We start from the raw sequence: 288,358 nt of genomic DNA, 5'->3' as shown, positions 1-288,358 counted from the left end.
ATATCAGATAAAGGGCTAGTGTCCAGAATCTATAAAGAACTTAGCAAACTCAACACCCAAAGAACAAATAATCCAATCAAGAAATGGGCAGAAGACATGAACAGACACTTCTGCAAAGAAGACATCCAGATGGCCAACAGACACATGAAAAAGTGCTCCATATCACTCGGCATCAGGGAAATACAAATCAAAACCACAATGAGATACCACCTCACACCAGTCAGAATGGCTAAAATTAACAAGTCAGGAAATGACAGATGCTGGCGAGGATGCGGAGAAAGGGGAACCCTCCTACACTGTTGATGGGAATGCAAGCTGATGCAACCACTCTGGAAAACAGCATGGAGGTTCCTCAAAATGTTGAAAATAGAACTACCCTATGACCCAGCAATTGCACTGCTGGGTATTTACCCTAAAGATACAAACGTAGTGATCCGAAGGGGCACGTGCACCTGAATGTTTATAGCAGCAATGTCTACAATAGCCAAACTATGGAAAGAACCTAGATGTCCATCAACAGACGAATGGATAAAGAAGATGTGGTATATATACACAATGGAATACTATGCAGCCATCAAAAGAAATGAAATCTTGCCATTTGCGATGACGTGGATGGAACTAGAGGGTATCATGCTTAGCGAAATAAGTCAATCGGAGAAAGACAACTATCATATGATCTCCCTGATATGAGGGAGAGGAAATGCAACATGGGGTGTTAAGGGGGTAGGAGAAGAGTAAATGAAGCAAGATGGGATTGGGAGGGAGATAAACCATAAGTGACTCTTAATCTCACAAAACAAACTGAGGGTTGCTGGGGGGAGGGGGGTTGGGGAGGTGGGGTTATGGACATTGGGGAGGGTATGTGCTATGGTGAGTGCTGTGAAGTGTATAAACCTGGCGATTCACAGACCTGTACCCCTGGGGAAAAAAATATATGTTTATAATAAATAAAATTAAAAAAAAGATGTTTACAGTCCACTTGACAGAAACTGCTTTAAAAGATAGGGTATTCATAGAAACTTTGCAGCACAATAAGACCACCAGATCAGGAGATGATTGCCATTGAAAAAAAAATCTGTTACTCACAGTTCCCAAGCAGAAGAGGACACACAGTGCATGAAGGTCCACGCCAGGAAGCATTAGGGGGGAGGCAGGGAGATGGAGGACTGTGGGGCAAGAGGTTTTGGTGCAGTTCTTATGGGGAGAAACAGGTGACGCTGGGTTAGCAGCTGTAGTCTGAATCATTTTAGCATATCTAAGACCTAGGAGCTCTCTCTCCCCATTTGTCTCATTCCTGGCCCAGCGTAGAGGTAGACAATGCAGTCAGAGTGTAAAAGCCCAAGGAAGGAAGTGGTTCAAGGGGTGGCTCTGAATTGGTTGGTTTATATCTGAAAAGTACTGTTGCAGGCGAGTTGTTTACCACTTCTAGGAATTGGTTAAACCTAGGGAGGCGGTCTCTCCAGGGTCAGCAAAGCCCCGGATGTCAAAGCACTAGGATACAGGGAAAACAAAAACAAAAACAAAACAAACAAAAAAACAAAAAACGGTGAATACAGAAACAACCCAAAACTTGGTAAACATTAACAACACCGTTTACCACTAATATGTGTATCAAATACCAAAAGAATGGAGGAATTTGGAGAGAGTTCTCAACCTTGACCAATACATTGGAATCGCCCAGAGAGTAAGTACTACTCAAATCCCTATCCCAGATTCTGACTTAATTTGTCTTGGGTGCATCAGAGCCTTGGGAATTTTAAGAGTTCTCCGGGTGACTTTAATTAATGTATAATCTAAGTTAAAAACCACTAATTCAGAGCAAGTGTGAACAGGACAGGTGGAGGCAATTGTATTTGGACCTTTAATACCCTAAAGCTGGCCAGTTTATGCCTTATCTTTTGCTGTAGAGAGGAGGGAAAAGAGAGAAGGAAAATAAAAGAGAATAATGGATTTAACATATATTGACTAACGGTTACATGGCAGGTCCATTTCAGTAACTTCAAATACACTATCTAATTTTCTTCTTAAAAGCATAAAAGAAAAGGAAAAATTCTTCCATTTTACTGAAAGGAAACTGAAACCCAGAGTAAAGGATTTGCCTATAATCCACAGATAATATGTTGATAAGTACATATTTCTTCTCTTCCAAATTCGATTTTTTTTTTGAAGAGGAAAGACTGTTTTCTCCCCAAGTAACCAATATTTTTTTCCTATCTGATAAACCAAACATAATGTTTTCTTTTGTATCCAATTTTGAATACTTCTTAGCTTGACTAAATACCAATTCGTTATTATCTCAGAGAAATCTGTGAACCTTGACACAATCAATTTTTATAATCTCTTACTGTCTAGCATCTCATTTTCAGCTAGGTTTTACCCCACTCAGATTCCGACGGTTATGGCTGGCCTCGGAATAATAGTAGACGCAGAGTACTGGGGTTATTCTAACCACGGGACGCCGATAGTTTATCGGTAATGATTGGGTTGAGGGATGGTCACGTGACATAAGCTGAGCCAATCAGAGTGCTTCCACAGAGACTCCAAGCGTAGGCACTAGAGTGTGTGCTTATTCGTTGAGGACTGTAGTCTGTAAGCACAGACGCCAGACCTTCTTGATATCCTGTCTCAGGCTTGAGAGAATGAGGCCAACAGGAAGAGAAACGAAAAAACAAATAGATGTTTGGATAGATCCAAGAGATGGATAAGCTGCTATTATTGTTTGAGCTTCTGGATTTAATCAGGCTTAAATGCAAACATCTCCACCCATGGACTTAACAATTGTATGAGCCAATAAATTTCCCTTTTACTTAAGATGTTTTGAATTGCTTTTCTGCCATTTGCAACTGTTACTTACAGAGTCAGATGTTTCCAGAAAAGTGCACATAGGCACAGGCCTACCCAATTTAATGGAAGATACTTACTGAATGAAGTTAAGAAGAGTGAACTAGAGTGTTCTTTTCTTCTCATATGGACAACCAGGTTTTGCAGGTTCTCCAGATCAAAGTGTAATATAAGTCGTTACAGCAAGTTCAAAATCAATGATATATTATTTTTGCAGGTTCTCCAGATGAAAGTGTAATATAAGTCCATACAGCAGGTTCAAAATCAATGATATATTATTTTGGAATGAGCCTTTAGAAAAGAAGACCTGAGATCCCAGTGACAAATCAGTTAAAATCGATGACTAATCATCTGCTGTGTGTCAGGGAGTATGAATTGTACAGGGAGGCTCCAGAGGTGAAGAGGACATGGTCACTATTCTCAAGAAGCTCACTACTTGTGGGAAAAATATGGGCCCAACAAAACCAGTGCTGTAAGGTAATGAATATATGGTACGTTGCCAAATAAGCAGTATGAAAATATTTTAGAGCTACGTATGTTCAAAGGAATGAGCAATAGCTTTAGGATGGAGGCAGGCAGGAACACTCCTTTTTTTTTTTTTTTTTTTTTTTTTTTTAAGAGGCCGTATAAGGCGACCTTGCCTTGCAGAATGGGAAGATTTAGGAGAGAGATTATCTTTGCCTACAAAGAGAAAATTCCATGTAACATACTTGGGCTCTATCCGCAGAATCTAATACTAGATTTTATTAGTTCAAGAATCTAATACTAGACCAAAGGAAGTAGAATTTAATGTAGCATAAAAAACATCTCTCTGCTTCTACCCCATACCATTATTTCTTGGTTCTTATTCTCCAAATTGGAAAAAAAAAAAAAATCCCAGCTGTATTAAAAATATAAGGTACATAATGATCCAGACAGTCATGATTCTTGCCTCTTAGGGGTTTTAATGTATCCAGAAATTTCGGGAAAGTAGAAAAGTCATGTTTTGAGCAATACCTATAGGACAGGACACCTGATTCAGGTTACAGAAAGTCAGAGTAGGATGCTTAGAAAAAGTAGCATCTAAACTAAAGTTTTACTGAAGGCCAAATAGGAGTTAGCAAAGATGCTGAAATGAGAAAAAAGTGTGACATATACATTGTGAATTGAAGGATTTTCAAAGTGGTGATAACAAGGTATCTGCAAGAGGTAATGAATGATTTTAACCCTGTAGAAGAAATAAAAGGCTTAGGGCTGCTGTTGTTCAAGAGCATGGGCCTTTGGGGTCCCCAGACACACTTCCAGGGAATCTGTGAAGTCAAATAATTTTTATAATAATGCTAGTACATCATTTGCCTATAAAAGCTCATTTTGTCATGAGTGTATAATGGAGTTTTCTAATATATATTTGGCAGATCTACATAAAAGAATGAACCAATATGTTCCAAGTAACAAGTCATGATGTTATAAAAATCATGATTGTAAAAAAATATATACTCAAGGTGCAAAACAGGCCAATGTAACAGGCTACAAAAAAATTAAAAATATGGCTTCTGATTCTGTATGACAATTGACCTTTAAGAAACTCCCACTTTTCGAGTTTTGAAAGGATAGTATGATAGCCATAATGATCTAAAATGGCTATTAAAATACTCCTTCCAACTGTATGTGTGAGACCAGATTTTCTTCATAGATGTCAACCAAAATAACAGATCACAACAGATTGAATGAAGAAACAGATACGACAGTCTAGCTCACTTTTGTTAAACCAGACCTTTAAAAGACGTTCAAAGTATAAAACAATTCTACTCTTACAAGTAATCTTTTTGGTTTTTTTTGGGGGGGGGGCGAGGGATATAGTTGTTTTGCATAAGAAAATATTTATTACAGTTATTTTTTAAGTAAATTAAATATTTCAATTTTTTCGGTTCTAATTTCTAATATAGTTAATATAGATAGATATAACCCACATAAGTCCTTTAGGCCCTCATAATTTTTAAGAGTATAATGAGATTCTGGGGCTAAAAGTTTGAGAATGAGAGCCCCAGAGAGTGTCACAAGGATTCTGTTTCATGTCTCTTTGGGATCTCTTCTTGACCCTGTGTGATTGATGTGCTCTCAGGAACCCATCAATAAATGTTGAGTCACTTCACTTCCATTTCACTCACTGTTTCTAACTGCCCATTGTTGTAAGCCTGAATGAATAAATGGATCTTGTTTTCACATCACTACCAGCTTCTATTTGTCCTGCCTGAATCCTCATTTCCCATTGATAATGCGTCAGGAGTAATAGCCGCTATTATGACAATTTAAGAGAATCATGTAAAAATCAATAAATGAGATCAGATTCAAAAATGCATCTATATCTCTGCAGAGCACTCTGTCTTGATAAAAGCTGAAATTAACTGGGGAGACAGTGCTGTTTCCCTGTGGTTTTGAGGGTTTTACATTATAAGAAGCAAGACTAAGAACATAAAAACCCTGGAATAAAGGTAGCAAAAGTTATGACTTGTTCTCCAACTCTGAACCAAATACTTGTGGAAAAGATTATAATGAATAATACCTTATCTTTAGGGAGAAAAAATGTCTGATTTCTTTCTCTGCTTTGAAGCCTCTGATGATTTCTGGCTGTTTGCCCCACATTTTGATCTTTGGATAAGGATGGTGTCCTCCGGGCTCCTTTCCTTCTGAGGTCCACCAGGAATGTCTGTCTGAAGGCTTTTACTGGGATTTTATATACACTTGGCAGGTAAATGATTTCAGAAAAAGTGTAAGCCTCCACTCACATGTAAGCTCTGCGAGCCTCTGCAGAAGGATGGACTGGACATGGAATCGAGTGGCACCAGGGGCAAGAAATGACATTTACAGGAAGGACTCAGTGCAGGCTCTGCCCCTCACCTCCCTCCTGGACCATGCAGGCAGGTTCCAGCTGCCGCTCAGTGGGTTGGTTCAAAGGCAGCATTAGGCTGCCCTTTGGAAAGGGCACTGTCCTCTCTTGGCAACCGAATTGAGATGACCTCATTCTTTTCAGTTACAAATTTTGGCGGGTTTGATTCCATGTTATCTGTCAGAGGACGTCGTTCCTTTCAGGTCCAAATCTAGCTTCTGCCAAATTTTGATGCAACAGAAGTCTTTCTTGTTTCTTTTCAAATAGTATGTTTTTAAGGCATGCTCATTTCAGATCGAATTAAAGTCAAGCTTAGTAGCAAAAAAATGTTTGTTCTTCTTAGAATTTGTCAAAATCCTTTAAAGTGACACATACAGTAATCTTCCAAAAATTCTCCTTTCCTGCTCGCTTTTATTTATAAAAAATGGTATGTTTGTATCACTGTCATATATTAATTTTTCATTTTTTCCAAGCTCTTTTTTAAATGTATTTTTTTAAAATGCAATAAGGATGGTTAGTCAATCCTTTAACAGCTGAAAAAAATTATGCACAATTATATATGAAATACATGAGTGCCCTCTCTTGTCCACTTCAAAGTAAAACACTTTTAGTAATCAAAGAATTTTCTTTCTGTAGTGGCAGGAAACAAAGTCAGCCCCCTGAATATAAGCTAAGTTATTTGTCTTCCTTTTTTGAAAATCCGATCTATAAATGCATGACATCTTCCACGAAGAAGAGTGAAACATATTTGAAGAAAATGAATTTTAAAGTAAACACAACATTTTTTTTTATGAGAAGTTAAAATGCTAGCCTTTATTAGACAACACTGGCACCAGTTTTCATTTTTCTTTCTTAAGTCTCAGGGGCTATACTGAATTCAAGTTAACCTGGCTTTTAAAACGAGTTTAATTTTGGGGGCACCTGGGTGGCTCAGTGGGTTAAGGCCTCTGTCTTCAGCTCGGGTCGTGGTCCCAGGGTCCTGGGATAAAGCCTCATATCGCGCTCTCTGCTCAGCATGGAGCCTGCTTCCTCCTCTCTCTGCCTGCCTCTCTGCCTACTTGTGATTTCTGTCTGTCAAATAAATAAACAAAATCTTTAAAGAAAAAAAAAACGAGTTTAATTTTCCTTTTGACTGAAACGATTGCACAGTAAGTAGTTCTAATTTCCCAGGATGTTAAACCTATAAACAGTCATATTCTGATTTTCACTTTTTTTTTTTTTTTAACAACCGAAGTAAAGCAACAAATAAACTGGTTGTTTGGAGCCAGTTATTTTTTTATATTGCTGCTTAGTCATTAAGCTGCACAAAAAGACATGCTATGGTGCTATTACTTTTGAGAGAATATTTACTTCCATTGCCATAGCCCTATTGTCTTGCCCAAGAAGTCAGTGAAGTGGACAAAACGTACATAGGTCTTTGTGCCTGGTATGGAAGGCCGACTTGGGGTAGAGATTTCAGGATAAAAGGATCTTAGACCAGAAGAAACTCAATGACCAGGACTAACATTCATTCTACACTCAGTGAGGGTAATGAGGAATGCTCTTCTGCACTTTCAAGAATGAAGTCATTTCAACGGCAGTTCCTTGGAAGTTTTGAGTAAGTGAAAAGAACATTGGGTGCTAGCTTAGTTGCCTCCTAGAGCCTCAGATGAAATAGTTTTCACCATAAATTCTTTACATCCTATGAAACACATTTCCTGAAGGCATGAAGGGAAGTTGTATTTATTGGAGAGGTTTTCTGAAAGTGAAGCACAGCTTTCTAAATCTAAGAATCTAGACCCCTCTCAACTCCCACCCCCACCCACTGGTTTTACACTCTCTTCAACTATGCCCATTGCCAAATGAAGTATCGTAGTGCTACTACCACCGTGAATGTTGTGATGACTTCCAACACGTTACAGAAAATCCTGCTGAGGATCAGATCTCCTTACACTGCATTGAAGAAGAGAGTCCTTCAGGAGCTGGCCATAGTAGCCATTGACGAGGTCCAGGATCACATATTCAAAGATGTCAGGACGTTCATTTCCTTCTAGAATATGCTGCTAGTGGTGTTACCTGAGTCATTTCAATATTCCACTTCAAAGAGAAAGCCTGCCAACTATGGTAAGAGTGAGATCACCAGTAGGAGAGGTGAGCCTTCTATTGTGCCATTATCAGGAAAATACACATAATGACGAGGGTTATTTTCACAACTACCCTGGAAAGCAGAATCCGTTATCATCGCCATTTTACCCAGGTTGTTAAGTAAGTTCATCAGTGCATATGGCGAACTCCACTGGATGGAGCTAGGGTTTGACCTCAGCGGTCCAGTTCAGTGTCTTTGCCATACCCCAGCTCATCTCACCGCACCGGAGCTACCCTTTCAGGGCTCTGTCCAAACACCACATCCTCACAGGAGCTTTCTCCATTCTCTTAGCTGAGCATCATCTCTCTCTTCTGAGCTCTCATAACACTATCCTTGATCTTCCTCTAATGCCAACTTGCATCTGGTGGTTTTCCTGTTTATCCGTTTATGTCTTTGCTCTCCAATTAAATTGTAAGATCATCAGGACAGTACCCAAATGTAATTCATTTTTGTACGAAAACACGCTTATAAATTGGGTTGGTAATTCACCAAACAGCATTTTAAATAAAGCTATTGGACTGATAAGCTCTCATCAGTGTATCCATTCATTTTACTCACATTTATTAAGATCGAGTGATATGGCAGACCTGTTTCTAAGGGGTTACAGTGATTAATCAAATTACAGAAGAACTTTTATGATATAACTCATGGATTAACTGTTCCAAGATTTCAAGTCACAGGTCTTCCATTAATGCACCTTTTTAATTAATGGTTAGTTATTAATAGAAAGGCAGTTTACTGATCGATCTTACAACATTATTGATAGAGTAACTCAGAGATTATCTATTTTATGTAGGGAGGTTTGTGGGGAGCATTTCAATATAAAATTTATAGGCAGTATATACAGAAAAAGTTAACAAATCATTTCTACAATAGCAATGGACCAATAGTGCAAATAATATAGAATTATCTGATGTTAGTGTATGGATAACCACTTGGAAATGAGCTTCAGATGATATTGTAAAAAATTGGCAGGAAGCATGCAGAAATCTGGATCTCTTAAGAAAAAATGAACCAGGATCCAGTTCTGTTTCATTCATCCAGTAGATCAAATATCCTCCTCCACGGGTTCAATCTGACTGGGAATTTAACATTATTCCTCTCTGGGTGAAGCTTCCCCCCATCATCACCAAAGAACTCTCTTCAAGGTGCTATCCAGACCTGATACTGTTTATCAGATAAAATTAAACCAAATAGTCTCAAGTTGTTTTGAGTGTTGACAGATGAGATTTGGAAAATGACAATCTGGGGTCAATGAGAAATTGGTTTTGTTGAGTTGATTATGACTGTGTGTGGTATACATTTTGATTTCTTCTGCTTGGCCCATCTCAATGGATAACTTCTAGCAAATTCAAATTTGCAAAACAAAATAATCTGACAACTTGTAAGGGTGGGAAAGGATGTTGGTTCATTTCCCTAAAGACTTATCTCATAGAGAAGCCATATATTATATGAAAAAGAAATATAATTCAACATTTCTCTGCCAGAAAAGGCAGCCAAATTTTTTTTATATTGTTCTGGGAAGAAAATGATCTTTCTGCAATTTCCATTTACTCCTTCCCTACCAAGCCTAGAACTTGACTCTTTAGGAGATGGCGATGGTATTGCAACATTTTCGGGAAGTGAAACTTTAAAGTACAAAGAAGTTTTATTGCGCAACCCCCCAGCCTCCCTCCTTTTTCTCAGTGGAGATCCATTGTTGTCTTTAGCTTCTCTGCTCTGGGTTTTGGCTTCCTGGTTACCTACATCCTCTGTTTCTGTCTTGTCTGACCCTTCACCGCAACACTGTGGTGTTCACCGTAATAACAGGTGGGCCAAAATGAGCTCATGCTGATTAACATAGAGCATGCAATTTCATAGGAATTTTATTATAATTGAGCAATAATTCTTGGATACCTACTTTTAAAATTTATCTGGAAAGCAAATTAGAGTATTTCCCTAAGGCTTCCAATGACATTATATGTTTTTCGGGATTCTTTTTCATGCTGGTACTCTAAGCTAATGAGCTCAATAGTCTTCATAAGAAAAAAAGATGGAAGAGGCAGAAGTGCTTAAAAGTTATTTTTAGTCCAAATTTGGGTTTATCACTGTAGCATTGTGTCCTTATTGTGCTACCTTAGGGCATCCAAAATAATCAGAGTGGAATGGATAGGAAACTAAATTGAGAACCAATAATCTGCTAAATACCTCCATTATTTTACCCCACCCCAACCCTCTTTCTATATTTCTTTCTATATTACAGGAAGGGTAAACAGTGAGTTCTCCCATTCAGGGCTTACTGTAGAATTACTTTCTTGTTCATTCTGTCCCGGATAGCTTGCAAATGGGGATGGCTATTGGGAAAGGTCTCAGGCTGGAGAGGTGAAAAAGAAATATTTATTTGCTCCTGTACATATATTAAAATATGCTTTACACATATCCTCTCATTCGATGCTCATAACTAAGCCATGAGTCAGTTAATACTGCCTCTTATATATGAGCAAACCGAGTTTTCCAGAGGACAATGCATTCCAATCTACTGTTAATAATTTTTATCTGTTTAAATGCTACAATTCCAAGCAGAGATTTATGCAATAGAAACAGTTTGCTTCTCCATTCTTCCCTCTCCTCTGTTGCTCTCCCACATGCATGCAAAGACACACTTGTGTTCGTGCATATGCTTAGAAAATTATAGACCTATATCCACAAGGCTCAGGAAAGCCTACCATCCTGAAATGGGAGCACAGTGAAGCATTTCAATTTGTAATCCTGAATAGAGTAGATGAACTCTCAATGTGATTAACGATTAGCTGCCCCAAATGGTATTTCTTCACCTCCCCCCACTCTAGGTGATGTCCCGTTGTTCCTCACGTTCCATGGAGCCATCCCTACCCTGTCTCATACCACCAGTTCTTCGAATGTGTTGTCCCAGCCAGGTTTGATGGTTTTCCTATGGCTTCTAATAATAAGTCAAGTCGAGCAGCCCTGGCCTTGGGGAAATGACTGGTAACTCCCTCCACACAGTATTAGCTCCATCGATGACAGAACAGAACATTTCCTTTCTTTTCTTTGTTCATTTTGTTGCTTCTCCAGCAATCCAATGAGCTCCTTCTTTCCTAAATCACTTTCTGCTCAGCCACTTATCAACGTTGTCTCTTTCAAATGGCATAGATCAAACAACACTAGATTGTTGTCAAGAGACAAAAAAGTTAAATCACTTGGGGAGAAGGTAAAAATAGCTCTAACTAAATCTCTGATGGACTTTGGAGAAAACTAAAATATGCTCATTTTTCTTTCAAATTGACTGGCTGTCTTCATTCTTTGTTCCTAGCATGACAATAAAGTGCATTATTGTTATTATTGTTATTGTTATTGTTATTACTGTTAATCAATAGCATGGTGGTGCTTAGATAAAACAGGGCAACTTTCGTCAAACTTTACCCCTTCTGGACGAAGACAAACAAAACAGCATGCTTTGTCAGTATGGATTTTTTTTCCACCAAGATAGTCCTCAGCTCTGTTCTATATAAATGTTATTAAACTCCACATTAAACAGCATGTGTGTGTGGGTACTGTGCCCAGAAGTGCTTGACAGCTAATGAATAAACATATAGTTTATTTCTAGCAAGTCTTTTTTAAGGTCTTTTTTGGCAAAAAGACCCATTTATTTTGTTTAAAAAAACACATATGCTCACATGGAAACGCAAGTAAACCAGGCAGAGTGTCACTCCAATTCTTGAATCTATAAGTAAGTCTGATCATTTTGCCTGAAGAATGTCAGGGGGACTAAGTCCTATTCAGTTCAGAGAAAATGCTGTTACCCCACTTCCTGTTCCAATCCCACCATTCAAGAGCCTGGTGTCACTTACCCATCTCAGGCACTCTCCAGAGTGCCTATCTCTTTTTCAAAACATAAGGACTTGTGAATACAAAGTTCAAAGGGCTTTCCAAAGCAGAGTCAATTTAGCCCTTATTTGGAAAAAGAAACACAGTTAAAAAAAAAAAAAATCTAACAAAGACAGCAGGTATACCTAATACAGAGCTTGGAGCTAGAATTTTCATCCCTTCTCTATGTGTGTAGGTATCTGTATTTGTATTACTTGTTGGCTTACCTTATTTTACTGCTTCATGAAACATATATGTGCCTAGATTGAAGAGTTTACCTTCTTTTAGCATGGTGGTGAAATAAAGGATTACTTTTTTTTTCTATCTCACTGCTACTGAATTTATTCTCCACATTTCCCTAATTTATATGGGGGGGGGAGTCTTAGGCAGTTGATAGCCAAAGATATTAGCACAGAAAACTACTTAATCTAAGTGTACAACATGAAGTTTATGCATTCGAATCGTGTATGGGGAGCTAATAAAACTCAAACGGCAAGTGTGATATAAATTTACATCTATGCAGAATTCTTTTTTTTTTTTTTTTTTTCTATGCAGAATTCTTAAAAACCAAGAATACTTCTAACCACACCATCGTGTGTCCTGGTATACCAAAATGAGAGGAACTATTTTGGTAACAACTGCTTTTATGGATGGCTGAAACTTACATCACCCACCAAGTACAATGCAGCATTTGAGAGCCAAATCCCTGAAATGATGAGGACCTGCTCCGAAGGAAATCCAGGGCGGTCATGGCTGGTGACCGTTCCGTGGACAATGTCCTGGGCTCATCTTTGCATCATCCCTTGGCACTGGACCTGTGATTAACAACCGGTCAGCCTGGGGCCTGTGTGCCTCTTAATGAACTCTGAGCTTTAGAACAAAGCTATCATTCTAAGGAGTAGTTTAGTGTGTTGTAATGAACTGAAGGAAGGCAGAAAGTAAAGGCAGGGAGACACAGGCACTCTGCTGGAAAGCACGGTCATTAAAAATAATGAGCAGTCTTTCACTTCCTTCTTTTTATTAACTTTCTGCAAAGGACAACCCAACATTTTATTATTTAGCACAGTCTCCACTTTTACAAATATCCGTTAGCAGATGGCTAAGAATGTTTCCACAACATGGTCCATAACACTTAGAACCACCCTGGAAAACACTCAGGGTCTTTTCCTTTCCATTTTTTGTCCTGTACATCTTAGAATTGGCCTTTCCAATAACTCCCTCAAAGCTAACCCAAAATTTGCCATCGTCTCTACTTCTAAAAAAACCCACAAAGGTAGCATTTAGAGGGAGAGTTGAAAACAGGGAGCAAGGACAAAGAAAAGGACTTCAAATGCTCATCCTAAAATACTATTCGTTCCAAACTTCTCCTCTCCTTGCCCCTGCAGTGCTCATTTATGTCTAGGAATCTCTAGGATGGTGTTGACACTTAATTGCTGGCACCGTTTTGTATTCAGAATTTTGATAGGAGAACAGAAGGCTGAATGAAGCGGATGGTTGGTAAAAGGCCAGAATTTTAGTCTGGAAGAGATTTCTAGAATGAATTATGAAGCTAACTGCTCTGACTTAGTACTTTGTTCCCTTGGAGAACTGCTGCCTTAGTGCCAAATAGCAGAGCTGAACTCTGATCTTTTTCCCTTGTAGTTAATAACTTAAGCCAAGCTTGTGATCAAAGGGAAGGAAGCCCAACAGCTGAGACCCAGGGAAATTGTTGGCTTGACCAGAAGTCTCTGTGACTTGTGGATCCAAGTGACCCAAGGTTTCTATTAAGCAGAGAGTGAGAGAGGAAGTAGTATTTGAATACCTATTATGTGTCAGACACGTGCAGGCGCTTTACTTACGCTATTTCATTTAGCCCGCACACTCACCCCAAGGAATCGGCTCTTTTTTCCATGAGTGATATATAAAAAAGTTAGGATTCACCCATCCATCCGTCCATCTGTCCATCCATCCATCCATCCAACAAATATTTATTGCAGAATATAACCATGTTCTAGGCATCATGCTGGATGCTGGGGATACAATGATAAATGAGACACAGTGCTTGCCTTCACTGAGCTCACAATTTAATGGAGATGAAGAATAGTGTGTAAATATTCAGAAGCCTGATAAGCATTACAGAAGGGGCAGCAGGTACTTGAGCAGGTATAGAGAGTAGAGGATTTACTCAACTATTCAACATAGGATTATTGGAAGGCCATGAAAAGCACTGACATCAAAGTTTACTGAAAATGTTTATCTTGCTCTTCTGACGATCTATATATGTGTTAATACATAGACACGTGACTATTAAATTCCATGTGATGGAGAGACTGAGTTTTTCATTTTATCTAATTTTAATTAATTTAATATTTAATTCTAATAGTGATAAAGGATTGGTAGCTACCATATTTGACAGCATAGAATTCCCAGGGGGCTGAGAGTATTCTGAAACTTGTCTCCTCTACCATTGTCTTTGGAGAGATTTTGGTATGAATCAGTCTAGGAAGCCTAAGGAATTTGTTTCTGTTGTAGTTATATTGAGACCCTTTCCAATTTACAGGAGCCTTCTATTTCTGGGGTGGCCCCGAGGAAGATATACAGCAGCTCTAGGAAACCAACTCCGATACAGATTCCAATTAGATTCAACCCCAAACAAACCTGGATGAGTTCTTACACCAAAGTATTCTACTGGGGTTAGCCAATTTAGAAATAATTCTGCATTGGGTCATTTAAAGCAAGAGCAGAGTCCCAGGTTACCCTGCAACCCAACAGATATGGTGGGTGTCCCAAGCTCTGCTTTAGTCTCAGTTAGAGGGAGAGATGAAAAGGCTGATCAACCCCTGGTTATCTCAGTGACGTAGAAGGGAAGAGGATTTAAGTCTTCTGCAAGGTCAAGACCAATAATTATAGGAAATACCACACACGTGCACAAAAACGTAAACACAGGCACATATATACTCACAGGCAGGCACATATACACACTGGCCTTTGGGTGTTGGTGTCTTTCTCAGAGTTGGTGCCGTATGCCGGACACGGTCATTTCGTTGAGAGCGCTAACAGGAACTCATGTGAAAGGGTGCCTTAAACCTAAATAGAAATGCAACTGACAATGCTTTAGATCCTTTTGCCAAAGCACCTAACTTATTATCTGAGCTTACTTTAGGTTAAAAAGATGCTATCTATCAAGCAATAAATTACTGACTTAAGCTCCCGTATTGGACCAGGCTTTTGGCTTCAGAGACATATTCTCTTAGCCCCAGACTACTTTTCAGAATAAACTACTGTCAGATATACTTCATATTGCCTCTTGGATGGGAAGAACTATTTGTCTTTCTCTACCGAATGCTATCTTCCCAGCCAGCCACTTGACCTCACACTCCCCACCACCCCCACCAACCATGAGATGATGCACCACGCTTCTGACGTTACTGCACCTTAGTACTCACTCAGGCCGTGACCGACAGACTACTGCCTCGGGCTTGCCATGCAATCTGGCAGCCACACCAAGAAGCAACAGGAATCAAGTCACAATTATCTCTTACTTTATTCTTACAGAAAGGAAAGGAGTCAGACCATTAAAAATATGATACATATTGTATTTTCGTAGGCTTGCTAGTTGCCAATTATCATCTCAGAAATTGGTCTTACGCAAGATCTCTTCAGCAGTAAATTGGCTTGGTGCATGACTGACCTCAGATTATTTCACGAGATTGTAGCAATAAAAGCTTCCATTTATTGAAAGCCAATAATGTGCTAAGATGTTTATTACACACATTCATCATCATATTCAGTTTTACAACAACCCGTAAAATAGGAACAATTATTCCAGTTTTTCAGGTGAAGGAATACCACATCCATGAGCCAACACAACTTGTGTAAGGTCACACAGTTTGGAAGTCACAAACCCATCCACTCCTGTCTAACTCTGTGCTCTTCCATTCCATCAGCCTCTTTTCCTATGAGTAAGGTCCTTGGGAGGAGAGAGGTAGAAATGAAAGGGACAGAGAGGAGGGGAAGGATGCCAAGTTAGCTCATTTCTTCAAGTTAGTAGAAAGTGATAAAATGGGTGTCTTTCAATATATGTCTTTTACCTTCGCCTAGCGCAAAGATGCCACCTGGAGTTTGGTTTCAGCAACTGGGTAGGACATTGGCTGTTCACAGAGACTGGAAAACTCGGAGGAAGCAAATGGTGTAAGGGATAAAATGAGTTCTATTTAATTTCCAGAAGGCATCACTGTAAAGCTTACTTTTACCTTTACCAGGTAGACCGAGACAAGATCTTAACTCTGGTGATTTTATATGAAGATTTTTTTTTTTTAAAGATTTTATTTATTGATTTGACAGAGAGAGATCACAAGTAGACAGAGAGGCAGGCAGAGAGAGAGAGAGAGAAGCAGGCTCCCCGCTGAGCAGAGAGCCCGATGCGGGACTCGATCCCAGGACCCTGAGATCATGACCTGAGCCGAAGGCAGCGGCTTAACCCACTGAGCCACCCAGGCGCCCCTTATATGAAGACTTTATACATTTAGTGAATCAATCAGATATTTCTATTTGAACCCCCCCCAAATACAAGAAATGTTTATAATTACTTTTATAATTAGCTCTATTTTGAAGCTTACCAAAAGGTACAAACTTCCAGTTACAAATAAATAAGTCATTGGGATGTAATGTCCACCATTGTGTCTATAGTTTATAATACTGTACTGCATAAGCAAAAGTTGGTAAAAGTGATGCCTGGGTGGTTCAGTCAGTTATGATTGTGGTTCAGCTCAGGTCATGATCCCAGAGCCCTGAGATCAAGTCCCGAATCGGGCTTCCTGCTTAGCCGGGAACATGCTTCTCCCTCTGCCCACCATTCTCCCTGCTTGTGCTCTCTCTCTCCCTCTCTTTCTTTCTTTCTTTCTCCCTCTCTCTGACAAATAAATAAATAAAATATTTAAAAAATATATATAAAAGTTGCTAAGAAGGTAAATTTTAAAAGTCTTTATCACAGGAAAAAGAATTTGCAACTATGTAAAGTGACAAATGTTAACTAGACTTGTGGTGATCTTTCACAATATATATAAATATCAAATCTTTCTGTTGTACACCTGAAACTAATAAATTGTTACATGACAATTATAAGACAATTAAAAGACTAGCCCTATTTTACCAATTTTAATAAAGGAAACAAATCTTTGGAAATGTCGTTTTCACTTTTTCAGACTCTCTAGAGTATTTTTAATACTCAACAGAATTCCTGAACTTTTTTTTTAAGATTTATTTATTTATCTGAGAGAGAGGGTATACACATACCTGTGCGAGTGGCAAGAGGAGGTGGGGGTGGGGAAGGAGAGCAGAAGGGAAAGAATCTCAAATAGACTGCCCACTGAGAACTGAGCCCAACTCGCAGGACCCTGAGATCATGACCTGAGCCAAAATCAAGAGCTGGACATTTAACTGACTGAAACACCCAGGCACTCCTGTGAACATGTTTTTAAGAGAAAATTTGTGTTCAATCAAAATTCAGTTTTTTCATTGGATCTACTCAAAAAGTTACATAAAAGGGGTGCCTCGGTGGCTCAGTGGGTTAAGCCTCTGCCTTCAGCTCAGGTCATGATCTCAAGGTCCTGGGATCGAGTCCGGCATCAGGCTCTCTGCTCAGCGGGGAGCCTGCTTCCTCCTCTCTCTGCCTCCCTCTCTGCTTACTTGTGATCTCTGTCTGTCAAATAAATAAATAAAACCTTAAGAAAAAAAGGCACATAAAAGTTCTCAAGAAAATTATTTTTCTTAATGGACCTGTATTCTTTAGACTCAAAGAAGATTATGAATTAGTAAAAACCTTTCATTTAAAAATACAATGACTTATAAATAGTGATTCTAATAGTGAAAGGAGTAGAGTATGCAAATTACCAGAAAAATCTCCTACTGACAAACTATGCAAATGAAATATCAGGTGAATGGATATATTCTTTTGTGTCATTAGTCAGTTGATTAAACTGTCTTAAAATGCAAACTGACCCCACCTTTCAAGCCTCCAAAGAATCATTTATGTTGTCAACGATGTAGCCAAGACAATAAATGCATCTTCTGTGTGTTTCCTTTTAAAAGCCGGAAGGCTTCTAGTTATCCTTGGGAAGACCCCATACTAGAGCTTATCTATAATAGTATTTATAATAATAGCATTAGAATCCCAAAGCCAAACCTGGGGAGAGTGAGCGGCTCACCATGCAGTGCGACCATAGATGAGTTTTCCAGACTATAGTTCTGAGGGCGAAGACCTGTAGGAACAGAAAGGGAAGGATCTCAAGCATTGTTTGTTTTCTTTTTTAACTTGGCTTTTCTACAGTCCTTCTTCTAAGATGCCATTTGTACATACAAATCACTTCAGTTTATTTTTAAAACCCACACAGGGAGATACTATTTTGTTGTGGTTACATCCTAGTCCGTAGAGGCCCAAAGCCTCCCATTGTGAGAGGAAATGAAGCCTGGCTGAGTCTTTAAGAGGCCGGGATATACATGTGGCTCCTTTCATCTCAGGCTTGTAATTGCTGTGATTCAGCCCCAAGCCTATTTCCAAACGTAGCCTATTGAGAAAATCCTCAGTATCTCACCCAAGGTATATTAAAGAAGTTTGGTCCCACAAATGAAGCAAAGATTGCTTTTACGTTAATAAGCTAAAGGACCAAGTCACTTCCCTCCCTCATCTGAAGCCATCAGTTGTCCCAGTAAGCTGTGTTGCTGAAGTCATGCTCTCACTTGGAGAGCCAAGGCACTTTGATAAAACACAACAGGACATCAAGACAGATCAGATCCCAAAGCTTCCAAACGAAAAAAAAAATTTTTTTTGAAGGTGCATGTACCTGGAGAAGGTTGCATTGTAGATTATGATCTCTCAGCAGTTCCCGTGTGCGTGCCTGTGTTGGCCCAGAATGCCCTTCCCACAATCCTAGCACTTGCCTGATAAGGAAATGCTTTTCTACAAGCATTGGACGAAGAGTATCCTCAAATTTGAACCCCCTCTCCCAAAGGGTAAAGGACTGCCTTCCTTCTCACCACCGTTGTAGCAAGTGATTGTTAATGGGTGTGTTACTGTTTTGCATCCTGGCCTCCAGATCAAATGAGACCATAAATTCCCCAAGGGCCTTGGCGTTCTTGCCCCCTTTGCATCCCTTGTGCACAGCACGTGCTAGCCCTGAAAAGCTCTGTCACGAACTGAGGAAGCATGGTCTGACCAAGTATTGAAATTTAGACACAGAGAACTAAGTCGTTCCAATGCTGATTCTAATGTCTTTGAGTGATGATCCATTTTCAGACAACACTGTCCAGGGAGTACAGATATGTCTGCCCCGAATGGGACATTTAACCACTTCAAGAACTGCAGATAGATGTTCCTTAGAAACAGAAGAGGAAACTGACAGCTAAAGAAAATGAACTGAAGAAGGAGGGAATGATATTATTAGTCAAAAAAAGAGTAATGTGAAAAAACATTTTAAAGATTTTATTTTTTTTGAGAGAGAAATAGTATAAGTGGGTGGGAGGGGACAGAATGAGAGAGAAGCAGACTCCTGCTGAGCAGGGAGCCTGACACAGGGCTTGATCCCAGGACCCTGGGATCATGATCTGAGTTAAAGACAGATGCTTAACCAGCTGAGTCACCTGGTGCCTCTAATGTAAAAAATCTTTATAAACTAAGAATATCTGACAAGGCTAGCAGATTTCCCCACCTTCCTTTATTCCTGTTTTGGTGACTGCACCAGCAGATTGCCTAGAAAACAATGTTTTGGGTTATTTGGGAGAGACTATTACATCTTTCTTTGTAGAAATATATTTTGGGAACCTACGTGGGACATTGCTACCCTCGTACCATGTTCTCTTTAATGCCTATACTTTCCTGTAAATAAACATATTTAACAACTGGAAATAAGATAAATAAAATTGCACAATTATTATTTCTCTTGTTAGCTTTATGCCTTCCAGTCCCTACATAATATGGATCTTAATGGTAGACTGCTATGATTTTTTACCCAAACTCATGAATTTGTTTATTGGTCCCATAAGGATAACAGATTTTGATGAAGAGAGAGAAAATTACAAACAACAACAAATACAATTAAGAGATACTCACTTAAGAAGCTACAATAAAACACAAGATTCCAACTGTGGGTTCCAAATTTTCAGGAAATGGGTAAAATAAAGCACAAATCAGAAGTTATTTGAATTGCCATTCATCTTTTGGTCTGGGTTGTCCCACAAATGAATCCAATTATTGTAAATAATTTTAAAGTCTTCTGTGCATTTTACAAAAGGAAAATCTCCTTTGATAAAAAAGAATGTTTTTGATTACTTCACCTAGATTGTCCTACAACTGACTGGCAGTTTAGAATTTGTTTATACATCATTGTCCAAGTTAGCCTTCTAAGAAATGTTAGATACAAATATTAATAAACTGAGTTCTTCCTAAACATAAAAACCCATTGTTTACCATGGTTCTTTAATCTCTGTTGGTATTTTTGAGAACTTACATAAAAAAGTGTAAGACCAAAACAAACTACTAAATATCTCCAATGATTTTTTTTTTAAAGATTTTATTTATTTATTTGACAGACGGACATCACAAGTAGGCAGAGAAGCAGGCAGAGAGAGGAGGAAGCAGTCTCCCTGTTGAGCAGAGAGCCTGATGCAGGGCTCGATCCCAGCACCCTGGGACCATGACCCAAGCTGAAGGCACAGGCTTTAACCCACTGAGCCACCCAGGTGTCCCTCCAATGATTTTTAAGAGATAAAGCTTCCTTGGTTAGATTTGTTTTTCTCCCCTTTATTATCAGTGAAATCATTCCATGCATTGAATTTGCCACTAAATTTTCTCACTTTACTGTGTTGGGAGACTATAAACCTGACAAATGAGAGTTGATTATTATCCTTTATGGTGCTAAGAATTCCTTTTAGACCTAAGACGTTGTCTAATTGACCAAAGTCACAGAACTAGTCATTTCTGAAGATAAGAGTCATCCCAAGGCCATCTTAACCCAATGCTGCAGGACTGGGTACTCCACACGTGACTGAATGACAGGCTATCCAAAAAATGCTGTGTGGAAAAGGAAAGGATTTGAAGGCTGTCAAGCTTCAACAAACTAATAACCCAGAATTTTGGCACACATCAATGTTTGAAGCAAAAGTTCTTCAGGAGAGATGTGCCAATGCTCATTTCTTTAAACTCTTAGGTGAAAAATAACCATCTTGGACTTGTTTGAGAGTTAACAAATGAGAAATCAAGTATGACCTATTTTGAGCTTCAGACACACTTTTAAGTGGAAAATTCAGAAGTCATTTAGAAAGACAACCTACACACCGGTATGATCATGGGCTCTGGAGTCCGACCATCCTAGGATGAGTCTTGCCTCTTGCTTTATTAGACTCTCTTCTTAGGTCTCCTCATCTTCAAAGGACTGCTATAAAAATTGAAAGAAGTAACACACGTAAAGTGCTGGATGCAGTGCCTGGCAGAAAACTCTCCAACCCTCCCCCAAACCTCCCATCAGTTAGCTGTTTGACGTTGGGCAAGTCCCATACTTCTTTACGCCTCAATTTCAATTCTTACGTAAAAATAGGAAATACAATAAAAATTTTAAGGGTTTGTTATAAGGGTTAGGAAACATACAAATTTCTGACATTTAGGAGGGGCTTAATAAATGGTAATTGTGATTAGTATTAAGTCTCAATTACGTAACATATAGTATATATATGTGTACAGTGCGTCATGTTTAAATTTTACTCTACAATTTTTAAAAGAGCTCTTGCAAAGCTGAAGTGCAGCAGGGAAAAGTGAACTTGTACCTCTGCAGTGCTGATGTGTATTTGAATGAGGAAACTAGTTAAATAAATCCTGCTCTTTTAATTTTATTTTGTTCAGAAGCAGTCAAAGTACAGTCCTAGCCTAGGAGTTGTTTTTGAAGGTCACTCAGCCAAACGATTTCTTTAAAAGCGTCTTCAAAAATTCCACATTATAGAAAAGGCACAAACCCCTCCTTTTGAGTTCTGAGTTAGTCAAGCAGAATACTTTATAATTAAAAAAGTAATTTTCCATATCTGTGTACATTGGATGTTCCTTTTGATTCTTTTGAATTCCTCTACTTGATTTTTGGCCCTTGGAACTATAGTTCAATGGTGGAATGATTCATGATTTTACTCCAATAAGGGATGACTTCTTGAAGTCTTTCTTACCTTTTCTTAGTTTTACTCCTGCTCAATGCAATAGAGTTTGGTGATAAGCACCACCTGAGCATGATAAACTATTGTTTTTAAAGATTTTACTTTGTTGAAGACTATAGAAAAACAATAAAAATTTGACTTATAAACATAAAATTACCACCTATATTCTCCCCAAACTTAAGCAAACAAAACATGCAAACTGCAAGCTACTGTGGTTTCATTGTGAGCCCCTATGTAGACATAAGAAGCTATAGCATATCCAGACCCTTCATCTTTGTCCCAGAAGAGTGACACCAGTGTACAAAGTCCCCAGATCTATTTGGATTGGGGCTTCACTGATGGGTTTGAGTCACATGCTCATCCCTGAATTTGTGTTAGAAGGATGGCCTTTCTTGATTGCTTTAGGCCTAAGTTACAATCTCTCCCTTAACTGGTAAATGGGGTTCATCAAACCACGTAGTCAGAGAGGGGACAAGAGTTGGATCCCTAAGCCAAAATCACAGGTGACTGCCAGAGGAGTCAGCAATCAATGCCTACCATTAGACATTCATTCTATTTATAGAATCAGTTCAAGTTTCTCTCCCAAGACAAGAAGTTTAGTTCCTGAGGGCAGGGTTCCCATCCCAGTCCTTGACACACAATACGCATCAAAGGACTGCATTCCTGCAAGCTTTATTCCCCTTTGGTTTCTTCTCAGCATAGGTGACAAACTAATCTTGTAAGGGTAAGATCTTTTCAGTCTTACTGTCTTTCCAGTTCACAACAAGTAAAAGCCAAACTGACTGCAAATGATCCAAAGGACACCACACTCAGGTCTCTCCATTACTTCTCTGCCCTCCTCTCCTATCTCTTATCTGCGCTCTGCTCTAGCCAGTCTGGCCCCTCCATGGCTCCTCCAAAAGGCCAGCTTCCGGTTTCCTTCTGTCTGGACTGTTCTTTCCTCAGATAGGCATGAGGCTCATTCCTTCTCAAATTCCCTTCAGTTAACCCTTTCCTGGCCAGACCAGACTTGTTCATAAACTTGTCCATAAACTCCCATTCCTTCTTCCCTGCTGCATTTTTCTCCAGAGCCTTTATCACCGCCTGAAACACCTACATTATTTATTATTTTTGTTGTTGTTCCCGTCACTAGGATATAAGTGCTATGAGGTCAGGGGTTTCAGAGATTGTACTTCATGACTCTATCCATTGAGTAGATATCCACTGAATGAACGGACAACGTTCACTCATCCCATGGCGCTCCATGCTGTGGGAAAAGTGAGGCACTCCTATCCTGTACTTCAAGAACACTTTCCCCATCACTCTGGTCTCCATAACGTGGATGCTCTTACCCTCACTCACTTGTATTTCCCTAATGCCTAGCATAGAGGACATGACCAATAGGTAAGTGAATAAAGTTGCATGAATAACGAATGTTTTGAACGTGGCACTGACAGTGAACGCGCAGAGAGATTCGGGAAATCTTACATCATGCTGAATTGTCAGTTATCCCAGAAGAGAATAGTAAATTCACATGAAAGCAAATTTTGTCATATGACTGGGCTATTATATCATCCCTCTCATGAGCAGTTAGGTATAGGCCTTGATGAACCTACTCTAAATCAAACCAAAGACTCACACTTTTTCTAGCCATTCATGTTTCCTGTTTTTCTTCCAACACACACACACACACACACACACACACACCCTGAGACAGTTTGTCATCTAATACAGCATATTACAGCAATACATTCATTAAAATGAGTACAGTGACAGGAACTATAAAACGTCTAAGTTTCTGTTGCTTTCACAAAGTGTTCTGAGGAGCAGAATAAGAGGTAGAAGTCTGATCTAACATGAGAGAAAGTGGAAGGGAGGAGGGAAAGGCCCAGAGGCAATGTAGCTACATAGACTCACACTTTGGCGCAGTAAACCAGGCTGGCCTCCAGCATGACTCAGTTTGAAGCCCCCTCAGAAGACTTGGCTGACATTACTTCCTGCCCCAGTCAGACTTGGCTCAAGAACTGGAACAGGCCAAAACCTGCTAAAGAGCCCATTAGTAGATCCAACAGGAACTGGGAGCAGGGAAAAAGGAAATAAGGCAAGAACTGAAACCTTCTGTTAAAACAACAACAATTCCCCATAAATGTCATCTTTTAACAACAGAGCTCACATTGAAGACTTGTGAAAGGCCTGAAGTTCTAAAAAGGATGATTTGTGCTCGACACTCTTCCATACCCAATATACCCAATATAAACCCAGGTTAATGTTAAATTTTGAACAATTATAAACCTGAAAGTCCTAGAACATCAAAAGTTCCCCAAAACACAGGGTCCAAAATAATCTGACACAGTTATTCTAGTGCACCAAGACTAATTATGAGTAGTATAAGATATCTTGTTTGGACATTTGACTACATTTCTAGAGAAACAAATACATCTACAAATGTCCAATGAATTGGGACAGAGGCCAGTGGAATTGCACTGAGAAACAAATGTAGATCACTCAGAACATCAGCTTTCAGTCCTGTTTTTAAGACCTTCTAGGTAAACATTGACTTTTTAAAAATTGCAGTGCTATCATCCTAGAGTATTGGGAAACTTTTTGATTTTCTTGGATGATAATACTATCACTATACATCAAAAAAGACATCCTGAGATAGTGAAGATAATTCATTTAATCCTCATGACAGCTCTATAGTGGAGGAGTGTTAACGTTATCCCCACATACACAGCTGAGCAAACAGAGGCACAGGGGATGTAAGTAGCTGTCCTCACACAGCCAGCAACCTACAGAGCCAGGACTGAAACCCACTCTTTCTGGCTCCTAAGATCACAACATCAACCATCCCACTGCCCATCTTCTCAGTGAATAACAGCCATTTTTAGTCATCACTGAATCCTTCTAGTGTGCAGATTAAGAGATTCTTAAATCGAAAAGCCGAAGATGCTGCTTAGGCATTCAAGGTATATCCTTCACCTTTTGAAAGGAGCTGAATCTCAGTAAGTCACTGCCTTGCTGGAAGCATGCTGGGCCACCTGTAGGTCCTTCTCACATTCCCATTCTGCGATGATGTGCTACTTTTTGGTTGTTCTTGGCCTTGGCTCTTATTCATAGTTCACACCATTATATCTGTTCTATTTAGCTCTTGGATCTTTCTCTCATATCAGAAAAATGACTTTGCCTCACCTGTATAATGTGACTTTTCTCTCAGAATATGCTTAGGGTCTTCTTCCCTCTGTTCTGCAGCTGGGATAAGACAATCTGGAGACATAGACTCAGAGTATTGACAATTCCATAAACCAATACACAATATGCTAGAGTGTCTTACAGACACATTTTTCCCCTGGGCTGTGACCAAGAATATTTAAGTTTAGGAACATTCCAAATGAAGATTTTATAATAGTTTCTCAAAATGACTGAACTCATCCTTAGGCTCTTCTCAAATCTTCTGAAAAAGTGACAATTCTGTGCCAGCTATCCTTTCGCTGTTTAAGCTTAGCTGACTTGTAGACTAGAGATTTATGCAGATGCCACTGTCCTACCTCATTCTAAACCAGTCAGTGACTTACTGGGGGAGATTAAATAGCCACCATTGTCAGCTTTCTTTATGTCCCAGCTATGATTTTTACGAGTGGCAATGATAAGAGTTACAAAAAGGAGCCCGGATATCTCTCTCAATAGTCTCTGTCCAGACTTAGCTAAAACTTAACAGACAATTATGATTTTGATTTTGGAATTAATTCAACAAATATCTGTTAAGCATAAATCATATACAAAGTAAGGTAGTAGGCTGTGAAAATATAAGAACAAACAACAACAACAATAATAATAATGGTTACTATTTTTATTTCTTATTATGCTAAGCTCTGTGCTGAGCACTAATAATTTATTTCATTTGATTCCCATAATATTATAATTATATTATGATGATCCTATTACTTCATTCTATAATGAGGAAACTGAGGCACAGTAAAATAGCTTACCCAAAGTCACACAGCTAATACGTGAAGGAGCTAGAAGATTCTCTCCCCCGGCCCCTCCCCCCACTCATGCACGCTGTCTCTCTCTTTCTCTCTCATATGCATGCTTTCTATCTCTCAAATAAATAAATAACTCTTAAAAGTAATAAAAGCAAATAAAAAATAAAGATCCCTCTCTGGTAGACACTCTTAATCTCCATCAGCGTGGGTGGGGTTGGCGGGTTCTGCTCCACAATGTCCAGAGTTCAGCTAAGCTAGTGGAGTAGCTCCACACTGAGCAGCATGGGAGCCATTGCTCCCTGGTTATCATAAGGCAGCAGAACTGATAGAAGCATCTGATCCATGACTATGTGACCTTGGATCTTTTATTATAAATTACGTTGACTAAGGCCACAGAGTGAAGGAAACAATAGCTGTTGTTTGTTGTTCATTTACCATGGTAGATGCTGTAGTGTAGCATCACACACTACTTCCCCTCACACCAACGTGTTAACCATTGGAGCTTCCCACTGGACTGTCATCATCCTGACTGAAAAAGTTTCCCTAGGAGACAGGTGGCTATGGACTACGGGGCATTTTTGTCCATGACTGGTAATGTTTTTATTTCTTTTCAGTTATTGGAGCTGTTGCCTAGGGAGTTAAAGCCTAGAATCATGCATGGCCAGATACTAAAGAATCTTCTTGCAGGCCATACTGAAGAGTTTAAGATTTATATTTCATATCATTTTATTCCAAATGCTGGGCACCCTAACACAGTTTCTTCCCAAGGGCTAGCCACACATTTATTTAACATTTGATAAAGTCTCTCTCTCTCCTTGACCAAACTTGAGTCATATTCCTCAGAGTCCCTTTTTGATTAGGTCTGAAGGCTACGCTCTGTCTTTGGCTGACTTAGGCCAGTCTTAGCAAGAATCCTACTGGGTCAGTTTAATGATATCTAATCACTTTGGGTTACCTTCAGCAAGAATCCTGTCCTGCCAGGTGACCCCTTAGCTTTGGTATTCCCTCTTAGTTATTTTCTATCCACTGTCTCCTACCCCATACTTTGGTTATAAATCTCTACTTATCCTTGTCATATTCAGGGTTAAACCCAATCTCTCTTCCCTAATACAAAACTCCCTTGACAAAAATATTTCCTACCATCTTTAGCAAATATCATGAACATTTTTTTTGTTAACACTTTTTAATGCCTCTCTTCTGTTTCATTAAAAATATCTTTTTGAATCAACTACTTTTTGTAAATTTTTGATTAATTGTGACAGCTGTGCCATGTGTTTCTGCAGAATTTTAAGCTTCATACCATTACCTTTCCAAATGTTCTCAGAACCAAAAGAAGTTGATTTTTAAAAATACGAACTCAGTAGAATTATATCTAGCAAAGCTGCTTGGAATATTTTATAAATAATGGTCTGAAACCTGTCAAGTCCCAGAATTAAGCTTGCAAATAAACTCATAATGATTGTCAGTTTTCTTTGATAAAGAAGTTATACCCAACAGTATAAAATAGATTTGGTCTGCAAGTAAGCTCAAAGTCAAATAAAAGAGCTGAGCATCTTTAATTTGGAAAAGAAATATTAGGGCTGTGATCAACTTGTAAACTTACGCCATTTTTCCTAAACATGACATTGTTGTTAAAGTAGTTTTAAAATCTTTTTAAGAAATGTTCACATAATAAAGTCATTGTTTTGAAAACTGCATTTCAATCCAGAAAGTGAGACTTATTATAATCATACCAAAAAATAATATTTCCTTTCACTAGAATGAATTTTCATGTTTTCTTCTTACTGTCTGAAAATACATGTTGGTGGGTTATAAACGGATGGACCAAACCCAGGGAAGGGAGAAGACCAGTGGATTGTTAACATTCCACTTTCCTGCCTTAATCTCCTTAATAGGATTGTTCAGATCACTCATACAAGGGTCCTAAGCCACATTAAAATTACTACCTGGGGGGCATTTCTAACTACTAATGAGATAAACAGGATGCGTTGGTTGTCATTCTAAAAGGCTTGCATGACTCAGCTAGGGCCTCCAGCAATAAGTTTACCAAACTGTTTTTAGACTTCAGGATCCTCTTCCACCTTCTCCTCCTCTTTTTCTTCAAGAACTTTAAGCATAGGAGCAGACTCATTCCATAGGAAATCTACCTAAAGTCTACTTTTAACCCTGGCATGAGGTTGACAGATCCCTCTTGCAAGGATATTATTTAATGGGTAATTCCAACTTTTACTATAGCGAGTGTGAGTAGACTTTCTCCAGGTGAGCAGAGGATGAAGAAAAAAAGTTCTAAAAGATTTTGTTGTGTAAATTCCTGAAACTATGATTTGATTTTCTATAATTATGAAAAAAATCAATCATCAAATATAAGTAATAAATAACCACCCGTGTACCCACAACTGACATTTATCCAATATTGGCATTTTTGCCTTAATCTTTCAAAATCTTTTTTTAAATAAAATATTTCAGATTGTTAAAGCTTACAGTGTACCCTTTCCTCAGTTTACTTTCTTTCCTTCCCAGATGTAGCCACTATCTTAAATTTGTAGCTAATTATGCCCATAAATATTTTATGCTTTCATCACAAATGATATATTCATTAACAATATGTTGTATCTTTTGTATGTTTTAAAAAATTCTATTCTGCATATGTAATCTTTGTATACTTAAAATTACATGTCATATATATAATTTCAGTCAGTATGTTTTTAATGTTCCATATTGTTTCATACCAATTTCCCCGTGCTGATGGACATTTAGGTAGTTTCCAAATTATTCCTATTATACTAATTTGACTTTGATGCTTTCAAGTTGAACACAAACAATTTCTCAGAACACCAACATCAAACATGACCATTCCATGATGGTGATGGATCAGAACACAAACTAGCAGTGCTTACTATGTAATCATGTTTGAATATGGACAAAAACATGAACACTGGTCCACAAAAATGACCAAACATCCCTCTCCAGCTAATATGACTGAAAGCTGCTTCTTTACCAATTACATCTTTAGACTCATTCTAGGCCTCTCTCCCTCTAAATAAGATTTAATAAAATACGTGATCATTCATTTGTCCCACTTCTATATAACTCAGAGTGAAGGCACACTTCTTAAGCCCTCTCCCAAACAACCTAAAACAAGGCTAACTTCCTAAGTACTTTCTAGCCCCTCTTACTTGAGCACTTCCCTGTTCCCCAATGTGAGCATCATCTTTCATGAAACAAGTAAGAAGCACAAATTGTTCAAACTTAGGTATGTATGTTCCTGGTGGCCTGTGGCTGGAGAGCATGGACACTAATGAGGCTGAACATCTTTTCACACTTACGTTGGTCAGAATATCCATCAGAGGTGTGAGTTGATTTTGACTCCAAGATAATCAGAGAGGCCAAAGCCTCTCTAGGGTCTCCTTTTGTTCTGTGCTTTTTTTTTTTTTTTTTTTTTCCAAATTGTCTGTTTATGCCCTTTGACCATTTTTCTATTGCCTTATTTTTTCATTTTATTATATATTTATAGTCCCTTATATTTTCTAGATATAAAACCTTCATCGATTGTACTGAAAATAAATATCTTTATTTAGTCATCCTTATTGATTTTTTAATGGTGTATGATCTTTGTGAGCCAAGAAATTCTTCCTTATATAAAGATCATAAATATATTCTATTTTTCTTCTATTTCTAATACTTAAGTTTTGCCTTTTTTCAGTTTCACTATTATACTGTACTACAATTTGTATTTGTGTATGGTAAAAGTAGTAATATGATTTCATTTTTTCCCAATCTGATAACCAAACTATTCTTTTTAAGTAGGCTCCACAATGAGGGGCCCAAACTCACGACCCTGAGATCAAGAGCTGAGCTGATATCAAGAGTCAGATGATTAACCAACTGTGCCACCCAGGTGCCCTGAACGACAAACTATTCAATAAAATATATTGGATAGTCTTTCCTTTCTCCATCCCTATACCTGACACTTGCCAAGTTTCTAAAGATGGGTAAATCTTGTTCTTGAGTCTATCCTGTCCTATCATTTAGTTTATTAATATACATTAATTTATACTGTTTTCATTATCATTGTGCCCTATCCTTTTCCTTCACAACACCTATAATTTGTAATTAAATGTTTATGTCTTGGGGCGCCTGGGTGGCTCAGTAGGTTAAGCCGCTGCCTTCGGCTCGGGTCATGATCTCAGGATCCTGGGATCGAGCCCCGCATCGGGCTCTCTGCTCAGCAGGGAGCCTGCTTCCTCCTCTCTCTCTGTCTGCCTCTCTGCCTGCTTGTGATCTCTCTCTGTCAGATAAATAAATAAAATCTTTAAAAAAAAAATAAAAATAAAAAAATGTTTATGTCTAATGTCTAACTTCCTCATTAGACAGTAAGTTCCACATAGTAGACTCTGTTTTGCACAGTACTCAACACAGAGTAGAGACTCAATATATATTTGTTGAGTAAATGGATAAATGAGCAAAAGAACAAATTAATATTAGAATAAAGCCATAATAAGAAGCCAAGTGATCTCACCTTTATCTGCCTGTGGCCTTCTGCATGGCCAGTTCTCAACTCTTCTAATTTGGGCAGATTATTGGGGTTCTACAGATATCTTCTTAATTTACTTCTTTTTGTTTTTGCTGTTCCTCAGAAAGAAGAGTTCCAAATTTGTTCTTATTGCTTCATTTTTATTTCATCCCACCTGTATTTTTCAAACAGAGATACTTAAATTTTCATGCAGGTGAAGATTTTCTCATTTTTTCTCTCATGCTCTTCAAAGTTTCCCCCAGTATTTGCAACAATTTCTTCCTTTATATCATCATAATAACCTTTATAGTAATACAGTGAGTACCATGGGCCAGAGTCTGCTCCATATATACTCTAAGTATATTAGCTCATCTAACCCTTACAATATACCATGGGGTATGTTCTCTTATTATAAATGTTTAAAGAGGAGGGAACTAAGACACAGAGAATTGAAGTAGTTTACCTAAGGTAACCAAGCTACTGCATGGTTAAAACAAGATGTAAATCCAGGCAGTTTGGATGGGGGGAAGGAGAGAATTTAAAGTCTGTGTTTGTAACTTATTTTATATAGACATTGCTGATTCTATATTTTGAAATGTATTTCTGATCATATTATTTTTATGAAGGTAATTTATTAATTACATAAGGGGGGTACTCAGGGGATGGTTCTTGCTTCATTCCTGGAAACTATGGAGCTGGCCTCCCCAAGCCTGCACAGTCATGGGCTTAAAATCCTACAGGAAGAACCATCCTCCCTCTTTCAGAATCTCTATATTAACAGTATCACACAAACACATGCACGGATATACATTACCTTTTCTTCTCTTCTCTGAATTACCTGTTTCCTCTGGAGTCAGATGTCCTCAAGTGTTCAACTGACAAGCTTCCTTTTCCATTGCCTGGGCTGGAAGCTGGCAGGTGCAATCAGGAAAGGAGTCAGCAACCACCACTAACCCCCTTAACTTGCCCTCCCCTGTATAGGTTTTCATCTCTTTTAGAGGATATTTTTTAGGCTGCTGTTAAGGTCTTTGCAGGCATTAGATTTGGAGTTGGAGTTTGTAGATTTAGTTTGTATTTAGTAATATCCTGTTTTCCAACAAATGTTAATAAGGATGTGGAGAAAGAGGAACCCTCTTACACTGTTGGTGGGAATGCAAGCTGGTACAGTCACTCTGGAAAATTGTATCTTGAGGTTCCTCAAGAACTTAAAAATAGAGCTAACCTATGACCCAGCAATTGCACTACTAAGTATTTATCCCAATGATACAAATACAGTAATCCAAAGGAGCACCTGCACCCCAGTGTTCATAGCAGCAATGTCCACGATATCCAAATTGTGGAAAGAGCTGAGATGTCCATCAACAGATGAATAGATAAAGAAGTTGTAGTAGAGATATATAGTGGAATATTATTCAGCCATCAGAAAGGGGGAACACTAACCATTTATATTGATATGGTTGGAACTAGAGGATATTATGCTGAGCAAAATAAGTGAATCAGGAAAGACAATTATCATATGGTTTCACTCATATGTGGAATATAAGAAACAGGGCAGAGGACTGTAGGGGAATGAAGGGAAAACATAATGGGAAATCATCAAAGAGGGAGAAAAACCATGAGAGACACTTAACTACAGGAAACAAACTGAGGGTTGCTGGAAGGGGGGTGGGTAGGGGCATAGGTTAACTGGGTGATGAGCATTAAGGAGGGCACGTGATGTGATGAGCACCGGGTGTTATACGCAACCGATAATTTATTGAATACTACATCTGAAACTGATGGTGTATAAGTTGGCTAATTGAATTTAAATTTTAAAAAAGAAAAATAAATAATATCTTGTTTTCAAGCATACAGTCCCTTAATCAATTTATAGCTTCTCTTTCCTCCCATCAATGTCCCAAACAGAAACGGTGGAGGTTCTATCACGAAGAGTGAGTTCCCACTTGTTTATGCTTCAGAAAGTTCTGAATGTCACACCTTTCTTTCAGTTGGGCCACTGATATCCCTGTGTTGTTATAGATTTATTTTCTTAAGTGCATCTTTACTGTACTTTAATGAGGTTGAGGGGCTTGGTAAATTAAACACATATGCTCTATCTGCCATCTTCAACTGGTGATCAGAATAGAAATAACTTATAAAATCCTTGAGAAAGATCTCAAATTTTCTTAGATGTGTCACTTGATTTTTACAAGTATAGAAAAATTAATTTATACATGAATACCCTAAACAAAATAGAGCTATCTACTATAACATAACTAGAAGTATGCCAAAGATCACAAACTAGGTAATGTTTTGCAGGAGTTTTTTGTGACTTCCCACTTGCTTCTAAAACATTCTGCCACTTGCTTTCATTTGCTCATTTTATTTTGGAATTAATTCTCCAGGGTAGTGTGAGTTCTTTTTTTTTTTTTTCCAGAAAAAGTGAAACAAAGAATAAAATATTTTTCTAAAAATATACTAAGACAGCAGCGTATATTTTTAAAAATCTGTCCACAGCCTTCAACATAACTAGTTTGATCTATCAACCTCAAGGCAAAGTACAGGAAATTATTTTTAATGTTTTTTCACTGGTTATGAAAGTAGTTCATGTTCATTATAGAAAATTGGTGAATATATACAAGCAAAAAAATAAAAATATCTCCTAATCCTAGCATTAGAATGAAGAATTTCTTGAATCTCTGCTTGACCTGTGACTTCTCAGTATGTTTAATATTGATACCAATAAATGTATCAAACATTTTTCTCATCTGGTCTTGCTAATAATCAGTAAGTTACTTTCTCATAATCATACAGAAAGCTGCCCAAATGAAGACTTTAGAATTACTTTTCTTTTTCCAAAGCATAAGTTAGGCTCTAAAAGATTTGAAGAATACTTTTTTTTTAAACATTCTCTCTCTGTCTCTGTCTCTCGATCAAAATAGGGATTCTTCAGTCATTTGGTACTGACTCTAAAAGTCAGCAAGTCCAAACCTGGTTTGTCTATATTTTTCCTCTTTTTGTTTGTGAAAGTAAGATTTGAAAAATGCATGTGGGTTTTGAAACTCCTGCTGCGCCAGCCACGATTTCCCATAAAAGGGGGAACATTTATTTGTGTATATGAAGTCCTGGACAGCAGTACTTGGTCAGACGTGAGACAGATGTATGTGTGCACAGCTGTTTGTGTTTAAGGACAGAATACAGACATAAATAAGGTTAGATATCCTTGGTTTGATGCTAGAATATTTTCATACACCATATTCAAAGGAATATCTGTCATAACTGAAAACAAGGGGAAATTTATCAGAAACAGAGCACAGACCCTTTCCCTAGAGCCAGGATAAACAAAACCAATATGGGCCTATCAAGCTAAGGTCCTGTAAAATAAACTTCATTGTACAAAAGAAAACCACCTTTTTTATTCATAAAAATATTGTCAGATATTAAAGTCAGATAGGACTGTCTTCTATGAAATGAAAGAGTAGAGCTAGATTTTTCTGGCTCGTCGGTCAGTATCAGCATTGCCATTATGTTTAAAGCTACTAACTCTAGAAAAGAATGCTTTGTGAAAGAGGGCTGTTGCTGTTTTTGCCAGTAAGCTTCTTTTCCTGAGATAGACTAGCAATATTTTTCTTTTCTATGAAAAAAAAAAGTGTATTTTGAAACAAAACTGCCACTTCTATGGTATATTTCAATGCAAAATGATTCTCAGAATGATGTTTTTCTCTGCATGATACAAAAGGCACAGCATACAAATGACAAATCTGAGACCTGAGGTCACAGAGATTTTTAGAGAGCCTTAGAATTTGTCTTATAGCTATGATGACCCAGAAATTTGAGGCGTGCCTCAGGAAAAAAAAAAAAAAAAGGATAAGGGAGAATTTTGTTAATTGCTTTATTTATTTAAATTCTTTTTGGCCTAATCTAATTAAGAAAAATCATTCACATGACATCCTAGCTGGATAAAATAACTTATTTGTCAAGCAAAATTTATTCAAATGAGTTTTTCTAATGGATGGTCTAAATAATACTCATTCTCACACTATATCTGCCAAGATTTTCATATCTCAAACCCTCCTTTTCCTCTCCCCAGGTTTTCCCTCCAGAAAAATCCCATTAAAACTTCAGAGCAGGCCTTCAAAGTAACTATACACTTTGTTTAGAAGGTACTCTTGTTTTGATGAAAATCCTAAAACAATTCCTTTAAAGGGCTTGTTTAAAAGAATCCAAGACACAGAGATATCCATAAGACTGAAATGCTATACTTTATTTACATAAGTTTGGACTTTGAAGAAGTGTTTTGTTTTGTTTTCTTGTCAACCCAATAAATCATATTGAGAATCATGGGTGACTTACAATGTTCAAGAACCAAAGAAGACAACTTAGTCTGTCCTTTTAACCTCACTCTGATAACTTGGCCATTATTAGTTTAAGTCTTATGATGAAAACAGAGGACTAAGAAAATAGAACTTGCTGTAGCAATCTTTTCCTGGACAATTAAGGCATTCCACACAGCGTCTAAAAGTAGATACTTGCTAAACTGTTATAGGCCTTCAAAAATAGTTAAAATCCCTTTGAGACATATCTATATCACTTGTATAACATAATTTTTAGAAGTACATATTTTGTGCTATTATATGTACAGAAAAATGCGACGGAAAAACAATGAAAAGGGAACAAAATTATGGAGCAATGAAAAGTCCCCCCCCCCCATAAACTTGAAACTAATACATGAAGCAATGTTAGAAAGAAGTTTATATTATAAAATAAGATGTGCTTTTTACTGCCAGAGATACATGGTAGCATCAAAATTTGGAGGGGAAAAAGATTACCCTAAAGACTTAAATATTTCCAAGAGGAAGCTTTTAAATTATATTTTGTAAGATCTTCTTTAGAGTGTATGTTCATTTTCTGATTTGATCATTTTATTCTCTTGTTACTCAGAGTATTGTGTCAATAAAGACTGAAAGCTGCTAGCAGAGAAAGAAAATTTGCAAATTTATAAGGTCAAACACTATTTCAAGTCAAAAGAAAAATCATGCCATCTATGGTGGTGCAAAGGATTTTTCTGACACGTGCTTGGTGCCATGCCCGCCAGCATAACACTGACAACACCTGATGACAATGGCTTATTTGCTTGTCTGTCCTTACCCCACTTCCTTTGTACTATGAGCTCCACAAAGAAAGACAAGGCCATATCTCGTTATTCTTTTCATCCACACACTTGGACAATGTTGGTTTTGCAGATGAAAGAACCAGTTCTCCCACAGGGAAAATAAGAACAGTATGTCACATTCCATCTGCTGGTGTCCCCACTTCTGAGTTTCCAGGTGGAGCCTCCTTCGTATCATTGGAGCATCATCACTCCATCTCGCTTCCACGGACATGTGTCAGAAATAGACCCTCTTCTTCAATCCCTCTCCCCATGAGCCCATGTCAACACACACGTGCACACATGCACATACACACAGACACCATTTACTCTAAGATTCCTGAGTCATCTGGCAGAATAACTAGATTAGGCTTTGATTTCTCCCCACTGGGCCTGAGCAGCCTCTCTGAAGCCCACCCATTGGTGCATTTGACTCTATAGAGTTTTTGTCAAGTGGCTATTTCCCTGCCATGACCCATCAGTGGCTTGCCTATCCAGCTCCTGGCCAATGACATGTGAGTGTGGTAGAAAAGAGCGACCAAGAGCTGTATCCACCTCATTTTAAATGAACTATCCCCAACATACAGAAAATTATGATATAATGAATATCTGTGTGTAATCACCACCAGTCCTATTAAATTTCAATACTTTGCCATATTTTCTTCAGATCTCTTTCTTTTTTAAAACACAGAATAGATATGGGTAAGCTCATCATGCCACCTGCCTAGAATCCATCTCAACCCCCCACCCATGACATATATGAAGGTCAACACTAATCCACATTTGGTGTATATTATTCCCTTGCATGGCTTTGTACGTTTACTAGAACTGAATGCATCTGTAAACATTGTATAGCACTGACTTGTTTGTTTTATACAAATATATGTTTTATATTTTACATTGAATTCTACTTTTCTTTCAACATGGTATGTTTGTGATTTATAGATGTTGATTTTGACTTATCTCTATGTTTTTACTCAGAAGTATATAAATAATTTAGAACCTAAAATGTGTACTTTATAATGTTTATGCATTCTCGAAGGAATACATTCATTTAAAATAACTAAAATCTTTTTCCAAAATATTACATATAACTTCAAAAGTACTCCTTGTTGCAAAACTGCCAAAATAAACTTCATGTTTGTCCATTTTGCTAGTAGACAAACAATTATTTTGTAGGCAATTTCCCCAAGAATGAACAAACAAGTTGACATATGACACCGAATGCTATACTTATTCCTTACTTGGTGTCTTTTTAAAATTTAATTTAATTTATTTCATTTTATTTTTTCTATTCTATTCTCTTCTTTTATTTTATTTGAGAGAGAGAACATGAGCTGGAGGTAAGTACAGAAGGAGAAGGAGAATCGGACTCCTCACTGAACAGGGACCCCCATGGGGAGCTCGATCCCATGACCTTGAGATCATGACCTGAACTGAAGGCAGAGGCTTAACCAACTGAGCCACATGTCGTTCCTTACTTGTAAGATACCAAGATTCTAGATAACTGCCAATACTCATCAGAATAATTCAGCATAAAGTGTTTTCTTGAACAAAAATATTTTTTAAGCAAACAGGAATAAGAAAAACTAAATATATGCACATATATCTATCCTGTCAATATTTGGAGTGAAATCCATTGACAATATTGATTATTGAAATGCTATTTGATACGCAGAAAAATATAATTATCTTCCCTCAATCTATGTGAAAGAGTAAGTCTAGTATTATTTTTTTTACAAAAAAGGAGTACACTGCTTAGATTTCTGAAATCAGTTGTAAAACTTAGTAACCACAAGGGAGAGCCTTGAATGAAAAATCCATGGATTCACAGTTTTGTTCTTAAATTAGTGATGCAGTGATCGTAAAGAACCAAACATACGAAGGAAGTAGTGGACAGAAGACAGAATGTTGAATCACCTGTTCTATATGTTCCATTCACACATTGTCTGAAAATTTACATGTTGTCAATTTTCAACCAATAGTTTTTCTTAACTTGACTTAAAAGTTCACTTTGACTTGTAATATATTATTAGCCTTGGCAATAACAATAAAATGTCCATCTTATTGAGCTTTTAATATATTCCAGACAGTATGTATGGTGTGCATTATATACACATAGTGTGTTATATGTAGAAATATAGTGTTATATATTAAATATTGCATAATTTTCTTCATAATTCAATAAGAAAGGTTTTTGTGGGATTTTTTGGTTTGGTTTTTTATTTTTGTTGTTGTTGTTGTTGCATCATTTTATGGTTTGGGAAGCTGAAATTTAGAAAGGTGAAGAAAGGGGAACCGGGGTGGCTCAGTTGGTTGGGCATCTGCCTTCAGCTCAGTTCATGTCTGGGGATAGAGCCCCACAGTGGGCTCGCTGCTCAGCTTTTCCTTCTCCCCTCTGCTCATGCTTTCTCTCTCTTGCTATCTCATTCCTCTCCTAAATTAATAAAATCTTTAAAAAAAAAAAAGGTGAAGAACATAATAGTAAGCATGTGTAATTCCACCTACTTTGAGAATCCTGGGTCCTTCTCCTTTCTACATGAGTTTTTTGGCAATTGATTTATCAATTTCTTCAAAAATGACTGTTAGGACTTTAAATAGGAATGCATTGAATCTATAGATTACTTTAAGGAAGATTGCCAAGTTAACAAAATTGAATCTTCCATTTCATAAAAATGGTCTTGCAATTCATGAAACAATCCCTCCATTTATTTAGGTCTTTATTTTATAAAGTTTATTTTTCAGTCCAGAGTTTCCATTTGGGTTTTTTTATGGTTTCCTTTTTTTTTTTTTTTTTTTCAACAGGATTTCCATTTCTCCATTGAGACTTTCATCCATTGAAAACATGTTTCTTTTTGTTTGTTTGTTGTTGTTGTTGTTTACTTTATTGAGGACAGTTATATCACTTTTTAAAACCTTGTCCGATAGTTCTAACATTTCGTTCAAATACCCTCAGACTAATTTTTTTTTCCTTTTGAAAATGTGTTTCTTTTTCTTGCTCTTGCATATTTTGGGTAATCTTGGATTTATCTGGATATTAATAATTGTAAATTGTGGAGATTCTGGATTGTTTTCTCTAATGAGCATTGCTTCTTCTGTTTTAGCAAGTAATTTTCTCCATTGGGCTTGAACTTCAAACTCTTCGGATTTCTTGACTGGCCCCTCCAGTCCGGTTTAGACTGCTTTTAGGTGTGCTGCTTTGAGTGCACTTCATGCATATATGATTCAGCAGGGCAGAAATTTGAGCAGACATAATTTGGGGATCCCATTTTTGGGAATCCACTTGTGTGGATCAAATTTTATGGATGCATGCTTCTAATTCAGCTGACAAGGTCTAGGTCTTTCCATGTGGATCCCCACCCCTCTCCCTGTATGCCCTGGATGGCACTTAGTCCTGGGTAAGAGCTATCTTAAAGAGAGTGCCCTGTGTTCCCTCCCTGAAGCAGGATTCTCCACCAGGTCTGTCTTCTGCTTACTGCCCAGTACCTCTAGGTAATTATTTTATGTGTTATTTCCAGATGTTATTATTACTTCCTATAGATTTTTCTTTTCTGGTGGAATTTTAGTCCATCATTTCAAGAAATAAAACTCCCTACCTAAAAACTGATATTCTGAACTACAAAGATATTATTGAATTTATGAATTCAACTTGGACATATTTGAAATATTGTCTTTACCCCAGTAGAAACAACTCCTTTAATCACTGGTGAGCCCAACATGACTAGACACTCTCAATTATTCAGTGTTGGTCATTCATGAACATATAGATTCCAATAATTCTCCGTTTCCTTTATACCATAGTCTTTCCTTTTCACTAAAGCCATTGACCTACAACATCAAATAGTAAAGTTGGAAGCAATAAACTCCTGGTCATTGCTTTCAATAAAAACAAATAGGAGAGATATTGGCCAGTTTTGACTATAGTGAGATTTAAGAAATTCCACAGGACCTGTTTTCCCACACTACCCTTGATCCTTGTCCCTGTTAAGTGTACAGCCTGCTCTCCCAAGTATCTACTTAAAATTAATTTTAATCTTTTTTTTAATTTGGTGGATTCACCAAATCACTCAATGCATATTTATTTTCTCAACTTTCACTTTTTCCCAGTTGTATTTTTCTCTGCCATTTATCTCTATTTTCTAAGCTTACTTCACTTTTAATGTACCACACACCAAGCTTGTAGCCTACCCCTGATAAAGCTTTTTAATTGAACAGTCCTTGTATTCTTCTTTCATTCTCAAATCCCTATAGGCTTGTGGCAGAGATAGGTTACAAAAACCTAAATTTCTTTCCTTCTTGACATCATCCATTTTCTCCCAACTAACTTAGAGTAGTTCTTGAAATAGTGTAAATATTTTCTTGAGATTTTATCCTAATACCCCAGTCAGTGAGACATCAGTGGTAAAACAAAACAAAAAAACCAAAACCAAAACAAAACAAAACAAACAAACACCAGCAGGGACATGTCACAGGGAATTTTCTACACAACTTAATGACTAAAGGGAATCTTTATTTAATTAAAATTTTATATCTGTCCTATTTCCGCTCATAAACAACACTGAATTTCTCAAGGCCCTTATTTGCATTTTCCATTTCCTTTACGTTAATGATGTCTTGAATTCTTGGCTAGACCTCATCAGAAAAGTCATTTTCCCTTGAGTATGAGTAGCAAATGAAGCATACCTCTTAGACATACTCTACATTTCCCAAAAGCTTCGGAATAAAGGAGTCATTGCCAGGGCCATCATCAGGGGATTTTCAAAACCCCATAGGTCTAGACATCTAATCAGAGAAGTCAGAGAAGACAAATAACCTGTCAATAATTATGTTTTTAAATGTTTTTTTTTTTTTTACATGTAGGTTAAAAGAAAGATCACTTGCAGTTGTATATGAATCAAAAATAGTTCTGCAGTCATACTCCATGTGAGACACTGTTTAAGCACTTTACCAGTATTAGCTCAAATGTGGTGCATTCTATTATTATCCTCATTCTGTTATAGTTCAAAAACTTGTATAATATCATACACCTAGATTTGGCAAAGCTGGGGTTTGAATCTTGGTATTTGCCTTTAGACGCTCTGTCTTTATACACTACACAACACCATGCTATCTTAGTTGGTGTCATTTATGTCCTAATGAAGAAGGACATATTCTTGTATCTAACAATACATGAAATAAAGATGCCAAGATAAAGTAAGGTACTCAAAAAATCTTGGACTATATACTTAAGTGTAAATGAATGGTAATACAGAATACGGAAAGAGGTAATGTAAGTATCAGATTGCACCACATGAAATGGCCATTTTTATATCTCGAACTGTGCGTATCAACCATTTCAAATGGTTCAATTAAGTATTAAATCAGGACACTTGAAATAGATATTCAAAGGAAAAAATGTAATAATAGTTTGGAATTTAAAACATTAACTGTTTTAGTATGATCTGGGAGTTAGTGAGATGTGACTGGGTGAGATGGCAGAAGTGAATTATTTTTAAAGGTCTTCCCTGTCAACAACAAGGCACAGGGAAGTAAAACTGTGCTCAGGTTTTAGCTTAGGGAGGAGACACATAGCTGAGAACAAGAACGCCTTAGTGTGATAGGCACTGAGTTAGTATCTTATTTTTGCAGAAAAGGGGAGAAATATGTGTTTGATTACAAGCATCAAAAAAGGAAGGGTGTTTCTGAGGAACTGACCTTCACTGCAGGCATGTAGCCAGAGTCTGGAGAACAGGCAGGTCAGGAAGGATGGTGGGTGTTCAGGACCCCACCCTTTGCAAAGCCCGTTGGGAATGGCAAAAAGGAATTTCTCACACCTGGTCAGAGCCTCATTCTCTGTGGGTGGTATCATCCACAGCTGTACATAATCTAAATATGCTAGTGTCTTTTATGAGCTGCCTCTGGTGGAACACAATGACATAAAAAAATTGTGACCTAAAGAAATTGCCCTACTTTGAACTCTAGGCAAAGCTGTAAACATTGCTGACATTTCTTGATGTCAATTAGATTGTATTTTCTAGCATTCTTTTTTAATTGGTTTTGACTGGACTGAGACATACTGATGACTACAGTATTCTTAGTAATTACATCTACAACGTTCCAAAAGTCTTCAAGAAAACAGAGCACACTACTAAAACTGCTTGAGATAAAAATTTAAATATGACTTTAAAGTGTATGAACATGAATAGTTAGAAGAGAATTTGAAGTAAAATCCAAAGAACTGTATTTGTCTCTAATGTCCATTTGATTTCCCTTATCTATTGAACAGGATGCTGAGTTATCATGTATTCTATGCTTGTGCAGTGTTTGGAGTGCCCTTGAAGAGTTGGAATTTCCTTTTTACTTTTTGTACTGAATTTGTGCTTAATGGCAACAACACACTTAGACTCAACTCCAGGATTACTGAAGAGGGAAATGGAGAATTCAAAAATAGTAAAAATATTTGTCAGAGAGAGAGAGAGGACAAGCAGGGGGAGTAGCAGGCAAAGGGACAAACAGACTTCCTACTGAACATGGAGCCCAATGTGGGACTCGATCCCAAGACTCTGGGATCACCACCCGAGCCGAAGGCAAATGCCTAACTGACTTAGCCAACCGGGCATCCCAGGAAAATACTAATTTGAACACACTGTTTGATATGTTTATTCTAGCATGGTATACCAAATTTAATGAAAAGAGAAGGAAGTATATTAATAAACTCATATTAAAACAGAGTAAACAAGAAAGTTACTTGAATTAGGAGTACTAATATGATTTACGAACTTCTGGGAAAGGGGGACTAATTGAAATATGCCATAGGCTACAAGTCCATGAGGATGCCTGAAAAAGACAAAAAATATAAAGTATGTTAGAAAAAAGGTCATACCTACTGATTGGAGTCAAGTGGTCAGTGATCAATTTCCACTAAAAATGGAGCAGATTCAGAGAAGGTAAATCATTCCATTAATGACAATGATCAAATATAGTTAACCCTTGAACAACATGGGAATTGAGGCACCAACCTCCAACACAGCCAAAAATCTGGATATAATTTTGACTCTCCAAAATCTTTTTTTTTTAAGATTTTATTTATTTATTTGACAGAAAGAGAGAGAGACAGTGAGAGAGGGAACACAAGCAGGAGGAGAAGGAGAGGGAGAAGCAGGCATCCCACTCAGCAGAGAGCCTGATGTGGGGCTCAATCCCAGGACCCTGGGACCATGACCTGAGCCAAAGGCAGACGCTTAATGACATACCCACCCAGGAGCCCCTACTCCCCAAAATCTTTATTACTAATAGCCTACTATTAACTAGAAGCCTTACTGATAACAGAAGTGATTCACACATATATCTATCATATACCGTATCCTTATAATAAAGCAAGCTAGAGAAAAAAATGTTAAGAAACCATAAGGAAGAAAAAGTACATTTATAGTACTGTACAGTATTATTGAAAAAAAAATCCATAAATAAGGGGACCTGTGCAGTTCAAACCCATGATGTTCGAGGGTCAACTGCACTTTGATACATTTAAGTGATAAATTATACTCTCTTCCTTATACTCTGGCTGTGTTGTTAAAAGTATTAAGGAAATGACCCAAAAAAGAAAGAAAGAAGAAGGAAAGGAAAAGATGAGGTCTGTTGAGTTAACACAGATGGAAATTTAGGTACTGGAATGGAGAGCAGCAGTTGACTGCAGACAATCTGAAGCCTGAATCCACTGAGGAATGTTCTGGGTTTTAGGGAAATTGATCTTTCTTTTACCCAGGATCTCAGTAAACCTTCTGGAATGTGCTAGAATTGTTCACATCAGCCACTTGCTTCTCAAGAGCAGGCCAGTCTTCAGAAAAGTCAGATGTGAGGGAGATCAAGAAATAAAGCCTTTCGTGAGAATTACAAAAGAAGCTCCTCTGTCTAGTGGAATCCTCATTCCTTGTCAGTGATATTCACATTCCACATCCTTTGTCATTAAAAACATTTCGCATCTTCTGTCTGTATCTTTCCATCAGTAACACCCATCACCTCATTGTAACAAACATGATACGTTTAATGACAAGCAGAGTGGATGCCAGAATTAAATTCTAAATTAGCAAGTGAAAAAAAATGTTTGAATAGCTAAGTCAAATACACAGCAACATAAAGAGGGCAAAAATAAAATCATATACATTATTTGTATTGGGGAGGAAGATCTTTCTCTGCCATAAGGTCCTTCTAGCTGGACTTAGAATCAAATTGACATGAAAGAGATAAACAGGAGAAAATGAAATTTAATAGGCTAATGCTCCAGGACTCCACACAGACATGAGATTCCAAAGACAATGAGGCAACATGAAGCTTATATGGGCTATGGAGAGGCGCAGGGCTTGCGGATTCAAAGGGGAGAATGGCCATTAGCTGGAAGGTAAAAGGAGGTGTTTGGAAGAACAAAGGTTATCCTCTTATGCTGATAAATCCCTTAGGTAGAGGGGACCTCTTCCTGGTATAGGCTCTTGTTTCCCATATACATTTAGGCCTTGAGGAAGAGGCAGAGAACTTTTCCTGCATTTGCTGGGTTTTTATTACTTTTAACTCAAAATAATCATAGTGCCAAACTGGCACATTCTGAGTGTCTCATCCTGCAACCCCTCAACTGAAATAACTGTACTGATATAAATGAAAACTCAATTGTTTTGCTACAAAGGAAACTTAGATGAAATCAAAATAGTAGAGATTTTACAGATCACAAATCATAAATGTACTAATCATGAGTCAATAAGATATAAAAAGGTAATGGGGAAACTTATTTACATAGAACTAGCTGGAAAGTAAGAATTACCTTTTTAAAGAAACTTTAAATCACAAACTAAACACTAAAATTTCAAAGCTAGATAGAGTAAAAAAAGTAACATCATACCAAAATATAAGGTATAGCTAAAGCAGAAATACTTTCAAATATAAAGAAGTTACACAGTGTAAAATTAGAAAAAGACCACCAAAATTAACCAAAAGAAAATACATAAACAAAGTTAACTTAAAAAGTTGGAAAAGCAGAAATAGAAAACAAAATATTTAAGAAAGTATAGATTCACCCAAATTACATTATTTGAAAAGGCCAATAAGAAAACATTTCCTAGGAAGATTGATTAAGGGAAAAATACAGAAAGAAAAATGATACAAAGTTTAGAAATGAGAAAAGATATCATGCAGTTGGTAACATAAGAATTAAAAAAGAGGGGCACCTGGGTGGCTCAGTGGGTTAAAGCCTCTGCCTTCGGCTCAGTTCATGATCCCAAGGTCCTGGAATCAAGCCCCACATGGGGCTCTCTGCTTAGCGGGGAGCCTGCTTCCTCCTCTCTCTCTCTGCCTGCCTCTCTGCCTACTTGTGATCTCTGTCTGTCAAATAAATAAATAAAATCTTAAAAAAAAAAAAAGAATTAAAAAAGAATGCTGTCTGCAAATTATGATAGGCATTTTCAAGACCCAGAGGAAACTGATTTCTTTGCAAAAGATAAAAATTGACCCAAGAAGGAGTAGAATGCTTATATAAACTGATTATAAGAGAAGGGATTTAGAATGTGTGGTAGATTCCTCACGTACCTAACATCCACACCCTGGTCATTGTGAATTTTTTCACCTTTTGACTTTAGGTTTGGCAACAAGACTTTCTTTAACCACTAACATGCGGGTAAAAGGAAAACATGGCACTCTGAGCCTAGCCCTTCAGAGGCTGGAGGTGTTTCTGCTCTCTCTCTATTTGCCTCTGACACAGCCACAAAAAGAATATGGCCTCGCCAGCCATGTCTCTAGAGAGGATGTGAAGGACACATGAGACAGGGTAGCCAGCCAAACCCAGTAGACAGCAGTGATCTCCAACCCATGTGTAGATGAATAAGCAAGATCAGCTGGGCTAAGCAGCGCCGCCTCATATGACGTGCAGATCTCTGAGAATAAAACACCGTGACGTGGAGGGAGGAGTCAAGATGGCGGAGAAGTAGCAGGCTGAGACTACTTCAGGTAGCAGCAGATCAGCTAGATAGCTTATCTAAAGATTGCAAACACCTACAAATCCAACCGGAGATCGAAGAGAAGAAGAACAGCAATTCTAGAAACAGAAAATCAACCACTTTCTGAAAGGTAGGACTGACAGAGAAGTGAATCCAAAGCGACGGGAAGATAGACCGCGGGGGGAGGGGCCGGCTCCCGGCAAGCAGCGGAGCAACGGAGCACAAAATCGGGACTTTTAAAAGTCTGTTCCGCTGAGGGACATCGCTCCAGAGGCTTAACCGGGGTGAAGCACACACGGGGTCAGCGTGGCCTCAGGTCCCGCAGGGTCACAGAAGGATCGGGGGTGTCTGAGTGTCGCAGAGCTTACAGGTATTAGAACGGGGAAGCTGGCTACAGAGACAGAGCCGAGGAGTGACTCTCAGCTCGGGGTTACCTTGAACCGGTCGCAGGCTCGGTCAGCTCGGAGCACGGCCGGAGGCCAGGGTGACGGGAGCAGTTGGGCGCTGTTCTCTAAGGGCGCACTGAGGGGTGGGGCCCCAGACTCTCGGCTCCTCTGGGCCAGAGACTGGGAGGCCGCCATCTTCATTCCTGTCCTCCGGAACTCTACAGAGAGCGCTCAGGGAACAAAAGCTCCCGAAAGCAAACCCGAGCGGATTACTCAGCCAGGCCCTTGGTAAGGGCGGTGCAACTCCGCCTGGGGCAAAGACACTTGAGAATCACTACAACAGGCCCCTCCCCCAGAAGATCCACAAGAAACCCAGCCAGGACCAAGTTCACCTACCAAGGAGTGCAGTTTCAATACCAAGGAGAGCAGCGGAATTCCAGAGGAGGAGAAAGCAAAGCACGGAACTCATGGCTTTCTCCCCATGATTCTTTAGCCTTGCAGTTATTTTTTTTTTTTTCTTTTTCAATTTTTTTTTCTTCTTCTGCTAAATTTTTTTAACTTCTACCCTTTTCTCTTTTAACGTTTTTTAGCTACTTTATCTAATATATATATTTTTTTCCTTTTTATATTTTTTCATTATTGGTTTTCTTTTTTTATTTCTTTTTTCTTTTTTCTTTTTTTCTTTCTGAACCTCTTTATATCCCTTTCCCCCTCCCTCACGATTTGGGATCTCTTCTGATTTGGCTAAAGCATATTTTCCTGGGGTTGTTGCCACCCTTTTAGTATTTTACTTGTTCCTTCATATACTCTTATCTGGACAAAATGACAAGGCAGAAAAATTCACCACAAAAAAAGGAACAAGAGGCAGTACCAAAGGCTAGGGACCTAATCAATACAGACATTGGTAATATGTCAGATCTAGAGTTCAGAATGACGATTCTCAAGGTTCTAGTCGGGCTCGAAAAAGGCATGGAAGATATTAGAGAAACCCTCTCGGGAGATATAAAAGCCCTTTCTGGAGAAATAAAAGAACTAACATCTAACCAAGTTGAAATAAAAAAAGCTATTAATGAGGTGCAATCAAAAATGGAGGTTCTCACTGCTAGGATAAATGAGGCAGAAGAAAGAATTAGCGATATAGAAGACCAAATGACAGAGAATAAAGAAGCTGAGCAAAAGAGGGACAAACAGCTACTGGACCACGAGGGCAGAATTTGAGAGATAAGTGACACCATAAGACGAAACAACATTAGAATAATTGGGATTCCAGAAGAAGAAGAAAGAGAGAGGGGAGCAGAAGGTATATTGGAGAGAATTATTGGAGAGAATTTCCCCAATATGGCTAAGGGAACAAGCATCAAAATCCAAGAGGTTCAGAGAACCCCCCTCAAATTCAATAAGAATAGGTCCACACCCCGTCACCTAATAGTAAAATTTACAAGTCTTAGTGACAAAGAGAAAATCCGGAAAGCAGCCCGGGAAAAGATGTCTGTAACATACAATGGTAAAAATATTAGATTGGCAGCAGACTTATCCACAGAGACCTGGCAGGCCAGAAAGAGCAGGCATGATATATTCAGAGCACTAAACGAGAAAAACATGCAGCCAAGAATACTATATCCAGCTAGGCTATCATTGAAAATAGAAGGAGAGATTAAAAGCTTCCAGGACAAACAAAAACTGAAAGAATTTGCAAACACCAAACCAGCTCTACAGGAAATATTGAAAGGGGTCCTCTAAGCAAAGAGAGAGCCTAAAAGTAGTAGATCAGAAAGGAACAGAAACAATATACAGTAACAGTCACCTTACAGGCAATACAATGGCACTAAATTCATATCTCTCAATAGTTACCCTGAATGTTAATGGGCTAAATGCCCCAATCAAAAGACACAGGGTATCAGAATGGATAAAAAAACAAAACCCATCTATATGTTGCCTACAAGAAACTCATTTGAAACCCGAAGACACCTTCAGATTTAAAGTGAGGGGGTGGAAAACAATTTACCATGCTAACGGACATCAGAAGAAAGCAGGAGTGGCAATCCTTATATCAGATCAATTAGATTTTAAGCCAAAGACTATAATAAGAGATGAGGAAGGAAACTATATCATACTCAAAGGATCTGTCCAACAAGAAGATCTAACAATTGTAAATATCTATGCCCTAACGTGGGAGCAGCCAACTATATAAACCAATTAATAACAAAATCAAAGAAACACATCAACAATAATACAATAATAGTAGGGGACTTTAACACTCCCCTCACTGAAATGGACAGATCATCCAAGGAAAAGATCAACAAGGAAATAAAGGCCTTCAATGACACACTGGACCAGATGGATATCACAGATATATTCAGAACATTTCATCCCAAAGCAACAGAATACACATTCTTCTCTAGTGCACATGGAACATTCTCCAGAATAGATCACATCCTCGGTCCTAAATCAGGTCTCAACCGGTATCAAAAGATTGGGATCATTCCCTGCATACTTTTAGACCACAATGCTCTGAAGCTAGGACTCAATCACAAGAGGAAATTTGGAAAGAACACAAATACATGGAGACTAAACAGCATCCTTCTAAAGAATGAAAGGGTCAACCAGGAAATTAAAGAAGAATTGAAAAAATTCATGGAAACAAATGATAATGAAAACACAACAGTTCAAAATCTGTGGGACACAACAAAGGCAGTCCTGAGAGGAAAATATATAGCGGTACAAGCCTTTCTCAAGAAACAAGAAAGGTCTCAGGTACACAACCTAACCCTATACCTAAAGGAGCAGGAGAAAGAACAAGAAAGAAAGCCTAAACCCAGCAGGAGAAGAGAAATCACAAAGATCAGAGCAGAAATCAATGAAATAGAAACCAAAAGAACAGCAGAACAAATCAACGAAACTAGGAGCTGGTTCTTTGAAAGAATTAATAAGATTGATAAACCCCTGGCCAGACTTCTCAAAAAGAAAAGAGAAAGGACCCAAATAAATAAAATCATGAATGAAAGAGGAGAGATCACACTAACACCAAAGAAATACAGACAATTATAAGAACATACTATGAGCAACTCTATGCCAACAAATTTGACAATCTGGAAGAAATGGATGCATTTCTAGAGACATATAAACTACCACAACTGAACCAGGAAGAAATAGAAAGCCTGAACAGACCCATAACCAGTAAGGAGATTGAAACAGTCATCAAAAATCTCCAAACAAACAAAAGCCCAGGGCCAGACGGCTTCCCGGGGGAATTCTACCAAACATTTAAAGAAGAACTAATTCCTATTCTCCCGAAACTGTTCCAAAAAATAGAAATGGAAGGAAAACTTCCAAACTCATTTTATGAGGCCAGCATCTCCTTGATCCCAAAACCAGACAAGGATCCCATCAAAAAAGAGAACTCCAGACCAATATCCTTGATGAACACAGATGCAAAAATTCTCACCAAAATACTAGCCAATAGGATTCAACAGTACATTAAAAGGATTATTCACCACGACCAAGTGGGATTTATTCCAGGGCTGCAAGGTAGGTTCAACATCCGCAAATCAATCAATGTGATACAACACATTAATAAAAGAAAGAACAAGAACCATATGATACTCTCCATAGATGCTGAAAAAGCATTTGACAAAGTACAGCATCCCTTCCTGATCAAAACTCTTCAAAGTGTAGGGATAGAGGGCATATACCTCAATATTATCAAAGCCATCTACGAAAAACCCACCGCAAATATCATTCTCAATGGAGAAAAACTGAAAGCATTTCCGCTAAGGTCAGGAACTCGGCAGGGATGTCCGTTATCACCACTGCTACTCAACATAGTACTAGAAGTCCTAGCCTCATCAATCAGACAACAAAAAGAAATTAAAGGCATCCAAATCAGCAAAGAAGAAGTCAAACTATCACTCTTCGCAGATGATATGATACTATATGTGGAAAACCCAAAAGACTCCACTCCCAAACTGCTAGAACTTGTACAGGAATTCAGTAAAGTGTCAGGACATAAAATCAATGCACAGAAACCAGTTGCATTTCTCTACACCAACAAAAAGACAGAAGAAAGAGAAATTAAGGAGCCAATCCCATTTACAATTGCACCCAAAACTATAAGATACCTAGGAATAAACCTAACCAAAGAGACTAAGAATCTATACACAGAAAACTATAAAGTACTCATGAAAGAAATTGAGGAAGACACAAAGAAATGGAAAAATGTTCCATGCTCCTGGCTTGGAAGAATAAATATTGTGAAAATGTCTATGCTACCTAAAGCAATCTACACATTTAATGCAATTCCTATCAAAGTATCATCCATTTTTTGCAAAGAAATGGAACAAATAATCCTAAAATTTATATGGAACCAGAAAAGACCGCGAATAGCCAAAGGAATATTGAAAAAGAAAGCCAAAGTTGGTGGCATCACAATTCCAGACTTCAAGCTCTACTACAAAGCTGTCATCATCAAGACAGCATGGTACTAGCACAGAAACAGACACATAGATCAATGGAACAGAATAGAGAGCCCAGAAATAGACCCTCAACTCTATGGTCAACTAATCTTCGACAAAGCAGGAAAGAATGTCCAATGTAAAAAAGACAGCCTCTTCAATAAATGGTGTTGGGAAAATTGGACAGCCACATGCAGAAAAATGAAATTGGATCATTTCCTTACACCACACACGAAAATAGACTCAAAATGGATGAAGGACCTCAATGTGAGAAAGGAATCCATCAGAATCCTTGAGGAGAACACAGGCAGCAACCTCTTCGACCTCAGCCACAGCAACATCTTCCTAGGAACATCGCCAAAGGCAAGGGAAGCAAGGGCAAAAATGGACTATTGGGATTTCATCAAGATCAAAAGCTTTTGCACAGCAAAGGAAACAGTTCACAAAACCAAAAGACAACTGACAGAATGGGAGAAGATATTTGCAAACGACATATCAGATAAAGGGCTAGTGTCCAGAATCTATAAAGAACTTAGCAAACTCAACACCCAAAGAACAAATAATCCAATCAAGAAATGGGCAGAAGACATGAACAGACATTTCTGCAAAGAAGACATCCAGATGGCCAACAGACACATGAAAAAGTGCTCCATATCACTTGGCATCAGGGAAATACAAATCAAAACCACAATGAGATACCACCTCACACCAGTCAGAATGGCTAAAATTAACAAGGCAGGAAACGACAGATGCTGGCGAGGATGTGGAGAAAGAGGAACCCTCCTACACTCTTGGTGGGAATGCAAGCTGGTGCAACCACTCTGGAAAACAGCATGGAGGTTCCTCAAAATGTTGAAAATAGAACTACCCTATGACCCAGCAATTGCACTACTGGGTATTTACCCTAAAGATACAAACGTAGTGATCCGAAGGGGCACGTGCACCCAAATGTTTATAGCAGCAATGTCTACAATAGCCAAACTATGGAAAGAACCTAGATGTCCATCAACAGACGAATGGATAAAGAAGATGTGGTATATATACACAATGGAATACTATGCAGCTATCAAAAGAAATGAAATCTTGCCATTTGCGATGACGTGGATGGAACTAGAGGGTATCATGCTTAGCGAAGTAAGTCAATCGGAGAAAGACAACTATCATATGATCTCCCTGATATGAGGGAGAGGAGATGCAGCATGGGGGTTAAGAGGGTAGAATAGTAAATGAAGCAAGATGGGATTGGGAGGGAGATAAACCATAAGTGACTCTTAATCTCACAAAACAAACTGAGGGTTGCTGGGGGGAGGGGAGTTTGGGGGGTTTATTATGGCCATCGGGGAGGGTATGTGCTATGGTGAGTGCTGTGAAGTGTGTAAACCTGGCGATTCACAGACTTGTACCCCTGGGGAAAAAATATATCATATGTTTATAAAAAATAAAATTAAAAATAAAGTACTCATCTAAAAAAAAAACCAAACAAACAAACAAAAAAAAAACACCATGAAGTTTCCAAGTGTAGGCTTTGTGCGCTCTGCGAGCATTGCTGAGTGAAAGTGAACAGGTACCAGTGCTATGGAAGTTCTTTCATCATAAAGGGCTCAAGTACAATGTTTCACAGAGGATTTTCCCTAATCTTAGATACAGATCATTTCAGGATAAATTGGATCTTTCCTAGAACATAGTGAAAGAATGTAAAGCTTCTTAGTTCATTTTATCAAACCAGACACCTTAATACCAAAAACTGCTATAGTAACAAGGAAAGAGGAAAAAAGAAAGAGGCAGGGCACCTGGGTGGCTCAGTGGGTTGGGCCACTGCCTTTGGCTGGGGTCATGCTTTCAGGGTCCTGGGATTGGGTCCCGCATCCAGTTCTCTGCTTAGCAGGGAGCCTGCTTCCCTCCCTCTCTTTCTCTGCCTGCCTCTCTGCCTGCTTGGGATCTCTGTCAAATGAATAAATAAAATCTTTAAAAAAAAAAAAAAAAAGAGGCAGACTGAAAGAGAAGAGGGGGAGGGAGGAGGGACAGAGAGATAAAGAGAGAAAAGGGGAGAGAGAAAAAACTATAAGCCAATTTAATTTTCTAATACACAGCACAATTTATAAATACAATATTCGTTTTAAAAAATCTGATTAGTAACTGAAAAAATTAACATATTATGATGAAGAACAATTAAGGAATATAACATTAGTTCTATTTTTTTTCTCTTCTCTTGGTATAACAATCCTATGTTTATTAAGACTGACGTTGTCCCACAGCTTTTGAATGCTCGGTTCTCTTTGTTTCAATCTTTTGTCTTTGTGTTTCAGTTTGGACAATATCTTTTAACCTGTCTTCAAGTTCACTAATGCTTTCCTTAGCTTGTTGAGTGTCCTGATAGGCCATAACAAAGGCATTCTCCCTTTCTGTTACCATCCCTGTTACCCCTAGCACTTCTACTTGATTTTATCTTGAGAAATGTATCATGTGTACTTGAAAAACAATGTGATTATGTTTTACATGTGTGCTAATTAAATCTTCATACCTTCTATATCCAACTGAGAAAGATGAGTTAAAGTCTCCCATAAGATTGTAAGTTTGTGTTATTCGTATTTTGAACCTATGCTCTTGGATACATACAGATTTATGATTGTGGTATCTTTCTGCTGGAAGCTATCATTATGAAATGTTCCTCTTAATCTCTAATAATGCTTTGTGCCTTCAAGTCTACATTTTCTCTGTAAGTATAGACACACCAGCTTTCTTTGGTTCTTATTTGTATAATATTGTTTTTTCCCATCATTTTCTTCTTGAGCTTTTTTTGTACACTTATATTTAAGAGGTCTCTTGTAAGTTGCCAGTAATTATCTTTTGGTTCTCTATCCAGTCTGACAGTCTTTTTCTATTTTTTTTTTTTAAGTACTCTCTATACCCAGTGTGGGGCTTGAACTCATGCCCCCAAGATCAACTGTCTCATACTCTACCAACTGAGCCAATCAGGAACCCCATGTCAATCTTATACTTTTTACTCAAGCTATTTAATCCCTTTGCTGGTGAACACATAGATCTTCAGGGAAAGCCTTGTTGGCCTGCCACAGGGAGCATTATCAGCAGAGAGCCTCCTGCCATCAGCTCCCTCAGTGCCAGCCTCAGCTGCAGAGAAGCACTTGCCCCGAGTCCTTTTGCTCTTTCTAGTGCCACGTGCGTCTGGTGATTGAGCAAGTTCTAAAGGCTGGGGCCATTTCAATCTGACACTAGACAGGTCTGTTGGCAATATCTGCTCCAGCGCCCCCTGCCAGTTGTCAGAGAATTTGGTGGGTCTGAATTTTATTCATCCTCTCCCCTTGCCCTATTCACCTACCTGTGAGTCTCCCCTGTTCTTAAGCCATGGCCTGTGATGGAAACTTGACAGATATCTGTCACCTCAACCCTGTCTGTTGGAGATAGAGCTCTCTTCTTCAGAGTTTCTAACCTCTGCGCAAAGGAGCTCAAATCTGTCAAATTTCTTGAAAGGGAAGGACTATGGAATGCTTTGAGATGGGTCTGTGTTTCCTAAGAACTACAAACTAGAGTACAGTTATTCTACCTACAAAGCTTGCATACCTAACTCCTGGCCTCCTGCACACAGCAGAATTCTGCAAATCTGTGGTGGGGGGAAAAACAGTGAATGTGAATCATCACATCAGACCCCTAAACCAGTACACGTTTTGCTGATTTCTATTCTCCGAGCAGAGATTCTTTCTGCTTAGATAAGCCCAAAGTTGGCCTATGCCCATACTCAGAACCAGCAAAATCTCCAAGCAGGAAAAAAAGAAAATAGTGAGGGATCATCTGCTTACCTGAGGAAGACTCTTTCTCTTTGGAATTCCAGTTGTTCGAATAATCTGTACTTATACAGCTGTCTGATGACTTTAAAAATAGGATTTTTTTCCATTTTATTTTATTTCTTTTCAGTGTTCCAGAATTCATTGTTTATGCACCACCCCCAGTGCTCCATGCAATACGTGCCCTCCATAATACCCACCACCAGGCTCACCCAACCTCCCACCCCCCTTCCCTCCCAAACTCTCAGTTTGTTTCTCAGAGTCCACAGTCTCTCATGGTTCCTCTCCCCCTCCAATTTCCCCCAACTCACTTCTCCTCTCCATCACCCCATGTCCTCCATGTTATTCCTTATGCTCCACAAGTAAGTGAAACCATATGATAATTGACTCTCTCTGCTTGACTTATTTCACTCAGCATAATCTCCTCCAATCTCATTCAGGTTGATACAAAAGTTGGGTATTCATCCTTTTCTGATGGAAGCATAATACCCCATTGTATATATGGACCACATCTTCTTTATCCATTTGTCTGTTGAAGGGCATCTTGGCTTTTTCCACAGTTTGCCGACTGTGGCCATTGCTGCTATGAACATTGGGGTACAGAGGGACCTTCTTTTCACTATATCAGTATCTTGGGCTAAATACCCAGTAGTGCAATTGCAGGGTCATAGGGTAGCTCTATTTTTAATTTCTTAAGGAATCTCTACACTGTTTTCCAAAGTGGCTGCACCAACTTGCATTCCCAGCAACAGTGTAAGAGGGTTCCCCTTTCTCCACATCCTCTCCAACACTTGTTATTTACTGTCTTGTTAATTTTGGCCATTCTAACTGGTGTAAGGTGGTATCTCAATGTGGTTTTGATTTGAATCTCCCTGATGACTAATGATGATGAAAAATTATCCAGCTTCTCTAGTTGTTACAGTGGGACTGTCAGTTTGCTGCGACCTCCTAGAGCCTACTCAAATTGGAAGTCCCAGTTACTGATCAATCTTAGTATCATCATCTTCCTTCTCGATCCATTCCACTGCCAAGTCTCATTGGGTCTTTATCCAAGGTTGCTTGAATCTCGTCCTGTCTTTTTCTTTCTGTGGCCACCACTTTAGTTTGGTCTTTCCTGGATGGTTACCAATGACACCAGTTTCTCCTACATGCCTCACTAGACTCTTTGTACATAAGCATTGTTCAATACAGATTTAATGATTTTGATTTCCAGATAGAATTTTGCCCTAAGATCTCTCTTGTTTTATCATTCCTATTGCTCATGCTTCACTCAAACCAGACTACTTAGAGTTCCACTACCATGCTCCACAAACTACCACTGTTTGCTCTTTGTCTGAGTTACTTTCTCTACTTGGTGAGTTATTTTTTTTTTAAGATTTTATTTATTTATTTGACAGACAGAGATCACAAGTAGGCAGAGAGGCAAGCAAAAAGAGAGGGGGAAGCAGGCTCCCCGTCAAGCAGAGAGCCAGATGTGGAGCTCGATCCCAGGATCCTGGGATCATGACCTGAGCTGAAGGCAGAGGCTTTAACCCATTGAGCCACCCAGGTGCTCCCTTGGTGAGTTATTTTTAACCATTTCCCCTCTAAACATCTGCTTATAGAAATCCTCCCTGTGATTCAAGTCACTGTTTTAATGCTGCTTCACCCATGAAATCTTCATTTATGCACCAACAAGTTCTCCTGATTTTGTCTTCCTATAAATCTTCCTTTTATCTAGTTTTAACTTGTTTCCCGGTGCTTACTCAATCTATCCTACCTTATATTTGTGTATCTCCATGACTAAAATGTAAAATTTCAAGGTTAGGGACATATTTGTACTATGTTTTATAAAATGCATATTAATTAAGCACATTTTGCATAATGAAGAATAACTAACATTTGTAAAGGAAAAAGAGAGTCTCACGGGTGATCAGAAATAAGTTGGTGTCTAATCACATAGAGAGATTTTCTGATGTGGGAGCCCATTCCCCGCCTTTTTTCACTTTGTTTTTCACCGTTATCTGTGATACGGGGTGTGAGAAATATTCAGATTATTGGCAGTGGATGCTTGGACCAAGGTAAACCTGCTTGACTTTCCTTTTAGCTTGACCACCTTCAAACCATTGTTGGAGAGAAGCATGCTTTGGAACAAGTACAAAATATTGGTCTAAGCAGCATAATATGTTTGTCTTAATTTAAAAGTCAAAGTTGAAAAATTCAGTATTTGTCCGTAAAGTGCTTTCAGCACCTCAGAGGAGTAACATAATCCAAATACAAAGTGCCATTATGTTGTTATCTTCAGCTTTCCAGTTTATGAGGTCATGCCTATTACTCATGAAGTTGGATACTTCACATTTCTACAAATCCTTCCCAGAAATAGTCCCACCCTACATAAAACTGCTAAAAGTGAAGATCCTTAGTTTTAAAGTAAAAATAAATAAATGATGAAACCCAGTAAAATGACCCATTAAACTCTACTCGGAACAAAGGAACATCAATGAGAAACTTTATAAATGAAGCAGAGAAACACTTACTTGTGCATCAGCTGAACTCCTTTGTCTATCGCCTGCAGAGTATCAACTGTCATGTTCTCTAAAACCGTGAGTTATGAGTTGCCAGCAAGTGCTTATCATTGCCCGTCATCAGCCAATGTGGATTTGGACTTGGGGGAAATAAGCACAAGGATCTCAAGCTTGAAATGATTAATAACATCGTTGAGAAAGATTACAAAAGGAGAATTCTTTCCTATCATTGCATAATTTGGTATAAGCTATGTTGGTTGTGTCTACATAAGAAAAAATAAAACTACTTAATTCAGTAACTTGGTTTAAAAATAGACAAATAAAGAGATAATAGAAGCTATGCAGCCTATATTTAATAATGTAAATCATGTAAATAAAACAAGATATATGTTCCATATTTTGTATAATTTTAAACCAATTTCCTTTAGCTCTAAACTCCAGGATTAAATGGAAAAGCAGCTGAGGGTGAACGGAAGGGTCAAGAGTGTGGACTTCAAAACATGATGGCCTCGGTTCAAGTTCCCAGCTCAACAATTAGTTATGCAGCTTCAGCAAGTTGATTAGAATCAAGGTTTCTATTTACTGCTTACCTTGATTGGGGTGTTGGTTACTGGGTGTAAACATTTATTAAAACCCATTTAACTGAACACTTAAGATCTGTGGATTTTATCTAATACAAATTTTATCTCAATTTAAAAAAAGTTAAAATTCAGCATTCCTGTAGGAAGGGAAAAATCATAATAGTTATTACACATTTGTTGTATAGATTAAATAAGATAATGCATATAAAATGCCCCCAAAATCATAACTAGTATCATTTGAATAAGTGATCAAAATTTTGCAAGGTAAATATTCCCTTTTTTCCACTTTAAACAAATGAGGAGACAGTCTCAGAAATGTGTGCTACCTTGCCAAAGATTTGAAGTTGAGCTTTAAATCCTGATCTGTTAAATGCCAAAGTCTTCTTCAGTCTAAAGGAAAATTAGGATGGGCTTTTTAAAGGAAGTTGGGCTGGAATGAATGAACAGTTTAGTGCAGATCCTATTCTTTCCTTGTAGCTTTCAAATGATTCAAATGTTTTAGTTAGGAATATTCTGTTCACAGAAAATTCAAATTTGAAAGTTTGCAATTGAAACCTTATAACAGGGTATAATAGGGAGGGATGGTTACATTATGGAAGATGGAAACTTCCACCTTGCTTTCTGTTAGCTGCTAAGGGAATATTTTGTTGTTTCAAATATGTTTAGACTGGTGATTTTCAGATTGACAGACTAATGGATGATATTACAAAACAGATAAAGATACTTTGTGGATGTCTTCTTTCAGCATGGTGAAATATACACAAACAGGGAATTGGCTGCAAACATGTTGCTTTTATGGTTTGAATAAAAAGAGAACCACCATGAACTATTATATTATTTGCCTAGGGAAACCTATTTCCAAGTGATATTTGTAGGTTATGAAATATTCACCTAAATTGTGCCTGTATCAAATATTTCTATAAAAAATGTTACACATTTCTGCTAAATCACAATTGAATTTAGTTCCACTTTTTAGCTGATTACCTTTTGCCATATGAATGTGATCTGGAGAATTAAATAAATTTTAAACAAATCATCAGCTTTGATTCAATGTAAATATTATAAATTCATTCATATCTTACAATTCATTCTGATTTTTGAAATTCTGACTTTTTAAAAATGATTTTATTTATTTATTTAAGAGAGAGAGAGAGATCACAAGTAGGCAGAGAGGCAGGCACAGAGAGGGGTAAGCAGGCTCCCTGCTGAGCAGAGAGCCTGATGTGGGGCTCAATCTCAGGACCTTGAGATCATGACCTGAGCCGAAGGCAGAGGCTTAACCCACTGAGCCACCCAGGCGCCCCAAAATTCTGACATTTTAAAGAAATTATGTAAACAGTTTGACTATCTTTTGGAACCTCATGTAAAATACTTAAGTATCAGCATCTTCATATTAAAAAAGTCAATGTGTTTCTTTTATTCACTCATTAAAGTAAGCTAGCAACCACATTCAGAAAAAAAAAAAATGCACTAAGTGTGGTTGGTGTACAAAGGCATCCTTAAAGAACTTTGAGTTTAGCAAAGGGAAATAGAGTTTATCCTGAAGTGACTATAATAAAAATCAGCACTGAGGACATCATTTAACCCAAGAGCAGTGGGAGCAAAGCAAGAAAGATATTTCTGAAAAATATTTTTCAGATTTGTTCTATATAAAATTCAAGTTTGAAAATCTTATATTTAATAAGGTAAGGATATAGATTTGACAAAGGGTAATTCAGTGAGAGGAACTAAAATAAGAAGAGACACAAGAATACAAGAGCAGAGACTTGAGAGCAGGAAGATTAATAGAATTGGTCTACATAGTTCAGGTAGCAGAGAAACCGGAGTTAAGTATTAGGATGGTTGCAAACAGATTGTGAAGGTCTGAGAATGCTAAAATACGCAGGCTGGACTTTTGTTCCCCAGCCTGTGAAATCCTGGCGTTATCTTTGTTACATTCTCAGAGTGTGGTCTAGGGAACACTGGGGGCCTGCGCGAGACTTTCAGAGAATCTACATGTCAAAATTATTTTCATTACAATACTGGGACTTTAATAGCCATTGTTACTCTCATCAGCTCACAAGTTTACTGTGGAGTTTTCCACAATGTGTGACATCACAAAAGATTGAATGCAGAAGTAGATATAGGATCTAGGTGTCTTTTCTTAAGCCAGACATTAAGGAGATTTATAAAAACATAAACACATACCATTCTTCCCAATAATAACATTTTTGGAGAATATAGTTATTTTTCATAAAAACATTATTTATATTAACATGTAATGGTTTATTATAATTGACAATATATTTTAAGTTGTCACTTTTACTAATTATATATATAATTATATGTATTTAATATATATTATATATTATATTATAATCATAATATATATACTTATGTTATAATTGTATTATATTATTATATATAATTATATATACATATATATACACATACACACACACACACACACATATATCAGTAGATATATTGGTATCATATATGTCAGAAGATATAAACCCACTTAAAACAACACTGTTTGGGGTCTTCTCTAATCTTTAAGATTTTAAAGAGATCAACCCAAAAGGTATGAGAACCATTGCTCCAATGGTAATTTGACTTTGCTATAGACTCAATTGTGACCCCTAGTGGATACATCCAGCAATTGTGAGATAAATGGACTGATTCAATCACCAAAATAAAGGTCATCATTCGGAATTCCACTGCCAATTTTTCCTGAGACTTCATTCAAACTCTTCTATCAGGGGTGCCAAATCCAGTTTCAGCTAGATTGGCCAAGGCCAGGATCTCCCAAGATGCTTCAGGATCACCTGTGGAGCAGGCTTCAGAGGAGGAATCTTGGGTCTACCCCAGGACTCCCAACCAGCTCTTGGGGTAGACCCCCTCTGTGTTCTATCAAGAGTTCCATATGTTCTTATGAACACTGCTGCTTAAGATTCTCATTTTACTATATTTGTGGTGTACTTAAATTTACAAAGAGGCATCATAAAATGGTCATTAAAACTCATATGATATCAGACATTTCCACTCAGAATGTCAGTTGCCACAGACTTAGGTGTTTTTGCCACCAGTAGGTAACTTGTCAGGCAAAAATTGAAAACCTTGAAGTTTATGGGGCTTGTTCAGGGAATAACGAAGTGCCCGTGCTGAGACCTTAATTCATCAAACACCACTCTGCCCTCATGGAGCAGGAAGTGTGGGTTAAACCTGAACATGTAAGATTTGCTTGTGAAAGGGAATCACCAGAGACTGCAAAAGCTAAAATATTACAACTGACCATTGACAGAAGAAGTTTACTGACTCCTGTTCCAGATCAGTGCTTTTTAAACTCAAAAAATTAATCTTCCAGGGATCTTGTTAAAATGCAGATTCGAGGGGCTCCTGGCTGGCTCAGTAGATTAAGCACCAAACTGACTCTTGGTTTTGGCTCAGGTCATGATCTCAGGGTCCTGAAATGGAGCTCCAGCTGGTCAGGTTCTGAGCGCAACAGGGAGTCTGTTTGAAGATTCTTACCTTCTGCTCCTCCTCCCACTCATATGTGCATGTAATTCAACCCCCCTCCCAATATATCTTTAAAAAAAACCCCACAGATTCAGATTCAGTGGGTCTCGTGTCAAGATTCTTATTTCTAATTAGCTCTTAGGAGATGCCGCTGACTTAATGGTCACAACAGAAACGGTTTGAAATGCAGAACCTCGGACCCCACTGCAGTCCCACTAAACCGGAAGCTGCATTTCACCAGGATTCACAGATGATTTTCATGCTCATCAATGATTACACCAGAAGCACTGGGGAGCTTCAAAACAAAACAAAACAAAAAACAAACAAAAACCAAAAAATGCATGGCTTTTGACTTCAGACAAAAATGAATTGGAAACTCAGTCTCCCTTACTAGGTGTGGGATTATCAGCATGCAATTTCAAGCCCACCAAGCCTCCTTTTCTTCATCTTTAAAGTGGGGACAAAAATACTTTCTCCATCCACTTTCTAACTGTCGGGAAAATCAAATGAGATCACAGAAACAATTTAGAAATAATAGCTAACACGTATTGAGGATTTACTCCATGTGAAACCATAATGGTGAATAATTTACAAACAAATAGGGGTTCTGAGAGGTGAAACAACTTGTTCAAATTCACATAACAAGCTAGAGAAGGGCAGAACTGGTGTTCAGTCCCCGCCAATAGGTGCCTGCTCCTACACGCCTTATAATCATAACTGTGCCACCTTGAGGGTCTTCCAGCCCTATTCAAGTACCTGTGTCAATGACTTGTCTTCTTTTTTTGCAAACATAGTCCACATCTCGCTGCATAAGTGAAATATATAATCTGGGCCACTAGGCAAAATGCTACAAACTTGACTACACACACTTGACCTTCCCCCAAAGTCAAAAAGTGGTGGAGTAAGTCAAAACTTGTCCTAACCCATGTTCAAACAACTTTGTTTAATTAAGTTCAAGCTTCCAGAAAACCAGGAATGGTCAACTCTTATGATGACTAAATCATATATTGAAGGAGATAGCAGTGTGCAAGTACCTCAATTATGTAGTTTCCTTGTCTTTAAAATCATCTTAGAGTATTCTCGGGACAGTTTTGGCACCAAAGCCTCCATCTGCTTATAATTTCCCGAGTGTTTTCATGGCTTTTTCAGTCCTTGCTGTTTGCTCAGCAGGAAGTCAAATTGCATGAATCATTTTCATCAGGCAGTCCCCATCTCTGCAACTCACTTTCATTTTTCCTTCCTGCCCTTCCTAGAGGGTCACAGCCCTGGAAACTTTCTTTGAAAGAACATTTTATAAAAGATGCAACAGCATCCTCTACTGACAATGGTTCAAAGTGTCAACAAGGGGCACTAACTCACTTTAGTATTTGAGTGTAGTTTGGATCATTCTTTTTTAGTGTGTTTATTGGTTTTTATTTTCTTATTTTATGGGGTTTTGGATTGAAAATGAAATTTTGGTATTTAATCTTTTGAACCACTTTACTGAGGTATGACTTACATACGAAAAGTTGTATCTATTCAATGTATGCAACTTGATTAGTTTGGAGATAAGTATACATCCAAGAGACCATCACCACAGTCTATACCATAAATATACCCACCACACCCAAAAGTCTCCTTCTGTCTTATTTATTATTATTATTGTCATTATTGATAGGACTACTTAACATAATATCTGCCCTCCTAGGAAATTTTTAAGTGCACAATATTGTTTTTTTTAATATTGTATTTATTTATTTGACAGAGAGAGATATCACAAGTAGGCGGAGAGGCAGGCAGAGAGAGAGGTGGGGTGGCAGGCTCCCTGCTGAGCAGAGAGCCCGACGTGGGGCTCGATCCCAGGACCCTGAGATCATGACCTGAGCCGAAGGCAGAGGCTTAACCCACTGAGCCACCCAGGGGCCCCTAAGTGCACAATATTGTTAACTATGGGCTCAATGCTGTATAAATAAATCCCTAGGATTTAGTCATCCTGCATACCTAAAACTTTGTACCCTTTGTACCCCATTCCGCCCCCCTAGCCCTTGGTAATCACCAGTTTACTCTCTGCTTCTATGACTACTTTAGATTCCTCATATAAGTAGCATCACGTAGTGTTTGTTTTGTATCTGGCTAATATCACTTCACACAATGCCCTCCAGGTTTATCCATATTGTTGCAAGTAGCATGATGTCCTTCTTTTTCAAGATTGAATAATATTCCATTGTATTATATACCACATCTTTTTTTTCCATTTATCTGTCAATGTATGTTGGGGTTGCTTCTATATCTTAACTACTATGAGTAACGTTGCAGTGAACCAGATGGCCTCACTGGTGAATTCTACTAAACATTTAAAGAATTAATGCCCATCGTTCTCATACTCTTCAAAAAAAAAAAAAAAAAAGAGGAAACATTTCTAAACTCATTTTATGAAGCCAGTATCACCCTGCTATCAAACCCAGAAAAAGACACCACAAAAACATTGCAGGCAAATATCCTTGATGAACATGGATGCAAAATTCCTTAGGAAAATATTAGCTAATCAAATTTAACAGCCCATTAAGAGGACCAGACACCATTATCAAGTGGGATTTACTGCTGGGATGCAAGAATAGTTCAATGTGCACAAATCGGTCTGATACACCACAGTAACAGAAAGGTTAAAAATCACTTGATCATTTCAATAGATGCAGAAAAAGCACCTGGCAAAATTTAATAACCTTTCATGATGCAAATGCTTAACAAATTGGGTATAGAAGGAACATATCTCAACACAATAAAATCTGCATATGACAAACCCACAAATAACATCATACTCAAAGGTAAACACTGAAAACTTTTCTTCCAAGATCTGAAATGAGGCAAGGATGCCCACTCTCATCACTTCTATTCAGCATAGTACTAGAGGTCTTAGCAATTGTCAAGAAAATAAAAGATATCCAAATTGGAAAGGAAGAAGTAAAAGTATCCATTTGAAAATGACATTTTAGGGGTGCCTGGGTGGCTCAGTGGGTTAAAACCTCTGCCTTTGGCTCAGGTCATGATCCCAGGGTCCTGGGATCGAGCCCCACATCGGGCTCTCTGCTTAGCAGGGAGCCTGCTTCCTCCTCTCTCTCTCTGCCTGCCTCTCTGCCTGCTTGTGATCTCTGTCTGTCAAATAAATAAATAAAATCTTAAAAAAAAAAAAAAGACGAAAAGTAGTTCTATTGCTATAGACCAACAACAAACGATCTGAAAAGGAGAGTGCTTTTGAGCAGTGAAATGTAACGGTTTTCAGCAGAATAGCATACCGATGGTTTTAAAAAACACACAGTTCTCTCCAGATGGCATAGTCTTGCTCCAGAACCTCAGGGTGTTGCACTGTGATTCTTCCACTAAGTCTTGTTACATAATTCACATATATTCCCCCACCACTACAGAGTCTGTCGGATCACATGGCCCAAGTGGCACTGTTACCTGCCCAGCTTTCTCTACTCTGGGATCCATTTGGAGAACTCAGACAGCCACAGAACCTAGTGTAAGGGCCAAAGTAAACTCACATAGCCCCTACAGCATAGTAAGTATGTAAGCAGTGTTTCTTGAATGGGAGAATCATTGAATAAATGACATGTTTTCAGAGTGGAATTCTTAGGTCTACTTTTGACCTAAGTCAAAAGTATATAGTTTAGACATTTATAGTTTAGACATTTCCAGACTTCCTTAATAAGGTGCGTTAGAATAGAATCTCAATAAAATAGAGCTCTGTCATCGCAAATATAACACAATAAAGAGAAACTATTTTTTTTTAAAGATTTTATTTATTTATTTGACAGACAGAGATCACAAGCAGGCAGAGAGGCAGACAGAGAGAAGAGGGAAGAAGGTTCCCCGGTGAGCAGAGAGCCCGATGTGGGGCTCGATCCCAGGACCCTGGGATCATGACCTGAGCTGAAGGCAGAGGTCTTAACCCACTGAGCCACCCAGGCGCCCCAATAAAGAGAAACTATTTGTAACCTTCTTGATAACAGTAGTAATAGTATAACCATTATTGTAACACTTTATGAAGAACATTTATATTGAGTTTACATTTGATACACATCCTCAAATGTAGCTATAGAAAAGCTATCTTTGGAACTGACAAGTGGCAGTGGGTATGTCTGTCTAACAATCTTCAATTGGATATCGTGTTTTTTATTTTTATTTTATTTTCTAATTTTTTAAAAAGATTTTATTTATTTGACAGAGATCCCAAGTAGGCAGAGAGGCAGGCAGAGAGAGAGAGAGAGAAGAGGAAGCAGACCCCCCCACCAAGCAGAGAGCCCAATGCAGGGCTCCATCCCAGGACCCCGAGTAAACGACTTGAGCCAAAGGCAGAGGCTTAACCCACTGAGCCACCCAGGTGCCCCTCATGTTTTTTTATTTTTAAATAAGACTCATGTATTTTTAACTTCGCTGCAATCTTTCAGAGACTCAGGCCTTTTATCTTGCCTAACTGTGAAACTCCTATCTCTATCCTCAAATTTTATTTAAGAAAAAATATAAAAGACTCAAGAAAACCATGATGACCAAGAAAATATATTTAATTATTTTGGTGGATTGTGATTTGACATAAGCGTAGAATTAGAAACAGAGCTGTCTCTCTCTCAACGCTGTTCAGAGAACTACCTCTAGCAACACTGGACACAGATTGATACTAAGTAGGCCTGTGTAGTAATCATTTTGTGTTTTGTCCCTCCTTGCTTCAGAAACTGGTTCTGATTTATTCAAGACAAAGGAAAGTGTATCTGGTTGAAGCCAAGAAAAAGGGCCAAAATCATTCTAATAGTTGGTGTATTGAAAACTCACTGATGTAATAGCAGAGCCCTGGTCTCCTCAGCTTGCTCTACTGATACAGGGTGCTCCCACAAGAGCTCCCACTGCTGCTTCTGGGCCTTGATGATAGCCATTGCTAATATCTCCATTTGTTACTACTCTGGATTCTGCACTGCCTCTATTTCCTGGAGTCACTAACTTCTGACTAAAATCAGAGATGGTGCTGCTTCTGATTGGTACAGTAAGTCATATGACTGAGTCTTAGCTGCAAGAAAGGTCAGGAAAGAAAATATCTGATATTCTCAGTTCTACAGAGGGAAACATTGTCCACCTGATAAAATGGGTGCATTCATGGAACACAGAAATGTTAGTTTAGAGGCTGTGCACCAAAATAAATGATGACTGCCCCCAGAGTCTATCTCCAGGGAGATTTTAAGGTAAACTATCTCTTGCCACCTCCTGACGGCACATGGGAGAAGAATGAGGCACAGACAAGTCAGCTGCAAGAGAAAGGGAGCAGGGGGTGACAGTAGAAAAGACTGTCACCCCAAACAACTTCTCGGTCCCATATTTATTAGAAAGTGGGTAATGACTGACAAAGAAGCTAGAGTAGGTTACACATTGATCATGAGTCTTGTAGATACGTAAGAAGAAAGGCAAAATGTCTGGTCACGTATATATGACCTACAGTGAGCAAGCTCGAACGAAAGGATTGTCTGACTCACTGCTGGTGCTCTCTGGGGAAGGGGAGATAATGGAGAAATGAAGCAGGCGGTGTTCCATCCTGAGTGGGCTGGGCATCCCCAGTGGCTCGGCTTCAAGGACGTCTATTGTCCTCTCCCCCAGAGGCCTCTTGCCAGTGCATGTTTTTCTTGAGGCTATATCTAAGCATGCTTGGTAACTAGTATACTTTCTCATAGGTTATATTTTAAGCAGTACGTTGTTCTGAGGGACAGTTACAATCTTTATTCTAGATTCTGTGCAACTTTTCTTTTTAGTTTCTTCCTCTCAGATCTCACCCAAAATCCCAAGTCTAGGATTTGCCCTCCTTATACTCCAAAGACACAATGCTTTATATATACATACATATATATACATACATATATATACACATATACATATATATATTATATATAGTATTATATATAGAACAATATATAGTAGTATGTGTGTGTATATATATACATATGTATATATATGTGTGTGTGTATATACATATATGTATATATGTAATATGTATGTAATATGTAATATGTAATATTAATATATATGTATATATACACACACACATATATATACATATGTATATATATACACACATACTACTATATATTGTTCTATATATAATACTATATATAATATATATTACATATAATATATATTTTACAGTGAATCCTAAATAAAAAAGGAAGCAGAAGGAAACACAGGCAAAAATACCTCTACTACTTACCTTATTAGAAGGTTCTGAAAATCTATGTACCAAATTACATACTGCATGATGGCAGAAACTGTGTCTACTTGCATAACCATTCTTAGCATAGTGTCTGGGCAGAGCTGGTTTCTATAAATATATGCATAATGGCTTCGGGAAATTTTTCTCTCCCTAATTAGACCACAAAGCTAGGCTCTGGAAAATTCAGTTCTTCCTGGCTAGCTACACCTTATTCAGAGACAGCAGAGAGGTATCCCATTATATGGCAAATGTGATAAATTGGTAGTGGTTACTCATGGAACTATACCAAGGAGAATTTTGAGGATACATCTGGACTGATTAGTAGAAATGTCTTGAATGATTAATGCTCACTCGGTGTACCCAATGGAAGAATCCTGGCACACTTCCTGGTATCTGCCATCTCTGGCATAGATATAGAGATTATTATTTTATATTTTATTAGTTCAAAGAAAAATAGGGTTTCTTCAAAAGACTCCTTTTATAAAATGATGGAAAACAGAACCAAAAGGAAAAATGAATACTAACATGGGATAGATAAGTGTCTCCCTCTAAAAGTAGTCTTTATGCTAATGTAAAAGAAGTTGACTACCTTCTGGCTTAGCTGGCACTTTAACAGGCATCATCCTGAGATCATCCTTTTCTGTCATCCAGGTTGGATGAAGCTGCTGAGAAATCACTCAGCATTACCTTCTAAGATGGTGTTATAATAGGTCACACCATTGCATTCATTATGTGGTATGTTGAAAGGGAATAGAAATCAGACAAGGGAAAAGAATAGATGAATAGGAGAAAGCGTAGAGTCAGAAGGGACAGAAATGGCAAGTGCTAAGTGAGACCAATCTACTCTACAAACTGGACTGTGGTAATTATTTCCAAAGTGAGGGGTGATGCCTAATTTAGAAACAACATATGAAGAAAAAAAAAAAGCCTCTCCACTACCCTGAGGCCTGAGGTTACCGAAGAAGGACACCTACCACCTCCCTACACATGTTTGCATATGAGCTGCGTCTGATCACAGAGATACAGAGAGAGAGGAACCCATTGTTGCACACACCCTGACATACACACCCATTGTTTCAAGCCCTTCATTCTCAGGCAAAGCAATTTCCAGGAGATTTAAAAAACCAGTTTATTTCTCCTTTTGGGAAATAGACATTAAAGAGCAGGATAATTAAAAAAAAAAAAAACATTGCTTTTGAATTACAAAGCTAGTGTGCATGTTCAGGGAAAGGCACAGACTCAGAAAAGACCTGAGAAGACTTTAAATTTATACCCAGGATGATCACTGGCACAGAGACAGCCTAGGTCAATCAAAATCAAAACAGAAAAAAATAAATAACAAACCCTGGGTAAAGAGGAGAATTTGATCACTAGAATTATCACATAATTTGAATGCCTAGTTTTCAACAACAACAAAAAAGTCATAAGACATACAAAAAGACATACAAAAAACATAGGATGGTATGGACCATTCAAAGGAAAAAAATAAACCCATGAAATTGCCCCTGAAAAAGACCAGATGGTAGACCTACTAGATAAAGACTTTAGAATAGTTCTCTTAAAAATGCTCAAAGAGGGGTACCTGGGTGGTTCAGTGGGTTAAATGTCTTTTTTGGCTCAGGTCAGGATCCTGGGGTCCTGCGATCAAGCCCCATGTCCCTGCTCAGTGGGGAGCTTGCTTCTCCCTCACCTGCTGTAACTACACCCTGGTTGTGCTCTCTCTTTCTCTGTCAAATAAATAAATAAAATATTCAGAAAAAAAACCTGCTCAAAGAACTAAAGGATGGGGGTGCCTGGGTGGCTCAGTGGGTTAAAGCCTCTGCCTCCAGCTTAGGTCATGATCCCAGCATCCTGGGATCGAGCCCCACATCGGGCTTTCTGCTCAGCAGGGAGCCTGCTTCGTCCTCTCTCTCTGCCTGCTTCTCTGCCTACTTGTGATCTCCATCTGCCAAATAAATAAATAAAATCTTAAAGAAAAAAAAGAACTAAAGGATGACACAAAGTCAAGAAAACAAAGTATAAACAAAGTGGAAATATTATTAAAGAGAAAACCTGAAAATAAATAAAAAAGAAATTCTAGAACTGAAAAATACTATTTATGAAACCACAGTTCATTGGAGGGATTCAATGGTAGGTTTGACTAGGTAGAAGAATCTATGAACTTGGAGACAGGACAATTAAAATTGAGTCTGAAAAACAAAACAAAACAAAAAAGAGACAAAAAACGTTAATGGAGCCTAAAAGACCTGTGGGATGCCATCAAGTGGACCAACATATAGATTGTGGAATCCCAGAAGGAGAAGAGAAAATGGCAGAGAAATAAGAGCCAGAAAAATTCCCAAATTTGATGAAAGGCATTAAAAAAACAAGAAGCTCAATAAACTCCCAGGTGAATTAAAATGATCCACACTGACATGCATTATAATCAAACTGTTCAAAGCTAAACTCAAAGAGGTAATATCAAAAGTGGAAGAGAGAAGCAATTCATAATGTACAATAATCCTCAATAAGATTATGAGCAGATTTCTCATCAGAAGCTTTGGAAGCCAGAGGCAATGGGCTGATGTATTCAAAGTGCTAAAAGAAAAAAGACCTGTCAGCCAAGAAGTTTACATCTGGCAAAAACTATCTTTTTTTTTTTTTAATCATTTTTTTAATTTATTTTCAACATAACAGTATTCATTGTTTTTGTACCACACCCAGTACTCCATGCAATCTGTGCCCTCTCTAATACCCACCACCTGGTTCCCCCAACCTCCCACCCCCTCACCTCTTCAAACCCTTCAGATTGTTTTTCAGAGTCCATAGTGTCTCATTGTTCACCTCCCCTTCCAATTTCCCCCAGCTCCCTTCTCCTAACTCCCCATGTCCTCCATGCTATTTGTTATGCTCCACAAATAAGTGAAACCGTATGATAATTGACTCTTTCTGCTTGACTTATTTCACTCAGCATAATCTCTTCCAGTCCCGTCCATGTTGCTACAAAAGTTGGGTATTCATCCTTTCTGATGGAGGCATAATACTCCATAGTATATATGGACCACATCTTCCTTATCCATTCATCTGTTGAAGGGCATCTTGGTTCTTTCCACAGTTTGGCAACCGTGGCCATTGCTGCTATAAACATTAGGGTACAGATGGCCTTTCTTTTCACTAGCCATCAGGGAGATTCAAATTAAAACCACATTGAGATATCACCTTACACCAGTCAGAATGGCCAAAATTAGCAAAAACTATCTTCTAAAGTAAGGGAGATTAAGACATTCCCAGATAAATGAAAGCTGAGGGAGCTTGCTACCATTAGACCTGCCTGCAAAAAAACAAACAAAACAAAACAAGACAAAAAACTAACAGGACCCCTAAAGGTTGAAATAAAGATACTAGCTAGTAATTCAAAGCCATAAGAAGTGATAAAGATCTCAGTAAATGTAAATAAATGATATATTATAAAAGCTAGTATTATTGTAAGAATGGTTTGTAACTCCACTTAGTTTCTGCATGATTTAAGGACCTACCACATAAAAACTAATTATCAGGTCATGTTTCAAGACACACAATGTAAAAAAAAAAAAAAAAAAAAAAAAAAAAAAGACACACAATGTAAAGATATAATTTTTTGACCTCAGTAACTGAAAGTAGTGGGAAGGAGCTATAAAAGAACAGGTTTTTGTATGTTATTTGAAGTTAAGTATAATTCAAATTAGAGTGTTATAACTTTAGGATGTTAAATTTAATCTTCACAGTAACTTCAAATAAAATAGTTATAGAATACCGCAGAAGAAAATGAGAAGAATTAAAATGTTCACTACAAAAAAAAAAAAAAAAAAATCAACTGAATACAAAATACAACAGTAACACAGGAAATTAGGGACAAAAATGCTATGAGGTATATAGAAAAAATAACAAATAAAAGAAGTCCTTATCAGTAATTACTCTAAATGTAAGTAAATTAAACTCTCCAGTCAAAAGACTGAGATTGGAAGAATAGATAAAAAATATGTTATCTTGTTTTCACGTCAACTACTATCTATAGGAGAATCACTTAAGCTCCAAAAACACCAATAGGTTGAAAGTGAAGTGATGGAAAACGATATTTCATGGAAACAGTAATTAAAAAAAGAATAGAAGAGACTATACTAATATCAGACAAAATGAATTTTTAAATAAAAAGTATACGAGACCAAAAATGACAAAAATAATAATAAGAGTTTCAACAGCAAGACATAATAATTAGAAACATTTATGCACCTAATAACAGACCATTGATATACATAAAGCACATACTGGCAAAATTGAAAGGAAAAATAAGCATTTCTACAATAATAGCTGGAGATTTTAATACTCCACTCTCAATAATGGATAGAAAAACCAGACAAAAGACACTTGAGGACCAACTAGATATAACAGACATACATGGAACACACTACCTAACAACAGAATATACATTCTTCTCAAGTGCACATGGGACACTTCCTAGCAAAGACAATGTGTTAGGCCACAGACTTAGTCTTACTATGTTTTAGAAGACATATACCACACAGAATGTCTTCTCTGACTACAATGAGATGGAGTTAGAAATCAAAAACAGAGATAAACTGGAAAACACAAATTTGTGGAAATTAAACAATATACTCTTAAACAACCAATGGAGAAAAGAAGAAATCACAAGAAAAATTAGAAAATAATTTGAGATAAATGAAAATGAAAATAGGACATGCCAGAATTTATGGGACATAGCAAAAGTAGTGTTAAGAGGGAAATTTACACTTGAAAAAGTTACATTAAAAAAGAATATCAAGAATTTATCTTTACAATTTACAAAACTAGAAAAAGTACAAACTAAAATTAAAACTAGCAGGAGGAATGAAATAAAGATCAGAGAACGAATACATAAAATAGGTAATAGAAAAACAGGGAAAAATCAATGAAGCAAAAGTTGCTTCTTCAAAAATGTCAATGAAATTGAAAACCTTTAGCCAGATTAATGGAAAAAAAAAGAGAAAGACTCAAATTACTAAGATCAGAAATGAAAATGGAGACATTACTACCATTCTGTAGAAATAAAAAGGATTATAAGAGAAAAATATGAACAACTGTGTGCCAACAAATTGGATAACCTAGATGAAGCGAACAAATTCTTAGAAACACAAAATCTTATCAAGATAGAGTCACAAAGATATAGAAAACCTGATTAGACTTAAAACTAACAAGTAGATTGAATCAGTAATCAAACACAACTCAACAAGGAAAAGTCCCAGACCTGAGGACTTCTCTTGTGAATTCCACCAAACATTGAAAGAAGAACTAACACCAATCCTTCTCAAACTTTCCCCAAAAAATTGAGGAGGAGAGAGCACTTCCTGACTCTAATTCCCCCTTTGAAGCCAACACTGCTCTGATACTGAAGCCAAACAATAATGCTACAAGAAAACTATAAACCAATAGCTTATGGACACTGATGCAGCCTTTTTGATAAGGGACAAATATCCAGAATATAGAGAATTCCTACAATTCATCAACAACAAAAAGCAAACAACCTAATTAAAATATGGGCAAAGCACTTGAATAGACATTTCTCCAAAGAAGATATACAAATGACCAATAATCACACAAAAATATTCAAAATTACTAATCATTAGGGAAAAACAAATCAAAACCACAAAGAAAAACCACCATAGTCTATGGCTACTATCAAAAATAAATAAATGTTGATAAAGAGATATTGGATCCCTTTTGCACTGTTGGTGGGATTATGAAATGGTACAACCACTATGGAAAAGAGTATGGTGGGTCCTCAAAAACTTAAACACAGAACTACCGTATGAGCCATCAGTTACCCTTCTAGGTATACACTCAAAAGAAATGAAAGCGGGGTCTCAAAAAATATTTGTACACCCATATCCATAGCAGCATTACTCACAGCAGCTAAAACATGGAAGTAACCCAAGTGTCCATCAACAGATGAATGGATAAGCACAATGTGGTATATTCATGAAATGAAATATTATTAGCCTTAAAAAGGGAAGGATATTCTGACATGTGCTACAATGTGGATGAAACTTGAATAGGGCATTATTAATTAACAGAGAGTGTTTCTGCTTTATCTGATGGAAAGCTGTGAAGATGGATGGTTGCACAAATATGAATATCCTGAATACTACTAAACTGTATATTTTTAAACAATTTTTTTTAGATTTTATTTATTTATTTGACAGAGATCACAAGTAGGCAGAGAAGCAGGCAGAGAGAGGAAGGGAAGTAGGCTCCCCACTGAGAAGAGAGCCTCATGTGGGGCTCGATCCCAGGACCTGAGCCGAAGGCAGAGGCTTTAACCCACTGAGCCACCCAGGCGCCCCTAAACTGTATATATATTTTTTTTAAATGGCAAAGGTGGATGCTTGGGTGGCTCAGTTGGTTAAGCAACTGCCTTTGGTGGCTCAGGTCATGATCCTGGGAGTCCCGGGATTGAGTCCTGCATCGGGCTCCCCGCTCTGCAGGGAGTCTGCTTCTTCCTCTGACCTTTTCCCCTCTCATGCTCTCACTTTCTTTCTCTCTCTCAAATAAATAAACACAGTCTTTTAAAAAAAATATTTAAGGTGGTAAATATTATGTGTATTTTACCAAACAAAAATCTAAAGAAAAAAAAAACAATTTAAGTGCGTGACCTAGTAATATTTTACAGATTAATATTTTCAGCAAAAAAGAGAAAAATACTATTACTATCTCAAATTTGTAGCTACAACCATGAAATTTGGAAAGATTGAGTGATTTTTCCCAATGTCACAGAGCATACATAACCAGAGCTGGAGTTTGACCGCCCCCCACCCCACCCCCAGAGTTGCCTTCTAGTGACTATAGTACTTTCAGAGCTATCTTCTCTATTTAAAATGAGAGGGTGAAGCTAATTTAGTACATTCTACTATTTAAAACACATTCACAAACAATAGCTCACTTGATCTCATAATCTTTATGTTAGGAGAACAAGCAAGGCAATTTTTTTTCTATCCATTTTACAATTCATGATATAGAGGTTTGTTATCACATGCTTTGTTAGGAGATCCCACCCCTAGAAATGAGCAGAGCATATCAAAAACGTAGGTCTTCACCATGAAACACTCGGTGTTAAACTGTGAAAGGAGTTTATCTTTGTTTTGTTTGCTAATTTGAACATTTTCTGTATAATAAAAGTGGAAGAGTAGAGAGGTGATTACCCTTTCACAGAAATGTGTGTTTTACTTACATTAAATACTAAATAGCTTTATCTATATAACAAAGAATAACTACCTACTAATGTACCAGACACAAATTATACATATAAACTTTTGGAGCTGAAAAGCACCTTAGAATTTATTTATTTCAAACCCCTCACTTTACAGCTGACCAAACAGGCCTAAAGTTTAATGTTGCATTATTTACTAATATTATAGTCTAGAAAGCTGGGATATCCCCCAACCTTTGATCCCATTTCAAGTCTCCTCTGTTTAGATCATAAAGATTCTAAAAAAAAAAAAAAATTGCATTCAAAAACAAGTTCTTTATTTGCTCTTAGAGGCCAAGGAAGATTTTATGTCATTAAGAATGTTGTCAGATTAAAGTAGCGAAAAGAATATATGCACATTAATATAACAAAGATATAGATATGATATGGATAGAGGTATCACTGTTAAATTGTATTAGGAATAACTCAAAGACAGTTTGCCTAGTGCATAGCAAGGATTTGCTCCTCAAGCTCTCCAGAAAATTGCAGGGGAATATCCATTTGACATTTTTTCTTTTTTCCACCGAGAAATAGTTAAAAGTGGCCAGCAGATGCCACTGTTGTCAGTTGTAAATAATTTTTAACATTTCAAATAAAGGAGATGAGTCATTTACAGAAAAAAAGAAATAGGTTAAGTAACAAAAAGAAGCATGTTATCTTACAAAAAAACAAGTGACAAAAGTAATGCATATGGAATCTTTTTGTTTACCTTTAGTAAACACTTGGCAACTAAAAGACATGAACTAAACTATTAGAAAAAAATTAAGGAAAATAGTCAGTCTTCTTTGTTTGAAAAAAAAATGCTTATGCTTAAAAATTAGAAGTTACTGGGATGACCCATGTTGACTAATAACTATATCTAAGAGCAGAGATATACTGTATCCTGATGAGGGACAACAAAGAAATGTAAAATTAAAAAAAAAAAAAAAAGAACTGCTGTTACTTTGCATCGTAAAACAGTTTTGTATTTTTCAAACCTACACTCAATTGTAAATGAGTTGTTACTGCAAATTTATTATTATGTTACTATCTTCTATATCCACCACTGTTTGTAGGTACTAAGTCTTTTTAAAATAATTTAAAACATGTAAATTAAGGTAGACCTACATAGTTTATTCCTTGAGGAAAAAGTATTCATGGTGGCCAATGTTTACTTTTAGAATGATCTCACAAATTTCACAGTGGAGCCTGATTAAGCTCTCTAGGAATAACTGTATTTTCCTGAACATATTCTTGGGACGCCTTTTCATCATTATTTTAAAATATCAATCACACTAAATATCTGTAAATTATGATTCATATAGATTTTCTCATATAATTTCAGATGAAATTGAATTCTTGAGTATTTTAATTTATTCACAGTGAAATATCAAATCTATGCTGTAAAGTCAACACTCTGATAGTTGCTAAAAGTATTCAAAATAGAGCAAAGATAGTTTCTGTCCTTAAGCAAATAATAAGGTGGAGCGAAAGAAAGGCTTTGTGTTTGGACAGATCTGCACTTTGCTAAAGTTTTGGTCATCATATGAAATGATCTGTAAAATGGTGATGTTGCATACAGTTGTTGTAAAGACTGAATTAGGTAAGGCTGTAAAGTGTCTCTCAATATCTGGCACAAAATAGTAGATAAATAAGTGCTCATTTTTACTCAAATAAAATTGGAGAATGGGTAGGATGAGTGGTCAAAACCTTAATCATATACAAAGTAGCAAATAATAAGGGAGAAAAGGGAAAGAATATATGCAAAATTAAAATAAAAATATTCCAGGAACACCTGGGTAGTCAGTCAGCTAAGCATCCGAATCTTAGTTTCAGCTCAGGTTGTGATCTCAGTGTGAGGCCAAGCCCTGAGTTGGGCTCCGTGCTCAGCTGGGGGTGGGTATAGTCTAAGACTCCCTCTCCCTCTGCCCTACCCCCGCCACAGTCTAACTCTGTTTTTCCTCTAAGTAAATAGGTAAATATTAATAAAATAAAGTAAAATAAATATTCCAGAGAGAATAGTCCAGGAACTTTTATGGAGAAGGTCACATTGAGCTCATACTTGAGAGAAAATCAAGCAGTTCAAGGGCAAAATAACATGAGATAACTTTATTTAAGATAAAGAGTAGAATATGAGAGAAGAACCAATGAAGCATGGCACTCAACCCAATCATCATTCCTATTAGCAGATCCAAAATAGTGTATTTTAAAGTCTGTTTAGAAATCAAGTGGTGAAATTTCTGAATTTCATAACTATATGGTGGTTATTTTAGAGATTACCTGGTTTCTCAACAAATACCTACTATAGTATTATGAAATAAAAAGTCATGAGATACTCAATCTACTCTCAACTTACCAAGAATAAATAATATTGTGTATATGTCTGTGTGTATATATTAAAAAAGGAAGAATGATGGAGCAAATGTGGCAAAATGTTAAAAATAAGTGAATCCAGTTAAAAGACATATGGGAAGTATTTGTGCTTTTCTTGCATTTGTACATTTTAAATTATGTCAACATTTATAGTTTATAAATTTATAGTTTAAAACTATGAAGATGAATTAAAGACATTCAGGTAAATGAAAGCTAACTTTGTGCCAGCCAACTCAAACTCTAAGAAATTGTGGAGAACTTTCTTCAAGCTGGAGAGAAATTATAATAGAAAGGAACTCACATCTATATGAAAGATAAAGAGCAGGAAGTAATAAGTATGTGGATATATATGAAGATAATTTTATAATATTTATTTTAAAGGATACTTGGCTAAAACAAAATTTTATATAAAAATGTATTTTTGGGGGGAGGAGTGAAGATGGCGGAGAAGTAGCAGGCTGAAACTACTTCAGGTAGCGGGAGATCAGCTAGATAGCTTATATAAAGATTGCAAACACCTACAAATCTAAGCTCGGGGTTACCTTGAACCGGTCGCAGTCTCGGTGAGCTCGGAGCGCGGCCGGAGGCCAGGGCGACGGGAGTAATTGGGCACTATTCTCTGAGGGTGCACTGAGGAGTGGGGCCCCGGGCTCTCAGCTCCTCCAGGCCGGAGACTGGGAGGCAGCCATTTTCATTCCCATCCTCCAGAACTCTACGGAAAGCGCTCAGGGAACAAAAGCTCCTAAAAGCAAACCGGAGCGGATTACTCAGCCCAGCCCATGGTAAGTGTGGTGCAATTCTGCCTGGGGCAAAGACACTTGAGAATCATGACAACAGGCCCCTCCCCCAGAAGATCAACAAGAAATCCAGCCAGGACCAAGTTCACCTACCAAGGAGTGCAGTTTCAATAACAAGGAGAGCAGCGGAATTCCAGAGGAGAAGAAAGCAAAGCACGGAACTCATGGGTTTCTCCCCATGATTCTTTAGCCTTGCAGTTAATTTAATTTTTTTCTTTTTCAATTTTTTTTTTCTCTTCTTATGCTATTTTTTTTAACTTTTACCCTTTTCTTTTTTAATGTTTTTTAACTAGTTTATCTAATATATATATTTTTTTCCTTTTTATATTTTTTCTTTATTCATTTTCTTTTTTTAATTGTTTCTTTTCTTTTCTTTTCTTTTTTCTTTCTGAACCTCTTTTTTATCCCCTTTTCTCCCCCCTCACGATTTGGGATCTCTTCTGATTTGGTTAAAGCATATTTTCCTGGGGTTGTTGCCATCCTTTTAGTATTTTACTTGCTCCTTCATATACTCTTATCTGGACAAAATGACAAGAAAGAAAAATTCACCACAAAAAAAAGAACAAGAGGCACTACCGAAGGCTAGGGTCCTAATCAATACAGACATTGATAATATGTCAGATCTAGAGTTCAGAATGAGGATTCTCAAGGTTGTAGCCGGGCTCGAAAAAGGCATGGAAGATATTAGAGAAACCCTCTCGGGAGATATAAAAGCCGTTTCTGGAGAAATAAAAGAACTAAAATGTAACCAAGTTGAAATAAAAAAAGCTATTAATGAGGTGCAATCAAAAATGGAGGCTCTCACTGCTAGGATAAATGAGGCAGAAGAAAGAATTAGCGATATAGAAGACCAAATGACAGAGAATAAAGAAGCTGAGCAAAAGAGGGACAAACAGCTACTGGACCACGAGGGGAGAAATCGAGAGATAAGTGACACCATAAGACGAAACAACATTCGAAGAATTGGGAATCCCGAAGAAGAAGAAAGAGAGAGGGGAGCAGAAGGTATATTGGAGAGAATTTCCCCAATATGGCAAAGGGAACAAGCATCAAAATCCAGGAGGTGCAGAGAACTCCCCTCAAAATCATTAAGAATAGGTCCACACCCTGTCAACTAATAGTAAAATTTACAAGACTTAGTGACAAAGAGAAAATCCGGAAAGCAGCCCGGGAAAAGAAGTCTGTAACATACAATGGTAATTAGATTGGCAGCAGACTTATCCACAGAGACCTGGCAGGCCAAAAGAGCTGGCATGATATATTCAGAGAACTCAAAGAGAAAAACATGCAGCCAAGAATACTATATCCAGCTAGGCTATCATTGAAAATAGAAGGAGAGATTAAAAGCTTCCAGGACAAACAAACACTGAAAGAATTTGCAAATACCAAACCAGCTCTACAGGAAATATTGAAAGGGATCCTCTAAGCAAAGAGAAAGCCTAAAAGTAGTAGATCAGAAAGGAACAGAGACAATATACAGTAACAGTCACCTTACAGGCAATACATTGGCACTAAATTCATATCTCTCAATAGTTACCCTGAATGTTAATGGGCTAAATGCCCCAATCAAAAGACACAGGGTATCAGAATGGATAAAAAAACAAAACCCATGTATATGTTGCCTACAAGAAACTCATTTTAAACCCAAAGACACCTCCAGATTTAAAGTGAGGGGGTGGAAAACAATTTACCATGCTAATGGACATCAGAAGAAAGCAGGAGTGGCAATCCTTATATCAGATCAATTAGATTTTAAGCCAAAGACTATAATAAGTGATGAGGAAGGACACTATATCATACTCAAAGGATCTGTCCAACAAGAAGATCTAACCATTTTAAATATCTATGCCCTTAACGTGGGAGCAGCCAACTATATAAACCAATTAATAACAAAATCAAAGAAACACATCAACAATAATACAATAATAGTAGGGGACTTTAACACTCCCCTCACTGAAATGGACAGATCATCCAAGCAAAAGATCAACAAGGAAATAAAGGCCTTAAATGACACTGGACCAGATGGACATCAGAGATGTATTCAGAACATTTCATCCCAAAGCAACAGAATACACATTCTTCTCTAGTGCACATGGAACATTCTCCAGAATAGATCACATCCTCGGTCCTAAATCAGGTCTCAACCGGTATCAAAAGATTGGGATCATTCCCTGCATACTTTTAGACCACAATGCTCTGAAGCTAGGACTCAATCACAAGAGGAAATTTGGAAAGAACACAAATACATGGAGACTAAACAGCATCCTTCTAAAGAATGAAAGGGTCAACCAGGAAATTAAAGAAGAATTGAAAAAATTCATGGAAACAAATGATAATGAAAACACAACAGTTCAAAATCTGTGGGACACAACAAAGGCAGTCCTGAGAGGAAAATATATAGCGGTACAAGCCTTTCTCAAGAAACAAGAAAGGTCTCAGGTACACAACCTAACCCTACACCTAAAGGAGCTGGAGGAAGAACAAGAAAGAAACCCTAAACCCAGCAGGAGAAGAGAAATCATAAAGATCAGAGCAGAAATCAATGAAATAGAAACCAAAAAACCAATAGAACATATCTACGAAACTAGGAGCTGGTTCTTTGAAAGAATTAATAAGATTAAAAACCCCTGGCCAGACTTCTCAAAAAGAAAAGAGAAAGGACCCAAATAAATAAAATCATGAATGAAAGAGGAGAGATCACAACTAACACCAAAGAAATACAGACAATTATAAGAACATATTATGAGCAACTCTATGCCAACAAATTTGACAATCTGGAAGAAATGGATGCATTCCTAGAGACATATAAACTACCACAACTGAACCAGGAAGAAATAGAAAGCCTGAACAGACCCATAACCAGTAAGGAGATTGAAACAGTCATCAAAAATATCCAAATAAACAAAAGCCCAGGGCCAGACGGCTTCCCGGGGAAATTCTACCAAACATTTAAGGAAGAACTAATTCCTATTCTCCTGAAACTGTTCCAAAAAATAGAAATGGAAGGAAAACTTCCAAACTCATTTTATGAGGCCAGCATCACCTTGATCCCCAAACCAGACAAGGATCCCGTCAAAAAAGAGAACTCCAGACCAATATCCTTGATGAACACAGATGCAAAAATTCTCACCAAAATACTAGCCAATAGGATTCAACAGTACATTAAAAGGATTATTCACCACGACCAAGTGGGATTTATTCCAGGGCTGCAAGGTTGGTTCAACATCCACAAATCAATCAATGTGATACAACACATTAATAAAAGAAAGAACAAGAACCATATGATACTCTCCATAGATGCTGAAAAAGCATTTGACAAAGTACAGCATCTCTTCCTGATCAAAACTCTTCAAAGTGTAGGGATACAGGGCACATACCTCAATATTATCAAAGCCATCTACGAAAAACCCACCGCAAATATCATTCTCAATGGAGAAAAACTGAAAGCTTTTCTGCTAAGGTCAGGAACACTGCAGGGATGTCCATTACCACCACTGCTATTCAACATAGTACTAGAAGTCCTAGCCTCAGCAATCAGACAACAAAAGGAAATTAAAGGCATCCAAATGGGCAAAGAAGAAGTCAAACTATCACTCTTCGCAGATGATATGATACTATATGTGGAAAAACCAAAAGACTCCACTCCAAAACTGCTATAACTTGTACAGGAATTCAGTAAAGTGTCAGGACATAAAATCAATGCACAGAAACCAGTTGCATTTCTCTACACCAACAACAAGACAGAAGAAAGGGAAATTAAGGAGCCAATCCCATTTACAATTGCACCCAAAACTATAAGATACCTAGGAATAAACCTAACCAAAGAGGCTAAGATTCTATACACAGAAAACTATAAAGTACTCATGAAAGAAATTGAGGAAGACACAAAGAAATGGAAAAATGTTCCATGCTCCTGGATTGGAAGAATAAATATTGTGAAAATGTCTACGCTACCTAAAGCAATCTACACATTTAATGCAATTCCTATCAAAGTACCATCCATTTATTTCAAAGAAATCGAACATATAATCCCAAAATTTATATGGAACCAGAAAAGACCTCGAATAGCCAAAGGAATATTGAAAAAGAAAGCCAAAGTTGGTGGCATCACAATTCCGGACTTCAAGCTCTATTACAAAACTGTCATCATCAAGACAGCATGGTACTGGCACAAAAACAGACACACAGATCAATGGAACAGAACAGAGAGCCCAGAAATAGACCCTCAATTCTATGGTCAACTAATCTTCGACAAAGCAGGAAAGAATGTCCCATGGAAAAAAGACAGCCTCTTCAATAAATGGTGTTGGGAAAATTGGACAGCCACATGCAGAAAAATGAAATTGGATCATTTCCTTACACCGCACACGAAAATAGACTCAAAATGGATGAAGGACCTCAATGTGAGAAAGGAATCCATCAGAATCCTTGAGGAGAACACAGGCAGCAACCTCTTCGACCTCAGCCACAGCAACATCTTCCTAGGAACATCGCCAAAGGCAAGGGAAGCAAGGGCAAAAATGAACTATTGGGATTTTATCAAGATCTAAAGCTTTTGCACAGCAAAGGAAACAGTTCACAAAACCAAAAGACAACTGACAGAATGGGAGAAGATATTTGCAAACGACATATCAGATAAAGGGCTAGTGTCCAGAATCTATAAAGAACTTAGCAAACTCAACACCCAAAGAACAAATAATCCAATCAAGAAATGGGCAAAAGACATGAACAGACATTTCTGCAAAGAAGACATCCAGATGGCCAACAGACACATGAAAAAGTGCTCCATATCACTCGGCATCAGGGAAATACAAATCAAAACCACAATGAGATACCACCTCACACCAGTCAGAATGGCTAAAATTAACAAGTCAGGAAATGACAGATGCTGGCGAGGACGCGGAGAAAGGGGAACCCTACACTGTTGGTGGGAATGCAAGCTGGTGCAACCACTCTGGAAAATAGCATGAAGGTTCCTCAAAATGTTGAAAATAGAACTACCCTATGACCCAGCAATTGCACTACTGTGTATTTACTCTAAAGATACAAACGTAATGTTCCAAAGGGGCATGTGCACCCGAATGTTTATAGCAGCAATGTCTACAATAGCCAAACTATGGAAAGAACCTAGATGTCCATCAACAGACGAATGGATAAAGAAGATGTGGTATATATACACAATGGAATACTATGCAGCCATCAAAAGAAATGAAATCTTGCCATTTGCGACGACATGGATGGAACTAGAGGGTATCATGCTTAGCGAAGTAAGTCAATCGGAGAAAGGCAACTATCATATGATCTCCCTGGTATGAGGGAGTGGAGATGCAACATGGGGTTTAAGGGGGTAGGAGAAGAGTAAATGAAACAAGATGGGATTGGGAGGGAGACAAACCATAAGTGACTCTTAATCTCACAAAACAAACTGAGGGTTGCTGGAGGGGAGGGGGATTGGGAGGGTGGGTGGGGTTATGGACATTGGGGAGGGTATGTGCTATGGTGAGTGCTGTGAAGTGTGTAAACCTGGAGATTCACAGACCTGTACCCCTGGGAATAAAAATATATTACATGTTTATTAAAAAAAATAAGTTAAAAAAATACAAAACAAAAAAAAATGTATTTTGGGTTTATAACATTTGAAGTAGATTGTGATAGGTTAAGGATATATATTGGAGTTCCTGCACCAAGCACTTAAAAAAAGAAAAGGGGGTATACATAAAAAGAAATATAAAATTGAGTACAAGAATAATAAATTAATCCAAAAGAAAGCAGAAAGGGAGGAATAATAGAAGAAAGAATGTATGAGACAAATGTATGAGACAAATAAAATAAGAAAATGGTAGACTTAAGTCCAACTATATTAATAGTTGCATTAAATGTAAATGGCCTTATGTTCTTCAAGGAAAAAACAAAAATTTAAGAAGCATAGAACAATTACAAGCCATTTATGAAAGACATTTTAAATATAAAGATATATATTGGTTAGGAATAAAGGAGCATGAGAGATGTATCATGCAAATGCTAATTAAAAGAAAGCTGATGTAGATATTTCACTACCAATGTATTTTAAGGGAAGGAGTATTATTAGAGATATATAGGAACATTTCATAAGGAGAAGAGTGTCAATTCATCAAAAAGGCATAACACTTATAAGCATATAGATACCTAATAATAGAGATTCTAAATTCATGACAAAATTTGGCAGAACTAAAGGGACAATTATAGTTGAAGAATTTAACATTAATATAATAGAACATCAATATTAGCATTATATTAATAGAATAATAATGATTAGTACTATAGTTAAAAGAGTAATCAATATTATAATTAGAAAAAAATCTCAATCAATAATATAATTGACACAATTTTAAAAATTGTATCTCAATAATTGATACAGCAATTAGAAAAATAATACAGAAAAATTTGAACAGTAGAATAAACTATAACATTACTTACTTAAATAAATATGCCCCAAATTACTGCACAATATGCATTATTTGCTATTAAATCACAGCATCTCATAGAACTCTTCCACTCGCTTGTCAAATGCTATTCAGATGTTAAACGGGAAAAAAAAATTCAGAACATGTTATTGTGCTTGGCAACTAGGAGTTCACTGAGATTTTAGTGAAAACAGTATCAATGAAATATTGAGGGTTGCAAGTCATGTTATCATGGACCAATGCTTGAATGAAAGGTGAAGATGAAGAGACCATGAAGATAGCAGTTTCTCTCAGGAAGTTTCTCTCAGAAAATAAGAGGAAGAAGAGTGATTAGTGATGGGTGACAGGGGAGAGACATATTTTTGTTTTAAAATAGAAGAGGACCTAGTGTATCATGCTAAGTGAAATACTTCAGACAGAGAAAGACAAATACCATATGATTTCACTTATATGTGGAACCTAAGAAATAGAACAAACAAGCAGAAAGAGACTCATAAACACAGAGAACAAACTGTTGGTCCCCAGAGGGGAGGGAGGTGGAGGGGAATGGGTAAAATATATTTTATAACTTCTAGTTATAAAATGAGAAAGTCACAGGGTGAAAAATACAGTTTAGGAAATACAGTCAATAGTACTATAATAAGATTATACGGTGACAGGTGGCGACTACACTTATGGCTAGCACTGTGTAATGTTTGGAATTGTGGAATCCCTATGGTGTGCACCTGAAACTAATAAAACACTGTAAGTTAACTATACTTCAATAAATTTTTTTAAAAAATAATACAAAATAAAGTAAAATAGAGAACATTGAACACGGTGTTATTTTGGATGAAGAAAAGGAGCCAGTGGAGAAAGAAAGGAAAGGTAGGAGAGAGAATAATCTCTGGGGAAAGGTTCTGGAGAATTCAGAGTGAAAAGAAATCAAGAATAGAGGTTGGGGGACTGGCCTTCAGCATGAGCAGGGAAATCTTTCTCACTAAAGAGTGGGGAGAAGAGATAAAATACATGTAGAGAATGCTTCATCTTAAATAACAAACAAGTATAGAAAATTATTATACACTGTATATTAATATTTACAACTAATTTAAGGTAGAATCAAAAGCATGCTTTTTGATAAGAGATGCTTAAATGTTTTAAATTGCCTTCACATAAAATGCTTTACTCCCTCATGTTTCTTTCTTTCTTTCTTTCTTTTTTTAAATGAAGTGAGGAGTGGGTGGGGGGTATGAGAAAGGGGGTATGAGAAAGGGGGTATGAGAAGGATGGGGGAGAAGAGAGGCAAAGAGAATAAAAAGTGGTTAAGCAATCCTCAGAAAAAGAAACCTAATAGCAAAATATATATAAAAGAATCCTCATCCGATCTAGTAATCAGATAAATATAAATACTCAAACAATGAAATACTATGTTATACCCCAGCAGATCAGATTTTTTGAAAATTCATGTATCATTGAAGATGTGAATATACTAAAAATTTTATACCTCACCAGTGGTAATTTAAATTGATTTAATTGCTTTGGATAGTACTTTGACAATTTCTGGGGAAGCTGAAGATGAAGGATAAAACATATTATTGTTTACCAGAATCTGCTCCCTCCCCTTAAGAGAGAATTCTAAGTCTTCACCCAGTTCCCTGTGCCCAGCAATCCTCCCCTGTAGGAAGAGTATATTCCCCTGACCCAATGACTAGGATTTGGTGGTGTGATTTCATTTGGCCAATTGAATATGAGCATATATTCAATGACATGAGTATCCCTGATATAAACAGAAGCTTTCAAAAGCATCGCAAGTTTTTGTCAGCCTCCTGCCCATATTCCCTCTGCCATGAGAAGAGTGTACAGAAGACATGAGCCATTTCCATTCCAACTGTAACAATTTGAATAAAAAATTCTTTGAATTTCTGGAGTGGCTTTAGGGTTATAGAATTTTTTGGTGAAGGATTCTTTTTTTTTTTTACATAAGGAAAATGAAAACAAAATGCTAACGTATCACACAAGTATGTTTATTATTTAAATGTTCATAAGCTTTTATGATGTTCATACGTTCAAATGTTCATAAGATTTTATCAATGAAAACACTTCTAGAAAATGCTACACATGTTGTATTAGTGATTGTAACTGGTTTAAGGCACATAGTGCAAAATACTTCATTTCTGATACAGAGATCCCTAAATGCTTATCTAACCACATTGGCACAAAATTGCTTTAGTACCTTATATGGTACAACATATGTTTGGGGAAAAAAATGTTTGGGGAAAAAATAAATAATAATAGATGGGAAAAAACTTTGTGGGTAAAACTTGTTACTACTATTTACTGGCAAAAATCTATTAGTAGATTCATTTTTTGGTTTACAGAGTAAGTTGCCATAGAAAAATACTGTCTATGATTCATTTTAAATCACATTATTATATAATACACAAATTATTCACCTGAAAAAGTATCTTACTACCTGAGAATTTGCCCATGAATAGTTAATTTTTTTTTTATGTTTTGGCTTAGAGAAACCTCAGATACAAAATAACTTGAGCATCTCTAATAAAAATTTTCCTTATGTAAACATAATTTTTAAACAAAATAGGATTTTCAAAATTTCAAAAATTCCCTTTACTTGATTAATAAAATACAGTACATAACTTTGAGAAAATAGATTTTTAAGAGTAAATATATACATATATGAGTTATAGAGACAGAATATAAAGATATAAAAACAATGTATTGCTCTTATAAGTACAATCAAATTAGAGGTAGGTGTTTTAAGTAAAATTCAACTATATCGTATCTTTTTCTGTTATATCTACAAATATTCATATTTAGTATTTAACCCAAGCATATATTTTAACATAAAGTGTACTGCATTTTTAGGATGATTTTTTTTATTAGAAGCACCATAACCCACAATTTAAAATTGAAGGAAATATAAAACAGGTATCTATGCTGTATCAGTAGAAAGTATAATGGCTATGTACTCTTTTGATGTGACTATGGATTTGCTATTTACCTGCCAGATTCAAAAGTGTTTCTAGGTGTTTTAAATAAATTCATTTTCCTAATTTTTACTTGCTCCATTTTAACAAGTAGAATAAACATTCACTGTACGGTACAATACTGAGTAATGATTTATATGTGTGTTTATCGGCATAATGTAACTGTGATCCAGTGCAAGCTGTTTGTTAACAACAACATTATTTTGGCATAATTCATTCAAATATCTCTGTATATTATACCATAAATTATTTTGTCCTTTTAAAAAGTTCCTAACTAGAGTCATGTATCTGTTAAGTTTATTTTGAAGGCTTTGGAAAAAGTAAGCAGTGATTTGATTCCCTGATGAGTACCCTGAAAAGAAAAAAAAGCACAGTCATTTTGGACATGGAAATCCCAGGAAGGGAGGAGTACAGAAATGAGCACCAGTTATTTGCAGATATTCCAAAGAATATCTCCTCATACTTCCCACTTCTGAACATTCATACGACTTGAATTGGGAGACCAGTAGTCATGTGAGGAACACACTTCCCACAGAATCCTCCACATCTGCCGTAGACTTTGGTTCCATCCTGAAAATAGGAAGAGGCAGAAATATAGGAGAATTGGACAAAAGCTGGTATCTGTATACATAGGCAGAAAAAGCAAATGCTTTAAATCATGCAGCAGAAATCATTAGCCAAAGTTTCCTATAACAATTACATTTGAGGTCAAAGGTCATACCACTTTAGGATTAGTTGAAATTGGTGGTCATGGGAATCAGATAACTGAGATTCAGATTAGCTACTGATGATTATAAACCACATTATAATTCAGACAATTCATCTCAATCCACGTGTTTTTCATCGAGGTGTATTTGCTTCAGTGAGGCTGTTAAAACCTCTCCCAATTTGCTGTCCAATATTTATATGATTTTATATAAGAGTCTCACAGGCTAAATAAGAAAAATACAAACTTGCCCTTAACTGTATACAAGTCATATTTTCCCCTGTTAACCTCAAGCATCTCATGGAAACCTTAGAAACACAGCTTGAAGTATAGTTTGTGATAAAATGGGGGGAGAAAACTGGACTGAAAGCATTTGTAATTAGAATTGTAATTAGAAATTGTAGTTAGAAAAGAACTAAGAAGGGAGTTTTCGTTTTTTGTGTGTGTTTTTGTTTTTGTTTTGTGGGGGGTTGTTTTTTTGTTTGTTTTTTGTTTTTGTTTTTTTTAAGAAAAGCAAAGCTGTTCACTGAGGAATAAGTTGACAGAGGCTGGTGAGAGGGGTGGGACAGAAATTCTCTCTTGATTCCTTTCCATCCTTGGTCCAAAAGTCAAAGGACTGAAGACAGTTTGATAGGATGAAGCAAAAACAGTTTGAGCTCCTAGATGAGCTTCTGAAGAAAGTAAGGGGTTTTTTGTTTGTTTGTTTGTTTGTTTTGGGGGCTTGTTTTGTTTTTAATCTAAAGAGGGCAGACAGAGAAGGAAACTCAGTTCCTAGAACATTTTGGGATAAAGAGCGTTTTGAGATTAGGGACTTTGGAAGTTGCCTTTTCTTTCAGAAATTTTTCTTAGCTCTCAAGAATCTAAGTAAAGAGAGAAGAAGGGAATGGCAGCAAAAATTCCCATTTATGTACCTTGCTATTCCCAGATTGCTTAAGTAACAACCTAATCTTGGTTAAATGTCCTGGCAAATGAAAAGAAGCTTGCATTTCCATATGTAAACCTGGATTCCACCAGTCATAGCTTCATACGAGGCCACAAGTTTCAGGAAATACTTTCATGTGCAATATTTTTGATCAAGGTAGACATTCTCAGTAGATTAAATAATTAATTAACCTTTAGAATGGAACTTAAATAGAAGTAAAAGGAGATTATACTAAATATTCATATCTACTGGTGACCTCTTTACAATTAACTAAAAAATATAGAAAAGCTGGATAAATAAGGTAAAAATATTTCTCTTTTACACAGAGACCTGCTCAGAATATACTTTAATTAATTTATTCCTATTCTTCTACCAAAAGGGATTAGACCTAATATGCCAAGAGTTTAAAAATAGCTGTTTGCTCCAAAAGCTGACTTCTTACCCAAATGAGAGAAATTATAAAAATTGTAAATGCTTCATTAACTAAAACTTGGTTTTGTAGTCTTCAGAAATAGAATGTTTTAGTCTATGAATATTAGAAAATTGAATTTCATTACAAATAATATTGATACAAGTATAGTAAAAAAGTCACTTTTGTCCAAAGAAAGAAAAACCATAAAACAGAAGGGGCAGGGGCCATGGATGGCACTGAATGATGAGCAACATAGGTTAGAACACTCAGAAAGTAGATCCTGATTTACTAGAGATAGAGTCAAGCTATCTGAGACATGGTCCCTGTGAGTAACAGGAGCCGTCTCAGGAGACATATGTGCCAGTACCCTATACTACCAAAATTACATGTGTCCTACCTGTAAAAGCCCAGTACGATGTTATCTGCATAAAGGCAGAGGAAAATATGCATACAAACATAAAACTAGCTCTGATTTTTATAGAAACTATGAAGAATATATGCCAAATGAAAAATGACCACCCACATCACTAAATCAAGGCAGTGAGATAAATAAACCAAAAACCCACTCCTCACTTTGAAACAGTAAAACCAACAAATCTTTAATAATTAAAATACAGCTAACAGCACCACTTCTTCTTGAAGGACATGCATTTCAAGTCATTAGCTCCAAACTTGAGCTACATAGAATCTATATGCCCTAGTATTTGATATTTCTGGTTCAAATATTGGTAACCTATACATGAGTTTATATGCAAATAAGGCCACATATGTACATTAATCAAAATGACCCTGGTTTCATGATTTCATAGATTACTATTATGCCCCATTATATGTAATATGCCTCATCTATGCAATAACTCATTAGGCATTAACTTTATAACTCTAAAGTTAAGATAAGGGACCTTTAATTCTAGTTCACAGCACGAAGTATTTCAAACAAGCATCTTGGTCCAGCAGGACTTACTTGTGATCTGTGTATGATGACAGAGGCATAACTCCCCTGAGCAAGCCACTTTGCTGTGCTAGATATCTTCATTCCAGTTCCTGCCAAGTTAATGCTGAACTGTCCCTAGATTGTAAACAAAACAAAACAGATGAAATTCATAAAATATTTAAGAATGCTCAAAAGAAACACCTGAATTTGTATTATATAAGAAAGGTCCAGGGTGCCTGGGTGGCTCAGTGGGTTAGAGCCTCTGCCTTCGGCTCAGGTCATGATCTCAGGGTCCTGGGATCGAGCCCTGCGTCAGGCTCTCTGCTCAGCAGGGAGCCTGCTTCCCTCTCTCTCTCTCTCTCTCTCTCTCTGCCTGCTTCTCTGCCTGCTTGTTATCTCTGTCAAATAAATAAATAAAATCTTTAGAAAAAAAAAAAAAAGAAAGGAGAAAAGAAAGGTCCCAAATTGGTTTTCAAGGGTCTTCCTTTAAAAAATGAAAAAAAAAAATTTTTTTTTGAGAGAGGGAGAGAGAGTGTGCACAGAGAGGGGCAGAGGGAGAGGAGGAGAGAATCTTAAGCAGGCTCCATGCCCAGGGCAGAGCAGGAGGAAGGGCTCAATCTCCTGACCCTAAGATCACGACCTGCGCCAAAATCAAGAGTCAGATGCTTAGCTGACTGAGCCAGCAGGTGCCCAAAATGAAAGAATATTGATACAACTTTACTCTAAAGGAAATTGTCCAGCTAATGTTTTTTAAAAATTTATTACAAATATGTCTTCTCAATCTGAGATACCTGAATCAATATCATAAAATGTGATTTGTGCAAAAATAAATCCGTCTAACCCTAGCACTCTAGGCTTGACCGCTACAGTTAGTGTTCCTAGAGCAGTAAGCAAGTCTTTTTTTTTTTTTTTTAAAGATTTTATTTATTTATTTGACAGACAGAGATCACAAGTAGGCAGAGAGGCAGGCAGAGAGAGGAGGAAGCAGGCTCTCTGCGGAGCAGAGAGTCCAATGCGGGGCTCGATCCCAGGACCCCGATATCATGATCTGAGCCGAAGGCAGAGGCTTTAACCCACTGAGCCACCCAGGCACCCCAGTAGGCAAGTCTTAACAGAAGGGGTGCTCATAGGGACTAATACCAAACTTAACATTTCTCCAATTTCTATTTTTGACCCCTTCTTGTTCACTTCCCTGATAATAATTCCCCTGTTTAATGTATTTTCTAGAGTCTCCCGTCAATGTGCCCTTCTCTGCCATAAAAATATTACTTCTTAACCCCATACACAAAACTACGGAATGTATCATTTATTGTCCCAGCTATTGCATTCTTTTTAAAGTACGCAGAAGTGTATATGGGATGTGTGATCCCACATGATTTACACACAGTGTGTGAGCCCCCTAGTGGCTTTATGATCTAATTCTTTTTAAGACACAAGAACCATTTTCATGTCAAAATATTTCAGACTATCTCTGTTAAAAATAAAACTTTAAATGTCTGTTCATTGAGAAAATGTGTGACTAAAATAGGTAAAATTCTGACACATTTATATGATCTTGCAGTACAGAATTACACACTGAAAAAATAATTAACAAATGCTAATTAAGCCTATTGCCAATGTTCAAATATACATAGATTCAGAGTGATAATCTTGGATCACATCACTATATTCCATAGCCTAAGCTTCATGAATCTTGAGCAAGTCTGTGATAAAATATAAGGGATTACATTACCTGAAAGAAAATATTACCTAGTCATAAAAGCAAAAGTGAAATAGATTTCAAATATATATATAGGAAATTACTATTGTTAAAACAATTATATATTGAATTAGTTTATTGCTAAAAAATCTGTTATTTCTTAATTAAAATCAAAATAAATTCAAATACATTTATAATACAATTTTAATACATGGAGAATTTTCCCTGTAACAGAAATAATGTTTAGATAAATTCCAAATAAAAATTTCTTATTACATACATCATTTAATTATAAATTTAGAATATGACCTAGATGTTTCATTGCTGTATTTTCAAAGTCCAGAATAGGGCTTGGGTACTCAGTGTTTTTGGATGAATTAAGTACAGCATTACAAATACTGAATTTTCATATTACATACACATAAATACACAAATACACACCTAAACCTTTCATACATCATGATAATGAATAACATTAACACTAGAAACAATGGTATTTTTTATTGGTAAATACTTGAAAAATAATTTTAACTACTTCTCTAATACTTGATAATCAACCTGATACCAGTTTTGCATTGAATATCTTCATCCTACATTAATTCATTAAGTAGGTTTCTCAACAAATAAAATTTCTTTAAAATAGAAATATATTCTGTGATGCAGGTTTCCTATAACTAGACACTTATTGAATACCCCCGTAGAGTGTTTTCACAACATAACACTCTACACTTTTCACTCAAGCAATACTCAAGGTTGCTTGGAAGCATTCAAATGTACATACACTGAAAGTGAAAGGAAAAAAATCCGACTGACTATTCAAAGACTCAGGTGGTCACTAACAAGGTTGGACTAGAAATACCTATGGCTCCATTTCTGCAGACAAACTTTCATGAGCTTTACTTATGTCCTTAGACCTCATTAAAAAGCAACATTTGAGCCCCGCATTGGGCTCTCTGCTCCCACCCCCCACCCCGCCACCGCCTGCCTCTCTGCCTACTTGTGATCTCTGTCTGTCAAATAAATAAATATTTTTAAAAAAATTTTTTTTAAAAGCAACATATATAATCTCCAAGAAATGGTAAAACAATTCATCTGAAATTTGAGATAGTATTGATAATGTAAAAATACATTTCACTTACTCATTCAAAATTACCTGAGTGACAGACATAGTGTCAAGTACTGTGGCAGTACCAAGACATATCTCACTCTAAATCTTTTTTTTTAGTTTAATTTTATTTTTTTTCAGTGTTCCAAAATTCATTATTTATGCAACACACCCAGTGCTCCATGCAATAAGTGCCCTCCGTAATACCCACCATCAGGTTCACCCCACCCCCCACCCCATGCCCAAAACCCTCAGTTTGTTTCTCAGAGTCCATAGTCTCTCATGGTTTATCTCCCCCTCTGATTTCTAAATCTTTTCTTTTCTTTCTTTTTTTTTTTTTTTTTTTAAAGATTTTACTTATCCATTTGACAGACAGAGATCACAGGCAGGCAGAGAGACAGGCAGAGAGACAGGCAGAGAGAGAGAGAGGAGGAAGCAGGCCCCCTGCGGAGCAGAGAGCCCGATGTGGGGCTTGATCCCAGGAACTTGGGATCACGATCCGAGCGGAAGGCAGAGGCTTAACCCACTGAGACACACAGGCACCGCCGATTTCTAAATCTTTTAAGTGAAGAAAAGATTGGTAGTTGCCAGGAAGGTTAGGGGGAATAGGTCCTCACCCATGGTCAAAAGATACAAACTTCCAGTTATGAGATAAATTTTGGGAAAATAATGTGCAGCCTGGTGATTATAGTTAACAGTACTGCACTGTATATTTGAAAGTTGTTAACAGAGTAGTTCTTAAAAGCTCTTATCCCATGAAAAAGATTTCATAACTATGTGAGGTGATGGATGTTGATTAAGCATCCTATGGTGATCATTTTGCAATGTATACATAATCAAATTATTGTCTTGAACACTTTACACTAATGCAATGTTATATGACAATTATATTTCACTGAAACTGGGGAAAAATAAATAAGTAAAATAACATACGTACATAAATACATGTAATGAACTGTAGAGAATTACAGGACATATTTATAACATAAAAAATGGACTGGTATGTTCCTATGGAACTTCAGAAGTAATAAATGATAGAATAAATTTTTTGAGTTCCATATTTTATTTAAGATTAAAATGCAAACCTCCTTAAACCTAATCTTTAACTTAAAATTAGTTCAATATAGCTACTAAAAATTTGTTTTTTATAAAAGTAGATGAGGTTTACCACCTCTTCTACTCTCAACATTTTTTTTAGATTAGGCAAACATAAGGAGTAAAATTCTAAGAGCAAAATCACAAGTAGAAGGTGACCCAAAGATCCAATAATTCAATAAATTGGAATATCTGTCCTTGACTTATTAACTGAATTAAAGAAAAAAGTACTTATGGGTATAAGAGAAGAAACATAGTGGTAGATACAAGTTTCAATGTTCTACTTCTCTTATTGACCAATTGGTTCATGGGTGCTCATTAAACCATCATGCTTTTATAATGTTAAAATATGTTGTACATATATTATTGTGAATGGTATCTATAATCTAATGCAACTCTTTTTTTTAATTTTTAATTTTTTATTAACATATAATGTATTATTAGCCCCAGGGGTACAGGTCTGTGAATCGCCAGGTTTACACACTTCACAGCACTCACCATAGCACATATCCTCCCCAATGTCCATAACCCAACCACCCTCTCCCTACCCCCCTCCCCCGGGCAACCCTCAGTTTGTTTTGTGAGATTAAGAATCTCTTATGGTTTGTGTCCCTCCCAATCCCATCTTGTTTCTTTTTCTCCTTCCCTACCCCCCAAACCCCGCACTTTGCCTCTCAAATCCCTCACATCAGGGAGATCATATGATAATTGTCTTTCTCTGATTAACTTATTTCGCTCAGCATAATACCCTCTAGTTTTATCCATGTCGTTGCAAATGGCAAGATTTCATTTCTTTTGACAGCTGCATAGTATTCCACTGTATATGTATACCACATCTTCTTTATCTATTCATCTGTTGATGGACATCTAGGTTCTTTCTATAGTTTGGCTACTGTGGACATTTCTGCTATAAACATTTGGGTGCACACGCCCCTTCGGATCACTACATTTGTACCTTTAGGGTAAATACCCAGTAGTGCGATTGCTGGGTTGTAGGGTAGCTCTATTTTCAACTTTTTGAGGAACCTCCATGCTGTTTTTCATAGTGACTGCACCAGCTTGCTTTCCTACCAACAGTGTAGGAGGGTTACTCTTTCTCTGCATCCTCGCCAGCATCTGTCACTTCCTGACTTGTTAACTTTAGCCATTCTGATGGGCACGAAGTGGTATCTCATTGTGGTTTTGATTTGTATTTCCCTGATGCCAAGTGATGTGGAGCACTTTCTCATGTGTCTGTTGGCCATCTGGATGTCTTCTTTGCAGAAATGTCTGTTCATGTCTCTGCCCATTTCTTGATTGGATTATTTGTTCTTTGGGTGTGGAGTTAGATAAGTTCTTTATAGATTTTGGACACTAGCCCTTTATCTGATATGTCATTTGCAAATATCCTCTCCCATTCTCTCAGTTGTCTTTTGGTTTTGTTGATTGTTTCCTTTGCTGTGCAAAAGCTTTTGATCTTGATGAAGTCCCAATAGTTCACTGTTGCCCTTGCTTCCCTTGCCTTTGGCAATGTTCCTAGGAAGAAGTTGCTGCGGCTGAGGTTGAAGAGGTTGCTGCTGCCTGTGTTCTCCTTAAAGATTTGGATGGATTCCTTTCTCACATTGAGGTCTTTCATCCATTTGGAGTCTGTTTTTGTATGAGGTATAAGGAAATGGTCCAGTTTCATTTTTCTGCATGTGGCTGTCCAATCTTCCCAACACTATTTGTTGAAGAGACTGTCTTTTTTCCATTGGACATTCTTTACCGCTTTGTCAACAATTATTTGACCATAGAGTTGAGGGTCCATTTCTGGGCTCTCTGTTCTGTTCCATTGATCTATGTGTCTGTTTTTGTGCCAGTACCATACTGTCTTGATGATGACAGCTTTGTAATAGAGCTTGATAACTCTATTGTAATAGAGTTTGTAATAGAGTTTGGGATGCCACCAACTTTGGCTTTCTATTTCAACATTCCTCTGGCTATTTGAGGTATTTTCTGGTTCCATATAAGTTTTAGGATTATTTGTTCCATTTCTTTGAAAATAGTTGATGGGATTTTGATAGGGATTGCATTAAACATGTAGATTGCTTTAGGTAGCACAGACATTTTCATAATATTTGTTCTTCCAATCCAGGAGCATGGAACATTTTGACATTTCTTTGTGTCTTCCTCCATTTCTTTCATGAGGACTTTATAGTTTTCTGAGTACACATGATTTGCCTCTTTGGTTAGGTTTATTCCTAGGTATCTTATGGTTTTGGGTACAATTGTAATGTAAGGTAATTCTAATAAGAATTCCATTGAGAATTTTTGTAACTCTAGAGAACTGATTCTAAAATTTATATTAAAAGACAAAGAAATTAAAGTAGTTGAAACAATTTTTAAAAAGAAAAAACTTGTAGGACTCACACTACCTTATTTTAGTGCTTATTAAAAAGCTATCATAACCAAGACACTGCTGTGAGAGGGAGGTAGATCAATGGGACAGAACAGTTCAGAAATAGACCTATATTAATAAGTCCACTTGGTTTTTGACAAAGGTAGAAAGCTAATTAAATGGAAAAACTACAGTCTTTTCACCAAATGGTTTTTAGACAATTGGATGTCTACATGTAAAAATCATCAGACTTCACACAAAATTAATTCAAAATCAATCATAGGTCTAAGTATACAACTATAAGACTATACAGATTTTTGAAGGAAATATAGGAGAAAATCTTTGTAACTTGGAATTAGTCAAAGAGTTCTTCAGTATGAAACTAATTGCACAAGCCATATAGGAAAAAACTAATATATTTTGTGTCATTAAAACTTAGGATTTTTGCTGTGTGAAAGATACTTAAAAGAAAGATACAGTTCATACCAGTAAAAAAATATTTGCAAATGTCATATATAACAAAAGACTTGTATCCAGAATATGTAAAGAACTCTCAAAATTAAACAGTAGGAAATGAACAATCCAATATTTAAAATGAGCAAAGACTCTAAAATACACTTCATCAAAATGGATATGGATAAGCACATAAAAGATATTTAACATCTTTAATCATTAGGGAAATGCAAATTAAAGCCACAGTAAAATTTCACAGAATATGGGGAGGGGAGACAGAAAACTTGACAATCCTAAGTGCTAACAGGGAAGCAAAGACTGGAAATTAAATCTTCACTGGTGGGAATACAAAGCCACTAGAACTTACAATATCTTCACTCTATAAAACGGTTTCATAGTTTCTTATAAGTTAAACATATATGTGACCCTATAATCCCATTCATAGCATATTTATCCCAGAAAAATTAAAATGTATGTTCACATGAATACCTACACACAAATGTGCATATTAGGTCTGTTCATAAACTCCCAAACTTTAATCAACCCATATCTTCCAATGAGTGAATGGACAAACTATAGGACAACTGTACAACATCTGTATGATGGAGTAATTTTCTCAGCAATAAAAAAGGAACAAATTGCTGACATCTGAAACAACACATATGAATGAATCTCAAAGGTGTTATGTTGAGTGAAGAAAGCCAATCTTCAAAGGTTATATACTGCATGATTCCATTTATATGACATTTGTATGACATTTCAGAAAAGACAAAACTATAGCACAGAGAAGATCTTGATCAGTGTTTACCAGGAAGTAGATCCAAAGGAGAAACTGATGCCATGAAGGGCATATGAGGGAACTGTCCTATATGCTAATTATGATGTTGATAAAATGAATCTGTACAGGAGAAAAGCAAGATGGTGAAGGAGTAGGAGACCTAAATATCATCAGGTCCCAGGAGTTCAGCTGGATAGTTGTCAAACCATTCTGAACAGCTACAAACTCAACAAAAGAGAGAAGAGAAGAAAAGCAGCAATTCTACAAACAGAAAATTGACTACTTTCTGGAAGATTCCTATCTCCTATGCTGAGAAATGAATCTAAAGCAACATTTGGGAAGATAGACTGTGGGGGGAGTGGCCAGCTCCTGGCAAGTGAGAAAGCAGTGGAGCACAAAATCATAACTTTTAGAAGTTGGCTCCCCTGAGGGACCTCTCTCCAGAGGCTAAGTGGGTGGTAGAGCCCTCATGGGGACAGTGTGGTCTCAGGATCTGCAGGGTCACAAAAAGACCAATGGTGCCTGAGTGTGGCTGAGCTCCCAGGTTTTGGAGCAGGGAAGCCAGCCGCAGAGGGCTTTTAGGTTGGGGTAAAATTAAACCATGATCCAAGTCACAGTTGGGCCTCTGCTCTTCGGGCAGGAACCCAACAAGCCACAGATCTGGGGAGACTCACTTTTCTCCTCTGGGAGGAGCAGTGCGGGAGCACACTGCAGGAATCAGCTGAGTTTGGAGACTCCAAATGGGGCTGGGCAGCAGAGATAGAAACATTCAGTCACAGGACGAGCCGGTGAGCTTGGAGTGCAGCCAGAGACCAGGGAGATGGGAGGGATTGATTGCTTCTCTCTGAGGGTGCACTAAGGAGTGGGGTCCCCAAGATCTTAGCTCCTATGGGCCAGAGAGTGTGAGGCCTCCATTTTCATTCCCGTCCTCCAAAACTGTACAGAAAGCATTCAGGGAACAAAAGTTCCGGAGACCAAAGCCAAGCAGATTATATAGCCCGGCCCCTGCAAGGGCAGTATAGTTCTGCCTCAGGCAAAGACATTTGAGAATCACTGGAGGGGAGGAGCCCCTCCCCCTCGAAGATCAGCAAGACCATTCAGCCAAGACCAAGTTTACCAATCAGTGAGAACTGCAGAATTCCAGACTTAGGGGAAAGCAACACATAGAACTCACGGCTTCTTTCCATAATCCTTTAGTTTTTTAAAGTTAAATTTTTTTAATTTTATTTTTTTATTCTATTTTTAAAAAATTTTCCTCCCCTACTTTAACTTTTTTGGATTATTTTATCTTATCAATACCTTTTTAAAAATCTCTTTAAATTTTCATTGTTATAGTCATATTTTATCCCTTCATTGTATTTAACCTTATTTTTTTTGTATACATATACTTTTTTTTTTTCTTTAAAATTTTGGGATACAATTTCTTCTAATAGATCAAAGTATACTCTAAATCTAGCACATTGCATTGTTCTAATCCCCAGCCTGATCACATTCTTTCCTTTTTTAAACCACCTTATCAATTTCTTTTTTAGAATCTTTTTAAATTTTCATTATACTCATATTTCATCCCTTCATCGTGTTCACCCTTATTCTTGTATATATATATATATAAGTTTTTCTTTCTTTAAAATTTTGGGAGGTAGTTTCTTCTAACAGACCAAAATACACCCAAAATCAAGTGTGTGGCTCTGTTCTTTTCACCAGTCTAATTAATATATATATATATATATATTTTTTTTTTCTTCCCCTTCTTCTCCCCCTAGTTTAGGGTCTCTTCTGATTTGGTTAGAATATGTTTTCTGGGGTCATTGCTACCCTTTTGGTATTGTGTTCTCTCATTCATCTATTCTTATTTGGATAAAATGGAAAGGTGGAAATCTCAGCAAAAAATAAAAAAAGAAAAAGAAAAAGAAAAAGAGGCAGTACCAACATCTGGAGACCTAATCAATATGGACATTATAAATATCTTAGAACTAGAGTTCAGAATGACGATTATCAAGGTGCTAGCTGGGCTCAAAAAAAAAAAAAAAAACCTATGAAAGATATTAGAGAATCCCTTTCTGGAGAAATAAAATCCCTTTCTGGAGAAACAAAAGAACTAAAATCTAACCAAGCTAAAATTAGAAAAGCTATTAATGAGGTAATAAAAATTGGAGGCTCTTACTGCTGGGATAAATGAGGGAGAAGAGAGAATTAGTGATATAGAAGACCAAATGATGGAGAATAAAGAAGCTGAGCAAAAGAGAGACAAGCTCTACTAGACCACAAGGGGAGAATTTGAGAGATAAGTACTACCATAAGACAAAATAATATTAGACTAATTGGGATTGCAGAAGAAGAAAAAGAGAAAGGGGCAGAAGGTATATTGGAGCAAATTATTGTAGAGAATTTCCCCAATTTTGCAAAGGGAACAAGCATCAAAATCCAGGAGGCACAGAGAATTCACCTCAAAATCAATAAAAATAGGTCCACACCCCATGATCTAATAGTAAAACTTACAAGTCTCAGTGACAAAGAGAAAATCCTGAAAGCAGCTTGGGACAAGAGGTCTGTAACATACAATGGTAGAAATATTAGATTGGCAACAGACCTATCAATAGAGATGTGGCAGGCCAGAAAGGACTGGCATGATATATTCAGAGCATTAAACAAGAATAATATGCAACGAAGAATAATATATCCACCTAGGTTGTCACTGAAAATAGGAGAGATAAAAAGTATTCAGGACAAACAAAAACTAAAAGAATTTGCAAACACCAAACCAGCCCTACTGGAAATATTGAAAGAGGGCCTGTAGGCAGAGAGCCTAAAAGTAGTAGATCAGAAAGGAACAGAGACAATATACAGTAACAGTCACCTGACAGGAATACAATGGTACTAAATTCATATCTCTCAATAGTTACCCTCAATGTAAATGGGCTAAATGCCCCAATCAAAAGACACAGGTTATCAGAATGGATAAAAAACAAACAAACAAACAAACAACAACAACAAATCAATATGCGGTCTACAAGAAACTCATTTTAGACCCAAAGCCACATCCAGATTGAAAGTGAGGTGGTGGAAAACAATATAGCATGTTAATGGACATCAAAAGAAAGCTGGAGTGGCAATCCTCATATCAGATAAGTTAGATTTTAAGCCAAAAATACAATAAAATATGAGGAAGGGCACTATATCATACTCAAAGGGGCCATCCAACAAGATTTAACAATTTTAAATATCTATACCCCTAACATAGCAACAGCCAACTATATAAACCAATTAATAACAAAATCAAAGAAACACATTGACAATAATACAACAATAGTAGGGGACTTTAACATCCTTCTCACTGAAATGGGCAGATCATCCAAGCAAAACATCAAGAAGGAAATAAAGGCTTTAAATGACACACTGGACCAGATGGACATCACAGATATGTTCAGAACATTCCATCCCAAAGCAGCAGAATACACATTCTTCTCTAGTGCACATGGAACATTCTCCAGAATAGATCACATCCTGGGTCACAAATCAGGTCACAACCGGTACTGAAAGATGGGGATCATTCCCTGCATATTTTCAGGCCACAATGCTTTGAAACTAGAACTCAATCACAAGAGGAAAGTTGGAAAGAACTTAAATACATGGAGGCTAAAGAGCATTCTTCTAAGAAGGAAGTTCTTTTCAGTTCAATGAGAAAATTAAAGAAGAATTGAAAAAAATTCATGGAATCAAATTAAAATGAAAACAGAACTATTCAAAAACTTTGAGATGCAGCAAATGTGTCCTGAGAGGAAAGTATATAGTGATACAAGCCTTTCTCAAGAAACAAGAAAGGTCTCAAGTATACAAACTAACCCTATACCTAAAGGAGCTGGAGAAAGAACAGCAAAGAAAGCCTAAACCCAGCAGGAGAAGAGAAATAATAAAAATCAGAGCAGAAATCAATGAAATAGAAACCAGAAGAACAGCAGAACAAATCAACGAAACTAGGAGCTGGTTCTTTGAAAGAATTAATAAGATTGATAAACCCCTGGCCAGACTTAACAAAAAGAAAAGAAAAAGGTCCCAAATTAATAACATCATAAATGAAAGAGGAGAGATCACAACCAATAACAAAGAAATACAAACAATTATAAGAACATATTATGAGCAACTATACGGAAGCAAATTTGACAATCTGAAAGAAATGGATGCATTCTTAGAGATGTATAAACTACCACAACTGAACCAGGAAGAGATAGAAAACCTGAACAGACTCATAACCAGAAAGGAGATTGAAGCAGTCATCAAAAATCTCCAAACAAACAAAAACCCAGAGCCAGACAGCTTTCCAGGGCAATTCTACCAAACACTTAAAGAAGAACTAATTCCTATTCTCCTGAAACTGTTCCAAAAAATAGAAATGGAAGGAAAACTTCCAAACTCATTTTATGAGGCCAGCATCACCTTGATCCCCAAACCAGACAAAGACCCCATCAAAAAGAAGAATTACAGACCAATATCCTTGATGAACACAGATACAAATATTCTCACCAAAATACTAGCCAATAGGATCCAACAGTACATTAAAAGGATGATTCACCACGACAAAGTGGGATTTATTCTTGGGCTGCCAGGTTGGTTCAACATCCGCAAATCAATCAATGTGATACAATACGTTAATAAAAGAAAGAACAAGAACCATATGATACTCTCAATAGATGCTGAAAAAGCATTTGACAAAGTACAGGATCCTTTCTTGATCAAAACTCTTCACAGTGAGGGGATAGAGGGTACATGCCTCAATATCATCAAAGCCATCTATGAAAAACCCACAATGAATATCATTCTCAAGGGGGAAAATCTGAGATCTTTTCCCCTAAGGTCAAGAACACTGCAGAGATGTCCACTATCACCACTGCTACTCAACATAGTACTAGAAGTCCTAGCCTCAGCAATCAGACAACAAAAAGAAATAGAAGACATCCAAATTGGCAAAGAAGTCATCAAACTCTCACTCCTTGCAGGTGATATGTTACTTTATGTGGAAAACCCAAAAGACTCCAATCCAAATCTGCTAGAACTTGTACAGGAATTCAGTAAAGTGTCAGGTTATAAAATCAAGGCACAGAAATCAGTTGCAATTCAATATACCAACAGCAAGACAGAAGAAAGAGAAATTAAGGAATCGATCCCATATACAATTACACCCAAAACCATAAGATACCTAGGAATAAACCTAACCAAAGAGGCAAATCATGTGTACGCAGAAAACTATAAAGTCCTCATGAAAGAAATGGAGGAAGACACAAAGAAATGGAAAAATGTTCCATGCTCCTGGATTGGAAGAACAAATATTATGAAAATGTCTGTGCTACCTAAAGCAATCTACATGTTTAATGCAATCCCTATCAAAACTCCATCAACTATTTTCAAAGAAATGGAACAAATAATCCTAAAATTTATATGGAACCAGAAAAGACCTCGAATAGCCAGAGGAATGTTGAAATAGAAAGCCAAAGTTGGTGGCATCCCAAGTCCAGACTTCAAGCTCTATTACAAAGCTGTCATCATCAAGACAGTATGGTACTGGCACAAAAACAGACACATAGATCAATGGAACAGAACAGAGAGCCCAGAAATGGACCCTCAACACTACAGTCAACTAATCTTTGACAAAGCAGGAAAGAATGTCCAATGGAAAAAAGACAGCCTCTTCAACAAATGGTGTTGGGAAGATTGGACAGCCACATGCAGAAAAATGAAACTGGACCATTTCCTTATACCACACACAAAAACAGACTCCAAATGGATGAAAGACCTCAATGTGAGAAAGGAATCCATCCAAATCTTTAAGGAGAACACAGGCAACAGCAGCCTCTTCAACCTCAGCCGCAGCAACTTCTTCCTAGGAACATTGCCAAAGGCAAGGGAAGCAAGGGCAACAATGAACTATTGGGACTTCATCAAGATCAAAAGCTTTTGCACAGCAAAGGTAACAGTCAACAAAACCAAAAGACAACTGACAGAATGGGAGAGGATATTTGCAAACGACATATCAGATAAAGGGCTAGTTTCCAAAATCCATAAAGAACTTATCAAACTCAACACCCAAACAAATGATCAACACCCAAACTCAACACCCAAACAAATGATCCAATCAAGAAATGGGCAGAGACATGAACAGACAGTTCTGCAAAGAAGACATCCAGATGGCCAACAGACACATGATAAAGTGCTCCACATCACTTGGCATCAGGGAAATACAAATCAAAACCACAGTGAGATTATCAACTCACACTAGTCAGAATGGCTAAAGTTAATAAGTCAGGAAACAACAGAGGCTGGTGAGGATGCAGAGAAAGGGGAACCCTCCTACACTGTTGGTAGGAATGCAAGCTGGTGCAGTCACTCTAGAAAACAGCATGGAGTTGCCTCAAAAAGTTGAAAGTAGAGCTACCCTATGACCCAGCAATTGCACTACTGGGTATTTACCCTAAAGGTACAAATGTAGTGATCCAAAGGGTCACTTGTAACTGCATGTTTATAGCAGCAATGTCCACAATAGCCATATATGAAAGAACCTAGATGTCCATCAACAGATGAATGGATAAAGAAGATATGGTGTGTGTGTGTGTGTGTGTGTGTGTGTGAGTGTATGTATATATGTATGTGTATGTATATATATATATATATATATATATATATATATATATAATTGAATACTGTGCAGCCATCAAAAATTAAATCTTGCTATTTGCAACAACGTGGATGGAACTAGAGGGTATTATGCTGAGCAAATAAAGTCAACCAGAGAAAGACAATTATCATATAATCTCTCTGATATGAGGAATTTGAGAGACAGTGGGGGGGGTTATAGGGGATAGGGAAGGAAAAAAAATGAAACAAGATAGGATTGGAGGGAGACAAACCATAAAAGACTCTTAACCTCATGAAACAAATTGAGGGTTGCTTGTGGGGCGGGGGGAGTAGGGATAGGGTCGGTAGGTTATGGACATGTGGAGGGTATGTGCTATGGTGAGTGTGATGAAATGTGTAAGCCTGATGATTCACATACCTATAACATGGGAAAAATAAATTATGTTTATATATGTTATGTTATATGTTATATGTTATAAAAAAGAAGAAGAAAAACTGGAATTCCACACAAAAAATTAAATATTAAAAAAATTAAAAATAAAAAAATTATCTGTACATATGTTAAAACTGCATACTAAAAAAGGCAATTTTTTCTGTATGTTACAAAAATTTTTTAAATGTGAATGGGTGTAACATTTTATTTAAAGATTAAATTTTTAAATTCCCTTGCAAATAAAACCCAACAACATGTTATATGTAAGGGACACACTTAAAGTGATTCATAAAGGCTAAAATTAAAAGGATAAGCAAGAAAATACGCAAGGAAAATGAACATAAACAAAGAATAGGGGCAGCAATCCTAAGAGACAAAGTAGAATTCAAGCCTTAAATCAGGAAAACATGACAAATCAGTACTAGAAACCATAATTTACAATGAAGAAATAATATGTAAACATTATGAATTGAATAACACAGCAACTTTTATGAAGCAAAACCACAGGAGATGCAAGTAGACATAGGCAGAAACCCCCAATAGGAATTTTTAATACACTACTTTTAGTAACAGGACAGATCAAGCAGGGAAAAATAAGGAGAGGGTTCATCTAAACAATATAATAAAAAAGGTAAACCTTATGGATATATATCAAAGTCTACATTCTTATAGTAAAAAAATACATGTTCAAAACATTTAACTGGCTCTGAATATTCAAAATAATGCTGGCCATGATCTATTGACATTGGCTGAATGTGGTTATTTCTCTAGCTCTTACGTGATCAGTTTTAATCACAAAACAGCTGAAGAGATACATGTTATGTTTTATTGTCAAATTTTTGTGGCTCTTTGAAAAGTACCAAACATTTTACTTTACTTCACTTTTGATGTATGTATTCTAAAGTCACATCACACTCCTTAACTTCATCTTATATTGCAATGTGGCAAAGTTTATTTTCCCTAAGGAGTGCCATATGTATCCATTCTCTTTTTAGCATTCATGTCCCAAAGTGCCCTGTCATATGCAAACACAGAGGATGTGGTTTTGATGAATCCCAAACAAAATAAGTTCTTTCTCTGACATCAAACATCTAGAGAGTATTCATGCAGATGTTGTATAACTTAACACAGGATCTGGTTTATATATTTGACGGAACATCTCTAAGAATACTAGACATTCTGTATTTTTGATAACAGAAACCTCAGTCACTTAAATAGAGAATGAATATAGATGGGCAAAGTTCCTATTGACAATACATACTTATCTATGCCCAATAACATCTAACTTGGGAAATAAAACTCTGCATTCCAGATATCTGGAGAGCTATGTGAGGGAGGCATCTCACCTTGATCAGAAGAGAGGAATATTTTATTACTGTACTGGTTCTTTCTGTGACATTCTCAAGGACCTTAGGTAGGTTATTAACATGTAATGTCTGTTTCTCCTAAGTATAAAGTGGGGTTACCTAGTTTACATCTTTCACAAGATATTATAGGGAGGAAAAAGGGGTTACATTGAAACTGGAGGAAAGGATTTAGAAATTAATGTAAATAGCTCTCTTACCTTTTAAAACCCCAATTGTGCTAACACTTCTTATTCCAATTCCATGCTCATCAAGAAATATTCTATTTATAATAATTAATTTTTTGTTATTTCCCATTAGTAAAGTTAAACAAGATAAAAGTTTTGATTCCACTTGACAAGTATATGATTTACTTGAATATCAGCTCTCTTGTGAATTTTGTTGAGGTCTCATTGACAAGACCTTACTCAATTCAACATGTAACAAAAAGGACTGGATTCCCAGAACTTCGCAACCTTTCCTAAGTAATGGCATCTTTGAGACCCTGTATCAGACTTTCCACAACTCTATGTGGCATTCTCAGTTTACTTCTCTCTAATCACGTCAAGTATTTGATGAAAAGGCACAGCTTACAGGAAGGATGGGTTGCTGGACAAAGTTGATCATTCTTGACATGGGTTGATCACTAAAGAATGAATACTCCCTATTTAATCGCTACTAAATCTCTATTTAAATGGAAGTGTTATTAAAAAAAATCCAAACGAGTAAAAATTTTGCTGAGAGGGACACCTGGGTGGCTCAGTCAGTTAAACATTAAACTCCTGATTTTGGCTCAGGGCATGATCTTGGGTTATACGATCAAGCCCCAGGTTTGGCTCTCAACATAGCAGGGAGTCAGCTTCTCTCCTTGTCTACCTCTCCCCTTCTTGTGCACTCTACTCTCTCTCTTTCTCTCTCTCTCTCTCTCTCAAAAAATAAATAAATAATCTTTTAAAAAAAATTTTGCTGAGAATGTTAAAAAGTTTAGATTTCACATCCTTGATTTTAGAAGAGATGTCTGAAGAGACAATGTTTAAGACTTCAGAGTTGATCAAGATAAGGACAGTCCTAAGAAGAGAATTGAATAGAAGATGTGGGTCAGAGAGTCACATTCTGGGAAGCAGACCAATCATCTGACAGACCAATATAAGCGAGGTGGGAAAGGGGAAGAATGGACAGAGATAGAGCTAACCAGCTTCAAAGAGCAAATGATAACTTAAGCCTCCCCTGCCAACTTACCTTTAAAAATATAGCCAAGAGAGGAAACATTTCTGAAATGGCAACTTGAGGACCTCTTTGGTCTCTTTCTCCAGCAAAACAACCATAACTGATAAAAATTATAAAATATAACAACCATTTAAGGTCTCTGAAAAAATATCCCAAGGTTATACAACAAATGGAAAACATTAATTCACAAAAATCTATATCTAGGTAAAAAGAGTGTCTGTGGCATTTGAACCATGACCTGCCCTCTCCTCCTACCTCAGTAAGATGACAGTTTTACTCTTGATGGGAACACAAGATTCTATTTCTCTAGCTCCCTACTAGGGTTAGGTTTTCTCTTGAGAGGGACAAACCACTGGCAATTCTCATCTCACCCAGTTCACAGAAGCTCTATTATAAGCAAGAATGGCTGGGGCTCTGCCACTCGGTCCCTACTCATAGAACAGAAGATCTACCCTAGGCATGGTAGGCTAAGAACACAAGACTCAAATCATCCCCGTTCAAAATCACTGCTAAGGCAGAGGTTCTATGCAGAGAAGGGCAAGCCAAGAAGACCAGGGCCTACTGCTATGACTCAACACCCTGCTTAAAAAGTGGTAATGTTACTCTGAGAAGTTGGCCCTATCCCTAGATCCACAGAATTAGTGCAATGTTTCTTCCTTAGAAGAGAGTCAAGATGTAAGGACAAAAATACCATAGCCTTTTCTAAGGGATATGAGCTTATTTGAGAAAGAACATGGGAGAATTTCAAGCCTATAGATGTTATTGAAAATGAGATTTTAATGGTGTGCAGCTAAGAGGAAAGTGGTGACAACTCAATGAGAGCAAAAAACAAAATGGTAGATAAAACTGAATTTAACAGAGAGAATCAAGGAAAGAGACAGCTAAGAAGGGCTCCTTTTGAGGTCTTACCTGACCTCAAAGAACCTGTAATATCACCCTGGCCGAAGGGCTCAAATTTAGTTGAATCAGACCATGGAGTAATTTACTCCTCCATGATGTTATTGAAAGAATAGAACAATCATCTAGCAATTAGGTGAAACTAAGAGCTGAGCATGGTATCAGTAGATTCAGACCAACTTAAAAACTTAATGGGGAGTTGGGAAAGAGACAGAGATCCCAGCTAAAAACACCATCATTCCAGGAGGATCAGAGTGACTGTGTACATATCCAAGGCTGTGCCCTCCAAGGAGTGATATCAAAGACTGCCCAGGGAAAACAGATGTCACTGAAATAATCCAGCCAAGGAACTAAGCAAATAAATAAGCAAGCAAGAAACAAGACTTTGGTGGGGGGAGGCTGAGATTTAGTGTCCATAGCTACTAAACTACATGATCTAAAATGCCCAGTTTTCAACAAAAAAACCGAGATATGCAAAGAAACTGGAAAGGATGACTCATATTTAGGGGGAAAAGGCATTAGAAACTGCCTGTGAGAGGTTTCAGATGTCTGGCTGAGCAGATAAAGACTTCAAAGCAGCTATTATAAATATGTTCAAAGAGCTAAAGAAAACCATGTTTTAAAGAAAGGTATGATAATAACGTCTCATCAAATAGAGAATATCAATACAGAGATAGTAGTTACATTTAGAAAAAGAAGAAAAGGACAATTTCAGAGCTGAAATGTACAATAACCAAAAAGACAAACATCAGTAGAGGGGCTCAAACAGTAGATTGGAGCAGGCAGAAGAAAGAATTGAACAGATATCAATAATGAAGATACAATCTGAAGAACAGAAAAAAAAAGGAGGAAAATGAACAGAGCCTCAGAGAAACAAGAGTACACCACTAAATGCACCAATGTATGCATAATGGGAGTACCAGAAGGAAAGGAGAAAGGAGTAGAGGATATGTTTAAATAAATAATACCTGAAAAATTAACAAATTTGGTGAAATGCATTAATCTATACTTCTAAGAAACTCAATAGATTTTAAGTTTGGCAGATACACAGATCCACATCCAAATATGTGATACTAAAGATGATGAAAGTCAAAGACAAAGAAAATCTGAAAGTATCAAGAGATAAATGACCACATACATAAGAACCCCAATAAGATAAATACTGACTTCCATGTTTTTTCTAAAATCCAGAAGACAACGGGGTGACATATTTAAAGTACTGAAAAATGAAAACTGTAAGTTGAGAATTTTATAACAAGCAAATCGATTTTTCAAGAATGAAGACATTTCCAAATAAACAAAACAGAGAAGATTTGTTTATTAATGGTCCCATTTTATAAGATACGTTAAAGGAAGTTCTTCAAGCTGAAATCAAGTAATACCAATAGGTCAACCAGGAAATTAAAGAAAGATTGAAAAAATTCATGGAAACAAATTAAAATGAAAACATAATTTTTCAAAATCTTTGGAACACAGCAAAGGTGGTCCTGAGAGGAAAGTACATAACGATACAAGACTTTTTCATGAAATCAAGTAATACCAGACATTAATACAAAACTACCAAATAGTACTTATAAAGGTAATTTTGTAGATAATTACAAAAGACGCTGTGGTTCCACATTTCCTTTCTTTCCATAACTTATTTTAAAACAATTATATAAGCCAATAAGTAAATGATTATATTAATGAACTGTAATGTTTGGAAATGTAATATATTTGATAATAATGACAAAAATGGAAGGCAGATGGAAGCAAAGCTGTTTGGGAGTAAGGAAATGACACCAGCCAATAACTCAAAACCACAGGAAGAAAAGAAACCTAGAAATGCTAACTGTAAAAGTTCACTTAAAAACCTATAAATACATAATTTCTCATTATTTCTCTCATATTTTCTAAAAACCATAAAATTATTACAAAAATGTATTGTGGGTTTGCTACATATGTAGATTGTATAACAAACATAACACCAGAAAAGGAACAGGAAATAGAGCACATAAAGGAGTAAAGTTTCTATATTTCACTAGAATTAGGTAGTATAAATCTGAAACCAATTCTGATAAGTTAAGATATATGTTGTAAACTCTCAAGCAGCAATTAAGAAAGCAATTAATGAAAGTGCTTTCTTAATTTAATGAAATTTAAAAAATATGATGAAAAAATTATTAAGGAAATTAAAATGTTATACTCAAAAACATTCAGTTGGTAAGAAAAGAAAGCAGTAAAGAAGAAATGGAGGATCAAAAACAACAGAAGACATACAGAAAACGAAGTAAAATGGTAAATATAAATCAAGACATATAAATATCATTAAACAACTCATCAAAGGCAGAGATCCAATGAAGTGCCCTCTATAGGAGATACTCTTAAGATCCAAAGATGTAAATAGGCTAAAAGTAAATGGGATAAAATCATATATCATGAATTATCTGTAAGCTGAGTGACCATTCTAATGTCAGATAAATTGGACTTTCAAAACAAACAAAAAATGCTACTTCAGATAAAGAAGTACATTTTATAATGATAAAAGTATTGATATATCATGAAATTATGACAACTATAATCATAATCATATATAAAAATTCCAAAGTAGGTGAATAAAACCCAAAGAAAATGAAACAATAAGATTAAAGTGAGAAATAGACAATTCAATAATAATTGCAATGTTTCAGTGAATAGAACAGCTAGGCAGAAGATCAACAAGGAATGGAAAAGTTGAGCAATACTTCAAAACAATTGGGCCTGACAAACATCTATAGAATATTTCATCAACAGCAGAATACACATTCTTTCCAAGCAATATTGAACATTTTCCAGAATAGCCATATGCTATGCCATAAGACAAGACTCAATGCATTTAAGAGTATGTATATAGAAAACAAAGTGTATTTTTCAATTACAATGGAAAGAACTCAGTAACAGAAGGAAATCTGGGAAATTCACAAATATGTAGGAATCAAACACTACACTGTCAAAGAACCAGTAAGTCAAAGAAGACCTCCCAGGTGATAATGGAAAATACTTTATGATGAATGAAAACGAACACACCACAGACCAAAACTCAGAGGATGCAGCAAAATAAATACATAAAAGGAAATTTAAATCAGGAAATGCTTATATTAAAAGAGAAAAAAGACATATCAATTACCTAACCTTCCACCTTAAGACATTGGAAAAAGAGCAAATTAAATCTAAAGCAAGTAGAAATAAAGAAATGATAAAGAATAGTCTGAAAATTGATTAAACAAATAAAAAATAGAGAAAATCAACAAAATCAAGTGTTGGTCTCTTTGTTCCTACGTATAACCCAGCAAAGTTAAAGCAGAAGGAATTAGAATATTTGAATAGACCAATTACGGGCAACAAAATGGAATCAATCAAAAACAAAAAACAAAAAACCTCCCCCATAACAAAAGGCCAGGACCAGGTAGCTTCACAGGTGAATTCTACCAAATATTTTAAGAATTAAATCCTACCAAATATTGAAAGAGTTAATACCAATTCTTCTCAAACTGTTCCAAAAAATACAAAAGGAAGGAAAACTTCTAAGTTCATTCTATGAGGCCAGTATAACCCTGATACCAAAAACCAAATGGACACCAAATACACACACACACACACACAAAGAGAACAAAAGATCAATATCTCTGATAAACACAGATACAAAAATCCTCAACAAAATACTAGCAAACTGAATCTAACGATATATTAAAAAAAAAATCATTCACCACAATCAAGTGGGATTTGTTCCCAGGATGCCATGGTGGCTCAATATTCATAAAATAATCAGTGTGATACATCAACAAGAGAAAGGATAAAAACTATATGATTATTTTAATAGATGCAGAAAAAGCATTTGACAAAATACAACATCCACTCATGATTAAAAAAAAAAAAAACCTCTGCAAATTAAGTCTAGAGGGAATATACTTCAACATAATAAAGACCTTATGTGAAAAATCCACAGCCAACATTATACTTAACAGTGAAAAAAGAGCTTTTCCCTTAATACCAGGAACACGACAAGGACGTCCATTCTCACCACTTTTACTCAACGTAGTACTGGAAGTCCTAGCCACAGCAATCAGATAACAAAAAGAAATAAAAGACATCCAAATTGGTAAGGAAGAAGCAAAACTCTCATTATTTGCAGATGACATGAGACTATAGAAAAGCCTAAATACCCTCTCAAAATATACTAGAACTGGTAAATGAGTTCAGTAAAGTCATAAGATACAAAATCAATGTACAGAAACTGTTGCATTCCCATATACTAATAATGAAGCAGCAAAAGTGAAATTAAGAAAACAATCTCAATTATGAGTATACAAAAAAACAATAGAATATCTAGGAATGAACTTAAAGAGGTAAAAGACCTAAATCCTGGAAACTATAAATATTGATGAAAGATATTGAAGACAATACACACTCAAGGATTGGGAAAAGAAATATTGTTAAAATGTCTATACTACCCAAAGCAATCTACAGATCTAATGCAATCCCTATCAAAATACCAACAGTATTTTTCACAGAACTAGAACAAACAATCTTAAAATTTGTATGAAACCACAAGAAATTTTGAAAAGCCAAAGCAGGGGCAATGGGGTGGCTCAGTGGGTTAAAGCCTCTGCCTTTGACTCAGGTCATGATCCCAGGGTCCTGGGATTGAGCCCTGCATCAGGCTCTCTGCTCAGCAGGGAGCCTGCTTCCTCCTCTTTCTCTGCCTGCCTCTCTGCCTACTTGTGATCTCTGTCTGTCAAATAAATAAATAAATAAATAATCTTGAATAGCCAAAGCAATCTTGAAAAAGAGAAATAGAACTGGAGGTATCACAATTCTCGACTTTAAGTTACATCATAAAGCTGTAGGAATAGCCAAAGCAATCTTGAAAAAGAGAAATAGAACTGGAGGTATCACAATTCTCGACTTTAAGTTACATCATAAAGCTGTAGGAGTCATAACAGTATGATACTGACACAAAAAATACATACATCACTAGAACAAAACAGAAAACCCAATTCATTCAGAAATGAACCCAAGATTATATGTTCAATTAATCTTTGACAGAGAGGAATGGATATTCAATGGGAAAAAAGACAGTCTCTTCAACAAATGGTATTGGGGAAACAGGACAGCTACATGCAAAAGAGTGAAGCTGGACCACTTTCTTGCACCATTCACGAAAATAAACTAAAAATGGATTAATTACCTAAATGTGAGACCAGAAACCATAAAAATCCTTGAAGAGAGCCTAGACAGTAGTTTCTCTGACACTGGCCATAGCAACATTTTTCTAGATATGTCTCCTAAGCCAAGAGGAAAAAAAAAAAAGCAAAAATAAACTATTGGGACTGTATCAAAATAAAAAGATTCTGCACAGCATAGGAAACAGTGAAGAAAACTAAAAGGCAACGTACTGAATTGGAGAAGGTAATTGCAAATGATATATCTGATAAAGGGTTAGTATCCAAATCTTAAAAAACAAAACAAAACAAACAAAAAAAAAACCCTTATATAGGGCACCTGGGTGGCTCAGTCAGTTAAGTGTCTGCCTTTGGCTCAGGTCATGACACCAGGATCCTGGGATTGAGTTCTGCATCTGGTTTCCTGCTCAGTGGGGAGTCTGCTTCTCTCTCTCCTCTGCCCCTCCCCTCTGCTCATTCTCTTTCTAAATTTCAAATAAATAAATTCTTAAAAAAAAAAAGAGAGAGAACATATAATGCAACACCAAAAACTCCAAATAATCCAACTACAAAATGGGCAGAAGACATGAACAGACATTTCTCCAAAGAAGAGGTATAGATGGCCAACAGACACATGAAAAGATGCTAATCATCATTCATCATCAGGGAAATGCAAATCAAAACCATAATGACATATCACCTCATACCTTTCAGAATAGCTAAGATCAACAACAAAAGAAGCAACAGGTGTTGGTGAGGACGTGGAGAGAAAGGAACCCTTGTGCACTGTTGGTGAAAAGTCAAACTGGCTCAACCATTATGTAAAACAGTATGGAGGTTCCTCAAAAAATTTAAAAAAGAACCACCATATGATCCAGTAATCACATTAGTGGGTTTTTATCCCTAAAATACTAAAACATTAATTCAAAGGGATACATGCACCCCTATGTTTTTTGTAGAATTATTTATGATAGCTAAATTATAGAAGCAGCCCAAATGTTCATCAAGAGATGAATGGATAGCTGGAGAGAGAGAAGATGGTGGAGGAGTAGCAGACTAAGATGACATCAGGTTTCAGGAGTTCAGCTAGACAGTTATCAAACCATTCAGAACACCTACAAACCCAACAGGAGATCGAAGAGAAGAGCAGCAATTCTAGAAACAGAAAATCAACCACTTTCTGAAAGGTAGGAGATGTGGAGAAGTGCATCCAAAGCAATGGGAAGATAGACCATGGTGGGGGAGGGGGGGAGTCAGCTCCCAGCAAGTGGCAGAGCAATGAAGCACAACATTCGAACTTTTTAAAAGTCTGCTCCACTGAGGAACATTGCTCCAGAGGCTAAGCGAGGTGGACCTCTTGCAGAGACAGTGTGTTCTCAGGTCCCATGGGGTTACAGAAGGATTGGGGGTGTCTGAGTGTAGCAAAGCTCACAGGCATCAGGGTGGAGACCCCAGCTACAGAGATGGAGTGGAGTACTGAGCTCTCAGCTCAAGGATACCTTAAACCATGATCTGAGGCACAGTTAGGCCACTGCTCTTCCAGCAGAGACCCCACAAGTGGTAGATCCAGGGAGACTCACCTTCCTTCTCTGGACGCAGGAATCTGCTGGGTTTGGAGACTCCAAATGGGGCTGTGCACCAGAGACAGAAACACTTGGTCACAGGCCAGGTGAGCTCAGAGCATGGCTGGAGACCAGGGAGACAGAAGTGATTGAGCGCTTTTCTCCAAAGGCGCACTGAGGCGTGCCATGCCCCGAGGTCTGGGCTCCTCCTGGGCTGGAGATTGGGAGACTTCCATTATCATTCCCATCCTCCAGAGCTCTACGGAAAGCATTCAGGGAACAAAAGCTCCCCAGAGAGAACCTGAGCAGATTACTTAGCCCTGCCCCAGGCAAGGGCGGGGTGCAATTCTGCCTTGGGCAAAGACATTTGAGAATCACTACAACAGACCCTCCCCCAGAAGATCAGCAAGAAATCCAGCCAAGACCAAGCTCACTGATCAAGGAGAACAGTGGAATTCCAGAGGAGGGGAAAGCAAAGCATGAAATTCATGGCTTCTTCCCCATGATTCTTTAGTCTTGCAAAGTTAATTAATTTTTTTGATTTTATTTTTTCTTATTCTAATTTTTCTTAACTTTTTCTTCTTTTAACAATTTTTAACTGGTTTAACTTGACAATACCTTTCTTAAAAAAATCTTTTTAAACCTTCATTATTATAGTCATATTTATGACTATTATAGTCATATTATATTACAGTCATATTTATTATAGTCATATTTTTATATTATTTATTATATTTTTATTATACTCCTATTTTATGACTTCATTGTATCTAATTTTATTTTTTGTATACTATAGGGTTTTTTCTTCTAGAAAAATTTAGGATACAATTTCTTCTAATAGATCAAAATATACCCTTAATCTAGGACAGGGCTTTGTTCTGGTCTCCAGCCAAGCAAATTCTCTCCACTTCCTTTTTCCTTCTTTTTCCAACCAACTTATATTATCAATTGCTTTTTTAGTATTTTTTTTTAATTTTTCATCTTTACAGTCATATTCCATCCCTTCATCATGTTTAACCCTTATTTTTGTATATATATAAGTTTTTCTTTCTTTAAAATTTTGGAAGCTATTTTCCAGTGATGGAAGGAAATTTTTCTTTGCCTTGTACCCCTGGGGCTAACAATGAGATGAATGGATAAAGAGGAAGTCATGTACATAAACATATAACACCATGGAATATTATGCAGCCATAAAAAAGAATGAACTCTTGTCATTTACAACAACATGGATAGATCCAGAGAGTATAATGCTGAGTGAAATAAGTCAGAAAGAAATTAATATGATTTTATGCATATGTGGAATTTAAGACACAAAGAAAAAATGAGACAAACAGAAAAAGAGGCTTTTAACTATAGAGAACAAACTGATGGTTACCAGAGGGGAGGTCGGTGGGGAGAATGGGTGAAATAGGTGTTGGGGATTAAGAAAACATCTCTCATGATGAGCACTGGGTAATGTATAGAATTGTTGAATCACTATATTGTACACCTGGAAAATAACACTGTAAGTTAACTATACTGGAATTAAAATTTGATAAAAAGAAAAAGAAGAATTAATTCTTCACAAACTCTTCCAAGAAAGTAAAAGAGGAGGGAATACTTCCCAATTCACTTTACAAGGCTAGTATTTCCCTGATATCAAAACTGGAATAAGGACCTCACAAGAAAATGATTAGGTCAGTTATCTCTTATGAAAATAGATGAGAAATTCCTAACAAATCAAGTCAAATCTAGCAACATATAAAAAGAATGATACTACCTGGCCAAATGGGATTTATCCTAGGAATGCAAGGTTGTTTCAACATACAATAGTCAACCAATGTGATACACCGTATCACTACAGTAATGGACAAGAGCCTCAGGATCACCTCAGCACTTGCAGAAACATTTCAAAAACCAACACCCTTTCATGATAAAACCACTTAAATTAGAGCTAGAAGGACACTTCCTTAACTTGACTGAAGGCATCTATAACACATTCACAGCTAACACACTTAATGATGGACTGAATGCTTCCCCCCTAAAATCAGGAATAAGACAAGTGTATCTACTCTCATCACTTTTTTTTTTCTCTCATCACTTTTATTTAACATTGCTCTAGAAGTTTTAGACAGGGTAATGAGGCAAGATAAAGAAATAAACAGCATCCATATTGCCAAGGAGGAAGTAAAACTATGTTTATTTGTAGATGACATCACAGTGTATATAGAAAGTCCCAAAGAATCCCGTAAAAAAACTATTATAACTAATAAATGAGTTAAACAGGGTTGCATGATACAAGACCAATTTATAAAAACTACAGGCAAAAATTAGTGATTTATTTGGGTTCCACATCTGGGGGGATCTTTTACTGGACAACTCTCCCTTGTCAGAAACCTTCTTTATCTTGAGTTGGAATCTGTTACTCTATTACTGCCTCCTGGAATAACACACTGACCTCATTCCTCTTTCATGGAGCTCTTTAAATATTTAAAGATAGTTACCATAACTTCACATTCTTTTCCTAGCTACCTTCATTTTCTTTGTGTGGCATGATTTAAATGCTCTTTCTCCCCCCCCTTGGTTTTTGCCTCCTACTCCTATATAGATTAAAAATTTACCTTTTTCAAACAGAAATTTAAAATCTTTTGGTGTTAATATTATGTTTAGGTACTTTATGATTATATGGGGTGGTTTAGAAATTACTGCATAATCTACATGAATCATATTGAACTCATTATGGTTGAATAAAATACCGAGGTCTTTTTCATATGACATCACCAGCTTCTATTTGCATTTCTGGACCTAAAATTTATAAATTCATTCCAGTTAATTTTTTTCTTATTCATTTGAGCCCATAGTTCTAATGCATTTGGTCTCCTTTAAGTATCTTTGTATAGTATAGAAAATGCCCTCTCTTTTTGACATAAGCATAACTTCTCTGTCATATGATGAAAATAGTGAATGGGAAATCCCAAGAGAGGGCTCTGGCAAACCATCAGCTACTTCTCTTGAAAATATCAACATTAAAATTAATACTTCTTGCTCATGATTTTTTTCAATTAGTGATGAATCTTCCTAACATGCTATATTAATCTAGCTTACATGTCTCCATCTTATAATGCTGATGTTCACATAGACTTTATAAAATCTCTTGATGAGAGTAAATTTCTCCTAGAAAGCATACTCTATACTGGAAATCACAGAGATGGCATAAAGGGTGTGTGCAGAGAACTCTGAAAATAAAATAATACAGGAGCAAAGTCATGGAAATACACTATTTCACAAATAAAAGTTATTCTGGCACTGGTACGGACCCAGACAGCTAATATAAACAATGCTAGCAGCAGTGTATGGAGGCCACATGCTTGTGATCCATTCCTTCACTTTGTTATGTACAACCATTTGTTTCCAGGGACCAGCTGGAAAGATTAAAAATGAAAATGCATGATGGAAGGAAAAATAGGCTCTGAACTATTTGCAATCCGTGTTATTGCACCTTTCAAACAAACCTAAAATTGGCAGAGATGTTTTTCCCCCAAAATTTATCTATAATCTTTGACATAAAATTCCATATAGGAAATTCACATTTTTCTATTTACTTATGCTTTTTGCAATATTCTGGTCAAGAAAATTCAGAGAAACAGCATCCACTTTTTTTTTCACAGTGAGGGAAAAATAAACAAATATGAAATACCTGTGGGCATCTGGCAGCACTATAGCAATCTCCAGCTGTGGCAAATGGCACTGCTTTTCCAAATATTGTTTGGGCAAAAAGAAGATCTGTGGCTAAAACAAATAAATGAAACTTTTTAGCCCTGAAGAGTTGCATATTTTCCAATCTTCACTACAAAACATACAGTCTTCATATTATATTCTTAAATATATTTATATAATTAATTCTAATTTTTAAGTGAATATGCTATGCAATTATAGTACACATCAGGTTTTTGATAAATAACTTTTAATACAAAAATGTTTATCTCAAAAGTTGCCCTATAAATTGCAGGTACATGTATAAATTAATCGAGGTTTTAAGAAACTAAATGCATTGTTATATTTTACATTATAGGGAATATCTAAAATAAAGTGGGGTCAGGAGCAAATTATAGAAGGAAAAACATTGAAGGTTAATACATCATGAAAAAGCCACACATGAGTGCTTATAGACCATATATGTGATGTATATATATGAATTCATTTAGGCAACTCAAAATCAAAAGCATCCAACTAAAATATTTGCTATTTTGATTTCTAATACTACTGCATTATATTATTATTTTCTTTTGAACCTTACTTTTGCCAACATCATTAGCAAAATTTCCCGATTGGCAATAATGCTGGAGATTCTATATGAAGTATCAAAAATAGAGACATAGGCTCCAAGACAGGTTGGAAAGAACCCTAAAAGTCAACTGGTCCATTCACTTATTCATGCTTGAATCAAATAATATTTTAACCAACAATCTTCTAGTCAGGGGCTCTCACCTCCACTAATGTTGTTTCAAATCACTTCACCTTTCAACAAGACTGAAAGATCACTGCATGCCCCCATGATGACACCAGTTCCCTACGGATAATCTTCAAAGGTAGCATTCCTAGAAATATCATATCACCAAGGACACGATTTCAAGACTAGGAGGCTTTCAGTTATGTGCCAGAGTCAGCTTGTACCAAATCCTGAGAACCAGTTGGGTGTATCTCTTGCAACATCATGTACAATAAGCTTGTGTTTGTAGCTTGAAGTTGGCATGGTGGGGATATATATAACCAAGGACATTGGTAAATGCTATAAGTCAGACTTTGTTTCCTGGTTGTTAAATGCTGGTTGTTAAACAAGTATCCACACATCACTGCTTCCACTGGAACTTATGGATTAGGTTAAGGCAGAGCAGACACAAATTTCAAATCAAGCATCCTTTGCTACTATCTCCCCCATCATTACCTGGATAACCCACAGATAGCTCTAACTCAACACCCCCGAACTAAATGCATTATCTTTTTCTCCAGACTTATTTCCTCTGCTGTATTTCTCATCTCACTGAACTATGTCACCATCTGCCCTGTTATTTTGGAAAACTTTCCAAATATTCTATGTTGCTAATCCCCATGTTCCTTCTGTCTGAAACCCTACAGAGTGTACCTCTTTAATATTCTCCCTATTCTGAACCATACCCCTATTTTAAGGCCTCATCATTTTCTATCTGGATTATATTAGCTTCTTTTTTTTAACATTTTTAAAATTTTTTTTTATTTTTCAGCATAACAGTATTCATTATTTTTGCACCACACCCAGTGCTCCATACAATCCGTGCCCTCTCCAATACCCACCACCTGGATCCCCCAACCTCCCACCCCCTGCCCCATCAAAACCCTCAGATTGTTTTTCAGAGTCCATAGTCTCTCATGGTTCACCTCCCCTTCCAATTTCCCTCAACTCCCTTCTCCTCTCCATCTCCCCTTGTCCTCCATGCTATTTGTTATGCTCCACAAATAAGTGAAACCATATGATAATTGACTTTCTCTGTTTGACTTATTTCACTCAGCATAATCTCTTCCAGTCCTGTCCATGTTGCTACAAAAGTTGGGTATTCATCCTTTCTGATGGAAGCATAATACTCCATAGTGTATATGGACCACATCTTCCTTATCCATTTGTCCACTGAAGGGCATTTTGGTTCTTTCCACAGTTTGGCGACCGTGGCCATTGCTGCTATAAACATTGGGGTACAGATGGCCCTTCTTTTCACTACATCTGTATCTTTGGGGTAAATACCCAGTAGTGCAATGGCAGGGTCATAGGGAAGTTCTATTTTTAATTTCTTGAGGAATCTCCGCACTGTTCTCCAAAGTGGCTGCACCAACTTGCATTCCCACATACAGTGTAAGAGGGTTCCCCTTTCTCCACACCCTCTCCAACACATGTTGTTTCCTGTCTTGCTAATTTTGGCCATTCTAAGTGGTGTAAGGTGGTATCTCAATGTGGTTTTAAATTAAATCTCCCTGATGGCTAGTGATGATGAATATTTTTTCATGTGTCTGATAGCCATTTGTATGTCTTCATTGGAGAAGTGTCTGTTCATATCTTCTGCCCATTTTTTGATATGATTCTCTGTTTTGTGTGTGTTGAGTTTGAGGAGTTCTTTATAGATCCTGGATATCAGGATATTTGTCTGTACTGTCATTTGCAAATATCTTCTCCCATTCCGTGGGTTGCCTCTTTGTTAGTTTCTTAACTACTTTCATGGATACCAAGTCTGGTCCTTCCCCTGCTGAAACTTTCCCCCAGTGGTTCTCATAACTTATAAAATCAGCTGTGTAGTTAGTACACATTGTTCTTAATGATCTGCTCTCTGGGAACTTCTCTAACAAGCTATCATCTCCCAACCTTCATTTAATTTATGTTTAGAGAAAAATGGACTTTTTATTTTTTAATAAAACCAAGATGATTCACCTTTCCAGGCTTCTGTTCATGCTGGTCCCTTCTCCTGAAACTCCTTTTCTCTACTTCAGTTAATTCAAATTTGTCTTCAAGATTTCCTCAAGACAGTTTTTTAAGGAAAGTTAAAGACTTTTTACTCAACAAATATTTATTTAGAATCTATTGTGAATATAATATTATTTTAAGTACTCTAAGAACAGATCAGTGGAAGGAGGAGAGGCTGATGGAATCTGAATCTTACCAGAGTGAGACAGGCAATAAAGTAAATATTACATCATAGTAGGGGTGGTACTTGTTATAGCAAAAAAAAAAAAAAAAAAAAAAACCCCAAAACAACAACAACAAAAAATAGTTAAAAGAAGGAGAGAAAGGATTTTAGGAGTGGAGAGTGTTACAATACTGAATTGTAGGAATACTACAATTTTAGTAGGCATAATAATCCAGGGGGAAATGGTATTGACTCAGATGAAGGTGGTAGCAATGAGGTAGTGAGAAAGTGATATTTGATATCACCTTTAGATATTTTTAGATATTTAGATATCTGATAGCTTAGGCTGTCCCAACAAACCACCATGAGCTGTGGCTTAACTAACTAACTCTAACATCTGGAGGCTGGAAGGCGGAGATCAGTAGGTCAGTATGGTCATGTTCTGGTGAGGGTCCTCTTCCTGGCTTGCAGATGGTCATCCTCCTCACTGTGTCCTCTTTTGGCAGAGAGAGCTCTAGTGTCTTTTCCTCTTTTTACAAGGGCATTAATCCCATCATGAGGGTCCCACCTTCATGATCATACCTAAACCTAATTATCTCCCCATAACCAAATATCATCACATTGGAGATTAGGGCTTTATCATATGAATGTTGGGAGGCATGATTTAGTCCACAGTAATGTGTATGTTAGATATTCACCTCACAGAATTTGATGATGGACTGCATGTTGGTGTGAGAGAAATGGAGGAGCTAAGATGTTGCTATATTTTGGCTGGAGTATAGGAAGAGAGGCTATGGGAAGAAATACTGAAAGTAGTTGGGGATATATTGAATTTGATATGCCAATGAGACTTTCATGTGGATTTGCTGAGTCAAGAGCTAGATACTGGAGTTTAGAGTAATAGTCCAAATTGGAGATATATATTTGGATACATCATTTGAAATCTGTAAGTACAATGAGATTCCCAAAGGGATGACTGTGTACTAAAGCTCTTCAACATTCAGTGTTAGGGAAGATGAAGAGGAACCAGTCAAGCTGAGAAACCATGACAAAGACAGGAGAAAGAGGCCAGGACAGGAATCAAGTAAGATGAAAACCAAGAACTTGTCACTGGATTTTGAGAAATGGAGGTAGAATCAGTAATTTAAGAGGGAAGGGAAAGTTTGCTGAGGAAATGTTCTCGAATAGGTACAAAGTGATGAAACTGAAGCACAAGAGAGGGCTGCCTTAGGTGGGAGTGGGAATAGTTCACCCAACGGTAAGCAGGAGAGAAGGAAAATTATATAGGTAAAAGTTTGGGAAGCTTGTAAATGGGGTGATGTGGTGGGTTGTGGAAAAGTTCTTCCAGTAGTTTTTATTTTTCTCATGAGATAGGAAGCAAGATCATCAGCAATGAGTAGATAAAGTGGAAGTGTTGGAAATTTTAGAAATTTGAAACTAAAGGAGAAGATGTTAGTTAGGCATTTAAGGGTGTGGGGGTGGAAATGAACTAGGGAAGGGCAATAGGATTACTCACACAGCATGTAGCTTAGTAGTCATGCATTTAAGGGGAGATCAGTCAGAAGGGCAGTATATAGGGGGTCACACTCATGTTGCATGTTGCAACTGGAGCACAGGGGAAATGTTTAATCAGGACTGGGTTTTCGCCATCCAAACTGGAGAAAGAAAAGAGAGATCAGGGAGTTGAAAATGTATTGTATTTTATTGAGTTGACATTGTATTCTCAGGGCCCAGCCAAATGCCTGGCAAATGGCAGAGTTGTTTGATAAAATAACGGTATATAACAGCTTAATTAACAGCAAATAAGTTACCAAGTTCCCCCTATGTCCTTAGCAATAATTACAACATACAGTATTAAATAACAACCAGCATTTACTGAGCATTTCCTATATGCAAGGCACTTACTAGGTATGTTATGAGTATTATCTTTTAATCCTCACCAAAAAGGAAAAAAAGAAAAAAAAGGAAACAAAGAAGAAAGGAAAAACACCTTAGAGGCACCTTTTACAGAGGAGGAAATTTGGGCTTAAAGAGATATTTCCAAGGTCATGCAACTGGTAAATGGATGCAAAGAATTTACTCCCAGACAGTCTAACTCCAGAGTCGTAAACATAACAGTAAAATGCTTCCCCAGCGCAGTAACAGTGGGTGTTCAGTAAATAATAACTCATCATCAAGTGACTGTGATGTAGAGATTAGGTACTCATGCATTCTAGGTCTCAATAATTTTTTTTGTTTCTTTCTATAGTCTATGCACCATGCTAGGTACTGGTGATTCAATTGGAATTTACAGTGTCTGCTTCCAAAATGAACATCTTTCCCTTTTCCTATAGGTATACAAGTTCTAGGATGGAAGGCTGCCTCATGTTCAGTGTATATTAGGTTCTGTAAATATGTTTTGATTTTACTAAATCTCTGAATTACTTCCTAGAAAGGCAGCAGGTACAGAAGCTGGGATCTGTGGGTGGGACTTTATCCCTCAACACCAATTACTAACTGTATGAATTCAGACAAGTCACTTAACTTTCTAAGTACATTTGAATTTCATCACTAGCAACAGTGTGAGGCAATTATGCCTTAACTAGTACAGAGTTATAAAAAAGATCAAATGAGACAATTTATGGAAAAATACTTGACAAATTGTGAGCAGAAATTAATGTTAGTTATTACCTTAAGCCCTGCAAAAGACTTATACAATTATGTTGAGGATATTAACTTCCTCGTCCCTAATGTAATTGGGGATTTTAAGGTAGAGGCTTATATCTTAGAAGGGCAGCAAGGCTTATATCTTAGAAGGGCAGCATCTTATCACTGTTTCTACGACTACATTTTTATTAAGGGTCCCCATGGCTCATGCTATTACAAAGGAATTATGTACTTATTAAGATCTTTTTAAAAAATTAAGTAATTATTGCACAATGCTAGGCTCTTCTCTATACTCTGGCTATCACATATGTCAGAATATTATTAGAATGTCTTTAGCAAATAGAGACTTTCTGTTTTAGAGATTTGGCACTTACTTTTATTTTTTCTTTTTAAAGATTGTATTTGTCAGAGAGAGAGAGAACAAGCAGGGAGAATGGCATTCAGAGGGAGAAGCAGGCTCTCCACTGAGCAAGGAGCCGAAGTGGAACTCGATCCCAGGACCCTGGAATCATGACCCGAGCTGAAGGCAGACACTTAACGACTGAGCCACCCAGGTGTCCCGGCACTTACTTTTAATTTGCATGGAATTGAGATCAATTCTTATTTTGCTGAAAACAGTGTATCCAGCAGCCAGGTAGTCATTTTTACACGCACAGTCTTGCCTTCTACTTCCATTAAAAGGGCATTCATATGGATTTTGTAGTCTGAAACAACATTAGAGTATTTTTAGTATTAGATGCAGTAATTCTCCCATCATGTAGATAAATAGTAAACTTCAGAAATGGGAAGATATACTCTTCAGTATTTTAGTGTCAGTAAGTTAAATGAGAAAGAAGTTAAAGTCACTCAAGATTAATATATAGTTCTCAATGGGACGTTCAAGAATGGTTTATGGAAAATAATTCACTATAGTTCTCCTAGTTTTTATTACTGGTATTAATTTCATTTCTATTAAAATATACCTAGCTCTTAAATTCTTCTCTATTGTTCTACAGCTCACCCTCAGTATTCTTCTTAGTCAATCTCTGAGCACATGTTAATACTCAAGTCTTCAGTATTCAACAGGCATGGACAACACCTGGCTTAGGTCCTACTATATCCACCTGCTCCTAAATTACTTGTCCCACTTATGAGATACTCAAGGATCACTCTGAAAGCTGGAAGTTGTAGTTCTCTTGATAGAACATAAAAATGCACAGATATATCAAAAAATCTCATACCTAACACCATACACTTCAGAAAAGTTGTCTTCTTCACCTTTGGCCAATGTTATATACTCCTTGGGGTTCACCAAGTACATGTCTGCACAATACATCTAAAGGGAAAATGCAAACATTTAGAAAAGCTTTTTTCCAGTCAACAGCCAATGTTAAAATCAAATGCAAACTGTTTTCAAAATACCTTTATTATTCTTCCATTAATGTTAAGGTAATAGTCACCGTCCTTGGTAATGTTTTTTTTTACTTGGATTTCTTTACAGCTTGTAAATGTTTTACCTTCAAGGACAAGTGAATACAACTTATTGACAATGAACAAATTACAAACAGATCATGGATTTAGCTCAATCACACAAATATTAATATACTTTGAAAAAACAAACATCTTGTTTTGTGGAACGTATGACTGCTACAAATACTTTCAAATTTTTAATTAAAACTCCCAAGGAAAACTTAGGTATTAAGTAGATTTTTAAAGTCTATTACTTACAGTCATTGATGTAACATTTCTTTTGAGCATCTGGTTTTAAACGCTTTAAACATAAGTTACTGGACAAACCACTTTCAGCCATGCATTCTACTCTTCTCTCCATTGTCCCAGCTCCACAAGTCACTGAGCACTGTGAAGAGTACAGTTTGGCAATGAAATATATAATGGATAAAAGGATACTGGGATCATGACCTGAGCCGAAGGCAGATACTTAACTGACTGAGTCACCCAGGCATCCCTTCATATGCATTAATTATTATTAATTAATAATCATGATTATTAATAATGCATAATTAGTAATTGATTAATTGTTAAGACTACAGAGCTTTTCTCATTGTTATATGCTAAGATTGCAAAGCAATATTCACTTGCTTTTTATCAAATTGGAAATGGAATATAGTGCCAATGACTTTCATTACTCACACATCAGATTTACTTCTTTAATTAACCAATAAATAGTCCTTAAGCATCTACTCAAAATGCAAGGCACTGTGCAAGACTCTCAGAGGAACAGAAATAAGTCATTAGTTATAGTCCCTGCTTATAAGCAGATTATAGCAAGCATAAAAAAATAAGTATTTATACAAGTAACCGATAGTGGTTTTTATAGACAAAAGGGGAAGGAGACAGCTCTGAGATCTAGTTAGACAGCAGATTACCAGGTATCCTACACCTAGAAAAGCTCATTCGAAAGGCTTTCAGTTCATAATTACATACTGACCTTGCTCCATTTCCCCACTTTCCAAGTGGCCACATGCAAACAGCTCCTAAAATTGCATTTGTAAACCTGAGGGGAAGGCAGCACGGGACATTCTCGATAGTCTATAGGCCAAAGTTGATGAAGCTTATATTTCTCAGTAGGCCAGATTGCAACGCAATATGTAATCCTTTGTCGGTAACTAAATCCACAGTTACCTGCACACTGGAAAATACACCATTATAAGGGGAGAAAAAGATGTTTAAACTTAACTAGGGCCTACTACTTGCCAGGTGCTTAATATATACTAAGCTATAGACTCCACACAATAATCTTATTTATTAGCTTAATTTGCAGATGAATAAACAAATGTTCAGAGACATTAGGTAACATTTCCAGAGTTGAACCAATAAAGGGAAAGGATGCAGATTCATGCTTGACTGTCTATTTGTAGTGTCTATGTTTTTTGGTTCTGTTTTCCATTACACTGCTAAGAACAGTTTAATTGGATGAAGCCTTATCTCCCAGTAGGCACAACTTCAGAGAAATGGAACATATTAGGAGTTCTTACCTGAAATAAAGAATAGTTATTAGCCTTAACTTACTAGTAACTATATATAAGTTAGCAGACATTTATCTTAAAACCTATAATGTGATGTATAATACCACTTGACTAAAATAAATAAGTGATGTAGACATAAAGATCCAAAAAAGGGCAAACAGATTTTTGCTTCCAGCAATAATGGAGTGAAAAGAAATAAGTTACCTTCTAACCTGAAGCAATAAAAACATCTGGAAAAAATACAACAATGACTTTTCAGACACTGGACATTAGGCAATGAAGTGATACCTGGGAGATGGAAATAAAAGAGTGATCCTATAACCGCTCTAGTCTGCTAGAAACACAAGGGGACAGCAGAGTTCTGACCAGTGTACACAGATATGTGAAGACACCAAGTGAGGCCAAAGAATGAACCAACCGAAAGATAGAACTTACTGTATCTGGTACTCACATGGGACTAAATAGAGTGCCTGTTCCCTCCAGTCAGACTGGAAAACTTCATATACATGGGATAATAGGTAGAGTACTCAAAGGGGTCTTGACAGAGTAGAGGGGAAATAATTAACCTTAGACCAAATAATGCACTGGTCTGACCTAACAAATCTTAAGAGTAAGACAAGAAAGGATTACACTGTTTCCACACAAAATAACTTCATTCTAGAATGAAGCTCATAATGTATACATAGGAATAAAGAATATCCAATAGCCAAAAAAGGTAAAATTCATGTCTAACATGCAATTAGCTGGCATGCAAAGAAGCAGGAAAATATAACCTATAATGAGAAGAAAAATCCACCTATCAACACAGACCAAAAGGGTGAGTGAAAAAAACTAAGTAAGGACAAGTGAAAATTCTGTCCTCCACAAAAGCAATGAGGAAACTGGCAAAAGTTGTCAGATTTAACTTTCCCAGAGCCTTGAAAATTAACTGAAGGCTTGCAGCAATCCAGGAAGCATTTATTCAAGAAATAAGGCTAAATCTCAGGATGAAGAGGGAACTTTGTGGTGTTTTGACTTACCCTATACCCATTCTCCCCTCTCTAGCTCCACAGTAGCCTTCAAAATGAATAGTCCTGCAAACATGGTGAAAACCAGCAGCCTAGCCACCACAAGAGAGATGGAACTGGGTTGGACATCTTTCAAAGCCTCCTTCCCATAGAATTGTCATAATTTGAACTGTTTGGTGGTTTTTTAGAAGATCCCACTTGCAAGGCTGTCTTTATTTGACTTAACTTAGAGCTTGCTTGTACCAGTGCTAAAAGCCTTTTCCCTAGGGGTGTTTGTTGAACCCAATTAAAGGCTACTGTTTAACTTTGCAGCCTCCAGAGCAGGGATAACAGGTGGAGCAAAAAATAGGATAGTCAAAAAAGCTTAAAAGGAAAATCTGGGAAATGAAATGTCTGTAACAGCTTTGAAAAGCTCCAATATATTCATAGGAACTAAAAGTCTGTGGACATGCATAAGGTTGTGCACAAGTCCAGGACTTCACGCATGCGCAGGAAGCACCTGGGAAGGGCCTCCACTCTCATCTCTGACTGACATCTAAGCTATGAACAAAAGCAGGACATTAAGCTTATGGAAGAGTTGTCAACTCCCTGGCTGAGTGTTAAAGGTGCCTCCGTTTACAGAGCTTCTTGGCAAAGGTTGGAGAATGTTTCTAGGTAGCTAAGGAAATCAGTATTGAATTATTAGCTCACAATTATATTAATCAAGCAAAACTTCGGTGACTACATGTGACAAAGTATACAGACTTTACAGTGAGTTTAAAAAAATTCACCAAACAAGCAAACAGCAACAACAATACATTCTGGTATGGAGAGAGAAAGAACAGAACTGAAACCAAGAGATTGAATTAATAATCAAAAAAACTTCACACAAAGAAAAGCCCAGGACCACAGCCTTTGTTGGTAAATTCCATCAAATGTTTGAATAGGAATTAGCATTAACCTTTCTAAATTTCTTCCAAAAGAAAGAAGAGTAAGGGACACTTCCTAATTCGTCTGACAAGGCCATTATATCCCTCATACCAAAACTAGGCAAAGATGTTACAAGAAAAGAAAACTCTTGTGAATGTAAATATAAAAATCCTCAACAAAACACTATCAAAAAATTCCAGAAACAAATAAAAAGGGTTACTTGCCATGACCAAGTAAGATTTATTTCAGGAGTACGTAAAATAGGTAGGATTGCAAAATGGTGAAACAACTGTGGAAAACAGTTTTGAATTTCCTCAAAAAATTAAACAGTTCCCATAATACTCAGAAATTTTACTTCCAGGTATTTGCCCAAGAGAAATGAAAATATTCATAATAAAACTTGTACACAAATGTTCTTAGCAACATTATTCAGAATAGTCAGAAAGCCAATCAACGCAAATATCCATCAACTGATGGATAAACAAAATGTAGCATATTTCTAAAACGGAATAGTATTCATCCATAAAAAGAAATGAATGATGGTTCTATACTATATCATGGATGAACATTAAAAATACCATGCTAAGTGAAAGAAGCCATATACAGGAGAACACATATTGTATGATCCAGTATATATGAAATGCCCACAGCAGGAATATCCACAGACGCGTAATAAAGGTTAAGTGGTGGTCTGGGGCTCAGGGGAAGAAAGCAATAAGGAGTGACTGACTACTCATGTGTATGGAGTTTCTTCTTGAGGTGATAAAATGTTCTAGCATCAGATCATGGTGATGTAATGGTTGCACAAACCATCATGGTGATATAATGGTTGCACAAACTTGAGAGCACACTATAATTCTCTCAATTATAAATGCACATACATAGATGTTAGAATTAGCAGAGAAGGACATTAAAAAGTTATTACTAATTGTAGTATATTCAAAAAGTAGAGACATGAAAGAACTAAAAAAAACTAAAATCAAAAACTTCTAAAGATAAATATTACACTGAGATTAAGAAAATTAGAGAGGATGGGAATTAATGGCAAATCAGACATCACAGAAGATTAGTGGACTGGAAGCTATCCATATACTGAAATATTATTTAATAATCAAAAGGAATAAGCTAATGATACATACTGCAACCTGACTGAATCTCAAAATACTTAAACTCATCAAAATAATTAGGAGCCACCTAAGTGGCTCAGTCGGTCAAGTGTCTGTCTTCAGCTCAGGTCATGATTCCAGAGGTGGGGGACCAAGCCCTACATTGGGCACCCTGCTTGGCAGGGAGTCTGCTTCTCCTCTGCCCCTCACCCTGCTCAGGCTCTCTCTCTTTCTCTTTCTCGCAAATAAATAAATAAACAAAATCTTCAAAAAAAAAAAAAAACAATCAGACAAAAAATAGTACATACTGTGTGATTTCATTTATGCAAACTCCAGAAAATGCATAATATAGGGAGAGGTCCCTCACATAGCAAACAGATTAGCTTACCTATAGTTAGGAGGGAGAGGGGAGCGAAGTATAAGGTAGCACAAGGAAACATTTGGGGATGATGGAGACGCTCTTGATTTTGAATATAGAATTGGTTTTATAGGTGTACGCACCCATCAAAACTTAGCAAGTTATATATACACTTTCAATATGTGTGGTGTATTGTTTGTCAGTTATTCATCCAAACAGCTGATTTTTAAAAAGCAGGCAACTCCTCAGGGCCAAACTGTTCTGCTCATTGATTTCACACTTGCCCCAGCTGACGCTTCAGAACTGAACTAGAGTTTAACACACACGTTTCTATTACTGTCTCTGCACCATCCACCTGTCAGTGGTTCCATTCCCTAGACTGATAGGCATACCATTATCTGCCCCCATTTTCAAAAAATGTTTTTAAGATTTCACTTATTTATTTGAGAGGCAGAGAGAGCGCAGAGACAGAATGAGCAGAGGGGAGGGGCAGAGGGAGAAGCCGACTCCCCGCTGAGCAGGAAAACCCCCAAAGCGCCATCCCAGGACTCTGGGATCATGACCTGAGCTGAAGGCAGAGGTTTAACCATCTGAGCCACCCAGGTGCAGCCCTCCACCCCCCTACCCCATATTCAAATTTAGACACAGTTTCAACTGCATCAAATTTGAAACTCGGTTGTTTTTTCCAGAAGCAACATTTCTCAACTTTCTTGGCCTTACCTGTGATGAGTCTCCTGTTACCACAATATACCTGCAGGAAGGGTTCTCACACTTTTTGATCGAAAGAGGTCTGGTTGAAGGATCACAGAAACTCTCATTCACTTGAATGTTTTGCGCATTGGTGCACTTCACTTGCCGATGTGTCTCTTTTTTGGTACATGACGATGAACACTAGAAGTGCAATGACAAAATGAACAACGCATTCTTTCAGGCAGTGTCTTTGAAACCTTAGGGGTCAGTACTCACGTTCAGCCACTGTCCTGCCACCCACTGGTACTGGACGCAGTCCTGCTGCCAGCATCGCCGCTGAAAATAAGGCCGGGTGGATGGATCACACATTTCGTCAGTCACCCGACCGATGCCTCGGAGTCTACAGTACACATCCCTTTGCTGAACTCCAGAGCCGCAGGTCACAGAGCACTGCAGAGAGGCCCAAAGGATTGGAACAATTAGCTAACAAATATCGAATTACGTAAAGGCGGCGAAATAGTGCCATAGCCTATTTTCTTGTTTCTTTTCAGCATAGCCTGATATTACATCAGGCACTAGAGAGAAAATACATGCAATTAGTATTTTTAAGACTGTCTAGTGTGAAGCGTCCATACAAATGTGCAAATAAATTTTCTTTATTTTGCAGTATCTACTCAAGCCTTACGGCAACTATTGACAAGTTACATGACAAGTTCTATCAGTCAGCCCATCCCAACAGATAACTCTCTATTCTGACTTAAACGTTCTTAAGAGCTTTTAAACTCGCTGCACAAGGAAACTACTTTGCTACGTTGCTTTTAAACATCACTTAAATCCTTAGACTATCTGTATCATCTCCCTCCAAGGAACAATAATTTCCAAGATTGTGTTATACTCGTCTTTATACTTGCAGCACAAACTTTGTACAGTTTGAGGATCCAAATATTTGCTAATCTGTTGATTCATGACTATCTTCCAATGGACAAGTGCTTGGGAAGCTGGTTGCATAAACTATAAACATAGACCATCTTGTTGTCTTAGCCTCCCCAGGTCTCATTTTCCTTATGTGTATTATTTGTAAAATTTCATAGAACACTTCCATACATGTATTCCTGATAACAGCTCTGCCTCTGACAAGCAGTGCTGAGGACCTGAGGCTCAGAGATGGTAAGTCACTTGCCTGAGCTCCTGCCTCTAGTTATAAGATGAAGGTCAGTTCTTTCTGATTTCAGACACTGAGCTGTCACTGTGCTCCCTGAGGTGGGTGGGGAAGGATTTGATAACCTCTCAGAGCCTTTCCAGCTCTAGAATACAGCGTCCTACTACAAGAGAGCGTGGCTACAGCCAAGAGCTATGGTGCCAACACTAACAAAGTGTGGAGAATGCCCAGGGTATTTATTTAATTTGCAAGTTTGGTTTTCTCTGCTGCTTGTGATTCCAGAAAGGATTGGAAGTCCTACTGAGGAATATCTATGGTCTCATCACTGTTTCCTGTGATACTGTAAGGTCTGTTGGGGCATCTGGGTGGCTCAGCTGGTTAAGCATCTGATTCTTAATTTCTGCTCCAGTCATGATCTCAGGGTCGTGAGATGGAGCCCCACATCAGGCTCTGCACTGAACAGTGAGTCTGTTTGAAGATTCTCTTCTCTTTGCCCCTGCCCTCATTTGTTCTCCTTCTGTTTCTCTGACTCTCTTGAAAATAAATGAATAAATCTTAAAAAAAAAAAAAAATCAGGTCCTTCATCACGTTCTGAATTTCTGCAGGAGCTCAGAACAATGAATTTATTCTCGACAACAATAAACGTATATCTGCAGAATAAGGATTTACCATGAATGAAAAAATATTTAGATCCCACAATAACTAAGAACTTGGTTCACCCTATAGACTTGAAATCCTTCTACAAACTGTTGTACCATTTTACTCTAAATGCCCTTGAAAGTTTAGAATTATAAACAGTATAAGCAGTGAGTATAAGCAGTAATCACTGTCTTGAAAGAGAATTTATATCTATTTTTCAACCTATGAAAAACAGTATTACCTACATAGCTTATACTTACCTTCGTTTTATGCTTAAGCAGTTGAATTTTGCCCCCATTGAGTGTTTTCACAAAAAAAACCCAGCTCCATGTGTGGAGAAAACAATAATTTAGTGTGTGTTTTATGCAGGGCATAATATTAAGTAGACTAAAATGTCTGGAGATAGTTTAGCTTATCTGAACTTCTTGTGAAAATGTTTAGCCTATAGAATAAGGCTCTTGCAAATATTTTTCAGGAATAATTTCAGAAATATAAGCTATATTTGGAAAACTTCCTGCCTCTAAACCTGAAAAAAAAAATTTCCTGGAAAAACATAATTCACAAAATTTAGCTTAACAAAAACTTCTAGCAGACAAATATAATTTTATAAAATCCAATAAACCACAGTGTTTTACTGGTCCTCTGGCCATAGCACATGTTTAGAAAAATCTGCTGTGACCATGGGTAACTACTATTGTGGATATCTTCCCTAAAAGAAAAAAAAAATGGACTATTTGGAAGAAAACAAATAACTTTTTGTTTTTCAGCTTTTTTTTAAAGAGTACAAAAAAGTAAACTGATACAATTTTAGATTTGAACAAAAAAGAGAACATATGGCTTAAATGAAATATTTCTTAACCCAATGTCATCAACAGTGCTAACTGCCAGATCCAACAAAAATGTTTCAAATCTTTTCTTAATCTCATGGACACATTCAGCAGCATTAACCTGCTTCTCTTTGTACCCTGTGAGTGCTCTGAGCAGTTTTTTCTATGCACCAATTTTCTAAATCTGTTCTCTTGACCTTGACATTTACATTTGCATGTGTTTATAAAAATGTTTTCTGTATTTACAGAAATTGTACGTGTTTTCTACATAGCTACGTCAAGGGCACCTTAAATTCAATATTTCCAAAGTAGAATCTCTGCCTGGCCAGGTCCCCCTACAGTGGTGGATGCTGTGAAGATACAATTACTCACTCCTTAGCTGAGTGACTTATTAGCATGAATTCTCAAGGTACACCTCTAAGTCTAAAACATGCACCCTTATTTAACAGCTTCATAGAACTACATACTTATAAGTATGTTCTATATCATCTTTTTAAAAAATCCAGATAGCTAATGTAAAGCACCAACACTGCATAATTTAATTCAGACAGGATAATCAGTCAAATATCCTATTTATATGTAATATACTATAACACTGCACAGACTGGCACTTGAAAGACTGGACAGTGGAATTGGAGAAGGTGAATTTTGGCCAACCCACAGGTACTGTAGCCATTTTAGCTATTGCAGAGCAGACTTAAAGAAATGTTAGAATGTGTATTGCAAAAATAAGTTCACCAAACTGCTATTTCGTAAGTCACTTAAAATGCAAAAGGGAAGTGTTCTCTCTTTGTGCATTATTTATTAGTTCTTATTAAGATTTAGGTCTTGAGGGGCACCTGGGTGGCTCAGTCATTGGGCATTTGCCTTCAGCTCAGGTCATGATCCCAGGTCCTGGGATCGAGCCCTACATCGGGCTCCCTGTTCATCATGGCGCCTGCTTCTCCCTCTCCCTCTGCCACTCCCTCTGCTTGTGTTCCCTCTCCTGCTGTGTCTCTCTCTGTCAAATAAATAAATAAAATAAAATAAAAAAGATTTAGGTCTTGACATTGGGGAGGGTATGTGATACGGTGAGTGTTGTGAAGTGTTTAAGCACTTGTGTTGATGCACAAACCTGTACCCCTGGGGCTAATAATACATTATATGTTAATAAAAATAATTTAAAAAAAGAAATTAATCCTAAAATTGTGTGACAAAAAATTATCATTCTTAATGGTTCAGCATCTTAAATTCTGGGAAGATCTAGATTGAATTCTAGACATATTTAAGGAAATGAAACCCATAATATTTGAAATAAAAAGTCTGTATTTTAAGATCTTATATATTCTTCATGTTTTATATAATTTAGCCAATTAAAATAAGATTCTACTTTTCTTACTTAAAAAAAGATTTTGGTCTTGATTTCTACATAGTTATTTGTAACTATGGCTTATTTCAAGAGAGTCAATCATGCAGCAGTAGTATTAGCAATATAGGGCATTTGGAGTTAGGAGAGACTTTAAGAATACGTAACTTCAATTTCTCTTCAGTTTTGAAATTCCTTTTACAGCAATAGTAAATGAAAGACCACCAAACCTACCCATACTTTCCTACCCTCAATCCGCGTACATTCACTACGTCCTGAAAGTAGTCATTCCATTTTGGGGTGACTCTAAGGTTAGTGAATACTCAGCTACTCTGAGCTGAAATATTCTTCTTTAAACGTTTACCCATTGTCCAGAATCTATCCTCCTTCCCAACAGAGAGCAAATCCATATTCACTTTCATGGGAGAAAGTTTGAAGGTATAAGGTCTAAAATCGTGGGAGCTGTTTTCTGACCAATAGGAGTTGACCGATAAAATCACAGATATGCCAATCCAGCACTCTGACCTTACAAAGCTGCTGAGTCAAACTTAAACTTAAAACCAATGACATAGTTTTGTTACGGAAAGAGGAAATGTCTTGGAATTTAAGCCAATAATCCTCAGGTCTTTTCCAACTTGCAGTAGGACACAATGGAACTGACAGAACAGTTGTAACCGTTTAACTGTACTTCTCTGGGGATTTGGTAAAGTTTTCAATGCTTTTCTTAAAGTGTGGGTCTTCTGGAATAGGCACTGCTCCAAAACTCTGAGCAGGATCTGTGCCAAAGATCTGAATGCTATCCATCATTAACGTAGCCTGATATGTTGCTAGTAATTTCAGCAACTACGTCATATATGATATACGATCAACTAAACATTGCTATGTTCCATAAGCTATAAAATCCATATATATCTTATACCCATGCAACATACTTTTTAAAAATGTAAATAGGCTTGCAATGAATTCGGTACAACATAGAAATTACATCCCTATCGAAGGCTTTACTATGTGTGATGCCATGACAGTCTGTAACTGTTGATTTCAGGTGCCCTCACGAGAGTGGCACTATGTTGCTCAGGAAATATAAGGATGAGCTGATGTATAATGATACTAATGAAATAATTACGATAGCAACTATAGTAAGAAAAGCTCAAATGGACCTGTGTTCAACTGCTTCGCCAGCAATCCCCCCCACACCAAGACACACTTTTGGTCTATGACCCGTACAAGCTACTTAGCCTCTTTAGCTGTTGTTTTCTCCTTTCCAAGCAATGTCAGGAGGAGACTGTCCCTCGTTGCTCCCTTCCTATTCTCATCTCTTCCCTTTTCTTGTAAAGATAAAGTTATTTCTCCCTTGAAGTTTCTTGATACATGCCTGAAACCAGAGTGCGTCATCTCAGCCCACTCAGAGAAAGTCCATCAAAAAGAGAGGAGATAGGGAGGGAATGAACAGACAGAAGAGAAATGCAAGAACAGAACTGCTGGCACCAGCCAGAAGAGATTTAGAAGCATGGTTTACTCAATCCCAGAGCAAAAAAGGATGTCCTCCCTGTCCTAGGGCTCCAGTCTGTCTCCAAAGCTAGAAACATCACTTGGGAAGAGAGGAAGTTCTGGGTTCTTGGTCAGTGGCTGTGAGGACTCAATTAAGATTTATTTTAGGTTATAAGAGATATATATGTATACGTAAGAAATTTCTGAAAATATATAAATGTGGATTTATGTATTTTGGAAATACAGAAAATGCGGAATTATAGAAATACAAAATCACTTAAAATATTAACATTTAGCATATAGTGTCAAAAAATTTTTTTTCAGGGGCTTTGGGAAAAGGGGGCACTGACTAATAGATTTGTAAGATTTTGGAACTTCTGTCACCTTTGGTTCCAGCTCTGCTCTTAAACTAGTAGAAAGAAAATGATGGGTCTCGAGAATAGGAGCCAGGCAAGTGTTTGGTTTCAGGTGACTCTAGATTCCACAGGGTGGAGTGAGGTTCTCTATGTCATCTTTCTAAGTTGTCCAGCAGATTTGTCATGATCAAGAGGAGGCAAGAATTCTGGACTTTTTTTTTTTCCTAAGCATAAAACTACATTTGGATGGTACTGAACTAAATAAATGGGAGTATGAGAAAATGAGCACCATGTTAGCCTTAAAAACCTGAATATACAAGAGAAGCTAGTATTCCCAAATAGGTAAAATTAAGTTTAAAAAGAAAACAAACCCTTCCTGGTTTCAGAGAGTGGAGGGAGTTTTTTTTTTTTTCTTTTTAAATGATTCTAGTATTTTCTTTGCCTCTAAAGGTATACATCTGGAGGCAGAGGACAAATGGCCCTCTGTACCAATGTTTGTTTCTGTTTAGCAGCAGTCACTAAAATGCATTACTAAATACTTTCATTGAAAAATGATATCAAATACCAAATTAAGAGTGTTACTTCAAAACTCATTTGAGCACCTCTGTGGTCACAATTTTCTAAATGAGTCTTTCCATTTGAGGTATAATGTAAAATAGTAATAAAATGAAATAATTTTATAGTGAGTGATTATACTAAAGCAATGTCACAATTTATACAGTCAGAACAAAGTAGCAACCAGTGATTATCTCGTAACTACCTCTGAAATTACACTTCTGCTGAATATATTATTACATGTAGAGCAGTGACAGCCTGCAATTGTTAACTTCATGTGGGTACTTTTTATAGAATAAATCAAAAGCCAACGACTTCACAAATGGTCATTTGTTTCTGGCAGAGAGTTGAGGACTGTGTGGGTGTATGAAGCTAATTTCTATGACAAGGAAAACCAAGTCAAAGAGAAGAAAGCAGACTCTGTACAAAAGCATCTGTGTTTTTTATAGTCTTTGAATATTCATATCTGTATCTTAGAAACCCCTTAAACTTGTTCATGCAAGTGAGTCTTATATAATTTCATACTTGGTGGTAAGCCAAGGCCAATTTGTTAGCACTGATGATTGATTCCCTGTTGTGCGGCTGGAGGTCAAGGGTCAGAAAGCGTCCCCTGTGAATACCGACCATAGCAGCAAGGAAATCCTGGGGAATCAATAGGAATCTGGTGGCCAAGAAGCAAAAAGCCTCTCCCACTTCCACACCCATCCCCCCTTGGTTCGGCTGATGTCAGAATTAGGAGGTCCCTGCCACATGCTGCATTCAATATTTCACCCTTTGGGAGAAAACCACTTTTCACATCTTGGTCCAGATAAAATAAGGCAAACCCTGACCTGAAGCAAAAAACCACAATATGACAAATATGTAAATTAAGAGTTGGAAAGTGTTTTTTGCAACTAAATCACAATATTCAAAATAAGAAGTGTTCAGCTAGATACTGATTTAGGTGCTTAGTGAGCAAGTTATCCATTGTCCCTGAGATTCTGTGGCCTGAGACCATGCTGAAGAAGTAGGCATGGGTTAAGTTGTTGACTCGCCAATCACAGAAGATACTAAGACATACGAGGATATTTGAGTTATACTAGAGCTCACACTATATGCAAGTAAATAATGGCAAAAATACATATATGGAGGCCATTGTACACCTGGGAACAGATGATGGACTAGACTGGAATGTTTGCAAGGAGATTCAAGAGTTACTTTGAAAGAGAATTGGAAGAACCTGTTGAGTGACTGACTTCAAGGTCAAGAGAGAAAGAGACAGAATGATCCAGTCTTTCTTTCTTAAACAACTTAGTAGGTAATAGTGGCATTTATAAAATAAAATAGGTTAAGGAAAATCTTTTAAATCATAGCCTTTCCTAAAGCCTGAAAAAATAATTTTATTACTTTACCAAAATTCAGTGTTGAAGCAAATTCTCGAGATACATGGGTTTTTTGTGTGTGTGTGGGATGAGAAACAAATATGTTTGCTCCCAGTTTTCAGCCAAATATGAAGCACTGTTCTCAGCCTGTGAACACTTGACAGAGGCTCTCTCTTCTACAGAGAAATCTGAGATGCTCAATTTGGGAGCATTTCCTTCAGTAACAATGACGTGCTGACACAGTGCCACGCAAAACTGATGCCCTGCCCCACGACTCTAACCTCACAGAGTAAATGATGATGACTTAGGAACCCAGGGGAACCCCACTTCTTCCAGCTCCTCTCTGAACCCCTATCTTTAATAGACATTGCTCCAACATCACACAGAAGCAAGGAAGCTGCATCAGCAGAAGAGAGGTTTTCTTTCCTTCTGAAAACTCTGCCCTTTAAGAAATGGCTAAGCCCCTTTAGGTCCTGCTGAAAGCAGCCAGACCATTATGTGGAGAGCCTACCCCCATTGAAATCAGGCCCCCAGGAATTACTCTGGTGAAAATTTCCCACTTCACTTATAGCTTTTACCTCTTTGCTACTTCCCAATCTGGTCTTCATTTGACAACCACGATCACATGCATGCAACCCCCAATTTAGATTTTGGCCTTACTTCCCCGAGGATGCCAGGGTAGCTATCAGTCATCTTTCTCTTATTAACAGAGTTCTCAGTCTGGATCTCATGTATATATCATCTTCATTTTGGCTAAGTCTTTCCAAGTATGTCCACTCTAGCCTTAGACCAGCTCAGGCTCCCTAGCTCTGACGTGTCCCTAACTCTTAAACAACTCCAGTTAGGATCCTGTTTAGAACCTACCAGTCCCTTCTCCAACATGTAACCTTAGTTCAAATCCAAGACTGTGGTGTGGCAACAAGGCAGTTGCTAAATATATCATCATCTATACTTTACTTTTAGACTATCTGGAACAATATGATTATCAGTAGCCCCCCATCCCTGATATTCAGTAAAAGAATTTCTTGAAAAGTTTACAGTCACTGGGGCACCTGGGTGGCTCAGTCGTTAAGTGTCTGCCTTTGGCTCAGGTTATGATCCCAAGGTCCTGAGATTGAGCCCCATATCGGGCTCCCTGCTCAGCAAGAAGCCTGTTTCTCCTTCTCCCTCTGCATGCCGCTCTGCTTACTTGTGCTCTTTCTCTATCCTCTGTCAAATAAATAAATAAAATCTTTTTTAAAAAAGGGAGAAAAAGAAAAGTTCACAGTCACAGAAAAATCAACAAATTCATTATTAACTATAGACTTAGTAAATGTGTTAACACTGTACATTAATTCAGAGCATAGTGCAAAAAATGTATAACAGAATAAAACACATTTTAGTGGAGTAAAACCTTCAAGGTTATTGAAACAGACTTGAGATTTTCTTTTTACATGCAAAGATATGTTTATAATTATAAAATACATCTCATACCTCCTTCCATCTATTGGCTTTCCATGAAGGGCATCTGACAGATCTACAAGCTTTTTGAGTTCGAGGTTTCTGTAGGTGACTGCAGTATTTTTCTTCTATTTTTCCTTGGAATTGGTCAATGCAAAGCACCTCACGATACTTTAAACCTTTACCACAAGAAGCTGAGCACTGAAAAATAAACAAATATGCTTAATTAATTTTATCTTGACTAATTTATCATCAAAATGTATAAAACGAAGAGTCAAAACATCATTGCTTTGACGTTTTCATTAAGACATAACTTTGGTTCTTCTGATTAGAATTTAAAAATCTGTCCATCTGCCCTGGACCATCAATGGATGTTGATACCATAAGGTATCCATTAATTCCATAAACAGTACTGATTGTCTACAGTATAGCAAGTATTCTTCTAGTATATAAATGTTTTAGATCTTTTAAAGGTAAAGACTATCTGAAGCTAACTCCTGTTATCACATATGATTTAATTTTAATTTTGTATGGTCACCACCTATTTTATTTTTAACCCCATGTTTCCCACACTGCAAAGTATATTTTGGATTAAAAAAAATGCAATGATTTCTCTATGCAGGGATGGAGAAAGAAGAAAAATTATTTTTAAGTGCAATTCAGTTCAGTTTTTTTTTTTTAAATCAATCTGGGAAGAGGTCTCTCTATACTAGCAACCCTCTAATATATTCAGTTTTTTAAAAAAGGAAATTCTTGGGGTGCCTGGGTGGCTCAGAGGGTTAAAGCCTCTGCCTTCGGCTCAGGTCATGATCTTAGGGTTCTGGGATTGAGCCCTGCATCAGGCTCTCTGCTCAGCACGGAGCCTGCTTCCCTCTCTCTCTGCCTGCCTCTCTGCCTACTTTTGATCTCTCTCTGTGTCAAATAAATAAATAAAATCTTAAAAAAAAAAAAAAGGAAATTCTCTGTAAAGGTATAAGTGAAATAATAACTTGACTTCATTTTTCAGCCAGTTGCCATTTAATGAGTGAAGCCAGGACAATGTAGTGGGAAGAGCTTGAACTCTGGTATTGAATACCATGTCTGCGTCTTAATACTTGCACAACTCCAGGCACATTTCGTTACCAGTCCAAGACTCCACTTCCCCATTTATAAAATGGAGATAGTAAGACCAGTATTACAGCAGATGAGATCAGGATACAGATGAGATCAATAATATGAAAGGTCAAATCCAGTCCTATTACAAGTGTACATCCTCAATAAATATTAGCTTCCTCTTCTACTGTTGTCCTTTGTATAGTCTCAGGATGTTGGAAATTTTCAATGTGACATATGTACCAAGGGAAAGTTAAGCAAAGACATGGATTCCAGACAACTCCTCTCATACCTCTGAGACAGCTGTTCACATATGGTTTCATTTAGAAACATATACTGAGTTCAGAGAGCATGAGATAATATATTATACATTTTATCTATCAGTTCAAAGACTGTTAGAGTATCTAATACAGACTATTAAATGCTTTAAATATTTCAAATAAAAAATAGTGGGAGTGTAATTTATCTTTTTATATTATCTGCAATACTGTATCTCATTTGTGTAGGCAATTAATTTAATAGTATCTTGATTATTAAGACTTATTACTATATCCCGAATGCTCTCTTTAACACAGCCTTAAATGTCACTTAGAACATACTTAATTCTGTGAAAACCTCTAAGGGATCTTCATAATTTGTTCATTCTTTCCTATTGACCTTCTCTTCTGGATCTACCCACTTGCTCTACTCTTCCTGACTCGAGTACTTTTCAGTTTCTTGTCTTCCCTGACTATTTTTCAAAGAGTATGCTATGATTTATACCAAAAAATCACATATTATTTAGTATCAGGCATATATCATCACAAAGTATATGTACATGTTCACACATGGAAATAATGCTTTCCCCCTTAGGTATATATTATTTTTTCTAATCTTTGTGATCTTTAGAACAGAAGAATATTCACTACTCTTCCCGTCAGCCTCTTTTAAAAAGTAAGCATTACTGTGAATATTTAAGATCAACAAAGGTGTTCTTACGGAAGATGTAAAAACATTTAGAATCTTATTCATTTTGTGATTATTGAGTTTCTACCATATGCCAAGAGTTGCAGACACAGATTCATTAAACATCTCTTGCTTTTGCCCTTGATTTATTCTCAAAGTACTTATAATTTAAATGACACATACCACCGATTAAATAAATAATACCAAAGTAAAGCATAGATAATATTAAACCCAATAAAGATCAGGAAAAATACACACGACATAAGGACAATTAAAATAATACAATAAAAATTATAGATTTAAGGAATTCTGAAAAGTAGCCATTCTTTTCTGGGATGTTTGATAAGTACTCAAGGAGAAGGTGATATTTAAACTCAGTTTTGAAAAAGTGGGCTTGCTGATGGAAAAAATGGGTGCTCATGTATTTGTTTAATATCCCTATATGGACATTGTCCACGTGTCTGTTTTGTAAAATTCTCAGAGTTCTAACAGTGCCAAGAATCCAAGAATCACACAGTAAGTATGCAATAAATTATTGATATTTCTGATAAGAATGAGCAATTCATTTACAAAACTGTATAATACAAATAGGGGACCATGAAGATCCTCCTTTAGAATTGAGCAATATATTTCCTCTCTGAGCAATATCTATGAATGGAATGTAAACTCACACATTGTAGTACACTGTCAAAGTCAAGATTATTCTTCACAAGACTGAACAGTGTCTCCTACTCTAACTCAACATCATCTTTCTCTTCTTCATTATTCCAATCTTTAACCAAGACTATTATTAAACATAATTTTAAACATTTTTTGTTCCAAAACTGACAATGGATCTCTATGATCTTTAATAGCAAATCAAAACTTATATTCTTCCTTGTTTTCTTGATCCACTAAATTTCAGTCAGCATATCTTTCTGACCCTATATCTGTTACTTTTCAACATGCAGTGTTGCTCTACTTAGACATTTCACATTCACTCAATAAGAGCGCCTAATTTATGTTGTTTTCTTTTACCTCAACTAATCACCTCCCCTGGTGCTTTCTAAATGTGACTTATCCTTAAAGCTCTAAGTCAGTCCCACGTCTAAGGTAAATACATATCAATCTTTCACTTCTATGAATTCTTCTGAGTCTCACTGTATTTCTCACTTCATCATTTTCTACTTTTGTCACACTCTTTATCTACCCAGACTTCTGGAGGTCAAGGACCTTTTAGAGATTACCCACATTACCCACAAAATGGCAGGTACAATAAATATTGGCTGATTAATTGATGTTGATCCTTGTTGCAAGCAATTCTTATTTGTTTTTGTTAAAATCTAAAGTAACTTATTAAAACATTTAAAATTCCTTGAAATATATTTATTGCTTTATAAACACAAAGTTTCTCTAGGAAAGTTAGACAAAAAGTACAAAATCAAAGAACTGCAAAGTAAATTATGCCTGGTCACACTTTTAAAGTAGTGCTTCCTTTCCTCTTCCTTTACTCCTCTTCCTTTGAAGAAGAGTAAATACATTATTTTATCATGTCTGATGAGTTCCACGTGAGGATTTAAGTAAAAGAGAACACTTAGGCAAAGAATAATGTTTTAGTTGGAATGAGGTAGTCGTAAAGTAAATAACTAGTGAAATGCTACCCTCTTTCTCTCACACCACAATACATTCTGATTTGTAAGATACCACAAAATAGCTCACTTGATAGGATACTCAAACATGAGATTTTTTTTTTTTCCTCTGGCACCCCAGCAATTTTTTTTTCTTCTATTTTATATTCTGGATACTGTCCTACTCCCTTGAGATTTTATTAACACTATATAGTTTCCAACATTCTTGTCAAGAGAACTCTTAAAAATCACCCCTATTGTCCTTAGTTGACATAGTCTTAAATTCTGAGATATGTTTTCCTGAATACCAATAAAATGTAGGATACAATCCACTTCAGAAGTAGCAACACCAAATACAGATAACCTGAACTGACTATTCCTATAAATTAGGTAAAGACAAATATCTATGTATGGAAAAGAAAACATGTGAAACAAATGGAGAATTTGCAAGCCCTAAAAATGCAATAGAATCTCCTTGGATGGCACTTTCAGTTCCAAGATGGAATTTTGGAATTAACCATTCTAATAGGATTAACCTGGAACAAGTCTATTCTTGTTTTTAAAGTTGTGCATAATTCTAGGATAAGATTACTTTTTGATATTTGAGGTGTGATTATTTTGTTAAAAATATTACAGAAGAGTGAATTAATTGACAGTTTGTTAAAGATGTTGATTCTAGACACTTAAATTGTTAAAACAAAATAGAACAATGAATTTTATTTAGCTCCAGTTCTAGGAAATGGATCAGATGCACGAAAAGGTACTCAACATCAGTAATCATCAGGGAAATGCAAATCAAAACCACAATGAGCTATCACATCATACCTGTTAGGATTATCATCATCAAAAAAAAAGAGAGAGAGAAATAATTACTCTGGTGTTGATGTAAAGAAAGGGAACCCTTGTGAACTGTTGCTGAAATTGTAAACTGTTACAACCACTGTGGAAAATAGTACAGAGGATTGTCAAAAAATTAAAAATAGAACTACCATATGATCCAGTCATTTCTTCTGAGAATTCACCCATAGGAAATGAAAACACAAACTTGAAAAGATATCTGCACCCCTACATTCACAGCAGCAATAACTTACAAAAGCCAAGACACGGAAACAACGTAGGTCCATCAATGAATAAATGGATAAAGAAGCTGTGGTATACATATATACTATGGGATATTATTCTACCATAAACCTGGAGAAAATCCTGCTATTTGCAACAACATAGATGGACTTCAGGGGAATTATGCTAAGTGAAATAAGTCAGAGAAAGATAAATACCATATGATCACACTTATATGTGGAGTCTTAAGAAAAGAAACAACTCAGAGATCAGATTTGTGGTTACCAGATGTGGGTGGGGGAGGTGAATTGGAGAAAGGTGATCAAAGGTACACACTTCATAAGTACTAGGTATAGCATGACTACAGTGAACACTGCCATAATATATATAGGAAATTGTTGAGAGTAAATTCTAAGAGATCACAAGGAATTTTTTTGTTTTTTATCATATCTGTATGAGATGATAGATGCTAACCAAACTTATATCAATGATCATTCATAATATGTCAAATCGTTATGCTGTATACCTTAAACTTACACAGTTATGTATGTCAATTATATCCAATAAAACTGGAAAAAATTAGATGAAGTGAATTTTTTCTTTATTTCTAGATATCACATCATCTATTAGTTATCTGCTGAAAACATAAGCACTCACAACCATATGGCTGGGTGTCACATCTCTCCAATTGTTCATTGTATGGTGATAATTGCTAATTTCCTCAAACAAGGAACTCCTACTACTAGGTAACAAAAGTGTTCACATAATTTTTTTGTTTTAGGAAAGCTAAACATAACAGAAATGCAATCATTACACATTACAAATCTAAATCCAGAAATCATTCCCTCAAGCGCAACTGGAGAAGCATCAAATTATAATGTACAAAATGGAGTGGCTTTGATTTAAACACAATTATAGCTAAAATATAATCAGGTATTGGGGTGTCTCTTGAAATAATTTAAGAGAATTAGTTGTGTTTTTCTTTGCCTTAAGTAGCATTCCAAATAATCAATGAATTTCTCAATATAGGGACATGTATTATTTATCTTTAGTTTGGTCTTTTTGAAAACTGAACCATGTTATGCTTCTGTAGTAAAGTTAAATTTTTTAATGGAAAATTTTGACCATAGCTATTTTTTTTAGGATTTTATTTATATGACAGAGAGAGACACAGTGAGAGAGGGCAAGTAGGGGGAGTGGGAGAGAAAGAAGCAGGCTCCCCACCAAGCAGGAAGCCCTGGATGCTGGGCTGGATCCCAGGACCCTGGGATCATGACCTGAGCTGAAGGCAGATGCCTATGCTTAACGACTGAGCCACCCAGGTGCGCCTTGCGCATAGCTATTTTGCAAGAGAATTTTTTTAATGCTTTGGTGATTATATGTTAAATGTCTTTATAAGAGTATCACAAAACAAGATTTATCTATGAAATGATATAAGGAAATGATAGTTTCAGATCAAGACAGACCATAAATTAGATATTTTGTGGAGTAAATCACTTGTGGGCATGCATTCATGCATGTATGTTTTATCTATTCCTTCTGATTTTTAAGAAGTCTGTAACATTCTCTAAATAAAATAAAGAGGCTGTCTCTGAACCCCAGGAACAGCATGGTTTTTGAAATCTTCATCAAGCCAGTAACACCTACATAGCTAAGAGAAGAGCCCAATTACAGTAAAATCTTAGATGAGTTTTATACAATTACTCAGTAATTGGGAACATGCCCCACATTGGTGGAACCCTATTTTAAATGGAGTTCTCCTCAGTTATTAAAGAAGTAAAACATTAACATAGTTAGAATAAATAGCCAGAGTATACTAGAATAGGGTATTCCTGTGTTTAAACAAAAAATGACAAAATATGCATATTAAGAGTAGGATGTCAACTCTGCAAAATAGTACTGCTACTGTTCCTTTAATGCAATGCATATGTGCACTAAAAAGTAAGATACTAAATCTATCAACAGGGACCCTATATATACTATTTCCTGAAAGATTATACCTAGAGTTTTAAAGTTAAATGGAGTTTGAAAATTCTTTTTAACCTGTTACAGACATTCTTTGACTATGCAGCTTTAATAAACCAAGACAGCATTTGGTCCTAAAAATAATCACTACTGAAACAGTTCATACTCTATTTGCCTCTAATTTAAAATTTGCAACTTCAGACATATAACATTTTTTAAAGTCAGATTCATTTGCAAAAATGTTTTGAGTCCCAACTTAAAGGACAAAGAAATATATTATTAACAAACATATCTAGCAAACTTTCTTTACATTCACATCATTGGGCTAATAATAACATTTTAATTTCTATTTCATGTTCGAAAATACTATTTCTAAATATTTACGTATATTGTATATATTTATGTACACAATGAATTTATGGTTCAAAGCTAATAGTATCTCATGTGTAATTAATTTGGTTAATTCAATTGGAAGTACTGTTTAAAGATAATTTATTATAAGATAATTGTTAATATTTTCTAAATTATGACTTTGGAAAATTTTTGTGATTATTTTCACTTTCAAATATAAAACCTGAAGTAAAGTTGCAATAATTAATACAAGTACTTCACAGAAATTTTCATTTACCATATAATATTATTTTCTACACACAAAATACTAGAAAATCAGAATGAAGTCACCTCAGTGAAAGATAACTAAAATACTCAATTATTGGATTAGTTTCCTTCAATAATAAGATTTGATGAACAATCACTACAAAGATGCCAAAATTTATTTTGCTATATGAAATAGTAAATGTAATCCTAAAAATCCTAAAAATCCTAAAAAATGTAAGCACTATCCATAGCAAAAGAAATAGGAAGATTTATCATTAGTTTAAGTCTTGTAATTTATTCTTTTAGCTTTCTAATGGTATAGTATAATCGCTTCTCAGCCTTTTGGCTAAGATCAAGTGTAGCATATAATAGTATAGTATAGTTTGGCAGTAATGAACATTTCAGACTCTTCTATAAAATCTGTTTAGCAAGTGTAACTCATCTAAAGAGTTCCTTTTTAGAGTTTTTATTGACTCATTGAGTAACATAAATCTTTGCAATCATAACGTAACAGGATAAATGTTATTGTCAATATGAGGAATATAAATCTTGACTGATTTTGATAATTCTTTAGGGGCCATTATTGTAAGTTTACTTTTTCTTAATGTCTTTATACAACTCACAACAACTGGGGAGTTCCTTTCGTAAGACCATATGACACATTCCATGCTGAAAACCCCACCCTCGTCCCCTGGGAGCCTACATCCAGAATCATGAGCCTCTGCCTCCCTGGATGGAACAAACTAGAAAACTATTCAGTACAGGTAGACCGTAGAAAGGTAAAAAGATCAGAATAATGACTAAAGCATGCCTTTTAAAAAATATTGACTTTTAAGGCATTGCTATAGTAACATTTAAAATTCTTAAAATCAAGTGCCAGCGGAATACCAGGATTTACCATTTCAGATTTCTCCAAGTGTTTCTGTGCTGGCTTTGTGAGTGAACAGAAATAAAGCCAAGAAGCTTGCTTTCACATAGAGTTATAAAGGCCTGGAAAGGAATATACAAAGAGAATTCTCAGATGAGAAGTAAAAAATGAGATCTGTGAATGCTTTCATAAGACAAGGTCAGAGTTGAAATCAAAAGAACAGTATCCATTGAACATATTTATGTCTACTTATCATATGTAATAATAGCTGTGATGCAAGAATATTTTAGGGATTAATTTCAATGAATTTAAGCTAATTTCAGAATTATCTTAATTAGATTTAAAATGAATTCTTTGGTTCAAGTTTCAGGTGGGGTTTCACAGTTTTTACTTTTGGAAGTAGAGGACAGAATAAAAGAGCACAGGATTTGGAATCGGGCACCCACATTTTAATCTCTGCTGTCATTGGTTGAGCAACCTTGGGCTATGTGCTTAACCTTGCTGATCTTCAGTTATCTCATCAGAGACTGGCAATAATAAGACCTACCTCAGGTAGTTGTGAGATTAAAGGATAACATATGAATAACCTAAAACAGTTCTTGACACAATTCTCTAAATGCATATTAATCTTCCATTCCCCTTTCTTTTTTCTTCCTCTCCTAATCCTGAGGAAATATAAAATGGTGAAAATACAGTCAATGACATGGCTTTCTCTATGAAACGCTTGAATGGAACATAGGGATTGTGCAAGGCTCATATATTCAGATTTCATTCAATGGTGAGATAGAAGGGTAATCACTCCAGTGGAATTCCAGTAAAAGCCTTTCTTGTTCTCCCTGGGGAAAAAAAAAATCTGCTTACCTAGATACTGAAAAACACATCAGGTACACCTTAAATTATAGTCACAGTGGGCATAAGGAAGAGAAATTGGAAGGGAAGGCAAATAGACAACTGATTAAAATAATTAACCAGTTTCAGTTAAAAGTGGTGGAGTGACCACATGTATTCATTTCCTCTTCGTCATCTTTTTTCATCCCACAAAGTCAGAGTGAATCAAATACATTTCAATAACTTTGGAAGATCTAAAGAGGATAAAAGGAATGAAGAAGACCAATGAGAAGGAAGACAAACTTGCACCGGCAGAGCCAAGAGGCTCGGCAAGAGATGCAAGGTGGCGGGGGTGGGGGGGGTCACAGCTCCTCTTCCACACATTAGCAAGATCAGCAGCTTATTCTCTGCAGAAATTAAATGTGTGCATGGGGGAGCCTTTGAATTGGGAATGCTGAAGGAAAAGTTGTGGAATTCCACACACTGAACTCTTGACCCTTACTTAGTCTCTCTGGCAATATTATTCTTGCTTCCAGACAAGGCATTAGAGGGTCCTTCTCTGAGAAACTGGGTCTCCAAAAGAACAGACCTTCAAGTATTGACTTACAGGGAAAACCAGTTACTAAACTCTATGCAGATGCAGAGTTTCCAATTAATTCTCTAGTGCCTTATTTTTAAATAATAATGAGCTGCAGAAAATCGTCAACTTTTGAAGAAAATCTTTGGTAGGAAAAACAGAAAACCATTCCCACCATCATCTTAGAGAAAGGGTATGAAAGTTAAAGAGATAATCAAGAATCACTGCTCCAAAAACTATAATGTAAAAACTTTAATATAAGAGAGTAAATATTGTCTGATGAAATAAGAATAGGTTACTATGACCTCAAAACAATCAGAAGGCAAGAAAAAGCTTCTGATAATTAAAAACATAACTGAAATAACTCAGGAGATAGTTTAGATATTGACAGTTTCCCACTGAGTAAAACCAAATGACAAAGATAGGAGAATATGAAGAGAATTAAAGGATCAATCCAAAAATCCCAATATCCAACTAGAATGAGTTCAGTAAAGAAAACCATTCCATAGAAATTATAAAAAAAAATTCTGAACACAAGTCTCCTTAATGAAAGGGCCTAAAAAATGACTAGCAAACTGAATTTTAAACACACAAAGTTGCCTCATTATGAAATATTGGAATGATAGGGATAAGGATACCAAAAACTTCAGCAGTATAGAGAGAAAGATAAGGGCACATAGCACAGATCGGAATTCAGAATCACCAGACTTCTCAATAAGTAGGTCAAATGTTGGAAGATAATGTCTAAAACATTGCAGGGAAATTTTTTATTTCACTTATGTGGGATTTAAGAAACAAAACAAAGAAAAAAGATAAATAGAAAAATGCAAAGAACCCCCCCACACACACACACACCAGACTTTTAAATACACAGAACAAAATGGTAGTTGCCGGAGGGGAAGTGAGTGGGAGACGGGTGAAAGAGACAAAGGGGATTAAGTGGTATGAACTTCCAATTACAAAAGAAGTCACAGAGAAGTATAGCACACTAATTTGAAAAGATGTATGCACCTGTATGTTTATTGCAGCATTGTTTACAAGCCAAGATATGGAAGCAACCCAAATGTCCATCCATAGATGAATGGATAAAGATGTTGTATATTTATACAATGGAATGTTACTCAGCTATAAAAATGAATGAGATCTTGCATTTGCAGCAACATGGATGAACCTAGAGGGTATAATGCTAAGTGCATTAAGTCAGACAGAAAGACAAATACCATATGATTACTCATATGTGGAATTTATGAAGAAAGAAAAAGCAGACGAAAAAAAAAAAAAACACTCAAATACAGAGAATTGGTGGCTACCAGAAGGGCAGTGGGTGGGGAGATGTGTGAAATAGATAAAAAGGATTAAGAGAACACTTATTGTTATGAGCACTGAGTAATGTATGGAATTACTGAATTATATTGCACACTGGAAACTAACACAACACTGTATGTTAATTATACTTTAATAAAAATTGTAGGAAAAAACTGAGGGAAATTTTTCTCAAACTAGAATTCTATAACCATTAAAATTATTAGTCAGATATGAGAATTGATTAAAGACCTTTCTATGTTTGCAAGATGGAAAAATGTTTTCACCTGTTTTTCTTTTTTTTAGGAAGATGAATAAAAGTGTTTGAGAGAGGAAATTTTGAAAAGAATTATCTGATGCAAGAAAATGCCACCAAAATTGAAGATGAGTAAAAAGACTTCAACAGGATGAAAGAATGGGACAACAAGGTTAAGTTCATCCAAGCCAGATCAGAGAAGGAAGATTTTATTTTGGAGGAGGGTATCTGTCTGCAAGGTGTCTAGGAAAGAGGAAATATCTGGACATGTAAGAAAAAATGTTCAAGGAGTTTTTACATACCTGTTTAGACACCTGAGAGAAACACTAGTGGTTAGACAATTAAAAAACTAAGCAATAGGGGCGCCTGGGTGGCTCAGTGGGTTAAAGCCTCTGCCTTCAGCTCGGGTCATGATCTCAGGGTCCTGGGATTGAGCCCCGCATCCGGCTCTCTGCTCAGTGGGGAGCCTGCTTCCTCCTCTCTCTCTGCCTGCCTCTCTGCCTACTTGTGATCTCTGTCTGTCAAATAAATAAATAAAATCTTTTAAAAAAAAAAAAAAAAACTAAGCAATATTTTAAATGAAGCTTTTTTAAAAATTTTTATTTATTTATTTGACAGAGAGAGATATAGCGAGAAAGAGAGGGCCAAGGAGAGCGAGTGGCAAGCAGAGGGAGAGGGAGAAGCAGGCTTTCTGCTGAGTAAGGATTCCGATGTGGGACTCGATCCCAGAACCCTGAGATCATGACCTGAGCTGAAGGCAGATGCTTAACCCACTGAGCCACCCAGGTGCCCCTAAACAAAGCTATTATTAACTCCAGGAAAATTAAAGAGTTGTATAAGAAAGGAACAGTGCACAACAGTATAGACACTGGCATAAGGAGCACTATTAACTGAAATTTATTTGGAAGATAGGGTTAGTGGCCTTATATAAGAGAATTAAAATCTCAACCTCTATTAAATGAAGCCAGTAGGTAACATTATTTGAAGCAACAAGAAATAGCAGGAAAAGCCTATTAATTGGAAATATGGAGGCAAATAGCAGAAAACGGAAGGATTTAAAGATTATTTCTGGGGTAGGAAAGACTGCAACAGGAGATAGCTTTTTCTTTATCAATATTTTAGCACCATCTCTTAACTATGTACATGTGTCTCATCAATAAGACTATTCAAAAACTATAATCAATGACATTTCATTCATTAATGAAGATTAAGGTCAAACCGAAAAGTTGTCTTGAGACAACTAAGTCCACCCTAGGTCCACCTTGTCATAGAGTATGTTATTAGCTACTTTATGAAGACAAGTAAAGTATGCTTCCTGACTTACTTGTGACATAAAAGTGAGAGAACTTATTTAAAAGTCACATCTGGGGGGCGCCTGGGTGGCTCAGTGGGTTAAAGCCTCTGCCTTCAGCTCAGGTCATGGTCCCAGGGTCCTGGGATCAAGCCCCGCATTGGGCTCTTTGCTCGGCGGGGAGCCTGCTTCCTCCTCTCTCTCTGCCTGCCTCTCTGCCTACTTGTGATCTCTCTCTCTCTGTTAAATAAATAAATTTTTTTAAAAAAGTCACATCTGGGATCTAAATAAAAACCTGAAACTAAGAAAAAAAGTCAGGCATGAGAATAAAAAGTAAATGAGTTGAGGCTAGAATAAAAAGAAATAGAATAGAAATCAAAGTTCTACACACTGGTTTAAAATATTATCTACTGCTAATGATAAATAAAATGATTAATGACAGTATCACATCTAGGTTTATACTGATGTAAGATCAGTATAAGAAAAACTGAGTGACTACTAAAAACAAATTTGATGCAGTATCGAATATATTGGGTGCAGCATTCGCACCAAGGATTGCAATATTCTTTACAGCTAGACCATTTTGCTAACAAATGAAATTCTACATGTTACATTTTGAGAACAACAACAAAGGAGATTGGGATGATTAAAGAATTAAAATAGATATATTTAACCAGGAACACAGAAGAACAGCTGTCCTTAAATATTTGTCCTTTGAAGGAGGAATTTAATACATTCTTACTTCAGTGTACAGAATGAGAATTACAGGTGAATCTTTCATACATACTGGTTTTGGCTCAAAACAAAGAAAAATTATATAGTTTTCCTGAAAAGAAGTAGGCTATATTGTGCTGTGGTATGGTCTCCAATTTCAGAAAGATTTGCTAGGCATGGAAACTGTATACTTCAGTGGAGAAAATTAAATTTATGCTTTGTGTAGGATATGAAAATTGAAATTCTCTCCCAATTTTAAAGATAGGATACAGAAAGAAAGAAAGAAAGAAAGAAAGAAAGAAAGAAAGAAAGAAAGAAAGAAAAGAAAGAGGAAGGAAGGGAGGGAGGGAGGGAGGGAGGAAGGGAGGGAAAGGGAAAGAAAAGATAAAAAAGGAAAGGAAAGAAAAGAAAAGAAAAAAGAAAAAGAGGAAGGAAGGAAGGAAGGAAAGAAGGGAAAGACCACAGTGTTTTTCAAGTATTTTAAGAATCACAATTTAACTCTTTAGATATGTATTTAATAGGTTCAATTTAAAAAATTCTGTTTCCTCAAATGAGAAAATGCAATCTTTTTTTTTTTTTTCTTTAAACAGAGAGCAAGTTTGGGTGTGGGGAGAGGGGCAGAGGGAAAAGGAGAGGGAGAGGGAGAGAGGAAGAGAGTGAGAGAGAGCAAGAGAGAATCTTAAGCAGGTTCCAAGCTCAGCATAGAGCCTGATGTGGGGCTCCATTTCACAACACTGAGATCATGACCTGAGTCTAAATCAAGAGTCAGATGCTCAACTGAGTCACCCAGCACCCTGAGAAAATGCAAATTTCTGCATACCTGTATTATGGGGGCATCTTTGGTAGAAGGCAAATAGGTCATTTCTTAGTTCTTTAGAATTATAAAATATATCTCAGTTTTATATATTGCCCCTCTCTTATTATGACATCAGTTACCTGAATGAAATCCTAAAGTTAATACCAGGACTTCAAAATTTTAGTTTCTAAGAAAATAGGCTCCCCAAAGGAATCTGCTTTTTATTATCTTAATCACAGCTAAAATTTTTCCAACCAATTTTTTTAAAAAGATCTCTAGAGCTTTCCTAAGCATTAAAAAGTATATTAAAAAATTCCCAATGTATAAGTGAAATTTACTCCCAAGTTTTATCCATGTTTTGACTTACAAACTATAAAATATTCTCATAGCTTGAGTGCCAAATTTGAAGACAATATTGAATTTCATAAAATGCAAAAAAATCTCCAAAGCTCTCAATATAAACCATAATCTTAAATGACTTACTCTACCATATCTAAATAAAGGGAATAGCTTAACATAACAAAATTGAATATTAGGATGATTTTCCTGTATGAATTATGTGGCAGGAAAAGCAGCTAGACTTTCTACCAAAATATACCCACACTTTAAAGATGTTGAAGAATTATGAGAATTCTAAACTTAAGAACAGAAACCACATCTATGTTTACTGAACAAGTATATGCCATGTAGAATGAAACATGAGAAAATATATACAAAGATCTTTTAAATATGCAATGTTTTATATGAATGAGATAGTGAATTTTGTTTAACAAAAATAACACAGAGAGGAAAGCTTCATGTAATAGAGATTCAAAATTGTTGTTGTTCTGATCCTATGGGGTGCCCTGTGGATCAACAGAGATAAGGGCATCCTCCTGGATTCATCTAAAATTGAGATCTTGCCAATTTCAGCAAAGCAATGCTGGCATGGAGACAGTATTCCATATGAGCTACTGTTTTTGAGCCTGGTCCCTAACACTAAAGAAAAGCTTGGGAGTGAGGAAGGAACTATGCCTGACTAATTTCCATACCACTAGGTGTGAAAGTCCTTCAAAAGCCCAGGAATGACACTAGAGAACTTTCCCTCAGTTGGAAGAATGGGGATTCTCTCTGGTGGCAGAATAGGGTGTCTTTTTTTTATTAATGTGGCAGTATAAATTGACTTTTTATTCTTCCATTCTTCTAAAAATATAGTACATTACCATTTACAGAGCATAATCTACATTTTAATTCTTACACTATTTTTAATGGTATCCCAAATAGAATGTTATTAATTATAGAAAATGCTTTCTGGTTCTATCTATCAAATATTATATTTGGGTTTATGATAGATAAAATTAATTATAATGAAAAAAGCTTCCATAAATGTGTATTTATACCCTGAAAAAAATTACAAGCTAGAAACAGAAATGATTCTGCTTTGGACAAGCCTTCTTCTGACAATTTTAATGACTACACCGAAGTTACATTCCACAGAAATCTAACTGTTTGATACAATATTTCAATTAATTATATTTTAGAACTAGTTTATAGAATTTGCTATTAAATAAGATCCCATTAAAATGAATATTTGTCTCAAAAATAAATTATGACAATCATCCTTATTTCTTGTGATATGAGTACTAGGTGTTATAAGATGAATCACTAAATTCTATAGCTGAAATGAATATTACATTGTATATTAACGAATTTAAATAAAAATTTGGAAAGGAAAAAATAAAAACATTTATATCTGAGAAAACAAAAGGCATTTATACATGGCTAACTGTTTAGACTTCTGTATAGTTCTTACATGTGACTCAAAGATTTTTATCTGATATTTTTAATTTAAATTTTCAAAGGCGGGGTACCTGGGTGTTTCAGTGGTTGAGCCTCTGCCTTCGGCTCAGGTCATGGTCTTAGGGTCCTGGGATCAAGCCCCACATTGGGCTCTCTGCTCAGTGGGGAACCTGCTTTCCTCCTCTCTCTCTGCCTGCCCCTCTGCCTACTTGTGATCTCTGTCTAATAAATAAATAAAATCTTAAAAAAAAAATTCTCAAAGGCTTTTTTCATATATAGCTTATGTAATTACTAATTATTGTTAAATGTATTTATATTTCAAATCTACATATTAAGAGCCAATTAAAATCAATATTTATCCTAAAATAATAATTTCAATTTGCTTCAATATTGTTTAGTTTCCTTTTTCATTGCTTTTGCTTATACTTGGTTCTTTCATACTCAGTCATTAAAATCTTTTCCAGATAGCAAGCAATAGCAGTCCAACTATCAGTATATTGAACAGCAAGCTGTAAGATATATAAAATGTATGCTTTAAAAACAATAAAACAAAATATCCACCTTTGAAGTCAGGAAACAGGATATTATGTCCAATATCTTCCACGTCCCTCTCACAATTTTTTGTGGGACTTTTTTTTTCAGGGACTACTGCAACCCTTAATTTTTATTAATTTATATCCTTCCTTTTCTAATTTTAAAATTATGTTGTAAGGTTTCAAACTAGAAAGGAAAACCACTATGAATATTATGAAATACGAGTTGTGTTACATGAATTAGTCATTACACAACTTTGGGAAGAGATGAGGAAGGAGAAGTGTAAAAAGGATTAGAAAAAATCACCATGCCTGGTATTAACATATCAGATCTGGCAGGATGTTAGGCAAGTCTAGCTACTGGAGTGGAAGTACAAAGAGGCTTCGTGGAATATCCAAGGGAAGGTTATTGGCTCTTGGGGCTATTGCTTCACATGTAATATGCATGTAAGTTTCCTCCATATCTACTGGTTGCAATATATAAAGTCTTTTTTGAAAATATGTAATATTTCTTATCTCCTGACCCATTCCTATTGTTCTCCTCCATACCAAGTGCTTTAAGACTTCATTTATTTATTTGTCAGAGAGAAAGAGAGCACACAAGAGTGCATAAGCAGTGGGAATGGCAGGCAGAAGGAGAGGCAGACTCCCTGCTGAGCAGGGAGCCTGATGTGGGACTCAGGACTCGATCCCAGGATTCTGGGATCAGGACCTGAGTAGATGTTTAATGGAGCCACCCAGGTGTCTCACAAAGTGCTTTGTAAATATCACTAACACATAATAGTTACTAGGTAAATATCTACTAAGTTTAACAAATGCACAAAGATTATAAATTCAAAAGCCTGATAATGTCAAGTATGGACAAGGATGTGAAACAATTCAAATTCTCATCAACCATCCTCACAAAACAGATACTAAACCCAAACCTGTGCATACACTAAGATTCAACTTCTGTCTACATAGCCACAAGATCTCCATGCAAAAAACACGTGAGAAATATTCTTAACAGCATTATTTTTAAGTCTCAAATTTAAAACAATCTCAAATGTTTGTCAAGTGGAGAATCATATAAAACATATTTGCATACTCATAAGTAATACAATTGTATGTTCCCACTAGATTGCAGTGACAAACTACAGTTACAACATGAATCTCACAGACATAATACTGTCTCAAATTATCTAAGTTCTATTTATATGAAGTTCAAAGTCTGGCAAACATATATATTTATGTCTGAATAGGTGTTACCCTTGGAGGGGGATAAGGACTATAATGGGGTATAGGGGGGAATTTCTAGGGTGTTGATAGCCTTGGTTTGGGTGCTGACTACACAGATGTGTTCACTTTGGAACATTCACTGAACTGTACCTTATTTTGCTGGATATCATATTTCCAAAAAATTTTACTTAAAAAAGTCCAGTCCAAATTAATTTTTCTTATACTAGAGTATAACTTGCTTTAGTAGATCTTGTTTCCGAATGTTCAGTGTATTATCAGCCTTATATACTATTTGGGTTTTTAGCTCCTTGAAGAAAGAGAATTATTGGATAAGTGATAGTAAGCAAAATACATCGAGCTTCTAGATAATGGGCCCTAATGCTAACCACCTTACCTACTGTTCCATTTAACCCTAAAAAAAAAATGTCCTCTTTAGGTAGTCACTGTCTTTATTTCAAGAAAACAAATTCTTAGAAATATTAATTTGCCAAAGTTCCTTCCATGAACTCAAACCTAAGCATTCTACTTCAATATTTACTCCTAACTATAAGATCCAGGATAAACTTAATACGTATATTGCACAGGCTTAAGAATTATGATCTTTCTCCAAATTCTTCTGGTAAGTGAAAGCTTACATTTACATTTCTCTTGGTAAAATCAAGATTATGCTCCCTATGTAAGATTAGTTAACGTAAAATCAGTTTATTCACCATAGAACTGTAGTTTGTAATCCTAGTACTCCAGATTAACTTTTGGACTCATTGTGCAAACGTAATTGATCTCAAAAGCTTCCATGATGACTTTTCTCAACTTTATTCTCTTGACTATAAAGCTCTTGATAGGATGTTCTCTTGTATATCTTTTCCTTCCATCTCCAAATGCCATTTCACCTCTTGACCAAAAAGAATCCCATCAATAACCCCTCCTGGCTGCTTCTACTCAATAATTTGTGTTGTAACTAGAAATATGTGAATAACTGAATGGTCCCTAAAACATTACCCTTAACTTTAAGAAGAGCCCCCTTTGGGCCCCCCAACTCTAGTCTGTCATTTTCAATGTGCTCATACTTTGAGAATTGCCTAATCATTTTCCTAAAACTCAGCTTTAACACCCACTTCAAATATTTAATAGTTAATATATATATTCAGAATTTTTAAATTTTTAAAACTCTTAAGAATGATTCTTATTAATCCTCCTTGATATGACCCTGTCATAACTTTTTCAAGTTATTTAAATTTCAGTTAACATATAGTGTAACTTTAATTTCAGGTGTAGAATTTAGTGATTCAACACTTACAACACCCAGTGCTCATCAAAAGTGCCCTCCTTAATCCCCATCACCTATTTAACCCATCCCCCACCCACCTCCCCTCTGGTAACCATCTGTTTGTTTCCTATAGTTAAGAGTGTGTCTTGATTTTCCTTTTTCTCCCCACTCCCCCCATGTTCATTCGTTTTCTTAAATTCCACAGGTGAGTGAAATCATATGGTATTTGTCTTTCTCTGACTGCCCAAGTTTTATTTCTAACCTTATGCCCACCCGGTGTCTCTCACAAACCAATCTATTAATCAAAATGAACCACTTTTCCCAGCCTCTGGTTTTGCTACAGAATGGTCTTCCACCCCAACTCAAGTTCTATCCACCAAGGCCAATGCAGCCTCCTCCATAAATCCTTTCAAGTTCAGACAACTGAAGTATACTTTCTCGGACTTTCCATGACACGTTTTTGTCTCGTTACTTGTGTGTATATTTGATTTCCCCTGAACTGTGAATCCTTGGAGGACAATATGTCATTCTTATCTTTAGTTTTCTACCATTCCTAGCCCAGTGCCTGATATAGATAAGCTCTTAATGATCTCAAATGGATCAACGATTTTTTTTTTTTTTGAAGTTCAGTGGCTACCATTGCCTTCATAGTTATTTCCAAAGTCTGAGTTTCCCTGGGTCACAATCGCAAAATATCAAAAATCCGAGAGAATCAAAAGTTCAGAATGGTCTTAGAGGATCACTTTAGAATTCAGCTGGTAAAGAATTTATGTGATTTACCAAAAACTTTGCAATATTTCATTTAATTCTCACAAATATATGTATGTCATAATATATGAGACTTATTACAATGGTCATATTATACTCTGATGTGATAAAATACCTTCCTAAACATATTCTACTAGATTTAGGATTGAGATAAATTGGTGCAGGAATTTAAGAACAATCTTTTAAGAACACTCTTTTCTCAACTTTGTTCTCTTGATAACCAGAAAGCAGATGGTATCTATGAGAATGAGGTAATTCCAATCTCAACTCTTGTTTGACATTTTAGAGAGGTCACTAAACTTTTATGCCTCATGGGAAACTATGAGGATCTAAGTCGCTGTCTTTCAAAAGTCTTTCATGGAGGTGGCAAGGTGATTCAGTGGAGCACCAACAAAATTTCTTAAAAGAATTTGTTTATATTTTATCTAAAATAAGCTTCACCATAGAGGTTTATATGCTAACCTGACACATACCATACCTTAGGTATCCTGACAGAGATCATTACTCTCCCATCCCACTTTGTGTACCAACTGCCATTCATACATGCCCACTTAGGACGATAAATGGATCATAAGTATAGGCTCAATAGTCTAATGAGTTACACAACAAACTTTTTAGTTTTAGGCTCAGTTTTGCTGGTTGTGTTCAAATTATCAAATGGGCTCATGAAGATGAATTATTCATTTTTCCATTAAAAAAGGAGGCTTGTTCCAAATTTGATTTTTTCTATGAGTGTAATACCTAATACTTTAAAAAACAGACCCATAATTTCTCCTTTAAAGGAGACACTTAAGAGTGGATGGGACAGCAATGATTTTTGGAAACTACTTTTTCTTAGAACATTTTTAAACTCTGGAAGTGTTTCTAGTATTATGTGATTTAGTTACCATAAACAATATGTCAACTATCAAAACTTCCAAATGTGTATTTTGAGGCAAGATTTTGCTTAAATGGCTTCCAAATCTTTCAAAGTCTCATTGAGTTTTAACACTATTTGTTAAAATATATATATAAAAATTTACACAACACCAAAAAACTAAATAATCTGATTAAAAATGGATAGAGGACCAGAAGAGACATTTTTCCAAAGATGACACACAGATGACCAACAGGTATATGAAAAGATGTTCACTAGCACTAGTCATAATAATCATTTTTCAAAAAAAATAAAAAGATCACATTAAATTTATCAAAAAGACAAGAAGTGTTGGCAAGTGTATGGAGAAAAAGGAACTCTCGTCCACTGCTGGTGGGAACATAAAATGATGCAGCCACTGTGGAAAACAGTTTGGGGGGCCTCAAGAAATTAAAAAGAGAACTACCATGGGACCTGGTTATTCCACTTCTGATATTTATTCCCCCCAAAATGAAAACACTAATTTGAAAGGCCATATGTATCCATATCTTTGTTGCAGAATTATTTACAATAACCCATATATAGAAGCAACCTAAGTGTCCACTGATAGATGGATATAGAAGAGGTGGTATATATACACAATGGAATATTACTCAGTCATAAAAAGGATGAGATCTTGCCATTTGTGACAACATGGAGGGACCAGATGGGTATCATGCTAAGTAAAATAAGTCAAGGACAAATAATGGTTGCACTTATACGTGGAATCTTAAAAGCAGAAACAGACCTATAAATATGGAGGACACTCTGGTGGTCGCCTGTGGCGGGGAGAGGCAAAATGTGTGAAGGGAAGTGGGTAGAGGCTTCCAGTTATGGAATGACTAAGTCACAGGAATGATAAGTACAGAGTAGGTAACAGTCAGTAGTACTGAAATAGCACTGTATGGTGACAGATGGTAGCTATACTCCTGGAGAGCATAGCATAGTGTAGAGAGCTTTAGAATCACTATGTTGTATACTGTAAACTAATGTAATATTATGTGACAACTATACAGCAATAAAGGAAAACACAGAATTCATTCTAGTAATTTTTAGGAAATGAACATCACAGGAAAATGGAAATTTGTCACACAAGTTTCAATATTTTTTTTTTGCATAATTGGTAACTGGATTTAAAAATCAGTTACTAACCTACAATAGGAACATCCCATGATAAACTTTTCTTATATGGAGGTATGTATTTTCATGTGGTAATTTTTTTAGCTATGGAAGCTACTGAAATGACAAATTGGGATAAACCAGATTTGTAAGCTAGGACAGTGTTGAACCAAGATTTTCAAACGAATGAAACACCATCCCAACTTTTAAAAAAAATTAATTCTAGTCTAATTTAAAGTGTACTATTAGTTTCAGGTGTACACTATAGTGATTCAACACTTCCACACCTCACCCAGTGCTCATCACAGCAAGTGCCCTCCTTGGTCCCCATCATCCTACCGCTTTTTAAAAATGAGATTACTATCACAGTTCAGTAAGAAATTATTCATTAAAAATATTTCTTATTCTAATTCACATTTGTATGTTTCATAAATCATATATTAGCTTGTAATGTCTAAATATAAAAAAGGGGATATGCTCAAAATATGTTATTGAGAAATGTTATCTATGATCAAGGGATTAGAAATCAACTATCTAGAAACTGTCAGAGAGACTCTTTAACAAGAGTAATGCCAAAGTCTTTGTTGTTCCTATGGTTATATAGGAACTAAAATGGTCTTCTCAGACTACTAAAAGGTAACAGAAAAACTAGGGTATCTAGGTGAGCTAATAATAATGCCTATATCCTACATAAATAGGATCATCATCAAGTACAGAGATACTGTAGAACACTTGAGAATATGTGGTTATAAAACATCTAAAAATCTATTTCCTGAAATTCTTAAACATTCTCAAGCATTACATCTGGGAAAAGAGAATTACCATAGAAACATGTCCATTTTAATATAGATGTATAAAGAAAAACATGGCATAGCACCATTTCATGTTGAGTTTTTTAGATTTAACATTCTAACTTCATTCAATATAACACACTCACAAGTCTCTTTTAGGATATCATCTGTATATTATCTATTTAATTTTTCCTAGGTTTTACATTTCAAACCTGCAAGGCCCATTTGTAGCTCCAAAATTATTTTCATTCCATCATATATCTTGGTCCACATTCTTTTCGGTGAGACATGAAATCCACCTACACAAAGGAGGAAGATGCTGCAATAATGCACAAAACTATTCTAGCACAGGGACTTAGAACACCACTCATCTATTGCTAGGTTATAATGGAATAGATTCTACTAGTTTGGCCCTTCTAGAAAAATCTACCAGCAGAATTATTGTGTTGTCAAGTACCATCCTCATTACTAATTCTTGGATAATTACAACCTATTAAGGTCCCAGGGCACAATGCCTAACATGTAGGAAAGGCTCACCTTTGGGAGAGTCAATGACTATACTGTAGAAAGAGTAACAAATCAATGGAAACATGAGTTTAATACTTACTAATGAGGTATGTGAAACTATGATAAACTAGGAATAGGTTTCCAGCTTTTTACTATGGCTATGTGTAACTTTTCCAAACTTAAGAAAATTTATGACTATAAGTAGTTTCACTGAGTTCTACACTCCACAAAGAACTGACAGTTTCTTGAAAACATTTCCCCACACATCACCTTTCCCCTGGGCTGCTCCTGGTCTTAGGAGCAACAGAGGCAGGATCAAGTTTCTTCCTGAGTGCATTTCATCCTCAGAGCTACAGTGGAAGGAGGCTCCCAACCCCAGAGTTCAGCCCTTCAGTGTTCTTTTGTTACACAAAACTGTGAAGGTGACAAACTATGGATTTACTGGGTATATGTTGCTACCACATGCTCATTGCTAAAAGAGCTTCTGTTTGCTGCAGTCCATTGTATCATATGAGAGATTTAGTATAGTGCCTACATAAATACATTTTAAAAAGAAACACTTTGGGGGAAAGCACTAGAATCTAGAAGATTCAAGTATCAAGTTTTCATTTTTTAAAATGAATCTTCTCATTTTTGGAGGAAAAAAAAATAATCCTTAATAGAAAAAATATGCTCTTGAGTTCTCTGGGATCATCATTAACCCCAGAACACGAATGATTGCATTCTAGGTAGACAAAAGTATTTAGGAAAACGAATCAGCTAAATGAGACTAAATGGGAAAATAGAGAAATTATTATAAATTTACTTAAAGAGTATTTGCTAGAACAGTTTGATTACATACGTAATGTTCCATAGTATATATGAGACAAGAGAAAAATAAAACTTTTACTCACCTTTTAAAGACTGTCTTGGTCATGAGGTTTTACCTTACCAATAAATAAGTTTACGTCATAGATTTTTATTGTTTATAAAATACAAATTTTTCTAGTATTTAAAATTGATAGCTAAACAATAGATCTTATGTTTTTAATCACCAATGTTCCTAATGGATTTAAAATATAATAGCTTAAATACTCAAATTATGAAAACATACACTATTCAGCAATTAAATGTTTAATAAGAAATTAATAGTTAATTTAAGAAAAATAGCACCAAGAGAAAAGAGGGATTCATTACAATACAGGATCTTTCCAGGGACTAAAAACATTTTAGGTATTGATCCAAGTAGTAAAAATACAACATACATATGAATTATGCAAAGCACAAAGCCACAACACATGTCATTAATAAACAAGGGTTAAAATACAGTCATTTCACATTGACTAATCACAAAAATACAGTAATTAAATTAACAGACATAGGTTAAGTTTTATTTCTTTAATCATGTTTATAAATTATTACAAGATTTTCCATAAGATGGAGAAAATTTAAATGTATATTTACAACTTTCTTCCAAGTTACATTTTAATGATTTAACACTTTATAATTCTGCTTTAAAATGAAATGTTTGAGATGTCATGTTGTTCATATATGTGTATGTATACATATATACACACATTTGTAATTTTCTAACCTAGTAAGTAGGATCTGCTGAAATTAAAGTTACCCTTGAAAGAATATTAATCTGATATGTTAATAAGAGGTATTCTGAAGTTTGGCTAATATATAGCAACACAAAGAGGTAAAAAGTTATATCTAGTTTTAACAAAAACAAAAAAAACTTCAGATCCCTTAAACCCTTTTAATATAAAAGGCTAATTTAAGGAATAAAATTCTTCATATAGTAATAGAAATCCAGGCACCTTAATATATATGTACTTTATACCTATAAAAAGTGAATAAATAAGTTTGCAAAAACTCTGATATAAACATTGTGATTTTTAAAATTTCACCTTCAATTTACGAAAAAAAAAAAAGACATTATAGTTCCTCACTAGTGCAAAGACTGAATTATTCAATGAACTCCTTTTGGAACAGGCATGGGTAAACAATGAAGAATTATGTACTGCTATGTACTATTTTGTAACTGTGGTCATTTTCTTGGTTATTGGTTTTTGTGAGGTTGAAAAAGTTATCTATGCACAGAACTTTACTTAACATTCAGGTTTTTTTCACTTACAATATCATTTACATACAAAGAGCATGACACAAATATATCAGAATATAGTACTAGATACGTTCCAACACCATATATAAACATTGTGTGACACTGTACACCTTAAACTTATACATTGTTACATGCCAAGTATATCTCAAAACTGGAAAAAAAAAATATTATCTAAACACCCTAGTGAATATTTGGAGAAGGTTGTAAGGTGTTTTAAAATATTAATTAAAAACACCGAAAATTGACCCCAAATGAATATTTGTAATGCTAAGAGTCTATAACTTTAAGTACATCTTATCCTAGATTTAAAAAGCATCATGATGTTTATTAAATAGAACAGGGGTCAGCAAACTTTTCCCGAAAGGGTCAAATAGTAAATATTTCAGGCTTTAAGGGTTAGTCTCTATTGCAATAATTGTTGTACCAAAAGCAGCCATAGAAAATACTTAAAAAAATGTGATCACTGTGTTCCAATGAAACTTATTTACAAAAATAGACAATCGGCCAGATTTGGTTCACGGGCCATAGTCTGCTCACCCTTGAAATAGAAAATATGATTGAAATATTTTAAGGTATTTCAGTACCTAGCACAAATGCTTAATGCTTTGTGAATTAATGAATTGACGAATGAGTAGGAAAATAAAACTTGGCCGTGCTCAGAAACAAATGTCATTACAATTTAATCCTCTAATTAACTGGTCAGGAGGTTTTTTTCCTAATTGGGACAAAACTCCAAGAAAGCAATCCATAGCCTTATTAAGAGCTAGGCTTGCAAACTAGAGCCAGAAAAATTCAAGACAACATAACAGAGCTAGTAAAGAGAAAGTGAATTTTCAGTGTAAGATGGCTAACAAAAAAGGGTATCTTTTTATAGTTGAGTTCCTACTCAAATCTCTCCAATGAGACTGTAAACTCCATGGGAGTAAGAAATAATTCTTTTTTTTTAAATTTCTGTATCACACTGCCTAGGATATACATGATCAATATTTTATTAAGTAAATATGTGAATGCTTTCTATGGCAAAGTATGTTTTTGTTAGTTCAAACAAAGCCATGCAACAATTTAAGATCCTCCTATAAAGTTATAATTTCTTTTTGTTTTAATATTAGTCACTGACTATAGAGATAATTTCAGCCTGAACTAGAACTTGACTTACTCACCAAATTGTATGAGTTTGAAACTTAGGTTTACATCACAATATAAAGCTTTGACTTGGGAAAAGCAAACCAAATGCAGGCATCAGGGTTGGTTATAAAGCCAGACTTATAATTATTTTCCAAATAAAGAACTGTTTAACCTTATAAATTATAACTAGACAACTGTTTTCACCTGGATAAAGTGTACTTAGTTGTTTAGGATTTAAAATATCAAAAGTGACCAAAATGCTAATTTCAACATATTTATATATTAATTATTCTTCAAAGCCTGGATATTTGAAATATACTAAATAAATCAGTCATGAACAATACTTATGAATTTTGTCTATGGCTCCAAACAATAAATTAAAACATCCCCAAAACAAAGTAACTCCACACAGTGAAGAAATATTCATATAAATTACTATATAAATATTTTCCATGATGTATGTAACAAACTGTAAACAATTCACTTTAAATTTCTCTATCTTTTAATATTTTCACATTTCCAAACAAAATACTAAATTTAACAATGGTTAAAAAAAAGTTTTAAAGAATGTTATTTGCTTTAGGATCAGTTACTAGACGTTAACAGACAAAAACCACATATAGTTATACACTTAAACAAGACACAGCCTTAATTTGCCATTGTAACAAGCACAATGTTAACATTATATACATATGCATACAGTCAAACATTTACAATTAGAGGACAAGCCAAAGATGTACTGGAGGAAAATATTTCCATTAGAATAGTGCTATGGTTCAATATTCCTTATAAAAAATAAATACATATAAAACTATTATTTATATCACAGTACTTGAAATTGAATGCATTCTTTTTCCAAACTATCCACTTTAATACCACAAGACATGGTGGCCAGTAATCTGCTTAAAACATCAGAAGACAGCGTGTACCACAGTTTATAAACAAGCAGTTAAAGGAGGCACAGTAAAACAAAACAAATTAGACAAAAAATAATAATACTATCGTACCGATTTCCATGGTCCCCGATGCCATGTCACCTCATCAGGGCAAGCATGCACATGACACTGTACCACACTAGGTGGCTTGTTTAAGATTTCACAGTTTTGCTCTTGCGACATTTGGCCATTGGGAAATTGACATATTACAAATCTTGATTTTATTCCTCCTCCACATGTTTGTGTGCACTAAAAATAAGAAAATTCAAAACTATGTCGTTTTAAAGACAGTATTATATTGCTTTATTCAATGTTTAATACGTAATGTATTAATGCTAGAATTTTCTTCCTGGTAAAAAAAAGCTTTAGTTCTATTATAAAACAAAAACAAAAACAAAAACAAAAAACCTAGACAAATTTTTGAGGATTAGTATGTTTCAGTAAGATATCAAGGATCTGCAAAATAGACAAGTCAAATAAAACTGATTTGCTTAAGTAATAAGTATTAACTACATAATTTATGATAGCCTATCAATAGATTACTGGGTAACCATGAAAGTTAGTAAGTTAACCCTAAATTTATAAACAGGGAAAGATGTTCAGTGTGTATTACATGAAAGCAGCAGGTGGCAAAGCAGCCCGTATAATATGAATCTATTTGTGGAATCCATACAAGACCAAAGTCTGGAAGGAAATGTATCAAAGGTTGAAAGTTCTTATCTTATCATAATTTTTCCTATCATTTCAATTTTTACAATGAGCATGCCTAAACTCAGGAGTAAAAATGTCATTTTCATTTTAGAAATTGTCAAAGAACACTTTTTAAATGTACTTGGTATTTATTAGTACCTGGTCAGAAGTGTATCTTTACACAATGCTTTACACAAATGCTCTGTGAGAACATATATACTAAAAATCATTAAACAAAAATATTTGACTAAAGTAGTTGGTTTATTTTGTCCCTGTAAAGCCAATATAAATCTCTTATTCTTTCTCACGCATAATACAGGTGGAATTAATATTCATGAGAACTACTTTAAAAATTATCTTCAAATCCCCAGAGTCTAGAAGAATGCCAATTGAGAACTCTCTGCTTAGAAAATTTACCACATGAGTGGCTCTGTAATAGGATATGAGGATGGTTATATAGTAATCTAATTTTCCATCTTTATATCCACCAAATCTTCTAAGGAAAGAATATACTAATTTTAGAGAGGCATTAGCAGTCCATAGACATACTGGCTAGCATATTAGATTCTGTTAAAAAATCTGGAGTATTTCCTATCATGTAGGAGTGATTTTATACCATGACAGTCTATTAAAAGAACAAGATTTTCCTGAAAATAAAACCTTTCTGTGTAGTATCGTGAAGTAAGGTTATCCTACAGGAACAGTGTGAAGTACTTAACTTTGTCTTCAGAAATTCACCATCGCCCCAAGTTTAGAAAGCGTGATGACTTACTTCTCCCCAGCTTCCGTAGTTCCACCGTGGACAAGGACCAGAGTCGCAGTGCCGGGTCTCTGGGGGCCTGGAAGCCATATCACAGTAATGGGCACTCTGTCCATTTTCATCCTGGCAGACCACAACCCGGTGCTGAACACCTCCACCACAGCTGCTAGAGCACTGCCAAGGATAAAAAACAAACTCTGGGTGCCACGTCATGAAATTACATAGAGAAGAACATCAGGGTCTGGACTCAGATTCAAACTCCCCCTTTTAACACTCCCCTCACTGGAATAATCTGAATTGAGAAAAATCTGCCCAAAACGTTAGTGTATTAGAATTTGCTGATGAATGGTGGAATAGTAAGGGTTAAGCAGAAAAGAATGAAAAAAAAAATGAAGTCTTTAACTTTGATACTGTTTTTCCTTGTCTCAACTTTTATATAAAGTAAGAGCTACAATTTGTACCTTTGGTAGTTTCATGGTTTTACACCCACTTACTGCACTATTATAGTAATTTCTAGGTTTGTTTTTTTATAAACATTTGCAGTCTTAACCTCTTAAAAAATTCTTCTGTTTTGATTATAATGGGCTCTAATCAGATTGTTTTTAAGTGCATTCCTCTGTAATCATAATATCACATTAGTGTATACTTCAGTAAGAACTCTGGGGACTTGTCATCTGCATCAAAAATCACTTAATCCTTTTAAGACTGTAACTATTGATCTTCAGATAAATTTAGCATTAAAAGTATTTGGTGTCTGTTAAAAGGCTATAATCGAACAAAATCACAGAATTAATATAACTCAATAAAGACAACTTACTGATCCCCATGGTCCTGTTCTCCACTGGTTTCCTCTGATTGACGGATGGACCCCCTGATTTTGATGATCTTCTGGTTTGTGAGTTAATGGAAAATTTCTGCCTGGAAAATGGCTCGGCTGCTCTGAGGAGCTTGGGAAGTGACTGTACATGGGTGGGCAGGCTGCCAGGTTACATTCTTGTTCTATCAAAGGGCGAACTGCAGGGTCACAGTAATTCTCATTAATTGGCTGATGGTAGCTGATGCATAAAACTTGTCGCGTTGTTTTCCCATGGCCACAGGAAGCTGAACACTGATCACAAATTTAGCCAACATTTATAATGTAATAAGTTACATTATGATACTAAATATCAATGACATTTCAACTTCTTCATTTTTTTTTTTTCTCATAAAAATACTTACAGGTGACCAGTTCCCAGTTTGCCACTCCCCACAAGGGTTAAAACAAACAGATACTTCAGCAGGTCGGGGTAAATGGGCACAATGCGATTCATCTGCTATTGCATCATAAGCATCGCGACAGCTTACGTAGCGCGCTTGGTTGCCTTGTCCACAAGACACAGAGCACTTAAAAAAAAAAAAAAAAAAGTTTACCAAAGTCTTATATGGTACCTCTCTCTTCTAAAACATGAAGTTTCTTAAAATAAATAAATAAATAAATAAATAAATAAATAAATAAATCCTATCACTTGGTTTCACTTCTGAGTCAAATAAAGATAGGGCAACGAATGCCCCACTCGGTTCAGATCATATATTTGCAATGAGAATAAGATACTACTCAAGTTCATGGAATTCTGATTATTACTTGCTAAAAAGATTCAGGAAACACTTTGTGAGACAATCTTATTTTAAATAACTTTAAACATCTAATAGGGTCAATATGATCCCATAATTAAAATATTCAGAGAATATCTGAAGCTTACTAATACAGCTTCTATATAAGATCAAAGCAAAGCATATACTCCAAATTAAAAGGTGATAAAAGCTCAACTTCACATCTACTCTATATAACCACTTGTGAGAGAAATATTATTACCCCATTTTGCAGATGAGAAAACAGACCTAGGAAACATCAATTTCTTGCCCAGAGAAAAAAGCTCTGGGTAAGAGCAGGATAGAACAGCATTTAGCCATTAAATTACCTATTTCTGAACCTTATACCAATTCTCCATTAAGCTACCTGGGAATAAATGCATAACATTAATTTAGCTAACATGAAGCAATCATTTTGTTGATATGTAAAAACCTCCATAATACAAACACTGTACTTTTTTTTTTTTTTTAAAGATTTTATTTATCTTTTTGGGGGAGAGAGGGCACTAGGGTGGGTATGGGCAGAGGGAGATGACAAGGGCCAAGCACACTCCGCGTTGAGTTGAGAGCCCGATGTGGGGCTCAATCCCAGGACCCCGAGATCATGACCTGAGCTGAAGTCAGACACCTAACCAACTGAGCCACCCAGGCACCCCCAAACACTGTACTTCTTTAAAAGAATTCACTTACTGGGGTCCAGGAACCATGTCGCCACTGGGCAATCTTTCCTATGGGAACAGCTGGCAATGAGGTAGCCCCAATTTTAGGGATAACAGGGCAGGGTATGACCATACAGTCCTGTTCAAAAGAAAAATGCATCTCAAAACATCAATGAATTCATCATGCTGATTTATATTAAATTCTATACTTCATTTCTTCCACATGTCTAATTCAAGAAGAACTGCATAATTACAAATTAGTCATGTAAGCATTTTAATTTTTCAGAAGTATAAGGTACTGTCAAGGGCTACAAGTGGAGAATACAGATCTGAATCCTAAGGTCTGGATCATTCTATCTGATGGTTGAAAAGAAACAGAGCCATAGTCCTTCAAAAATACCACTAAGCTGAAAAATCCTGAGGGTGCCCTAGAACACTACCCTCAGAAAGTTCATCACACCATAATCACAATAGATACGATCCTTCTGTAGTGCAAAGAATGAAAACCACAAAGTTCAATGAGTGATTCAGTGGCAGGACTAAACAAATTAATAGAGCTGTGAAGCTGGCAACATTTTAAAAGAGGTAAATTCTCCAACACACACGTGCACAAACATGGAGAAATATGTATGAAATAAGTTCAACACACTGATCCTCCCGTAACAAATCTTTTTGTTCCTAATCCATGAAGAAGTGTTCCTTACCTGCCTGTCACTCGGGCGGCTGGCCCCACGGCACACTCTGTCGTCTAACACGGCACTGAGGAGCTCGCTGACACATTTAACAGCACGCATCTGATACCCACGTCCACACGTGGCCGTGCACTGCAAGGGTATAGGCATGTATCGAACACCGTTATTCAAAAATGTTTGTATCAGCCTAATTTTCTTAATACAGTTAATACACTTTCAGACCTTTTTATTAGTTCTTTACATTGGATTCCATACAAAATTAGCAAATGGAATCGATATACATTTGTTCCAATGTAGATAGATAATACCGAAGTTAAAATGGATGAGAGTTGTCGTAACTTTAAGAAGTTATGTAAAAATGTGACTAGAGTCTTCATATTTGGGGAGCTAACCTCATTTAGAGGGACTAAATACTTTTCAAAATCTACCTGGTGTATGTAGGTCTTTTAACATGCTAAGTACATTTCAAAGAGAGGAAGAAGGAAGAGCATAAAGTTAAATGGAAGATGGGACAAGGTTTCCCATCCACAGGAGCAACATCCATGGGTTAACATGCTGCCCATCTTCCTACAGCTTGACCACTGTTCATCCTACAAATTCCTAGCTGCCTGGTTGGTGAAACTTCTAAACAATGCCTACTCTAAATGCAATAAAGCTTATTTAGACAAAGATCATGAAAACATTTATAGCTTAAACAAAGCTGAAGAATAAATACGCAGCATTTTGGTTAACACGTGAGTTCAAAAGCAAAGTTGAACTATTTACCACAGCAAAATTAGCTGCACTGGTAAAATTTCACAGATCAGAGTTTACTTTTCAAGAATTTCCCCCCCCCCCCAAAAAACCAACCCAAATTTAGCTGGCTCCATTAAGAGAGTGAACACACTGCAATTCTGGTGCTGTTCGATAGAGATGAATTAAATCAGGAAAACCATTTTCATATACTCACAGAACCCCATGGTCCTACTTGCCAGGAAGCACATGCATGAAGCTCACACGGTCTCAGAGACTCAGGTTTGGTACTGGGATTACAGAGACCATGACTCAAGTGGTCTTCATTCAGCTGACACCACACTTGCCGCTGTTTTGTTCCTTTTCCACATGTAACAAGACACTGAAAGAACACAGCTGATCATTATTTTCAATATTAGTCAATATAAATGCCTAAAAAAAAGACACAGTGATCAAGTCACACATTAAAATAAACATGAAATGGAAGACCATTCCTAACATCATTTTCCCTTCAGTCCTTCAGAGATATTCACCAGGTAAAATCAGCCACCCCCAATTTGCTGCCCAAATCCCAGTGTAGCATCCATTTGTCCTATAAACAAAGGTACAAAACTAACCTTAAGTATGTATCACAGGCTACTGTGGACACGGGGACTTTATGAAAATGGTTAGTGATTAAACACCAATGTTATTGTTAGCCAGACAGCATAAACAATTGAAGAACAAACCGTTAATTTGTTATTGCCTTGATAATACAGTTATTTTATAAAGCAAGAACAAATTACTTTAGACTTCTTTAAAGCCTTAAGTTGCAAAGCTTTCCTATGAAATACTGTAACAGTTCTTAGCCTCATCTGTTCAATGTTACCTCACTCCACTCACTAGTAGCCCAACTGGGACAGGAAAATTCATTGCAACTCTCAGTTGTGACCCGCGGAAGCTCTTGGCATTCTCTGTTAGCAAGACGGTGGCCAAAATTATTTATACAGTAAGATTCTCGAGACCGTTCCCCTCCTCCACAACTCCTGGAACACTGAAATGATGAAAACAAAAACCAGTGGTGACAAATTAAAAAAAAAAAATAAGATTTTAACAAGAATATAGAGTAACAATTATTTAACAAAAAGGGGGGGGCAACTTTTCTTAAGCAATACTGGTTATCTGTACCTGGGACCATTCTGAATAATGCCACCTTGTTAAGACACAGTCACCATGGCAGGACTCTCGTGTGGCAGGTTTAAGTTGGTCACCACAATAGCGATCATCTACTGGAACAGTCTGTCCTTTATGAATGGAATACTGCATGCAGTGGACATCCAAGGACCTATATCCTTGACCACAATGGGATGAACATTCACTTTTGCCAATGATGTGCCACCTAGAAAAAAAAAGATGCTATTACACTTAGGGATACCAACTCATGCGATTTAAAAAAAAAAAAAAAAAAAAAAGGATTCAGAGAAATTCATGTATATGATTTAATTTTGAAAATTCTGTTAGAATTCATTGACAAGCCACTTGAAAATACTTGATGTATCATCCGATAAAAAATTCTGACATAAGCCCAAACTTTCATTTTTATAGATGAGAAAATGATGCCCAGAGTTGTGTGTCCACATGATATAATGCTTGACTTCTGTTAGAAATCGTTTTCCCCCCAAAATAAAATTCAACTTGTTCTCCGAATATATAAAAATGGAGGTGGTCTGGTTAAAGCCAGAGATGGGAAGGCAGCACTATACCTCACGTCTTCACTCTGGCATCTGGTGGTGTTTTTGGAGGTATCCAAGGAACCCGAAGCTTTCCCAAAAGCCTTTAAAAACAACTGGTTTAGATCAAGATTACCTAAGTACTCAGAGGCAGATTTAAGACTGAATATATCTGAATCACAATCAGGTAGTGTCTCTCTCTATACAACCACACTAAAGTATTTCATGATCAGGAAATATCTGGGAATCTGACTGTATCAGTAAGACCAAGTTTTAAAAGTTGGCAAATTAGGTTTTTGTAAAGCATATCACATTTTTTTCTTGTAATCTATTTTTAGACATCTTTTCAGAGAAAACTTTTTTTTTTTCTGCAAGTAAAAATCTGCTAGTTTTAGCCAAATTATCCCAATTGTAGTGTAGCAATCTATTAGACAACACAAGTGCAACAGTATAACAGAGCATAGAATTCAAAGTTCGTTTCGATTTCAATTCCCAACAGCATCTGGAGGATTTTACTGTGCTTCACTCCACAGCAATAAGTGGATGTGACTTATTCAAGCAGCTCTTCCACTATGCCTTCAAACAACAACATAAAAATATAAAAATGATCTTCCCTGCTGAATGAGAGGTTCTGGCCATCCCTGAATGTTAATGATCACTCGCTAGAGAAGGTTGTTCTTAGCTTTGCTCTACGACCAATTCCCGCCCCCGACACGACCCCCACCAAAAGACAGGAAATTTAAAAGCGATAGTTCCCTGCACCAGAATCTAGGATGTTTCTTAATGTAATGGACAAAATATGGATAAGATTGAGAAGCCAATCTACTGATTCTTTAATCCTCAAACTTCAAAAATTTATTGGTTCACAAGTTCAAAGGGAATTACACAATTATTCTACAAAATTTACTGTTTCAAGATCTTTAAACCATGGATTTTAAGATTAGAGTTTGCCCATATATTTTACAGATTTGTTTCCTTTCTTACACAAAATTTTGAGGCCTATATACTGGTATTCATTAAATACTATAAAAAAAAATTTAAGTCAGTTGCCAAGTTTCACAATAAATTAGTGAGCCTGAAATTTTATGCTGGCAGGGACACAGGACAGACATTAATTACATGTCCAATCTGAGTAGGACTAGATGCTTTTTATCTTATCTCACTTACTGATTTTGACCTGGTTACATTATACTTACACTGGTTACATGATAACGTTTTTCTTTTACCTTAGTTCACAGTCTGTATTGCACTTTTCAGTCACAAACAATGGAAGTGGTAGGTGGTCACATCTTTGATCAGACACTATCATGTGATCACTCTTCCGAATGCAGGTAATTTTTCTTCTGTGAAGACCTTGGCCAAAGTCAAATGAAAATTAAAAGAAGGTTCTTTAAGTAGATGTTCTAGAATTATTTAATTCTGCTAATAGCCTAAGGATTCAGCTAAGAAAGTAAAAACATTCCAACACAGGATACGGGATACCACTAGCATATTCATTTAGTCAGGAATGACTGTCTGGAATAAGCAAGAGGCATCCTGAAAGACTGAGGAGTCTGCTTAGTAAAGAGACTTAGGGAGGGCAGGCCGGATAGCGAATAGAAAGAAATTCATGAGAGCTGCCTGGAGTAGTCAGTGGAGAACTGAGTGGTCAGGGTTGGCACTGATGCTATGTAGTACATTATTTGTTCCTTGTTACTTGCTTCCCTTTTCCCCATGATAGGAGTGCATCTCCCCACTTGCTACAATGTTACTATAACTTCCCCTGAAGGGAATATACTTCCCTGTTCTTTGACTTTGGCTTATGCCAACCAACTGCAAAAGGGTGTGCCTCTTTCCACATCTAAGCAGAAGCCCTAAAAGCCACTATAAACTTCTGTCCCCCTCACCTTCCCTTTCCCTCATCTCTAAAACAGCCTTTCCCAGAAGAGGTTGATCTTTTAGCCTGGAATCATGAATGGAAAAGACCCAGAGTAAAAAGATAATTGGTGGTCAGGTTTGAGGGGCAGGGCGGGGAAGGGATTTTTTAGGGCAATGAAAGTATTCTGCTTGATACTGTAATAGTGGATACGCGCAATTACATATTTGTCAAAATCCACAGGATGTGTAACACGAATGGTGAATCCTAAGGTAAACTATGGACTGTAGTTAATAATGCAACAAATGCAACAAATGTGCCTCACTCATTCAAGATGTTAAAAGGGAAACAGGAGGGGAGGGTGAAGGAGAGAATCTGTGAATTTTCTCTACCTTCTGCTCAGTTTTTCTATAAACCCAAAACTACTCTAAAAAATACTCTTAAATTTTTTTTAAATGACATGGATGCAGATACCAAGCTGAGAACAGTCATAGCCAATTAGCAGCTAAAACATAGTAGGACCAGGAAATAAACCTTTGTCTTTCAAAGCCATTGAGATTTCCTGGTTGGCTGTATGCAGCATAACCACAGGGAAAGTAAAACTAAGAAGTGATTATAATGGGCCAGAGCAGACAGAACTTTCTACTTTCTGCAATGAGGAGACAGGAAAAAAGTTTAAGCAGTCAGTGACATGATCAAGTTTCTGTTTCATCAAAGTTCAACTGTATACTTTCAGTTAGCTAAACAAGAACGTGCATGTTTACCTTTGCTCCTTCTAAATATCATCTGAAAAAAACATAAGGGATTTTGAAAAGGAATAAACCTAAAAGAACAAAAAGAATAAAAAGGAAATGCAGTAGCAAGAAAAGGAAATTTTGAATATGAAAAGTGGATAGAAATAGCTAACAGAGCCAAGGAAGCTGAAACATAAGCCTGCGGAGGAAACAAGTGAATAATAAACCATTCATGCCAAAGAACCCAAGAAAATCCCAGGGTTGAAAACACCAGGTTCAATGAAGAGATGACTGTGCAAAAGGTAGGCCTGAAAAAATGGATAATGGATTGAAAGGTGTTTAAGAATAATTAGACTTTTACCTTTCTAGTTGAGAACAGCACTATCCAATAGAATGTGAGCCATGTACATAATTTCACATTTTCTAGTAGTCATGTTAATAAACATAGGTGAAGTATTTCATTTAACCTCAAGTATCATTTTAACCTATCAATATAAAATTTTTTTTTTCATACCAAGTTCTCAAAATCCATTGTACATTTCACATTTATACCACATTTCAATGGGCTAGCTATATTTGCTAGCAGCTACTATATTGGGCAGCAAAACTCTAGAGAAACTAAACTTGAGGGCACAGACACAGCTCAGGGAAGTTGGGGAAGCATGGTTCAAAAAATAGGAGAATTAAGAAAAATTCTCCATACTGAATGATGAGAACCAGGCCTACTGGACTCTCTTTCCACTTCCCTCTGGCTCCTGGTTTTTATGGTTCCCAAGTCTCCCTGATGACCATTAGAAGATGAGAAGATTCCTCTCTTGAGAGGCTCTTTAAACCCCAAAAGATCAACTGACAATGACATGCGGGGCTTCTCCTCCAATGATACATGAAAGGGCTACTGAATGATCCAATTACTCTTTTTTTTTTTTTTTTTTTAAGATTTTATTTATTTATTTGATAGACAGAGATCACAAGTAGGCAGAGAGGCAGGCAGGGAGAGAAGAGAAAGCAGGCTCCCCGCGGAGCAGAGACCCCGATGTGGGGCTCAATCCCAGGACCCTGGGATCATGACCTGAGCTGAAGGCAGAGGCTTTAACCCACTGAACCACCCAGGCACCCCCAATTACTCTTTAATGGGGTCCTACCTGACTTGTCTGACCAACACAGAACTTTCAATCAGCATTTTAGGCTTAAATATAAACAAACAGCCAAGGATCAGCAGACATTTCAGGAACTTCACTAACACAACACGAGACCAAAATAAAAACAAAACAGAACTAAAATGAAGCAGATTATATCAGAAGAAAATTTAAAGACTATGATTAATACTGTCATAGACACAGATATTACACATCTATGAAACAAAAGCAAGATGCCTGGAGTAAAAATGTTAATGTAAAGTCAGAAATTAGCAAATAGCGATCAGTCCAGGAGGCTGAATGCCTAAAACATACAAATTTCAGAAAGATGTAAGAGAAAGTTCAATGTGAGGAAATTACTAAAGAAATCATATAGTGAAATTTCTCAAGTCAAAGAATCTGTTTCCAAATTTGAATGGCGTCCTAATGACCTAGGAAAATATATGAAAGACACACCAATATCAGGGCAAATTGTCCTGAAGTTTCACACCACTAGAATTAAAGACAGGAGCTACAAAATTTCCACGATGGAAAGTGTCACGTGGAAACACAGGAAACCAGAAAACAAGACTTTCAACCCTCTACAGCATAATAATCTAACTTAGAATTTATTACAAACTACTGATCAAATGTGAGAATAGAATAATGCCATTTTCGGATACGATAGGTCTCAAAAAACTACTTTTCTTTCTCAGGCATATCCTGAGGGATATAGTCCACCAGTTGGGGAAATAAAAAGAGGAATTCATGGGATTTAAAAAACAGGGAACCCAATACAGAAGAGATTCCCCAGAACAATAATGAAGGGGAAGTTCAAGATGACAGTCATGTAAAAGGACTAAAAGCAACAAAACCAAACTAGAGCAAGAGAAAAGAGGGTCATATTAACAGTAGACTGATTAGAAAGTAAAGGAAAACTGAAACCAATAGATAATGTGCTTGAAAATATTATGATAAAATTTATAGTTCTCACAAAGTTGAGGAACTCATGGGGCACCTAGGTGGCTCAGTCTGTTAAGCATCTGCCTTTGGCTTAGGTCATGATCCCAGGGTGCAGGGAGCCTGTCCCTCCCTCTCTCTCCCTGCTTGTGCTCTCTGTTGTTATTGCGGTCTCTCCCTCTCTCAAATAAATAAAATCTTAAAAAACAGTAACAACAAAGTTTGGGAACTCATTACATTCAGTACACAGAATAATAAAACTGAGGGAATTGTATTTTTTATTTAATTTTTTTTAGAGAGAGAGAGAACATGTGCATGCACACAGGATGGGGAAGGGTAGAGGGAAATAGAATTTTTAGCTGGCTTCATGCCCAGAGCAGAGCCTGATCAGGAGCTCGATCTCACAACCCATGAGATCATGACCTGTGCTGAAATCAAGATTGGGACACTTAACCAACTGAACCACCCAGGTGCTTCTGAGGGAATTTCCTTCTAGAGCAACTAAAAAGTTACACACAAAGAGGGAGTATACTATGTGGCAACTGACCTAATAGTTTTTTTCCCCTCCAGCCTAGAATTGTTTAAGACATCTCTTCCTGGTTCAGCCTCCCAAACCATCTCATCAGGTCTTATCCAAACTTCTACTTGGATCTTGCTCTTCTTTACTTGGTGTGTTCCCCACATTTTCACATGTTCCTTCACTCACCTGATGTTTGGATTTGTTCCCAGCTCCCCACATCCAATGCCACAGACCCACAGTGTACCCACTCAGGGCTGGAACACTGCTCCCTGCTCCCCAAATCTCTAGGGTCATTCTGCCAAATGAATTTCTCCTCTATTACCAAAGCTTTGTTCCTCCTTCTTCCGGCGTTTATGGGTCAATCTTGCACCACCTAGGGCAGCCTCCCTCCAGAGACACCATCCCAATGAAAACATCTGTTGCCATGCAATCATTCTGAGCACCACTATCCCAACATCGCAGGACCAAGCCTGTGTTGTTTTCTGAATGGGGCACCACAACTTCTTTGTGACCTTGGGGTCAGTTTGTTAGTCTGTCCCTCATATACCCATCATGCATGGTCACTGCCTCTGGCTATCCACCTTACCTCAGCTCATTTCCATTCGGTCCTGAGCCCCCTCTCCTCTGGACCACTGCTCCCTTAATTCCCAAAACTTTTCTCCAGTCCCCCTGAGAACTACTTTCCATTGCACCAAACTTCTGTAGCTTCAGATTCAATCTCTCACAAACTGCTCCAACTTTTCTGTGGTTCTCTCTGTGCAGGCCTGGAGCATTGCACTTACTATCTTGTACAAGAAAATCTATTCCTGCTGGTTTTATCCAGTAGAACTTAAAACCTGAATGCAAAATTGAGGTCTTAATTCAAGACAAAGTAGTCCCTCAAACTTACTGATCTGAAAAGTCTTACACAATTAAATATCCATAATCACAGTTCTTCCAAAGACTCCGGTCTCTTCATTTTCTTTCTCTACTGTAAATGTCCCTGCTTTTCTACTTCCCACTATGCTCCTTTCAATTATTCAGGCTGACAGGACAAATATATTTTCTTGTGGTCACAGAAGGAAAATACAAGAATGAAAGGATGTCAGATACCCCAACACTGAAAGGAAGAGATATGTTACTGGAAAGGTGTATGGAGGGGAGTGGGTGAGAGAACACTTATTTCACTGGGAAACAGTATATCTTAGTACCCCCTCTTCTGTGGTCTCAGTTACCTGCATCAGCCAAGGTCCAGAAAATGATTTACTCCCTAATGTACATCTGAAGGTCAATAGAGCCTACAGGCTATCACTGTCACAAAGCCTACTGAATTCACCACACTTCATCTCACCCTGTGGACATCTTATCAGCTCACATCCTCACTTGAAGGGTGAGGACAGGACAACAAACAGAGAGAGACCACACTCACAGACCTTTTAGTAAGTACAGGTGACCCTTCAACAACATGGGTTTGAACTGTGCAGGTCCACTCACAGATGGTTTTCTGATAAATAAACTACAGTACCATAGATGTATTTTGTCTTCTGATTTTAGTATTTTTGTCCTTGAGCTCGCTTTACTGTAAAATGACAGCACTGAATACATATAACATAGAAAATATGTATTAATTGCTTATTATCGGTAAGGCTTCTAGTGAACAGTAGGCTATTAGTAGTTAAGTTCTTGGGGAATTTAAAGTTTGTGCAATTTTTTTTTAAAGATTTATTTATTTGAGTGAGTGAGTGAGTAAGTGAGAGTGCCTGAGCAGGGGGAGGTGCAGAGAGAGAGTGAGAGCGAGAGAGAAGCAGATTCCCCGCTGAGCAGGGAGCCTGACACGGGGCTCAATCCCAGGACTCCGGGATCATGACCTGAGCCAAACACAGACACTTAACCGACTGAGCCACTCAGCCATCCCCATATGTGAAACTCTTTAACTGCATGGGGTGGTTGGTACTCTTAACTCCTGTATTGTTCAAGAATCAGCTGTATATGGTTATAATTGTTTGATTTTATTATCAGTTATTGTTAATCTCTTCCTGTGCCTAATTTATAATCATAATACACATGTATAGGAAAAAACACAGTACATATGAAGTTCGATAGCATCCACAGCTTCAGACAACTACTGGGGGACTTGGAATATATCCCCTGCCAATAAGACGGGGGATGGGGTGTACAGATTATAAGTAAGAGAAACTTCTTCCAACTGCAAGAAAGAATGAGAAAAAAAAAAGCAGTAACTGAGAATGTTGGAAAGGGGAGAGAATAATGAGATTGTTAAGTATCAGAAACAATGAAAGAGGGGAAAAGTAGAAGAAAAGGGTAGGAAATCTTTGTATATTGGAGTGGTGATGTGTGTGTGTGTATGTGTGTGTGTGTGTGTGTGCAGACAGTTGGGGGACTCCACAGGCATACACCCCCAAAAGTACTCCAAGTTATACCAGCACACAAAGACCAACTTCAGTCTCTTTTACTTAATACCAGTGTACCTTGACACATCTTGGTACAATCTTGCCATGGTCCATATGCATCCCATGTGAATAGGTCGCTCTTCTCTTCCACAGGGATACTGAAGGAATATCGTACATCAGGGTTGTATAAATTACCCACACATAAAACCTCAATAGAAATACACCGGAGCATACAATTAATTCATAGAAAGATATTCTTGAAAGACATCATTTTTATGTATAACAAATGCAAAGCCCTGAACCATCAGTTTACGAATAGGATTAAAACTAGGACTTATTAATGACTCCTGAGAATTTACCTGCAAAACAACTTCTTCTTCCAGCCGATCAGTACTATTAATTCTTTCAACTGAGCTGTTTGAACCACTGTATTCAAAAATAGCTCCTTGTATGTTGATTTCCTTTTTTGACATACTTACAACAAAATTCCCATTCAAAAGAAAATTCCCTTGAGTATCAGATAATGCTGTAAAAGAATAGTACTCGTGAAGTAATAAAACAGTACAATCAACAATACGAAAAGCACTTAAACTTTTAAAATGCAAATCTTTTCTGAAATTAAAGTAAATGTAAATTATTTTTGAGGAAATAAATTGTATTTTACTATAATGTGTGATCTAATCCATATGAAGGGAAACTACAGCATATCACCTAAAGATATTAAATTTACCCTATACTTTTCTGAGAATGTCATCTTTCAAGAGGGCTGCAGCTTCAGGAGGAACAGATAGGAAGAGGAAAAACCTAAGTCACAGACCCAGAAGACACATCAGCTAAATCAGTCCTGGTCATCGATGGTGAGGAAACGACCACCAAACAGACGGCTGCAATATTCCATTTTTGCTTCTCTTGGAAAAAATATACAAAGCTACAAAATTCTAGGGGTCAATATTCTAAGAAGCCATGCAATGACCATTCTAGTCTTCATATAAATGTCTGGATCTTTTTCATGGAGAGACACTCTGTCATTATTGACATACCCTGAATGACTGCTTTCCAGAATTTCCCAGACAGAAGGAAAGGTTTGTAAAGCATTCTTTTCATCTTTGGGCCTACGTGAAGTTCTTTAAGGCTAAACGCTAATTTCTGAAAATAAACATAATGAAGCCTATACCTTAGAAGTCTATAATTAATTTTAGATAAAAAGAAAAGAATTTTATTCTAAATATGCACGCGTTAACTGAATATAATCTTTGGTTATTTAAAACACTCTTACGAGGAAAAACCAAATTTTCAGAATTTTGTTTAGTATTTTTAAAAGAAGATCCAGCATATAACTCAAGAGGAAACATGTACAGGAAGTCAGAGGACTTAAGCTCAGTATGAACTGAACTACATGTTTGTTCAAGGGGCTCTTCTTGCCTTCTAAGAATTTACATCAACCACAGACCTCCATGAAATTGCTCGAATCACATACTGGTCGTTTACTAGAAATGTTTACCAAGGTAATTGTCATCTTCTGGTTTTCCAGAATAGCTGTGCTGAAGAATATCAATGTTTGTTGCTCCTGGGGGAATCTTGACAACAACATTATAACCTGCAATATAATTTTATACATATTAACTTTCATAAGCTGATGGCCCAGAGGCTGTTATGGCTGAATGACTGAAAACACTGCACAGCACAGACTTAATTTCATTTTATCTTTGAAAAATGATAGCGTTCACTCTTTTTGCATCAATGAATTACACAATTACTAAGGATTGAAGGAAAAATCGTTGTCTTAAAATACACAGTTTGGGGGCTCCTGGGTGGCTCAGCGGGTTAAAGCCTCTGCCTTCAGCTCAGGTCATGATCCCAGGGTCCTGGGATAGAGCCCCACATCGGGCTCTCTGCACAGCGGGGAGCCTGCTTCCTCCTCTCTCTCTGCCTGCCTCTCTGCCTACTTGTGATCTCTGTCTGCCAAATAAATAAAAACTGAAATCCTTAAAAAAAAAAAAAAAAAAAGAAATACACAGTTTGGGATCCTTAAAGTACAACCATTTTTTCTTCTAAAATTCTAGAACAGAACTGTGACAGAGTGAATATTATAGTTCCCAAGATGTTTAGAACACATTCATTTTGTAAATTTTACACTAATACTTTTAGATTGTATACTTCCCACTGGGGGAAAAAAGAGAGGATTTCAAATATTATTCACCAATCCTGAAGATATCAAAATAGTTGGTCATTGTGCTATGTTTACACAGAGAGTCAGTGAACAGCAAAATAATGAAAGTAACATTTTTTTAAGCTTTTAATTTCCAGGGAAGCAGGATTCCTATAGCTATCCCAAAATTTTACATTATTTTCAAAAGTCTACTAACAAATTGTCATGAGAAAAGTTAAGCATTTATGGGAAGGAAATGAAAACAATATTTCTATTTTATGAGACCAAATTCAACAACACTTGCGGTGCTCAGAAGATGAGGAAATACTTCATATTTTAAAAAAAAAGAACGTTTTCCCTACACTACACTCATTGCATAGTTTTCCAAATACTCTGATTTTTCAAGTCCACAATTTTGGTCTAGTGAGTATTCTAAGTTGTTCCCTTTCCTTATTAGTTTTTCCTTCTATTTAATACATGAGCAAAAGGAGATGCATGAGTTTTTCTTGTACACTAACTTTGATAAATATGGAATGAAATTAGAAGGAAGTTATAAAAAAGATTAAATTTGTAGCTTTGATGTGAGATTACCTTGTATGTTTTTAGAGTGATTTATATCCATTTAAGGCATCAACATTTTGAATATAAAGTGATACATGGTCTGCTGATTCTGACTACACTATATGCATATTGGTTTTAAGTCATCAGTCTACAAGAATTTTATAATTTTTTTCACAATAAAATATTCCTACTATGTCCTATTTATGTCCTCTCACTTAAGGTTTTTGAAGAAAGCAATTCCTAGACATTACAAATGTAAAAGACAAAGGCTACCACTAGGGGGCAGAAATGTGACAAATGCTACATACAAATGAGTTCAGTATCTTTTCCATTTGCAAACTGATTAATTCATACTACAATTTTGGCAAGGTTATATGTTTGATCCTAACTTGGCACATGTGGCTTCAAATAGAAAAAAAAATGTTTTTCAGTGACTAGAGCCCAAACTTTGATACATATGCCACTGGTTTTAACAAGGGATCAAATGTGTGTGGCTCCCATGAAATAATGAATCCTAACTATAAAAATAATGTCATGGCTAGCAGCTAAGATTCATAAGCATCACCAGAGTATAAGATGTATTATACTTTTGATACAGATTAAAATATAAATTCTGTGTTTTAAATTATACAGCTTTAAAGGAAGCAATTCACACTAACTTAACTGTGTTCAAACTAAAAAATACATTTTTCCTTTTGCAAGGAAACTTCTAAAGGACTACATTTGTTACCATACAAAGCATAAGGTTTTCCTAGAAAATTTTCAGAAAATATCCACTATGTTCTCATAAAATTTTTAAAGAAAAATGAAATCATGGCCAAATATCAGTTATATATATAATCCAGATACTTCCTGAAAAACCAAACAGAGTAATCCCAAATCAACACTTAAATTAATGGTTTCTTCACCTTTAATCATTTTTAATATATCAATAAGAAACACAGCAGATAAGACAACTTATAGAAAAAAGTGGTTTAAGTGATGAAAAGTAATTGAAAGCAAGTTTCCTGAAAAAATTATAAGCATTATATTTCAGATTACAGGAACATCAATAAAGACACTATTAATTGGGGGGCTATTCAAACATCATTATTAAATAGCACTGGATTTACTCTAATAAACGCACCTACTGTATTTTCAAGAATCAGATTTGCCTTGAGCAGATGAACTCATTAATTCAAGGATACATCTTGTATGATTTTTTTATATTTAGGAATACAAAATATTTTGTTTTTTATATTTATGATTTTTATATGTAGGAAAGTTTTACTAATCATTTTGAACTAAGGGTACAGAGAAGGCAAAGCAATAAACCATTATTATGCCTTCATTATATACTCCATCATGATATCAAAAAGAAGGGAAAATTGAAAACAAATACACAGCTTACCATAATGAGCACTATTGAAGACACCTGCCATTGTCCTGCATGAAGAATTATCCCCACCACACACTCCACATTTGTCTCTCTTTGCCTTAGAGTTTAACACATGATCACAGCCAGCTTGCTTCAAAATAACAATGATGATAATCAGTATTATAAAAGTGACTAATTATAAGTATGATGCTTTGACAAACTTTTCACAAATATTCTTTCGATTAATGGGAGCTTTGGTACAACAGGGTTTTTCAGAATATCTACTGGTTTTGTTGTACATGAACATTTTCACACACCTTCTCATCACATGGCTGAAAAAGTGTTCTGCGAAGGGTTATCCACATACCCTCCTGTATCAAAACCACATGGGATGGCATTTAAGAAGGCAGATTCCCAGATTTTCTGAATTAAAAATCCTTAGAGGAAAAACTAGGAATCTGGGACAACTGGGAGGCTCAGGCAGTTAAGCGTCTGCCTTCGGCTCAGGTCATGATCCCGGAGTCCTGGGATCGAGCCCCAGTTCAGCTCCCTGCTCAGTGGGGAGTCTGCTTCTCCCGCTCCTCCCCTGCTCTCTCACTTGTGTTCTTTCTCAAAGAAAATCTTTCAAAAAAAACAAAAAGCTAGGAATCTGCTTTGTAACAAACATGGACAACAATTCCTATGTCCACGGTCTATTTAAGCCATTCTTTAAAGAATTGTAATTCAAAGAGACAAAAAGTATGATTAGGTAAGTAACACATTTAAAATAACTTCCAAAAGATGTCTTTCATGATTTTGTAACTCATGATCTTAGAACTCTGGGAATAAACGGAGTCCCTTTGAAAATTTATTTCTCCAAAACTAATAAACAGCCTAGTAAGTTGTGTTTATGTTAAGAATGAATAATTGGATAAAGGCTGACAGGGAACTGTTTGGTTCAGGGGTTTAAAAAAACAAGTGCAGTTCTCCATGCAGATATACTGCAGTAACTCTTAGTTCTTTAGAATACTTCTCTAAAGTTTCATGATCAGGCGAGAAACTTTCAGAAGCCTCATTCTTTTATACACAAGGCAAATGTTTCCAAAATGAATTTTAAGCAGATGTTTTCCAAAAGTAATAGGCATCTATAAGTTCAGATAATCATTGTTTTTCATTGTGTAGGATTCTGTGCTGTGAATTTAGATGAAACTTAGTCTCTGGTTCCCTTTGAATACCTCATTGACCTTTGAATGCAAAGCATTTCATCACCAGATAGCTGCTTGGTTAAGAGAAAATTGGTACCTTAACCCAAGAAATTAGTTCATAATATTACATTCATATTCTTTATACAGATTTCATTATCCTAGTTCTCAAACTCACCATAGTTAAGAACACCTTCTGCAGTGTGTGTGCTTTAATTCCAGGTATCATCCGCTTCTCACCTAGAATCTGAAGTGGCTGACCTATCTCTTGATTCTCTCCTAATCCAGTATATTCTGAAGATTCTAACATGCAGATCAAATCACATCTCTCACTCAACTCCAAATCCTTCCAAGGACCTCCAGGACTTCAGAAAAAAGGTGCATTTAACAACTAGTCCCTATGTCCAACCAGTCCATGAGCATTTTCTGAACCATTTACACACTTCCCCACAGAACACTCCTTCCTCACTATCCCTATGCCACCTTGCTGATGACCTCATAGCCCTGCATTTGAATTGTTCATGTGTCTATCTCCCCTACAAATCTGTGACCACCTTGGAGTTTTTGCCTCTGCTGCAGCCTTTCATCCAGGAGACTGGAACAGTAGCCAACATTTCAGTAGGTGCTCAGTGAAGGTCTGAATATGCTCAGGAAGTAAAAGACAAGAATGAAAAGAGGGAGGAAGGAGGGGTGCCTGGGTGGCACAGTCAGTTAAGCACCTGACTCTTGGTTTCAGCTCAGGTCATGATCTCAGGTCATGAGATGGAGCCCAACATCAGATTCCACATGGCATTTGCTTAGGTTTCTCTCTTCCTCTCTCTACCCCCTCTCAAATAAATAGATGTTATTTTAAAAAAGAGAGAGGGAGAAAGAAAGAAAGAAAAGAGGAAAGGGGTAATATCATCACTAACCAACAGGGAGAGGTCACCAGGGAAGGCCATATTTGAAGTAGCCAAAGGACTTTACAACTGTGTGTCCTAATATTTTCTTTATAAGAAGGTGATTCTCTGTATGCAAAACAAAATCAAGAAATTTATTTTATGTTTCATGAGTCACTCTTGATGACAGAGAGCTGCCTAGTAACAAGGTCTCCTGACCATATTCCTACCGAAAGGGTGACAGCCCCCAAGGGTGCCGCACTGGAATTCACAGGCACGGATTCTGAGGTAACAGAAGTAATACGTGGTTAGAGAAAGAATATTCTGACAGTCACGTTAAATGCAAGTTGACTTACCCTACAGAGTCCTTGAACACAGATGTCATTAGTTTCGGTCCCACAAGGAGTACCATCAGCAACCCTATCCTTCAACTGGTAGAAGTTAGTGGTTCCGGCAACCCGACAATAGAGTTTACAGCGATCTTTTATGGCAACTGTAAGAAAAGGTTCAATTTGGGGTGTACAGTAAGACAGCTGTGTGTTCCTAGGTCTCAAGAAATTTTTCCATCAAAAAATATTCTAACTACTTACTCCCACTGTATTTTGGAAGCCACCTCACATTAGGGGAAAGACCATTGATGTTGAAATGTTTACCATCAAAATCAGAGCACTGCTTCTCTCGAAAGTCTTGCTTGCCTTTTGGACATGAATCAGTGTTACATGATCGAAATTTCATCCTGCGGCCCACACAGTACTTTCCTCCGTTTCTTGGCCTAGTCAAATTCATTACATTTTAAAGCACATCAGTACAATATTCTTTCTGCTGTTTACTTCTAAAACTGTTCCATTCTGTCCCAGGATCCGGAAAACCACCTATGTCCCATTGATACTTTTTGTTTAACAGAAGTATGTTACATGGTTCTTAAGCAATTTAATGGCTAATAAACTGTAAAAATACTCAATTTAATAATAATAAAAAATGTAATAATAAACTGTAAAAATACTGTGGCCTGGAGGGCAGCAATGATAACTTATTCATGACTTGGTTAACTCACAGGGAACTAGTGATGGGATTTTGTTTCAAAATGTCAAATTAGGGTTTGTTCATTTGGGGAGGTTAAAAAAAAACCAAAAACCTAGTGAACCACAGATGATGAAGACGATACCATGTTAAAGAAATATAAAGGCATCTTTGTTGTATATACACCACTTATCAGTCACTTCAAAGACTTTCATGGTATTAATTTCTATCCACCCATCTCTTTATTTCAACTTATGCTGGAAAATAAAAACTCTTCTGGTTGGTATTTTTTAAATATAAAGACTTCAAGCATAATTTAGATGATCTGAAATTCAAATGAACTGTATCATTTCAGAGTGTGTCCTGTCTGGGCATTAAAAATTCTTTATGGCCTACCAATTTATATATCATAACAATAGACACATGTCGAAAGCTTATGGAATCCTACATTCTTTGTGCTTCAGTACTTAGTCAAGTTAAACACACTGATGCATCTAGAACATGAGGAGCAGAGAAAGAAACAATGACATGTCAAATTACATAAAACAGTAAAAAATGGGTAATGAAAATGTGTTTTTTATGCACAAGAGCCAAGACACATTTAACAGAGCCAGGAATTCCAATGGAAACACAGTAAATGCAAAAATGCCATCACAATACTGTCATCTTTACAACTCTTTCTCAAATTTACACTAAATCAGATTTAAAAAAAAAAAGAAAATGATCCTATCTTAATTCAGATTCTAAAGATGAAGCTAGCTAATATTTTTTTTTTCAAGGATTGAATCTACTGAGATAAGGTAACATGGCTTAACGAATTCCAGAAGTTTTGTAAGTCTTAGAAACTTACAGACTGACCTCCAGTTTAGAAGTGAATGAAACTGATGTTTACTTTCTGGTGCCTTGAGATAATCTTAATTTACAGTGACATAAAAAAGACATACTCGGGGCGATTACAGAGCCTGGTTGTGCTCTTGATTCCACCTCCACATGTTCTTGAACAAGAGCTGTATGGTCCCCATGGTCCCCATTCACCATCTACAGGACGTGTTTCCATTTCTTTGTTGACGCACAGCCCATGGTGGCAATGCTTTAAAAACAAAAACAAAAACATAAAATGATTCGTACGTACCCAGTTAGAATATCGGTAATTAGAATAGCATAAATATCCATAAAGAAAATGTACACAACTGAAAGCACAATATTAACCCAGAAATGTGATTCCTTTTGACCCTCTTATAAATATTTTCTGAATATTTGCTAAGTAACTGTAAAAAGATTTGTAGAATCAAGAAAGAACAGGAAATCTCCTTGCCTTTGAGATTTTGAGTCCCATTGGCAGAGGGAAGACGTGCTGTATGAGGAAAGTGTAGTAAAATGAAAATTTAAGTGAATAAATAATACAATATACATCTGTGATTCTGGTTTGCTATCCAAAGATATAGATCACTCTCCCACTCTTTTAGCTAACTTTTTATTTCATCTCATCCAAATTCTCAATGATCACTTTCATATATCCATATCAAGAAAATGGAAATGTACAAAAGAATCTGCTCACAATCTCCTGGTACTCCTGCTGTTTCCCCAACTAACAGCACCTGTGCTCAGTACTCAGCCATCCCACCTGTTAGGATTCATGAAAAGTCAAGGATCCTAGGGAAAGTCAATCCCTCTACCTGTGCACATAATCCCAACCCTCTCTGCTCAACACAGCACTATAACAATTCTCCGATCTTTCCTACATCATCACTGTTTCAGTCTCTGCTAGATCAAAACTAACGAGCAGTGGTCCATGCACTGTTGCCCGTCATTGCAAGGAGTATAGATGCTGAAAGTTAGCACTTAGAAATGTTCATAGGATTTGACAGTAATTCCATGTTTATCAAAATTAATGTATTTTTTAAAAGATTTAGTTATTTATTTGACAGAGAGAGAGAGAGATCACAGAGAGGCAGGCAGAGAGACAGGGGGAGGCAGGCTCCCCGCCCAGCAGAGAGCCCGATGCGGGGCTTGATCCCAAGCCCCTGAGATCACGACCTGAGCAGAAGGCAGAGGCCCAACCCACTGAGCCACCCACACGCCCCTATCAAAATTAATTTAAAAGTTGGCTTATATTTGTTCTCATGGTGACAAAATACACAACATAAAATGTACCATCTTAACTGTTTTTAAGTGTACTGTTCAGTGGCATTAAAATGAATTCACACATTGTTGTCCAACCATCACCACTATCCACACACATAACTTTTCATCTTCTCCAACTGAAACTCTATACCCTTGAAACAAGTCCCCATTCTCTCCTCCCCTCGCCCCCAGCCCCTGGCAACCACCATTCTACTTTCTGTTTGTATGCATTAGACTACTCTAAATATCTAATTAAAATCATGCATCATATGGGGCACCTGTGTGACTCAGTTGTTAAGTGTCTGCCTTCGGCTCAGGTCATAATCCCAGGGTCCTGGGACCAAGCCCAGCATCGGACTCTCTGCTCGGCAGAGAGCCTGCTTCTTCCTCTGCCACGCTTGTGTTCCCTTTTTGCTGTGTCTCTCTCTGTCAAATAAATATATAAAATCTTAAAAAAAAAAATAAAATCATGTATCATTTGTCTTTTGGGGGCTTATTTCCCTTAGCATACAGCATACTGTACTCAAAGTTCATTTATGTTGTAGCATATGTCAGAATTCCCTTCTTTTTAAGGCTGAATAATATTCCATTGTATGTGTAGATCACGTTTTGTTTATTCATCCATCACGGATGGCCACTTGGGTGTCTCCCACCGCCTGGCTACTGTGAGTAATGAGGATATGAACAGGAGTGCGCAGAGATCTCTTCAAGACTCTGTTTTCTGTTCTTTGGGATATACAGCCAAACGTGGTACTGCTGGATCAGATAATTCTATTTTTAATTTAAAGATCTGCCACACTGTTTTCCATAGAAAAATTTGGCTTACATTTTGAATATCTTTTTTCATTTTGTTTTTCTAGTCATTATTGACATTTTATAAAGGTATCGGTTTAAATTATTAGAGATTTGAAAAAAAGACTGGTCCTTTACTAGAGATAATTTGAGAAGTACTCCACTAGATCATTCTCAATATACAAACATACTTATTTCCCCTCTTTATTTTTAAAATATTTATTTAGAGAGAGAGCATATGCACAAACACGGGGAGGGGCAGAGGGAGAAAAATCCTCAAGCAGATTCCTCAGTAAGCACAGAAGTAGTGCGGGTTCTATCCCAGGACCCTGAGATCATGACCTGATTTGAAATCAAGAGTAGGATGCTCAACCAACTGAGCCACCTAAGTGCCCCTATCTCCGTTCTTTAAAAACAAAACTCTTAGATCTCGCTTTTCTCTCTAGCTCCTGTCCTGTTTCTCCTTGAAAGAGCTGTCTGTACCCATTGTCTAATGCTCAATATCCATGCTCTCATGGTCCCACCCTCCATCTATCTGCTCTTGCATACATCACCAATGACCAGTTCTTAGTCTTCTTCCTTGATTTAGCAGTATCATTCTTCCCCCAACTCCTTGGTTTCTAGGGCTCCAATTAATGCTAGAACGTCCTAGCCTCAGATCATGGTCCTTTATTCTTCCCTATCAACAATCACTCCCAGCCCAAGTCCCTTTCCTGAGTTCCAGACTCATACACAAGCTGCTTATGCATCTTCATATGTCTAACAAACATTGTCTAACAAACATTATGGACATTAATACCAAAAACCAAATTCCTGACCCCTCAAAATCCTGCTGAGTTGATTTGATTAAGCTAAAAACAGTCATCCTACCTCTAACGGTTCACATTTAATATGTTAGTAAGTGATCTAGTTCATTCAAAAACAAACCGACTGACTTTCCCAACTCCGGTGTAAGCCATCATCTTCTCTCATCTCTATCACTGCCATACCTCTCTAAGTAGATCTGCTTCCAACTTGCCCCCTATAGTTTAGTCTCAACAGTTATCAGAACTTTTATTTCAACTTTTATTTAAAAAATTAACTCATTAGGTGACTCGTCTGCTCAAGTCCTTCAATTATTTCACTTTGAATAAATGCAAAGTTCTCACACTGGCTCACAACGCCCTACATGATACTCCTTCACTTACTTCCTACACATCTCTTTTCATCCCAGCCACAATGTCTTTCCTTGCTCTTCCTTGAACACTCCACCAGTACCCCAGGATTTAGGAGCTTACGTTGTGCCTGTGCCTGGAGCTCACTCCATAATATCCTCCTTAGCTACTCCCTCATTTTCTTTACGACAGCTCATTAGGCAACTTCCAGTAAGATCTACTTTGACCACTATGTTTTAAATTGCAATCTGCCCTCTCCTACCACAAAACTTCCTTTTCTTGTTCTATTTTTCTTGTTCATGGCACTTATCAGTAGTATTATATTGTTTATAATACTGTAGTCTCCCCCTAAAATGTAAGCTCCATGAAGGCAGGATTTTTTCTCTTTTGTTCACTGATATATCCTCATCACTTAGAATAGTGTCTGACATATAGTGGGCCATTGATAAGTGTTTGTTGAATGAATGAATCCAAAATAAATAAATTAAAAATAAATTAAAAATAAAACCAAGTTTATTAGCAGAAAAAATGCTTTGTGCCCTCCATTAGAACAAATCATTCAAAATGAGAAAGTCATATTAAAAGTGAAAAGAAAAATCTCAGAATAGAATGTACTATGTGCATGTAAGTTCTGGGGGCACCTCCAGAAACATTTCAAATAATCCCTGAGTACAATTTCTGATAAATCCACAAATGAAAAGGATATAATGTTATATTGTTCACCATGTACTAAATTAAGTCAGTGTCAGGTAAATCTCATCGTATTTTCATGCAAATGGATTTACTACCACTTTCAAGTATTTAAAAGATAGTCTTACCCATAACACAGTCACAAAATAAAGGGACTAAAAGAGTGTTAAGGCAAAAGAAAAAAATAGGAATTTATTTAAAATTTCTCTTGAATAAAAGGCCCATTGAATACTGAAAATGGCTAATGCATAGGAGCTCACTATTTTCAATTGTAATATATTTTATTTAACTCAGTACATCTATTATTTCAACATGTAACTAATACAAAAAGCTAATGAAATATTTTATGTCCTTTTCTGGGAGTGCTAAGTCTTCAAAATTCAGGACCTCACTATTTTCAATTAAAAAAAAAATGAATTTATACCTATCATGATCCCCACATGTTTTTACCCCAAATGCCATTTCTGCTTTTAACCTACACAGGCTTTAAAGAAGGTCCCAGTATCTCAACACATTTACCTTGAATTCCAACAAATCCAAGCTCTTTAAACCACCTCACTGGGGAATTATTCAAATGGCTAGTGAGCCAATGAAAAGTTGCCCAAGATTGACAATAATCAGGATAATGCAAACTAAAACCACAACGATATTCCATTTTGCACCTAAAATGGCTATTACTATGTTAAAAGATTAACGATATCAAAAATTGTCAAGAAATGCAGAGCAACTGGAACTTTCATACATTGACTGCGAGATGTATAAAATGATACACATATTAAAGATGAAACTCTAAAATTCAGTTGTAGCTCCCAGCTATGAACAGAAGTCCACTAGAATTCTGGCCCTAAAATAATTTGGGTGCTCAACCATTTCAGAGTACTTCAGCTACAGAAAAAATTGCTGAAGTTCCAAATACAACTTCACTATTCAATTAATTTGTGACGTAAGCTATATTCACAGAAAACACACGCACTTCGATGGAACGCATGAGAGACAAGGGCAGTAGCTGGTACAAATGTTTCAATTAACAGCTGGTGAAGCACAAGGTCAGCTAGGGAACCCAACTCAAGTTTCTACCTGTGAAGCTAACGAAGAAGGCAGCACTAGCCACTCCATTCCCACAAGCCAGGGGCTCCATTTGTGCTGAGGTAGCTGAGAAGGGGCGAACAGACTAAAACTTATTCAGTGCAGACAACACTGGCTACCAAGGCCAAGGGAACTTGTCTTCATCCTGAAGCACCAAGTACAACCTGACTTCATCCTTAACCATTTATCGTGGCAAACCCTATCACTCAGCAGATTTAGATTAATTCATGCTGATGCTAGAATGGTGAAAATGTAGGATGTTCAGGCAATTTTAGGGGTACGTTTTAAGACACTGACAACCAATAAATATCTGAAGAAGCCACTTAAAACTATCAATTATACTTGATTGAATTTTATGGGCAAAAAATGTATACAATGGTAACATCCTTGAATTTGGGGAAATTGCTGAAATGTTAGGACCTTTATGTCTACCCTTCTTGTTAACAAGTCTATAATATACTTAGATAACTATCCATGTAATTACCTATATAACTTAAACATTCACGTGCTAGATCGTGGGGAAAAAAAAAAAAGGTAAAATCAAAAATTTAATTCACTTGACTGTGTACTACATCAAACCAACACAGCAACATTGAGCAAAAGCTGATGAACAGTGAAGAGCGTTGAAATGCAGAGCAATTCTTATCCTTGGGTAATCTCCTAATACAAGACTCACCCTTGGGGAAAACCTACCATCCCAGGACCACAGTTTGTCCCATCTGCCAGTGGCATGTGCTGAGTGCGACAGCCCTTGTGAACTCCTTCTGCACTCGTGCACCAGAGACGTCTGCATTGCTTCTGCACAGTAACAGAAAGCAGACAAGAGTAAAAGAACACTACGACCACGGAACTGATCTAGTGCAATGCACTGGTTTATACATTCATCTTACATATTTCATGGTTTCCTGTCAGAGCTAGAAATAATTGGCAAAAAAAAAAATTTAGAGGTAAATTAATGACTAGAACGTAAACACATAAAATGGCAATGTTTCATTTTTAAGACTTTTTAGATTTTCATCATACATTGAACAATGGGAGAGAGAAATTAGAGTGGAAATATTCACAATTATGGGAGACATTTTTTCTCTTTGCAAGACATTTTTCTAAAGGACTTTTTGTTGTTAAATGTTATTCACAAGGAGTTTCCAAAAGCCTCTTTTGATACGATGATAGAATGTATGAATAATGTGCATAGAAATACTGTATAATGTATACTGGTTTCCTACTTTGTGAATAGAATGCATACTTTCAGCTTTTGAACAAAGGGTTCTCAAGTTTTCACAAGAAACAAAATCCACAGAGGTTCACAGGAGCTATACCCAAGATAATTCTCTTCTTCTTTCTGAATTTAAATTCAAAGTTTATTTAGTGTGTAAGTCAGGTAAAAAAGAAACATATCTTTAACAAAAAAATCAAGTTAAATCTTCCCTCCTCCATACTGGATATTTAAGAGCCTAGTAACATTTTTTATTGTAAGTTTAAGATTTTTAAAACAATATTACTATGTGGAATGTGCTTTGCCTATCTCTGCACTCACTGTTTTGTTACTTTCATTCATTCATTCATTCATTCATTCAGTGAGCACCTAGTTTGTGGCAAATCCTGAATTAAACCCTGAATTAAACATATTTCAATGAGCGAATGAGGCTGCACTCCTGGTCCAATGACCTCATGACCTAGGAGTGTATCTAACTTATGAAAAATCCTCAAAGTTATAAAGTAGTAAGAGTTTAGTGATAACAACAGGCCCTAACTTTCATTTCTACAGATTCAAATCTATGTAAATTAAAATGTAGCATACTCTATTAGGTTTCTGGGGCCTTTAATATAACTCATTATCAAGACACTTAAATTTTATCTCTCCACCCAGAAAATAGTTATTTGAATATATCTGAATATAAATATTTAAATGCTTTTAATTTTCAATAACCTCTTGGTGTCTATTTTTTAAATGAGAATACTTCACCCAGGATTTTGTGAGGGTTAATGAAGATAATTTTTAAGTACCTAACACAGTACATGGCATATAATAAGACTAGAGAAATTTTAGTTTCCCCCTTTTTAACCCCTTTCTGGCAAAGAGCAAATTTCTCTAAGACTTGGGTACATTTAGCTCACCTTCTGTTCAAGAGAATAAATGTACATTTTTGAAATATATTCTAACTATAACTTCAGAGTTTTCCAAAAAAAAAAAAAAAAGGGACAATTTTTCTTACCAAGTAGGGACATACTTGTGATCCAGGACCGAACATAAGTTCACACTGCTTGTTTACATCATATATTAATCCAGGAAGTTGTGAAGACAGATCATATATTCTTCCATTTGGTTTGTCAAGAAGGCATTCCCCATGACCAGTACTGTACCAAGGACCGAAAAGTATTGTGACTATGTGTGGATGTAAGATTCTTTATCACATTTATAGTGTCCTACACTTTCAAAAGGAGTATCACTGTTTTTTTTTGTAATTTAGAAACCAGTTTTTATCAAAGTCAGGAAGAAAACCTCGCAATTCACAAAGGACTTTTAAGGTGTTTGCTCTCATTTGAGCCCCACAACTGTTTTGATGATACAATTCTTAAAAAGAACAATGACAAATTCATCATAATATAATTTATGAAACCTATTCCTATAATCACTCTACACTTTTGATCTATTTTGTTGCCCGATAGTAATGCCTTATATTTAATGCCCAAATTGTAAAGATGCTAAAAAAAAAGTTTTCATTTGAGAAAGTACACTGTGAGCTCTAAACAACTAAACATAGGAATTTCACGAAGAGTTACATTGTCTCCACTTTAAAGAGGTAGAGGTAGAGTTTACATTTTGGTTCTTCCCCTTCCCAGGATTCCCAGGATGCATATTAAACTTAACTTCCCTGACCCTGAGTCTCCTTATCTATATTAACAGTGATACTATTCACCTTGCACGTTTCTATTAGAGTATATGTATAAAGGACATAGAAAAAGGTAAATAGCAGGGGAAATGTGTGTTTATTACTCCTAGTTTGTAATGCAGTAGCTAGTGTATAGAAATTGAAAATGTTCAACCACCCCAATTGGTTTAAAAAAAGAAAAAACTGTTCCAAAAAAGTAGGAACAATTTGTTGCACTGTCATAATTTAAAAATTTAGAAATTTTTACTGGCTACAAAGATATTAAGTTTTGACCAAAAATTAACATATAAACTTAAAAGAAACCTAACATATATATTTTTTTAAATTCCCATTGGAGAGAGTCCCATTAACCCCTTGCAAATATAAGCACATCCACTGATACTGTTAATCAGTATCATAGCCACTGAACAAAGCTATATGCAGTCATGTATAGATCAGCAACTATGTATTATGCTTTTAAATCAATGCCCCATACAAGGATAAGTAGTCCCTGATCATTTGGGGATGTATTTATGAATATATATTCCAAACCATGGTTTCATTCATTCCCACAGTTCTCATAAGGAGAGGGAACTAGAAACTGCCAAGATTGGAGATTATAAGAGACAAAAGAAATAAGTATTACATTAATACCAAAAAAAAAAAAAATTCCCCAGAAAGAGCTTGGCTTTGCCTTTTGGCAACTTTCAGTAATGAGGACCGAAATTCCATTTAAGTAAAGTGGGAAGTAAAGAAACCTGGTGCTAGATGGAGAGACGAGACAAGAAAAATCTGGATCTGCCTCCCTTCTTCAGACCTAAGAAAATCCTCCAAAAGACTATGTAAACATATAGACTCCACATCTCACCGGCTGTACAGAGCTTTTTGGAATGTGCATAGTTTGACTTCAGCTATAGTCTGTCCCTTAAAGACACCTCAATCATGAGCTACTCAAACTCCTCTCAATTATATTATCCAGTATCTTCTGAAAAAATGCAAACATACACAAGGAAGCTGTGAATCTCAGTAGGGTGCCCCTCAGGAAGGAATGATCCTAACAGAGTGCCTAAACTGGGGGGGCGGGGGGAAGAAAGAAAGGGAGAAGGAAAGGAAGGAAGGAAGGAAGGAAGGGAGGGAGGGAGGGAGGGAAGGAAAAAGAAAAAAGACAGCTAGCTCTGACCTGCCCTACTCCTAAAATACTTTAGGAGTGAGACATGTAAACATGTATATAGAACTCTTTAATTGTTTTTAAAAACGCATTTATACCAAGTACACTTAAATTTAAACAGAAAAACTAAACAGAAATGGAACCACTTTAAAAGAACATATAAATTCAAATTCTGTAGTCTAATAAATGTTCCATTGTTTAACTACGGTAATATAATTTCAGACTTACTCTAGGAATTCAGTGATATATTTCTGACTACATTTTGACCAGGTCCAAGGACTTGTGTGGTAATTTAAAGTTGGAGCCATTACATGATATTGATGTTTAATTCCAGTTTCCTTACATTTAAAACTATCATCATGTGGAACGTTAAATCTAAAAATAAAAATAAACACTTAAAATAAAGAATATGAAAATATGAATATATTAGTAACAGATCTCTTATCCTTATAAGGTAAAATACAGATAACTCCAATCACATCAAAATGTATACTCTTGATCCCTCCCATAAAGCATTATAAAACCGAGATTATCTTCATGTTTAGAAGCACATGATCTGAGAAACAGTCAATTATAACGTTGATCAGTAGCACAGTCTGCTGATTTGGTATGTGAGTCCAAACAACCAAAATATGTGGAGTCTGGCTCATCTCATCATGATACAGATACAGCGTTCACATAAACACTTGCAGGTTTCAGCATGCGTATCCTAAAGAGATGTGTGTAGGTAGATTACATAAAAGTGATACCACACTAGTTTGTAGATTACAGACGATTTACTACAGTATCAAAACTTCTTTAATCCCTACTTCCTTATCATTCTATAGTATCCACTTGTTTTACATGTAACAGCCACAGGACTGTTTCTGGTCTATACTCAGTAAGTGATTATTGATCGAACTGGAATAACAAAAACGTTCCTAAAGGGCAACCAAATCTTCCTAAGAGCAATGCTATTAAATAATGAGCTGGCCAGCAGCACAGCCTATGCATTCTTTTGAGGACCTAAGTATGAACTTGTATTTAGAAGGAACGTCGAAACCACCTAGCTCAGCTCTTTGTCTGCTGAGATGTGTACTTAAAGATCAGACTTTTAATTAAACTACTTACCCATATTCTAAAGACACCTAAAGAGTTTTTCGGGAAGAAAATAAATGGCTAAGATGGTAGTCTTTGCAAGAACAGTTTTCCATTAGTTAGTAGCCTTAGAAACCAGCTAATAGTGCTTTCCAGATGTTGCTGCTAGGTATCTAGAGCCCTCAGGTAAGCTCTTGATTCTATTCTATTCCCATGTCAACAATATGAGTGTGCCCCTTGCTGACAATCATGAAACATAACCGTGCTCAAAGGGAACTGAAGATGCACTAGTTTCATAAAAATGATTTCCACTTGAAATTATGCCTGCTGAATGCTCTTAATGAAGTAGGGCATGACCAGGAGAAGAAAATGTAGTCCAGCTAACAGAGGCAACTCTAGCCTCAATTCCTTATTAGCATATAAACAAAAAAATCCCAGGAGTGCTGGGGGTACACATATGGAATCCCTGTCAGAGGATGAGTTTGTAGGGGTTTCTGACTTTCCATGGGAGCTCCGAGGCTATCGCAGGGAATCATGGCCTCCATTCTTAGAGCATAGAACCCCAGTAGAATTTTTAATGATGCAGGAACAGATAGAACCCCTTAATTTTACAAAAAACAAAAAACCACAAAAACCAAACCAAACAACAACAACTGTGAAGCTGGAGAAATAACTTTAAAAAAATCTTTTAAAGATTCAGAAATTCCCACATGCCACATTCTCTGCTGGGGCTCTGAGCTGTAAGAGCAATAGGTGAGCTGGAATCGCAAATATTACCGGGAGTTCCCCAGAACCAGAAGGCCCTGCAGGCCCTCCCATAAGATGGAAGAGGACAGTACCTGGTCATGTATGGGATAACAAGGGCCAGAGGCCAGAAGTGCTTGTCATGTAATCCAATACAGTAAATGAAATAAAAGAATTCCCAAGTTCTAGTTCTTTGTTTAGTCTGTTCATCTGTGCAGCCTGTCTGACCTAACATAGATCACAAGAGAGCCAGCGTTAGCGTTTCAGGGATGAAAATTGCACTAACAGTACTTTTAAAGACATAAAGCTGCTAATTACTCAATTGAAGATGGAATTTTGGCATTCTGGGCAATGCTTAAGAGAAAGCACATTGCCGAGGCAGCAGAAGGTACTTACACATGCCCAAGCTCATGGGCTATGGTAAAGGCAGCACTGAGTCCATTTTCTTCACTAATAGAGCAGCTCCGTAAAGGATCACACAGGGTACCTAATTCTGCTAAACCTGAAAAATGTCATGTTTTTATTTCAAAATGGGAAACAAATCATAAAGGACTAAATTTTTAAGATTTCTTTTATGTTGCGTTAGCCAGCATATTAGTTTCTGATGTCATGTTCAATGATTCATTAGTAGTGTATGACACCCAGTGCGCATCACACGGGCCCCCCTTAATGCCCATCACCCCCTCACCCCCTCCCCCTACCCGCCACCCTTCTTAACCCTCAATTTGTTTGCCAGAGTCCAGAGTCTTTCATGGTTTGTCTCACTCTCTGATTCTTCCCCTTCAGTTTTCCCTTTGTTTCCCTATGGTCCTCCATTTTATTCCTTATGTTCCACATATGAGTGAAACCGTATGATAATTATCTTTCTCTGCTTGACTTATTTCACTTAGCATAATCCCCTCCAGTTCCATCCATGTCAGTGCAAGTGGTGGGTATTCATCCTTTCTGATGGCTGAGTAATAGTCCATTGTATATATGAACCACATCTATAAAGAACTAAATTTTAAAGCCTTTACTACTGGTGTTACTACTTAGAAAGAGAGGCAAACTTGGCTGTTAGTATCACAAATGTCTTATAAAGTGGAAGAAAAAAGAACAGAATGATTTATCTGCAGTTGAAAACTTTTTACCAATTCTTGGATTCTTTTATAAACATATAATGTATTATTAGCCCCAGGGGTATAGGTCTGTGAATTGCCAGGTTTACACACTTCACAGCACTCACCATAGCACATACCCTCCCCAATGTGCATAACCCCACCACCCTCTCCCTCCCCCCACCCTCAGTTTGTTTTATGACATTAAGTTTGTTGTATGGTTTGTCTCCCTCCTGATCCATCTTGTTTCATTTATTCTTTTCCTACCCTCAAAACCCCCAATGTTGCATCTCCACTTCCTCATATCAGGGAGATCATATGATAAAGACACTCAATAATTTTGTAAATATTTTAGAAAATGTATCCTATTAAGATTTCTTCACTTTTTAATATAAAGAATGTCATGTAATGTCATTGTGCTGCTGAAAGATATAGTATGAACTGACCAGACAGCAAAGACAAAAATTATAGCTGATAGAGTCCTTAAAAACAATCCAGAATAAGACTTTGAAAATAAATGTTCTTTACAACAATCCACAGTCCGTCAACTCAGTTGGCATTCATTTACCTTAATAGCATAGTTTTTGTTAGTATTATCCTTCAGTATTTTCTTATAAATTATCTGCTCTCCTAAGACAATTCCTTTCATAAAAAAGCAGAATTTTTCACATATAACCAGTTGCTTACTGGAAAGTTTTTGCCTTTAGAAATTTCTTAATATAGAGTAGACCTGTATTAACTACTGTGCTTTAGCTCTATACTCCCCTGTATTCTTTCATTTGTAGAACTTAAAAGCATGGACAATTTCCTAGCATTAAGGTAAATTTCTTAACAATGTTGCGCTTTAAAAAAAATGAACTGAGGAATCTAAAAATGCTGGAAAAGTTCAGACTAACAAGTTCAATCACCAACACTTTTTTATTCTAATAAACAAACAAACAAAATATCTGCTCTCTTTCTGAACCCACAGTCAAAGGGATGGCTTGGGCAAAGGTCCCCCCAAAAAACATTTTCTTAGTTAGAGTCAAGGCCAAAATTGAGCAAGGAAAAAAATAAGATTATTAAACAGTATGCTGTCCCAAGTATGAAAGAATTATAATTTCCTAAAGTATTACTTCCTACTTATATGTGCAATTTTTTAGTCAAATTTGGTCAATTTTATATTTCTCTGTTAGAATTTAAACTAAATACATTTTTCTTAAATATCTTGCTATTCCCATGCCTTCTTTAATATTTTCAATCTGTTAAATGGCTCAATTACCAAATATTCATTTTTAGGACCATGTAGATATTTCAAACAAAATATTGACTCTATTATCACACAAACTTTGTTTCATGCTTACAGATGAATATATTCCAAGCTAAATGTTTTAATCACATAACAGATCCATGGAAATATATATTATATAGGATTAGAGACCCAACAAATATGCCCATAAACAGGCAAGAACAACAACAAATCGAGTGAATGTATAACATTATGGCACCAGGCAGCTAACTGATGGTTTGTGCCTAAATTCACTCAAGCTGATACTGGGTTCTATACAAGTGGTCGGTCAGAGAAGAATATAGTAGTATGGGCCCAAATCTGATACCGGTTCCCTATGTTTGGAAGTTCAAGAAACTGCAGAGGGTCATCCAATCTAGCCATTTTAAATAATGAAAACCATTTTTCAACATACTTTGCAAAAAGGGCTCACAGATTGGGCAATGATATCTACAAGAGGTAATATATAGCAAGATACCCAGTAATTTTACCACAGATTTTCAAAGGGAAAATAAAATACTAATACTTGTGGTAATATAAGTTGTGCAGCCTTGGGTAAATTATTTATTCTCATCTATGAAACTTAAAGTTGCTCTTACTTCATAGGTTTGTTGTGAAGATTAAATGAGTGAAATCACATAAAACCTTACAATAGTGTAAGATACACAGTAAGCACTCAGGTAGGTCAGCTATTATTATCATTACCCTAATGAATGACTACAGGGGTGCCTGGGTGTCTCACTCTGTTAAGCATCTGACTAACCTCAAAAAGTTAAATTATTCATTAGCATTACATATTAATAGGCACATCAATATTATTAAGGATACAAATCTCAAAAGAAGACATACAAATGGTCAACAGATATAGGGAAAAAATGCTCTATATCACTAATCATCAGGGAAATGTACATCAGTACCACACTCCACACCTGTTAGAATCACTGTCATCAAAAAGAACAGAGATATGGGGCCCCTAGGTGGTTCAGTCGGTTAAGCGCCTGACTTTGATTTTGGCTCAGGTCATGATCTCAGGGTTATGAGATCAAGCCCCATGTTGGGCTCTGCTCTGGACATGGAGCCTAATTAAGATTCTCTCTCTCCCTTTGCTCCTCCCTCGCTCTCCCTCCCCAGAGTGGGGATATGCTTTCAGGGAAGGAAGAACAAAGCTGGAGGCTTCATAATCCCAGATTTCAAACTATACTACAAAACCACAGTAATCAAAAAACTATGGCACTGGCATGCATGTGCATGCACACACACACACACACACACACACACACACACAAGACATGTAAATCAATAGAACAGGACAGAGCCCAGAAATAAACCCACACTCTTATGGGCAATCTATAAGGAGGCAAGAATATGAAATGGGGAAAAGATAGTCTCTTCAGTAAGTGGTGCTAAGAAAACCAGAAAGCCACATGTAAAAGAATGAAACTGGCAGGAATCTGTAGGAAATTTCTCCAGGAACAAAAGCTTTGGTGGGCAACATTTCATAGCCCTCCTTCAATCAAGCTAGCCTAAACCTGGCAGGCACCAGCTCTGACACTCTCCATCTATCTTGCTGGCAACATCCATACCACAAACACACACCCTCCACCACATTACACTGTGGACCTAACCCACTCACCCTGACAAGTACTCTCCCAAAGTGGCTCCCATCCCCCCATACCCAGTGGGCAGCCTTGAAGGTCCAGTGATCTTCCAAAGAGACCCCCATGCCATATAGGATGCCAGCCCTTTCCAACAGCACACCTACAACAGTTGGAACCAACCTCACACAAAACAGCAACAGGTTCCTATCAGCCAACCATACCAGGGGCCAGCCCATCCACTGTGTGCCCACAGCCCCAAGCCAGGCATTATAACCATCAAGCTATAGGCTAGCCTCACCCACTGGTGACCCCCAGCAGTTGTAGACTAAATAGTAGGGTGCATGCGTGCACTTCACACAAAGAACACCACCAGAGTACCTAGTTCTATTAACCAGGGGGGACTATACTTTTGGGATGCACAGGATGCCTTCTACAAAGGGACAATACCTTTAACAAAAGCAGATATAGCTGATCTACCTAATACACAAACACAGAAAGTCAGACAAAATGAAGAGACAGAATATTTTCCAAGCAAGAGAACAAGACAAAACCTCAGGAAAAGAACCAAATGAAATGGAGATAAGCAATCTACCAGATAAAGAGTTCAAAGTAATGGTTACCAGACTTCAAAGTAGATGAACTGAGAACTTCAACAAAGAGAAAAAAATATAAAAAGGAACCAGTCAAAACTGAAGAATAACTGAAATGAAAAATACAGTAAAGGGATTCAACACATTAGAAGATGAAGAATGAATCAGCAATCTGGAAGACAGGGTAGTGAAAACCATCCAAGCTGAAGAGCAAAGGAAAACAGAACTTAAAAACTGAGGATAGGTTAAGGGGCCTCTAAGAAAAAATCAAGTGTACGAGTGCTTGCATTTTGGGGTCCCAAAAAGAGAAAAGGGCAGAAAACTTATTTGAAAGAAATAGCAGAAAACTTCCCTGAGGAAGGAAACACATCCAGGTCCATGAAGCATATAACCTCAAACAAGACGAACCCAAAGAAGTCTACACTCAAACACATAATAATTAAAATGTGTAAAGTTAAAGAATCTTAAGAAGAGCAAAAGAAAAACTGCTTAACATACAAGGGGACAGCCATTAAATTAACAGCTGACTTTTCAGCAAAAACTTTGCAGTCCAGAAGGGAATAGCATGATATAGTCAAAGCACTGAAAGAGAAAAAAATCTACAACCAAGAACAACCTATACCAAACAAGGTTATCATTTAGAATTGAAGGAGAGATAAAGAGTTACCCAGAATAAAAAAAATTCCATCACCACTAAACTGACCTTACAAAGTAGTAGTGCAATCACTTATAAAGCTGCTCTGAAGGTTAAAAGACAAAAGTTATAAAATCAACTTGATCTATAGTTAAGGGATACACAAAATGAAAGATTAAAAAAAATATGACCTCAAATACATAAAATATGGAGTGTGTGGGAGTAAAATGCAGTGAGTTTAGAATGTCCTTGAATTTAGAAACCAACTTAAAATACTTAGAATATATGTAAAAACTTAAAATATATGTAGGGTGTTATATAGAAAACTCATAGTAACCACAAACCAAAAACCTATACTAGACAGACACACACAAAAGAGAAAGAAATCCAAGCATAACACTGAAAGTCATCAAATCACAGGTGAAGAGAGCAAGAAAGGAACAGAGAAGAACTACTTCACAACTAAAAGAAGTTAACAAAATGGCAATAAGTACATACCTATCAAGAATTGCCTTAAATGTAAATAGATTAAGTGCTCCAAAGACATCAGGTGACTGGTTAACAAATAAGATCTATTTGTTGACTACAAAAGACACTTCAGACCTAAAAACACATACAGACTGAAAGTGAGGAGATGTAAAAACATATTCCATGCAATTGAAAGTTGTGTGTGTGTTGGGGGGGAACTAGGGTACCAATACTTATGAGACAAAATAGACTTTAAGACAAGACCTAACTACGTGGAAATCCTTATAACAGATCAATTAGATTTTAAGCCAAAGACTATAATAAGAGATGAGGAAGGACACTATATCATACTCAAAGGGTCTGTCCAACAAGAAGATCTAACAATTTTAAATATCTATGCCCCTAACGTGGGAGCAGCCAACTATATAAACCAATTAATAACAAAATCAAAGAAACACATTGACAATAATACAGTAATAGTAGGGGACTTTAACACTCCCCTCACTGAAATAGATCATCCAAGCAAAAGATCAACAAGGAAATAAAGGCCTTAAATGACACACTGGACCAGATGGACATCACAGATATATTCAGAACATTTCATCCCAAAGCAATAGAATACACATTCTTCTCTAGTGCACATGGAACATTCTCCAGAATAGATCACATCCTCGGTCCTAAATCAGGTCTCAACCAGTATCAAAAGATTGGGATCATTCCCTGCATATTTTCAGACCACAATGCTCTGAAGCTAGAACTCAATCACAAGAGGAAATTTGGAAAGAACCCAAATACATGGAGACTAAACAGCATCCTTCTAAAGAATGAATGGGTCAACCAGGAAATTAAAGAAGAATTGAAAAAATTCATGGAAACAAGTGATAATGAAAACACAACGGTTCAAAATCTGTGGGACACAGCAAAGGCAGTCCTGAGAGGAAAATATATAGCAGTACAAGCCTTTCTCAAGAAACAAGAAAGGTCTCAAATACACAACCTAACCCTACACCTAAAGGAGCTGGAGAAAGAACAAGAAAGCAAGCCTAAACCCAGCAGGAGAAGAGAAATCATAAAGATCAGAGCAGAAATCAATGAAATAGAAACCAAAAGAACAGCAGAACAAATCAACGAAACTAGGAGCTGGTTCTTTGAAAGAAATAATAAGATTGATAAACCCCTGGCCAGACTTCTCAAAAAGAAAAGAGAAAGGACCCAAATAAATAAAATCATGAATGAAAAAGGAGAGATCACAACTAACACCAAAGAAATACAGACAATTATAAGAACATACTTATGAGCAACTGTACGCCAACAAATTTGACAATCTGGAAGAAATGGATGCATTCCTAGAGACATATAAACTACCACAACTGAACCAGGAAGAAATAGAAAGCCTGAACAGACCCATAACCAGTAAGGAGATTGAAACAGTCATCAAAAATCTCCAAACAAACAAAAGCCCAGGGCCAGACGGCTTCCCAGGGGAATTCTACCAAACATTTAAGGAAGAACTAATTCCTATTCTCCTGAAACTGTTCCAAAAAATAGAAATGGAAGGAAAACTTCCAAACTCATTTTATGAGGCCAGCATCACCTTGATCCCAAAACCAGACAAGGATCCCATCAAAAAAGAGAACTACAGACCAACATCCTTGATGAACATAGATGCAAAAATTCTCACCAAAATACTAGCCAATAGGATTCAGCAGTACATTAAAAGGATTATTCACCACGACCAAGTGAGATTTATTCCAGGGCTGCAAGGTTGGTTCAACATCCGCAAATCAATCAATGTGATACAACACATTAATAAAAGAAAGAACAAGAACCATATGATACTCTCAATAGATGCTGAAAAAGCATTTGACAAAGTACAGCATCTCTGCCTGATCAAAACTCTTCAAAGTGTAGGGATAGAGGGCACATACATCAATATTATCAAAGCCATCTATGAAAAACCCACAGAAAATATCATTCTCAATGGAGAAAAACTGAAAGCTTTTCCGCTAAGGTCAGGAACACTGCAGGGATGTCCATTATCACCACTGCTATTCAACATAGTGCTAGAAGTCCTAGCCTCAGCAATCAGACAACAAAAGGAAATTAAAGGCATCCATATCGGCAAAGAAGAAGTCAGACTATCACTCTTCGCAGATGATATGATACTATATGTGGAAAACCAAAAAAGACTACACTCCAAAACTGCTAGAACTTGTACAGGAATTTAGTAAAGTGTCAGGATATAAAATCAATGCAAAGAAATCAGTTGCATTTCTCTACACCAACAACAAGACAGAAGAAAGAGAAATTAAGGAGTCAATCCCATTTACAATTGCACCCAAAACCATAAGATACCTAGGAATAAACCTAACCAAAGAGGCTAAGAATCTATACTCAGAAAACTATAAAATACTCATGAAAGTAATTGAGGAAGACACAAAGAAATGGAAAAATGTTCCATGCTCCTGGATTGGAAGAATAAATATTGTGAAAATGTCTATGCTACCGAAAGCAATCTACACATTTAATGCAATCCCTATCAAAATCCCACCCATTTTTTTCAAAGAAATGGAACAAATAATCCTAAAATTTATATGGAACCAGAAAAGACCTCGAATAGCCAAAGGAATATTGAAAAAGAAAGCCAAAGTTGGTGGCATCACAATTCCGGACTTCAAGCTCTATTACAAAGCTATCATCATCAAGACAGCATGGTACTGGCACAAAAACAGACACATAGATCAAAGGAACAGAACAGAGAGCCCAGAAATAGACCCTCAACTCTATGGTCAACTAATCTTCGACAAAGCAGGAAAGAATGTCCAATGGAAAAAAGACAGCCTCTTCAATAAAATAAATGATGTTCGGAAAGTTGGACAGCCACATGCAGATAAATGAAATTGGACCATTTCCTTACACCTACATGAAAATAGACTCAAAATGGATGAAGGACCTCAATGTGAGAAAGGAATCCATCAAAATCCTTGAGGAGAACACAGGCAGCAACCTCTTCGACCTTGGCCGCAGCAACGTCTTCCAACATCGCCAAAGGCAAGGGAAGCAATGGCAAAAATGAATTATTGGGATTTCATCAAGATCAAAAGCTTTTGCACAGCAAAGGAAACAGTTCACAAAACCAAAAGATAACTGACAGAATGGGAGAAGATATTTGCAAACGACATATCAGATAAAGGGCTAGTGTCCAAAATCTATAAAGAACTTAGCAAACTCAACACCCAAAGAACAAATAATCCAATCAAGAAATGGGCAGAAGACATGAACAGACATTTCTGCAAAGAAGACATCCAGATGGCCAAAAGACACATGAAAAAGTGCTCCATATCACTCGGCATCAGGGAAATACAAATCAAAACCACAATGACATACCACCTCACACCAGTCAGAATGGCTAAAATTAACAAGTCAGGAAATGACAGATGCTGGTGAGGATGCGGAGAAAGGGGAACCCTTCTGCACTGTTGGTGGGAATGCAAGCTGGTGCAACCACTCTGGAAAACAGCATGAAGTACCTCAAAAAGTCGAAAATAGAACTACCCTATGACCCAGCAATTGCACTACTGGGTATTTACCCTAAAGATACAAACGTAGTGATCCGAAGGGGCACGTGCACCCGAATGTTCATAGCAGCAATGTCTACAATAGCCAAACTATGGAAAGAACCTAGATGTCCATCAACAGATGAATGGATAAAGAAGATGTGGTATATATATACAATGGAATACTATGCAGCCATCAAAAGAAATAAAATCTTGCCATTTGCGATGACGTGGATGGAACTAGAGGGTATCATGCTTAGTGAAATAAGTCAATCGGAGAAAGACAACTATCATATGATCTCCCTGATATGAGGAAGTGGAGATGCAACGTGGGGGGTTAGGGGGGTAGGAGAAGAATAAATGAAACAAGATGGGATTGGGAGGGAGACAAACCATAAGTGACTCTTAATCTCATAAAACGAACTGAGGGTTGCTGGGGGGGAGGGGGGTTGGGAGAGGGGGGTGGGGTTATGGACATTGGGGAGGGTATGTGCTATGGTGAGTGCTGTGAGGTGTGTAAACCTGGTGATTCATAGACTTGTACCCCTGGGGATAAAAATACATTATATGTTTAGTAAAAAAAAAAAAAAAAAAAGACAAGGCCTAGCTGAATGGGAAGCCATCAGAGAGGGAGAAAAACCATGAGAGATTCTTAAGTATAGGAAACAAACTGAGGGTTGCTGAAGGGGAGTTGGGTGGGGAATAGGGTAATTGGGTGATGGACATTAAGGAGAGGGCACATGAGGTGTGAGCACTGGATGTGTATATGCAACTGATAAATTATTGAGTGCTACATCTGAAACTAATGACATACTATAAATTGGCTCACTGAATTTAAATAGAACAAAGACTTATAAAAGACAAAGAAGAGTATTACATAATGATAAAGGGGTTGATCTAACAAAAGGATATAATATTTGTAAATATCTGTGCACCCAACATGGGAACACCTAATGCATAATGTAAATATTAAAAGACCTAGGGCCGCCTGGGCGGCTCAGTGGGTTAAAGCCTCTGCCTTCGGCTCAGGTCATGATCTCAGAGTCCTGGGATCAAGCCCCACGTCGGGCTCTCTGCTCAGCAGGGAGCCTGCTTCCTCCTCTCTCTCTGCCTGCCTCTCTGCCTACTTGTAATCTCTGTCTGTCAAATAAATAAATAAAATCTTAAAAAAAATTTAAAAAAATATATTAACAGACCTTGAGGGAGAAAGTGACAGTAATTCGTTAATAGGAGACTTTAACACACTACTTACATCAAGGACTGATCAGACAAAAAAAACAGTAAAAGCAGCTTTCAATGGCACATTAGACCAGATGGACCTAACAGATATACACAGAACATTACATCCAAAACCAGAATACACATTCTTTTCAAGTGCACATGGCACATTCTGCAGGATATGTCATATGCTAAGGCACAAAACAAGCCTTAACGAATTTAGGGAGCCTGAAATCATAATCAAGCATCTTTTCTCAGCATAATGGTATGAACTACTGAACTAAATTACAAGAAAAAAATCTGAGAGAAAACATAAAAATGGGGGCACATGGGCAGCTCAGTCAGTTAAGCACCTGCTTTCAGCTCAGGTCCTGATCCCAGGGTCATGAGCTTGAGTCCTGGGAACCTGCTTCTCCCTCTGCCTCTCTCACAGTCTTTCATGAATAAATAAATAAAATCTTTAAAAAGAAAACACATAAAAATGGAGGCTAATCAACACACTACTAACCAACCAAAACAATCAACAGGCCAAAGAAATAAAAATCGAAGTAAAAAATACATGGAGAAAAATGAAAACACAGTGGTCGAAATTCTTTGGGACACAGCAAAAGCAGTTCTAAAACAGTGGTTCATAGCAATTCAGACCTATCACCTTAGGAAAAAAGAAAAAAAGTCAAACTATCCAATCTTATACCTAAAAATCTAGTAAAGAACAAAACCCAAAGTTATAAGGTATAAAATAAAAATCAGACTGAAAATAAATGAAATAGAGACAGAAAAATAGGAAAGGTTAATGAAACCAAGAGCTGGTCCTTTGAAAAGACAAATTTCATAAACATTGCCAGACTCAGAAAAAAAGAGGACTGAATCAGAAATTCAAGAGAGGCTACAACCAATACCACAGATAAACAAATGACTTGTAGAGATTACCACAAAAAGATTATAGTCCATAAGCTCGATAACCTACATGAAAGGTATAAATCCCTAGAAACAAACCCACCAAGACTGAATCAGGAAGAAATAGAAAATTTGAATAGAACAATTACCATGATTAAAATAAGTAATCAGGGGCACCTGGGTGGCTCAGTGGGTTAAAGCCTCTGCCTTCGGCTCAGGTCATGATCCCAGGGTCCTGGGATGGAGCCCCGCATTGGGCTCTCTGCTCAGCAGGCAGCCTGTTTCCTCCTCTCTCTCTCTCTGCTTGCCTCTCTGCCTACTTGTGATCTCTCTCTATCAAATAAATAAATAAAATCTTTAAAAAAAAATAATCAAATACCTCCCTAACAGAAGACCAGGACCAGATGGCTTCACAGATGAAATTATCAAATAATTTTAAGTTATCAAACTATTCTGAACAAATTGAAGGAGGAACATTTCCAAGTACATTCTATGAGACCACAATTACCCTAATACCAAAACCAAAGACACTACAAAAATAAATTACAGGCCAATATCCCTGATGAATACAGATGGAAAAATCCTCCACAAAATATTAGCAAACCAAATATAGCAATATATTAAAAAGGATCATTTACACAAGTGGGATTTTTTCCCAAAGATGTAAAGATGGCTCAGTATCAACAAATCAATCTGATCTTAATAAAATAAAGGATGAAAATCAACTGAATACATGCAGAAAATCATTTGGCAAAATTCAACATGTACTGATGACAGAAACTCAACAAATGGATATACAGGGAACATACTGCATTATGTTCAAATATGCCACATATGACAAATCCACAGCTAATATTACATTTAATGGTGAAAAACTGAAAGGTTTTCCTGTAAGATCAGGAAGAAGACAAGGATGTCCACTTTTATTCGACACAGTACTAGAATTCCTAGCCACAGCACTCAGTCATTTCAAGAAATAAAAGGCATCCAAACTGTAAGGAAAAAAATTATAGTGCCGCTATTTGAAGATGGCATGGTGTTATACACAGAAAACCCTAAAGACACCGCCAAAAAGTATTAGACTAACTGAATTTGATAATGTTGTGGAATACAAAATTAACAACTAGAAATCTACCATGTTTCTATACACTAACAGAGTAGCAGAGAAATTGAGAAAATGATCCCATCTACAATTGTAAGAAGAATAAAATACCTAGAAATACATTTAACCCAGAGGTGAAATTTAACAAGTAAACCTGTATTCTGAAAACTATAAAGCACCAATGAAACAAATTGAAGATGACACAAATGGAAACATATACTATGCTCATGATTTGACAAAATTAATATTGTTAAGATATCCATTCTACCCTAAACAATCTACAGATTCGATGCAATGCCTATCAAAACATCAATATTTTTCACAGAACTAGAATAATCCTAAGATTTGTATGAAACCACAAAAGACCCCAAATAGCCAAAGCAGTCTTGAGGGGGGAAAAAATGCTGAAGGTATCACACTCCCAGATTTCAAACTCTACTCCAAAACTACAGTATTCAAAACAGTATGGTACTCACACAAAAACAGACACATAGATCAAAGGAGCAGTACAGCTCTGAAGTAAACCCACACTTTTATGGCAAATCTTTAACAAAATAAGGCAAGAATACAAAACGGGGAAAGAGAGTCTCTTCTATAAATGCTATTGGGGAAAACTGGTCAGCTACACGCAAAAGAATGAAACAGCACCACTTTCACACACCATATATACAGCCTCAAAATGGAACAAAGAACTAAGTTTAAGACCTGAAGCTATAAAACTCTTAAAAGCAGTAAGTTCTGGAATATCAATCAGTCCATTATTTTTTTTGGCTCTGTCTCCTTAGGCAAGGACAAGAAAAGCAAAAACAACTGGGGCTACATCAAAACTACAAAGCTTTTGCCTAGTGAAAGCATCATGAATAAAATGAAAAGGCAACCTACTGAATGGGAGAAGATATTTGCAAATGGTACATGGAATCAGTAAGGGGTTAATATCCAAAATATTTTTTTAAAAACTCCCATAAATAAATAAATAAATAAACACCTACAAACAAAACAACAGTCCAATTAAGAATGGGCAGAGGACATGAATACACATTTTTCCAAAGACAACATACAAATGTCCAGATACATGAAAAGATGCTCAGCATCACTAATCATCAGGGAAATGCAAATCAAAACCACAATGAGATATTACCTCACACTAGTCAGAAATGGCTAATATCAAAAAGACAAGAAACAAGTATTGGCAAAGATGTAGAGAAAAGGGAACACTTATACACTGTCGGTGATAATGTAAATTGGCGCAGCCACTATGGAAGACAGTATGGAAGGCTTCCCTCCAAAAACTAAAAATAGAAATATCATGTGATCCAGCAATTCCACTTTGGGGTATTTACCTGAAAACAAAAACACTAATTTAAAAAGATATATAAATTCCTATGTTCACAATAACCAAGATGTGGAAACAATCTGATTGCTAAGACCATTGATAGATGAATGGATAAAGATATGGTATGTAACTATACAATGGAACATTACTTGATCATGAAGAACGAAATCTTGCCATTTGTGACAACACAGATGAATCTAGAGTATATTTATGTTAACTAAGTCAGAGAAATACAAATATCATTTGATTTTACTTATATGTGGAACCTATAAAACAAATCAACCAACCAATCTGATAAATACAGAGAACAACCTGGTAATTGCCCATGAAGGTTAGGGGTAGGGGATGGGTGAAATAGGTTAAAGGCATTAAAAGGTACAAGCTTCCATTTATAAAATAAGTCACAGAAATGTGAAGTACAGCATATGGAATAAACTCAATAAAACTGTAATAACTATGGTGATGTATAGTAACTGTATAGTGAGCATTTCATAACATAAATATTGAATCTCTATAGTGTACAACTAAAACTAATATTGTATGACATTTATACCTCAATTTAAAAAAGGAAGCATTTTTTTAGGGCTCAAAAACTAATATTAAATTTTCTGCCAAGAACCTATGGCAGATATTTTTTTTTCTTGTCCTAAGTATTGTATTTGATATTCTTTTAAAATTCTGCTTAGACATACAAAAAAGAAAAAAAAAACAGCTTTTCACTATGAAAAGAACATGTGGTGAAAAAAAAAAGTTTACCAAAATTCTACACAATGATTAAGATGTAGAATAGCATATTTACCTTTATTTTTTTGCATATTTTTTAAATTTTTTTTTTAAATTTTTTTCAGTGTACCAGAATTCATGGTTTATGCACCATACCCAGTGCTCCATGCAATACATGCCCTCCATAATACCCACTACCAGGCCCACCCAACTTCCCACCCCCCACCCCTTCGAAACCCTCAGATTGTTTTTCAGAGTCCATGGTCTCTCATGGTTCATCTCCCCTTCCAATTTCCCTCAACTCCCTTCTCCTCTCCATCTCCCCATGTCCTCCGTGTTATTTCTTATGCTACACAAATAAGTAAAACCATATGATAATTGACTCTCTCTGCTTGACTTATTTCACTCAACATAATCTCTTCCAGTCCCGTCCATGTTGCTACAAAAGTTGGGTATTCATCCTTTCTGATGGAGGCATAATACTCCATAGTGTATATGGACCACATCTTCCTTATCCATTCGTCCGTTGAAGGGCACCTTGGTTCTTTTCACAGTTTGGCGACCGTGGCCATTGCTGCTATGAACATTGGGGTACAGATGGCCCTTCTTTTCACTATATCTGTATCTTTGGGGTAAATACCCAGTAGTGCAATTGCAGGGTCATAGGGAAGCTCTATTTTTAATTTCTTGAGGAATCTCCACACTGTTCTCCAAAGTGGTTGCACCAACTTGCATTCCCACCAACAGTGTAAGAGGGTTCCCCTTTCTCCACATCCTCTCCAACACATGTTGTTTCCTGTCTTGCTAATTTTGGCCATTCTAACTTGTGTAAGGTGGTATCTCAATGTGGTTTTGATTTGAATCTCCCTGATGGCTAGTGATGATGAACATTTTTTCATGTGTCTGATAGCCATTTGTATGTCTTCATTGGAGAAGTGTCTGTTCATATCTTCTGCCCATTTTTTGATATGATTCTCTGTTTTGTGTGTTGAGTTTGAAGAGTTCTTTATAGATCCTGGATATCAACGTTTTGTCTGTACTGTCATTTGCAAATATCTTCTCCCATTCGGTGGGTTGCCTCTTTGTTTTGTTGACTGATTCCTTTGCTGTGCAGAAGCTTTTGATCTTGATGAAGTCCCAAAAGTTCATTTTCGCTTTTGTTTCCTTTGCCTTTGGAGACATATCTTGAAAGAAGTTCCTGTGGCTGATATTGAAGAGGTCACGGTCTATGCTCTCCTCTATGACTCTGATGGATTTCTGCCTCATGTTGAGGTCTTTTATCCATTTCGAGTTTATCTTTGTGTATGGTGTAAGAGAATGGTCGAGTTTCATTCTTCTACATATAGCTGTCCAATTTTCCCAGCACCATTCATTGAAGAGACTGTCTTTTTTCCACTGTATATTTTTTCCTGCTTTGTCGAAGATTATTTGACCACAGAGTTGAGGGTCCATATCCGTGCTCTCTACTCTGTTCCACTGGTCTATGTGTCTGTTTTTATGCCAGTATCATGCTGTCTTGGTGATCACAGCTTTGTAGTAAAGCTTGAAATCAGGCAACGTGATGCCACCAGTTTTGTTTTTCTTAGCAATTCAGGGTCTCTTCTGATTCCATACAAATTTTAGGTTTGCTCGCTCCAGCTCTTTAAAAATACTGGTGGAATTTTGACTGGAATGGCATTAAAAGTATAGATTGCTCTAGGTAGTATAGACATTTTAACAATGTTTATTCTTCCGATCCATGAGCATGGAATGGTCTTCCATCTTTTTGTGTCTTCTCCAATTTCTTTCGTGAGTATTCTCTAGTTCCTCGAGTATAGATCCTTTACCTCTTTGGTTAGGTTTATTCTCAGGTATCTTATGATTCTTGGTGCTATAGTAAATGGAATCGATTCTCTCATTTCCCTTTCTGTGTTTTCATTGTTAATGTATAAGAAAGCAACTGATTTCTGTACATTGACTTTGTATCCTGCCACATTACTGAATTGTTGTATGAGTTCTAATAGTTTGGGGGTGGAGTCGTTTGGGTTTTCCATATAAAGTATCATGGCAGATATTCTTAATGGTGTAACTTTATAAGTATTCCCTTTAAAATCCAAGGGGAAAGACTACTATCATCTCTTCAACATTTTACAGAGATTTTTTACTTGCTATAAGAAAAAAAGGATTGAAAGGAAGGATAACTGCCATAATTCAAATGATAATAATTGTCCACATTGAAAAAATAAATTATGAGGTTTTGAGTGATGAATCAGGTGTCTGGAATTAAAATAAACAAAATAGTCTATTGCATTTCTATCAATCAATATTCTATGCCATTTACAATAAAAAAGTAACAAAATTTGTGTATGACTGGCCTAAAAGAAAACATGTGTTACTGAAAGACATTGAAAGCGACCTACATAAATGGAGAGAGAATTGTTTTATAAGGAATTGAAATGCTGATCTAAAAGAACAATGGTCTAAGAATAGCCAAAATACTCTTGAGAAAAATAAATTATACACTCTACCAATTAGTAGAATTTATTATAGGGCTACAAATATTAAAATACAATGGACTCTTGAACATGGGAATTAGAGACACCAACCCTGTGCAGTAGAAAATCTGCATATAACTTTTGCCTCCCAAAATTTTAACTACTAATGGCCTACTGCTGACCAGAATGACAAAAGAGTTACTAACACATTTTATGTATATATTATATATAGTATTCTTACAATAAAGCTAAAGAAAATGTTAAGAAAAATAATTTATAATACTGTACTGAGGGGGGAAAATCTATGTATTAATCTATGTATAATCTATGTATAATTTGACTTATGCAGCTGTAAGTGTGTTGTTCAAGGTCAACTGGTAGTGTAGACTTAGTACATGGGCTAACTAGGAAAGTAACGGTCTAATGGAATGGAGGAATGATTTACAGACTGTCCTACAAATATAAATTTTTTATGACACTGCAGATTCTAAGTTAAGGAGGTGAACTTTCAATGTGTGGTCTGAGGAAACTGGTTATCAAAATAGAAAAGGAACAAAACTAGATACTTATCTAGTTTTATCCAAAATGGTTTAGAAATTTAAAGGTGAAAGGACAAGTTTTTAAATGTTTAAGAAAACAGGATATGTTTAGAATTTGATTTATAGAAGGGATTCTTAAAATATGAAATTGCTGGCCTATAATTATAAATTCAGTTCTTTTATACAATTTCACACAGAATGAAACTAAGCAACAAATTATTGAAAGGTATTTGCAATACGTAGAAACCAAAATGGGTTTAGTATCATGAAGTTATAAATAATATCTAAAAAGCAGTAAGATAGTCCAATTTATTGGTATATAGCTTTTCATAATATCTTCTTACTGTATTTCTGTAGTGGTATTATTTCTCCTCTCCCGTTTGTGATTTGTGTCCTTTTTGATAAGTCTTGCTAGGAGTTTATCAATTTTACTAATTTTTTCAAAGAAACAGCTCCTGGTTTCACTGATCTGTTCTATTGTTTTTTTGTTTCTGTATCATTTATTATGTTCTAAGTATTTATTTTCTTCTATTAACTCTATGATTCATTGCTTTTCTGGCTCCTTTAGGTGTAAGGTTAGATTTATTTAAGATTTTTCTAATCAGAACTACAATGAGATATCACCTCACACCTGTCAGAATGGCTAAAATTAAACAACACAGGAAACAACAGGTATTGGCAAGAACACAAATAAAGGGGAACACATTTGCACTGTTGGTGGGAATGCAAGCTGGTACAGCCACTCTAAAGAACAGTATGGAAGTTCCTCAAAAAGTTAAAAATAGAACTATCCTAGGATCCAACAATTGCCCTACTAAGTATTTTACCCAAGGGAAACGAAAATACAAATTCAAAGGGATACATGAACCCCAATATCTATAGGAGCATTATCTACAATAGCCAAATTATGGAAAGAGTCCAAATGTCCTTCAAATAATGAGTGGATAAAAAAGTTGTGATATGTGTGTGTGTGTGTGTGTGTGTGTGTGTGTGTGTATACAGGTAATGGAATAAAAAAGAATGAAATCTTGCCATTTGCAACGACATGGATGGAGGTAGAGGGTATTGTGCTAGACAAAATAAATCAGAGCAAGACAAATACCATATTATCTCACTCATATGTGGAATTTAAGAAACAAAACAAATAATCATGGGGCGGGGGGAGGAAAACCAAGAAACAGATTTTTAATTATAGAAAGCAATTTTTGATGGTTAGCAGAGAGGAGGTGGACGGTGGGCTGGGCTGGGTTAAACAGCTGATAGGGATTAAGGAGGGCACTTGCTCACTTGCTGTGATGAGCACTGGGTGATGTACGAAATTATTGTACCACTAAATTCTACACCTGCAACTAATATTACACTGTATGTTAACTGTAATTTAAATGAAAACTTGGACAAAAAAATTAAAAATTAAAAAAATTAAAAGCAATAAGAAAATGACAAATACCATAGTGGAAAAATAGGTCCTATCTCTTTCATTCTTCAGAATAAAGGAGATATAAACGGCCAGCAGATATGAAAAGATGTTCAAACTCATTAATAATCACAGAACTGAAAATTACTACTGTGATGAAATACATTACATTTAGATTGGCAAAAATGATAAATCTGAAGGTACCTTGTGTTGAGAAGGACAAAAATCAAAAGGAATATTTATACATTATTGATAAAGATGTAAAGTGGTACAAACACTTTAAGATATACCAAAGTTGAGCATCAGCAAATTTAATGACATAACAATTTCAATTGCAGGAATGTACCCTAGATTTTTTTTTTTTTTTTTTGACAGACGGAGATCACAAGTAGGTAGAGAAGCAGGCATAGAGAGCAGAGGAAGCAGGCTCCCTGCTGAGCAGAGAGCCCGATGCCAGGACTCGATCGCAGGACCCTGGGATCATGACCTGAGCCAAAGGCAGAGGCTTTAACCCACTGAGCCACCCAGGCGCCCCTGTACACTAGATTTTAAAGAGAAGTTCATTATGAAAACCTAGAATTGGCCTAAATATCCACTAATAGCATATAGATATGTAAACTGAAGATGAATACATATATAGGAGCGAAATTCCATGAACTATAACTACAATGCTCAGAAAGAAGCAACATCAGTTTCTTTTATGAACACACAGATATAGAGAACTATTTTTCAATATGGATGAAAGGAACTGGAACATATAAAATTCATGTTATTGGCTACCTCTTGGAGACATGCAAAGGGAGAGAATAAGGACTTAGCAAAGGTCATATGACTATATTAAGTTTTGGTTCTTAACTGTGGTAGTGGATTTATGGCTATTCATTTTATCATTTTGCCTTAAATCTGCATATAGTTTATGTGTATCTAGTAATTGGCACAGCTCTTATTCTTTTAAAATGTATTGAAGCAAAAGCTAATAATGACAATCATTAATCAAGACAATCAAAATAACTACAATGTAAAAGGAAAATAAACATTTTAAACAATTCAGTAAATTATATATTAAAGATTTCTTTGAGAGAGAAAGAACACACTAGATGGGGGGAGGGGCAGAGAAAGTTTAAAGCAGACTCCATCTGTGCTGAGCGCGGAGCTGGCTGGAAGGCTCTATCTCACGACCCTGAGATCACAACCTGAGCCAAAACCAAGAGTCAGATGTTTAAGCAACTGTGCCACCCAGGCCCCTCTATAAGTTATATTTGATTTGCAAAGTAACTTACCCAATGTGTCACATTTCTCTCTAGCTCCACAAATGTCTTCCCTTAAAACAAAAAATTTTGAAGCATTTTCAGAAAAATATTTTTACAAGTCAAAACAAAGATAAAGAAGCTTGATCTGTGATGTGATTATTACCACAAACTCATTTCTGAATCCAGACCTTATTAAGCTCTCAATAATTTTAAACCTAGGATAACACACCATTTGTATATATCAATAAGCAATAAGTGTTTTATAAAGGTGACTGCTGAAAAGAGTTGAAGCTTTAACCACGTTCAACAATAAACTTTCTAAGTGTTTAGAAATATTGTTGAATGTGGTTAAAGCTTCAACTCTTTTTCACCTCTGCCTTTACTTATGCTGTATGTATAATATAGTTTATGCTTTTCTAGATGTTTCAACATCATTATAAGCTTCAGCTATTATTCTCTACCACAGATAATGTTCTCATATACTACCAAATTACTTATTTCTTTTTTTTCTTCTGCATTATTTGGTCCCTAGTGTTCAATTTGACAGTTCTCTTGTCTTTCTTTAAGGTATCCCTCTTCCAGCCTCCTTTGTCTACCTCCCATCTTTAATTCATTATCTTCAATCTTTGTTGCTTGGCCTCTACTTACAATCCAGGGAAGAACCATGGACTGATGATATAATATGGTGTATAAAATTACGTCAATTCTGCTTAAATTCTGAAATTTTACAGCTATTTTACATGGACTAAGTGTTTCACTTCAGAGTTCTAGAAAGCAGAGAATTCAGAGTCTGACCCCTAAGTGGAAGAATTATTTCTTTTTGTCAACCAACCAATCCTAAGATCTAAATATCCTGGTAGCCATCAGTGTTGCTGAAGCAAAGGGATGAATTAACAATATATAGTGGTGCTTGTAAAATGGACAATCATTTTATAATAGCAGGAGTTGTTTTGCTTAAGCAGGTTGAGAAAGACCCTTGTAAATGCAGTCTAGTAATTAAGACCTGGATTGAACATCAAAACACAGATTTTTTTTTTAAAGTACAAGAAGTCAAAAGTGGACAACCAATTACATTCAAAGCTCTTCTTTCCAAGTGATTGAAATATCAAGTGGGGAATGAACATAACTTAAATTCAGCTCCATAATTATGTTCCTTTGCACTTATTTTTCATAATTCTGTCACTAAATAAGGAAATTACTTTGTTTGGGTCGATCCATTACTCAGCAACCTAACACTGCTAATTTCCTAAGGAATCAACTAGCATTCTGGTCTGAAAGAAAAATGTTTTCATACAATAGTATCTTTTCCAAAGAAGTTCTCATAGAACACCACAGTGTATTATCAATAAAGAATTAAGTTAACAAGAAGTATCAGTGATCATGCAGGAGAGAAAGGGTAAACAACTGCAGTGGGAAGGGTTATTTCTAAAATTGTACCTAGTGATAAGAACAGCAGTGTCATGGTGAGAAGGGTGAGCATCATCAAGAACATTCTGAGTTTGTTGCCACAAACAGAAGTTACGCAATGTGGTAGCTGCATTGTAACTGATGACTGGTCCTTCCTATACCAAAAAAAAAAAAAAAGAGCAATTCAATATTACATTAAAATATCCACAACCTTTCTTTCTCTCCAAGCTTGGCAGCTTCCCTGCAATTTATCAAACAGCATTTTCAGAAGTAAGTGAAGTGCCATTTCTCCCTCATATTTATTCAAAAACATTTTAGCAATACTTAAAACATGATCAAAAGGAGGACTAGTGAGACATTTTCAATGTAACCATCCAATACTGAAGATCAAAAAACTTCTAAAAAACTGTATTTTGGGGCGCCTGGGTGGCTCAGTGGGTTAAAGCCTCTGCCTTCACCTCAGGTCGTGATCTCAGGGTCCTGGGATCGAGTCCCACATCGGGCTCTCTGCTCAGCAGGGAGCCTGCTTCCTCCTCTCTCTCTGCCTTCCTCTCTGCCTACTTCTGATCTGTTTCTGTCAAAGAAATAAAATCTTTAAAAAAAAAAAACTTTTAATTTCTTCAATGACCGGATTATAAAAGGGAATAACCTCATTGTTTTTAAATCTTAGGTTTTTAAGTTGTTTTCATTATTGCCTTTCTTTTTATTTCCATCACAATATAAAAAGTTAATCTCACTCCTTTTCAAATCAAGTTTTTAAATGTAAATTTCAGAAGTATCCCATATCTAATAACAATTTTGTGATCTATATATGGTACTAGGAGCTTACTACAATTAAAATTACTAACTTCAGGCCTGGTTCTTACCTGTTCATTATGAATTACAACTAATTTTACAATTACTATGTTGATAAGATTTCCAATACTTGAGTCCTTGTAGATTGCTGCAACCTGCAAGGAAAAAAATGTAGGATTATCTGCATTGTAGAATGTTAAGCAGCATCGGAGTTCATTTCTAGTTCTTAATAGAATTGCACTTAATTATTAATATAATGTTGTGTTATAAGAGAATATGTTCTATCTTAGTGTTAAAGTCTTATTACATAGGTTCTAGGATTTTCTAAGACAATCCTTTAGATGCTGTAAATGTAAATTTTGATGTAGTAACTGCTAATTATATCACTTTTTTTAACTGTTAATTATATACACTTTAATTAAAAAGTGTAGGATTAGGTGCCTAAATGAGTTATTTCTTCTCAAATATAAACTGAAACCAGTCCTAGAACATCTATTCTGATTTAGCTGTGCATCAGAATCTCCTATGGACCTTTCCACAAACCCAGGCACCCAGGCCACATCTCTGATAAATTAAATCAGAATCTCTAGGGTTGAGACCATGGCATCAATGATCTTTTAAATTTCCCCAGTATTTTTTTTTAATGATTCCAATGTGAACCTGATTTTGAGAACCAGTATCTTTAAACCTACTGAGATCAGCCTGTGGATCAGCCGCGTATGTATTCCCTAGAGTTGACTGAAATGCAGAGTTGCAACTACATCAAAAACTAATAGTGTATTATATGTTGGCTAATTGAACATAATAAAAATAAAAATTTAAAATTTAAAAATCTAAAAAAAAAAAAAAAAGACCTGCAGAATTAGACTCCACCCTGTACTAGTGAATCAATCAATTTGCATTTTAACAAAGTCCTCATGTAACATAAACACTAACGGCTTGGAAAATATTTTAGATGATTCAGCAGGAATTTCACTTCATTCTGTGTCACAATCCATAATTTGCATAATCATTATTCTCCAAAAAATATATATATAAGTTTTACCTATTTTTCTGGTAGTTTTACCTACTATTTTCTATAATGACTGCATATTTCCAATTCTGAGTGTGCTTATAATTTTAATGGTTAGTACTACTGGAATCCATGGAAACAGATTCATCCAAAATCACATAAGGAACCCTAAAAGAGGTCACAGGTCATAACCTGGTCTTTAATTATTCAAGACTGAAAAATGCAATTCTGAGCCCCTCTACATAGGCTCAGTTTGTGATTCCTGGTTAAGGTGCTAATTCACTACATTCATCTCTTCTACTTGTAGCCATCCTAAAGGTTTTCACTGCAGTAGTGGTTTCTTCCACATTCAATGCCTCTGTCTTGCACTCCTTCAGAGACATAATCCCCTCAGGACCTGGGCCTTAGTAACATCTTTCTTGATAGGTCTCCTCAGGCAAGGGGAAAAAAGCAAAGCTAAACTACAAGGACTATACCAAAATAAAAAGCTTTTGCACAACCAAGGATACCATCATCAAAATTAAAAGGCAACCTACAGGGCGCCTGGGTGGCTCAGTGGGTTAAGCCTCTGCCTTTGGCTCAGGTCATGATCCCAGAGTCCTGGGATTGAGTCCCGCATCGGGCTCTCTGCTCGGCAGGGAGCCTGCTTCCTCCTCTCTCTCTCTCTCTTCCTACTTGTGATCTCTCTCTGTCAAATAAATAATATCTTTAAAAAAAATAAATAAAAGGCAACCTACAAAATAAGACATTTGCAAATGATATATCCAATGGGGATTAGTATCAAAAATATATAAAGAACTTAAATGAAGTTTAAAAAAAATATATATATATATATATATCTCAAAAACAATCCAATTAAAATAGAGCAGAGGACCCGAATAGACCTCTTTCCAAAGATGACATACACTTTGCCAACAGACATATGAAAAGTTGCTCAACATCACTGGCCAGTGAAATGCAAACCAAAACCACAAGATAATACTTTACACCTATCAGGAATGGTTAGTATCAAAAAACAAACAAACAAACAAACAAACAAAAAAACCCCACAAAACCCAAAAAACCAAAAAACAAAAAACAAGAAATAAGTGTTGGTGAGGAAGTGGAGAAAAAGGAACCCCTGTGCACCATGGATAGGAATGTAAAGAGGTTGCACCCACTATGGAAAACAGTAGGAAGGCTCCTCAAACAATAAAAATAGGAATATCATATGATCCAGTAATTCCACTCCTGGGTACTTACCCAAAGAAAGCCCTAATTCAAAGAGTTATATGCACCCTTATATTTATTACACAGCATTATTTACACTAGCCAAGATTCGGAAGCAATCTAAGTGTCCACTGATATATGAACAGTTAAGACACAGTTAAGTTAACTTAACAAAGTATCACTCAGCCATAAGAATGAGATCTTGCCATTTGTGACAACATGGAGGAAACCTAGAGAGACAATGCTAAGTGAAATAAGTCAAACTGAAAAAAATAGACAAATATGATTTCACTATACATGGAATCTAAAAAGCAAAACAAAGCATTAACAGACTCAAATACAAAGAACAAACTGGTGGTTGCTGGAGGAGAGGGGATGGGGGATGGGCAAAATGGGTGAAAGAGAGTAGAAGGTACAAGTTTCCAGTTACAGAAGTCATGGGGATGAAAGGTACTGCATAGGGAATACAGTCTATGGCATTGTAATAGCATTGGACAGTGACAAAAGGTAGCTAAACTGGTAGAGAGCATAGCATAACACAAAGTTGTCAAATCACTCAAATCACTGCTATATACTTTGTCAACTATACCTCAATTTCAAGTTTCTGAAACCTGGACTACCATCTTCTGGATCACTACCCAAAGCAAGATAAGCCATTGCTTGAGGAGATCCTACTTGTCTCATCTTTCGGATAAATATTCAGCATCTATGCCGTGCTTTGTTGGCTAGCAACTGAGAGATAAGGAAGACATGGGCCCTGACCTTCTGGAGCTTAAAATTTGCTGGAAGTACTAGTGGAGGCCTCATTCCATCAGCCCAAGTGGTTTCAATATAATGAGTGACATACACGGCTGCTGCTGCTGCTTCTTTTGCTACATGGAGTACAACCAGAACCAGAGCCGAAAGCATCTCTGGAAATGCTGACACTGTGGGGTCAGCATGGATTTCAACACACATTCTAGCACCTTTTCTGTGGTTTTAGCTGCACAGCCACAAATATTTACAGGTTGGTCTACCAACCATGTTGCCTTCAGCTCTGGCAATAGCATTTTTTGGCAAAAGTGTTGGTTTGGAAGAGGGGTTGAGAGTAAGTTAAGACAGTGACAATCAAATCGTTGGCAATTTCAAGCATTCAAGTCTGTTACCACTGCAGTATTGCTCACTTGAAAATGAGAGCTGTGGAAAGTTGTTGAGCTGATATTTTCCATGTTACTTAAAAAAAAAAAAAATACTTTTCTCCCATAGAAAACAAAGTATACACATACTCGTAACTACAGAGTTATCCTCTGATGCAGTGAGTTTAAAAGTGGATGCTTTTCTAAGTCAAATTACAAAGTAAATAATACATCTCAAAGGTATGCACAAAGGCTCTTTTCCCCCTTAAAAACGAACGGTTGTAAAGACTTTTATGTCACAGGAAGCCATGTATTCCCAGTTACTCCACATAGAAAAAAGCTTAAGTATTATGAAGTATCTACACAGCTAATTTCTCTACTCATTGCCCCAAAGATGTTGACTAAAAATGACAATCCAGATATTTTAGTATCAGCTACAAAATATATAGTCTTAAAAATATTGAGTTTCAGAAGGAAACAGATACTGCACCTGAAAAGTAACAGATCTATAAGGAATATGTAGTAAATATATCTATAACGGAATATTACTCAGCCATACAAAAGAATGAAATTTTGCCATTTATGATGACATGGATGAAGCTACAGAGTATGATGCTAAGTGAAATGTAACATGCTAAGTGAAATGTAACAATCAGATATAAATACCGTGTGATTTCACGCAAATGTGAAATTTAAGGAACAAAGTGGGGGCACCAAGAAACAGACTTTTCACCATAGAGCATAAACTGATGCTACATCCAGAGGGGAGGCAGGTGGGGGGATTAACGAGCACACTTGCTATAATGAGCACTGGGTGTTATATGGAATTGTTGAATCACTATATTGTACACCTGAAACTAATATTACATTGTACATTAACTGGAATTTAAATAAAAACTTAAAAAAAAACCCTCATTCTTCCAGAGGTAGAAGATCCAGAGGGTTCAATTTAATTCTTCACACACACCTCTCTCCCCAAAACCCTCAGATTAGTATTTTGCTTTTATACTAAAATGGTATCCTGAAGTAATTAAGGTTATCCTATTTAATCGTATGAATTTCTTCTTGTATGTGCTGACCATCATCGATGTGATCATATTCAATATATACATACCTTTTACTGTATTTGGATATTTATTAAGATGCAATGATATAACTATTCAATTAAACGGAATTATGAAACAGGCAGATGAATGACCACGGGGCCCGTTTCATTACTCAGAGGCTTTTCTAATTGGCATATACGTGTTTCTCTCATCCCCAAACTACCACCCCGTTTTAGATTGCCACGATGGTAGGGTACCATGTTTGCTAGTTCTTCATGAATACATTAATAAGCTTATTGGCTTTAGCTCTAACCATTTAGGGAATTTCAGCATTCCACCCTAAGCCCTTTTAATTAACTCTTGGTACAAAAAATTGCTTTCAGAACCCTCATATGTTTCATGACATTGCTCTGCTATAGTCACTTGACCGTGGCTTCAAAGAACTCTTAGGTTGTCAGGAGACCTTGGTTTTAGTTCTAGCTCTATTGCTAGTTACAAGGAAGCTTCTCAGTTCAGGAATTTGGTCTATCTACTTTTTGTCTCAATACCTACAACCATGTTGAGGCACAGAACACCCTTGGTCACAATGCCCTAGCACATTTACCACATGCTATTTGGGGAGGAGTGTGGAGAGAATTTGTTTTTGTTTTTTTTTTATATTTTATGTATTTATTTGATAGAGAGAGATCACAAGTAGGCAGAGAGGCAGGCAGAGAGAGAGGGAAGAAGCAGGCTCCCTGCTGAGCAGAGAGCCCCATGCGGGGCTCGATCCCAGGACCCTGAGATCATGACCTGAGCCGAAGGCAGAGGCTTTAACCCACTGAGCCACCCAGGTGCCCCGTGGAGAGAATTTGTTTTAAGGAACAAAATCATTCCACAGTTTGAGAAACATTTAGTAAAAAAGTTAAGTAGGTATCTTCAGCATCTTGAGAAGTATTATTTCACACACATGCTTGAACACTTTTTCCCCTTCTTGCTATGGAGCATATCACAGTTCTAGTACTCCATTCCACAGACTACACCTTAGAAAACGTTAGAACAGATATCTAAGGTGACCTCTTGTTCTACAGAGCCATGCAATACTGATATATGTAACTATAATCACCACATGTTAGAGGGCTGCATTTTAGAATTTTTATTGATCTAGTTAAAAATGTATTGAATCTTTTATTCTTTAAGCATTTGTTCCCCTAGCATATCAGGTTTAGGTTTCTTTTACAGATAGATCTCACAAAACAATAATTCACAGACATTTATCAAAAAAGGTAGAGAAGACGGGCGCCTGGATGGCTCAGTGGGTTAAAGCCTCTGTCTTCAGCTCAGGTCATGATCCCAGGGTCCTGGGATCGAGTCCCGCATGGGGGGGGGGTCTCTGCTCAGCAGGGAGTCTGCTTCCCCCCGCAACCCCATCTCCGTCCCTCTCTGCCTGCCTCTCCACCTACTTGTATCTCTGTCTGTCAAATAAATAAATAAATATTTTTTAAAAATAAGGTAGAGAAGAAATTGTATAAATTCTATTGTTTAAATGTGTCAAGCAAATTCTAGGCAAAATACACTTCATGCAAATCATGAAGTTACTGTCACCATTAACTGACCAACTATTTTGAAGTAATCTGTATATAGAGCTTCAGCAAATGTACATATGATATGCTTACAGGCTATCTTCATTTTTATCATTTTAGCCATTTGAGATAACAGACATATTACTTTTAGATATTCAACAATGATTTGATAAATGTATATATTGTGAAATGATCACCACAATAAGTTAACATCTACCATACACAGTTATAATTTTTTTTCTTGTGGTAAGAGCTTTTCAGATCTACTCTAAACAACTTTCAAACATAAAATTATCACCATGTCAAACATTCACCATGCTGTGTGTTATACCCCTAGGACTTGTAACTGAAGTTTGTAGCTTTTGACCACTTCACCTTCAAAATCACCTATGTAAAACTGATTTTAACAAAGTGAAGAGATTTTGTTTATAAGGATCTCTACTCTTGTCACATCTTTTTGCTCAAAGTTAGAAAATTACATTCCACTACATGCAAAGTATGTATGCGCAGAGAATTAAACTGAAACATAATAGGTCAACTATACTTCAATTAAAAAAATTAAAATTAAATAATTAGAACAGAGTTGAAGAAAGGAAAAGCAAACATTAATGGTCATAACTGAAATATAAAAAGTACATTATTAAGTTTTTATTTTAGTGTGGTTGAAAATTGTCTACCCTGAATTACATCAGTGAAAGCAAGGATATTAAGTCAGTATAATACAAGTGAGCGTTTTTGTTGACAAATGCCTCTAACAGCAAATATATTTTAATAAACAGGGCTAATTCCTGATGATCATATGGTGCTCCTTAAATTTACATGATTAAATATCTAAGAAGGTGAATATTAAAAAGTCAAGCCTTTGTGAACCCAACGGAGCACAGAGCCTCTGATCTAGTAAATATCTTCAAGGTTTATTAAATAAGTCACTGAATATCAAAGTAAGTCTGTTGAAGAAAGTAACTCCTCTAGTTGAAAAATACGTTGGTAGTTTAACTATATGTAAATGCCATTTTAATCAAATACTGTCACCCAAATTCTCTAAAGATAAACACTTTTGTATAGAATATACCTCAACATCTCTGAGCATTTAACATAAACTCATTTCATTAGATATGCTATACACAATTCTTTCCAATTTTCATGCTGAAATCATTTTGAATAAGATCATTATGCTATTTGTATAGCAACTCTAGTGAATTAAATCACACAACATTTCTGTATCACTGTACACAGTTTGTTAAATTGTTGAGTAAAGAAACAGTTTAAGATAGTACAAATGTGTACTTTGTGCAGGATGGTTAAGAGTAGATAATTCTCTAAATGGTGTATATAATCCATTTGGCTCAGTGCTGAAGCATTCAGCTATTCTCCCTATTTTATCTGGAGCCAACACACAAAAACTTTTTTGTGACTTTGAACTTTTCTTTAAGTGGTTCACAATTATACTTCAAGTCTAAATCACATTTTCCTGTCTTTTTCCTAAATTACTATCACCAAAATCATTACCAATATCCTGTGTGTGTTTGAATAAATGCAGTTCAGTCTTTCTTAAAAAACAGGATAGAATGTGCAAGATCTCAATGGCTCCTTCCTCAACCGGAAACACCCGCGGATACTTACATAGCGACAGCATTCCTCTTACCTCTTCAGAGCAATTTTGGAAATGGAACTCATGAGTGGAGATAAAACAAGTTGAACTAGATTTAACCATCTCTACAAGGTGTGCCTAACTGTCCCGGTTTGCCTAGGACTACGGGGTTTCCAGGGACAGGAGTCTTTTTTTTTAATATATTTTTATTTATTTATTTGACAGACAGAGATCACAAGCAGGCCAGAGAGGCAGGCAGAGAGAGAGGGAGGAAAGCAGGCTCCCCGCTGAGCAGAGAGCCCCATGTGGGGCTCAATCCCAGGACCCTGGGATCATGACCTGAGCTGAAGGCAGAGGCTTTAACCCACTGAGCCACCCAGGCGCCCCCAGGGACAGGAGTCTTAACACTAAAACTAGGAAAGTCCCAGGCGATACAAGGAGAGTGTCACTCTCGGTCACAATTACCTTTCACATGGTTTATATCTGCAAATATAGTTGTGATCATGGTTTTTCCTGTGAACATTCTTTAACTTTTTATTTAAGTTCCAGTAGTTATCATACAGTATAATATTAGTTACACATACAGCGTAATCATAGTAATATTAGTTTCAGGTGTCCATTACAGTGATTCAACCCTGGGTGTTGTATGGAACACCATACAACATCAGTGCTCCTTAACACCCATCACCCGGTTCACCCATCCTCCCACCCACCTCCTCTCTAGTAATCAGCAGTCAGGAGTGTTCCTTGGTTTGGCTCTTTATCCATATCCTTATTTTTGTTTCTTAAATTCCACACATTCTTTTAATGAAAAAGAATGGAGAAAGCATTAAACTCTGTAATTTTAAATCATCTGAAATTTGACCTCTGAAGAGGAAAGAAAGCATATACAAAACCCAAACCACCTCAAAAGAGAGTAAATTTTTCCTCCAATCCATCTACATTTGGAATGCCTCCCTTTTTCCTGACCCTGCTGTGGTCTATCTCCTTATGAATGAGAGCTCAACACAACCAGTTGACTAGATCTATTAACATCTCATCCTCAACTGAAATTGGCTCTCCTAGTGGAACTAAGAACCTAGAAAGTACACACGTTGGGCTACTGTTTCAAGCAATCTCAGAAGCTAATTTACTTTCTATGAAGTCAAAAGGTCTGTTTTGCCCTTGATGAGCTGTGGCTTTAAAACTCCCATGGGCAACTTCAGTAATCTCCAAGTTATGTCACAGTATCTTCCAAACAGTAATTATATTGATTTTTATGTGAAATACAGGTAACAAAACTCTTCTGAGAATGCCATTATCACCAAAACTGTGTGTAGCTATTCCAAAATTTTTCCGATAAACATTCTTCTTATTTTCCTTTCCTCCTTCTAGTCCATATTTGCACAGCACAGGTATCAAAGTTGCTCATCATTAAGCAGTCTTCACAACTGTTGCATTTACAAAATCTAATATTTTCCCCTCAGTATCTTCTACCCTCCTCCCCACAATTTTCTTAATGAATATCTCCTTTAACCACTTAAAATTACAAAGTTTACCCTCTACTGCTCCATATAATTGATTCAATTTCCTTCATTATCAACGAACATCCTCTGTGTCAGTGCTGTCATTAGAATCTCCTCATAATGATCATGCCACACCCACATGTAGATAATTATACATCTAGAAAATTACACATCTAATTACTTCAGATTCAGAGGTAAAACCATGTTATCAAGATAAACTTATATGTATAGCTCTGTTTTCATTTTAAAAATTTCAAGTCAACAAGTGTCCATTTTGTACAATTTCAGAAATCATTTTGAATCATCTGTTTTTTTTGTCTACTTTACAATGCCATGCATTCTGAAAAAAGTATTAATCACTTATTCATTCTATCTTTCATTAACTATAAATGCCCACTTTGTACCAAATACTGTACTTAGGCAACATAGGCTATTTATTCTTAGCACATATAATCATAAAAATTTAAGGTGAAATATTATATATAAGGAGAACAATAGGGTCTCAGTGTCAAGTCAAAATGTACTTAAGTGGGCATTTCTAGCTAAGAAAACTTTACAATGGCCAATAGATGTATGCTGGCCAAGCTGTTCAATCAAGTGGACCTGAATTCCCTACATGTGAATACAGGTACTTCCAGCCATTATGTGTATTCCAATACCCTAAATCTGTATAAATAAGTCACTATATAATTCATTAACTAAATCAGGAGACTCCTGAGCATGAAAGGTGGGTGTTTTTAGTAATTACTCCAAAACAGTCCTAAATCCAGAAATGTCCCAGACAACAGATTTAAGTAGGTGTATGTATAGGATATATTTGTATAGCTCCTTCACTAGGTCTAGAATTCTGTTCCATGGATACTGCCACCACCCCTGCTCAAAAGAGATGTTAATGTCAGATCAGTAACTCTCACAGCTACTGTGATCTTACATTCCAAATTTGCTAAAGCAGCTCTCTCTCGATATTAGCCTATCCTTTTATCCCCATAAATACATTTATAATTTGAAATATCATTTCGCCCAGGGGCGCCTGGGTGGCTCAGTGGGTCAAAGCCTCTGCCTTCAGTTCAGGTCATGATCCCAGGATCCCGGGATCGAGCCCCACATCGGGCTCTCTGCTCAGCAGTAAGCCTGCTTTCCCCTCTCTCTCTCTGCCTGCCTCTCTGCCTACTTGTGATCTCTGTCAAATAAATAAATAAAATCTTTAAAAAGAAAATCATTTCTCCCAATGAAAATGAAAACAATGGTCCAAAGTCTTTGGAATATAGCAAAAATGGTTCTAAGAAGGAAGTTTATAGCGATATAGGCCTACCTCAAGAGGCAAGAAAAATGTCAAATGAACAATCTAACCTTAAACCTAAAGGAGCCAGAAAAAGAAACAAAACCCAAAACCAACAGAAAGAAGGAAATAATAAAGATTAGAGCATAAATACAGAATTTTTTTTAAAAAAGCAGAAAAGATCAATGAAGCCATGAGTTAGTTCTTTGAAGGATCCACAAAACCTCTAGCCAGACTCATCACAAAGAGGACTCAAAGTCACAAATCTCACAAATGAAAGAAATACCAACACCACAGAAATACTAACAGTTTTAAGAGATTATAAAAAATTATATACCAACAAATTGGATAACTTAAATGAATTCCTAAAAACATATAATCTACCAAAACTGAAGCAGGAATAGAAACTTTGAACAGAATGATTCCCAGCAATGAAATTGAATCGGTAATCAAAAAACTCCCAGTGGGGTGCCTGGGTGGCTCAGCAGGTTAAAGCCTCTGTCTTCGCTCAGGTCATGATCCCAGAGTCCTGGGATCGAGCCCCGCATTGGGCTCTCTGCTCAATGGAGAACCTGCTTCCCCCTCTCTCTCTGCCTCTCTGCCTACTTGTGATCTCTGTCAAATAAATAAACTAAAAAATCTTAAAAAAACAAAACAAAACCTCCCAATAAACAAAAGTCCAGGACTAGAAGTCTTCATGGGTGAATTCCAAATATTTAGAGTTTATACCTATTCTCCTCAAACTATTCCGAAAATCAAAGAGGAAGGAAAACTTGCAAATTCACTCTATGAGTTTAGTATCATCCTGATATCAAAACCAGATAAAGATATCACACAAAAAGAGAACTACAGACCAGTGTCTCTGATGAACATAGATGCAAAAATCCTCAACAAAATACTAATAAACAGAATCCAACAACAACAACAAAAATCATTCACCACAATCAAACAGGATTTACTCCCTGGATACAAGGATGGTTCAATATTCGCAAATCAATCAATGTGATACACCATATTATTAAGGATAAAAACTATATGATCACTTGAATACATCCAGTAAAAGCATTTCACAAAGGAAAACATCCATTCATGATAACAAAAAACAAACAAACAAAACAACAACAACAACAAAAAATACCCTAATAAAGTAGGTTTAGAGAAAACGTACCTCAACCTAAATAAAGGCCTTATATGAAAAACCCACAGCTGGGACACCTGGGTGGTATGATCATTTGGTTAAGCATCTCACTTCAGCTCAGGTCATGATCTCAGGGTTCTGGGATCAAGCTCAATGTTAGACTCCCCACTCAGTGGGAAGTCTACTTATCTCTCTCCCTCTGCCCCTCCCCATGCTTGTGTGCTCTCTCTCAAATAAATAAATAAAATCTTAAAAAAGAGAAAGAAAAAGAAAAAGAAAACCCACAGCCAAAATCATACTCAATGGGAAAAACAGAACTTTTCCTCTAAGATCAGGAACATGACAAGGGTATCACACTTTCATTACCTTTATTCAGCGTAGTACTGGATATCCTAGCCACAGCGATTAGACAACAAACAAAATAATAGGCATCCAAATTGTTAAGAAGTAAAACTTTCACTACTTGCAGATGTGGTGATACTATACACAGAAAACGCTGAAGACTCCAAAATACTACTAGAACTGAAAAATAAATTCAGTAAAGTCACAGGATATAAAAATCAATGTACAGAAATTTGTTCCATTTTTATATACCAGTAATGAAGTAGCAGAAAGAGAAAGAAAAGAATCCCATTTACAAGTGTTCTAAAAACAAAATATCTAGGAAGCTTAACCAAAGAGGTGAAAAGCTTATACTCTAAAAACTATAAAACACTGATGAAAAAAGTTCAAGAAGACCCAAAGAAATGAAAGGCATTCCATGCTCATGGGTTGGAAGAACATTGTTAAAATGTCAATACTACTCAAAGAAATCTATGCATTTAATACAATCCCTATCAAAATACCAATGGCATTTTTCACAGAGCTAGAACAAGTAATCCTAAAATTGTATGGAACGACAAAAGAATAACCAAAGCATCTTAAAAAGAAAAGCAAAGTTAAAGACATCACAATATCAGACTTCAGGTTATATTACAAACTTATAGTAATTAAAGCATAAAAATAGACATGTAGATCAACTAAACAGAAAACCCAGAAATACATCCACAACTATATGGTCAATTAATCTTCAACAAAACAGGAAAGAATATCCAATCGGAATTTCTCCCATTTTTCCCAATGGGAAAAAAAAAAAAAAAAAAGTCTCTACAACAAATGGTGTTGGGAAAACTGGATGACTACATGCAAAAGAATGAAACTGGATCACTTTCTCACACTATGCACAAAAATAAACCCAAAATGGATTAAAGACCTCAGTGTGAGACCTGAAACCATAAAAACCCTAGAAGAGAAAACAGACAACATTTCTCTGGCATCAGCCATAGCAACAGGTTTTTTTTTTTTTTTAAGAGCTATCTCCTAAAGCAAGGAAAATAAAAGCAAAAATATACTACACACACACACACACACACACACACACACACGCTCTAAAAAAAAATACAAAGCTTCTAAAAAAAATTACAAAGCTTCTGCATAGCAAAGGAAACAACAAAATTAAAAAGCAACCTATGGAATGGGAGAAGATATCTACAAATGGCATATCCAGTATAAAGAACTGATACAACTCAATACCCTAAAAACAAATAATCCAATTTAAAAACTGGCAGAATATATGAAAAGTATTTCTCAAAAGACATCCAAATGGCTAACACATGAAAAGATGCTCAACACTACTCATCATCAGGGAAATGCAAATCAAAACAACAAGGCGATATCACCTCATACCTGTCAGAATGGCCAAACTCAAAAACACAAGAAACAAGCATTGCTGAGGATGTGGAGAAAAAGGAACCCTCTTGCACTGTTCGTGGGAAGGCACACTGGTGTAGCCACTGTAAAAAATAGTGTGGAGGATCCTCAAAAAGTTAATAGAACTACCCTACAATGCAGTAATCACACTACTGGGTATTTATCCAAAAATAGAAAAAAAAAAATTTAAAGGGATACATGCACCCCTGCTTAGTGAAGCATTATTTACAATAGCCAGATTATAGAAGCAGCCCAAGAATCCACAGATAAATGAATGGTTAAAAAAGAGGCAGTATATATGCATATACAAATGGAAAATTACTCAGCCATAAAAAATGAAACCTTGCCATTTGCAACAACATGGATGGAGCTAGAGAGTATAATGCTAAGCAAAATAAGTCAGAGAAAGACAGGTATCATATGATCTCACTCACATGTTGAATTTAACAAAACAAACAAGCAAAGGAAAAAAAAAAAAGAAAAACCAAGAAACAGACCCTTAACAGTAGAAAACTGACAGTTACCAGAGGGGGAGGTGGAGGAAACAGGTGATGGGGATCAAAGAGTACATTTATCACAATGAACACTGAACAATGTATAAAATGTTTGAATCACTATACTTATTCACCTGAAACTAATATAACATTATATTAACTATGCTAGAATTAAAAACTTAAAAAATAAAGTATCATTTGCCACAATTTCTGATTTGGCAACTGTAACAGAAGCAAAATATTATTTAAACCCTCTTATTTCTATGCAGAAATAAGAGGGTTTAAAAATCAGATTCAAGGGGCAAAAGATCAGTGCTATCAGGATCTTCCCTTTACCAAGGGATAGAGAGCATTCATGCGATAAAGAATAATTCAAGTATTTTCAGTAAGTGTTTTCAGAGATTTTCAATAAATGTGAAGAAAACATTAAACATCTTAGAAAGTTTAAAGGACAGATTTACTTACAATTGACATTAGAGTTAGTACATAGTGCTGCAGATTCTGTCCATGATGATGAACCATTTTGGCATCAGCTGTAACCATGACTTCCACATATCTTGGATAGGATAAGAAACGTTTTTTCCTGGAATGTAATGGACTTCTTTCATCTTCCAAGGATTTATTTTTTGAAGGGTACCCTAGAACCATTTCCTTCTTTACATTAAGATCTTCTTTCATGTTGCTGTTGTTGTGAAGGGGTAAAGTGGTCTGCTTTATTTGACTTTCTAGGGGGAAAAGAGAATATAATGCAGAGCCATTAAATTAGATGGGACTAAAAATATTGCACAAAAATTTAATACATACACATCCGCTTCCAATGTGAAACACAAGGATAAAAAGAAGTTAAACAGTGTTATGCAACAGTATCATGAGGATTACTATGCCTAGTAATAAAATGCTCATTTTCATAGATTGCCCTAAGAAAAAACAAACTCTAAGTCTTTTTTTTTTTAAGTTTTTTTTTTATTTATTTATTTGACAGACAGAGATCACAAGTCAGCAGAGAGGCAGGCAGAGAGAGAGGGGGAAGCAGGCTTCCTGCTAAGCAGAGAGCCCGATGTGGGGCTTGATCCCAGGACCCCGACATCATGACCTGAGCTGAAGGCAGAGGCTTAACCCACTGAGCCACCCAGGTGCCCTAAGTCTTTTTTTTTTTTTTTTTTTTTAAACAGCTGTGGCTGGTCAAGTCCATTTATTAACCACTGTGTTCATAAAAAAAATCAAGGAATTCCCTTTTTTTTTTTAGTAGGTAAATTAGGCCCTCAAGCCAATGGCATTTCAACCCATTACAAAGTAATCACATTTTGAAGACAATATGGAGAAGCTTTTGTTAGACTTAAGTGAATATCACCATAGACAGAAAAATCAAACCATAGAACAATGGTGGCTTTTTGAATCCAGAAAGTTAGATGTAGATATAAATTTTATAATACTTGATTATATAAAATACCAAATAACATGTTTATGTTTAAATATAGCAAATTATTCAACATTAGAGATTATTACAGAAGTGATATTTAAGTCCTATGCATTTATAGAAACTAATTATTTGTGCTATTAGAAAAAAAATTATAAGCAGCATAGTTGCTCATCCTATGTCCTTCTCCATTTTTTATCTCCTCCTTTTTCTCTTTTTTTCAGACAACTGTTTTGTGGAAGTATTTTCAATGGAAGAGTACACCAAAGAATGAGTTAAGAAAAAAATCAAAGGCCCTGGAAACTACTCAGACTTAGTTGTACTATAAAGATTAGACAAATATAAAACTATTACAAAAATAACTTCCTTTTAAGTAAGCAGCGACCCTATGCTTGTAAGAAACAAGAGCATTGTTTCCACAGATTCCCAAACCCTCCTACCTTTTAATATTACTGTGTGCTTACGTTTTAAAATTCACCTCAGTGGGAAATTCTGAATTTGGCAAACTGAGTGTATGGCCCTAAAATTTTGTCCTAAAATCTTTCTCCTGGGGTGACTCCACCACTAAAATATCCATGACCGCTTAATAGATCTTGGAAAAGAGCTCAGACATAATTTATATATTATAAATTATATATATTATATAATTATATACATACATATGTATATAATTATGTACTATATATATGTTGTATAATTATATACAAGTCTCAGAGTTATTAGGAAGAACATAAATATACGGATTTGTTCATCTATTTCACGTAAACATTGATGCATACTCTAAACCAGGAAACATTTAGAAACTGAAGAGCCAATAGAACATCATAAAGGTTACACTGTAGTAGGAAGACACAACAAGTACACATATTTAAGGATAAATTTCAGAATAATTTTAAGTGCTTTGAATTAACAATTCAACCTAGAGTCAAAAAACCAAGATGCCCTTCAACGGACGAATGGATAAGGAAGATGTGGTCCATATACACTATGGAGTATTATGTCTCCATCAGAAAGGATGAATACCCAACTTTTGTAGCAACATGGATGGGACTGGAAAAGATTATGCTGAGTGAAATAAGTCAAGCAGAGAGAGTTAATTATCATACGGTTTCACTTATTTGTGGAGCATAACAAATAGCATGGAGGACACGGGGAGTTAGGAGAAGGGAGTTGGGGGAAATTGGAAGGGGAGGTGAATAATGAGAGACTATGGACTCTGAAAAACAATCTGAAGGGTTTGAAGAGGTGGGGGATGGGAGGTTGGGGGAACCAGGTGGTGGGTATTAGGGCACGGACTGCATGGAGCACTGGGTGTGGTACAAAAGCAATGAATACTGTTATGCTGAAAATAAATTTAAAAAAATGATTTAAAAAAATAAAAATAAAAAATAAAAAATAAAATTTAAAAAAAAAAAGTGATTCTACCTATCCAAAGGGCTTAAATTTGAAAAACCAATAATACTAAGTGTTAGAACAACCACTTCGGAAAACTACTTGACAATTTCCAAGTTAGACACAGGTCTATGCCACCCCTGCAATTCTACAAGATACATACCTAAGGAAAACGTCTATCAACAGAAAGATTTATATAAGACTGTGCATAGCAAGACTGGCATATAAATCAATGGAATAGAATACAGAGCCCAGAAGTAAACACCCACATATATGGTCAAATGATCTTCAGCAAGGGTGCCAAGACTCCTCTATGAGAAAACGGTCTCAACAAGAGGTGACGGAAAAACTGGACATCCACACGCAGAAGAATGAAATTGGAGCCTTATCTTATGAAAACTCACAAACCGATTAAAGACCTCAAACTCCATAAATCCTAAAAGAGAACATGGTAGAAAAGTTTCATGACGTTGGATTTGACAAGGGTTTTTGGTTGGGTAAGACACCAAAGCACAATCAACCAAACAAACAGGACGACCCCAGGTTTTAAAATTGTATCAAAGGACACAACAGAGTGAAAAGGCAATGTACTGAATAGGAGACAAGATCTCCAAGTCTTTTTTCCCTCAAGAGGAGAACAAAAATGCCTTCCTTGCATCTGTTTTAAGGGTTTTTAGTTCTAGTGACTCCTTTGCCGAAGTGTTATGGATCTTGGATTGCCATATTCTGCCATCACAGACCATAAGGTTTCCAAGGACTAAACTAGATATTCCAACGAAAGCTACTAAATCAGTACTCAGTAAATGGTAGTTATTACTTTTGTTATTACTAATTATATTAAAAAAGTAAGTGCTGTTGACGGACACATGCCCTTCAAGTTCACTTCTAAAAAATTGACTGTAACTGCTTTGTTTAGGAAAAACAGTTGGCTGTTTTGTTGCTAGGTTTATAAAGTTAAAAAATGCCTATTCATATGGTTGTGCTGTGATGCCGCTGAAATTCTTGAGGCAGAAGCTCTGTGGGATTCTGTTTAGCAATCACAGTGCATTGTTACCCAAGCCTGCAGCAAGTGGAAAACAAAGTTTTTCATTCTCACTACTTTTGGGGAGTAATTGACAAGTGTTTCATAGTTCCTAGAGCGGAGTTGCATGTACCATAATTCCCTGATTTAAACAATTTTTCAGATAAATCTCATAAAAGGTGTAGCCTTAGTTTTAGGGTGATGGTGCTCTATAACAGCACCTGCATTATATTTTGGGGTTTATTATTATTTTTTTACTGAAGACAAATGGCCTTCCATAGCTATTGAGGCATATTTCTACTCTCATAAATCCTGACGTGCCAGGTTCTAGATCATTTGCTTAGCTGATGCTTTGGGAAGCCCAAGGGGAAAGCACTGATTAGGCTTTTTCAGGCTGAGGTTCCTATTTGGCTATTTGGCCAGCAGGAAAGCCTTCATTTTTTCATTAGGGAAACTAGTGGCAGCAGAATCTGCCTTGTGATCTCTGTCAAATAAATAAATAAAATCTTTAAAAAAATACTATTTATGGACTGAAAAATGTAAGCTCCATGAACCCACTGTTCTTTATTTTTTCCCCTGAGCAAGATAATTCCATTCTATTGGAAATACAGGAAAGGTAGGTATCATAAATCGAACTCCCTGAACAAGTGGAGATATAAATATATATATGCATATATATACACACAGAAGGGGGTTTCAAAAATCTCCTCCAACTCCACAAAAAGAGCCCTATTCAAACATGGGCCAAAGACGTGAATAGACATTTCACCAAAGATAATATATGAATAGCCAATAAGCATGTTGACAGGATATTCAACCTAATTAGAAAAATCCAAATCAAAACTACAGTGAAGGGGCGCCTGGGTGGCTCAGTGGGTTAAAGCCTCTGCCTTCGGCTCAGGTCATGATCTCAGGGTCCTGGGATCGAGCCCCGCATCGGGCTCTCTGCTTAGCAGGGAGCCTGCTTCCCCCCTTCTCTCTGCCTGCCTCTCTGCCTACTTGTGATCTCTCTCTGTCAAATAAATAAATAATTTAAAAAAAAAAAAAAACTACAGTGAAATATCACTCCACACCAATTAGGATAGCTACTCTAACTTAAATGTTGCCAAAAAATGTGGAGAAATTAGAATCCCTGCACACTACGGCTGGAATTATAAAAATGGTACAGCTACTACAGAAAATATAAAGGTGCCTAAAAAAGATTACAAGTAGTAAAAAAAAAAAAAAAGATTACAAGTAGAATTACCATATGATCTAGCAATACTACTTCTAAGTATATATTCAAAAATATAAAAAAAAAGGGTCATGAAGACCTACATGCACACCCATCCATGTTCATTGCAGCATTATTCATAATAGCCAAAAGGTAGAAGCAACTTGAATGTCCATCAACAGATAAATGGATAGTGAAATGTGGCATATACATACTATGGATTATTCAGCCTTAAAGGAAATTCTGTTATATGCTACAATAGGGATGAATCTTGAAGATGTTATTATGCTAAGTAAAATGAGCAGTGACAAAATTTAAAAAAAAAGCTATATGATTTCACTTACATGAGGTGTCTAAAATAATTAAAATCATACAGACTTGAATGGGTGGTTAGAAGGGCCTGTCCATATCTCACTGCGGGAGAAATCTCCTAAAGTCTGCCCAAGCTTGGACCTAAGAAACCAAATATTTCGCTGGCTAGCAATAGTAGGTAAAATGGGAACACAATCCAATTAAGGAAGCACAGCGGTCTGAAGTAGACTGACAAGGAGAGTAAGTAAGCATAGAGAGTTCTGTGTAGACTAAAGTAACAACTCCAAATTAGAAGGAAAACATTAATAGAAACACTACAGCTATTAATAGGAAATGCAAAAATAAAAAGATAGGATAATGGGGGAGGGGAAAAGAGTCCCTACCTACAATAAAATTACAAACATTCCAATCCAAAAATCCAATTCTGGAGGAGTTTTTTTAAAAAGGAAAAAATAGCCCATATCAAGATGCTATAGACATTAACAAGTATTTATTATAAGCAACTTGATGGAAACAAATTTATAAATGTTTTCTAGAAAATTCTTGGAAAAACACAACTTATCAAAACTGACCCATAAAGAACTAAAAAGCCTAAAGAACCACATAACTTTTAAAAAATTGAGTCCTAGGGTGCCTGGGGAGCTCAGTCATTAAGCATCTGTCTTCCACTCAGGTCATGATCTCAGAGTCCTGGGATCGAGTCTGCTTCTCCCTCTCCCTTTGCCCCCCCTCCCCACCAATCATGTTCTCCTCTCAATCTATCTCAAATAAACAAAATCTTCAAAAAATAAAAATAAAAAAAATTGAATCCTAATCAATTTTTTCCAAAATTCCAACCTCAAATGGCTTTATCAGTAAATACTACTAAATATTTTTTAAAAGGCACTACTTTTTCCAATACTCTAAGAACTTCAAAAAAGAAAACAATTCCAAATTTGCTTCATAAGGTTCTTAGAAGATGCTGTAACAAAGTATCTTCATAATCTTGGTTAAAAATTTTAAAAAGGATTCCTTAGGACACACACAATACTAAGCATAAAAACTATTCATTTGATAAGACTGAACTTGTGTTCACTAAAAAACACCATTATGGAAGAAGATATTTGCAGTATATATAAACAAAGGGCTTATATACAGATTATACAGTTAATCTTAAACCAACAAGAAACAAAAATAAGGGAGACAAATACTTCACGATAAAATCAAGGGTAATATATGAAATGATGCCCCCCAAAATTGATACTCATTAAAATACAAATTAAAACACAACTGAACATTATATGCCCCCCCCCAACAAAAAGGCTAAAATGAAAAATACTGGCAAGGACATGGCATGGTAATAAAATGTGGGGCACCTGAACATCCCTATCCTGCTGATGACACTGAAAATTGGCATATTCAACTTGGAAAAAATTTCCCTAGGGCAGGAGGGAACTGGGATAAGTCATATAGCTTAGTGCCAAAGAGATAAAATTGTTTACTTTTAAATACCAGACATAAGTGTATATATAACTACTTAAATATAAGCGTATTACCAAAGAGAAACAGATACCCAGAATTTCCAATTTTAAAGGGAAAAAACCATTGTAAGTAAAGAAATATGGGAAAACAATCAGAATGTCAATATGAAACACAAACAACACCTAACCTTCTGCTTACTATCAGTCAAGTGCTCTTCTGGTAAGTTTACTTATATTAATTCATTTAAACAGCACCATAAGAGATAGGTATTTTTAACTCCATATTACAGATGAGGAATCTGCAACATAGAGATTAAAAAACTCACAACCACAATTGATCACCAATGGAGCTGCAAATAAAAACAAAAGGAACAAAACTAAATAGACCATTTATCATAATAGCACATTCATCATAATAGCAGTGAACAGTTTAGATTTGTCTATCAAAAACAAAAGTTTCACAGATATTGGGTCAATAAAATCCAGTCGTATGTTAAATAGCACATCTGGGATTCAAATGCTGGGAATCTGGCTCCAGAGTCAGTGGTTTTAACCACTTAAAAGGTACTGTTTGACAATGATGGTTAAAGGGAAAAAAATCAGAATTTAGCAAATATAGCATTAGAGATGTCAAAAGTCTAATTTCTATCAGAAATGAAATGGGGGGCGCCTGGGTGGCTCAGTGGGTTAAGCCTCTGCCTTCGGCTCAGGTCATGATCTCAGAGTCCTGGGATTGAGCCCCACGTCGGGCTCTCTGCTCAACAAGGAGCCTGCTTCCCCCCTTCTCTCTGCCTGCCTCTCTGCCTACTTGTAATCTCTGTCAAATAAATAAATAAAATCTTTAAAAAAAATTAAAAAAAAAGAAAAAAAATGAAATGGGAATGTTCTATATAACACTTTGTCAAAACAAATGAATTCAGAAAAAATATAATTTCATACTCCATCAACACACAACAGTATGAATGCATCTTGTCACTAAGTTTAAAAAGCGAGAAAAATTAAATAGAACCTACTTTTTGGTGGTTTATAAACTCAATATACACTTTTATAAATACGTATGGATATACAGAAAGCAAGATGATGACATACATGGGAGTTAAAATGCTGGGTGCCTCAGGTGAGGGGAGGCAGGTGGACAAAATGGGAGGGTGGGTAGGAGTGGAATTATGTGGCTGCATACGGGTTGCTGTCCAAGTCCTGCATTTCATGTTGATTCATAGATTAAAAAAAAAAAGAATTTAATTAAAAAAATATAAAGACTGCATGCACACAAAGCAGGGGGAGCAACAGGCAAGGGAGAAGCAGACACCCTACTGAGCAGGGAGCCCAATGCAGGACTCAATCCCAGGACCCTGGGATCCTGACCTGAGCCAAAGGCACATGCCCAATTGACTGAGCTACCCAGGTGCCCCGATTTTTTAATTAAATTCTTAAATAGTAATATACCAAACTAATAGCTATTAAAATAAAACATCTCTCACTACTATCATGTACTATTGTTTTGGTAATGCTACCTAAAGCAGTAAGACAATAAAATGAAATACACAGTATGAATATTAGGAAGAAAGTTTTCATGTTTATTTAGTATATAAATGGCTTTTGTAACTAAAACCCCAAGAGACTCAATTTAAGACTTCTTAAACTAACCTCAACACAGGAATAACTGAATGAGACATTATTCAGCTTTTAAAAAATGAATTAGTTCTGCATGTCTAATAGAGAAGGATGTTCATGTGTTTTTAAGTAAAAAATTTAAGTGTCAGTGATATGTACAGTATAATCTTATTTTTGTAGAAACTTCCAAGGATACAAGTATTTAGCCATACAAATTTACATAATGAGACAAAAAGGTATGTAACTATACACCTCAAATTCTAACACCTCAACATAAAAGGTGGATAGAATTATTTTATTCTTTCACATCTCTGTGTCCATTAAACCATTACAATAAACTTGTTTTATTGGATCTTTTAACCATGTTTTAAAAACAGCATCTACACGAAGGAAACAAAAGCGAAAATGAACTTTTGGAACTTCATCAAGATCAAAAGCTTCTGCACAGCAAAGGAATCAGTCAACAAAACAAAGAGGCAACCCACCGAATGGGAGAAGATATTTGCAAATGACAGTACAGACAAAACGTTGATATCCAGGATCTATAAAGAACTCTTCAAACTCAACACACACAAAACAGAGAATCATATCAAAAAATGGGCAGAAGATATGAACAGACACTTCTCCAATGAAGACATACAAATGGCTATCAGACACATGAAAAAATGTTCATCATCACTAGCCATCAGAGAGATTCAAATCAAAACCACATTGAGATACCACCTTACACAAGTTAGAATGGCCAAAATTAGCAAGACAGGAAACAACATGTGTTGGAGAGGATGTAGAGAAAGGGGAGCCCTCTTACACTGTTGGTGGGAATGCAAGTTGGTGCAGCCACTTTGGAGAACAGTGTGGAGATTCCTCAAGAAATTAAAAATAGAGCTTCCCTATGACCCTGCAATTGCACTACTGGGTATTTACCCCAAAGATACAGATATAGTGAAAAGAAGGGCCATCTGTACCCCAACGTTCATAGCAGCAATGGCCACGGTCGCCAAACTGTGGAAAGAACCAAGGTGCCCTTCAACGGACGAATGGATAAGGAAGATGTGGTCCATATACACTATGGAGTATTATGCCTCCATCAGAAAGGATGAATACCCAACTTTTGTAGCAACATGGACGGGACTGGAAGAGATTATGCTGAGTGAAATAAGTCAAGCAGAGAGAGTCAATTATCATATGGTTTCACTTATTTGTGGAGCATAACAAATAGCATGGAGGACAAGGGGAGATGGAGAGAAGGGAGTTGAGGGAAATTGGAAGGGGAGGTGAACCATGAGAGACTATGGAATCCGAAAAACAATCTGAGGGTTTTGAAGGGGCGGGGGGTGGGAGGTTGGGGGAACCAGGTGAGGGGTATTAGGGAGGGCATGTATTGCATGGAGCACTGGGTGTGGTGCAAAAACAATGAATACTGTTACGCTGAAAAGAAATAAAATTATATATATATATTTACCATTCCAAAAAAAAAGCATCTACAAATTTTACAGGCTAAAACACTTCATCTCATTGCATTTTGATATTCATAATCAAGCAGTGAAACAAATGATAAAATGACCTTTCCAAATATCCAAATGGGTATTATTCAAAGCTCATTATTCAAAGCTCATTTGCCAATTACATCATCTTTATGAAATGCTTATTTTTATTTATGTTACAAGTCAAATGCTAAAATGATGTGCATCCTTTATTAATAGCAAGTATATTAGGACCCAAAAATAATTTAAAGCAAACCATACCCATCAAATCAGGAACATCATGCAATGGATTATTTGCCCACTAGAACATAAAATAATTAACTATATCTGTAAATATAACACTTTTTTTTCAGAGTATAGTGTATTGTAGAATACAAGGAAATTGTTAAAAATAATCCCTAACATAAACTACTAAAAAATTTACTGTTAAATGTAAACTAGAAATGTAACTAGAAACCCATAATTCTACATAAACACCCTACTGGCACTTTGTATTCAAATTCTATAAAATAATTCATTTTCTTTTCCTATTCCTAGGTTTGCTCTATTAATATGAGTAATAACTTCCTAATATGCACAACTCATGCTAAACCAAGCCCTTCCATTGAGTTCTTCCTATGCTTGTACCCTTTGTATCTGGTCACCAAGCTTTGCCATTTCTCCTTCAAAATTTTCCTTGTTTTGTTCCTACTGTTAACAGGGTCCATGTCTCTAAACTCTTCCGGGTCCTTCACACCTTAAAATATTAGAATCACAAATGCAAAAATAAAATCTCCAAAAATGGCCCCACCAGCTTCAATCCCTGTCCCACCCCCTTTATCCTTCATTCACATCTAAAAAATTCATTTTCAGGACCATCCTATTTATCTCAAATTACCACTGATCCACACTGACCATAAGTCCAAGCCCTTCCTCACAGCCCTCCACTAAACAATGTTGTTTAGCACTACCGGCAAGCTATAAACTCTTTAAACACTAAGAACACTATAGGGCAATAGGTTATGCCTTGTGTAAGTGCTCAACAAATGCTCATGGAAAAAAAAAAAATTTAGGAAAAAGGATGGAAAAAAATTGGGGAAGAAAGGGAAGAAAGGAACACACTGAGAGGCAAAAGGTTTGTGAGACCAGAAATTCAAGGGTATGATTAACTCTAATTGTGATTTACAGTAGCAGCAATTCAAAGATGGAGAGATTGCTTTTGATTTGCCTGAGAGCAAGTGAAATATTCACTCTGGTCTCTACAGAGCTTAGAACTGATACTAATGCTCTGTATTTGACCACATGAACAAATGTTCTACTTCTCCAATAGCATGTAACTGTTTTAAAAATGAGCATAAAAATCCAATGAGGCTTATTCTGGATTATCTGCATTTAAACCACTTGTTCAATGGCCAACCAGGTTCCCAGTTCAAATAATTCTGTGTGCCCTAAATAGTGATCATAGCAGATATTGTGAAATCTAACTTATTTCCTCAGGATTTAAACTTTTCTGGATTATATGTCTTATTGTGCCATGCTATGGAGTTTTGTTATTAATCCAACTATGAACAGTAATAAACCTAATAAGCACTAATAAGAAGTAATTTACCATGTACCAGATACTGGTACACTTCACATAAGTTATCCCCTTTATTATTAATTCTGTAAGGTAGGTACTATTAGTATCCTCATTTTGTATGTGAAGAAAGGGGAACACAGGAAGGTTAAAGTCAACTGTCCAGGTAACAGGTAATAAAATATAATTCTGAAACGTTTTTTAAAACATTAGTTTTCAATACAAAGACTCATGAAAATCTATAGTCTCCATGATTTGTCAATTTTAGAAATCACCACCACCCTTATAGAATTACAGCACATAACTTATAAAGTATTTTATAAAGCTTTATTTCAAAGAGGTTCCCCAGTTAATTAGAGCCCCACCTACTAGTAACAAATGTGCAGATTATGGACTTGCCCATGACCAGCAGAAACTTGAAACATAAAAGAATCATTACATCACTAGGCCTCACTGCAACCCTGAAATCAGTTTCTATTACAGTGCACATTTTTAAAACAGACATGTGACACAGGTTACACACAATTTCAGTAGCCACCAATCAAGTGGCATAACAAAGAAATGAATTCAGATTTCCTCAATATCAATTATTAGAGTTCCAGATCACATGTCTCTTCAAAAGGTCATATGTGGTAATAGGTGTAGAATGCTAAGAATTTAGTAACCAGGGTCATAATGGAAAATGCTGTCTCCTACAGAACTAAAAGAGGAACCAGCTATTCATGAAAATATGGGGTCTAGTCCTTCTTGAATTACAGAATCAGAGCTGAGTCAAAATTTGAATATAGTCATTCAGCTCTACCGTGCATAGACCTGGGACAGATCCAGTACTGTCCTTTCACTCTAGAGGCTCTGAAAGAAAAAAAGAACACTGGAAACCCCCAAATTACTCCCTATTAATCCTACATCCAGCAAGAACTTCTAGTTCCTTCTGCTATGTGGGCTGACAGGACAAAGAGCACACAAGTCAAGCATTAGAGTAAATACCTTTTCTTCACCTACAGTCTCAAGAAGCCACCCCATGAGTTCACTCCAAAGATGTAGAAGACAGTTTCCCTAACAAGCTGAATCAGGAGCTGAAAATAGGCATACATTCATTCCTAAATTCCAAACCTTTAGGATTATTTTTCTTGGAAAGGAACTGGCACCAGTGGTCTCTTTTGAGTTTTTGGCATCCCAATCTTTATACTCGAATGATATAGAAAAACTGTGTAACCCTTTGCATTTTATGAGTGCTTTTTCTACAACTTCAAATCCTGTCCTTTATCAGAAATTCTAAGCCAAGTGGGACTAAGATAAATAAGCCAAATGACACAAGTATAAGAATACAGAGGGACAATTATGCACATGCCAATATGATATTCCAAACTCCTACCCTATGGCTTCTTGAAGGGATATTTGAGAATCACAGAAGTTAAATTTATACCCTAGCATCTGAAGATACAAATAAAATGTTTCATTCCTTAAAGAAAAATCACTTATTCAGAACTCATGTTGAATACTGATCTCTAGTGTGTTTTTTTGCAAGTGTGGCTGAAGTTAGAATATAGCACAACACTAATAAGACTGACAGGAGTACAAAATTCTACCTTATTCATTTTATCTTCCTACCTTCAGATGAACCTTCATAGCAATCCAATTCTAACCCATATCCACTTACCATGTTTTGTTTTTTTTCTGAGAGAGAGGGTAAAGAGGAAGATGGAGAAAGAATCCCAAGTAGGTTCCACACCCAACATGGAGCCCAATGTGGAGCTCAACCTCATGACCCTGAGGTCATGACCTGAGCTGAAATCAAGAGTCAGACGCTTAACCAACTGAGCCACCTAGCCACTCCATCACTTACCATGATTTAACACATAACCTATTAACTGTTGTCCAAACTTTAGAGGAATTACTCTGGAACTACAAGATTTCCCACATTATTGGACAGTCGGCCTTGTGCCTGTGGAATCATTCAAAAAATTCACTGAGGTCATTTTAAGTACTATTCTAATACCTCCCAAAATGCAGTTAAAGTGGGCATTTGCAAATATTATAACCTTTATTGCTCTACCACAATTCAAGTGTTGGTATAATACTATTTTTCTACACTAGTACTAACTTGTTCAAAATATTTGAGTATTTCCTACTAGTTTGTCTTGAATTTTTTTATAATAAAGTTATAACTTATAAAAATCTAAAAGGTAATCTAACTTTATACTTTAACTCATTCTTGTCAAATGCTACTCTGGCCATTTTAATTTATTCTTCCTAGATCTGTCCTTCCTGAAAGAGCTTTTGACTAAAAATAGAATTCTCATGTGAAATAGTCTTTTAATCTTTGATATTTGCTTAAGAGTTTTTAAAAAGAAAATACTAATGGTATTTTTCAAAGTAATTTTAACATTAAAAAACTTAGGTCTAATTAGAGCCAGTCACTGAAAAGTATTAAAAATTAAAACTCTGAAATCATAATAGTACTTAATATCTGTATTACAGAATTTACTTTTATTCATATTGCTTTTGTCAGCTTTTACTAAGTCTGGTAATTTTCATTGGTTCGGGGGACATCAAACTTTGAAGTCACTGATAAACTGAATTCTGATTTTTCAAATAGGTATTTATTTCATGGTACATCTCAGAATTTAATCAATCACTGCATTTTTAAAAGAAGGTTTTTTTGTCAATCTTAACATCAGGATGTTAATCTAACATCTAGGTACATTTATATATATGCAAAAAAAGTTGTAGACTGCAGACTAACAGGTCACCATGAGAGAGTTTTATCCCGTCAATTTTCTGGCGCTCTTCCAAGAAAGAAAAGCCCAAGAAAGCAGCCTTCTTGGGGTAGGTCCAAAGGTCTGGATATTCTCCACATGAAACAGTGTATCTGTCGCCTGACCTGGCAATGGGCCCAAATCTTACTCCAGCAGTAATGATCTTCACAAAGAGTAGAACACAGGCGGGGACCGGCCAAGAGCATGGACCATGCTTGTGCAGTTTCCCCTGCATTTGTACTCATTGTGAGAGCAGCCCAATCTCATGTCTCCAGGTCTTTAAATAGGGCAGCAATACTGAATCAGATTCTAATTGCAAATAATTAAAGTCTTTACTTCGTTTTCATGAGGAATTATCGCATGGGTAGGCAGTAGAGAGCCAAAGATTAAAATGTACTTCACTAAGCATTTGCAATTAAATTGTGTTTGGTAGACCAAAGGAAAACTGTAAAACGAGCTATATGGTTGATTAGTAATCTAAAACTATAAATAGAAAAATTTACATTTATTGCTCTCCACAAGTCTATTGAGTTATTTTCACTTTAGTCAGTACAACTGTAATATTAAGTGCACAAAACAAAAATGATGACATCCTTATATAGCTCACATACCATGGTCCATCATCTTGCTTTCAGCACTAGAGAAAAATTACCAACCAAAATGATCCATGAACACATATACAAAAATTCTAAAGAAATTACCAAACCCAGTATGATAAAAACAAACTGCCATATCTAGTCAACTTTGTTCAAGAAATTCTAGCCAATACAATAAAAGGTTGGAAGACTGGAAAGAAACAGCTGTCTACATGATTGTTCACGTACAAACCCAAATCATCAACAGATAAGCTATTAGAATATATGATCAAGGTTGCTGAATATTAAAAACAAAAATTGCCTGCATTTTTATGTAGAAAAAAATGAATTTTTAAAAATTATACCAATTAAAATTAAAAATCTCACCCAATACTCACTGACAAAAAGACACACAACAGGGGTGCCTGGGTGGCTCAGTGGGTTAAAGCCTCTGCCTTCAGCTCAGGTCATGATCCCAGGGTCCTGGGATCGAGCCCCGCATCGGGCTCTCTGCTCGGTGGGGAGCCTGCTTCCCCTCCTCTCTCTCTCTGTGTGCCTCTCTGCCTACTTGTGATCTCTATCAAATAAATAAATAAATAACTTTAAAAAAAAAAAAAGACACACAACACCATTACAAAGATGTGTAAACTATTATGTGGGAAATAGAGGATATACCATTTGGATGGGTTAGAAGACACACTATAAAGATATCCCTTCACCAAACCGATCTCTTGATCAATAAAATCCAAAATTATTTTTCCTTTTGCAGAAACCAACAACCTGATTCTAAAATTTATATGTAAATACAAAGGATAAATAACCAAGACAGTCTTGACCATGTTAAGCACTGCTTCCACCACTTTTGAGAACTTAAGAATTTGTTTTAAATATACTATGGTTGTAGCACAATGAATAGACCAACAGAAGTCCAAGATATGTCTGCATATAGGGATACTTTTTGAGAAATTTGATACATTTTTAAAGTTCCTATGAAGTATCTGTTAACTTTAACAAAATAAAGTTTTATTTACTATTGCTTTTCAAAGTATTTTTAAGTCCACTATTTTGGGATTTTGACAAAAATAATAAATTAAAAATTGACAGATTGAGCTCTTATTTTCAGATAGGTCTTTTCATTTAATGCTATATCCCGAAGTTTATCATAGGACTTTTTTAATGAAGGTTTTCACAACAGGAGTAGTTCCCACCAAAGGCAGCCTAAAAATAATTCATCTAAGTCTCTTTATAATACTTAAGTTTAATTCATGCCAAGATTCTTGAATCCATTTCAATTAGCACATTTGAGGTCACCAATCATCTCTACTTTGCAAAATTCAATAATCAGTTCCAAATCTTCATATTCTTTAAATTCCTACCATTTAGCCAATTAACCTGTCCTACCTTTTTGAGAAGTCTTCACATGGTTTTGGGGCACACATTCCTGTCCTCTTACTATTTTCCTGGCCTCTTCTCTTAAATTTTCCTAGTTTAATACTCCACTCCCAAGTGCTGAACATTGGCTTGCCCCACAGTTCAGTTCTTGGACTCTCTCCTCTGTATTCTAGTCTATTCCCTATGTGCTTTCATCTAGCCTTAGAATATAGGACACTCTTAAATCCTGTATTTTCAAGTCCAGACCCCCTTACCAACCTTCTAATTTACCTTGTCCTTGTCTCCTTCTGGACATCTAATTGATAGCTCAAACCCAAAATATCCAAAAAACAAACAAAAACTCGTGATATTCCTTCCTAAACCTGTAGTTCCCACAGCCTTCCCCATTCTCAGTAAATGAAAACTCTATCCTTCCATTTGTTCAGGCAAAATTAAAAAAAAGAATGAAAGAAAGAAAGAAAAAGCCAAAACACTACTTAATCTGACCACTCTTACTTTCAACATTCACCCCCGACCCCAGTTGTCAGCTTGACCATCAAAACGTACACTGCATGTCGCTACTTCTAACTTTATGGCTACACTCTACATCCAAGACCTCATCATTGCTCAGCATGACTAATGCAGTATCCTAACCCTCACTGCCTTTCCCTTGTTCTCCTGGTCTTGTTTCCATATACCAATCTGCGTGAGCCCTTTAAAATGTAGGCTGATCCAATCCCTCTCCTGTTCAAAACCTTTCCAGTTAGAACAAAATCCTTGTTATGATTTATAATGTCCTATGTGTTGGGGTGGATTCACCATGAACCAAAAACAGCTTAAACTTCTGGTCTCTTGCTTTAGAAAATCCCTTTCCAGGGCCTTGAAAAGAATCCTAGAGATTTTGCATTCCTAATTTTTCATAAAGCGCCCCCCCCCATCTGTTTAGTCTTCAGGCCCCACAACGTGGATCCACCCATTAACTACTCAGTCTAGCCTCCTACTACCACTGTGACTTCATCCCCTACCACCTCCCTCCCTCCCATACTTGTACAGACTGGTTGTGGAACATGTTAAACAGGCCCCAGCACCTTTGTAGCTTCCGTGAAGGAGATACTCAATAAATATTTTACAAATGAAGGAACAAATGAATAAACAAATCCATGTTGGGGCAAGGTTGAGGTCTCAGCCTCCAGAGTTATTAATGCAGAATGAGAAAAGAATCTCCCCTTTGCTTTTTTCTTCACATATGCACGTGAAATAGAGAAAACCTGCACATGTCTTCCCACTGCACTCCTCTTGCTTTCCTTCTTCTCCCAGCCCACCAGGAGATGGGAAACAAAAGATAGACTGTTGACCCTACACAATCAATTTTCTTCCCAGCTGAATGCTATGAACTGGGGGCTCCAGGACTAGTAGAGGATATACTAATGAGAATTCAGAAATTTCTATCTGCTGTTGCAAGATCAGATTTTGAAAACCATAACCTGAATATTACCCTTGGCCTTCTGGTTTGTGTTGTCCCCATCCCCCAAATAAAATGCTGAGGAATGTGTGTCCCAAAAAGCCCAGGGAATAATCCCAATTTGCTAGAATAGACACACAATTACTGGATACAGCAGTAGAAAAGTGAGTTAACATAAAACTCTAAACAGTTTCACACTGGTCCTTTCACATAGCCTGTATGTTAGTTACTAATATCTCCGTCCTCCATCCATTCCACTTCTCAGCACAAATGAAGTTTAGTTGTTGATCTACTAATGTCAAGACTATCCTTCATTCTGACTTCCCATGTTTCAGGTATCTCCTTTGGCAGTGCTCAAAGTAGCTCAATTTTCCTAACAATAATCACAACTACTTACCTGTTGGTGCACATTCTTGTTTTCTCTACCCAGCATCTATTCCTCTAACAGTCCCCAGTTTCAGTGTGGGTACCTAATCCTGCCCCTTCCCCCTACTCAGCCTGTGATTCCAGTTGCATCGTCCTGACCCCACAAGTAGGGTGGGTCTGGCTGATTACAGCTCTGCTACCAGTAACAGCAAACGGTCCAGGCCAAGTCAGGTCAAGCAAAGTAAACAGACCCTATACCAGGACCTTAGTTTTAAATACTGGGGTCAAAGGACTTCCAGTACTCACTGGATAGCTGTGTTTAAAGCCCAAATCCCTTAACAAGGCTTACAGATACCTTCATTAGCTTGTCCCTCCTTCCCTTCGCAGCAGGGTGTCATCTTGCCATCTCCTGATATCCCACACTTTACTACTTTTAGCTCCCTACGTGGTTCAAGCACTGTCTCCTCTCCAGGCATTTGCACATTCTTTTCCTTCCAACTGGAATACTTTTCACCCTCTCCCTTTCTCCTGACCAACTCCTGCTCACTTTTGGGCCTCGGATAAAAAGGTATTTTTTCAAGTAAGCCTCCTCGGACTTTCCCATCTGAATTACATCATCGTATGAGGCCCCACATCATCTTATGAATGAACCTCGTCTTACACACCTGACTAAGCAGAAAGGTTATTTGGGTACTAGTAATTCCTCATCTGTTTGTGTAGCAGTTATTACATACATAATGTATTAGTTGCTGTGAAGAACGTAAAAAAAGTGGAATAAAATGCCACCTTTTACTTTGAGGAACAAACAAAATCTTTAAAAAGGTGGGAAAGCAGGGGTATTTAACAATTTTATGAACGATGCAAGACAGTGTTAATTACATGCAGAACAATAGAGTCCCTAAATTGTGAGATATTCCATAGCTCGAGATTCCAGAGACCACATTCTTAATCTTACAAAATTATAAGCAGGTACATAACCACAAGAAAATAATTAGGATGCTAATTATAAAACAATTTAATAGCAATTTTCAATAAAGCAAGAGTCTAAGAATGTACTATTAGTGAAAGACCTAAAAATGAATGACTCCAATCACAGTTTTAATCACATTTTCATTTGTATAAATGAAGAACATCCTAAGTATTTAAATCAACTATTTAGACTAAAGCAGGGGGTTTTTAGTTTTTTGTTTTGTTGTTTTTTTTTTTTATAAATTTGATATGGTATGGAAGGAAAAGATTAAGGAAAATTGGCTGAGGACTAACTGATGAAATATGAAACAAGCCAAAGGACATACAAGGTGGTAGATCACTAAAAGGCAAGCACTGCCAGGAAGGTAAGTGGAAATGGATCCAATTCAAGCAGGGGAGGCTTACATTGCTGTAAAGGGAAAACTCACAGGAACTTTACCTACCAAGTTGCACTTTACCAAGTTGGCTGGAAACCTTACCTAGGAATTTCAAAAACAGGAAGTACACTAACCTAAAGCCAAGATGGAAAAGTTCTTCATGGAGGTAGAACAGACAAACAAATGCACAGTATATTTCAAAAGGTTAATAGTCTCAGTCCCTCCTCAGCAGATCTGATAATCAGATGAACCAGAATAGGTTACAGGAGTAAAAACAAAATGAAAACAAACTAAAGAAACTCTTAACCTCAGGAAACTGAGGGTTGCTGGAGGAGAGGAGGATGGGAGGGACGGGGTGGCTGGGTGATGGACATTGGGGAGGGTATGTGCTATGGTGAGTGCTGTGAAGTGTGTAAGACTGATGATTCACAGACCTGGACCCCTGAAACAAATAATACATTATACGCTAATTAAAACCAAACTTTTTTAATAAAAAAAAAAAGAACTAAAACCAGCAACAAATGAGAAGCTCTTATTTTACAAACCATGGAAGGGAATAAAATTCTAACTGATTTTAAGTACTTTGACACAATTATATTCAAGACACTGGCAGATCTTAGTCTCCAATTAAGGGTCAGAAATTAGGATAGCTTCCTCTTACCTTAAGATTCATAACCATTTCCTATTCATTTCCAAGCTAGCACAGAGAAATCACCAAGGGGAAAAAATCTTGCCTTCAAAACAATGAATCATTTCTACACAATTTTTCTAGTTTAATGATGTAGTATAAATAATCCTTGAATAAAGAAAAGATTTAGAAGAAGTTTTTCTTAAGCTTTTATTGATTTGACAGAGAGAGACACAGAGAGAGAGGGAACACAAGCAGGGGGGTGGGAGATGGAGAAGAAGGCTTCCAGCCGAGCAGGGAGCCTGATGCAGGGCTCAATCCCAGGACCCTGGGATCATGACCTGAGCCAAAGGTAGATGCTTAATGACTGAGCCACCCAGGTGCCCCTAGAAAAACTTTATTCTTAAGAGCAAACAGGTAGGGCACCTGGGTGGCTCAGTGGGTTAAGCCGCTGCCTTCAGCTCAGGTCATGATCTTGGGGTCCTGGGATCAAGTCCCACATAGGGCTTTCTGCTCAGCAGGGAATGTGCTTCCCGCTCTTTCTCTCTCTGCCTACTTGTGATCTCTCTCTGTCAAATAAATAAATAAAATCTTAAAAAAAAAAAAAAAAGACAGTAAGTTCTTCCTAGAGAGAACTATTGTTACTACATCTAAAATGTTGGATTTCCATGTTCAATGAAGTTACTTTCCATGTTCAATTTTCAAAATGAACCTAATTCTGGTTCCTAACATACTGATTCCCTTCCTCCTTTACCCATTACACACAATTTACCCGATGTAGGAATTAACCACCTCATTAGAAATACTGAATAATATAAGATTTCAGGCAAAACAGAACTTCAGAGCTCTGAGACACCACCACAGACTAACATAAAATAAGTATCATAAATGGCAGATCAATTCTTCTCTTTGGAATACACTACTACACATAAACTTTGTTACATAGGCAGAGCATGCAACTGGCAAAACAGGTCCACTAATAAGAACCCTATGTGCGTGGAACAATAGTCACACCACTAGTAGGTTTTCCCCCTCAGAGAAAACATCTGTAAGAATGATTGTAGCTCAGAGTTACTTTGAGGATAAGAGGACCATGAAAAGCATTTTTCATAATCTGTATTAGGCAGCTGTATTGCAGAAGATTCACAATTATCAAAACTTTAATGGGTCAAATTTCACAATCCAGGATTTTTCTTTGGGGACAAAACTTGAGAACATTACTAATAAGACTAAAGAATAACTACTTAAGAAAATATTCTAAGATGTACAAAAGTTAACAAAGCAAAAGGGATATGTGAATAGCTGAGGCAGATAATTTGTTATCCCAATATACTACTTCTCTAGATAATAAGACTTTAAAAGTAACACTTGCAGGGCACCTGGGTGGCTCAGTGGGTTAAAGCCTCTGCTTTTGGCTCAGGTCATGGTCTCAGGGTCCTGGGATCGAGCCCCGCATCCGGCTCTCTGCTCAGCGGAGAGCCTGCTTACTCCTCTCTCTCTCTCTCTCTCTCTCTGCCTGCCTCTCTGCCTACTTGTGATCTCTGTGTCAAATAAATAAATCTTTAAAAAAAATTTTTTTTAAAGTAACACTTGCTAGTTTTCCATTATAGCAGGTGTTTCAATTTAAATAAATTTGGACCTTTCCACCACCAAAAAAAAGGCTTCTATGGTGGGGATGGATACAGATGGAGAGGGAGATGGAAGAGAGTGGAGGCTTCAAGATTTAGATGTACTGAATCCAAGTGCCACCGAGACACCCAACAAAACAGGAGGAATGGACAACTGTAGGCCTGAGATTTAATCTTAACAAGCTGGAGTTAACATTTAAAGGGTGTATCCTTTAATTAGGGAAGTAGAAAAAAAAATCATGAAGACTATTAGAAATGGTCTAAGATGGTGGCAACAAAAAGCACTTCTAAAAATTACTTAACTTAGAAGATGGGAGAGTAGTAACCAGCAGGAAGAGACGTGGGAAGAAAGAAGCCAAGGTAGAAGCAAATTGGGTCATAGAAGCCAAAGGTATAGGACAAATACATGAAGAGTCGATCAATAGGTGTGCCTGGGTGGCTTGGTCAGTTGAGTGTCTGACTCTAGATTTTAGCTCACATCATGATCTCAGGGTTGTAAGACTGAGACCCACATCAGGCTCCATGCTCAGGGGGAAACCTGCTTGAGAGTCTCTCCCTCTGCCACTCCCCACACTTAGTACTCTCTTAAATCTAAAAAAGTCAATTAATAGTGAGAAATAGCCCCTAAAAATGCATTAATGGTGAGATTATTGCTTTTGCCAAGTAGGTCATAAGTCATCTTTGAGAGTAGTTTTAGGAAAGGGTGGGCAGAAGTGTGAGTTCTCTGTAGTTATTTATGGATTTAGAAGCTTGAGCTGACTCTTAAAAACACCATTAACAAGTTTATTAGCTCAAAATATTGGCCATGGTCAGAGACCTTGGAAAGTTAAGATTTTATAAACAGGTAGCTAAGCAGCCAAATGCAGCTCTTGTGTTTCTTCCCCATCCCCACCCCCCACACAAAAATCTTAGATTTTCAAATTATAAAAATACAAAAGATCTGGTAATACTGGTCCCACATTCCCTGTGCATCTTTTGCCAGAAGCATGCCTCTGTGTCCTGGTGTCTACCTCAGTGTCCTAATGACACCTCACTTTACTCATGTCCTATAACTGCCTGGTCCCTACAGCTGTGAGCTACTGAAGTTAGAAACCTAGACACCTGACCTTTACTGAAACAGTAAATTAACCATTTACTACCTACCCTAGGTTAAGACCCAGAAAGTAAGGTCTCAAAGCCAGAAGGACGCTTTCCCTGACTCCCAGCTTCCCAAGTCAGCTGCAGCCCCCAAAGACATCCATATTCCCCCCAACGGATATGGATGATTTACCATTTGAAGACTTAATCAGCATGTGCACGAAATTTATAAGAATTCTCATATGTTCACAGGAATGTTATCCACATGGATGACACACAGAACAAGCTATACCATCTCAAAGCTGAGGAAAAAGCTTTAAGGAGATTATCTTCAATTTACCCTTTTACGTGCACTATACTTGGCATTCAAATCCTCTGCCGACAATTCAACTGCCGTGACTCAGTCCCTTGGCCTTCGGTCTCTTCTCCTTCAAATCCAAAATTATCTTTAAAAAAAATAAAGCTGCCAACTGAGTGATACCTTAAAAAACCATAGGATGTCTCAGCTTTAGCCCTGTCTCCTCAATGCCTGCAGGATAGCCTACAAAATCCAACAGTCCCTTCAGTTCCACATCTGTGTGCCTTCAGAGCCCTATCTCCCTTACTTCCCACGCTATTCACAGCCATGAGGACTCTGAGCATACCCATGCCATCCGCCTCTTCTCTACAGGCCCACTCTAACGCTTATGAATTAAATAATTCCTGATTTGACCTTCAACTGCAGGACCAGACAGCGCAGTGCTTATGTCTGCCAGCACACTCGTCTTCACAGGCACACTAAAACCATTAAAAATCATCCAACTACAAACCCCAGTATGTTTTAGTTTCTGCCCAACAGAGGCCTTGCCCACCTAACAACTTCCCACCACTGCAGTAAAAAAGCCTTTTGCCTACTCCTTTCCCCACACTCCTTTCTGCCTCCTGACCAACCCAGATGCTTCCCCCCATGGCTTGTCATGGGGCATGTCCCCATTGCTTGCAAATTATAAGTAAATGCTTTCAAAGGCAGTTATCTCCATGTCTGTCACTTTACCGTCCTTGATCAAAACAAATCCTGGGTACCTTTTTAATGCAAGTCCCCCTCTATGATCACCCTTTTTATTTTGCTTAGAAAATGCTTAGAAAGCCTTCAGGATGGAGATTAAGTGGTTTTAAATATCACCTCTTTGGTAAAAACCCAGAGCAGTTGTTCTCAGCCCCTTGAGCTGCATACAATATTACTTCTAATGCAGGGCAGCCTTGGTTGTTTTGTGATTTCTGTTCTTGTGCTTTTTTACACCCACTGGGCTTTGAGAACCTGAATGAAGAGAATCACTCAAGTCTTACCCAGTACAATCCTTTGCACATGTTAGGGACTCAAAGACCAAGAAAGAATAAATTTAGAAAAAACTAGGAAAAGCACAGAAACTTTAAAGCTGGCCAACATCATCTAAAACCCATTGAATGACATTACATTTTCACTCATGTCAAGTCCTGTTTAATAGAACACATATTTTAGGTTCCTAACCCCATGACACAGAGACGAGAGGGACAGAGTTGCAGTGGAAGAAAGGGAGCAGGGCTTACTGGGTCTGAGACACACAGGCCCGGTCTATTTTGAAGGATAAGCATTAAAACTATACTTCATATCCAGAAGATTTCTTCATTCCTGTGAACATTTTCAGAGGTTCCCCATTTTAAGGTTTTAGTTTTGTTAGGGTAGATGGTGGTAGTGTTGCGGGGGTGTGGGGGTTGTTTGCTCATTTTGTGGGTTTTCTCTGTGCTTTGCAATTTCTACTCAATTTTACTTAAACTATGTCTGAGGTCCACCTGGGAGCCTGGTATCCAAAGCAGCCAGGTTTGGTCACCAAATATAATTTGTATGACCTCGGGGCACATGGTGAAATCTGATGTTGAAAACAACCTAATTCATCAAGGCTGAAACTGCTGTGAATGGCAACATTTTAGGGTCATAATGAATTAAGACGATCAACAGACGTATGGAAAAAATGATTTTTCCTTTTCCACTTAACCTTTTTGGTCCATATGCTAAATCTTTAAGCCAACCCATCTGGAGAGGTTCTCATGAATGTTCACCTATAGAATATAAGATCCCGCAAGTATTTCTGAATAGTGTGTGAATCAGGGAAGAAAAAGCCTTTGATAACATTTTACTAATTACATTCACAACTCTCCATTTTTACTAACAAAATGATGATTAGCAGCTAATTATTTAGGCCATTAATTGATTGCTTTGTGATTAAAGATATGTATGTTAATTATACTTAAAATTGAAGGCACTTTAAGAATTGAAAAGAATGGATACTGCCTTCAATGTTTCAGTAATTAAATGTTGTCGAAAAGTAGATTGTGATTAAAAAATAAAATTCTATAGCTTTCTATTTTTTGTGTGTTTTTTATAATAAATCTTTAGTATAAAAATTTTTTTAAACAAAAGACTCTGGCTTTTCTTGTACCATTCTCCTTCTGATAATGAACACCGAGTGTGAATGCAAAACCCTGCATATCATTATGGGAAACATTTATGCATTCAGAGTGTCTACTTGGTGGTTTTCTTCTTAAGAAGCTAAACAATTCATTAAACAAGCTGCTCCCGAATGGTAGATCAGAACAAGCATAAGCTGCCTTCTGTAGAATTCTATTGTGAAGCTATACCCATTTGTGTTTTCTTTGAAGCCATAAAAATGAAACCCTTATGCTCATATTAAAAGCATAAGAAAGGCATCTATTATGTCAATAGATTTAAAACACGGCCTTAGACACAGTGAGAACCACTCCAAAATGGCACTCTTATAATAGCAAAGGTTAAGAAGTGCATTCCCAGAGAAAACCTTCAAAGGCCTACGTATCATTATATCCCAAAACAGATGGCATTGCAGTGTTTGGAACTATAGTTTATGGACACCTACAATCTCAAATAAATCCTTTCTAATCCCACTCCTTTGTCTAGATTTTGTACTTTGATGATAAATGCAGGTGCCTTTCTCCATTCTTCAGAGAATGACAAGGATACGAAGATTCATGTACGTACATGGACACAACTCTTACTAGGACTTCAATGCACAAATATTTTACCAGCAACAGATTTATACTCTATAGATACCTAGGATTCCTACCTTCTAATCCATTATAAATCTTTAGTTTGAATTTTGTAGGAAAAAAAAAAATCAAAAATATACATCATGTTGGTAGAAGTATAAACTCATAAAAACCATTTTACAAAACAACGTGGAATTCTCTACTCTCTATGTGTATAGTTTGGGAGAACCTCAAACACAGAGGATGGGGACAAGAAAATTCACAGTAGCATTGTTTATAATAATGACAAACCGCAAATAACCCAAAAGCTGATCAACAGGAAAATGGTAGATGAACTGTAATGTACTCAGTGCTGCAGAGCAATGAAGAATGAACTTCTGTACACACCAATGTAAACCTCAAACACAAGGCTAAGCAAGAGTGAGACAACTATAAAAGGGTTTCTTTACATTTAAAGATGAAAGGGTACAAAATTGAACAACGGGTTATTGTGACTTAGCTCGTTCAATTATCTAAAATTCTGTTAAGGAAAAGCACACTAGTGTGACTAACCGATTGAAGTAAAAAGTTTAGGATTATTTGCTACAAATCTCATACCGCATACTTTTTGGGATCTGAATTTAGTTTACAAAATTGCCTACAAACACTAACTTCTAATGGGTCCTTACCGGTCAAGAAAATTTGTTTAAAATATCATACTTAAATATTTAAGGAAGATGTATCAAATTGTAACTTATGGAAATACTTAAATAGTATAATTTTACCAGAAACTTTTACTTCATAGTTTTTACCTGAAACTTCACAAGGCTTGTGAGATTGCAGAAAATAATTGCTCTTTAATTCCTGTCTGTATATGAGATGTGGCTTGTTATGATCATCTTCATGTTCGCTCCCATCTGCCTTCATGACAGGTTCTAAGAAATATTCACCGTCATGTGCTTTAAAAGTTCCCATCTGAAAACAAAGAAAATAATTAACTTGGTCACCAAGGGAAAGCATGCAGTGCCACAGGTTAAAGTGAGCACACAGAAGCAGGACCTCCAGAAGTCTATTTGCTAAATGTCATCCTCTGACTAGACCATTTCCTTTCCATGATTCCTTTCACGCTCTTAGGTATGGAGTCATGAAGCCTAGACAGTGTTCTAATAGAGTTGAGAGGACTGGCATTCCAGGTATAAATAATGGCATAGGTAATGACATTGAAATGGCAAAAAATCTAGCACCTTCTAGTAATAAGAAAGTCTGTTTGGCTTGGTCTATATAAGGCGGCAAGTGAGAGACAAAACTTAAGGTTGTCTAGGGTCAGATAAGAGATCTTAAAGGTGATCAATTTAGAATTTGGAAGCAATGAGGAGCCAGTGAGGAGTTTTCACAAAGACCCACCTTCTGAATTCCAGAATCCACTATCTAACTTGCATTTGAACATCTCCATTTACACAACTAGTAGAATTCTCGACCTGAACACATCCAAAGCCAAACTCTTGATTTTCAGTCCAAACCACCCCATTCTTCAATGGTCCCTATGTCAGTAAATGGCAACAGTATTATTCCAATGGTTCAGGCCAAAAGATCTTAGAGAAATCAAGAATGGGCTCTTGTGCCCACACTAACATCCCCCATTCAGTTCATCTGCAAATCCTGGTGGCTGAACCTTCAAGAAAACTGAAATCCAACCACTTCTGCCAAGTTTTACTACCACATCCATGACCTAACCTCACATTCTGTTTCCTGTGTGAACCAACAACCCTCTAGTCTAGTCTCTATGGAGGAGTCATAGTAATTTCTCAAGTCTAGATCATGTCACTCAAAAAACAAGACTAAGTCATTCAGTAAAAGCCAAAGTCCTTACAATAGTCTATAATGTCCTGAGGTGCCCATCCCTTCCTCCACTGTCCCTCCAAACATACAGGTGACCAACAACTGTGACTTCTCCCACTTCCACCTTAGCTCATTCTAGAGCTCCTGGTGCCTCAGATATTTCTCAGATAGGACAAGGAAATGCCTACCTCTGGACCTCTGCACTTAAACTTCTGCTTCACACACTTCTCCCCATTGGCTCCTCTAACACTTACTTCAGGTTTCTGCTTGACATTCATCACTCTATATAAAATGTCACCCCACCTCCTAGATCTATCCCTTTTACCCAGTTTCATTTTTCTTCAAAGCACTTATCACTACCTCATATTTGCCTGATGCTCTCCACTAAAATATAAGCTCCATGAGAGCAGAGCTTTTGCCTATACTCTTCTCTGAATGCCTCTCATGCCTGCCACATACCAGATGTTGGTGTAAAATGTTAAATTAATGAATAAGACTAAGGATCAACTATTTTAAAAAAGATATAAAGGTAGGGAGTTTAATTTAGTAATATTGTGTGTTCTAGATGGTGGCCAAAAAAAAAAAAAAAAAAAAAATACTAGCAGTTCTAAGATAAAGGCTGGAAATTTGAAGAGAGGTAACAGAACCTGATTTATAGTGACAGCAATGACATCTGTTGGAAGTGACAGATGACAAGATGCCAATGTCTGAGGAAAGCAGAAAGGCAGAGACAGTAAGGGAGAATTTATGAGAGATAATTTTCTGGTAAAAACAGGATTTACCAAAATGACTCCAGAAATGTTAAAACTGCAGACAGACCCAATTCCAAGACCACTGACCATGTCTATTTCCATAAACTATGGTACAGCCATGCAGTAGACTATCCTGCAGTTACAAAGAATAAACATTCCATGTAGTGTACAAAAGACCTCCAATTATTTCTTGGATACTCTTCCAGTGGTCTATGCTCTAGCATATCTAATTCTACCAGTTCCCGTTTTCCAACTATAACTAAAAATCACTTATTTTCAATATATAATGAAATTCTACTTCTTTGTGGCTTCCCAGAAAAAATAATTTCAATTATGCTTACCAGTAACAAAGAGACTATTTTTGAAACCTGAGTAAATGAACCCATGGAAAAATTGCTTTCCACATTTTTAAAAAAGCATGCTGAAGAAGGGAAATGTGATAGTATCTTGGTAAAAGACACGAGGTGACTTATTACCTATCTAAATGCATCTACAAAACTACTTTGAATACAAAACTACTTTTCCCACGCTATGCTGAAGATCTTGGAAATTTTTATATGCTTTTTGGATTAAGATCTAATAATGAGGGGTTTCTATCATAACACTCCAGTAAGACTACACAGGGATCAAACTTGAATTCCCACATGGACAGTAAGAATAACTCTATCTGAAGTCTATCAGAACCTCCCTTTACACTGTGCTAGAACACGGTAGCCTGCTAAGAATATGGCCTTTATAACTGAAAGACTTTTCTTCAACAAGAACCTTGTGTTTTAGAATACTTAATTCAAGAATAATTTGTCTTCAAAGTGACTCCTCTGTATTTATCAATGAAGAACTTATGTTACTTCCATCATTTTTTCTATAATCTACCCCATTGCAGAGGACCGTCTGTTCAAGTAAAAGTATTATAGCTTTGCCTAAAGGCTCTTAAGGATGCATTTTTTTTTTTTTTTTAACTTGGAAAGGAACCTGGTAAGAAATTTGAGGACTTAAAACAGGTGGTTCATAGAATTATATTTAGATGATGCCATATTTTTAGCAACCTATCTGCAGAGGGCCACTGCAATTTGATTCATGAGAAATGCCAATCAAATTCCAAACACTTTCTTTTGAGGACTATTAAAAGCAGCAAAACTAGTTTTCACTTGGGAAAGGGTTTCCCAGTTATTGGAGCAATGATCTATTTGCCGAGCTGTACTGAAAGGCAGTAAGTGATTATACATACAACTGGTTCCAATTTATTCTCATAAGTCAAAATTTTTATGTTTCGAGTATTTTTATATATGTAATTGTTTTTCCAAAATGTGACTTCATATTGTGGCATTTATACATACTTTTTTCCAAACATGGCAAACACATGTACTGTAGCCACAACCAATAATGTACTCAGATTTCATTAGAGTAAAAACAAGTAAAATATATAAACTGTTTGGATGCTTTTCCCAAATCATTGACAGTTATCACATTAATATTGGCAACTACAGAACATTAAAAAATAATGTTTGAGTGAAGCAATTAGAGCCTCTACTGAGAATTTCAGTAACAAATTGCTCTCAACAATTAATAAAATTGGATTTTAATTTCTTATTTGGAGCACCAGTAATTAAGTATTTCAGTCTTCATGGTGGTAGTTATTCATTAGTCATATACTGAGAATCAGTTTAATCTTATTTATAATAGGAACATGAACAGGAGTCCTGTATTTGCACTTACAGAAACTTGGGCCAGTCACTTCGCATCGGATTCTCAATTCCATGACTTGCAGAACAAAATAGAAATAAATCCACCCAATTTCTTAAGAAAGGCAATATGTTAAAATGTCAATGATTTTGAAATGGGATGAAAAATTCTCCCCCAAAAACACAGAGATGACAACCACCCTTTTCCCCCTAGGCAGACTGTGATTATTATGTAATGAAAGATTGTGAAGAGGAATGCAGAGTCATTTTTCTTTGGGATTTTCCATTTGATGCAGAAGGTTTTTCTCCCAGACAGTTCTTTATAACACCACTGATCAAGCCTAGGAAAAAGCGTATTACACATAAGCACGCACTGAATGAATCAACAGCATGAAGAAAATCTAGTTGTTTCCACAAGCCTGAAGTAGAAAATTTTAAGGTTTTCAAGAAGAGGAGTCTTTTCCTCTAGCAGCATTCCTTATTCCCCTATCCATGGGACAACTCCGGATCTCCAGTAGGAAAGTGAGAGGCGGTAATAAAGAGAAAATGCACTGCCTATACTTCCCCACCACTGCTCCCCGCCCCCAGAAGAGACCACTCTCACCAATCTTTGCTCATAAGGATCAGGAAAAGGACTGTGAAGTCATCCACCTAAGCCATAGGTAGCCAAGGGTGTCTGATGCTAGTGTCCCATCAATAACAAGGAATAAATTCTGTAATATTTCTCTTTCATGAAGGCAGAGAGGTGTTTTTGAAGCCATAAGAACTCACTAAAAGTGGAGAGAATGGTCAACATTCTTGGGGACTTAGGGAGTGGTTCTCAGGACAGTCTCTCCCAATTTCCTTCTTTTTTTTTTTTTTTTTTTAAAGTTTTTATTTATTTGACAGAGATCACAAGAAGGCAGGGAGGGGGGGGGCGGGGGGGGGGGGGGGGGGGGGGAAAGCAAGCTCCCTGCTGAGCAGAGAGCCCAATGCAGCGCCCCCTCTCCCGATTTCTTACTGAAATACCTGGAGACATAAAACCTAAGATCATTATAACAATTAAGAACTTGAAAGAAATCATTCAGAATGGTTTTGTAGGTGCATAATGGAAATATTTTCATGATCAATTGTTGAAATACTCTAAGTCAAGGTACTTGAAAATATGTAGCATCTAGAAGGACATGTGCCATACACTTTCCAGACCATGTCATATTTACAGCATGGTTTTTAGTTTCTTACAATTTATAATTAACATATTTACTCTTTGATTGTTTAGGCAACTATTCTTCATTTTCATGTCTCCCATTGTATTTTTCCCTAAAGCTCAGCATATACTGTGGTTTTGTTCTACTTTAGTACAGCCAGACTTCTACTGAGCTTATCGGTGAGGTGAGAATCCACTATTTTATTTTGCAGTAGGAGATTCTTAGCATTCATATTTAATATAAATGCCTTTTAGACTTTGGCATCTGCTGCAGAAAACTAACTTGAAGCAATTAAGAAAACTCGATCTGCCATCAGAAGTCAACAAAGTTTTTGAGGTATTAAGTTGTCAAAGAAACCATAGGCCTAAAGAAGCCTTGACTGCTTTAGTTGTAACATAATCCATAGACCCTCAGATACCTCAGCATTCCTGAAAACTGTCCCCATCCCCACTGCCAGAGAGCATCCTCCCAGAAGCTTCGATGAAGCCATGGAGGAGGATGGGCTAGACTCTCCCAGAGAGCAGAACCAGAGGCCTTGGTGACTGGACTTCCCAGAAAGAGGAATCAAGGAAGGGAATCAAGGAACACTCTTGCAAAGCAGTAGGTCTCCACAGCCCCTCTGCAGAAGAGGTCCAAGGTTTCTATAAATCAGTTACTAAGAGATGCCTGTTTTCATAGGAAGTTTAAGGTTAGGGTTGCAGTCATGTTGTATATAGGGCTGGGGACAAAGACAGTGCCTCTGTGAGGTTGTCTCCTCAGAGACAAGAGGACTATGATGTTTGGGAAGAGAACAAATGAACATTCATGAATTAAAGGGCAGCCTGTCATATAGACTGGTGGTGAACAACACTATCTATTCTCTATTCTTCCTGGTACTATCACTTTCGCCTCATTTTCCAGCCTTTTGCATCTGGGTAGAACCAGGCCGCAGTATAATGTAAATAGAAGTAGTGTGTCACTTTTCCACTAAGGTAGTCAAGAGCCAGCATAACTTCATGCTATTACTGTGGTAATAAAGCATTCATGTAGCTCGTGAATATTCAAATGCTCTTATAATGACATTACTGTACCACCAGTATCTAACAGTGACTAGGATATAATAAATGCTTTCTAAGTATTTGTTGGAAAATAATCCTTCTTCCCCTGAAGAGTAGTATGAATTGACCAGCTTAAGTATATTTTATAGAAAACAGGAAGTATGAGCCAAACAATAAAGCTTTAGATAACAAGGTGCAATATAACCCCATATGAATGACACTACTTGGATATCTAAGATTTAACCTATGCACAACTTTTTAAAGTATACCCAAGTATTTCAACTGAAATTGCTAAAATAATTTTCTTGCATTGCATGACTCATGTAAAGAACTAGTCTAATTACTTAGCACATTAAAAGCTGCTTTAGCTCATTCATCCATATATCAAGCATTTCTATGTTCTGTATTGGGTGTTACAATTATCCCCACACTTAAAATCTATAAATAAGATATAGTATGAACAGCAGCAATTCAATATATGATGTATAAGGAATCGTCCAGTAGTGGAACAAAGGCAGGCCTGGTCAGCTCTGTTTAGAGAAGATCAGGGAAAAAGGAAAGGCTTAAAATTCATCTGAAAGATGAGGAGGGTTTTTTTGTTGTTGTTTTTTTAAGATTTTATTTATTTATTTGACAGAGGGAGAAAGAGCACAAGTAGGCAGAGAGGCAGGCCAAGGAAGAGGGGGAAGCAGACTCCCCACTGAGCAGGGAGCCCGATGCGGGACTCGATCCCAGGACCCTGAGATCATGACCTGAGCTGAAAGCAGACGTTTAACCGACTGAGCCACCCAGGCGCCCTGAATGATGAAGAGTTTAAGAGAAAGGACATTCTAGACAAAGTAAATATAAATCCAAAGTATTATAATATATAAGCCTATTCTGGAACCAAACACATGTTTCTAGAATTAGCTCTTACTTGCCACCTGTTCTGTCATTATCTTTCTTGGTTAATGGTCACAGGATCACACAATCATTTAAGTAAGTCAAAAATCATTTTGATCTGCTTTTAGGGTCCAAAATTCTAATGGGCCTTCTACAAGGCTTCTACGAGGCTGTTCAACTCCTGACATGTTGAGTTACTTGTGTAGGCCTGGCTGTTCTATGCACTAGGGAAAGTTTAGCAACATCCATTTCCTCTAGCCGGTATATGCTAAGAGCATCCACCACACCCACCCCCAATTGTGATGGCCAAAATGGTCTCCAAATACCACCAAGAATCCCAAGGGACAATACTGTCACCAGTTGAGAACCTCTGGTCTACAGCAGCATAGCTTCCATAGGCACCCACTCTCCCCCTTCACTGCTGCAACCACTTTACTTTAAAGGCCTCTTCTTCCCTTCCCATGGTAAAGAGTGGTCCTTCCAGTGACTCTCAGCCTTCCCTACTCCCTTCACAGTACTGCATTAGGCGAGGCCCCTCCCAGCACGGGAAACCAACCCACCGTCCCAGCTCAAGCCTTGCTCTTTCACAGTGAGTCCAGGCCTTAATGTGAGGTCTGCCTTACCCTCCCCTCCCAATCCCCTCCCTTTTCCAGCTGCACAGGGCCATAAGGAACCCCCGACTTCCCATATCCACATGGAGTCATCCTTAAAAGTGCAGTTGAGAGTCCTACTTCCAGCACAGGTCTCGATGCCCTTACTCCTTCCTCAAAGTTCACACAGCACTTTCCATATTCCTCTTAACAGCATCAAACAGACTTCAAAGGTCTGTGGGTTTGGTGTCAGTATATGGCGGTCTTGAGAATGCTAAGCATAACTGGCCAAGGACCCCAACTATAAAGGTTTGAAATCCATCACTGTTTGCAGCCCAGCCAGCTCACTCTCAAGTGCTACTCCCATTTAGTAGTGGAGTGTGACAATACTAAGGGTATACTCATCCTTAGGCAGGAGACTCTTCTCCCAGCCCAATTTGGCTTGGGGCGAGCATTACTGAACCTTGCTTAGACTCCCCAGCAGCCTTGGATGCCTCTACCCAACATTCTCGTCCTCCCGGTTTCAAATTTCACCACTCTATTTTCTCTGTCATGGGCACTTCTCCTAAATAAAATGCTTGCACACACAACCCCCTCTTGTCATCTGCTTCTTGGAGGACCTAGACTAACACCAGAATTTTAAGAAACGTAAGAAATTCTTCCTCGTATTGGAGTACTTGGTGGAGTAGATGAATAATTAAGAGGTCCTTATGAATTTTTCCCACAAAAAGTTATGAATCAGAATGGCATATGTAATGACCTGGGCTGTGGGCAAATAGGAAGTTTAGAAAATTTTCCTACAGCAGACAAAAACCAGTAAAGACACAGATAGGAAATAACCGTATGGCAACTGAACAAGAAGTCACTAAACCAATTCAGTAATCAGAGCATCAGTGCCTGACATGCTGCAGAACGGTTATGAGAAACTTCAAAAAAGTACACAGCACCATTCCAAGTGACTGCATGAGAACACTGTATTAGCCAGATGCAACGTCTGGTTTTATGACATCTGGAAACGGTTTTCTTCAACCAAAAAGACTGCATTGCTTCAAATCCCACCAAGAAATAGTGAAGTTAACAGTCTAGGCAGTCGGGTTAGTCCCTGAGGGCCTTTGGAAGAAGAGAACCCACTGGGTAATAGGAGAAGAGGGCTAGTGGGCACTGCTGGGAAAAGCCTCTAATTTTTACACGCCACCCTGACAAGTATACACCCAAAATTCAGCTCATAAAAATACTGACCTTTACATTGGCAACAGTGCTAACATTATGAGAAGATAGAGAAAAGGACCATGTAAACAAAACTTAAAGTTGGATATAGAGGTATTAAGGCCTGATAACTATACATTCTGTGAGAGCTGAAGCAATGGACTAAAAAAGTTAGGACTTACAGGTAACTTTAGGATTCAGTTCCAATTTCACATCTACTGTAGATTTTAAAAATGAATAAATCTGTTTAGACATGTTGGAATTATGTTATACTTATGAGAAATTAAACAGAAAAGCAGAAGTTATACACATATGAAACAAGACTTCTGGCAGACCCTTAGCCCCTTCTGGTTCTTGGGCTGAAGAACACTGAAAGCTACTAATCAAAGTTCAGTGATTTAGTGAAATATGTAAATACCAAGACTTCTAAGAATGGGAAAAAAATAACTATATAGAAATTAAACTTTGCATACTTAGGGTTAAAGAAACACTAGCATTCCACTAAATCCAATTGATGTTGAGTGTCAATTTTTTTTAAATGGTTACATAGAGATATTTCAAAAACGTTTTGGTTTTCATTCCCTTTCTCTAACATAGACATTCCTCAGTAGCCACCAGAGAGAGGGAAGATGCTACCTAAAGTGGAAGGTGGAAGAGGAACTGATCAACTAAACAAGATGTAGAAGGGGAACTTCATGCATTTCCAGAAAAGGGGCACAGGAGACATAAGAAACAGATGCCAAGATGTCCATGAGCCAACTTCTCCACTGAAGATGAAGATCCTAGAGGCAAAAGACATGCTAGTTTAAGGGAACTGCCAAAGAGAAGTGCTTCAGCATGCTAAGTGGGATTCAGGGAAGGGACCCTCTGAAAGGGACCCCCACAAAGTTAGAGGTGTGGCAGAATGTGGTCAAGGGAAGAACTAAGTCCCCCTTGACTTTCAAATACCACAGAGGGTTTCAGATCCTTAGAGGGTTCTGGAAGGTTACCAACAGCATCACTACACCACCTTGCATGGTGAAGATACTACAGCAGAAGCAAAGTAACTGATAATGGCTGCACAACACAGCAGCAGCCAGATCACATAAGTAGTGTAGCCAGACCTCGCAGGGAGAGGCAGCACTGGTGAGAGCCCAGGACAGATGTCCAGGAGCCTCAACTGAGCAAAGGGGACCACAGGATCTCAGGCCTAGAATTCAGCTAGAGCAACTGAAGGATCATCACTCTACCTTCCTCCCAAACAATGACCTCAGGGCAAACACCATGGCTTGCTAGGGGATCAGTTTTCATCAGTAGTCAATGTATGCTTGAATCTAGCAATGTAGGGGACAATAAATATTAACAGGGAAAAAAAGAGGAATCACATCCTCATTTCAATATATTCAGGAAAAGTAAGCACAATTATATGCATTTATAATTAAAAGCAAACTTTGAGCAGGAAATAGAAACTAGGAAAAAAGAACTACTCTAAATTTTAAGTTTGGCTCTAACGGTCCTTCGGTAAACGTCAGTCTTCATGTTAAATGGACTGGCAGAGGTCAAAGTTAGATCACGATCACATACACAAAATCAAACAGTCACAGAAGCAAGAAAGAGCAGGGCTAGAAGATTAGCAGTAGTAACTTCACAGGCATTATATCAAAGTTGATCTACAAACAATCCAGCTGGTTCAGGTTGTTAATACAACAATTTTATCCAAATCTAAAGACTAATCTGAGACTGAGAAGAATTGCATATAATGACAAATGGACTGCAGAACCTACCAGAGGTTCAGCTATTTGAGGACACCATTATTCTAAAGGAAGTTAATGGATTGATTCGGTAGATAGAAGATACACAGTTATAAACATATAGCTAATATCAGTTCTGGTGGAAATATCAAAAGTGAGAAAGTCAAAGAAACGTCACTAATCTCATTAGTAATTTAGACTTCTGATTGGCCATGATCACACTACAAAAAGATACTTAGAACCTGGTATATGCTGTATTACTGGAAATGTTCTATCTCTACGATGACGGATGTCCTCAATGCAGCCTTACAAAGAAATTAAAACACATAGGTATAAAATAAATTTTCAAAATGTTCAGTCTGATAAGGGCAACAAATCTTTCAAAAGCAAAGTACATACATGAGTCAGATTAATAATGCATACCTTAGACAACCATATCCAAATTGTCACAGTAACAAGTGAAGATAAACTCCAGTCAAGACCTAAAAACATTTCCAACTGTTTCTTGATTTCAAAAAGGGGACACTGAATAATTTGACCTACACCAGCAGTATGCATCAACATGAGTAGAAATATCACTAATAATGCTTTCCATCTGGAGTGTTTTTCCATGCCATGAAATACTAAATCAAGAAAACATTAACCATGACAAATTGTGGTAGTAAATCTAGATTTTTCCAGACGAGCTAACCATTCTGAAAGGTTCTAGAAAAGAATATTGTTCTTTCCTTTGATATAAGTGACTGTGTAAATACTAGTGTTTCTGTCATTCTGGTGTTGCAGGCTTTCTACATGTAACACAGCAGAAAGGAAGGAAATTGTTCAAGGCATTCCATGTAACTATAGCTCAAAGTAGCATGAAAAAAAGAGCAAGGAGACCTTCCAAATGTATTTAATAACTCACACCCAGGAAGACCTCCTACATCAATTAACCCAAGAAGAAGCATTGCATTTGAATGTTAGAACCCAGTAACCAAATTCCTAGTTGTTTCTTCTTGAACAGGTCCTTAATCAGGAGTTAAGGAAGTATCTATTTTAACTATTAAAACCGGGGGTTTCATAATCTTAGATGGCAAAGTGTTAGACCTATTTTCACTAACTTCTGATACTTAAGATTTCCTTTAATTATTACTGTAGGTAAAAAACCACAGACATTGTGACTTTGTTACCAGTAAGATACCTTTGTATCAGAGTTGACGGAGCTTTCTGGAGAGTTTATACTCATTATCACTACCACAGTAAATAGACCCCTCCCCAACAGATCACCTAGTGCATTAATGAAGGGTATAATGAAACCTTAAGTTGTAGTATTTGTAACATTTTGATTATGGTTAGTCCTTAACAGGAAGCAAATTAACATTTTACACATTTAAAGTATGTTGAGAAATGTCTTTAAGTTTCCCCAGACTGAAGAAGTTTATGGTTAAGGAGGGAAAAAAAGGTTAGAACCTCTGCCTTCAAGGGAGATGAACAAAACACAAAGAACCCACTATTTTCTTTCATTTCCTCTCTCCACAATAAGGTCCCCCCCCCCACCCCTACACAAAATCTCCATTTTTTACTCCTGTCACTCCAATGAACATTTCTCACTTGCTGGCACCAGGTCCTCACAGATACTGTCAGATAGAGTGCCTTTTGAACAGGGGCCGATCCAGTCTCTGCGGCCATCCCCATACTATCAAGAAAGCCAGCTTTTTCCTTTTGAGATTTTCGTTTTACGTATATTCATTTACTTCTAAATTCAAGGAACAGATTTAATTTAGGGGAGTCTGCTTAAGTGGTCAGGAGTTGGTGTGTCAGTGAAGTCAACTGACCTCCGGTTGAAAAAGACACTTCACGTGTGGCACAGGCCCCATAGGACCAGTCCCTGATGCACTCGCTCAAGATCTGACATTTTCAGGAGTCTCCCTACCTTTGCACAGAGGGGTCAGTTTTGCAGCAGGTAGACTACGGATCCTCCAAACCCCTCTCCCCATTGCAAGAAAGAGTGGGTTGATGGAGGTATTAATCCCTCTGATAACCCCACCCCAGCCCCATCTCTGGGGTCACCAACCATCAACTTGGAAAAACCCAACTGACCAACTCCGTTAACACAGCCTGTAACTGGATCCCAGGGAAAAATGCCGAGGGGCCTGAGGGCGCTTACCAGTCCTCCACAGAGGCTGAAGACCGCTGTGTGATCCTCCCGAGCATTGACCTGGCCTCGATAGAAGCAGTGACGGAGATCCGGAGGCACCACGCCGCGCTCCGCCCCGCGCGCCGGGGCTCCCAGGTGCACCTCGGTGTAGCCAGCGGCCAGGAAAGCCGCGTCCGCGCTCAGGTTCAGCTGAAAGAGCTGCCCATAGGCGCTGATCCGGTAGTGGGTCCTGAAAGGCGCGGGCTCCAGAGCCTCCGAGCTGCGCTTCCTCCGGCTGAAGTGGTGGCTCTGAGGGAACACTTCGCCAAATTCGTTGACCCGCGCGGGGGTCACCACTTCGTAGGAGACCAGCGTCCTTACCAGGGCTTCTACAACCAGAGAAACATGGCCACTGAGCTCCCCCTACGCGTTTCCAACTCCACGACCCCCAACTTCAACCAAACGCCCCAGGTCCCAATATACCCGGAGGAACGACGAATGCACACAAGCTGGCGAGAGCGCGCGCACACACATACACACACACGTGCTCTGCCTTCCCACATCCCGGACTTACTCCAACCTTCCCAAGCAAAGACCCTGACACGCACGGCCCAGAACAAGCCACCTCCTTCTCCCAAACCTCTTTGCTTCCCAGCCGCCAACTGGTGCGGTCCCGGCGCACGCGCCTCTCTGCCCCCACGCGCCCCCACCGCGTGGTCCGGGGAGCGAGACCCGACCCGGCGCGCGCGATTCCTCGAAACCCGGCGCAGCTGCAACCTCTCGGGATGCATGGTGCCGGCTGATCCCGGAGTCCCGCGAGCCCCTGCAGGACCAGGATCCTCACAACCGGGCTGAGTCACCCACCCCACTCCGCCCGCCTGTCCCACCCGGGCCCCTCGCCCCCACCTCGCTGCTGGAGGCGTCCCGCAGTGACCCTACCTTGCCTGGGGTGGAAGTGAATTTCCCAAGACCTGGTGATGAAGAGCGAGAGCTGGTAGAGCAGCCCCGTCAGCCACTTGGCCACCCGCATGGTTCCACCCGGGGGATCCCAACTGGGGAGGCCAACCCGAGCCGCCGGCCGCCCAGCCCGGCTTCCCCGCGCTCCGCAGCCTCTCCTCCCTCTCGCCCGCCGTGCTCTGCGCCGGCCGCCGCGGCGCCTCAGCAGCCTCCGGAGCAGCAGTCCCGGCCCCGGGCCGGACTGTCTCGCCACACCGCCAGCCTCCGCTCCCTGAGCCGCTGCTTCATCGCACTGCAGCCCCACAGCTCCCGGCTCGCTCTCGGCAGCCTCGCTCCGCTTCCTGCGCCCGCACTGTCCTCAGACGCCTTCTCCCTAAGTCCCGATCAACGCGAGGAAGCAACACAACCTAGCAGGAACGGTGCCAATATAGCCACCCCAGGCCGGGCGAACGCGGGGGAGAGCCCGCCTCTAGGGGCCGGACCCGGCCAATCAGCAGGAGGCGCGGCCCGGGCTCGCCCTCCCGCGTGCAGCCCGCCCCCAACTCCGAGGAGTGCGGTCCCCGCGGGCTCCGGCGCTGGGAGAGCAGCGTGGTGTGTCTAGTCCGAGGGCCAGCTGGACATCGTTCCGGGACCTGGAAAACCCAGGACTGCTACAAGCTGTGCGAGGTCGAGGTCCAGACAGGTGATAGGTGTGTGAGGTTTTTAGTTCTTACAATGAAATGAAAAGCATCAGCTGGAAAGTTTCTGTTATTTATGTTTCACGGTAGTTTTAGACTTCTCAAGCAAGTCTAAGCTACAGCGGGAAGTTTCTGTAAGCAGGGGATGACTCCAATGAAGCTGAATGACAGGTCTCATTGGCGAGGGCCCCTGTGTGTTCTAGGAGTTGCTGGGAGTTTAGGAGCATTGTAGGTTGTAGTCAAACAAGCACTTCTGGGGCAGAATTTCTGGCAGTTGTCTAAGGAAATTCGAGGTGAAAAGGATCTCAGTCTCCACGGTTCCCGTATTTGTGATTTTTTCCCTTCCAATATTCATCCTTGTACTTATTTTCGTATAAAGGGACCTCCAAATTATAGAAACGTCAAGCAACACAAAACTTGTATCTGCATGTCATTTTATGAGACTCTGCTGGCAGTTTTGCAGTATTAATTGTCCTCTCTTTATGATATCCAAATGACCCCATGTATCCACAATTCTCTACGTCATCCTCAACAATGATTGTAGCGCTGGGTCCCGTTGTGTCACCTGGTGTCTGTTAAATTCTATAAACCTCAGTAGCAGCAGAAAGCAGTTGTCATTCCAGAACTACTTTCTCAATTCTCAAATTCACCTCTTTGATTTGCAGGTTCCATATTGCTTCTCTCTGTCACCTGTATGAAAACAAAGGACGAGGAAGGGGTCAGATTGTCTTGAAATCCAACCAAGGGGGAGAAAAACTGAAAGAAAAAGTAAAGGAATATATGGGTAAATCATCATAAACACAAAGGAATAGACTCTCAATTTAGTTCTTGACTGCCCTTCCTCCTCTGAATTCTAAACAATAAAAATTCTGTTCGCTTCGAATTGACCTCTCATGGCATGCCTCCTTACTTTTGTATCTTACATTTGGTTCAATCGTTGTTCACCATGGATGTGAACAAATCTTGTTTGAGAAAGGAGAGTTTAATTTTACTTTTAGAAATTACCCAGCTCTGTGATGGTAATTCTTCCACCATCAGTCCTCTTCTTTCGTACCCCTTCCTCACAAGTGTCGTTTCACCCATCACAGAATTATAGGTATCTAATTTCCCCCCTTAGTTAACCATACTGTTCCTCTAAACAAAATGAAAACAGACCTTACCCACACCTGTCTATTTAGTGGTTATCTTGAGTACATTGTAATTTAGAGTCATTTTAATTACATTGCAGCTCTAAATGTATCTTTACACCAGGAGCCATGCCTTCCTTCATAAAAATAACAGAAAATAGAACTGCACCTGTGTAACTGGCTATCTACACAATGAAGGCAAAATAAATACTTCATTTCCGTTACTATTTGTCACTTAAAGTAGTTTTTGCAGTGGAAAATTTTATTTTCAGCCTATTCTAGTTTTTTGGAAATTCTGTTTTAAAAATAGGACTGTTTCACCTTTTATTAAAGAAATGGGAAGCTGTATGAGGTGCATATTCTATGGTATTATAATTTTTTAAATTTTATTTATTTGACACAGAGAGAAAGAGAGCACAAGTAGGCAGAGGGAGAGGGGGAAGCAGGCTCCCTGCAAAGCAGAGAGCCCGATGCGGGGCTCGATCCCAGGACCCTGGGATCATGACCTGAGCTGAAGGCAGAGGCTTTAACCCACTGAGCCACCCAGGTGCCCTGGTATTATAATCTTTACTATGCTCAGTTAAGAGTATTATTTCTCTCATTTTGTGTTAATTGTTACATTAAGATAGATAAATGTTACATTTTCATATAGTATCTAAGTAATTGAGCTGGGTTTCCACAAATCCTTTCTGGTTTCAATGCCTCTTCAGTATATTAGGCTTAACTGTTATGATATTTATATTGTCTCTCTTCCTTCCCCCTTCTCTGCCAATGAAAATGCCATGAGTCAACTAATCTATGCCTTTTCAATCACACAATTTCCTCACATTGATAATTATAGCTACCACTTACGGAATTTCTTTGACATGTAGGTACTATACAAAGGACTTTAGAAAGATTGCCTTGTTTAATTTACACATTCCCTCCACAGAACTCAGAAATTAAGTAATTTACCCAGATCATATATCAGGTTAGACTCAAATCCCCCTGGTTTCAGATTCCATACTTTTTATAAGAAAATTATACTTTTCATACCAGCTCAATTCTGATGTATCGCAATTGTAACCAGCAACTCAGAAAATGAAAGCCATAGTTACATTAAATGTAATTTTGTTTGATTTGTAATTGTGACAATCATCATTATGAATATAAGCTATGCTGTGAGATTGGCACAGTGTAGAGAAAATATTTTCAATCTTGCAAAGCAGGAATATTCTCACTATAAGCAAGATAGATCTTGTTTTTATAACTAATTCTACCACAACCATCTGTGTAAAGTTCAACAATTTACCTAAACTCTATAAACCAATTGTAAAATAGAGGTAAAAATAGTAATCTCATGCAACTGTTATGGTGATTAAAAGAGATAATACAGGTTACACACTTGGCATGTTCATGCTGATTATGATTTTTATTACATTATAATATGGGACTGATGTTCATACCAAAAGGAACAGCTAATTGAATAGAAACTGCTTTTCTAATACTGGTAGGTTGGAAGTAGGTAATCAGTCTTCACTGTGTATCTGAGACTGGGAGTTTCCTGAGAAGCAAGACTTTCCGTGCTAAAACTTGGGAAGTCCTGGGCAAACTGGGATGAACTGGTCACACAAGTTTAGGTTTTTTTCAACAGAAGCAGTTGTGGAGCCAGGTGGGTCTTTGTTATGGGGGGAGGGGAGCTGCCCTATTCAATATAGAATGTTTAGCAGCATCTCTGGTGTCTACTCACTCAGTGCCAATAGTCCCCCACTCCTGTTGTGACAACCCCAAACATTTCCAGACATTGTCAAATGTCCCCTGGGAGCAAAATTGGCCCCACTTGAGAACCACTGACCTAATAGGGGGATAGAATTGGAAAATGATAAATGCACGGTAGTGGGTTTAGCAGGAAATCCCACAGATGCTGCTCCATTCTTAATTACAAATGGCCGGTTGCTAAGTAGAAACGCTATATATTGTAGCAGGTATGGGAAGTTATCCATCATTATAATTAAAACAGTACAAGCTGTGGTCATTATGTCAATTTTTTTTAAAGATTTTATTTATTTGACAGAGAGAGAGATCACAAGTAGGCAGAGAGGCAGAGAGAGAGGGAGAAGCAGGCTCCCTGTTCAGCAGAAAGCCCTATGCGGGGCTCGATCCCAGGCCTCTGAGAACACGACCAGAGCCAAAGGCAGAGGCTTAACCCACTGAGCGACCCAGAGGCCCTCATTATGTCAATTTTTAAAGCATTGTTATTTCCAGGTATGCAGAGAAGAATCAAGCTCCTCTGCCCAAGCAATTATTATACTCTGTTCTAATTTTTTATGTACTCGCCTGCATTCAGCACCAGACTGTAAAGGTCATGTGAGGAGAGACCACAGACAAGCTGTTTGAGGCAGTATCCCCAGCACTAAATGTGTCCTCTTAGAATAGAAAAAAAGTTATTATTCATTACATAAATAAGTACTAATACTAAAATTTATATAACCTAAAAGAATAGGCAAAGTACCAGACAATCTTACCGTCTGCTTTTAATTAGGATATTTTTACCATTTAAATTTAATATAATAATTAACATATTTATATTTAAGTCTGTCATCCTGCTATTTATTTTCTAATTGTTTTATTCTTCTTTTTTCTGCCTTCTTTTGGATTAACTAAATGTGTTCTATCATCTCAATCTGTGTTAGCTATAACTCTTTCCTTATTAGGTGGTTAATCTAGGATTTATAACATACATCTTTAACTCATCTCTGACTACCTTCTAGTATGCAAATTCAATTCCATCCCTCCCAACTTTGGTGCTGTTGTTGTCATCATACATTCAACTTCTGCATATATTACAAATCCCACTTTGCATTGATGTTATTTTTATTTAAATGGCTATTTCCATCTGGTATCATTTTTGTTCCACTTGAAAGACTTTCTTTAACACTTCTTGTAGTGCAGGTTCTACTGGAGATGAGTTCTTTCTTTCTGTCTTTCTTTCTTTCTTTCTTGACCATGCTTCTTTTCTTTTTAATTTTTTTGTATTTTTCTAATTTAAATTCAATTAATTAGCATAGTATGTTATTAGTTTCAGAGGTAGAGTTTAGTGATTCATCAGTTTTACATAATACCAAGTGCTCATTATATCACATGCCCTCCCTAATGTCCATTACCCAGTTACACATCCCCCCACCTCCCTGTTTTAAGTTTATTTTTGAAAACTATTTTTTCTGGGTATAGAATTCTAGGTTGAAAGGGTTATTTTCCTTTTACATTTTGAAAGCTGTTAGTCTACTGTCTTTTGCATTTTTTATAACAAGAAATCAGTCTTCATCTTCTGTGTATATGATATCTTTTGTCATAACTGCTTTTAAGATTTTCTACACTAGTTTCGTTTAATTTTTATGGTATATCTTAATGTGTTTTTTTAAATATTTTTTATGCTTGGAGTTCATGGAGTTTTGGGAGACTATGAGTTTATTATTCTCATTAAATTCGTAAAATTTGGGATCATTATTTTTTCTTTTTATCAAATTTTATTTAAATATGCTAGTGAATATATAATGCATTATTTTTTATAAAAATTATGTATGTTTTTTATTTTTCAAATATAAGTTTTTGTTCCCTCTCTTCTTCAAGGCTCCAGTTATGCATACATGAGACAGCACACAGTTGTCCCACAACTCTCTGAAGCTCTGTTATTGCTTTAAATTCTCTTCTTCCTTTCTGTGTCTCAAATGGGTAATTTTTATTGACATCTTCAAATTCACTATTCTTTTCTACTGCAATATCTAATTTGTAATTAATTGTATTCACAGTATCTTTCATGTCACACACTGTCATTTTTGTCTCTAAAACTTTAGTTTGGGACTTTTTGTATCTTACATGTCTCTACTTAATTTTTGAACATATGGAATGTAGTTATAATCATTCTTTTGATGTCTCTTCTAAAATATAGGTCAGGGACACCTGGGTGGCTCAGTGGGTTAAAGCCTCTGCCTTCAGCTCAGGTCATGATCCCAGGGTCCTGGGATCGAACCCCACATCAGGCTCTGCTCTGCAGGGATCCTGCTTCCTCCTCCTCCTCCTCCTCTCTCTCTCTCTCTCTCTCTCTCTCTCTGCCTGCCTCTCTGCCTACTTGTGATCTCTGTGAAATAAATAAAATCTTAAAAAAAAAATAAAATAAAATATAGGTCAGTTCTTGGTCAATTTTGATTAACTGATTTTTTTCCCCTCAGTATTGGTCATACTTTACTGCTTTAAAGCCTAATAATTTTAGATTGGATGAATTTTACCTTTGTGGGTGCTGGATAGATTTGTGTTCCTACAAATCCTCTTGAGTTTTGGGCTGAGATGCAGTTAGATTTCTTGGAAATAGATCTTTCCTGATCTTTCTTTTAAAATTTATTAAGCAAGAATGAAGCAATATCAGTCTAAGCATAATTATTCCCCACTACCAAAGCAAGGCTGCTCTATGTACCTTACCCAATGCTCATTATTAGAGAGATTTTCCAGTGGAAATGGGCATGAATCCCATCCCTGTAAGAGCCAGAGGCAGGGTTACTTCTAATTCCATTGGGTGATTCTTTCCCTATTCTTGTGGAATTTTTTCACATGTATGTGCACTAATTTTAAGGCTGAACTATTTCATATTATTTGAGTATAGTGAGAAGATCAACTTAAAAGGTGAATATTGCTGCACACATCAAGATGGTTTACCACCTCCTCCTGGAAATTTCTTTTAAGAAAAGAGAATTCCCAGATCATATACTGATCATGATAATCAAGTAAGGTAGAAGCCACATAAAGGAAGTAAAGAAAATATTCAGAAAGGAGCAAGAGAGCTCAGCAGGGACACATGTCAAGTAACACAGGAAAAGAAAAAAACCAACTTTTTGAAGGTGAGTGGTCACCCTGTTTTGTAAAAACTGTAGTCCTTGTGTGGAACATCAAAGGTTGTGTACATGAGCAGGTCCATTAACAGAAGTCCTCCTGGACCATGTTTGGTCCAGAGAAGCAGAGGAAGTAGGCCACACAAATAATAGCAAAGAGGAGCCAGAGCTATAGGAAGCATCCTGTCTCTGTGACAGCAGAGAAAGAGAGTAGCTAGAAGGCTACTCTGTACATCTCAGACCAACAAATAGCTGGTCCAGGAAAATAAAGTGAATTCAAGGATGAGGTGGGTTGTTGTTTTTTTCTGTAAAGTATTATACACAATAAGTGCAGTATATTATAAGAAAGAAATTTGGAAAGAGCATCAAACTTATCTACAGGTGAAGAAAACACACCAGAAAAATCTTGCAATGGAGCATATAAAAAGTGTGACCATTTTGTTATAGATTATTTTTAAAAAATGAAAAGATTACTTCTGAAATCAGACCTAAATCAGAAGTATAGGAACCCAGGGAAGATACAGGAAGACAAAAGAAGAAATGAAATATGATTTAGCAGAATCCAAAAAAGAAATAGAGGAGGAAAAGCATCTTAACCAAATTGAAAACAGCATTAGAGAGAATGGACAGTGCGTGTGTAGGGGGAGGGAATATGGAAAAAACGGGAAAAGTGACCACATTGAAATGGAAATAAAGAGAAGAAAGAGGGAAGGAAGGAAGGATGGAGAAAGGATGGAAGGGAGAAGGAAGGAAGAAAGGAAGGAAGGGAGGGAGGGAGGGAAGAAGGGTGGGTGCATTTGGGAGAAAAAAAGGAGAAAAGATATGCATGAGAGAGCCACATACACATATTTGGAATAGCCTGTGAAGAAAAAAGAATCAAACAAATAAACAGAACATGTTTTAAAGTCATAATTCAAGAGTGACTTCGTTGAAATTAAAGACTTAAATCTGTGTATTATAAAGACAATGAGTACAAAGAATTGACTGAGAATGGTCAACATCAAGACATTTCCTAGTAAAGCTATTGTGCTTTCAAATGAAGTTTTTGTTTCCGTTTTTTTCCCAGTGAAGCAAAATAAATGTTATTCCTTTATTTGATAAAGGAAAATTTCAAAATAGCCCACACAGGAAAATGCATTCAACATGATTGGTTGAGAAGGAAATGCAAATAGAAAACACAGTGAGTGCTACCACACACCAGGAAAATGAATACACTTAAAGATACAGGAAAAAATGAACAGAAACTATCAGATGGTGACAAGAACTGGGTGTAACTGGAGCTCCCAGACATTGCAGGTGGGGGTACAAAGAGCTACCACCACTCTGGAAACAGCTAAGTATATAAATACTGTACAACTCCTGAGCATATCCCCACAAGAAATGCATCCATAAGTTTGGAGAGAGAGATGTACCAGAATGTTCACATAAGTACTATCTCTGTAATAGTCAAAACCTGGAAATGACCCAAAAGCCAATCAATACTACAACAAATCAGTGAATTGAAGTATATTTACATGATGGAATTCTAACCAGAATGAGAATATACCATTTTACAACAACAGGTAACAACACAAATGAATCTCATAAAAATAATTTTTATAGAAAGACCCAGATCCCCTACCAAACCCCCAAAAAGAGTACCTACTGCATGATTCGATCTCTGTGTAATATACAAGAGCAGGCAAAACTATTCAATGCCGTTAGAAGTCAGAATAGTGCCTAACCCTTAGGGTGGAGAGAATAGAGATTGAAATAAACATGAATGGACTTCTAAGATGCTGGTAAAATTCTGTTTTTTGACCTGGGTTCTAGTTGTACAGGTAGATTTGGTTTGTGAAAGTTCATATATCTGCACTCTTATGGTGTATATTTTCATATCATAATGCTATGTATCATTTATCTGTTATATATGTATATGTATATATTAAACATTTAAACATTTTAATTAAATTATATTAAACATTTTAATTAAAATATTTTATATTAATATTATTAAACATTTTAATTAAACATTTTATTACATGCTTTATTTTAACATTTTAATTAAAATATTTTACTATAGAGAAAACCTATGTAGAAAAACTTTAAAAGTATTTCAGGTAATTAAATATTAAAATAATATTTTGTAATTAAATATTAAAATAATCTTTTGAAGTAAATATTTAATTCCCCCCCCAGACCCACATTAATCCAATAACCAGAGCCTATAACTAGAATCTCATGAGCCAAAAATACCAGGAAAATTCTGACAATAAGTATCTTCCATGGCTATTTTCTGTCACTTAACCACATATTGAATTTTTCTTTTAAAAATAAAAAAGGAAAGGGGTGTCTGGGTGGCTCAGATGGATAAGTGACTGACTCCTGATTTTGGCTCAGGTCATGATCTCAGGGTGGCAAGGTCAAGCCCTACTTTGGGCTCTGTGCTTGGGAAAGGGGTACTGTTTGCCTGAGATTCTCTTCCCCACTCTCTGCCCCCCCCCCCCCCGGCTCTCTCTCTCTCTCTCACTCAAATAAGTAAGTCTTTAAAAAATGATAAAAATAAAAATAAAAAAGGAAAGAAAGAGGTGTATATTTTCACCCAAAGAACATACTTGTATTTAATTAAAATACATTGCTAACTACATGATAGTTAGCTCACAATTAGAAAAAGAAGAAAAGGAAGGATGGAAAAAGAAGGGAAGAGAGGAGAATAGAATTCAATACATTTTTCTTGATTTTAAGGGATTCATGAATAATTCATTGGTTTTCTTTTGAACTATGTAGTGCTAAGTCTACTCAGGAGAATGTAGAATTCTGATGAATTTAATCATCATTTTGCATTTTATTGGTAACTTCTTGACCTTTTATATTATACTGCATGTTAAGGTCCATAACCTGTTGGTTGTTACAAATATTATAAGATTCCTTGATAGAAGTATATTTCTGACACAGTGGATTCTCATTGAATATGTCAATTGACTTTCTATTCAGATGTTAATATTTCATGAAAATGAAATATAATTGGAAGAGTCAACTGCTCTAAAAGAAAATAAGTTTTTCTAAACACTGACACAATTTTTATCTGCTTAAAAAGTCTTTATATTAGAATAAACTGAGGTGTCTTGATTCTGAAAATTGGTGTTTTGGCCAAATACTCTTGAAAACAAGTTCTTGATAGTTTATGGTCTAAAATCCATATTAATAAAATGTTTCCTTCTAGGCAATACTTAATAAGGAATATATTTTGCATTTCATTTTGTTAACAAGATAAAATTCTAGAATCTATTAGGGATAAAAAAGGTCAAAAGAATTATTAACATTTTTTAAAATTCTATGTTAAAGCAAAGATATGCTATACTTAGGAAAAACAAAAATAACTTTCTTTTAAGAAGGTGTTAAATTGAAAATAGACATTGTGGCATTTAACCAGTAGAATTTTTTGCCAGGAAAAAATAAATGATAGATCAGTAAAGACAGGAGCCAGTCTTGAAGCTGACTCCTTTGACATGATTGACTGCCAAATAAAAATGGAATATCACCAATATGAGGTGAAAATAAGGAAAGGAGCCTTCAATATTCCAATGAAGGAAAGGATGGCCTCACTCCCAGGGCTAAAGAAGAAAGGAGTGCTCTCTCCAAGGTCCAGCCTGAATTACAAACCTCTGGAAGCAATGGGAGGAGCTAATAATACAGCAATGTTCTAGCTGGGGAGGTGCCTGGAAAGCCATCAGACTAACATGATGATGACTGAGTGGTTTAAATATAAGACTCGTGGTGTCTGCAAAGAGCCAAGTAAATGTCTGCACTCAGGAGAATATGACACCAAGCAAAAATTCATCCAGGCTTTTTCATTTCAATATATATTACCTCATTTCTCAAAAAAAATATAATCATGTGTTTTCTAGAACTACAGACTTCTTAGAGTGATTCTCAAGGACACTGTCACATCAAAGAACAAGTATGTCAAATATTTTAGTCTTGAGGTCTCAAAGTGTTTTCTTACCTAGTTACTGCAAAGACTGTACTGGATCACTTCTGTAACCATTTACAAGCCTAACATTTTATTTGTCTGTAATTTTATAATTGAAGATAAAGTATAAAATAGCCAAGATGCACCCGAGAATGGAAAAAACGGTGAGGCGGAAGAAGGTCAATGTAAATACTGACTCTTCATTAGAATGGGAAGGTGGTAAAAATAGATGTTGCACTTTGGGATATAATACAGAAACTTGAAGAAATGTTTTATTCCTTAGTGAAACAAGATAGATTGGGAGTCAAAAGCTGAAATAAATATTCCGGCATCCAAAGGAGACCAGTGAAGCTCAAAGGAATTACATGTAGTCAACCAAGTTCCATAAACAGGGTAGAGCGAAAAATATGCATTACACGGTTTATTTTGAGATGTTCTATAGAAACAAAATTTATTCAGTTCCATCCTTTCACACTGCATATAAATACAGAAAGAATTTTTTAAGATTTTATTTATTTATTTGACAGAGAGAGAGATCACAAATAGGCAGAGCAGCAGACAGAGAGAGAGGGAAGCAGGCTCCCTGCTGAGCAGAGAGCCCAATGTGGGGCTCGATCCCAGGACCCTGAGAGCATCACCTGAACTGAAGGCAGAGGCTTAACCCACTGAGCCACCCAGGTTCCCTGGTAGAAAGAATTTTTAAAGTATTAAGGTGATGAAAACTGAAATGAACTCTTAACAGAAACACAATGTCTTCATGACTTCATATATGCACACAAGCAAACTGAGACCAATAATACATTTCATGTCAAGGGGTGTAATTTTACAGAAAGCTAAAGTAAGAAAAACACCTTATGAAAAAAGTATAATTCTATAGAGTTTTCCAATTGTTTGCTTTTTCCTAATTCTATTTAAAAGTGCAGGAAAAATGGTTGGAAAAGTGTACATTTCAGAGCCCAATTATGAGCAGTGTTAGTAAGTCACATTATCACTGTATTACCACATATTTTTTAACTCATTGCCCAATTTGCATACTTAATTTCAAATGAGTAGTGAATATATTCAAAACTTAAAATACCTCAAGGCCTCTATTGAGGATCTTAAAATGTTTTGCTAATATTCTTTAAGAAATTTTCAGTCTGTTTTCAGTAAAAACAAGGGTCCCTTTCACATAGCATAGTAAAAACAAAATGTAGTTTTGTTGAATTAATATTATACTTTTTTGAAATTATAAACATAATCTATTATCGATATCTCTATATATCATATAATCTGCTTGACTAAAATTATTCAACATATATGATTAAAAGATGAAATGATTTTTAGTGACGTAGCTAATTAAGCAAACTCTCAGGAATCTTTCTTCACTCACATGGTTTTAGAGAAATACACTTAAGTCCTACCCTAAGTTTCTCTTCCCTATGAGATGATGCTAAGAATACACAAAGATTGTGGAACCCAAATTAGAAACATTGCTGAAATGCAAATAATATATTATCATCTCTTAACATCATCTTTCTCCTTTCTTCTTGAAGGAAACAAAAATTCTAGTAAGCGCACAAAGCTGCACCCTATGGACTTGGAACTTTGAAAATACCTGGATATTCATTTCCTTGAAGAAATAGAAAATAAGAAATGGTAGGCTAATTATCTTTTTTCTTTTTTCAGAAACAGAGAGAAAGTGTGTGCCCTGGTGAGAGTGGGGGAGGGGCAGAGGGGGAGGGAGAGAGAATCATGAGCAGGCTCCATGCCTAGTGCCAAGCCTGATGCAGGGCTCAATCTCATGACTCTGAGATCATGACCTGAGCTGAAATCAAGAATTTGACACAACCGATCA

At 36.8% G+C, this 288,358-nt stretch overlaps 1 protein-coding gene and 1 non-coding gene across 2 annotated transcripts; one reads left to right on the top strand and one right to left on the bottom strand.

Annotated features, from left to right (window-relative positions):
• Window positions 1-86,228: 86,228 nt before the first annotated feature.
• ADAMTS20 (ADAM metallopeptidase with thrombospondin type 1 motif 20) lies at window positions 86,229-276,309 on the bottom strand. Its single transcript, XM_032876992.1, has 39 exons — window positions 275,886-276,309; window positions 274,977-275,335; window positions 262,738-262,900; window positions 236,693-236,952; window positions 222,599-222,682; window positions 221,763-221,887; window positions 220,356-220,396; window positions 200,561-200,666; window positions 198,572-198,718; window positions 196,519-196,660; window positions 194,996-195,100; window positions 189,401-189,546; window positions 188,027-188,208; window positions 187,793-187,929; window positions 185,411-185,528; window positions 182,812-182,907; window positions 181,670-181,836; window positions 181,389-181,518; window positions 174,963-175,089; window positions 173,195-173,405; window positions 172,896-173,060; window positions 172,245-172,409; window positions 171,308-171,427; window positions 170,635-170,742; window positions 169,534-169,698; window positions 169,133-169,423; window positions 168,328-168,489; window positions 166,938-167,114; window positions 139,958-140,125; window positions 131,028-131,201; window positions 130,782-130,952; window positions 126,144-126,344; window positions 125,423-125,552; window positions 125,117-125,211; window positions 124,936-125,030; window positions 124,286-124,419; window positions 118,117-118,208; window positions 89,716-89,820; window positions 86,229-87,281 (listed from the first exon to the last, which is right to left on the bottom strand). Exons 1-39 carry the CDS (start codon window positions 275,974-275,976, stop codon window positions 87,192-87,194), a joined length of 5,745 nt encoding a protein of 1,914 aa, XP_032732883.1. The 5' UTR covers window positions 275,977-276,309; the 3' UTR covers window positions 86,229-87,191.
• On the top strand, window positions 147,516-147,700 carry LOC116879076. Its single transcript, XR_004384953.1, has one exon. It is a non-coding gene; the product is annotated as a U2 spliceosomal RNA (small nuclear RNA).
• Window positions 276,310-288,358: the final 12,049 nt, after the last annotated feature.

The sequence above is a fragment of the Lontra canadensis genome, unplaced genomic scaffold, assembly GCF_010015895.1.
Source record: "Lontra canadensis isolate GAN:19392208 unplaced genomic scaffold, GSC_riverotter_1.0 scaffold59, whole genome shotgun sequence".
Classification (NCBI taxonomy): domain Eukaryota; kingdom Metazoa; phylum Chordata; class Mammalia; order Carnivora; family Mustelidae; genus Lontra; species Lontra canadensis.
This window is presented reverse-complemented; position numbering and strand designations above follow the sequence as displayed.

Bases quoted from the DNA above. Each gene is read 5' to 3' on its own strand.
- ADAMTS20 (XM_032876992.1), bottom strand. From the start codon at position 275,976: ATGCGGGTGGCCAAGTGGCTGACGGGGCTGCTCTACCAGCTCTCGCTC. The intron at 262,901-274,976 runs GTAAGCGCCCTC...CTTTGTTTTCAG, and splicing joins TCAGCCTCTGTGGAGGACTG to ATGGGAACTTTTAAAGCACA. The intron at 171,428-172,244 runs GTGAGTATATGA...ATACCCTTGCAG, and splicing joins AAGTAGGACCATGGGGTTCT to TGCACGGCCACGTGTGGACG.